The sequence below is a fragment of the Aplidium turbinatum genome, chromosome 8, assembly GCF_918807975.1.
Source record: "Aplidium turbinatum chromosome 8, kaAplTurb1.1, whole genome shotgun sequence".
Taxonomy (NCBI): Eukaryota; Metazoa; Chordata; class Ascidiacea; order Aplousobranchia; family Polyclinidae; genus Aplidium; species Aplidium turbinatum.
In genome coordinates this window covers 10,542,378-10,762,758 of record NC_137479.1, presented here as the reverse complement: position 1 = coordinate 10,762,758, position 220,381 = coordinate 10,542,378, and the positions used below count along the sequence as shown (strand labels likewise).

General features: G+C 37.9%; 7 protein-coding genes, 1 long non-coding RNA gene and 1 pseudogene across 9 annotated transcripts; 5 read left to right on the top strand and 4 right to left on the bottom strand.

Annotated features, from left to right (window-relative positions):
- The first annotated feature begins 8,764 nt into the window (after positions 1–8,764).
- On the top strand, positions 8,765–13,219 carry LOC145776047 (uncharacterized). Its single transcript, XM_082587454.1, has 2 exons — positions 8,765–12,230; positions 12,492–13,219. The coding sequence occupies exons 1-2, from the start codon at positions 8,765–8,767 to the stop codon at positions 13,217–13,219; spliced, it is 4,194 nt and encodes a 1,397-aa protein (XP_082443580.1).
- Positions 13,220–31,681: 18,462 nt separating this feature from the next.
- LOC145775361 (uncharacterized) lies at positions 31,682–33,041 on the top strand. The gene is made up of 3 exons (XR_014290149.1): positions 31,682–31,817; positions 32,351–32,460; positions 32,902–33,041. It is a non-coding gene; the product is annotated as an uncharacterized LOC145775361 (long non-coding RNA).
- Positions 33,042–36,222: 3,181 nt separating this feature from the next.
- Positions 36,223–76,703, top strand: LOC145775281 (uncharacterized). 2 transcript variants are annotated; one of them, XM_082586540.1, is made up of 22 exons: positions 36,223–36,733; positions 36,968–37,187; positions 51,941–52,061; positions 52,255–52,356; positions 52,660–52,795; positions 53,201–53,311; positions 53,564–53,661; positions 54,086–54,318; positions 54,573–54,692; positions 55,131–55,193; positions 55,581–55,700; positions 56,151–56,271; positions 56,615–56,844; positions 57,449–57,517; positions 57,637–57,704; positions 67,129–67,303; positions 71,767–71,887; positions 72,124–72,220; positions 72,447–72,516; positions 72,687–72,790; positions 73,196–73,297; positions 73,597–76,703. In XM_082586540.1, the coding sequence occupies exons 1-22, from the start codon at positions 36,244–36,246 to the stop codon at positions 74,202–74,204; spliced, it is 3,579 nt and encodes a 1,192-aa protein (XP_082442666.1). In that variant the 5' UTR covers positions 36,223–36,243; the 3' UTR covers positions 74,205–76,703. The 2 variants fall into 2 exon arrangements, with proteins under 2 accessions (XP_082442666.1, XP_082442665.1); XM_082586539.1 differs by lacking the exons at positions 67,129–67,303; positions 71,767–71,887; positions 72,124–72,220; ... (2 more) ...; positions 73,196–73,297; positions 73,597–76,703 and adding an exon at positions 60,275–64,148.
- A 1,497-nt stretch (positions 76,704–78,200) lies between these two features.
- Positions 78,201–85,748, bottom strand: LOC145775650 (basic phospholipase A2 3-like). The gene is made up of 4 exons (XM_082586977.1): positions 85,592–85,748; positions 83,084–83,220; positions 80,425–80,567; positions 78,201–79,946 (listed from the first exon to the last, which is right to left on the bottom strand). Exons 1-4 carry the CDS (start codon positions 85,712–85,714, stop codon positions 79,810–79,812), a joined length of 540 nt encoding a protein of 179 aa, XP_082443103.1. The 5' UTR covers positions 85,715–85,748; the 3' UTR covers positions 78,201–79,809.
- A 4,074-nt stretch (positions 85,749–89,822) lies between these two features.
- Positions 89,823–99,015, bottom strand: LOC145775120 (ras-related C3 botulinum toxin substrate 2-like). Its single transcript, XM_082586327.1, has 4 exons — positions 98,920–99,015; positions 95,961–96,151; positions 92,254–92,472; positions 89,823–91,291 (listed from the first exon to the last, which is right to left on the bottom strand). The coding sequence occupies exons 1-4, from the start codon at positions 98,923–98,925 to the stop codon at positions 91,120–91,122; spliced, it is 588 nt and encodes a 195-aa protein (XP_082442453.1). The 5' UTR covers positions 98,926–99,015; the 3' UTR covers positions 89,823–91,119.
- On the bottom strand, positions 93,120–93,612 carry LOC145775121 (zinc finger BED domain-containing protein 5-like; annotated as a pseudogene).
- Positions 99,016–109,322: 10,307 nt separating the features above from the next.
- Positions 109,323–123,162, top strand: LOC145775675 (uncharacterized). The gene is made up of 7 exons (XM_082587013.1): positions 109,323–109,385; positions 110,953–111,087; positions 115,683–115,793; positions 116,283–117,567; positions 119,450–119,552; positions 119,886–120,108; positions 121,117–123,162. The coding sequence occupies exons 4-7, from the start codon at positions 116,897–116,899 to the stop codon at positions 122,622–122,624; spliced, it is 2,505 nt and encodes an 834-aa protein (XP_082443139.1). The 5' UTR covers positions 109,323–109,385; positions 110,953–111,087; positions 115,683–115,793; positions 116,283–116,896; the 3' UTR covers positions 122,625–123,162.
- Positions 123,163–139,033: 15,871 nt separating this feature from the next.
- On the top strand, positions 139,034–212,528 carry LOC145776046 (dynein heavy chain domain-containing protein 1-like). Its single transcript, XM_082587453.1, has 98 exons — positions 139,034–139,143; positions 139,667–139,826; positions 139,970–140,128; positions 145,540–145,651; positions 147,598–147,724; positions 148,625–148,759; positions 149,196–149,369; positions 149,588–149,794; positions 150,195–150,401; positions 151,097–151,208; positions 151,643–151,827; positions 152,198–152,298; positions 153,579–153,690; positions 154,341–154,587; positions 155,150–155,216; positions 155,955–156,151; positions 156,699–156,905; positions 157,240–157,359; positions 157,702–157,874; positions 158,418–158,520; positions 158,870–159,022; positions 159,463–159,677; positions 160,342–160,453; positions 160,912–161,094; positions 161,651–161,795; positions 162,361–162,434; positions 163,137–163,289; positions 163,625–163,818; positions 164,644–164,781; positions 165,395–165,586; positions 166,256–166,419; positions 166,901–166,976; positions 167,253–167,405; positions 167,974–168,150; positions 168,868–169,089; positions 170,554–170,721; positions 171,037–171,223; positions 171,847–172,094; positions 172,555–172,639; positions 173,316–173,456; positions 173,801–174,063; positions 174,561–174,655; positions 175,141–175,288; positions 175,812–175,929; positions 176,482–176,566; positions 176,869–177,012; positions 177,607–177,763; positions 178,180–178,365; positions 178,716–178,923; positions 179,483–179,613; positions 180,048–180,272; positions 181,907–182,057; positions 182,294–182,441; positions 182,902–183,128; positions 183,455–183,634; positions 184,053–184,154; positions 184,621–184,734; positions 185,346–185,466; positions 185,776–185,937; positions 186,320–186,483; positions 186,699–186,806; positions 187,116–187,224; positions 187,853–188,062; positions 188,616–188,723; positions 189,202–189,383; positions 189,552–189,708; positions 189,945–190,200; positions 190,361–190,482; positions 191,060–191,278; positions 191,983–192,079; positions 192,720–192,838; positions 193,260–193,358; positions 193,934–194,048; positions 194,381–194,633; positions 195,038–195,222; positions 196,057–196,150; positions 196,283–196,455; positions 196,693–196,807; positions 197,063–197,254; positions 197,849–198,064; positions 198,233–198,476; positions 199,082–199,257; positions 199,908–200,087; positions 200,450–200,923; positions 201,373–201,504; positions 201,823–202,020; positions 202,246–202,425; positions 203,268–203,478; positions 203,889–204,083; positions 205,447–205,516; positions 205,781–206,605; positions 207,010–207,160; positions 208,115–208,324; positions 208,837–208,992; positions 209,325–209,549; positions 210,642–210,812; positions 211,315–211,502; positions 212,095–212,528. The coding sequence occupies exons 1-98, from the start codon at positions 139,046–139,048 to the stop codon at positions 212,279–212,281; spliced, it is 16,614 nt and encodes a 5,537-aa protein (XP_082443579.1). The 5' UTR covers positions 139,034–139,045; the 3' UTR covers positions 212,282–212,528.
- A 306-nt stretch (positions 212,529–212,834) lies between these two features.
- On the bottom strand, positions 212,835–219,307 carry LOC145776366 (putative mitochondrial import inner membrane translocase subunit Tim8 A-B). Its single transcript, XM_082587762.1, has 2 exons — positions 219,115–219,307; positions 212,835–213,231 (listed from the first exon to the last, which is right to left on the bottom strand). Exons 1-2 carry the CDS (start codon positions 219,211–219,213, stop codon positions 213,061–213,063), a joined length of 270 nt encoding a protein of 89 aa, XP_082443888.1. The 5' UTR covers positions 219,214–219,307; the 3' UTR covers positions 212,835–213,060.
- Positions 219,308–220,381: the final 1,074 nt, after the last annotated feature.

The window sequence follows — 220,381 nt, the reverse complement described above, 5'->3', positions numbered from 1 at the left end:
TTTTAAGTGACTGCAACAATGGTATAGCCCAGGGGTCGCAAAACAGTTTAAATTTACTATCAATGTAACTTGTATGACAAAAGTAAATACAATCATACACTCTTTGATGTGCTGAGTTTCGTACAATTTTGTACAAAAAAATTTATACTTTCGATTGTAGTCCTACAGTAGTCCCCGCTTATTAAGCCTACGGTTATAAAGTCTAAAAGACACCTTGAGCAAGGACATGAAAACTCTCTCAGCTTATCTCCAGAACTGCCGACTGAAACTCAGCGAAACCAAAACTGTGGCAGCAGCTTTCCACCGACGCAATCGGGAAGCTGATCGTGAGCTACATGTTCAAAACAATGGAAAACCTCTGTCCTTCTGCCCCGAACCAAAATATCTTGAGGTGATACTGGACAGATTGCTCACATACCACCACCATTTGGTGTCACTGCGCAAGAAACTGACATCCGGCGCTGCGCTACTCAAGCGCCTGGCAGGTTCCAGCTGGGGGCGAGGGCTGACACTTTCCGTATAGCAGCCTTAGCTCTTGTCTACTCTTCAGCAGAGCACTGTGAGTGTGCACCTGTTTGGTGCCGCACTGCCACAACATCGACACTGCCATTAAAAACAATACCCTGCGCACAGTGACCAGATGCCTGCGTCTCACACCATTGGACAATCTCCCCATTTTCGCTGGCATCCAACCTGCTGAGCTTCGTCGCGAAGAACCCACTCTGTCTCTCGGCCGACAGGCACTGGAGCCTAACATCTTCTCCACCACAAGATCTCTGCTCCCCCAAACGAGCACCCTTGTCGAATGAAATCAAGACACCCATTCGTGGCAGCCGCTCAACTACTGATCAACGAAGCTGATAAACAAGACATCTCTGCGGCACATGGGCAATAGGCAGACCATTAATGGGATTCTGAATGGAAGTCAAGTACTACCAGACTTCATTCGTTCATCGACGCCGACACATGCCCCATCGGCCTGACACTACAAAGACAGACATGGGTGCGCCTCAACCGTCTTCGTACCGGCGTCGGGCTTTTCCGCTCAACCATGCACCAATGGGGAATGGCCTATTCCTCCTCCTGTGAATGTGGTGCCGAGGAACAGACCGCAGACCACATCATCTATGACTGTACCATCTTCAAGCCACCTAACGGAGTGCAAGGTCTGCGCGTCATGGATGATGAAACCAAAGACTGGCTGCTCTCTAGTAGCCTTCCAGTGTAGTCTGGGAACATCGTGAATCTGGGGTGGTAAAAGGATGGACCCTCTGCCCCAAAGGCTCACACGACGAAGCCCACGGTTAATAGGTTCACCGGCGTAAGCCCAAATTGGTCCATTTCGGAATAACTGAAGGTATAGGAGTGGTAGAAAATTGTCCCTCGCTTAATAAGCCCGAAATCGTCCAGTCCCGATGTGGGCTTAGCCTAATAAGCGGGGACGACCGTATTGCAATTGATATTAAATTGCAAAATATTTTGCTCAAAATTATATGCTTCTGAAACGTTTGGGCCGCGAAGATTTCGAACGATTGTTTTTTGGGTCGCGCCAAAAAGTATTTGCGGACCCCAGGTATAGCCTATAACCAGAGATGGGCGTGATCTTGATCTTGAAGATCACTTTTTTTTGGTGATCTTGATCTAAGATCACTTTTTTTTTGTGTGATCTTGATCTTGAAGAACAATAAGATCAAGATCACTTTAAAATTGAAGTTTACTTGCTGGAAAGAGGCATTTTTTTAGAACTTGTACTGTATAATACAAAGTAATTAGTGGCAACTACTAACATTAAGCCACTGTTAATACGATATGTGTCCAACAAAAGACGATTTAAAGTCCATCTAATATGGTCAGTGTTGCCATTTCAAATAGAAAAAAGTTTTCTGTGTTGGTCATAATAAAGAAGTCAACTTCCGTGTAGCCTACTTTATGTTGACTTATAATAAAAATGATTTAACTTTGTTCACAATTTCCATGTGTGAATTTTAAAGAAATGTTTGCTTTCTTTGGCTCAATTTTAGATGTTTCAAAAGTCTAGAATGGCGGTGTTAAAAAATCTGGACTCTAGCCGACTTTGGTCATGTAAAGTGGTTTATTGCAGAAAATCAACCAGACCAAGACTTGTTTACAATGTTTAGGGTCTGAGTATGGAGCGGTTTGTCTGACCGAAAGCCTCTGAACTTTTTTGTATACAGACAACAGTATCGAGGTTGCCAGATGGGTCAATGGTGCAATAAACATTGACATAATACAGTGAAAGTTAAAACTACTTAGTAACACGAATAAAACTCCCACATGAACCAGACAAAAATTTGGTAAAAAATGATGCAGTTCAGAGTTTATTTTTATTTATTTATTATAAATAAAAAGCATAACACTAATTTGGCGACTTTTTCAGAACCGGTACTAGTGTGTGTAACCTCGGCCTTGGGTGTGACGTTGCGATTATACGCAAACTACGTCAACAATTGATAGGCCTAAATAGCAACAGTCACTAACTTATTACAATTCTTAGGCCAGCGATCGAGTAGTTAAATGTTAGCAATACCAACTATATACCTTTACCCAGGTTGCTTATAGTAATTATTTTATGCAACATCATTGATCAAAAACTTGATTTTTTTTTCAAGTACACAAAAAGTGATCTTGAAAATGATCTTGATCTTCAAGATCACGATCTTGATCTTCAAGATCACATAGTTTGGTGATCTTGATCTTCAAGATCACCTATTCTTGGTGATCTTGATCTTCAAGATCACCAATACTGGTGATCTTGCCCATCTCTGCCTATAACTAACTAATTGACAAAACTAAAAAAGTCACTTTAGATTTGTGGTGCAGCATAGCATTATTATTATTAAGTTAGTTTCCGCGTTGTTAGACTTCAGTTCTGGTGTTTTCTCTTCAATGTTCTAGTTTTGGGAATCCGTTATGCTTGCTGTGTTACACCTTCATTCCCATACCTGGATTTAGAATAAATGTAACATTGAAGACCATCGTGTCCTGATCACATCTCGCCACCATCGTGCGCAGAAATGTTGTCGTCCTAACGACGACTGTGCATAAGCGGACGTCTCATCATGCAGTAGGCTACGCCACGTCCGCTGCAAGTGCAAAAATGAGGACATTTATAAAAATATCTCAATCAAACAATAGTTTATTTGTCAGGAACAATAGGCTACATGTTCTAAATATGTAAGCTGTGTAGCCTATAGGCTACGTGTTATAAATGGCATGGAGTTTTTCACATTGTCTCTAGCTTTTGAGATGGTGATACATTTTTGACAAACGAAATTGTAGGCTATTGAAATTGCAAAGAAATTGTAGTTAGGCAATCATAGCCGTAAGAAAGTAAAACATTTTGTGGGGGCGAACAAAATTTTCCCAAATTTTGTTTTTGCGATTTCAAATATAAAATTTTCCAAAACTGTTGATGCTACATTTTACACTCAAAGAAAAATGTTAATATATTTCATACAAAATGCAGCATTATGAACGAATATAGGCTACAAAGTTAGTAAACTGATGGAATGTTAAAACTCATGGCATGGCTACCTAAAGATATGGCCTGATTTGTCACATTTTGCAGAAATTTCCAGATTTTGCCAACTTTGGGCGAATGTTTAAATGAATTTTTCTAAAAATTATATTTTTTCGGCTTATTTACTGTTTTCCCCAGACGACACAATAGGTTTTAACATCCTCAGAAGTTGAAAAACAAAGACAAATTGATTTCGAAGATTTTAATCAGACTGTTAATTTTTCAATAACAGTCTGATGATGCGTTTTTCAACTTACTTTTTCTGATTTGCTACTGCTTCCTCAAAGCAACGAAAAGCTTTTATATCATAAAGAGACAGCAAAAAGTAAAAACATCTCAGAAAATGTCAGTCAAACACTAGCAGTGGATGTACAGTAATCAAAATGTAACAAATCAGGCCGTATCTCCAGGTGGCCATGCTTATGGTAAAAATTGATTTGTCCCAATAAGGAGGTATTTTTGCACAAGTGATTTTCACAAAATAACAAGGATATTTAGAAAACAACTCATCAAATTACCAGTAGCCAACAGGTTTTTACTTTTACCCTTGAAGAAGTGCAGCCTACGATTTACATATTAGTGAATATCTATAATACGCTTACCTTTGTTCGCCAACTGTACTCATTTACTTTTTGCAGTTTTGGAATCGAAACTTATCCTTCTGCCCAGATTGCAATAGGCTACCACATGCAATAGTTTTCAAAATCGATAATAATACATTTTAGGCTACATTTATTGGAAAATATTGTATCTGCATCTCATAAATAATAACAACTATGTAAAGTTCCTAAACTGGTAAAATGTCGAAACATTATGGAAAGATTGACTTTCCAAAATAACTGGACACTTTTTCCCTATTTCGCGACTTTTGTTTCAACTGGCGACTTTCGCATCACTCTAGTCCAGAGGCGTGCAACATACGGCCCGCGGGCCAGAGCACGGCCCGCGGTACCCATTTACGTGGCCCGCACATTCTTCATCCAGTAGCCCATTATTTTTAAATAGTTTTCACTGTTAGATCGGAGGATGTTGTTATTTGTAACGTCATCATTGGCATTATTGATTTTTAGCATTATTACATCATTAGCATTATTGTTGCATCATTAGTAAGCGTTGTAGAAAACCGCCTTGTTCTTCTGGCAATAATTCAGTAACATAAATCTTACTTTATGGGTGCAGTGTGGTGAATATATTAATATTTATTCTACAAAAAGCTTAGCATAGTAAGAAAAAGAAGGTTGATTATGAAAGACGGAAGTTCAACAATGAGTGGTGTATAAATTACTTCGTTGTTCAACACAATCAAGATGTTGTTTGCCTGATTTATTTTGTCAAAACACTATAGCAGTAATGAAAGAGTACAATATCAAGCGACACTACTGTGCAAAACACTCTGCTAATTATTATAGCATGATAGCATTGCATTATGAGAGCAGTTCTTTTCAAAAATGAAGCTGTTCAAGACAAAATGCAAGAATCAGCTTACAGATGAGCACTTGTCAAGTCAACTTCAAGTTGCCACTTCCTCCGTCAAAGCTGACATTGGCAAGATCTCTGGACAGAGAAGATATCAGACATCTCATTAATCACTCACTCAATGTGTAACTTGATTGTGTGTACTTTTCCATTAAATAAATTTTTCATATAAATTCATGTGTTATTCGATAGACTGTCCCTCAGCATCATTATAATTGTACGTTGTGGCCCATTGCGATAAACAGTTGCACGCCCCTGCTCTAGTCACATGATCTGCTGCAGAACGAAAATTCTGAACCGCTGATTGCATTTTGCAGCGAGTGATTCTTTTGGTTTTACCAACTGTTACGTCCGGGTGCCGGCTATATAAAATAAGTTAACTAAATCTTTTTCACAAATAGTTTTTTCAATTTTATTGGGAATTTTTCCAATAGCCTACAAAAGATAGCATGGTACAAAAGGGTTAAGTCATTGGCTCTCAAACTGTGGCTCACTAGAGAATTATTTTTAATTCTCGGAGGAAAATGTTCTCTGGGAGAGAGTAGGCCTAGTTAAAAAAGCATCTACAGTCAGTCCATTCCAACAATTCATCTTACAATATTGTTGTCTGATTGCACGAAGACAGCTTAATTAGTATGAAAAAGCTAGAATCTTTCCGAAACATGCATTATCACAAGCCAATGGCTTTTTCCCAAAGCTTTTTCCCAACCCAAAAGCCCAAAATCATGTCAAGGCATTGTAGCCTATGAGGCTGACAGGCTACTAATCGAATTATCTGGCAAAGATGTCTAAAGGGGTTCCGCACCAGTGACGTAGTTGGAAAGAAAAATTTTGGGAGCAAAAACAACCGTTAAAAGAGAGAGAAATAACTTTATTTGTCAATTAGATGCTATAATAGTACGATAGACCTACAGAATAAGCTGACATAACAATAACACACAATTCATAAACACAGAGGAATGCATAGACTAAGTTAGCGTCGGCTCATAATTCAATCTGATTAGCTTGGTACTGCTATTTCATCATTCAATATGAATTACAAAGATATTAAAACGTTAAAACAATATTTAATGATATTAAAACATATTTTTGTGGGCACAAAATAATTTGGGCATGGCCATTGTCTCTCTAGAGCAGTGGTTCTCAAACTTTTTCAGCTTGCGGCACACTAGAAAAAATGTAAAACGCATTTGGCACACTTACAAAAGAAGAAAAGTTGCTAAAAAATTATTTTCACGTGTCAATGCGATGGATGTGCTTGTTTATACTAATATAAGCTTTGACTGAAACGAGGTTGCATTGTTGACAAACATATACCCGAATTTCATCGTCAATTTCAAGCAGTCTCTCTCGTTTACAGCTTTTAATTTCAGTCAAAACAGAAAAGCCATGTTCACATAGCCATGAAGATGCAAATGGCAATATAATTTTGATTGCTTTTGCACGGATCACGAAATAGAATTTGGAAGCAGACAGCCAAAACGCATCCAAGCTTTTTCGTGGAAACAGCGTTTAAAAAAATGGGTTGTTTCGTAAATCAATGAGCTGTTCTTCTTCTGCAGAAAGATTGCTTGATTCATTGCTTCCAAATGGTGGGAAGTTATGTTAGCAATAGCAATAGCTAATATAGCAGCCCAATAGTGACGTGGCAATTACCCTGCTGTATCGGCAATGCCATAATTGGTTTCATCGTCACATGTGCTTATTTATCATCTATTGAAGGAGTTAAAGCGCTTTTAAGTCGCATGCTTGTCTGAATGGCTTATTTTAAATATTCACATAGTTCTTTTCCAAAATTTCAAAAAGATTCGCGGCACACTTGAGAATCTGTGGCGGCACACTAGTGTGCCGCGGCACACAGTTTGAGAATCACTGCTCTAGAGTCTAGACTCTAGACCCTCGAGGCAACGTAGTTCTGAATATTTTATACCATCGGTAAGCTGTTTTAATAGCCGCTAGAAGGAGGTAGATAACCCTTTTTCTTGTGTGACCAACAAACATAGAAAAAAGAAAAATATAACATAGAAAAAAGATTATCTTCCTTGTCTTCCAATCCACATAATCCTGGGCGAAATGTTCACTTAATTTACTTTCTATCAGAAATGTTCCGAAAAAAATTCTCACAATATCACGCTCATGAGTCACATGACTGCAATCAGCTGATTTCGATGTTGGGTTCTGATTGGTTGATAAACCTCATCTGATGCAGCGACCTGCAGCCCACAAATAAGCTTACCAGTAGGTGGGATGAAAAGACACGCACAAATTAGCGCCATGTCGACTCCTCCCATGAGCATGCCGCTGTGTCTCAGGCAAGACACTAAATAGCACTTTAAAACGTGGATGCAACATCTAACTTCTTCGCTCTGTCGCCAAATTAAATGATAAATTTTCAACCATCGTACGATACGATGAAAAGCCTACAGAGATGAACTATCTCAAAAAACAGCATCCTTGCAAATAAAAGTATCCTTTCTCCTCGTTCCACTGTCACTAGACGTAAAAAAAACGTATAAGACAAATAAGGCTACGGCACTTTTAATAGTTTTTCTTTATTTTAAATCTTATGTAGCCTAACGTTGAGCCTTTTGTTCATGTTTTCTCCCAATATCTGCTTTTAACCAACAAAATGCCCTTTTCATATCGTGTCAAAGTTGCTAGACGTTGCAAAAGCAACTGTTTCTTTTTCGAAATCAACGAAAGATATTCCTACCTATGTTAGAAACGATTCCCCGCCCATTTAATATTATTGTTGTATCTCTGCTCCATTCTATTTTCATGCTTGAGTGACCCGGCCATGCATTAACAATTTTTGCTAGTTGATCTTTCTTTTTACGTTTTGGCATGGACTGGAGTGGTCATTGTTTTATAAATCTGGAGAACTGGAGATTTGAAGTGACTAGGGAATATGTAAGAATTCGGTAAGCAACTGTTTGTTTCGTTTTATTATTGTCGTTTTCAATACACCATTTCTTCTAATAAGTAAGGCCTGCACTTTATCCAGTCTAGGCAAAAAACGTTTTAGACATCATTTATAAAACATACCTTTGCTTGGTGCAAGGTTATGCCTGTCTAGTTAACTCTAGCTAGTTGTGTAATTTGTTTGTTATCCTAGGGTAGTCTTTTCAGGTCTGCCAAGGATTCATTTATGGTATGTGCCTTTGTCTAGCTCACTTTAGCTAGTTGTGTAATTTGTTTTGTTATCCTAGGGTAGTCTTTTCAGGTCTGCCAAGGATTAACTTTTTGGTTTGTGCCTTTGAGCCTGCCATGCTGTAAAGTTTCTTTGAACTTTGTAACTAGTTGTTTGTTATCCTAGGGTAGTCTTTTCAGGTCTGCCAAGGATTCATTTTTTGGTTTGTGCCTTTGAGCCTGCCATGCTGTAAAGTTTCTTTGAACTTTGTAACTAGTTGTTTGTTATCCTAGGGTAGTCTTTTCAGGTCTGCCAAGGATTCATTTTTTGGTTTGTGCCTTTGAGCCCGCCACGTTGTAAACTTGGTTTAAATTTTGTAAATAGATCTTCACTTTGGGCAGTCTTGTCAGGTCTGCCAAAGATTGAAGCTTCTAAGCCTGTACTCTGTCAGGCCATTGTTCTAGTCAGGTAGAACTGGTTACCGTTAAACCCTGTAATTTTAGTAGGTTGCTTACTGACATTCTCCGTAACATCGTGAAGGTCAATTGTCACCTCACCTAAGGTAAGTACCATACAGATTTTGTTTTTTGTAGCTTGTATATTGCTGTGTGTTAATTATGGCTCGTAAAAAGCCCAAGCAAACTCCAAGACGGAGTAAGCCAAATGGTTATGCTAGTGGCTCAACAGAGCAGCATGAGGCCGCCTCTAATATTAGTGGTCAACATGACAGTAGCGAAGAGCTGCCAGGTCTCGTTGTGTTAGAACAAGAGCTGGTTGAAATCGAGCTTGGCATAACTTCCATCGACATGGAGCTATGCTCAAGTGATGATTTCCTGAGTTCTTCTGAAGTTTTGGAGGTAAAGAAAAGATGCCTTGAACTTCAAAGGAAGCTCTCCCTTAAACGTTTAGATTTACTCAAATGCAAACCACAGCAATCAGGCTCAATAGAATCTAGGATGAACCGTATGGGGGAAAGCATTTATGGTTTGCTTGAAGCATGCTCTACCCTCATTCGAAGCTGTCGAGAGCAATCCAAGCGAGTGTCACATCAAACATCATCGGTAGTTATGGATGCAGGCAGTGACACAGGCAAAGCTGCTGAGTCTAGCAGTCACGTGACACCCCGTGAGAGTGGTGTAAAGATACCACCTGTAAAAGCAGAACAGGGTATCCTTCAGGGCAGCAGTAGTGCTAGTAATATTCTTAATCCTTGCGCATCTCCCTTTCGCACTGAAGCTAATAATAGTAGTGAATTTCCCATCGTCGTCCCTCAACCCCAGCTCAGTGCAGGGTTTCAAAATGTTCATGGTCCTCGGTTATCGCTTGAGAAGTTTGACGGCAATGTGTTAAAGTTCTTTAACTTTAAAAGGCGTTTTGAGCGATACATTGAGTCAAATTATCTAAGTTTTGAAGATCGCATCGCCTTTTTGGAGGACAATTGTGTAGGCCAGGCCTTGGAAGTAATATCTGGCCTGAGTTGCTTGCAAAATAGTGAAAGAGCATATGGAATGGCATGGGATAGATTGAGAAAAAGGTTTGGCAACCCTGGAAAACTCATGGCCAAAGTGAAGGAAGATTTGCTGCAAGGACCCCCTATTTCAGAGTGGGATGCGCCGGGCCTCACAAAGCTTTGCGACAAGATGTATAAGTGTGAAGTCAGTTTCGATGGCTGGGGTAAGTCCCATCTTTTAAACAGTGATGAGGTGCTTCAACGGCTGTTCCTGCGACTTCCTTATAAGTTAAAGGAGCAGTTTGTTAATGTTAATCACTTGGGATCGGACTGTGCCACGTTTGGCGATTTAAGAGTCTTGGTCGAGGATGCAGCCTCTCGAGCCGACAGCCAATATGGCCATCTTATGCAACCAGGCAAAGATGTTAAGAGAGCTCTACAACCAACGATGGCTCGATCTAATCCGCAAGGTGGCTACAAGCGTGCTTCGGTTTGCACAACCCAAGAGCAGATTTCCCAATCTGCTAACCATAAGCAAGAGTCCTGTTGTTTGTGTGCAGAGTCGCATGCCCTATGGAAGTGTGAGATGTTTAAACAAAAGCCTGTTGCAGAAAGAAGAACCCTGGTGCAAAAGCATAGACTGTGTTTTTGTTGCTTGAGAGCAGGCCACAGAGTGGTTGATTGCAGATTTAAGAAATCTTGTGCAACGTGTGGATCGAGGCATAATTCACTTCTGCATGTAAACCGTGTGGAAGAGGAAAGCCCCTCTGCTCTGAAGAAGGGCATCTCAGCAACAACGTCCGCAACTGTGCCAGCAACATCTGGGACAACAATTTTTAAGGTTTTGCCAGTTAAGGTATGGGCTGGGGACCCCTCCAACTATACCTATACTTATGCTTTTATCGATGAAGGTTCTAGCGTCAGTCTATGCTCCTCAAGCCTCGTATCTCGCTTAGGGGTTGCTGCGACAAAAAGCAATGTGGAGTTGCTGACCACCAATGCTGTCTCCTTTCATGACAAGAAAATTGATTTTTTGGCTGTGCAGGGAATGGAAGAGCAGGCTGTGTTTTCCGTTGCAGATGCTCTGGTGATGGACCAGATTGTGGATGTCAGCCACAGTATTCCCACCGAAGCACTTAGTAGTGCATATAGTCATTTGGAGGACTTAAAGTTCCCTGAACTAAAAGATAGGAAGGTTGAGTTGTTATTGGGTAGCGATCTTCACCAGGCTTATCTTTTGCAGGAAGTTCGTACTGGCGCACCAGGAGAACCATGTGGACTGCACACTCTTCTGGGTTGGACCATTTATGGGAAAGATGGCGGCGATAGGCAACTCAACTCACCAGTAATGGTAAACTTTCTTAGCGTAAAGGAGTCTTGCGATGGAATGTTAAATGTATTGTTGCATGATTTTAATGACATCGATGAGCCACAGGTACCCTGTCCTTCAATCGAGGATAAACGTGCGCTGCAGATCATGCAGGACACGGTGAAGAAGGTGGATGGACACTATTCTGTAGGGCTGTTGTGGAAGGATGAGGACCCAGACCTGTGCAATAATCGCTCTATGGCACTCAAGCGCTTAGAGGGAATGAAGCGCCGATTTATTACTGACCCGGTGTTATTCAATAAGTATCGTGATAAAATGCAGGAATATGTTAAATGTGGCTATGCTGTGCCACTTGAAACTGGTGTGGTAGACACACCAGGGAAGACGTGCTATGTGCCCCATCACTGCACGACCAATGCGGCCAAGTTTAGAGTCGTTTTCGACTGCAGCGCGAAGTTTAAAGGCGTGTCATTAAATGACAAGCTGCTTCATGGCCCAGATCTCACCAATAACCTTGTAGGAACATTGTTTCGCTTCAGGCAACATCCGATCGCTGTTGTGGGCGATATTAAGGCCATGTTTTCCCAAGTACGTGTAGACGAAGGAGACAGGGATGCCTTTCGATTCTTATGGTATCCGGACGATGATTTCAAGCGGGAACCTGTCGACTACCGTATGCAAACTCATGTGTTTGGAGCAAAGTCGTCGCCATGCTGTGCTGCCTTCGCGCTTCGGATGACTGCCAAAGACAATGAAACAGGTGCTGATCAAAACACTGTTAACACAGTTTTAAAAAATGTTTATGTTGACGATATTTGTCATTCATGTGAATCGCCGGATCAGGCCATCGAACTAATACAACAACTGCGTGAACTATTACAAAGTGGCGGCTTCCATTTAACTAAATTCTTGTCTAACAGTGCAGAGGTCTTGAGTTCTGTGTTGCAGGAAGACTTGGCGTCGAAGGTCGATTTGCCTCAGTGCCAGCTTCCAACGCAGAAAACCCTTGGTGTTGTGTGGAATGCTGCGAGCGATTGCATGGAGGTGAGGGTGAGTATCCAACAAAAGCCTAACACCCGGAGAGGCGTTCTCTCCATGATTTCGCAAACATACGACCCACTAGGTCTAATACAACCCTTCATTTTACCTGCTAGGCAACTCCTGCAGCAGGCATGTGACGCTCAACTTGATTGGGATGAACCCCTTAATGGCCTTGGGCCAGTAAACATTAATTGGGAAGCTTGGTTAAAGGCCCTTCCAGAGCTTGAATGTGTTTCCATCGCTAGAAGCCTGACTCTTTTTGGTAAATGTGCTATCCGCTTTGAATTGCATGGTTTTTGTGATGCCAGTACCAGTGGCTATGGGGTCGTGTTTTATGTTAAAGTGTTTTATGATGATTCTGTAGTAATTTGTAATTTTCTATTTGGCAAGTCTCGAGTGGCTCCATTAAAGCCTGTTAGCGTACCTCGCCTGGAGCTCACTGCTGCTGTGCTCGCTGCCAAAGTCTGCAATTTTATCCTGACGGAGTGTGATTTTAAATTCAATTGTGTTGTCTTATGGACAGACTCAACTGTTGTGCTGCGTTACATTAATAATACTTCGACTCGTTTCCACACCTTTGTGGCTAATAGGCTGAGCACTATTCACATGCTTACCAGTGTCAATCAATGGCATTATGTACCGACTACTTTAAACCCCGCTGACCTCGCGTCTCGGGGAGTTTGGCCTGATAAAGTTAATACCGCTAAGCTTTGGTTTAATGGTCCTAAGTTTTTGCATGATGTCACGAGCAATTGGCCAAACCAGCCCGACTTTGTTGGCGGAATTTCGTCAGACGACCCAGAGGTTAAAAACATTGAACGTTGCTCAGCTCAGCAACACACGATTACGGACTCAGACTCTCTATGTCGGTTGTTTACCCGCTACTCGCGTTTCCACGATCTGCAAAGAACGGTTGCATGGTTGCTTCGCTACAAATTGTACCTGAAAAGGAAATGCCGAGATGACTCCTTGACTGTTAAGACAGATTCGCTCAGTGTCGAGGAGATGGACGAAGCTGAACTTGCCATTGTCACAGCCGCCCAGCATCAAGCATACCCGACGGTGTTCGCAGTTCTCCATAACCACCCAGGATTTGACGCCCCGGTGGAACTCGTGTCCGACTTGCAGTTGAAGAAGCATGTGGCTTTGAAGGAGCTACAGTCCCTAAACCCCTATGTTGTTAACGGAACGTTACGAGTTGGCACGATTGCACAACTGACATTGCTCATGCTGCTTAGGTTTCATATTTGAATTGTATTGCGTGTTTGTGTTTATTTTACTATTATTATTCTTGTGCTCCTCACTACCGCAGCTAGCGCGGTGTCGTCGATGCATTTGCATCCAGCAGTTCTGCCATAACTGTGTTATTGACTCCCATCAATAGTGTTGTTTCTATTTGCATCCTGCAGTTATTTACACTGTAGCAGTCTAGCTCTGTTTTTGGTCTGACTATTTCACACACCTGTCTCACTACTAAAGCTTTTGCTATGTGCGATATTATTTTTTGTGTTTTGTCAATTCATTGCTTAACTATCACGACTCGACTTAACAGTCGCGTGTTTTTTCTGGTAGCCTACTTTTGCTCTGACGTTAATGTCACTTGCGCTGGTCATAGCATTGCGCAGTATTAGGTTGTATGTGTGCTTTTGTTTATGCCATATCCCCACTTCTGCCACTGGTACCATGTATGCTATCATTTGTTTTTCGTGTATCCGTTTATGCTGACTTCCAGTTGTCAGTAGACTTATGTTTTTGTGCTTAATTTTAGCAATCGCTAAGCATGTTGGTCAAAAGGGTTTTTTAACTCCTCTTGGGCGTGTCTTCGATGTCCTTCTGTAGGCTACTGTTATGCATGTTCTATTAAGTTTGTGTGTAATGCAAGCCAGCCTTTGTGTTGCAATTGTGATCCTTGCTAACCGCGAATATTTTTGATTCTGGTCGACATTTGCATAATTCATGTCAATTGTCGTTTATTTGGCCACCTTGTGGCAATTAGTTGGTTTGTATTTTGCTTCGTTGTAATCGTTTTACAGTGGTAAAACCCTCATTTGTTAAACTCTGGTTTTGGGGGTGGGTATGTTAGAAACGATTCCCCGCCCATTTAATATTATTGTTGTATCTCTGCTCCATTCTATTTTCATGCTTGAGTGACCCGGCCATGCATTAACAATTTTTGCTAGTTGATCTTTCTTTTTACGTTTTGGCATGGACTGGAGTGGTCATTGTTTTATAAATCTGGAGAACTGGAGATTTGAAGTGATTAGGGAATATGTAAGAATTCGGTAAGCAACTGTTTGTTTCGTTTTATTATTGTCGTTTTCAATACACCATTTCTTCTAATAAGTAAGGCCTGCACTTTATCCAGTCTAGGCAGAAAACGTTTTAGACAACCTATACTTTGCGATGTTTCGGTAAACATTTGGTAAACAACAGAATTGCATTTCCTACTTTGGTGAGTAGTGTTTGTCCTTAACTAGGGTAAGCTTCAACATATTACAATAGGGAATAGGCCGACAGCGTAACTACAGGTGGTAAATTTATTTGCTTTACGCTTCTCGATGATTGTTATAATAAACTGTTCACAGCATTAGTAGGCGCAATTGATGATTGTTTAAAGTGATAATGATGTTCTATTGTAGTCTGCAGCGACTGAATTCAACCAAGATCTTGAAATTATTAGCTGAACAGTAGCTACTTACAAAATCTCAGCACTGTATTGAAGGCATTAGCCGACATTACCACTAAACCTAAATTCAGTTTTGAATTGCTATATTATTCCAGTATCACTCCATCTATCACCCCATAGGTGGTTCGGATTGGTTTTAAATCTCTATTCTCAGACTGATAAAACCTTTTGATAGGTTATTTCTGGTAATTTTGCATACTTGTAGAGGCTTTTGAAGCAGGGGTTGTTGAAGTGTGTTGGCTTTTAGCTATTCCATCCATTACGTCTCAATATCCAACTGAAAACAATGCAAAAAAAACTGAGAAAGTTTTTTAAACAACTGTAGAAAAATATTGCAAGCTTTTTTGATCATCATTGTATTTTTGTGATTACTCGCCTATAGTATGTTGGTCAAAGGAAAAACATCAACGTAAATTTTGCTATTTGTGACGTCTTTTGTTACAGAAGACATCAAAACATTGATGAGCCATACATTAAATAAGCAACTGACAGACAACTTGTAGTTTCAAAGTAATTATTACGTGAATCAATCTCAATTTTCTGTTTGCAGTTTTAAATGAGGTTATGAACGATTGACTAAAACTGACTAAATATTGGGTTGATTCTGTTTTGTCTGTTTGGTTTCCCGTTCCTGCGTTCTCTCACCAAACGCTAAAAAATTCTTCTCACCAATAAATTGCCACAGTTCTTGTGCCAATTTACTTGAAAAAAAATACGTTTGACAATGAGCAACAGTTTTCCAATCACTCCATTGTTCATCGAAAAGATTCCTACGAAAGTAAAGGGTAAGTGGTTGGTTTACTGTATATTTGACATGACTGTGTAGTGGCGGAATCTAATATTGTAAATTAACAGAAGGTGTCTGGCCAACAACTTGTTAACTCCGACAATATTACCAATAGGGTTACACATTTTAAATGACACTGCTTGGTAAGCTAAAGTAGAAATGTTAATAAATGAGGGCTCAACCTTCGATGGGAGCACTTAAGTGGTGGAAGTTCACGACAGTTTTTCGTTTAAACACTTAATATGTTTCATTCGTCGTACCATAATGTATTAGATAATGGTGCACCACAAGGGGCTCATGTAGGGCTTTTGGAGTTACTTCTAATTACATTTTAGATTTTCCATATGTTTAGGCTACTTTTAGTCTGGGAGCCTACGACAGAAGATTTCACTCCATAAGGTACAAAAGGTTTGACCCCTTGAAGTTACTGGGGTCAACCATGTCACTCACAAAAAGTATGGAAGATTGACCGCACCGGGTGGATCTGGACCCTAGAGCTCCCTAAAAAGCCCAAAAAGGGGGTTAATTTCACCCCATAAGGTACATGGACCAAACTTGGTGAAAACGAAGTTCTATGTCAGGACATCACAAAAATATCAAATCTAACAATATTTTCGGGTGGAAAGGTGATGTAAGACCCCCCCAGGGGGTTAATTTCACCCCATAAGGTACATGAACCAAAGTTGGTCAAAACGAAGTCTTATGTCAGGACATCACAAAAATATCAAATCTAACAATATTTTCGGGTGGAAAGGTGATGTAAGATGCCTTCAAAGTGACTTCCCTTAATGTGACCCCCTCGGAAGGTTTATTTCACCCCATAAAGTACATGGACCAAAGTTGGTCAAAATGAAGTCTTATGTCAGGACATCACAAAAATATCAAATCTAACAATATTTTCGGGTGGAAAGGTGATGTAAGATGACTTCAAAGATGACTTCAAAAAGTCAGTGTCAGACGTGCGGATAACCACATTGCTTGGAGCTGGTACATCGCAGACAGCTTGCTTTATCTCTGTATATAACAGGAGAATTGTATGAATCTGAAGAATAAGATGAAGAAAGTGAAAGCGACAGCAGTGACAATGAAGAATAAAGAAACGACCGTTTACATTTACACAAACAATCTCTGTTTATGAATGAACAGTTACAATAACTGATTGGAGACATGAAGCAAATGGCATTAAACAAAAATTTACTACATTGGGTTTATTGGGTTATTTATTGTAGCAGCTGGAAAATGTTCATTACTGCCTGAATTAACGTTCCAAATGATTCATTTCGAAACGTTTTGATTTGGATAGTCAGTTGTTCGATTAAGTCCACATTTAGTGGTCGTATCAAGATCTTGGATCAGTTTTCTGGCTACTGTAGCCTATATGCTTCTTATGTACTTTCTGTTTTTGGTGTTACAAAGCCATGTATTGTCATGTCCTGTTGCCTTTTTTCGATTGACTGAATATGATTTATACAAAAAAAATTTGTAAAGTAGGCTATAGTTCCATTTCATGCATTATGGGACAGCTTGTGAATGTATTTCACCAAAACCTATATAAAAATATTTTTAAATTTAATCCATTCGTACTGTCCTGGCATAGCACTTCCGTTACACCAAGGTTGGTTCGAGAAAGGGATGAAGTAAATTAAACTATAGGCGGAGATTCACTTTTGGGTAGGTCTTTTATTACCTTTCCAACTGAGAGTATTGTTAGATTTGATATTTTGTGATGCCCTAGAAGACTTCGTTTTGACCACGTTTGGTCCATGTACTCTATGGTGAAATAAACCCTCTGGGGGTCACTTTGATGACATCTTACATCACCTTTCCACCCGAAAATATTGTTAGATTTGATATTTTTGTGATGTCCTGACATAAGACTTCGTTTTGACCAAGTTTGGTTCATGTACTTTATGGGGTGAAATACACCTTCCGAGGGGGTCACATTAAGGGAAGTCACTTTGAAGTCATCTTACACCACCTTTCCACCCGAAAATATTGTTAGATTTGATATTTTTGTGATGTCCTGACATAAGACTTCATTTTGACCAAGTTTGGTCCATGTACTTAATGGGGTGGAATAAACCTTCCGAGGGGGTCACATTAAAGGAAGTCACTTTGAATTCATCTTACATCACCTTTCCACTCGAAAATATTGTTAGATTTGATATTTTTGTGATGTCCTGACATAAGACTTCGTTTTGACCAACTTTGGTCCATGTACCTTATGGGGTGAAATTAACCCCCTGAGGGGTCACTTTGGGGGGGTCTTACATCACCTTTCCACCCGAAAATATTGTTAGATTTGATATTTTTGTGATGTCCTGACATAGAACTTCGTTTTCACCAAGTTTGGTCCATGTACCTTGTGGGGTGAAATTAACCCCCTTTTTGGGCTTTTTAGGGGGCTCTAGGGTCCAGATCCACCCGGTGCGGTCAATCTTCCATACTTTCTGTGAGTGACATGGTTGACCCCAGTAACTTCAAGGGGTCAAACCTTTTGTACCTTTATGGGTGAAATCTTCTGTCGTAGGCTCTCGGTCTATTTGGTGTTTCACAAAATCATACCCATAGTAAGGTGTTGCTCGGTCCTTAATTTATTACAGAAAAAACTCGGCCAGAACATAAATTTGATTGTAAACTCATCATTTGAAGGCGAAATGCAAATATTGTATTGAAAGTGTTTTTCACAAGTCACATGTAGCCTATTATTTTGGTTATTCTGTTGGGCCACCAATAGGACGTCTTATCTTTTGTTGCATCAAAAACAACCTGTTTGTATGCGTCGTTTAGCGTTTAAAAATTATAAACTTTGTTTCGTTGAGAGTTTTTGCGACACTGGCTTTTCAAAAATTTGTGTCAATACAGTAATGTCTTTCACTGTCTGCCCCATCCCCTTCCGCAATAAAGTAGATAAATGGCCTTATTTTAAAAATCAACTGGTAAATTGGTTTGCTATCTGTTCAACCGTGATCAAAGGATGCAATGATATCGTAAAAGCTTCCAGTTTCTCGCGCAATATTTGTTTTGACAGCAACGGTCAAACCCACAAACGTACAAATTATTGTGGACAGGCAGGTCTCATCAGGGATGACTGGTGATGAAATCAGAATGATGTCGCTAATGTTACTCACCTATGAAGTTCTTTTTATTGTGTTTCACTTTTTAATTATGACACAATGTTTATGCCTTTAAATAATGAGTTAAGTTATGGGTGGTTTATCAATTCCCACGCCTTTGTCGCAAGAACAAGTTGTGATGATGTCCTAATAATTGGTCGTTTCTCATCACTTATTTGACATTGAATCCGTTACATTTCCGTAAAACTGTTATGGTACTCGTAGTAACTAAACTGATTTTGAAACAAATATAAGCGTGCTCTGGAAATAGGCACTTGCTTCTTAGACAGAAAATAGCAATATGTAGACATGACGTGGGACTTGCAAAGTGTGTACAATTGATGCAGACACTAACCACCAGCTCTTGTTATTTAAATAACTTAGGAAAGCGTGAAGACTTTAAGCCTCTATATCGTAGGCTGCTGGGAAAAACTATTTTTGTATGAAACTAACGACAAAATGGAGTTGTTGTGCAATTATGCATGGCAACAGTTTAATGGATATTAAAAGCAAGACTTTTTAAATTCGTGTAAGTTGTCCTCTATCAAAATCTCTAAGCATAATATTTTTATGAGCTTTCGTTAGTTCAAATTTTCAAGTTTTTTTGAACATTATGTATCATATTTAAATTGAATTTTTTAGGTTCAAATATGATATTTTAAGTGCTATATATAAATAGGGCTACCATATGTCCTCTTTTAAGAGGATTTGTCCTCTTTTTTCAAGAAGAATGAATTGTCCTCCGAGGACACTAAAAAATGCTCAAATGTCCTCTTTTTTGACAATTTGGTTTTTCATGCTTATATTTTCAACGGGATTACATTGCTTGGTGACGTTTCAACGACGGCTTGTAGGCTTTTTTTTCTAAACATTTTGTACTACCAAAGTAGCCTAACATGCTGATTTATAAATTCTACAAGAAATTGGCGCATTTTATGGAACCGCTGTTGAACGTTCATTGCCTGGTTCACTGTAAGATATTTATTAAATGACATTTCAAAGGTCATGCTCACACTTTCACAAAGAATTATTCTTTTACCCACATACGTTTTATATTGATACCGTGCAACGCTGGTAGACGTAGCCTAACGTTGTTGATTACCAACTCAGTTTGGTTCTTGAACAAATCGAAAGTAATGTCTAAAAGTGCAATGTGTATAAAACCTAACCTACGGCAAAAGAAATCGTGGCATGGATAGGCCTACCTATACAGCTTTGCAAGGAAAGGAACAGCTTTTTAGTTCACGCCGTTTTTAGCATTTTAACGGTAATGTGCAGCCTACTGTTTTAGTCATATTTCTTGCAAATAATTTAACAATTTCGTTAAAAAAGTTAAGGCTTGACCTGGAGGTCGTGCCTGATTTGTCACATTTTGCAGATTTTTGCGATCATTGCTTTGAATGCTGTCTGACTGAAACTGTCTAAAAATTAGGTCTTTTTTAACTTTTTGCTGACTCTTAAAAATATAAAATCACTTGTTGTCTTAAGTTAAGGGAACACTAGAAATGAGAACAAATAATTTAAACGTTCAGTCAATCTGTTTTCTCGTTTTTTTTGATAACTTTTGCTGCGTAGGGCAATATTGTAATGAATGATCTAAAAACATGTAAAAGATTCTTTAAGCATAAAATTTACTTGCAGGCGAAACGTGTCCTCTTTTTAGGCGATAAAAATATGGTAGGCCTATAAATAAATAGCCTAACCAGCCTAGTTCAGACGCTGCAAAATAGGAGGTATGCACTATGCAGTATGCCTATTTGACCCTTATTTTTGTCAAACAAACGTCGTTCGTTAGCATAAATCACATTGCGATACTGGCGTGTGTTGACGGTGAAGCGTGGAAATCATCACCAATTGTCGGGTGATGTTGCAGGATATCTACATTTGGTCCAAAAAGTGAAGTGATAACAAACCATTTAATTATAATAAAAACTGACTAAGCTCCCATTTGTGCTAGCAATAAGTGGTCGGAGCCTATTTAGTTCGGAAATGTAGCCAGCCTACTGTAATTATCTAGCGATCATTCTTGCGGTTTGGTGTCAGTTGTGTTTCCTACTGCGGCTATTGTCACAGCCCAGCACTGCAGAAGGCTTCAGTATTGAAGTCATCAATATTGTTAAAAGATTGATCATGTGTTTCTTGACTGTGATAAATCAAATATGTGTCTTCTTCGTGTAAAAGCTATTGATTTAGTAATAGTCTATTCATAATTGAAATACGGAAATTACAACAAAGGAAGTCATGAAACTTGTCATTATTTTAGCCGCAGTTTTAATATCTTTAAAAATAAGTTGATGAAATCATTCGCTAAAAAACAGCTTTCGGTTTTAAAATACGTCGATCACTTCCTTTTTGTGGTGACGGATTTGATTTCTGTTAATTTACTTTATTGACATTAACTTTACGTTCCAAACCATTGCACTATGTTACATTTAATGTCTTCTAGCCATCCTCTTGGCTATATCTAATGATGTTGTTCTGAAATGAACTTATTCTATTTTGCACAGTTTAGAAAATGGTAGCCTATTGTGGATTTCTAGTGAAATAAAAAGCTCGGAAACGAAGTTGGCAGCGTTCTTCCATGAAACAACTTTGCAATTCTTTTTTTAATTTCATTTGACAACAGTGTGGAGCAAGTGATGGCTTTGTATCGAAGAGCCACTGTACATGCTTAACTCTGGTACGTAGCCACCGGGGCTTCCGGGAACAATCGTCTCCTTCTCCCAAAAATTGTATCTTGCCTTCTGAAAAAAAAAATGATTCCAATACTATTACAACGTTTTAATGACGTTGCATTACAGTAGGCTACATATTGAACGACATTTTACGAATGTTTGGCTGCATCCAGTAGCTATATTTTGAAACATAGTTTTATTCCAAATAATAAAATTTTGCCTTCCCAGCAGTTGCTTTTGACCTCCTGAAATTGTCTTTCTAGATACGTCACTGGCTCAACTTTCGAAAAGTAAACCTGTTGAAGATCCGGTATATTTTTATCGTTTCATCTGTCAGTATTACATAGGCTAATTTTCCGGTCAATAGGTATAACTTATTTTATTAGACCGACATGAGCTTAGAAGTTGCAGAATAATCGCAAGATCGCAGATAACTTTTAATTTCTAGATGAAACAACAATTGCAGCCAAAAGTTGAGGATTGGACTTGTTCCAAATCTCCCTACATTTTTCTTATACAAAACTCGTTCTCTGCTAAGCTAGAGTAACATTTATTCAGCGTCAAAACCAAACGTGAAGATTCCAATTTATTTTAATGCCTCTCGGAAAGTTTCACTTCGGCAGATAGATTTTGTATTCAAATATTTTTAATAATATGAAAATGAAAATAGTTTACTATTATCGTTTTGTATAAACTTTCCAGAGTACTTTTATTATGCTAGTTGATAATTTGTTGTCTTTGTCTACCCATTACCAATTATGGCCTATCAATATAAACATGAAATAAAATTAAAGGTGCACTGCAACGAAAATACATAGCTTTTGTATTTGTAGATCTTTCTGAAATAAAACGTTTTTCAACAATTTTTTTATTTTTTGTGTTACCATTAATTAAAAAACCTAAAAAAACCTTTTTTGAATTGAATGATTCTGATTGGTCAAAATTTTTGATGACGTCATTAGCTGGCAAAGCGGCATCCAATTCCAAGGTCTATTGTTTTGCGTACAAACACAAGGAACAAATCGCGTAGGCTACCGAAACAGCGAACAATTTTGTGCTAAGGGAGTTTTTACATCCTTAAAATGGTGGCTACTTGTATGGCTCCCGGTTGTACTAACCGGGAAATCGTCAAATCTTTCATCGTTTACCTCTGAATAATGACGACAAGCTGAAGAAATGGATCTCAGCAATGAAACTCAAAAACCCACCTGTGAACAAGCACTGCCGTGTGTGCAGCAATCATTTTCTGGCCAGCGATTATTAACGCGATCTACAGGCAGAGCTACAAGGCACCAAGTCCAAACACCTGCTTATCCCTGAAGTTGTTTCTTCTGTCTTTGATTTTTCAAGATATGTGAAAGCCACTGTCAATACAGTACCTCGATCGACCTAGGTACAGGTCTGTGAGTACGATCGGGCGTTTGGATCGAATAGCAAAGCGAGAAAACAACAAGACTTTGAAACAGGTCAGTAAGACAGTAAAACATTGGCAGGGTAGGCAAAGGCATATTAGGCAACTCTGAATACATAGGCTACTTTTAGTTGATATAAACCACTTGGTTCAAGCAAATTATTTTCCTGCATTTTTTTCAATGCAAATTTTCCATCCAACTGCTGTCTGAACTGGTGTTGTCAGAGCACGAATCAGAATGATGTTCTTTGCTGTCAAGTCGCCGTCTTTTTGGTTCAAAGAGAAATCCTTGTCTTGTTTCAGACATCTTGTTTATGCTCAATATGCAATGACCTATGCGACGTTTCTAAGGCAAATGCATGAAGCTGTTTACTTGGTTGCCAGCCGATGACGTCACAAGACACATAGCGCCATCAGGTGGCCGATTTTCATTTGGTTATATCTCCCAAACAAAAAGGCATATCAAAAAAATTTTTCAAAAAATATAATACTTAAACACTAAAGAATCACCAAAAAAATTTTAATTTTTCATTTCAGGTCCCCTTTAAAGGCTATGTCCTATTATATGGCCACCCATACCACCTACAAACTGCATGGGCTGTTGTGCTACTGCAGTACAAACTTACGTATATTTACGCTGCTGACTTTGACAACTACAAAAGAAATTGGCAAAATTTTTCTAGATTAGTTTTGAAATGACTTTAGCAATTTTTCAAACAGTCGCATTGACAATTTAATCTGCGATATCGCATCACATTTACTGGAAGAAGATTAGACGAGTAGCGCTGACAGGGAGGTCCAACGGGTACTTTTGAACCTGGGACCGGGATATTTCAGGAGCCCGGACGTTTCCAAGAGGCCCGGGAAATTGAAGAAGCCATCGGGTATTATTTAGATATAATGCATTTTTCTTATAAATTTATAGATTTAGGGCCCGAAGATCTCATTGGTACCAGGCCTAAATCATCCTCTCAACGGCCCTGCATGGCTTAGACTACATGGAACATTAAATTACGTCATTCGTGCACACCTTCATTCAGAGGCATTTCCCAATTTTGATTTCTGACAAAGTTCCTTTCAATGTTCTATCTTAATGCTTGCCAAAACTGTGTGTCTACGCACTTTAAAGATCACTTTCTTGTTTTATTTAAATAATTGATGAACGCTTTTGCTCAAAACACACTTCAACCACGCTGTGATTGATTTTTCCTAGTCTTGGTATTAGGATTTTAAATGTCATTTCTTTTCGTTTTTGCAGGGGCTAGTTCGATCATACGTCCTTTTTGGCATCTCAATCTCAAACTGCAAAACCATGAGCTCATCATTTAAGTATAAAAATGACTCCATGTAAATTATTTGTTTCAATCAGTCAGCGTAGGCTACAAATGCTTGGAAACGTTAGGTTATAGGCTATCAAGCCTCGTGACTGTCAAATCACACCAACGTTCCGCATTTACAAGCATTTGAGTTGTGGACTGGTTTAGGGTTTACATGTAAAGGTGCATCCAAAGGGTACCCGGTCATTTGGTCGACAGGACGTTTGGTCGACAGACATTTGGTCGACTGGACGTTTAGTCGACAGGACGTTAGGTCGACAGAACGATTCATTTTAGGGTTAGTTGACTAACCTTAACCCTAACCTAACCCTAACCCTAACCCTAAAATGAATCGTTCTGTCGACCTAACGTCCTGTCGACCAAATGTCTTGTCGACCAAACGTCCTGTCGACCAAACGACCGTACACCCACCCAAAGACTGTTCTACTGTCTTCTTAGCTTTTTGATGATATTGGTCTGTTTCAAGATTACGCACTCTGTGGCAGTAGCGTTGACAAGAGGATGTCCAGTGGGTAGGCTACTTTTGGACACGGGTCCGGCCAGAAATGAATTTAGGGACCAAAAATTTTCCAGGAAGGTTAAAAAGTCAATCAGTTTGCTGTAATGCATCTGCAACACGTTTACAACTCTTTGTATGCAACTCCTGGTTTTTAGGAGAACACTTCCTCTTTCTCGATGAGTTAAATGTCTGTTGTATTTCCAGACGTTTAATATAAAATAAGCAATAATAACAGTAGTAGTCAACCAAGTGAGAAAACAATTTACCTCTTGTTATTTACTAATAATAATAATAATAATGTTATGGTTTTATTTATTGTCGCTCCACAACAGCTAAGGTCTTTTAGCGACATGGCTCATTTTTAATTTATATCAGGTTTACGATGTTATCACATTATCACCCGACTCATTCTCACTGCGCTATGCAGGATAGAACACAATCGGTACCGTTTTTAAAGTCTGCGGTTTGACCCGACCTGGAATCGATCTAAGATCTACCAGCACCAGAGCCGAAGGCGAAACCACTCGGCCACTGAGCTGGTCTTGTTACTTACTGATTCAGTGTATAAAAGCAGCGCAATAGATAGTATGAAAGAAACGCAAAACAATCAACTAAGGAACGTGGTACAGATCGCTTAATTGATTACACACGTTGTGCGGTGGTAATCAATTCCAGCGTCTGTACCAGAAAACGCTGAATGTTATTATGTAGTGAGGCAGGTCACAAGTTACATAATATCAACGTAAAAATGACGACTATAACAATGTTACTGGCATTTCTTCTTTGGTAAGTTCAAAGAGATGTTTTGTTTTATTGGTGATTGTTTTTGAGACCGGAAATGTCATTGGTACCAGGCTAAATTTTCCTCGCAACAGCCCTGTTCTTTTGTCGGCAAAAACTTATGCAAGATTCTGTTTCGCACTCATAAGATGTGGTTCGTTGGCTATGGTTGCCCACAGTTGCCGTTTCACATCATAGTTACAACGCCTTCTTACGGGCACTACTAAGAATAGTGATTATAGACGATTTGCACGTTATTGCAAAGATATTGTTAAGGGAAGTAATCCAAATATGTTTACTGATACGCAGCCTATCGAGGCTTTTGCATTAAACGAGAATATCGCCCCAACTGCATTGCCAGCTTGAACTTAGATGCAATCTTTTCAAAAGTAATGTTCATCAACGCTTCGAGCAAAAATTTCATCTACCGTACCGCTTTACTGTATATCAAAAAGCATAGCAGAGTGTTGTAAAAAAATAGACCAATGCTCGAATAAATTTTTAAATCTAACAGAAAATTTTATGTGGTAAAGTTGCTAGATAAATTTAGTACAATTAAGAATTAAAAAAAAATATTAAACATCTAAAAAGACCTAGTAAAGACAGTTAAAATGTAATTTGTTGCTACACAATTGTCTTTTTATCCACATACTTATAGAAAATTAAGGTATGAAGAAATAATTGCAATACGTTTTTGTTTATTTTTAAAACATAAATTATACTTAAACCATTCAGTTATTTTTGTTTCAACCTAAAATTTCAACTTTTACAGTAGGAAGGTTTGAAGATTCAAGCAAAAAAATGCTTCCCAAATTGTTTGTAGCTTCAAACGATTTTTCAATGTTGAAAACGTTTCTTGTAAAGGTAAACGAGTGTTATTATTGGAACTATCTTCATGCATAACTTCAGAAATGCATTTTCTGAGGTTTTGATGTGAAAACAAGATAATGTGCACACAAGCTGTACATAATCATCGAAAGAAACCTCTTAAAGACCGCAAAAACCTATTACTCTATTGGCAAGTCGAAAAAAAGTAAAAGCGTTTTGAAGTTTCAGTTTGAAGTGCTTGAAAATTCTTAAAACAGCTTTTCTGAAAAATTTGGAATTGGGCTGTTTCAACTTATTGTTTGTGTTTGTAGTTGCATTGTCAGCTTTGTGGTTTACGGTTTACAAAATGACGAGGCGGTATGACGTACTGTTAGACTGAAGTCAGTATTTTTATTCATTACAAAGTCACAAGAATTTTTTTAAATACAAAATACATGCAAGAAAACTGTATTTACTACTGGTTGTTGTCAATACAACTATGTCTTTGGTCCAGTTGCAAATTGCAATCACCTGAAAACCAGGTTACCATAAAAACACTTTCATATTATGTTGAAGAATATTGTTTTGAATGGTGTTTTTTCTAGTCAAATTATCATTGACAACAATGCAAGCTTCAGATGTAATGCATAGGCTATTGTTTTCATGCGGCAAATTTCAAGCACGTAATGTTCTATCAGCTGTGACACTTAGTCGAAAAAAAATTTTGGCAAGCTAGTATCAAAGATCAATTCAAACACAAAACAACAAGCAAATATTGCCAATTTAGTTGATTCAAATCTGCTCTATTCCCGGCAAGATGCATCTTTTGCACATTTTAGTTTTATGCCCTTTTTTATTTTGAGCGGCTTTTAGGTCTATTTTTAACTTAGCGCTCGGTCGGTGAGAACACGTTTACTCTAAAAAAATACTTTACAACCAAAAGAAAATTTATAAAAAATCCTTAAAGCAAAGCTTTTTTAAGGAAGGTAATCTTTATGGGCTAAAGATTTTGTTTTTTTCTCTTAGTAGCGTCTCATATTCGACTGGCATACAACCACAACAGGCAAACACTTCGAAGATTGCAATTTAGCACGTTGATCCTTGCTTATTGTTTGATTTGGTCGTAACTACTTTACTACTCAATGAGCCCAATAACAACTTTAATCACTTCTGAAAAGTTAACAGTGCTTGCGTGATATTCTACGAAGAACTTGTTGTTTATCATGAGTTTACAATGGACTTTACAGCGGAGTGAAAATACCTTGTCCATTGTTCTTGTCAATAAAGTTTTAGCTTATGTGATGCGGCATTTTTCACACATTTTTGTTCTGTTACCTTTCTTCGTTTGGGAGTATTCTTATCTTCAAAGATCTTTCTTGGTTTTAATCATGTTATTCATATGACTCAATTTCATTTCTAAATTTACCATTTTTACAGCCATTTTTCAAAAGTGAAACATTCGCTCAATTAACTTGGATAACACAAATTCTTGCGAAACACTTCTACCACAGCCTCAAATAAAAATCTCAATTACATTTAGACACTTTTGCAATGCTTTTTTATGTTTCTTGGACGATGGCTACCTAGTAGCCTAAGCATTAAAACTTCGTATTTGGTTAAACATAATTGCAGTTAAGGATGGAGTTAAAACTGTTTGCTATATCAAATTCTCAGTTGAAAATTCGTGCTGTTTCAAAAGTTCAAATTGTTTACTGTCATCTGCAGCCTCATTACATGGAGCAGCTTTCCTCGTTGGTTTAATTTCCGAGATTCTTGAAGTGACGTAAGAGCAGTGTAAAGTCAATAATTGCACGAAAACATTGATTAGAATCAGTTTACTTAAATGTTTTTGTTTTAAACTGCGATTTTGTAGCCCTAGAAACTTTATTTACAAACAGACTGCAATGTCTGAAGCTGGAGGGGGAAATGTCCGAAGTTTTGCTAATAGCCTACTAAATTTTGCTTTGCTTAAAAAATAAATTAGTTTCAAGGCCTCATTCAAAAACAGGTAGCCTACATCATAAAACAAGGCGAAAAACATTTTAAACATGTTGACTAACGATCATTTAAGTAATCTTACTCCAGATGCCAGCAAATATTAACCCAAAATGCTATGTACAAGGGATATTTCGTGGTGTCATCTTGTAGGAAGCTACTGACCGATTCCACAAGTTAACTTGACCACAGCAGTCGACGTGTTTGAGATGATACTTTTAGAAACAAGAAAATTTTTGGTAAAAGTTCTCCATGACTTTTCAACATTTTTTTTTGGGGTTTGTGATGAAAATTAAGAAACTAATGAAATTAAATAACAACAAAAAAGTACTACCCAGCTTCTGTACAAACAAAAGCCCTCACTTTCACACCTGGCGTCGACCTTCGTCAAATATTGTGTGTGAATAACCTAGAAAACTAAATCAGGGGAAAACGTGGATTTAGTCGGTTTATACAACAGTTTAGTGAACATGCATTCCACAGACACTTTAAACTGGACAAAAAGTGTAAATGTTTTTCTGTCTCCAGCCCCCCCCCCCCCTCAGCAGACCCCGTCGCAGTTGGCTTTATGCTGAAACGTGAAATCTACAACATGTAGTAGCGATGCAAACTACTAAAAGCCTGAATCTTTAAGCAATGATTTTTTTCATAGCCTATTATTTCAAAAATTTGCTTGACAAAATCTTGAATATGTTAATAGTTATTGGAGAAACAAGGCCTTTTCAAATGTTCTTCGCAACGAAACAAGTGGTTCGTTCATCTTCAAACACAGTTTCTTCGTCTTAATTACTTTTCACTGCGCTTCGAACTAAATTTCTCAGTGAAAAATGTCAAGTATATCTCCTTCACTTTGAAATTCAAGCAATTTTGTTTCCGCCATGAGCACCACACGAAAGCACAACAAGCACAACAAACTTATAGATGCTTTTAGGCATCTATAAGGCTTTATGATTACAAGATTTTGTGCTTATTATTGCTTGTAGTTGCTTGAAAGAACCAATTCAGTTATTTTTTGGAACAAAACGAAATCTCGGCTTGATTTCCTTCGAATTGTGTTTCGCGACGAAGAATTTCATCTCATTTTGAACCACCCTTCGTAAAATAAAACAATTTTATAGTGTTCCGCTCAAAGACAATTCCTTCCGACGAACAACAGCATTATCATTTTTATAGCAATGTCGTGCTTCAACTATCCAGGCAGAATAGAAACGACTGTTGAGCTAATGTCAGACTGGTCGTGTCTTGTGCGTTGCACCAGGATAGTCACAAACAATATTAATGAGTAATTTGTCATTACTCCCACAACAGTGTGGTGCGTTCTTGTACCTTGGGACATTGAACACCGACCCATTACGTAATCATGTCACAAGCATGTCGTCATCACATCTGATGAGTAAACAGAGTTGATTTTCTCAATTGTTTGTTAAGAAATTTACTTGACAGCACAAGACTAAAAGTTTCTAAAACGGTTAAATTACGTTGTTGCTTTCTTGTTTTCATACGAAAAGCAGAACTCTTTGATTTGTGAGATGAATCACAATTTTAAATAATTAATTTTTGGAAGGTTTGCAAGGATTTGAGTACCAGAATCATATTTTTTACACAACTTCATTTTTATGCAATGTCAAAGTAACGTTAAAACTAGTAAGAATATGGAACAGGAAGGCAACACATGAAGTAAATGCCATATTATTAATTCGAGACAAATGACATCATGTCTACTATTGAACAGCAATCAACAATGGGCCAATAGTAGCCGTGTGCAGTGCGCACATCAATGAGGCAAGACTCATTATTATTTAGAACAGGTTTTGCCAAAACTTCTGAATCTCACAAGTAAATGACGAATTATTTAAACAGTTTTAATCTCAAAACTCAGTTTTTTAATAAAATGTTCTTACGTCAATAGGAACGTATCACTTTGATCAGCGTGCGGATCGAAAAGCATTGATCGCAGGTGGCTGAATCGATATCAACTGGTGTTTGAAAGCGACTTTGCGTCATATATCATCATAATACAAAGCGATTCTTCATGAAAAACAATTTTAAGCCATATTATTTCATAGCACTCCACTCAAAGAAACGTTGCATAGATCAAAATAGGTTATCTTTGCAATATCCTTTTGATTGTAGCAATAACGTCAATGCAAAAAGCTTTATCACTATTTTCCATTCATATGCAAGTTATATTCTATTGTTTACGGTTAACACACAGTTGGTAAAATATCACTAATTTATTAAATGTTGATAGAATATTGACATACATCGTTTTAACTATTGAAAATCTGTTACGAGCTACTGTATGTTTGCACATTTGACGCAAGCACGATAAGTTAAGCACTTCTACGGTAGAATATAAACCGCTCCTTGTACCGTTTGGTCGTTCTATGGGAGGTCACACTTTCAAATACTTTTAGACTACTCGATGTCAGTATCGATTTTTGTACTAGAACTCTTTTGAAAAATGAACCCTAGAAAAAGCAATATAGATAGCCATACAAAAACAATGGGCCTCCCTCTAGTAGGCTTCAAGTAGCTTACTTGCTTGCAACATTCATGAGAAAACTTCATCAGCGTTGTGTAGGTTTACATTGAACTTGGCATAGCAAGCAACAGATGAAGTTGGTTGGGTAAGAATTTAGTTGTGTTGTTCGTAGACCATACTGTAATTTTCTCTCTGACAACAATTCGATCAATAATGTTGCGTTTTTGTGGTGGCTGAGGCTCCAATGTAAAGAAACGTTCAATCGTCGAACTTTTTTAACTAAGAATGCCTCTGAAGTATCAAGTAAACGGCATTTTCTACGATACCTGCTTGAATATGCGTGATGACTCGAAGAGCTGTTTGAAGCTTTTTTTTTGTCGAAAGAAATCAATGTTTTACTCTGTTAAAGGAAGTTTGAAGAGAGGCGAAACGAAATAGCCTACTTTAGTAGCCTAATAATACAACTTTAACCTAAGCAAAATTTATGCCGAAATCTAAATCAAACATTTACGAAAATGCAAAATGAAGCAGGGTGTGTAAAAATTTTAAAAATAAACAAACGTAAAAGCGTATCTATCAGTACGGCACAGTTGGTCTATTTCTCTAAAAATTAATCCATGGTGAAATGTCATCCACAGTAGTCTAAACTTCAGGACGCTTTCTGCAATCTGAAATTGTGGTGCACTTCAATCTTGTTTGTTCGAAACAAAATCACACTTATTTTAAAACGCAATTTTTGATTGCGAAATAAAACCAAGACAAAAATCTAAGAACACGTCGAAACGAAATATCTCCGCTCAACGCTTTTAAACAACCCTTTTTGTTAAGTGTTTGTTCAAATCGTTGTATGCAGTGCATGGACGGACAACTCTAACAATTAATATAAAAAAAATGCAATTGTTTCTAAGTCATTTTTTTTTTCTAGAAAATTACATATCTCTAATCAGCTGGTTTTTAGTTTGAGTTTTTGAATTGGCTGGCCGAAACGTGAAACCCGCCAATTGCCTTTTTTGCTTGGCACCTTGAGTGAAAAAAAGAAAGATAAAAAAAGAAACAAAAAAATTGATCTCGAGATAGTGTTCGCTCGATCAATTTCCAAGCTGCTGAGTGGAGTCACAAACGTTGAAATGTTGGTGGGTATGTTTTGTACTAGCATATCCGAGTTAGGCTGCTTGATGAAGGCTATTCAGGAAAGAACATCAATAGAAGTGTTTCTTTAAGCAAACAAATGGTATGTTTCAATTACAAGCAAAGGTCAAGATGGAAATTAGGTTTGCTTCTTTAGATCTTGGTGATTTAATTGTATTGTAACCAATTTTGACGTTGACCTGAGTAGTGAGTAGGCCTATGCATGGCACAGTGTGCATATCTGTGAATCTAATGAGTATGTGCTAAAATTAGTTGAGCTATAAGCAGAACAAGCTGTAGGTTACAGAGAATAGATGTGAAGTTTATGTAAGGTACATGTGGTAAATGGATCTATTCCTTTAATCGTTTTAACAAAGTTACACTCAGGAAGTGGAACTTCCCAAATGTGAAAGTCTCAAAACAGAACCTTCAAAGCATAGTATCAGACTTGCTGTAGAAATTTAGGGGGAAACGGTCAATTGATTTCAAGTTTATTGATTGGTTGTACGAACAAATATATGTGATTTGTAATAGATTTGTTTTTGTTCGTGACGTTTCAATTGTTTGCAATTAACAACAGCAGAGTTGGCATTAAATGGAGTTTTAAGTACCGCAGTCATTTGATCTTGTTTTGTGTTGGCATTTACTGAGAGATTTAAATTAAACCCCATTGCAGGTGAAAATACCACGTTTCCGATTATTTTCTGCCAGTAAAACCCCCAGGCGAACTGTGCAATCTGATAAAAGTTGTCCGTCCTCCAACTTGGTGATCGAAAACTAAACGAGGTTGGTTGTGTACTCAAGCATCTTTTAAATTGGTTGTTGTTAAGAATTTGAGTTTTTGTATGCTCTGCAGTCTGCATTCAGTATAGTAAAATGATGTCATTCCTTAGAAATTCGATGTCAATCGGTCACTTTTTTAATCGGTTCTTTGTCAGAACAAAGAGATTTATTGAAAGGGAATTGTTTTTTAAATCTACTTTAAAAATTTCTGAATTGGAAAATCGATTTAGTCTGGAGAGTTAATCGCCCAGTTTATTGTTTTTCTCTGAGAGCTAATCTTTTTGTTGATAATCTTCTGAAGTCAATTTAGACCAGCCTAGCTTTGAAACAAACAGAGGATTCAGCTTCTGACAGTTTCTTAGAAGACTTGTGTCTTTTTCCAGTGTTGAGCATAAATTTTCGAACCTGTTTAATGACTTAATCTTATTTTTAATTCGTTGTTAGGTTATTCAGGTCGGTCTTACAAAAGACAAAGTTTCAGACCTGAACTACATTAACAAGTCTGGCTGGGCACGTCATAAGGTGAATCCTGTACCTCTTGGTGCTGCAGGCTGCAAGTATAATGCAATCTACCAATATTGATGTCAGTTGGGCAGGTGTTGAGTTTTTGTAGATAATTTCCGATTGGCTTGAATGCTGGAAGAATTGCTCAATTCAGAGAAGTGCTTGTTTTACATGTTGAATTGATGCACCTTAGAAAATTTGTATCATAAAAATTATGATATCAATGAAAACATTGACGTAAAACAATGCTGTCATGTTTGAGATCAGCTATCAAACCAATCCATTCGTTGACAATTGCTTGCCTCTTCCCGCCTTTTTCACGCGCACCTGCAATGCTTATGAATCGTGAATGAGTTTGCTTCGAGACTTGTGTTTTGTTTTGTACCTGAATGATCTTATTTGTTGAGCAATTACGTAATACTAAGTTGACGATCTGAAGTTTGTGGGTTACCAATAACGCAGATTGTTTCCTCCTCTATATTAGAACCGTGAGAATCGGACGTTTTTGCAAATGAAAATAGCGATTACGTAGGCTGCTTCGACGCATGTACGTCGTCCGGAAAAATACTATTGCCAAACGATTGTAGTTAGAACATTTTGACGTTTATTGCTGGAAATATTTGTCAAATACTTGTGTTTTAGCTCATGTGAAGTTGTAAGCTGTATATATTTGATTAATATATTATAAAATGTTATTATTTTACTGTATTTTTAAATTTCAAGTGGCATTTATGGCCTATTTTGCTTATAGAGAGAACTATGCACAATGCACATGGTCTTTCGGTTGTGGAAAATTGGTGATGCATGAGACAAAGAGAGTAGAATTGTTTCCCAGATTACTTTTAATTGTTACTGATTTGGTATTAGGCAAGGTTTTCTGTCTCAATTATAAATAAAAAATACACTTTGTTCAGTATATTTCCAGTAGTAGGATGTTTTGCAAAGCCTTTTGTATTATTTTACTTAATAACAAATCCAGCGCATATATTGCTTTAATTGAATGCGCTTTAAATTAGTTCTATTTCAGAGCCATTCTATTGCATGTAATCGCCTTATTTTTCGGATAATCTCTAATCGCTGTTCAACCGCAAATGGGCTGTGTTCTACAATAAATTGTTCATAATTAAACAGTCTTGAACGTTGTATCGATGCACCAGTGCAAGGGTTCTCAGGAGCGCAAGGCTTTTTCGGTGGGTGGCGAATATTTGAAGTGGTTAGACTTGTAAGTATGGTTAATGATATAAAAGCTTAATTATAGAGATCTGGTTGCGTTGTTTTTATGAAGAGTACCTTGTTCATATTCAATTTTACTTTTATGTTATGTTGCCGGAAACCAGATCTCGTATGTGTTGCGTGGTATCGGTCAACACTACCCAGTGCCCTCACCACACCTGTTGCTGCATTTCTGTTCGTTGATGTGCCGTTATAACCTAAATTGATTGGTTATATGATTCATCGCATCATATTGATGTAAAGCGATGTCATCTGGGTGTGGTGTGTTCAAACTGTGCAATGTGCATGTAGCATATGAATTTGTCTTCTGATGTAAAGTTCGTTTTTTTTTTTGGTTAGACATCTAAAGAAAGTTGACGTTTGACTGGTTGTGCCAGAGCTATTTTAGTGTGTAGTAGGCACTGACATCTTCTGGCACCTTGCTGTTCGGTCAAGTGCAGACACCTGACATAAAAACGTCATTCCAGCTTACAAATCAGGCCATTCAACGTCTGTAGGCGTTGAATCAATTTAAAAAAAAACTATTTTTGGTTGGCAGAGATTTGACAGCAGGTATGGACTGTGGTTGGTGTGCGAAAAAAATACATAACTTTTCGTATGTAGCACTTTATTCTGATGCCTTGCCCAAAACTTGTCCATAACCACCTTTTAACAGCTCTATTAGGCAAGTTGAAAGTTGGCTGAGCTGCTAGTCAGAACTTGACATGTTTTACGAAATTGTTTATATTTTGTGGATAATTTTTCGTTATATGAAGAAACTATTCTTGAAAAATCAAACAATTGAAGAACGTAGGTTAAACAGATTCTTTAGTGGTGATGATGTCATTCTTCGGAACGACTCTAGTCCCTTTGCTGTGTCATAGCAGTCTGAAATTATTTTGTAGGCGTATATGACATGATCACCGGTGTTTCTCCACACTTCGTCATTTTTTCATGGATCCTGTTTCATTCTTGCGAAAAATCTCATCTCCGGCACCGCAGCTGTACAATTTCAAGCTGACTTGATACCAATTACCAACGATGAAAATTGAAGTGACATATTGTAAGGTTCCATCCGGCGAGTAACATGGGCAGAAAATACCAGTTTTGCCAGTTGGGTTTCCAACTCAACGATTTCACAACTCTAATGGATTTGAAGAGTTGAAGTTATTGAACGTCTGGAATCCTTGTTGGGGGTGAGGTTAAACAACTGTCCAACGTGATTTGAGTTGACACTTGCCCAATCAAAGTCATCAGCTTCCGATATCCATTCTCCATAGCTATGTGCCAACAGTGGTAAAAATGGTAATGGTCTATTTAAAAGACGAACTATAAAACTATTTTCCTGGGAAACTTTTTCGTTTCTGCACGCTTCAAGGAAGCATAAAAGCACAGTCAGCTTCCGCATTCCAGTTCATTTCTTGCTGGTGAGGGCTTACAAAGTCAAGGCGCAGTAAGGACATGTTTACATGTAAATCTATTTGCTCTGCTTATGCGAACTGAAAGGGTGATTGAGTTTCAATAATGCCTTCACTTCTTTACTAACTAACTATTTTACTTCTTTACTAGAATGTTAAACCGACGTAAAGTTTTCAAATTTTTTTTCCCTCAAATGCAGGTAAGTCTAGCACTTGATCTCGCGTGCGACCAAACAATAAGCTTTGTCGTTGCAAAGGAAGTACAATAAGAGGGGTGCTTTTGAGATTAAACGATTGATTAAGATTTCAAGTTCTCAGCTTACAAGTGGATCTTTTATGGAAAAATTTGCTTCTCAAGGTCATTGCATCAAACGTGAAATTACTTTGGAGAAGCAGATTTGTAGCGGGATGTTTTAACTGCACTGAATTTGATACTGATTTGTAATACAACAGTGCTTCAGCAAGGGAGTCATTTTTGTGATTTTCTTCAACTGTAGGATGTGAAACCTAAAACACTGGTGTAAGTTTGATATCGTTTGCTTGCAGAACTCTAAGTTGTAATAACTGATTTGCTATTCTGACATACCAAGGTTTTGAAACGTCTGGATTTATAATTGAAGCAACGATACACAAGATATATAATACGGTCGCAATGCCGGCCAACGGTCGTAACAACGTTGTAGACTTTACAAGTGATGTTGCCGATTTGCGGCAATATCGCGGTGTCACTGTGCGTGTACCAGCGTTTTGCAAACGCTCATCAATTTCAACGCTTGCATCGAGATCAAAGAACCCTGGTCGTTGTGAGGATTGTATATTCAATCCGCAGCAGGATTATTCATCGAACACCTCAGTGCGGCTGGCAGCAGACCTCAACTCTGTAGTTTGTGATGACAAGCCACGCGGATACACCGAGTTATGTTATTTTAATTGCTGTCGTGTGGGATCAGCATTAAGCTGTTTGATCCGGCCAAGATTATCGTCACCTTCTACTCCATCAAAAGCATCATTTTCACCTTCGTCATTATCAAGACCGCGGACGCACCTTTCTACAATTGCCATCGTGTTATTGATTGTTTACTCCGTTTTGACGGCGGCCCACGGTTCTTCAATCACAAAAGCTCCCTTGACGAGAACCGATGGTAATAGTTACATCACGTTTTTCGATAAAATAAAATACTTTTATAGCGTTATCATTGATGGATTACAGCAATAATGTTTTCTCTACACAATGTTGAAAATATATGAGTTGTTTCTGAAGCATTAAGTCATTTCATCAAAGTGTACTTTTTTTATTCAAGTTACGAGCAGCTATGCTTTTGTACATATTAGATTAATCGTTCTGTGTTAGTTAGGCTATTTCTTTGCTTTTTCAGCAACTTCATCGAATGGATTTCGTAAATTTACCGGACTGGGGCCGAGGATGGTAGGAAAAAAAGCGTCGTACAACAAAGGACAGGCAGGTGCATCGCCCCGCTTCCGTCTCACTCCTTGGGAAAAGCGCACCTCGAAAAATTTTCAACTCGACTTTCAAACACTGAAAGTCATCAAACAATGGGGAAATCAAACCAAAGATGTTCTCCTGGTAGGAGGGAGGTAAGAAAATATTGCTGCTTTGCTTTTTAGAGTCTTGTTTTCTGAGATTACATCATCATCATCAGGTTCTTTCCTCTCGTCGAGGGTTGTGGAGGCAATGAAGCGCCAACTTTCCATGTTTTTAATTTTTTTAATTATATACAGTTTTGTAATCAATCTGAGATTTCACCCGCATAAAAAAATGTTAAAACTTACTACTGACGAGATCCGTAAACCTGAAACAGCTTTCTGCTGCCTTTTCACTTTACACAGTCGACTGACTGCCGGAGTGCCGGTATGCATAAAGTATCTAGTCTAGTTTGTTAAGCAGCTTTCTGGAATTTCTATGGTTAATAAAACGAACGAAATTGCATAAAACTTGATTTGTTCTATTTGGTCAACTCATATAAAGGCTATTGATTTTATTTGCTCTTGAAGCTCTAACGCAGTCAATATTGCTTGTATTATTTGGATTGAATGTTGTGCAAGTGAAGTGACGCCTATATTATGTTTGGTCAGCGTTGACCTTTGGGTTATGAAAGGACAGAAAGGTACGATGGTACTTTCAACTTCAGCTTGAACACTTAATCGAAACCGTTCCAAATCTTTGCTGTGCAATGTGCAAGCTCAACACAGCATTTATGTTCCGAACCCTTCCAACATATTCTGGGATTCTATTTAAATGAAAACCTTCTGACGATCCCAGTAAGATGAAAGAGCCTGTTAAAGTTTTTGGCGAATAGTAACTGCGTTTGTTGTATTCTGGGGTAGTGTAGTGATATGTGAGTTTCTCGTTATTTGTAGCGCAATCCGATATGCTGTAAAAATATGTTTTTGCCGTTATTTTTCAAAACTTTACTTTTGAAATTTACGACAATATTATTTGATAATTTCTGAATCAAGCAATTTACCGCTGATAATAGCATTGGTTAATTACAACGTGTTCTAACAGAGTGAGTGAGACGTTTTCTCACGGACTCAACCTCCTGTAACAGGAAAATCGCGCATGGTTCACAGACTTCTCTGGTTTGTGATGATTGAACGTCTGAAAGCGTACAGTCAGCGTTAAGTCGAGACATTTTTGTCAGCTTGGTCACCAAACTGAACAAAACCACAAGACAATATCTTTTATGAACCACACTCTTGCTGTCTGAACATTTGCTCATACAAAAGATTGCCAATACTACTTGCTTCCAAATGAGTCTTTTGCTTTATTCCCTTGGCAAACGATTTCTTTGTGGCATGTCTTGATTTCCTGGAGTGCATGTGAACGTTTCTAATTGCAGTGACATTTTCTTCACAGCCAGTGATGATTATCTTTGATCGATGAAGATAAAGCCTGGTCCGGCTTATGTCCGGTTGCGGCTCCCACGTCAACTTGGCCCAAATTAATCCTTTTTTACGTTTGTGTAAAATCTACCCACGTTGACTCAATAAAAAAGGAAGGACTACTTGGCAAGTAGGGGCAGCACCCATACGTCACACTGTTTTCTTGATAAAGAAAATATGGTCAAAGATTTTGTCATGCAGCTTGTCTTTGACTTCTGTGACATTAATCCACATAATGTCGCTACTGTACATCTTTGGAGTTTACGTCTGAATGTATCATTATGGATTAGAAATGTCGCTGTTTTCAGTTCAAACCTCGGATATGATAAGCTATTCTAACCACTGCGGTAGCATTATGCCCGGTGGTATGAATATATAACATCACATTATTCTTGAATTGTACGTTCAGTTCATCCGGTTTTGCCATTGACCGATTTACACGATGCAGTTGAGTGCCTCGCTTGGCTTAATATTTAAGCCCAACAACCGAACTTTATCAATAGCGAACCCATGCAGTCATTAGAATATAAAAGATTACGCAGTTTGAGACTTAACCAGAGTTTGTGGCGTGGCCCAATTTTTATTGTTTGTGTGCTTAACTGCTTAACTTTGTTTATTCACTCAAATCGTGGATAAAACATTAATGGCAATGACGTGTGAAGGACTTTGTGTCGTTCGTTGTGACGTGCGGATAGTACAATGTTTGATTGGATGTTGAACTGGCACTAAAGAGACTAATTGCTTGAACTAGTTTTTGACTGATGTTTTGAGTATGTCTATTAGTTTATGATCCAGCCACACAGATAAATTAAGATCTGATCTGATCAAAGATAAAAAGACCGCGTTTGCGCATTGGCGCCTTGGTTCCTTATTATTTCCTTCTGCCTACCTTAGCGTACTACCCCCTCTTGGGACCTATTTGGATTCCCTTATTTGGCCAAGTGTCAATGTAGGTTATGGCCAGTTGACACTAGTCGTTGCCTGTGGTTCTTAACTGAGCAGGAACACAGTGCCGTTTATTACAACGGTCTACTGGCGACAGTGTCATATTCCCACTGTAACATGCACACAGCACAGCTGCGTTATGATCCATCCAACAGTCACGAAAAGGACTTTAATTCGTTCTCTAGTTGATATGCAAATATCATGTGGCAGTCTCTGGTCGATTAGTTTCAGACGCACTGGGAAGCGCAGACGCAGTGCGTCTGGTTATTCTATCCAATTGTCTAATTTGAAAATCGTAAATAACTCCATAAGAATTTGCCCATTTTGTGTAAATTACGTTTTGTAAGCAACTCCTTTTTTAAAGTTATTTACTTCTAATGATGAATTAAAGCAACTTTTTTGGTTAATCGCTAGATATTTTTTAATTTTAATAATCTACTCTTTCCATACTGCGTTGTGCATCTAATCGTTGTTTAACAAAACTTGAACCTAATTTTTCTAATCGATGCAACTAGGCTAGAAAACATCGCACTACTGCAGTTGCATTTTAACTTGGACAGTAAAAACCACCCATGTTGTCAAAACGCCTAATTTCATGATTTGCTCGTAAAAATATAATACAGCTAGAGGTTTTGTTGGACGCTTTAGACTTGATAGTTTAAAAAAACAATTCAGTCAAAAACTGCATTTAGTTAATCAGCAGCAAACGTTTTACAACAGACATTTGGCCGGTTTATGGAAAGAGTCAGATGTCTTTTGTAATTAAATCTGTGTCCTGTTGAAAATTTAATTACTGGAAACAGACTGTGAAGTGAAGAAAAGTTTCGTGGGTAACGTCAGACCTCCTGACCTTTAGTTTATTTGTTTACTTTCCGGGCTATATTTTGATGATCAGATTGTCAAGCAGTGGCGTGAATTCCGTCAATGTGTTGGTAGCTTGTGACCTAGTTTTCAAACAATACGTTAAAGAATACCAAACCTTTTGGTAATGGCACTGTGCCAACTGGTAACAAAATCGGTCTTAAATTGGCAATGGGGCATGGGAAGCTGGTTGATTGACTGACCGACCGCCTTGAAAACCACGTTTTGACCCTTCTCTATTTGAAGGTCATGATCTGTGTCACGTACGTACTTAAAACTTAAAAGAAAGACATTTTTTCACTTTATCTATCGGAAGTTAGAATGAGTATACTGTTACTTCATAGGGTTGAGACCTGATGATTTGGTGCTGCACGACAAATTTCACACATTGAAATTTTACCGAGGTTTTGTTACGAACTGGTTTGCTTGCGGACAGTTCCAATGCAGAGGTTTCAACAAAAGTTCTTCCATCTTAATTGTGATGCCTGATCAACTTGTGTTTCTTTTATGCCACTCGCATGCACGCGCTTAACCTCACACTGACCGCAACTGACCTGCAAAGAGTAAGCCAGGATCAATATTTGGAGGGAGAGATGATCCCTCACAAGACTGAACTTTATTTAGCTGGTGAATTCAACGTTGATTTGACGTTGTAAGCTATTAAACGTGGGCAAAAATAAACTTATATCACTATAGTCAAAAGATATTTCAAGTGTTTTTGCACAGCATAGCCTGTCAATGACACTCATCATCGATCTATGCTATAGAAGCAGTTGAGGTCTGATGGGAAAGTGGATTATTATCCATGACGAACGGCGCTCTGAATCTCCGCTGGTGATTGTCACACAGCTTGCAATTCAACTCAAGTACTTTTTTCAAAGACAAAAGAGCACAACACTGGACTTGATTAACGTACTCTAAATTAGGTGCTACAAAAGCAACTCTAATTATCAGTATCTTCTGTGACAAAAAGAAACAACGATATTGTTTAATTGGTTGGGGGTGATAATCAGCTTTACGAGCATCAATGGTATGGAATTACCACGTTGGAACGGCAAAGGCACTAATTCATTTATTCAACAGTCCACAACGCCCTTGTGCGATGTGTCAGCAGTTTTCATTTGTGTTGATTTGACGTACATAGACGGTGTATTAACAACAAGTTCTTATTTTTAACATGTTGTTTTTGACCTAACATGCCAGTTGTACAGCTACACCGTTATGGTTAGCGAATCGCAACTGCTCGCTGTACTAGTGAGCGCTCAGCCTTGTGCTGATAGCCGGGAAGAACGCCTCTTTCTTCACAAAGAGAGTGTAATGTTGATTTTTTTTTATCTGAATGTTTACTTTGCGCTAGTGTGCAGTGTCTGTATGCTGTTTCTTACACTTTTGTCTCGAAGACTTTTCTTTCTGTACTGTACAGTGAGCTTTCATTTAATGTTGAATGCAGTTTGCTAAACTTGATACCTGCCAACTACAGTCATTTTGAGTTTTGCCACAAAGAGTTTTCCTTAATATCACACACACACGGGGATGACGAAAAACTATGATATGGCACATACCTCGCACATGTGCCGGGGGGCATGGCCATGTTGTAATAACATATCAGCGTTTTCCGACTTAGTCAAGTGTTTCCTAAATACAACGAACGACATCCGGCGTGTTATCCGTCCATAAATCTTGCGGTTTCATATTCTGCGATTCATGATCAACTATATTCGACGATTTCGTCTAAGCCGATGTCGATCAACGTCCAGCTTTTACCTGAAACTTTGTAACTTCTCGCTTCGTGTGAAGTCGAAATTGTTGCAGCTTTGTGAATAGCAGTTGTGAAACTTGACTGGAAAAGCTGTTACGTTGACACAAATGAAATGTTGAAACTGGAGCTGTTTCTAGAGAACCGCATTCTTTTTTGCGTTTGCCTTTGTCTAGGAAAAACGTGTGGGAGCCTATCAAGTTCTGTTTGGTCAATATGCCATACACGCTTCTGTTGTTGTTCAAGACAAAACGTAGTGAAAAATTGCCCTTTATGCAGCAAATTCGCTGGTATCACTTACTTTGGAAACTATTTGCAGAGGATGCAATCTCGTAGTTTGTCACCACTCGGCTTGTGGCGCGTTGTCTTTCGATGGGAATCTAATAGCAAGCTTTTTGCACAATCATTCAGAACTTGAAATTTGCAATCGAATTTGTTTTTCATGAATGGACGTTTTGTACTAAAATACGTCGAAAATTTGTTACTCTAAAATTATAATCCAGTTAAAAAGCAGTGTATTCTTGTGTATTTTCAGCAACGATGTCTATCTTTTCCTGTAAATTTGTGAAAGCGTCCACGAAACAGTTCTCTGATCCTGAAGCTTTGTGATAAAGCTGCAAACCATTGCAATTGTTCATATGATTCTAAATTTGAAAACACTTTGGCTGTAAAATCGGTTTATGATTGGATGAGAAATGGCTTCGGCCTTTAATGGTTTTTAGATTTGTGTCCACAAATTGTCATCTTTTGTTCCGTTTCATTTGCCGGTTAGCGACATGGCCGAAGTAGTGTTTGTGGCATTTACAGTGATGCAATACAACCTAGTGTTGTGTCAACATCAACGAGGTAACACTCTTTGATCTTTGTAAAAGTATTTTTCTTGCTAATATCAACTTGTTTTTTTGCCAAACATCTTTAATTGAATTGCCTCACCTTGTACGCTCCGGCAAATATATGTATATGTTTGTTTACACTAACCACACCGTAGCTCACTTCTCAAACGCTCATTATTTTGGTGTTTTTCTTGTTTGTTTTTGGACAGGAAGCCGGCTTGTGTTTTGGTTTGTCATTATTGGTAGTGCCTTTGTGAATTTGAAGTGTTCGTAACTTCACCAAAATGTGTGTTGGAATTTATCTACAATTTCATCATTTTTTTTGGATGCTGCAAATATTTTGTGCTTTATTGCCATCTTTGTTGTCTAGCCATAGGCATCAAAACTACCACCACTGTTACCCTCAAATTAGATTGGCGACTGTGATTCACGACGCATTTTGCACAAAGCTTTGAACTACAATGTATTATGCAGAACAGGATAATTTAATACAGAAGTTTTTTTAAGATGTTAACACGATTTCACATCCGTCGTGAGAAACTTTAAATTCTTTTCATGCAAATGTATCACTTTCTGTTCTACTAGCAGTATTTTTGTGCCGAATAATGAAACCATTGTTGCAAGCGTCGCTTTGTGGCTTTGTGTCTTGGCTGGTCACGCCGAACTGCAGTTATGCGATGGTTTAAAAATAGTCTAACCTGCTTTTTGAAACAAGCTATACGAGGTTTTAGCATGACATTTTTGTTTTGAGAGGCGAGTTTACTAAATGCATCGTTAGTTTTGATTAAATTTAAATGCTATAAAAGGCTGATGGGATGGTTCAAAGCAAAAAGGTTGTGACAAATTTTGAAGTTGTGTTTACTAGCTTAAGCATCATATCACTTAAACAATTAACTAGCTTAGTAACTTGAATAAAGAAGTTTTTATTGTTTTATCATTTCATTATTTCTTAATTGACTCTTCCAAATGTTTAAAAAGCTCACAACTTTGCTGTATTTTTACTGAAACATCTTTTCTGCTGCAGTGCGACGTTGAATCGACAAATAAATTGATTCGTGACTCATTCTTCGGTAATATTTGATTCTGGGTAGTCATTTTCAACGCAATTGGGAATTCATCAGAGGTTTACTTTTATTAAACCGATATTTTTCGCTGCCTTATCGCAACAGGTTTATCTAAAATTACACATTTCCGCAAACGTTCTCAGTAGCTCCCGCGATTAACAATGACCGCTATTGTGTGAAATTTGCCTTTTTCTTACATCACTTATCATTTTTCCTTCGAGTTTTGATTTGAGGTTTTGCTACGAAATCTTACCAAGTGGCTGTTGTGTATTCGCCTTCACCTGAAAAGTAGCGTGCTGGGAAGTGACATTTTCGTTTTACAATAAATATGTTATTTCAGCTAAGTTTTGATAGTAACAGGTGAACTGTATAGGATTTTAAAGTTCACACTCACAAATTTACGTAACACCTTCCTTGCGCTGAAACCTACCCAAGTCGACTTTAAGCTTGTGTGAAGTGCCTAGCAAGTGCCAAAAACTGGACTAGCCCTAAGTACGGTACTATACAAAATTGTGCAAAAACAATTCAATTGCAATGGAAGAAGATTTGAATGCTTGATTAACGTTTCTAAAGCATCATTATCGGGAAACTGCTTTACATGTTGCCATGTTTACATTTTGCAATCCCCTTTCTGACTTTGTATGATTATGTTGAAGCACAATGATGCATCATCGTTAGATTTGGAGGCTTCATTTTTTGTTTGAACTTTGTTAATCGCTTCTTGTGCGTTATTGAACTTACTTGAGCTGAAACAAAGGCTTCAAAGTGGTCAGCCAACCGTTCAAAATAAGCACTTGGCTTTCTCAGTGTTGGTTTACCTGGACCATCCCAGCCAATACCAACCTTTTGAACTTCCGTCAACGCTTGGACGAACTTAGAAGATCTTGAGCACTAATCTTTGTCATCTTTCATCGGAGGTCCTCTTCAAGAACCCTTTATACTTGCCCTTTAATTTTTTTTATAAGTTTTTATCGAAATGAAAAGATGTGGTGGGGTCTTATATTGAAGTACCACGACGATTGCTCATCTGGTATCTTCAAATTAATAATGTTTTTCGCTTTGATTTCTTCAACTGTCTTGAAGTTTGTAATGCAGCCAAGACTACTTCAATCTTGGTGTGGTTTTGGCTGGCGATGAATCAAAAAGTTAAAAGAAAACGGACATATCGTAAAATTCTGGGTCTGACTCGAGAGTTACGTGTAGAATTGGCATAAATCAACAGCATACCTGCTTATTTGGAGAATTGTAGAAAACCATCTGACTGTCCACGAACATTCCTGTCGGCATTTACCAAAATTATTAAAGGAAATTTTAAACATTTTTCTGCAAACACTGATCAACCACACGTTGATGTATGCTTTGGTGTTATTTCAACAAAGCAAGAACAGGTGCAACCTCGGAACAGTTGAAGTCGTTCTGGACCACTAGCTTCGAGGCAGCCGAACAAGGATTTAAGATTTGTTTCTCCGTGACTGTCTTTTTAAACTTTCGTAATAAATAACGAATATAAAAAAATAGAAACGATTGATGCCTCAGACAAATTGGTCTAAATTGAATCCCGCTTTGCAAAAGCGCGACCATTTATGTCTCATCAATCACATTTCTCTAACCTCGATTTGATACGCGCTTGTCTCTGACGATGCCTTGAAAATATCAATTCCACATCAGGAAAATGTAACTCAATTTCACAGTTGTGACAACGTAAAACAACCCCGAAATGGCTTGTAACGCAAGCTCTCACCCATCCAAAAAAGCAGTTCTTATTACATTGGTTCAATGTGTGAAGGCATTAAATCAATGTAAAAAAGGACTAATTTTCTGGTTGGGCGTACACATGCTTTGCAGCCCACGCTACAAAATGAATCGTTGCAATAAAATTTGTAGTCATTACGTAATGATTTCAGAGTGCTCGAACGTGGAATCCACCTACCTGTGTGGCATCGCTGCATGATTCACCGTGACCGTGAGATTAACCACGACGACTTTTCAGCCTTGTAACATGCACGCTGTTCAAGATTGAACCGGCATTTAATTTAAAAACATTGAAATTCTTTTAGTTTTAAAATTCTGCGCAATATTTTTTTTCGAATTTGAGTTTCAGTTTACATTAATTATATTACTGCAGCATGGTTCTTTGTAAGATGAGTTTAGCAGTATCGCTTCGAGATAATATAATGTGTTTTTTTACAATTTTTGATGATAATCATCAAATATTATTTTGCAGCACTTAATGTCACTCATTATACAATATAGTGTTAAAGAGTATTTCACCTGACTTTAAATTAATGATATGTGTATTTTGGACTTTTGATATTATTATGTAGTTCATGGCCTAATAAAAATTGCTAATAGGCCCAAAATTGGGCCACGGCCCACAGTTTACCGATCACTGCTGTACAATATAAGCACCAAGCTTTGACTTGTGCATTGTTGGCAAAACATCGTCAGCCGACCGACCCTGTTTGCTTGGTAAAGCGCTGAGGGCAACGCAAATCTGCGATGGATACAGCGCGCTGTAAAACACGCATCATTATTCTTCAGATTTAGATTGATGACGTGTGCTGACATTGCTGTAAACATTTTTGTTGTATTTTCGTCACTGGAAAAAAGCACAGATATAAAAATGAATGAAATTCTTGGCAAATATTTTGCACTTCCACCCAACCTCCTTTTCTTGCACTCCAAACTAATTTTCCTTTTCTCTTTTGTCGTCTTCCGCAATGCTGAATGCAAATCTAATCGCATTTACACCACTTAATCACTTTCCCATGGTTGTCAACTGCAGAAGCCATTTTGTCGCCACAACGTATTGGAACCGTTTTATTTATTTTTTCATTTTAATTAGCCCTTGCTGCGTGTTACAGTTCATCAAAAGCAGTCTGAATACTGAAAAGCTTGGGTGTTCATCAGAACAATTCTCGTTTCTAGCACTAGTTACAACGTTCATCTGCCGCCAGATGAACGTTGCAAGTTGCAACTAGTGCAAGAAACGAAAAACAGTCCGTTGTCGTTTCATATTCTCCGCAGTGGCTTCATTTCCAGCCCGAAAATTAGTTCTATTATACCTATATTCGATGAATGCATACGTTGAATCAATGTAAAAACAAACCGATCTGCCGACTGGGATTTACCGCGCCTTCTCAAGCCCATCCAATCATTCGCCGGTTGTGCTGATGAATGTACAAGTACAGTTGGTAGTTTGTTGATGCAAACCGCAATCAACCAATGACGTAATCACGCACAACCGGGTTAGATCAATGCCAAGCAGATTAAGCCAGCGAGTTTTTGGTTTGGCTGAGAGAAAAACTTGTGAGAACGCACGTACCACCACCTCTTGAAATGTTGTTGACACTTTGTATTTCATCACCACCAATTTCTTTTCAAACATTTTAACTTCTTTTCTAATTATTCTTGTTATTTCCAATTGAAGCGCTTTGTACAAAAAAATGACATGTCGAAAATGTTGTCAGTAACAAGACATTAAAATGCTATTAAAATGCAGTGTATTCTTTGGACTGCCCCAAAACTTATTGTATTATCATAGGTCACGTGATAGATTTATCACCTGATGGAAGTGCCAAAAAATTAGAAATGTGACATCTCAAATTTCGAAACCAGCAGCACATCGCCTTTTCGCGCCAAGAACTTCAATTAATTGCGTCTATTGTCGTACATCCTGTTGTTGTTTTCTTGTCCTTTGGGTTCACTTTTTTGTACGTACAAAATTGTCGTGCATATGGTTCGTCACAAGAAACCTGACGTGATGTCACAGCAAAATAAGAAAAATACTTGTGCATAGAAGATGACGTAATCACTTGGTGCTCGAATGCGCCTCGTACTTGAGTGGGATTGAAATGTTTAACAGCAAATGGAAGACGGGCACAAAAATAGCTTTCCTTTATACATATTTACGTAATTTTTAATGTTTCCATCAAAACATAGTCGGTATTAACAACAAAAATACACTCTGTGTGGTGGTTGCTGCGGCACAGGAAGAACTAATCCCGAGGTTCAAATTTGTACTGGCAGCCTCACCAAACATGTTAGCCAATTAAAGCTTTTCAATTTTGTGTTTATAACTAAATGACGTTGATTTGAAAAGAAAATTGAAAACATTGATGCCTACAACTTTAGTTATATCGTGTATTTACTCAGTTTGGTGTTAATGGCTGCTATGCCGGCTGTGGTGAACTGCATTGGTAGTTGCGTTTCGTTGCAGCTCAAAGCAACTTGGGTGTTTCGTGTGGTGCAACCAACGTCAAAGGGAGATTGAAATGTAGTTTCAACAAGTCTTTGTTTAACTTTGATGAATGCGTTTTGTTTACTGGGATTACATTTCAGCATTTACGGATAAGACAGCGGGTTGTTTCAATGGCATCTTTTATTCCCTTTTTCTCTTCTAAGCTTTAAATGTTTACAATCCAAATTACGCAATACTGGATAAAGAGTTTTTTTTCTTAAGTTAGAAATAACAAAAGCGTAAATTTTTGTGGATTTGATGCCTTGTAGTTTGCTTTATTCGCGAGTAGACTTGAAATGACTCACCGAATTTTGAAAACACTACTATTATTGTGTGCTTGAAAGTAAATTTGTTTTAAATTAAACAAGTAATCGAGTTTAGCGTGGGTTGGCCTGGGAAGGACTTGGATTAGTGGTAGATAGATATCTGGATGATGTAATGGGTTAAGGCAAGCCCTTTGGTCGAATTTACCTTTCGTCTTGAGTTGCTGAAGTGGTTTCTGAACAACGATTTTAACTGGTTTAAGTGGTATTTCCGCTTTGGACAATACGCTTCAAAGATCAACGAAAATTCTTGTCCTTCTACTTAGAAAGTGACCGCTCTTGGTGAAAATTAAATGACATATTGTTCAATTTTAATATTTTGATTCGACACGCAGATTTTTAAAACGATACTTTGTTCACTTTTCTCCTTCACGATTGTTCACGACTCCGCATAATTTCTCCCAACTTGGTGACGTCATGAATCAATACATTTTTTAACGAGTTTTATCGCAGTGAAAATGGAGGAATTCTCGTAAGGGCGTGTTCGATTTTTACGTTGGAAAGAAAACAGTGACTCTACACCAATGTATAAAGCCATTGCTATACAACTCTGTTTTCCATCAAAAACTTAAGATTAAGCATACAACTTGAAATTCTCAATAGGTTCTTCAAACCCCATTCATCTTCTAATTATAGACAGATAAGAAACTTGAAAACGCATGCCGATTGTTATATATTTAAAGTCTAACAAACGCATATTTACGTAAAAGGTGCCATGTCTACACCATCGTTGTAATAAAATAAATAAATGATATGTGCAATCACTGTGGGTGCTTGCCTGAACCATCATCATGGAATTGTTTATTTTCCTCTTGCTATTGATACATTGGGCTAAATTATTATTAGAACAAGAAGTAATCATTTCCCATACAACAAAATCGGTCATTTTTACGTTGATACAGACGTCTACAACGTCTACAAACGTTGAATCAATGTAACAATGACCGATTTTGCTATCTAGGAATTGTTCGGATAAGAGGAAAAGTTGATGGATTGTCTTCCTTCAAAAACTAAAATGAAAACTTTCAATCAAAAAATTGATATCATAGCCTAATAACAAATACTCCCAGGCTTTAAATGCAAAGCAACTTACTCTAAATAAGGTTTAGAGGTAGTTTAAGAATGAGTTTACATTCTTAATTTTTCTTTGTGCTTGGGGTTAAATGTTACTCCAGCAGTGACGAACGAAGGATTTGTACTGTAATTGGTTTTTGAATTTCCGACTAACCAAATAACCGAAGATTGGTGACGTGTCGTGTTGTGTGGTTGCAGTCAAGCTTTTGTTTGCATTTCTGACACCAATTTGGGCAAATTTACACCGAAAGGCACTTTGTTTATAGTTTACCACGTCACCCTTGGCTTTGTAGTAGTCAAGCGGGCAACAAGTATACAGCGTAGGCCAATGTTGATGAACTTGTACCTGGTTTACATCCATGAAACGTCCAATAGCGCATAATCATTGTAACGTTTATGAAAGTTATCTAAGACTGGCTTGTCTTGAGATTTTTACAGCAAATAAGCAGACATGTTTACAGTCAAACACGCCCTTAGTTGAAAAACAATGCCTATCGGACAATAGATCCATTGTGGTTTGCGTGAACAAAGAAGATCGACCTATAGTTAACTTCCACGTTTATATTGCCAGATGAAACTTTTCGGAACCAATTCCTTGATTACAGTTTTGTTTTACACAAGTTGTAATATGTTCGTTTGAAGCAGAAGTTTCATGGGTTATGCTGTCCAACCACAGACTATCTTATCAGTCTTGGACTAGATTTAGCGCATGCTTCCATAAATTATCCAATATGTTTCACAAAGCTTATTTATTTTAGGTTATTTGACGTTATGTTTACTTCCATTGAAATCGTCACGGGTTTCAGCGTTGATGGTTGGTTTTTTTGAAAAAGCTTTTCACCATTAAACGATCATAAAATCGTAATTTGCAACAATCTTCTTGACCACTTTAAATAAACGCAACATTAATTCATCTCATCATGGTCGTGGCAGAAAACTAAATGGCATTCCAGGCCACTATTCTGTCATTTATGCTGTTACTTTCATTAACCATGGGCCCAATCGGCGCATTGTGTCTGCTATCATTTGTCAGTGGAGCTTTTATGTTCAAAGTAGCGTTTAAGTTCTTGGTTCAAGACAGACCGGATGGCGGTAAAGCTGTTATCAATACGTCGTTTGTGCGACAACGTTCCTGTCTAGTTTTTACAGATGGCGAAGGAAGGCTGTGTTATTGTGTTTGATTGTGCTAATGATGATAACTACAGACCCCCGTATTACCATTGTTTGCTTATTACAAAAAAATTACTAAGCAACCATTTTCGACGTCAAAATAACATTGAGAGTGTTGCTTGAATTGAAAGAAAGAATTAGACAATATTGTCGTTCAGCGGAACACAAACACGCCACTATGCTATTGGATCTGGTTGAATTGTCCGACATTTTATCGTGCTGTTTGTTCAACATGATCCTGGTATTTATAATATACAATAACTACGCTCTAGACATCGGTATGCATATCGGCAGTGAACTGTTATTGTAACTCCAGGAGAATAAACCAGGAAATAGCTTGGAAACGAAAATACATTTTCTCTGCGTTTCATAGAACGTTTGAAATGTCAAAACGTTAAGAGTAGCAGCCAGCAGGAAACAATTTGATGAATTTAGAAACTTCTATGCTTGATGTTGGTATTTCTAATTCTAAATTGTAGTAAAAAAATGCATAAAACTTCTCAGTGCATATGGTTTGATTGTTTTTATTCTTTTCTTACTACATTAGCACTATAAATTCTTCTTCTCAGGGTTTGTTTGCCAAACGATATATTTTCTTAAACCGAAGTTATCCGTGCTAAGGTCATAAGGACAAGCGCAATCTTTTGTTGCTTCGATAAGCTTAGATTAAACTAAACATACGTTTTTATTTTTCTGTCCTTTAATCATTTGTTAAATTGTCGTTTAAAGCTTACTTGGTCTCTTCATCGGCCATGTTCATGGGCAATTTGTCTTGAATCTCGCCAGCGAGGCAACACATAGTGTCAAATGTCATTTGCTATTTTCAAAGGGTCTGATTCATGGCGTAATTTGCAAACAAACCCGGAGTTTGTCGACTGCAACCAGTCGTCGAGCAATTGTCCAAAAGATTTGTTTCGATATCTGACGATAATTCTACGTAGTTGACGTAAAAGTAAGAAAATTGCGAATTCCCACTGCTGCAAAAATAATTGCGGCGTTATAACCTATTCAACTGTAACAACGTCCTTTTCTCAAAAACAACTACAGCGCGCATGTGCGAATTGCAATGGCAGCTGCCCCGAACAACCTACCGATATATTGTACTTGCGCTTTCTAGTGACCTTAATGAATTCTCACATATAAAATTCACCACTCAACATTTTGTTATATTTTTTGCAGTGACTATGTCTACATGATCAATACAACTTTCACCAAAGGTCATATCAGATACGTGGAACGTATGAAATGGGCTTCCGGGATGGAATCAGCAACAGCATGCCTAGCAATGGGAAAACAGAAGGTAAGTTTCAGTGGAACACCGAATGCAATTTAATGACATCTAACCAGATTTTGGCGATCGCTATGATGCCAAGCCTTTATTAAAATTGTTCTTCTTGTAAATCTCGTCTTTTATGTAGTGGAGAAACTCCATTCACGCTGTATCGACACGGCATTCCTTTGGTTCCAAAACCAACTGAACATTATGTTTTTAGTACGAGTGCAACAACTTCATTCGCGTCATCGAACTAATGGAGGACAATCGATTGTACGTTTGCGGCACTAACTCTTACGCCCCCCGGTGTCGACATTACTCGGTGAGATAACGAACTTCAAACTGCAAAACTATTCTTTTCACTTGCATCAGCTTCAATGTCAACCAAATGGCAACAACATTTCTTCTCACATGACAATAGCGCTAAGTAAAGTTCCATCTAGTTGTGGCTCTGGACTATGTCAATATGTTTTGTCAGCGTGGATCAACTGGTCAGATGTAACCAAACGCAGTTTAAAATCTCATCAGAATATTTCTTGTTTACCGAGCGAACTGTCTTTGAAGCTACAACGACCTTGGCCAGTGAGCTAATATCATTTTATTTATTTTACGCTGTCTTTAATAGAGAGAGAATTTTTCCTCCACTGACCCAAGTGACTACAAATCCAACTCGCAATACGATGACGAGATGGTATGCAGCAGGCTGTGCGAAGCCCCGTACAACCCGACCACTTCAAGCGCTCATCTATACACGGAAACTTGTAAGTTGTGTTTTGGAGTCAGCAATTTGATAATTTTTCCGTGTCATTTAAAGATTTTTTTTATTCCATATTGAAATGATGATTAGGAAACCATTCTCTTTTATTGTTGCAACTTTTCGCGTTTAATTTTGGGTTTATTTTGTCTGCTAAATTAACTTTAACAAGTAACTGCTGCAGCCGACTTTAGTTGAATTTAAATCATCTGCCATCTCGCCGTGGGAGGGACCAACCGGAAGAAATCGTTTTTCGTCTCGTGTCAAGTTCAACATTTGCAACCTGGCACTAACTTCGTACCCAGCTTGCAAATCAGCTTTTTTCATTGATTCAACGTCTACAGACGTTAGACAATAACCTTCGATACTTGTGAAGTACACTGTTTGAAAGTAAAATTTGTTTTCATTGCAGCAAACGGTTTCCAGCTTTTTTCCGCCGCCATCTACGATTTCATGGGGAAGAAACCGGTGCTCATGAGGAGAAACAATCCTTATGTTTACAGTGTCGAGAACTGGTTCAATGGTATGCTTCGGTTGTTTTCTTTTTCGTTTTTGATGTCTTGATTCTTTGAAATAAAGTTTAGTTGATATTACACGTTGCGAGTATGCTTTTATAAAAATCTCAACTTTTCAAAATAAACTCTTCCGCTATTTTCTTAACCAAGTCAACTTGCGGTTGCTTTCATGTGGATTGTGTTATGTTAAGTTTTTGTTTGCATGGCTTGGCTCAATAGGTCATTGACAATACAACAACACCCTCTTGTTATCATTGCAGATCCCACCTTCATCAAAATGGTTGATTCCGACGATGGAAAAATTTATTTGTTTTTCCGCGAAACCTCCACCCCCATTGAGGCTGGCACTTCTCAACAAGTAAGAAAACATTCCCAAAACTTGTCCTTTTTACATAGTTTCTACGTCCAGGGACGTCGAAGTGATGTGGAAAGAGCAATTTTTGTTCAATCCAATCTATGCACTTTGTAATTAACTGGTGTTCACGTTTTTACAACCAGCAATTATGTCGCGTTTTCGATCACTCTTATCAGCAGTAGAATCCAATGTTAAACTGTTTTCATAAGTAATGCTAAGGTGTTTTGAACAACAAAAGCGTTGCTTTTTTGTCACATTATGCGATGTGTAAAATCTCGATCACTTCAAACAACGTAAAAAAGCAAACTTTGCAGTGCATGCATTGCATTAATTACTTTTAATTTACTTTTAATTAATTACTTAATTGCATTTCTGCCATTGTTTTTATCTACCTATGTGCGAAACTGAAACGTTTTCTTCTGTTCAGACCACATACGCCCGAGTAGCTCAGATATGCAAAGACGACCAAGGGGGCAAGACAGTGCTGAGACTCCACTGGACGACTTTCCTGAAAGCCCGACTGAAGTGTGCCCTCCCGGGCTCTGCGCGAGGACCCAGCTTCACCTTCGATAATCTCACTTCTGTTTCCGACGTGACCCGTGTTTCCGGGCCGGACGGCCGAGAAATCGACGTGATCTTTGCCACGTTCACCACCCCATGGTGAGTGTTCTCGCAAAAGAAGACGTCGTTTTAATGTCTAACTACGTTGTACATTTTATGCATGCCGGAAACCTGGCATCTTTGTTTTTATGGGCAACGCATGTTTGACCAATCACTCGCTGACGTCAGAACGCAACCAATAAAGTTCTGCGTCATGACAGCGTCGCCTTCATCAAAATCAACGTTTCATAGACGTTTGTAGAAATAGCTCGGTGACTGACGTAGCATTTTAATTCACTGACTTGCATCCTCAGGGATTGGAGCGACATGTCTATGTCAGCGGTATGTGTTTACTCCATGGAATCCATAAGGAACTTATTCGAGACTGGTTCGTTTCTTGGAAAGCAGGAACTTCGTTCCCAACTTGACGACACGTAAGTGAGAACTGACGGCGAAAAAACACGCAATCTGACATCTGTTTGTGTCACTCTTGTGTAGATTTACGTTAATCTTGCTAATCGCATTTCAGTCAGCAAATCAATTTTGCAGACGACGTTGAATCAGCGTAAAAAGGCTGATTTTGCTGACATTATGTTACACAAACTTGTCACGAGGTCGGTTTCACTTCTCATTCAACCTTCAACTTTTTGCTTTCACTTCCCTGCTCAAGACATTGGGTTCTTGCTTTTGTCAACGTTTCACAACATTGAAACGACGTTAAAATACCAACTTTGCTGACCACGTTTCTAGCTATCACGTTGAGAACAAACAACAAACTTTAACATCGTGTGTGAAACTATTGCTGACACTGTTCACCAGTGATAACTAAACATTGACACAGAGCCAACATTCAGTTGATGCTACTTTTGCAGGCCAACTTTACACAAAGCGGTACCGGTTTCTCCTCGCAGAGTCCCAGATCCTCGGCCTGGAAGGTACGTACAAGGACGTAGCTGTTGAACTGTTATCCTCAATTTGATTTGATTTATTGAATTGAAAGTGAGAGTATTGAATCTTCTACCTAATAAGTTTGCTTAGTGCTAACCGAAGACTCTTTTTAAGCACTACGTGTTTATATTGATTTGACCCCGACCATTCACTTTCTCGGCCACCTAAGGCATATTAGGCTTACTGGGTATTGCCAAAATGACGATTGTAATTATAGTTTTGCTATGAAATCAAAGACGCTTCACATGAAAACGAATAACCATCTTCGTGTGCTTTCAACGTTACTATAACGAATTGTTTTGTTAATATCAAAACATGGATCCCAAAATGTCTTCTGTGAAAAAGCATGTGTAAAAACGATGATGTATGTGCAGATGCTCCGGTCCAAGCTCCACAGCAAATGACAACACACTGTCTTTCGCCAAAGACCACTTCCTCATGCATGACCCGGTCATGCCTTTTGACGGACAGCCTGTCTACATTGGCGAGACCGGGTGAGTGAAAATGAATTTAAGGTTCAAACAAATATGTGCTGTGCCTGTCAATCTGGCGAAATATGGTGGTCAAGTGAGAATGACAGAGCTACGGTTTGGAAGTGTTGCAAATCGTGTAGGAATGTTCAGTTTTTTATTGAAATAACTAAGAAAACCTGATTGAAGCTTGAAATTCTAGAAGGGTTTCCTTACATTTTGCACAGTAATGACTACCGCATCTCGATATTTTTTGTTCAAACAGAACAAAAATGATTCACACCAATAAATCTGCTTGTTTTTTTTGCTTGCTACTGTGCATAGGTCACCTCCTAACTGTTTGAATTAGAACTTAACACATTGTTTCATAACGATTTTTAGCTTATGGTTCTACCGTATTTAGTTAAACCCTACTGCGTTTCTTAATGAAAAAATTTTACCTATTCCAACTTTTATTTGAAACTCCACTTCCAGCCTTCGTGCGACTCAACTAACTGTGGACAAAAACGCTGGAGATGGTTCAGTCCCATTGGTCTACGTTGGAACGGAGGATGGAAGAGTTCTTCGACTTCGTCCCAGACTGGAATTTGATTCGGTAAGTCGTTGTTCTATCTTCACCTGTTCTTTTCCATGCGATAACATTTTCTAACCCTGCTAGCAAAACTTCCCATTTCTTTACCAGCTTACGAACATCTAGCGACGATCTACAAAGGGAACTTTTGCGGGCTCTAGGAATGCATTTGCCAGCTTATCAACTGCCACTGTTAATATTTCAAGCTACTAATTTTGTTGTTTATGCCTGATTGCCTGGGCTTTATATCAGACTTTCCAGGCGATACTGCCAACTGTTAATAAAAAAAACATTTTTGTAATTACCTTTTTGAGTCGTTGAAAGCACCGTTTGGGTTGTACTTTATTTTGTGAAAATTGTTTTGCAGGGCCCTAAAGCTTTATTGCTTGAAGAGAAGCGAGTTGCTAAGGAGAAGAAGTGCGCTTCTGGTAGCATGCAATGCGGTGTCTTGGCTCTTCATGTTTCTCGACCTACAAGCAGCAATCAACCAGATTCATCCAGTTCAAACTTGATCTCACCGTCTTCCTTGTTCGTCGTCTTTACTGACAGACTCGTGCAACTTCCTCTTTCTGGTTGCGGGCAATACGTCAGCGATGCGTAAGTAGAAAGTGTTGTAACCTTGAGAGTTTACATAAATGTCAAAAAGTTGATATTTTTATACGAACTTCTTTTTTAACTTGTCGTTACTAGCGGCTACTCGTTTAGGGGCGATGCTTTACCATTATCTTTCAGGACGATGTTTTAGTTTGACATGTTCAAATCGGGGTAAACATGAATCAGAATACACGTTTCAATTTGATTTGGACTCTCAGACAATACAAATGTAGGTTTAAGTGCGCAAATGAAATAGCTATCGTCAAAGTAACCTTAACAGCCACTTTAAACTGTAATCAGATCTTTAGAAGCTTCTGGAAGGTTTTGGAAGCTTTTTCCGAATATTAGTTTAAAACAATTGAGCTGTTCGAACGAGGATTAAACCTTGTTGTGTATTTCCAGCAAATCCTGTGTCAGCATAATAACTCGCATCCTGAGTTGAAATAAACCAAAAAATGATACCGCAGATAAGCAAACATTCCAAGAACCATATAATTATTGTTTTTCTTGACTGCTTTTCCGGCAAAAATTTGATGTTTTTGTCATCTAATTTTACATTTGTTTTGATGAATGTCCGGCCACTTGAAATACACACTTAACTTTCCAGATGCTGTAATGTTGACCCGGACTGCGGATGGCTTGATGAGAAATGCGTTGCGCGGACTGCCCGAAATAGGTGGGTTTCCGATTTGTTAATTGCCACTGAATGTGGGCTATTTCCTGTGTAATTACTTGCTACGTCGAATAAATTACCATTTGTTTCTCCACTAAATCTTATCCATTGTTCTTTCACAGCCGACAACTTTCCGCGATTTCAAATATGGCGAAGATACCCACTAATTGCCAAGTTCCACTTGAATCTAGTAAGTCATATATAAAGATACAAGACTTGTGCATTTTTAACCAGGTGCTGCTCATGCTTTCAACTGAAGTGCTTTTCTATTCAATGCGTTTTCCTATGAGAAATCAATAGTGTCAAGTCTTGTCAACTCAAGTGCTGGGAAGTGGCGTTACATAGTATACCGCACCTACCAACGTTATATCGCTTTGGTTTAATTGTTCTCAAGTGATGCTGCATTAATTTCAAACCATTTTGGTATACCGCTTGAAGAAACATTTACTTAAACGTGCTGGAAATACAGACCAACTCAGGTCTATACTTTTCTTTTTGCATCGCAAACCCTTTTTTTGCTTTTGGGATTAAATTGCATGCATCATATTTCTATGCCCAGCATGTGGGGTTCATTTGTCGCTTAGCTTTACAAAATATCATGGACTACTTTGAGCAGAACAGGCAAAAATGAACCCCTCTGTGGGAAAGATGTCTTTGGGAAAAGTTTTCGTAGTGAAACCTTGTTGTTATTTTCATCACTGCGGCTGAATTTTAAAATGCATGATTGGTTACATTGCAATAGTGTTAGACGAACAGACGATCAGTTGATCAACAGCTTCATTGTTTTAATGTTGAATTAAAAAAAAAACAAATTGACGTAAAAGGTTGCTTCCATATTGCATGCTGCATGTTATGGTGGACCAGGCAGCAAAAGGCCTAGCAGTATCTTGAAGAAACAGCACTGTTGAAATATGCTTATTCATAGGAAAAGTTTTCTGATTGCACTTTTCAACGCTCTGCTGATTGTGTGGCAACAAAAAACGTCTCACGTGCTTATTTTATTTGCGCGTTTTGAGTCCTAAGTCAGTTCAACAATTTTTGTTGTCGTTTTTTTGTTCTGCTTCGGTTGGCGCTGCACTTGCTTTGTCAGAAGCATTGTTGAAGCCGCCCAACTGTATGTTGAATCAATGCGAAATTTTGAACTTACCAAGTACCAACTAGGTAATTGATTCGGCATCTTGTTGGATCACTGCTCGATTTGTGATACAGTTGCCGCATCGGCACGAGGTTCTTTCAAGCAGTTGCGATGTATTCATGGAATGGACAACTAAGATTGTCGTATCAAAGTGAAAGAGCTGATAATCGTACTTTAAAACTGATTTGTTTCAGTAAATGCCAACTTCATAACCGTTGGTGATAAATCAGCACATTGTTATCCCTGCATTATTTTTTGATTCTTTCCGATCCATGTTGCTGCAATGCCTGGCAAACAATCAGATCCTAAAGCAGAGTGTCTTTGTCCAGCGAACGCCGAGCGCTTAGATTGATTTTGACAGTTACTTGTCTCTTTTGAGCTATGCTAGTTGGGTCTTCACTGCCTGTTCTGCTTCAACCCGGTGCCGCCTTCTTATAAACAAAGCACCAGGTATGCACTAACAATCTTGCTAACTCAGTTCTAGGCTTACTGAAGCGGGAAAATGGGCAAACGTTGTTGGCACGGCGATGCATTGGATCAATCTTTCAATCACTTTTGAAGCAAAACACTTCTCAAAACATTAACACCTGACCATTTATTTTTTCACGATTTCGACAGAAACGTGAAATCTCCATAGCTTAGTATTGACCCATTTCCTGTTGGCACCGTTTTGCTCATTTTGGATCGTGATCTTGTCTGTTGCTGTAATTTTACACTGTAGAGAAGAGCTATGCCAAGCATGCAAAATCGCACTTTACTCAAACTGTGAGGCTTACAAAAAGCCGAATATGCAATCAGTGAAGTGAAAGAGGCAAATAGTGTCACGTATGAAATAGCACAGAGTTTGTTATTAGCTGTCTGTCAGATGTCTTATCGATGTTAGTTATAGACAGATAAAACCAATCAACCACACGGCATTTAACATAATACATATTAAAGTAAACATAAACTATAAACTTTAGTTTTTAGCTTATGTTGGTTGCTTGGTTTTATCTGTCTATGGTTGAAGAAAGTCACCTCTTTACCAAAATTGTATGTTAGTTATATTTAGCAAAACTATCTGTCACATCATACTCAAATTATTCCAATGAGATGCTTAATCGGTAGCGTTTTTATTTAATTCGTCAATGCATGCTGTTTATTTTCCATCTCTTCGACAAGCCGAATTTGTTACTTCTCGACAATTGACATGTTCGGCTTCTGGGTGAGGTGATGGCATCATCTTATTTTTGGTGAACAATTTTCTGATAGTTTCTAGCATGGCGTGAAAGAGAATTTTTCAGCGAGTACTCATGAAAGTGCAATCATACTATATGACTTAACAATAGATGCGAACACCAGAAAAAGAAACATCATCTTTGCAAGGCTAGAAAACTTCAACCAGGAAAGGCAAGAGAAAGTAACAGTGCAGAGAGAGTATGTATTTGCAGCAACAGGAGTTTATTTCAATTGCTGAAATTGCATGTTTGGTCTTAGCTAGACTTTCACCTTTGACAGCTTTTTCGTGCGGTTATTAATCCAAACTAATACTAAAAATCAACGTTGGCATTACAATTTTTATCTGTTTCTGCCATATTCACTTTTTTCAATTCATGAAAAGTTTAAGATTCATTTTTTCGTTTCAGAATCGTGCACTTTGGATGAAACGGATCCTTTAATGCAAGAGGCCTTGTGTGGCAACTACTGCGCACAATCTTCCACCCCAACGCGTGGTTGCGTTGCTAATCAGCGTCAAGGCCAGCACGGACAGATCGCTCTAGGACGATCAGCTGTACGAACATCAGACAAACAGATTAACGATCAGCCCGATCTCTTCACGTTATGTGCAAACAAAAATGCGAAAGCAAGACGGGGAACGGAGGAGTCTGAAATTACCGATCTTTTCACAGAACGCGTTCTGCCATTGGTGTCTGATGATTTCCGAGCAACATTGAAAACTCTTCAATCCGAACAGCGGCTGGCCCTCATGGAGCAGTTACAGGAAGCTTTAGCGACGACAACCAGGTTGGTCTTGCGAAATCACAAGAAAGAATATTGTCTACCGTCTCTTTCAGTCAATAGTTTGACTCACACTTATCCTATTTTGTTACGCGAGATTGAAGAATGGCACAGCATTGCCTTGAAGAAAATGACCCACGAAGGACTTCAACACGCTTGCTGGGAAGAACATAACCCCGAACCTTGCCCCACAAGGATCAGTTTTAGCACGTCTTTCCCTCCAACTTTATGGGAGCCCTTTACCAATCTAGTGCAAGAGTTTGGGGCCATTTGTGACCCTCTTCCATCATCCGCATCAACTGAGGCCTATTCAGTGGGCTGTGACTCAGTTCCAGGACTTCTTGCTTGTAATGAACGACAGCACTCGAACAATCCACTTTGCCAACCCAAACGATGCCGTTTCAACAAGTATGCCGTTGATGTCAAAGCTTTTTTTCGTCACGTCAACGACAGTCGTCGATTTCTGGCTACCGACAAGGGCTTGGAGCCGCTTTGGAAACCTGTGAACAAAACGTGGTCGGCCACTGAGTCTATCAAAGGTCATTTGGAACTTTTAGTGAACGATAACACTGAGAATCCGCAATATTTTGAAATGCAATATATTCCCGCTACCGAAAAAATCAAGGTTACATTCTTCTACGTTCCAGTAAGAGAATGTAGTTGGAATGACAGGTCCTGTGGTGGCATCACCCAAGAATGCAACCCTAGGTTAGAGAATGGCTTGAGAGGTTGGTTTCGGTCCATCATGACAGCAGTGAAACCCACCTCTAAGAGATGTCTCAAGCAAGTGAAAAAGTCAAAACCCAAAAACCGTGTTCCTCCAACTGATCGTCAGCAAAGCAGAAAACGTCGATCCTTGTCGAACATCGCAGACAACCAGATCCATCAGATCATTCCACCTCGCTGTCGCTTTGTGAGAAAGACTACAAGGCTTCCATCAGGATTATGGGATGACTTGGTTCGACGAGCTCAGAGTAGTGGAGGAATTTACTCAGACATCCACGAGCGCATTGAGTTCTTTTCCCGAGAAGACATCAAGGTCTTTTTCGACAATCACTGCTCGACCGAGCCAAGGGACGAGAAACTTGAAAACTTGGGTCGAACTTTTACCAAGAAGAGAAAAAGAATTCAAGTGGAAATAGTTGCTTCTCGAGAAATGCCATTCGTTATTGAAAAGCAATCATCCAACAAGGTGAAGCTCAAATACTTCACTCACATAGTCAAATAACTCTTCATTGTTGTGGTTGTTCCTCGTCAAAAATAAGACATCAATATAGCATTCACTGACTAAACATGGTTTTAACTGATGAAAACAAGAAGTTAATAAACTGAAATTACATATTGTACCAACGTCAATATTGTCATGTTTTATTTGCGCCGTTTTATATTATTTATTTTTTTGCTAAGTTCTGATCACTTAAACGGTGTTGATGATGATACGCTGTCTAATGTTATTTTTACGTTCTTTTCTTGTTTGTGCCACTGTGAATTTGTTCTGGTGCAGAATAATTAGACTTTGCATTGTTCTTTGGCGTAGTGTTATAACAAGTCCTGACTTTCCGGCAAAGACGACTTGTCGAGAGGTTTGATACACTTTTTTCAAGTAATCATGTATCTGTAAGAACCAGCATTCGCCAATAAACTTTCAAGCAATTAATTAATAGTTGACTGTGTGTGCCTATGTTAATGTACTTTGTTTCATGGGTTATCCAGCAAACAAATCAGTCGTTTTTAGCGTGTGCAGGCGTTAAATTAAAGAACTGATTTGCTGGCTCGGTAGATGTAATGATATAGAATTCAACCTTCCCTGGTGGCTGCAAAAATGTTACACAAAGCTGCAAGTTTCTGTTACAACTCACCATGTTCATTGTTCACTACTAAATACTTTAGTTGCCATCGAATTGTTTTACAAGCAATCAGTTTTCCAACACCATTTTCGTATTTCCAACTGCCTGACACAAAGTAGGAAACCTATCAGGTTGAAATTGTTATCAAACTTTGTTTCAGCGAAGTTTTTTTTCTACCTCATACTGTACAACCAAACATATTGCAGTAAAAGTTATAAGCATAGAAATAGCTTTTTTTATGAAGGAATGCGCTTGTATTTCCTAATGCATTAGAACATCCATTCAGCATCCATAACCTTCAATAAGTGTAAAGGGCTCAGTTTCAGCGTGACATTGCTTTTGTAGCACTTTTTTGTTGCAAAATTGCCGTTTGAAAATACCCGTTGATTGTCTTGTTTCGTCACAAAGCAGTGATCGCGTTTTTTGTACAAACTTTTGTGATGTGTCAAATTGTGATTTGTTGCAGTTTTGTTGATTCGACGAAACATTTACTGAAAAACTGACGTTTATTTGTAACCCAAGCAAGCTGGCTTGCCACAAGTTATTGTATATTCTTATTTTTTGTTTTGACATCGTTTATTCGTTTACTCTCTTCCATGTTACATGATGTTTACAAATAAAACTTTGCTCCCACTTTTCTTCCAACTTTGCAAAATGCCTCTTGGTCAATGGTCAGCAAAATACACTCGATATTCATAACATCTGCAGACGTTACTTCAAACTTGAAAGGTAATCTTGCTGCTAACCTCGCTGGTGAGAAGCTACCAGCTTTTTTGTATTTTTGCTTACATTTTAACTATGTTAACAAGCACAATTAAAAGTAAAGAAAAAAAAAAAAGAATGACAGGAACAGCTTCCAGAACATTCTATGTGGTTATTTTATTATGAATCACAAAGTTACGTCGATATTTCCCCAGACAACAAAATCCGTCTTTTATACATTGATTCAACGTCAGCAGACGAAACATTTATTACAGAGGTCGAACTAATGTAAAAATGACCGCTTTTGCTGTTTGGGTTCAGATCAAATAGACATCCTAGCAAGAAGTTATTTTTTACATTGATTGAACGTCTGAAGACGTGGCCGGATTCACCTCCAAGTGCCGCAATCGCCTTCACACCCTGCCTCCTCCACGTCGATCAGTCTAACGCGTCCTCTCTTTGTCAAGCCCACCTTTCTGCTTCCTCCTCAACATGCCTTTTCCACGCTTTCTTGGGTCTTCCTTATTTTCTACGACCTTCTACTCACAACTCCAGCGCTCTTATCTTCTTAAAGCATCATCTTCATCCCTTCTCAAAACATGCCTATACCACCTCACACCATTCTCAATATATTCAAATCAATGTAAAAAATGATAATTGGCTGGGATATTACCTTTTGATCTAACATATGTGATTGATGTCACTTTTTCTTCATTGTTTTTATTTTCATTGAATCGGTTTTTAGATTCAAAACTTTTATGTCCACTTGACATCTTGTCAAGCTGACATAAAATGTTTGACTTTTTCTGCTTGTAACAACTGTAGCATTACATTCATTTTGACTTTCGCTCATTTTCAAACTGTATTTTTTTTATCACGTATGAAATACTGTATTTCACGTCTTTCACAAGGTTTTTATCGATATTGTGCTCCCATAAAATGTAAATTTTCCAAAAACTTATCTTGTTTGTGACTCACCACTTAGTCCAGTGATTGAAAGTTTGCGTCGTCTGCCAGAAACTCAGCCAAGCGACAACTCAGCTAGTTCTTTGGCCAATTCGCTTCAGCGAGTCAAAGCTGATCTAATACTGCGATGTCTTACGTGACATAGCCTCAACAAACCTTGAACTCGGTCGTGAAAGAAAAACTAAGGAGATTTAGCTTCACATGTTGAATGTTTTTCCTGCCTGCTCGCCATCATGGTTGGGTTGTGAAACTCGTTGATCCCTTTTCGTTTGATGTAAAGATATGGAATGATCAAGGATATAAATTACTTAGAAAAAATGGATACTTCGACATATGAGATTTAAAGATACCGAAAAAACAGCTTGCAGATTTTTTGCTGATTGTACTAAGCTGACTTATTCCAAGATAGATCCCACTCGTGGTCATCAAAACTGTATAAAACGCTGAACGAAACGCTCCTTTCATTAGAAATAAGAGTTTGACACTGTTTTTCGCGACATTATGCGGAAAAAGTATAGATGTTAAATGTTTATGAGAAGCTTATGCGCAATTCTGTCGGATCGAGAGACCTGTTCTATGCAAAACGTTCTTCCGCATAGAAACTGCCTATTATCGAATCATTGTTGCAACTGTCACGTTACGTGCACATACCAAGTTCATCAGCCTCATTACACCATAATGAATAATACATTACTTAGGATCTTCTTGTGGTGAACTAAGATGTGATTTATCAACCTTGTCCTGCAGTGATAAAAAATGCAGTTTTTAACAGTAACTTTGCAAAATACTCATTTTAGCTGTTTTATTTTAGCCGCTTCTAGCCATTCGAATCAGTTAACAATTCCTCATATATCTCTGAGTAAGTTGTCATCAAATGTACTATCGTAAGTGATCTGCATGCAGCTAATGACGTTACAATATACTGTATGCAGCTTAAGCTGCTTACTGATTTCAGCTTTTGAAGCACCAAGAAAGACAAATTGTTTTTATTGGTTTACTGGCATTTTGACCATGATTCGGTCTTATTCTAACCAAGAAATTGTCTCTTTACTATGATTCAACGTCTACTAACGTTAAAACAACCAGAATCGAATATAGTTGAAATACTACATTATATAAAACGAATCGTTTGGAGTAGTGTAATTCGAACAGTTCAGTAATCAAACTGTAGACAAATCAGCTCATAAAAATTTCAGCAGGTTATAAGCAGAATATGCACCGCAAGTTCCCAAACAGCAATGTAATCGTTTTTTTTACATTGATTCAACGTCTACAAACGTTTTTTTTTACAATGTGTAGACCTTGAATCAAAAAGCGACTGATTTGCTGTCTGGGTTGTTAGCTTTCGGTGCAACTCCATTTGCACCTCGATTTTTTCATCTCTTCAGCTCCTGTTCGAAATCTCATACCAGTAGTTCGTTCCAGTTCTGTCAAATTTTCCGAACCCGTTGTACTACAAGCCGGTAAGGGTTGTGTGGGTTGGGGTGTGAGTACGCTGTTGGAGCTGCTTTTATTTTCTTGTAATAGACAAATAAATGCTAAACGATTTCTTCAGGTCGATTTTCGCGACTTTGCTTTGGATATAGGTAACTAATAGTTTGCAGCAATAATTTTTTTCCTATTCTTTTTTGTGTGTTGGTTTACTAATCACGCATTTGCAATCAGCAGCGGTTTGTTGGTCTTATCAAATCTTGTTTTCATCAAAACCCTATGGCAAGTTTGTAAATCTAATACGACCTCATCACGTCTGTTACTCCTCGTATTCTACCCACACACAACCAAGGAGCTTTCTTTTTGTCAAACCGTCCATGCTCAGAGCGCCGCAACAGAAACTTAAGTTAGCAATCAAGCTAATCTTATTAATAGTAAGAGACTAGGAGATCAGTGAGTTGGCCTACAAACGGGGTAATCAACTTCCTGTCGCCATTCCTACAACATCAGATATCATTGAACAAACTTTCTTCTCTCCACAGTTTGAAGTTGTAACACCACAACCGTGATATCATTGCTAACTTATGCCATTAATTAACTTTACCGCCATTTAATTGCTTGAACCTCAAATGTCTTTCGGTATGGATTGCAATGGGGTTGAGGAGTAGTGTGGAGTCCTGGAGGAAACATTGTGTGTTTCTCCGAGATGATGACCCCCCACACAGAAAAATCTGTCACTTTTACATTGATTTATTCTCTGCAGACGTTGAATCAATGTAAAAACGACTGATTTTGCTGTCTGGGAGTGTCCCTGTCACGAGTTGATACATATACGTATTCTTAAATAAAGCAGGTGAGCTCTCCAATGGTCAAAAGATTTTTTGTGTTTTGGACCTTGCAAACATGCGTAATCTGCTTAACTTTTGCATGTTGATTGAAGCCAGTAATTATTCTTTGTAATCGGGGCTCGTACTTGTGCATTTATGATATGTGTTGCTGTTGTGTTCTCATACGTTTGAATGTTAAACTAATTTGATTGGAATTTTATGTATTCTCTTAATTATCGAAACATCACTTCCATACTGAATCACAATGCCTAGCCGAGTGGCGAGAGCCCTGACACGACACTCGAAGGGGCGCCGGTTCGACACCGCTCAAAAGCATGCGGCTGTGTCTTTGGCTGGACACATTAAGACATGCCTGAAGATGGACACGGAGATTGGCTTCCCTGCCTTCCTATCTACTCAATCTAAATCTTCAACCACAGGGCGTAAGCCTTGAACCGATACACACACACATACACCGTACCCTTTCGTGCTTTCATTCGTATTGCCTAAGTTGACCATGTGATTGTTCATGAACCAATGATCTCTGGATTACTTTAACGTCTCTTAATGTTTAATTTAAATAATAAACATACGGAGGGGTGGACTTGCACCCCCATCCACCTTTGCCAAAGTCCACAAAGCGAGGCCACGGTTTCCATTATATAATAACAACATGGGTCACTTCACTTGAAACGTCAATTTTTGCAGGAAAAAATAATGTTGATGGCGATGATGATGATGATAATGTCAATGACCAACTTCAAACTGGAAGCCTGGACGGGTACTTGGTTGCTGCAGCAGTAGCGTTCCTGTTGGGAGCACTTTTTGTCGTCTGCGTTACCTATTGCTTCCATCGGTACAGGCGCAACCACGCCACACATAAGTGAGTAGTAGGGTGGTCCAAAAAAAACTTTTTTTGTAAATGTTAATGTCTCACCCTAAAATATTGTTACCATTGATGAGAAAATGATATATGTGAATTTTCATAAAGATTGGTTGATATTTAGGGGTTGCTACCGGGGTTCAAAGTTTTGTCGTTTGCCCCCATTTTAACGTTTCGAGAGGATATGATATGATACGGTACAGTAAAAAATACGGTACAGTGCCATTGTATATTGCAATAAAAATACAGTTTAATAATTACTCTATGGTCTGTTTATAAACTCATGTGTCTGTATTACGAATTATACTAACTGGTGTACATGTACGAAATGTGCGACTTTGTATAAGGTAAAGGTGAGTCCCATACTTGAATACAAGCATCGAGGGATGAGGTTCTCATTATACTAAGCCTTCGGCACTAACGAGAGTAGGGTGGCCAGTTCCTTTCTCTCGGCCGCCTTTACTTCAGCAACTACGCCCACCCAATATATTATACCCTGGGTAGAGGTGGGCGTGGGCGGTGTTTGTCAACAACCAGTATAAGCCGGGAGTCAAACCAGGATTGCATAATTGGAAAGCGAGCGCGTCACCGCTGCGACTTTGTATACTTGTGTTTAAAATTCAGAGACTAAATTGGACATTCATTAACAGCTTTAGAATACAACAAATAAACTACATACAGGAATTATTGCGCGAGGGTCTTTCTACTGCAGTCTGGATATCGCTGACGGTGATCGGCGACGACACGCAAAAGATACTGTTTTTGTTCTTCGTCACATGTGTGTAATGTGTTGTATTCCGTGATCAACGCCACTCCACGCTCGGCAATGTCCCAACCGGGGTGCCAATTGCAATGCTCAAGGGTGCCGCGAGATATTTTAACTTTAACCCGTTAAGTGTGGAATTTATTTATTTATTTTAACTCTAATCCACAATAAGCCTTTGTTTTCTCGCCCAGGAATAACAGCGTGAAAGAGATTTTGAATCGTTGCTGTTTTTTCCATAAAAACGTTTGAAACGCATCATTATTGCCAGGTTTCATGATTTTATTTTGCGTTTCACGGCGCACAAAGTCAAATTGCAGTGATGGATTATCGGATTGTGTGACCCAGCACGATTATAAAATTGCACGATTGTTTGCGAACCACTATAAAATAGAAACTTTTGCATGGGGGATACCATACCTGCGCATACAAACACGATAGCCTACATAGCTAATCGAGAAAAGGCTAAGTTATAATTGATTTATTCTTTATACCAGTGCTCCGCAACCTTTATTTACTCACGGCACACTTAAAAACTCTTTAAAATTTTGCGGCACAATTCGGCCGACACATTTTCAAAATGTAAAAAATAACTATCATCTTTTTAATGAGATATTTGCGCTTGTTTCTTGCTTTAATAAAGTTAACAATTTGGATACAGTCATTCATTGTTTCTGTCAGCTCCCTTGTAAAATGTTTGATCATCAAGGCTTCCCTGTGTAAGCAGCAATACATAAGTTGAATGGCTGGATTTTGACGTTTTACCCATGCAGCTAAACTTCTTCCTTCGCCCACCATTGCTGAAGCACCATCTGTGCAAACGTTGATGCAGTTATTCCAATGGATACCATGGGTTATGAAAAACTCGTTGGTCACTCTAAAAATTTCCTGGCCAGTCGTTCGTTCCTGGCTGGAAGTTCTTTGCAAAATAATTAGGCTACTCGTTTGTTATGGACTCGCCATTGACAAAACGTTGGCTACTACACTTAATAGCTGTGCTTTCAATATTACGAAATTTTTCATTAAACACTGCTAACTGACAATTCAAAATGACCTAGCCTGACTTCTAAAAACGCACTACCACGTTAACCAGCCTTTTTTAAAACTAGGGCAGCCTTCCCATTGCGAAAACTTCAATGTGAGGCAAAAAAATCATAAATGCACTGTGGGAAGTCTAGCTAGAGTTTGAGTTGTCTTGCAGTGGTAAAGCGAGAATTTTTAAAACACAAAACTCCTTTCTTTTCAAAAAGTATGTTCTGATGATAGTTATCCCGCGGCACACCGGTTGCGGAGCACTGCTTTATACTTATATGAATATATTTTGTGAATTGCTTTGCGATTACAATTGGGTCTCCAAATTAGTGGATTTTCCGTACAAACGAACATTAAAACTAAAAAAACGAGAACGACTGCTTATAGTCGAGGAAGAAATGTGGGTGGCTTTGTCGAATGTGCCTCGAGATATTAAGGGACTTGTGCAAGAAGTCAAGCCCAAATTTCACACTAAATTTTGAATAAATACATTTATTTATGCGCGCTATACTGTACAACTCATTCTGTGCTATTTCATACAGTTACTTGAAATACAGAAATCTCATAAAATTGACCCAGTTTTGCCAGGATGCCGCAAACTATTTATCTCTTCGATAGGGTGCCGCAAGGTCAAAAAGGTTGGGAACCACTGCTCTAAACCCTTGACAGCCTGTTTTAACCTAAAAGGAGGACTTTCTGATGATTACCCCTTTAGGGTGAAACAGGCTGTCAAGGGTTTAGACAGTGGTTCTCAACCTTTTCTGAGTCATGGCCCCCCAGACTGTGGCTCTAAAAGACCATGGCCCCCTTGAGCAAAATAAAAATGTATTTGTTTAAAGAACAATGAAACGAAATCAATAAAAACAGTTAACGAATGATTTAATGCTTTCTTTTTCGTAATAGACTACGCTAGTAAATCAAGCGTATCCTTAATTGTTACGTTACAATCACAAAAGATGATGCAACATGCAGTGAGATAGAACATATGATGAAAAAACATGCTTTTAGCTAGCTTTACGATACTAACACCTACATGAGTGTTTTTTGTGTCACAATTCTGTTATAATTCATCAATACATGTTATAATTTATTAATGAAGCTTTTTATCGTGGCTCCCCTGAGAACGCTCTGTGGTCCCCTTGGGGGGCCGAAGGCCACGGTTGAGAACCCCTGGTTTAGAGGGTAATAACTATGTATGTACTATGTATATTAGTTTACATCATGTACATTTGTACATGTAGTTTATTTACTGTCTTCTAAAGCTGTTATTGATTGTCAAATTTAGTCTCTGAACTTTAAACACAAGTATACAAAGTCGCACATTTTGTATATATATGTAGACCAGTTAGTATAATTCGTAATACAGACGTACATGAGTTTATAAACAGACTATATAGAGTAATTATTAAACTGTATTTTTCTTGCAATATGCCATGGCACTGTACCATATTTTTTACTGTACCGTATCATATCATATCTGTATCACATCCTCTTAAAACGTTAAAATGGGGGCAAACGACAAAACTTTGAACCCCGGTAGCAACCCTTAAATATCAACCAATCTTTATGAAAATTCACATATATCATTTTCTCATCAATGGTAACAATATTTTAGGGTGAGACATTAACATTTACAAAAAAAGTTTTTTTTGGACCACCCTAGTGAGTAGGTTACTGATTTACACCTTCAGATCTCCAGGGCGTATTTGATCACCGAACCAGACGGTGTGCTTGGTTGCAGTTGGTTTAAAACGCTGGTTAATTGTTTATAAAATATCTTAATCTATCGATAGCTAACGGAAATATTTCTCAAAAAAATGTGTCTTTTTTCATGCTTATTCATGTGTTATGCTTTTATTCATCCCACAAGGCGTTCATTGAGGAAGCTATTCCTTGTGTCATGGAAACACCCAATTTGTAAGAAGGATTAAATTCATGTCCACAATCGAGTTATCTTCGAATTTTTATCATTCCCACACACCACATGTCGTTGCACACTGCTTTTCCGATTAAACAATTACAACGTTATTTGAAAATCTAAAATTTCCTGAAATTAAAATTTTGTCTTAAATTATGTATGGTTTCTTTAAAACTTTATTTGTGCTAATTTTCCTAAAAAAAAAGAGAAATTTCTTAAAAGTGGGAGCTCGTAAACAAGATTTACAAATTCGCAACAAAATATTTGCGAACTTTAAAAACAAGTTAAAGAAAGGATTCAAATGTTATCAATCAACATTCCAAGAAGAATCTCAAACGAAAATTAACAAGGAACGAAAAGTGAAAGGCATAAATCACGGAAAATCAAATTCTTCACACACCGCTGCACAGTTTACAATCAGTGAAAACATGTTCGATTGCGACAGTGTTTCTCAAAGAGTGAGCCATCCGCTACCTGGGGGCCTAAGCACAATTTACATTAGCTCAAACACCTATGTGGTATTGCATTGATTCAACGTCTGCAGACGTTAAATTAATCTAAAAATGACTGATTTGCTGCCTGGGTATTTGCTAGTATTTGATGCTGCTGCCTTGCAGACAATCAGCGATAACTAATTGACTCGAGATCTGCTCACCAGCACTATCTATGCATAAGAAACCTGGTATGTTACCAACGCCTTCACGTTTTCAAATTGTCAAACTAATCCAAGTTGCAAATATTCCTCCGCAGCATAACAAAATCAACCTCAGGCCACTACAAGTCAACTGAACGCCTTGACGACTTTGAGAAAGGTTCAGAACCGACCAAATCGCCGACACCTTACTTTGTGATTGACAGGAGAAATGAGAATGTGAGTGTGTGGATGTGCTGTTTTATAGAAATTAGTTTTTATATGACGTCGTTTCAACGTTTTACAAGTTCATGTTGCAACAATGACTTTTCTAAACTGAGAATCATCTTTTTTTTTAAATCATGTTTGCCGACTCAGAAGCAGTTCAAAATGCTCTGAATGTAGTAAGTTTTCTGCTGAAACACGATCTCCCAATTGAATTTCATGGTAAAAAAACAATTTGTTGCATTTTTTAGGCGTCGCGTACGGAGCGCCCCACTAGTTTAGTTCATGGAATAACTGAAGAGAAACACTGCTCGGAATATACTCCACTTACTCCTTGCAGTATTGATGGTAAGTAGGGAGGAATCGAAGGGTTTTACTTCTGCTTTTTCAATCTCGGATCAGCTTATGTTCTCTCACATTTTAATCTCAAGCGAGTTTTGCAGCGTTTCTCCTTCAAGAGAGAGGAATTTAATTTGGATCGGGGGGAAATAAACCAACTTCTTGCGTTAAGGGGGGGAATTAACATTGAAGTTATATAGTTTTGACTAAAGTTTGTTACTTGTGTTTTCCTTAGATAAAGACTTCACTTTGAAAGATGAAAGTGTTCGTCCTGAAGTTGCTCATGCAGAAGACGGAGATGAAGGGTGAGACTGATGATTAGATGGGTTGGTTCAATCTTGCAAAACATAATATCAATTGCATCGAATCAACGTTACAGACATATTTTTGTAGAAAAGCTGTAACCATAAACACAGCCTCAAAAGTGTCCAATTCTAACGTTGTTTTTAACAAACATTTATGATTGCAATTGCAGAACTGTGGCTGTGGACAGCGAGGTGTCAGCTCCCTTGCTAGACCGATCGAAGGAGACGAACTTGATTGATGATATCAAGGCCGCTATATCTGCAGCTAACCTACGTAAGTTTATAAGTCATCTCATGGTTCCTGGTACTGCATGGATACCACTTTAAAGTGTTTTTGAGATTGTAAGGTTCCATATCCGGTGTTTGCGCAATAAAAAAAACTTTTCTGTTCCACCGACGCAGTGCACTTGGGTTTTGATGCCGGTTTTTGTTTTTCTATCATTGTGTTTTCCGTGTAAAAATGGAAAAAAATATTTGACACGGCGCTGAGTATAAAACACGCTTATGATTCGATGGGTTGAACGTTCACAGATGTCTATGGTCTTTGAGATTCACTTTTATATCATCATTGCAACTCAGACTACATTTAGCTGAACACTGTGAGCTAAGAAAATGATTGCTATGTGATTAAGCTTAGGTGGACTTAGATCTTTGAACTCACACTTGTCAATGCTTTTAGAGAAACAATCTATTTCCATTCCCTTTGCTGATGAGTCTGTTGAGCCGCCCACCGGCATACCTGAATTTGTTGGTCCGTCAAAAGTTGCACTTCAAAAACCAGGTAAATCTTAATAGAAGCAAATTGGCATCACAGTGACACTTTCTGTACTCAATGAGGTTAAGTTGTGAGTTGTTTTTTTTTTTAATAAAGTGTTACTTGATGAATAAGTAAGTTTAAATCTCTAACTTAGTTTTGCTTAGTTTGTGTTTTTACAATAACGACCGCACCAGTTTAATTTTTTTTTTTTTTACACGAATTGTTATTGTCATTTTAAGTGCACAGAAGCATGGTTTTTCTGTGACTATCAATTGACTTTTATGTAACTGTCACGTTTATGTTAAGTCTCTATTCATTTGCAGAAACAGAAGAACCCCCGAAGCTTCCTCCCAAGCAGTCCAGTCTGAAGATTAAAAACTTGCTTCCTCCTCTTTTTCTTTCTGAAAGTCCATCTATTTCTCGGAGCAGTGTCAATACAAATAACAACAATAGTCATAGAGGTCATCGATCTCCTCCTATCGTTGATCTCCCTCCTCCTCCACCACCAGTTCCGATTGAGGAAGAATTACCTGGAGAGAAGATCGTTGGGCCGTCTCTCCCAAAGTCTCCTCCTCCAAAAAAACCACCTCCTTCACGACCTAAACCGGGTTTGAAAAAACACGAAACGTTTTCTGCTCCTCACAATCAAAAAATAAAACCTCCCGTTCCTCCTAAATCCAATTCCGTAATGCGATCTTCTTCTATGAGGCTTCCTTCTCCTCCAATAATGGGAGATCTTTCTTCATCTAGGAGTGATGTGGTAGAATTTCCATCTCCTCGTAGCTCTGAAGATTCTGACTTTCACAGCCTAGGAAAGGGATCTTTGATTCGACGAGGGAGGACACCATCTTATAAACATAATTCCGTGGGTAGACCTAAATCTAAGGGGTTAGTTGCAGTTGCACCCCCAGTTGTTCCCCCATTGGAATAATGTGAATTGATGTCTCGAATTATGAAGAAATGAGGTAAAAGATGTTTATGGTTTTTCAGTAAAAATCAATGTCAGTATTTGTCAATAAACTTATAAAATTAACATTGCATTAAAGTTGTTTTACTGTTCATTGTTTTATTTATTATTGAACCCATCTGTCGGTGTCAAATCATTCAGTGAAATTTTGACTCTTTGATAAAAGCGTATCCGCAAGACACGAAAATGCGCATTACACTGAACGAAAAAGCTTTTACCTGCATTTTAGTTTTATTAGTTTCACTTATGAAAGGACTGTAGTAATAATTTCATTCTGTAGACTTGAGGTACTGCATCACATTCCCTTAGAAACTTCTAGTAAAGGTACTTCGTTGCAGTAGACTTTCTGGTACGGTAGTCGTTTTGTTTTATTTTCATGACGATAGTCGTTGTACTGTAGAGCAATTTGTCTTTGTATTTGAGAAACATCCTAACCTTTGCCTCAAAAACTTCTAATTGATTCACTATCAACTATACAAATTTTCAAGACAATAAAATGTTTTTAGAAAAAATTTCTGCGAATAGTTTCATGTCCCCTGCAAACAATTGTGTTTCTGATGTCGCCAATTACACCAATATCTTAATATTGATCCGTTGCATTATTTTATGTTGATATTGCATTTTTAATACGTTTTGTTAATTGTTAAATCATTGGTAGGCCTACTGTACAATGTAACTTGCATGTTTCTATGGCTTTTATTTTGTTTAAAATGTTTTCAGATTGTTTCAATTTATGTTTTCAATAGTAGAACGCGATGTCATAACGTTTTCTGCCAACACCACCTGATAGATGGCGTTGCGATGCTTAAGTTTTTCGTTTTTATAGCTGCAAAGGGCCAACTGTTTGGTCAACAGTGTCCCTTTTTTCTTTTTCTAAAGCAAGTGAACTGATTTGCTGGCGTCACATGCAGAAGGGGCTCATACAACAAAATCCGTCATTTTTACATTGATTCAACGTCTGCAGACGTTGAATCAAAGTAAAAATAACGGATTTTTCTGTCTGGGGGATGCACTATTAAAAGGCCTATTGTTACCCTTTGACTTGCAAACACACTTTTTCTAACATAGGCTACATTGTGCTTGTGATTTTGGCTTGTTTATGTCTCTACCGTTCGTGTAAATAATGTCACAGACCTAGTCAGCAAATCAGCTCCTAACCTTAATTAAATGTCTGTAGACGTTAGATTAGAGTAAAAAGTGGCTGATTTTCTGGCTAGAGGCGTTTATGCTGGAAGTGAGCAAGAAATGTACAAAAACTAAAAACGTAGCCTAATAGTTTGTTTTTTTCGAATACATCGTGAATTTCAGAAGCGTTTAAGCATTAGCTAACATTTTTAATAAGAAATTATTACCTAGCAGTTTGACCCAACTAACCAAAATGCTTGATTTTATGTAAACGTCACTAGTTTGCCAAACATGTTGCATTTCACATCACCATGCATTGTTGAGGGCCAGCTAACAAACCTGCCTACAATTTATTCTTGGCCAGTTACGTTGCATTTAAAGCTTCCAAAGTAGCATTTCATGTCATGCAATCTTTAATTCTTTATATCCCGGCAAACAATATCCGCAGACGTTCGTCTTTGTCGTATGAGCATCTGGAGTCGAGGGTCTATCTTTCTACCACCCCAGACTCACGATGTTCTCGGACTACACTGGAAGGCTACTAGATAGCAGCCAGTCTTTGGTTTCCTCATCCAAGACAGGCAGACCTTCCACTCCATTAGGCGGCTGAAGATGTTACAGTCGTTGATGATGTGGTCTACGGTCTGTTCCTCAGCATCACATTCACAAGAGGAGAAAGAGTCCATTCCCCATTGGTGCATGGTTGAGTGTAAAATCCCGACGCCTGTACGGAAACAATTAAGGCGCACCCACTCTTGTGTTGGTAGCGTCAAGCCGGTGTGAAGGGTGTCGGCATCGGGAATGAATGAGTGGAGTCTGGTTGTGCTTGACTTCCATTTATTGTCTGCCCAATTAGCCGCTGAGATGTCTTGTTCGTCAGCTTCCGTAGACGTTGACTCAATGTAAAAGTGACGAACTTCGTAGGCGGATATCATCGAATGCTCTCAAGCCGAATCGCCCGTGAAAATAATAATCATTGCCTGAGATGGGTATGCTTGTCATTGCTTGTGTCCCTTGAAACTTTATTATTTTATGCGCTGTTTTTTTTCATGTTCTTCATTCACTAATAAAAATACTGTTGCTTTGTGACAAACTCAAACTCACGGCATGTCTTCAAAGTTCGTCAGCCATCTGCAAGAAGCTGTTGTGAAAGAGAATGTTTTTTGGATCAAGTTTGCTTTCAACGCTGTTTAGGAAAGTTTTCTTTATGCAGCTGAGTATTTCGTTCAATTGAAGTTTTCGGATTGCCACAGCATGAATCAATGAGTGACAGGTCAAATCACTTGTTACGCATGACCACCATAGAATTATTGCTTTCGGAAATTTATCTCAAAATAAATGTCAAAAGTATATCTAGAATTAAAGGTGTTTTATGTTATTTCTTGAGTTGTTATTGCTTTGGAAGGAACAGTATGACTACTTTGCGCAATGGCATGCCTTCGTGCAGCAGTTGACTCTGGCGCACGGGGAGAGTAAGCCTTTACCTTCAGAACCATACTCTGTAAAAGTGTTTTATATCGTTGACAGTAAAATTGCCAAACAATAGCTTACAGTAAATACGCCCAGAGCTGACGTTAATCCGAAAATACAAAGGTGGTCCGCGTCGATATGTCAGATATGTCGAATTTTCCTGTCTCTAATTTTTTTTCATTTGAGAAATCCGAACGTAGGCCTAATCTTTTTGAAGATTATACAAAAATCCATTTGAAGAGAAATGAATTTTCTATGCATGAGCATGATTGACTTGCAGTTGAAGCAGCAGAGAAGTTTCCAATTTCTTACCCAAAAAGGGAAGTTGGCAGTTGTGTTGCATTAGAGCAGGGATTTGTAAATTCGTTTTAGTTGCAGGGCGAAATTGCAAAAATGTTTGGTTTTGTGACAACATTTCAAGAAATTACTGTAAGTATTTACTGTTTCATGCTGAATGAACAGGGGAAAGGAAGGGTAACCTAGTTTGATTGAGCTGACCTCCGTGGTCAGTGGCGGCTCGTGAGGTGTGGAAGTGGTGGTGCTGCGGACGGGCGCAGCCCGGCCGCGTCTTCGCCGAAGGCGAGTAAAACGGCGGGGGGTTTGGGGGGCCTCCCCCAGAAAAATTTGAAAAATGACACTTAATTTGGTGCATTCTGTGCGCATCTTCAGCTCTAAATTGTAATGAAAAGTTAAGATAAAACTTGTGCGGTTTGAACTTTTTCCTTTTGTTGGTTTCGTTGCTGTATTTTATTTACACTATATCGTTTCTTTTGTATTAAGACAAGGAAAAATAAATTGAATTGGTGTATTGGCTGCAGCCATTATTGTGACAGAAAGCGTTGCTAAACACTTTTGCAATGTATTGTTCTGCAAGTAAGTTAATATAGGTTAGGGAATCGCCAAACACAATTAATTAAACTAAATCGGTTCTAAAAAATAGTTAAAAAAGAACCAAATAACCAAACCCCAAATATGTAGACAAACACCTTTGAAAATGGGCAATTTTTTTGAATTTGGCGATAAAATCGCCAATATGGCAACCCTAGGCGCGCTGTTCAAGACAGCGCCAAAACGACAAACGTTAGCATTGCCAGACTGATAAACTACGTCATTGTCACGTGACTTCGACTTGGTTTGTTTGCTTTTATGACGCTTGCGCTTCGGTGCACGGAAAATCACAGCGCCTCACAGAGCGAAATCATAGCGGTCAAGCTTGAGTGGAAGTCATGTGACAACGAGGTAGTTTCCCTCTCTGAGAGAAACTTTTTTTCTTTCCCTCTCGCGTTTCCAGTCAACAAAGGAAAAGGTTGGAAAGGTCTGCAAACCTAAACAAATTTGATAAAAATAATGAAAAATCACGACGTGTTTTACGGGCAGAATGAGCCCAAAAATTGGTGGAGCTGCAGCGCCACAGCACCATTACACGAGCCACCACTGTCCGTGGTAAATCTTGCGCTTATAAACGACAATAAAATGTTCTTAGACTCAGCAATGGTGTAGTAGGGCTGTAACTGTGATTGGTAAAACTGCCAACAGGTCCCAGATTGATTTTTCCTGCTTAGATAATTATACAGTTGCTCCAGAACTTGTTACTTTGTTTAACATAATAACTTAGCCTATAAGCCTACGATAATTTCTTATTTGTTCCTTATACCAATCGTAAATCACGAAAAGGTCTCCAGAGGAAACGCCGGATTTCAGAAATAGTACTTACCGGTACCTACACGTCATATGGCACACTATTAATAAATTATATGCTTCGTGTAAAGTACACGTTCCTATAGAACTAAGGCTGCATCTCTGACATTATTCTTTTGTGCTTCAAACTGTTCTGAATGGTAGGCTAATTGTTCCAGGAAAGAGATCTCAGACAGTAAGACAAATACTTGAACTTTTAAAATTTATCATACGATTTGGGTACAGTACAGAGGTAACTTTTTTAAACATTAAACAGACATAACCCAGCAACAACACTGTTGCTGAGTTATGTCTGTTTATGATTTTAAAATTTAATTAAGGTAATTAAATTATTGATTTTTTTTTTGTAAATTTTTTTTATAGCATTTTTTTTGTAAGTTTGCATAAAAATTTATATACATAAAAGTGAATTCTGTTAACGGTAAATTTTCTAAACAGAGAAATATTTCGATCAATTTCGTGTCAAAGGTTTTGTATGTTATTATTCTGCCGACTGTGCGGTTAAATTTTATGAAATTATTAGGCTACTGTTCGTTACCAATAAAGATTTGATATCTCGTCATTAACTCAGTTGTAAATCATCTGGTCTAGGTACTAGCCTAACATTCTAAGCTAAATAATAAGGTTATTGCTCTAAGCCTAATAAGCACAACAATAACCAAATGAAAGTGCTAAAATCTTCTAAGAATAAAAACGTGCATGTATCGTTATTGGGTGGGAAGGCAGGCGGCATGGTTGTAACAAACAAAACAAGGCTTTACAAAACTTAAAAAGATATCCGACACATTGGCTAAAAGATTAAAGTATTCTATGCCATAGCTACCTCTAGTTAGGACCATTTGTAACATCTTGGAAAGTGTTGCTAACTGTTGTGGGCTATTGCTAACAGTCAGAATAATTTTTTTTCAAAAAGTAACCTTTTCTCACTTTTCACAGTTTTGTAATGCTGCAATGTTTTATGTAGGTTGGGGTGGCAGTGAAATATTGTGAACCTATTTATTAGATCATTTCAGGTACAGTAAAATTCAGTCTACCGCAGTCTGCAATGCATGTAAAACATTATGCCAGATCGTTAGGTAGGCTATTCATGCCAGATAGTTTATGAACATAAGACGTTGAAAGATGGTATTACAAACATAGAAAAGCTAATCGTTACGTAAATATCATGTGATAAAAAAACAAATAAGTGGTTGATGGTGAAAACTGTTGGACAAAATGAGCTGCATTTATCTGTGATTTTTATAGCATAGCCTACAAACAAGCTCAGTCTTTGAAATCAATCACGATTGCATTTGTCATCGATCACATCTCTGCTTGCATATTCACTTTTGTAATTGGATGCGTTCTTCAGACAACTGGCAAGCTTCCTGTCACAGTCGCATTTTCCAAAGCTTGCCTTGTCGTTCTCTCGATCTAATCAAATCCAAAAGTTCAACTTATTTTCTTTGATTTTATATAAAAGAATAAACAAGTAATTTAAACAAATATTGCTTCTGATTGAAATTATGATATTCTTCAATTATCCAGCTATCTCAGTATTTGTAAGTACGTTTATCGTGAAAAGTAATAGCTCAGTTGGCTAAATATTTTGCATATGTTGTAACTGCTGTATTTTTGTGCCATCTCCTAGATTCTACAAGATTAAAACCATGGAGGCCTAGGCCTATTTTTTTTTTTTTTTCTTTGTTGGCATGAAGAATTGTGTTTCTCAAATCGTAGAATTTTGATCTTTAGCAGAAATACCTTTGAACATACGTAGATTGATGTGTTAAAATCTCAATAATGGATCAAAAAAGTAACTTTTAAACAAATTCAAATTTCATAGATGTAAACTAAAAAGACATTTTAAGCCGAATTAAGGATATCCCTAATTCTAAGCTAATTCACCCACCACATCGAACATCATCTGGCAGGTCCGGGCTGGTTGTGTTGGTATAATAATGATACTCTAGGAATATGAAAGCCATGTTGGATTTGTCGGGGGCATGTTGTGCCCTCGTATCATCGTAGCATTTGTCATGGTTAAAGCAGCAACTGAAACGTAAACACAACTTCAATCGATAGACTGACCATCAACAACTTGAAAGATAATTACAAAGTACAGTGCAGAGAAAGCCTAAGCCATGAAAACTCCATTTGTGCTCTCTGAACATGTCGACATTTACAAGGTGGCCAAACCATGGCCAGAGTCATAACTATACTTTGATGCCCAGGCAGATGTGTGGGCTACACTACTGGTAATAGGATGCAATGATACATTTGTTTGGGTGGTTGATTGTTGTTTTAGCATGAAATACTACTTAACCCGATGTTATGACACTGCCCTACAGAAATTGACCTTGCTGATAGTAAAATCTTGTGTATTGCAAAATCATGCACTAGTGCGAGAGAGATTTATTCTCCTTTCAACAAAATCAGCAAATAGGCTACATAAATGAGGAAAAAACATCCAGGCAAGGAGGACCTACGAATCTTGCGGGTTTTCTGATCAAAGAACTTGTACACAAAAACACACAAGTTTTTAAATGTTAAACAAACAGTAAAAAAAATTGTAGGCTACAACAGATAGACACTACACTACAGCAACAAATACAAACAGTTAAATATGACGTTATTTAAACATGAAAATTAGTTTTATCCAGAATTTATCAGAATATTTTGTAAAGCTTTTTGAATAATTCAAATGATTTGTGTTATATTGAATATCCTGTTGCTATTTACTCCAAAGCTTAACTCCTCTGTGTGTTAGTTGATTGCTTGCTGCCGATTTGGTGACTTGAAGAAAAAATAAACCATTTTATTTACTTGCCGAGTGTCATGTGATTACAAGAGGTAAATTATTATTGAAGAGTTTATGCATAAATTTATCAATTTCGAGTTTGTACGTATATTTTTGTTGTAAAATATTTAAAGATTTATGCTAGGTTATTTACGTGACAAAACTTAAAGCTTCTTGTAATAGTTCGAATTATGTTATTGAGCCTGATATCTATTTTTTGAGGTGTGTTTTAGTGGCAGTTTCCTGAATAATGATGCCATATTGTACACGACTATAATTTATAGCCAGCTAGGCTATGCACAGAGTTTCTTTTGATACATAATTGCGTGAACGAACACAAACCCAGAGTATCGAGCCACCTGCAATGACAAATGACGTGTGCTTGCTGACCAAGTTAGTTTTTCATCGATACAATCATACAAACTCTCAGATTTTTGGCTATACTTTTGATCTTTCTATTTTGGTTTGGTGGATGTACAGACTAAAATCAAATCCTATGTACAGACTAAAATCAAATCCTATCGAGCGTCTGGGTACTTTATTGATTAAATAGGCTATATAAGATGTTTTTTTTGAGTAATTTAGCCAAAGTTTATTTCGTCTTAGCCAGGCATTAATTTTACCTAACTCAGAATTAGATTGTTTTTGCAACAAATTCAGGTATTCTTCGCGAAAAGCTAGATATGTGTCGTCAGTAAATAATTCAGCAGAAAATTTAGGTACTAAAGGAAGGTGGTTTATGTAGGCAAGATCAGAAAAAAAGAGGGCCTAGAGTGGACACCTGATAATGAACATTGAACACCACAAAGAACTTTTTTCAAACTTGAAGTTGAGTGATTTATTTCAGTACATTGGTGTCGATTTATTAGGTAACTTTGCACCAGCTGCAGAGCAGTGCCTCGAAAGCCGTAATAAAGTTGAAGTTTCCATATTAATATTTTGTGGTCAACAGAGTGAAACGCCTTTGGTAGGTATAAACACATACATAGCAAGTATAAAAATGTAGGTCTACGTTTTTTAGTAAATTATCATAAAACTTGTTTATAGATATGTAGTAGCCTAGCATTCTGTAGCAGTATGAACAATTACTCAGCACTATTGCATATTAGGTCCCATAATGTCATGACGTTTCTTTAAATATTTTGAATAAGCTACACTCAAAGACGACTTGGCAGTAGGCAATGTTGATTTGATCATTCTAGGCTTTGGTCTCATTATTTAAGATACTCGGATAGTATTTTTTATATGGCAGGACAAGAATGATACAAGCTGTTTGTTGATGATAAGATAGTTGGTCTATTTTAGCTTCACACTCGCAAGAAAGAGTCATGCAACTTTTCATAGGTGCACTGTTAGCAGAAAGGGCACGCCAGTCGCACAGAGAAGATTGAAAGGCATCCATGGCTGTCTTAGCAGAGATGTCGACAACGAGAGCACCGAAGTCAGGAATAAAAGAACATAACCTGGTTACGTTTAGTTATTAATCTTCTTAACGTGTTCCATTTATGTTCAACCTAATTAGCCGCAAAACTGCTGTCGCTAAGGCTTGGAATCTGGATCGAATCTAAATACCTGTATTCTACGGCATACAGAAGTCGTCAGAACCAATAATCTAAAGCCTAATTTAAAACTTGATGTAAGGCTATTTCTGAGCTGAAAATCTATTAACATGGCCCTGATTTATAAATTTACAAACTAAAGTTTATTTGGCATTTTTGCTTAAAATTAATATTGAAATACTCGAGATTGCAAGTTACTGTAATATTCTTACGTATCAGTTGGGTCTACTGGCTTTCCACCGCCTCCAAGTCCGCAAAAGCATCCATAGTGCAAATATTTATGCTGAATATCTTCTCTTGATTCCTTCGTATACAGTTGTATGAGTTCCCCGATCTGGCCGGTGTGTAACTGCGCAAGATGATAAGTAATAATTTATCGTGCTGTTATAGTCCACAATTACATAGAGATAGCTGTTGTCATTTGCAAATAAGACAAAATGCTCATATAGATGTAGACATCATTATGCCAATTGAGGGCTGGATAGTCACTCTAGATGAAATTTACTTCACACTTCAATTATTGGGGATCACTTATCCACTAGATCCTGCTCCGGAACTGCTCATACCTGAAAATTAGTAGCTTTAGTTACATCGAACATTGGAAGCTTACATATTTATCTCTTTTATAGATTTAGAACGTACAATGAAAAAAATCATGGAATGTAGTTAGAACATGCATTAAATTGTTAGGTAGCCTACTATTTTGATCCAGTCCTTACCAGAAATTGAAATAGGCATTTTCATCAGTCATGGATGCTTATAATTTTAAAAATCATATCACAAGGAAATAACAATAACATACGTCTACCGCATTCTTTGACAAGCCAGGACAATAGACTGATAAATTTAGCATAAAACAGACGAAATAATGAATCTGCCAGTAGTAGCTTACTGAGAAAAACAAAAAAGATAGATGGTAATTTGTATGAGCAAAGTTTTGTGCCACACTATTTGGCAAGTGGTGGAACCCAGATTGGAAAAGCTTTATCGAACACTGCGAGAATATAGCCTACTCAATTAGTGCATTATGCCTAACCGGACGGAGCTCAAAGGTGATGTGGCCAGCACTTTGTTTCTCAACTCTCACGAGCGTACCGTTCAATACACTAATTCCTGATAGCAGATTTTGAAATGAAAGAGACAACTTCCATTCATAATCAAATGAGCGTATCCAAACAGATCAATGTAGGCTCGGTTTTAAGGAAGCTATGGTTTTATTAATAGTCGCTGTCCATTGCTCATTTTTCATTTTATATCACGGTGTGCGATGTCATCACATTATTGCCCGACTTATCCTCACTGTGTTATGCAAGAAACAATACTGTACTATCGGAGCCCTTTTTTAGTCTTCAGTTTGACCCGACCTGGAATGGATCTCAGATCTACCAGCACCAGAGCCGGCCACTGCGCTGGCAGGCTCGGTTCTGAAGGTCACGAAACAAGTTAATGTGTGAGAAACAAAGTCTGTTTGAGTCTCACTAGTTGGTTACATTGATCAGTGCCAAGTTTTAAACTGATTATCCTGTTTCGGTCTCAAGCACCTTATAACGTTCGTTTTTTGTCGCTTCTTTCTTTTTGTAGACTTTTGCTATGCTTAGAATTTAGCCTCCTAGGCCTACTGTATTTTGTCGTGATGGTCAGAAATAGGCTAAAAATACTATGAACTGGACTGTCAGGGACTAGCAAAATTGCTGTATTTTGGACTGCTGCTTATTCAAAACATTTAAACATTTTCTAAAAAATCTTTAAATCCTTTAGGGCGTTATATAGTCTTGAGGAAAAAGAGCGGTTCATTGCCTCCAACATTTACCGAGTTGAAGATATCCCACACTGCATCAAACTATTCTAAATCCAGCTCGGGAAAACATTTCAGCTCAAGCTTGAAGTCTAAATAAAATACCGGCACCGCACTTTGTTCTAACATTTCAAGATTCGACTCCAACATCTCAGCTGTGGCTTTTACCTTTCGATTCAATTGGCGCATTTTTTAGAATTCAGAAGAATTACTTATGTGTAGAATTAAAAGGAATACTTAACGCATGCTTTTAAGTTATGCTTGTTGAAAGTTCACACGCATGGAACCAAACTATTGTTCCCATGTGAAAGACACGCCTTGTCACAAAAAGGTTATTGAAAACCATGAGACAATCAATAAGGAATGAAGGCTGTTTCCCCCTATACCAAGCCAGAATGCCTTTTGCTAATTGTCAATGATCGCTTCGCGGTCGCTCGCTTCCTGCTTTTTCAAGTAGAATGGCTTTAATTAGCCTAGTCTTCGCCGAAAACCTCATGCAGTTCTGACGCTTGTCTGATGAAGTTTATAAAAATGTAAACAAATTTATAATAATACAGCTTCGGTAGAGAGTTTGTCTTGTTGAACCACAGGCGTACGAAGCCGAGCAACGTTATCAAGTTTAACATATTAAAGATTATTATATTTACAAAAAACACAAAACTACGCAACAATTAAATATCGAACGTTGTCGAAAACGTTCGATATTTTAATTGTCGAAAACGTTCCATAATCGAAAACGTTCGATATTTAATTGTTGCGTAGTTTTGTGTTTTTTGTAAATATAATAATCTTTAATATGTTAAACTTGATAACGTTGCTCGGCTTCGTATGCCTGTGGTTCAAATTTATAATAGAAAGCAAATTAGGCTATTTAAAATAAACAGCAATTAATTTTTCTTGCTCAAGTCGGTACAAATTTTCTTACCGTTCCGGGGTGTTCTTTTTTGTTTGGAAGAGAATTTCCTTGTAGGATTTCCCGTGAAATACAGGGCTCACTTTCACCAATCAGCAAACTGGACAAGGCTGCTAAAAGTAGCAACCTTATCATGTTGTTGGTTTTTTTAACTTTTCTAACAGCCTACAGTACTACAATTCAAAAAGGTATTAGAAAGTCGGTACTTCTCAAAAATACTTTCTGAGCAATGTCAGATCACGAATATTAAAGTAAATGATTTCTAACTGTTTTGTATAACTTATCCAGTGTGGTTTGTTCCGTGCTTGTGGTGTAGAATGTCCGTTTGTGCAAGATTATTAAATTTGTTTTAATTATTAAATTAGTTTTAATACTAATCTAAAAAGACACCACTTCGGCTCAGAGCCTCTTTTAACAGATTTCCACTGGAGGGGCAATATTATCAGTGATGCTCGTAGCTGCGGAGGATTCGCCCCCCAGACCCCCCAACTCGTTGCTGACTTCTCTGATATATAATTGACATGGAAAAACGTGTTATTTTATTTTTTACAACTTTTTCTATAATAGCATCAACGTTCATTTGAAATCTGCGATAAGAATATTATTTATTACCCTTCAGTGGGGGGCAATTGCCCCCTACATTTTGCTTAAAAGAGGCCCTGCTTCGGCTGCATAGCCGAGTAGTGAGAGCCCTGGTTCGACGTTCGATAGGCGCCGGCTCGACACCGCTCAAAAGTATGAGTCTGTGTTTTTGGCAGAACACTTAAAGACATGCCGTCGATAGCGGAGTGGCGCCCCTTCGACTATAAACCTTGAATTATCACATGATTATGAGCAGTGCGCTGCTCTATAGAGAGGAATTCCTACGACTGTTCGTAGGGCTAAAGGTGACAAAGTTGCTGAAGTCTTGTAGGCTATCATTGGTTTCCTATGCCCACGCAATACACTGCATTAACGCCGTTCATGCACTCCACAGCTTTCTAACCCCTGTAATTCGTGTGTGATGTAGGGTACAATATAGCTAAAGAAATAAAACCAAATTTTTTAAAATATTAACAACCTAGCTTGACAAATAAAGTAAACAATATCACACCAAATCAGAAGAATCGGTTTATTTAAATACATTTAGCTTGACAAACTCCGTGATTTCAAGTTTTTCCCAAAAAAAGTACGATATGCTTTTCCGTAATTACAAAGGCCGTATTCGTTAATCAGGCTTACAGTTCTTTCCAGTTATCTCTGTGTTTAACTGTCCTCGAGCTTTTGACAAAAGGGGCAATTTTAAGGGTTTTTTTTTAAATTTTCTGGGAAAGGCCTCCCCAGGCTCCCTTTAGGCGCTCCACCTTCGGTAACTCGTTTAAGGGCTCACTCGCATGTGCAAAAATACTTCTTTGCCCTCCCCCCGACATTTTGTGCTGGCTACGCCCCTGACTGTTGATTGCCGTTGGAAATGAATATATAGAAATCAGCACGGAGCTCTATCGCTACAAACTGTTGCTCACCGTACTAATTAAACAACTGTTTATGTAAGTATTAATCCTTCAAGGTTTCACTATTTTCCCCATTCATTAACGTGCTGGTATATCGCTTGTCATAGCCTACCCAGTAGACTACACTACTTCCTTTTTATCTCAGACGAGTTACTGTAAATAGAAATCAATACAGCAATTCACGTAGAGACATAAGCCTAAATAAGTCGCTATGTCGTTTTTCGCCAGCAGCACACCAGCCCACCTAACCTGCTTTCTGTCATTGTGGTGCAGTTTGCAACCACCACTGTTCGTCATCACGTCTTTCATTACGATGATACCGGGTACGTAGGTTATTGCTGGAGATTTTCAGGATGTTAACATTGCGTCATCTTTGTTTTATAATTGTTTGTTCAATTGATGTTAGCAGTCTGTAAAAGCTACCTTGATATAATCAGTTTTTCCTTCTACCTAACTACATACGCTGTTGTGGCTTGCACTTAGTGGGAATTAGGGATAGCTCGTCGCCATTATGAACAATGTCTTGTTTTGTATCTCTTATCTGAAACAACCTGGTTACTTCAATACAGGACATTATAGCCTAGTACGCATCTGTTATTCTCAGATACATATTAAAGTATTATGCTGTAGGTGTTCACACAAGATATTGTACATAATACTTACGAGTCACCACTAGGTAAAAATAAAAATTTTAAACAATTGAACAATTTGACTTTGACTAAAACAAAAAATCATTAACGGTTTTAATTTTATTATAGTCAAAGTCCGAAACATAATAAACCCACGGGTGGTTTTATAACTTAATCAAAACAGTTGTAACTTATCCACAATGACTGATTCGCCTAAGTCTGCAGCATCACTACTTTTTCTAAAACATTGTAACAATCCTGTTCAATCATAATCTTACAAGAATTGAAAATAACTCTTTCACAAAGTCCTTTCCACTTCAGATGTCGCGCGGTAGCTTTAGTTGCTGTTCTTTGTGACGGAAAAGCTAATTTTGGCGAGGAACGGAACAGAAATGCCACAGGTTCCACTTCAATGGATTTCTAAAGGTTGGTCGAGCACAAAACAATAAAATAACCAAAGCGTGACATAAACCGTGTCGTTATTCGTAAAACCAATGTGTGGCTAACCGTGACAAAAGAACAATAAGCTTGTTAAACAAAGATAAAATAGTTGCCATATTGCACGAACATCATCTAATTTATAAAGATGGTACTGCTATTTTGCATTCATCAAATGCTGGCATTTGCACAACAGTCTAACTATAAAGTTTGAATACTGAAAAGTTTGGGTGTTCATCAGGACAATTATCGTTTCTAGCACTAGTTGCAACGTTCATCGGATGAAATTGAAAGTAAAATTAACAACAAACAAGATGATTTATTGCTTCACTGACGTTTCGTGCACCATGACAATGCGCATCCTCAGAGCGGATAACATACAAATAAAATTTCACCAGGTTATATGCGTGGAAAGTAACCGCTCACACATCATTGGCCAATTTTTAGAATATTGCGTGTTTTATTTTTTCTTGCCTTCAATCGCACTGCAGTATATAACCTGGTGAAATTTTTATTTGTATGTTATTCGCTCTGAGGATGCGCATTGTCATGGTGCGCGAAACGTCAGTGAAGCAATAAACCATCTTGTTTGTTGTTAATTTTACTTTCAATTTCATCAGATGAACGTTGCAACTAGTGCTAGAAACGAGTCTAACTAATATCAGAGAATTAAGAATCGATTTCGTTATAGCGATAGCATCTTCAGATATCACTTGTAGCCTCTACATGTAAAAAACAAATTTGAAAAATACCTAAAACGAATAAACAAAGCAAACTCCGATATTATCAACACGCATAAAAATTCTATTTTAAATAGGTGGTTACATAATATTAAAATTAAAATCAAAAGCTGCAAGCCTAAATCTTAAATTGGTGTTCTGCCACAATTTCTAACAATATACTGGTACAAAATTCAAGAAATACATGAACATATATCATCCATGAAGTAAATTACAACTGTTCAACCAGACGACTACAAAGAAAAACGCAATTTATTTTACAGTCTATTGCAATAAGTTTACATTGATACAACGTTTTAATTAATAAAGATATTGATCCAAACTTTAAATGGACAGCCGGCCAGGTCTGCCCATTAAACTCAGTGGTTGAGCGCACGACTTCGTACACGAAGAGCACTTGAGCAACGCATTTTAGAACTGCTATCCATTCAGCGGCGCCTAATGGATGGAATGATCGATTGTTAGCTCAGTGATTACGCGCCCGGCTCAAGATCACACGGCGTAAGTTCGACTCTCGAGGTGTGCGCTTGACCAACACATTTCAGGACTGCTCTCCATTCAGCGACACCTAGTGAATGGAATAATTTCCCGGCGACAAAACTTCAACAATCGGAAACTTCACTCTGCCAATCTCGGAAACCGGCACTGCGTCAAAAGCCTCTACAAGTATGCGAAACTGCCAGGAATAACCTATTAAGGCTTTGTCAGTCCGAGGATAAAGATTCAAGACCAAGCAAACCAAACAGTAGTTCAACAATCGGAACCAACCAATACAAACCGGTGATTGCTCTAGTGGCCATTGGACTATTGGTGGAAGGTACATATAATTTCCAAATTTTATTTCTGAAGTTAATGTAATAGTAAAATAATCGTTCATTTTGAAAAAAAATTGTGGAAATTTTTATTTTTAAATTCGAGTCCGAAGTATTGCAAGTTCGACTTCATGTTCGCAACTTTTATTCTTTATGAAAAAAACGTTTTTTAACAAAGTTTCTTTGTCATAACTTAAAAAGCCTAATCAAAGGGATTTTGATTCAAATGATTCTGATTGGTCAAAAAAATTTTATGACGTTATTGGCTGGAGATACAGGATCCAGGTGCAATGGTTTGCGTACAAACACACCAAACCAGTAGGGTAGGCTACGTAGGCTATATAACGAACAATTCTGTGCTTTGGAAGTTTTTACGCTGTTGAAATGATAGTTTCTTGTATGGCTCCAGGTTGTAGGCTGATAACCAGAGAATTGTCATAGGGGTATGCTTTAATCAAAAAATAAAGAGCCCAAAATGTAGATACTAAACTCCTGTTCAGCAAACGTTTCAAAAACTATAGGCTATTGTGTATTTACTATATTGCAACAATTTAATATAGCTCAATCAAACGCAAGGAAATGCAAAACTAACCCAATAAGTTAAAATAACTAAACAACTTAGATGACTTAAGTTACATACGAGCAATACTTAGATTGAGCAAGACTTTGGATGAACGGTTTTATAACGATGTCTACAAATTTCAGTAGCAAAACTTAATAGTCCACTGGTAATATAAATACTCCGAACCATCGAATGTTTAATCTGATGATAATGCATCTGGGAGATTACACCACGATAACAGAATCTCCTGCAGATGTACATATTACTGCAGTAATCTTTCTACAGTAGCCTACCTAGGAAATATTTCAATCGTAGGAAACAAAATGCAAACAGAAGTGTATTGCAAAAGAAGTAGGCCACAGTAAATAGAATTTGAACACGAGTTATTTAATTTCGTTTGAACAGAATTTTCTCCGGAAGTTTCAACTTAAATGTGTGATGGATATCTTGTAATACGGAGGCTAATACACTTGTGGCATAATATTTTCTTTACCAGAGACGTAGCCAGGGGGGAGGCTTGTAGGAATCCCCCCCTACAATTTTATCTTCTGTGCAGAAAAAGAAAAGAGTTTTTAATGCTATTACAACGTTTTGATGACATTTTATTGCACGTTAAATGACGTTTCATAAATGTTTGGCTGCATTCAGTAAGTATATTTTTAAACACATTCTATATTTCAAATATGTTGGCCCCCCAACAGTTGCATTTGTCAGCCTAAAATTTTCTTTCAAGGTACGCCACTGCTTCAAACAAACACACAGAAACTACAGTACAGTATGTTGTTTTTACATGGTTAACTACGTGAATGTGAAAGTTGTGACAAAATAATACGACAAATTCAAAAATATTTGTGTAAACAAACATGAGATTACAACAAATGACAAATTCCTTTTTTAGCAGGTCCTTTTGACTTCGCAGGTCCTACAACTGCTTTTATAGCTTCGTTGAATACATCTCGAAGACCATCTTGGGTTAATGCAGAGCATTCCAGGTGCTTTACTGCATGGATTTCCTTAGCTAACCTAGCTCCATCTTCCTTCCTGTATAACAAGTATATTGTATAGTATGTTGCTGTGTTGTATGCATGTTGTTACCAAACAAAAAAATATGCTTCATTATGCTGTGGCGTTATTGAACTTCATCCAATTAATGAACAGGTAGTCTGAATCCAACTGATATTAAACTCTGGCCCATTTTAATAGCGACAAACCTTTTAAAGTGATAGAAATTCGTCAATGCATACGGAATGCAGGTTCAGCCTAAGAAGAGTTTTTTGAGGGGTGTGAAACCTTCCAGAAAGTTCGAGTTTATAGTTTTCTACTATAGCATCATTGCAATGAAAAAAATTAAACTGCTGTAAATTGCTGCAAGACATCAGAACAACCTTCGACTCATCCAGAAAACAGAGACATAGATAGCAATGACTAAAGCTGTGAACTAACTGAAGTAGCTAGACTGCTTTGAAAGTCTATGATACCTCAAGATGCTGTGTTGTTTTTGGGGCAAAAAAAAAAGTTTAAACCATGTGTCAAATGCAACATTGCTTTGTAACTTTTTCTGACACTTTCAGTAGACATATGTGACATATAAAGCCATGTGAGTTACATATTCTATCAAAACAAATCTTCAGACAGAGCATAGGAAAAGATTTGTACCCACATCCCAAGGGTTAACGCTTCAGTGCTTTACAATTAAGTTGACTGGGTTTGCTTTTTACTCTTTCTTACCACGGACGCCGGGCAATCAAGGATACACTGCACTGATTTCAAGGCTATAGGTCTATGTACATAAACACTACATCAGTTATTGTACCGTAATTGTTTTTTCATTTTTTTTCTTTCAAAAATAAATTGATGGGGTCCTCCATTACTTCAAGGAAGAAAAGAAAGCTTGCCAGATAAAAAAGTTTGAAAACCATTGTTTTAAAAAATACATAGATTAGTTGTCGTATTTCAAAATAAAAACGTAACTTAAATATATTTAACAAAAAAAATTTACGCACGAAATTGGTTGTAAGTTTTTTTCTTCCAATTGCTCCACAATATGTGCATCGCTTCGAAGATCTAATTTCGTTCCAACTAGTACAATCGGCACAGTAGGACAATGATGTGTCAATTCTGGAATCCATCTTTGTTGTATGTTTTCGTAAGATGTAGGAGAAACTATAGAATAGCATAACACAAATACGTCTGTGCCTGGGTACGAAATAAGAGGTCGAAGTCTGAAAAATAAAATTGAATAGTCTCAAAACTGTAATTAAAAATCTTCGGAAATATAAATACAAACGACTTGTTTTAGCCTGATGCTGCGGGTTTTCTGTGGTGGTAATGGTAACGACATTCTGATTCTAACAGCACTAGTCATTGTAATTGACCAGGGAACTATGTTCCGAAAGCAAGTGACAAACCGCTACCACGACAGCAAACCCGCAACATCAGAATAAAACAAGTCGTTTGTATTTACATTTGTAAATTAAACAACGATCATGCTGTTAAAAGCAAAACTCAATATTTAAATAATTAAAATGTTTAGTATGAGCCTGTAAGCTTCCAGGATGCTATGAAAAAAGTATTTTAAACTTTAGAAAGTTATTTTTAATAAGTCGCAGTAGGACCTAGATCAGGGGTTCCCAACCTTTTTATGATCTCGTACCACTTAGCCACCATGGATTGTCAACACGTACCACTATTTTCAAAACAACTAATTTCATCCAATATTAAATTATTTGCAAGATGATGAATCTGGATGTAAAGTCAGCGAAAGTAGCAAAAGTAGCAACAAAACTTCACAGAGTCCATTACACCACACAGCACAGAACGCATCAGAATAACAAAGAAAAAGACACAACCAAACACAATACAACTAAATTTAATGAGATTTTTGTTTTTGTTTATCTTTCACCAGTTGATCGATGCGTGGCATAACTTTGCTAATAGCACATCGGAAGTCATGTCCAGGGGCACATATTCGGTTTCGATTTTTTGATTTGATGTTCATAAGAAAAGAAAATCCCTGCTCGCATTCCCAAGTAGAAGGAAAAATCAGTAGTTGTGGAACAGCGTGGGAAGCTAGCGTTGGGTATGAAGAAGCCATACTAAGCCAAAAGTTTATTGCAGAACATTCTTTGAGTTGTTTTTTTTGCTGTCTGATCCTCCAGCATGTCTATCAGTTCCTCTTGTTCCCCTGTACCGACAGGTAGGTCGGCTGGGTCCACTGAGAAAGGATCTGTGATGTATGGGCAGTTTGTAGTATCTGGAAAGTAATGCCGCAATTCAGCAGTTAGCAGCGAGAGGTGCTGGGTAATTTCTCTGGAAAATTCATCACTGATTTCCATTTCAAGGGCTGACAGAAATTTAAACATACCATAGCGCTTGTTTTCCACATTTTTTCTACATAATTCCAAATGACAGATTTAAATGATTGAAAGCTTCAAATATATCTGACAAATAAGCCAATCTTGCAATGAATTCCTCGTCCTCCAGATCGTTTTGAAATTCATGGTCTTTCTGTTGGAAAAATAAAAGTAATTCATTCCTCATTTCAAAAAGACGCTTAGTTGTATTTCCTCGAGAGAGCCAGCGCACTTCTGTGTGATAGAGGAAACAAGTGTGGTCTGAGCCAAGATCTTCACAAAGAACCTTAAACAATCGAGTATTTAAAGCTGATGTTTTAACAAAATTTACGATTTTGACTACCCTGTTCAAGCACATTAACAACTTTGCAGGAAGAACCTTTGTGCAAAGAGCAAACCTGTGAATGAAACAGTGAACTCTTATGACGCGAGGTGACACAGCTTTGACATGGGCTTGAAATCCAGACTTTCTACCGAGCATAGAGGGAGCCCCATCTGTCGTACATCCGACAAGATTTCCACAATCCAGTTTATTTTCCTTGAAAAAAATGATCCAAAGAGTTGAAAATATCTTTTCTTTTCTTTTTGATGATTTTAGTGGACACCTCATGATTCAACAATAATTCCGTTTTTACAGTATCGTTCTGTGTAAAGCGGACGTAGACAAGCAGTTGGCAGCAGTTTGTGACATCTGTGGATTCATCAAGTTGTAAGGCAAATCCAAACTTTGAATCTCTTACTCCTGCAATCACTTGGTCAGTGATATCAACTGACATTTCCTCGATGCGTCGTTTCACAGTATTGTTAGAAAGCAATACACTATCCAACTTTGCCACTGAATCTTCTCCAATCAAATTTCTGACTAATATCTTTGCTGCTGGCAAAACAAGTGACTCGGCAATGACATGAGCTTTTTTGTTTTGGGCCATCAGAACTTCAGAAGAGATACTTCATAGGATGCCTTCACAATTCCGGGATTATTTTGGTAAAACTGGCCTGTGTGATCCATGCGCTGTCGCTTCACGTTCTCCCCAAGTCGCTCAAAATACCTCTTATCTCGATTCATCTTATCTGCATGATTGGACTCAAGATGCCGCTTAAGCAAACCTGGTTTCAAAGCTGCATTTGAAAGGTTTTCATACAGATCACGCACTGAGGTAAGCTATCTCCACGATGTTGAATAGCAATGAAGCCATACTTAATATAATCTGCGGTTCTGCGCTATACTTTCGCTTCGACATTTTCAAATATTTAGGCAAAACTGTAATGCTGTTCAGGATTCAGCCACTACACGTCGGAAAACCAAGATCAGAATAAACGCAATTCTGCAATTGCACAGACCACATTGCACACGTAATAGTTTCGTCACAGACACCATTCACATTGCACCCATAATAGTTTCGTCACAGACACCGTTAAGTTCGCACAGCAGCATTGCATTGATAACAATGACAGCAGGGAGCAAGATCGACAACAGTAGCTTACTGAGTGCAGAGAATTCAGTACGGAAAGAAATAAAAGTGTTGTTCGCATATTTTAGAAACTCAAAATTAAATAATTGTTGCAATAAGCCTACTTTATTTGACAATACTACTACATATCACATGCAACGAAGAGCTGCTCGCGTACCACCTGAAAAGCTCCCGCGTACCACTAGTGGTACGCGTACCACCGGTTGGGAACCCCTGACCTAGATTGTAAGCTATCGTAAAACAGAGTCGTATTAGAATATATCAAGCGTTGGTTGAAAAGTAAACTAGCAGCAGCTTAATGCGTTAGTACGAAAACTAAAGCTGTCATTCTATCATGGTGTGGCGTGTTTTGACAAAATAATGTAATGCAAAAACACCCATGGCACGTGTACAGCGGTCAGCGGATGTAGCTCTTTCAATAGGAAATCTTACATGACTGTTTGCTTTTTGGGAAAAAATTACTACTTTGTAATAAATATAATATTAGTATTTTTACAGCTGTTTTTTTAATATTTGTGCAAAATATGTCAGTAAATCAATTAAATCGCTTTAAAAAAATAAATTGGAATTCATCCATCAATGAAATCATTTTTTAGACCAAAACAAGCTATATCCTAGCACGGCAGGCAGTACAATTGCCAACCACAGCTATATGCCGAATATGCTTGAAAATAAAGCTATGGTGATTTACTGTACAAGAAAACGTCGTAACCTGTATCATAGTTTAAAAGAATGATTAAAAAAAATGCGATCTAGGGACTATTGTAAAACGAATGTCCAAAAAAAAATCATCAAATATAATGATCTCAGTACCTACATGAAACTTCATTAAACTTTTGATTGCTTCGACTGTGTGTTTAACTTTAAAATAATGTGTTATTTTACCGATCATAGTCCTCTTGGCCTGCTGTATCAAACGGAAATAAGCCGATAGTCGAATCACCGTATGAAATGTGAGTCATTCGCACATCAAATACAGTTGGAGTGTATTCGTCGGGAAACGTATTTGTAAGGTAGGTGGTCAGCAAACAAGTCTTTCCCACTGCTCCATCCCCAACGACCACTAATTGGATTGTCTGAAATAAAATTGCAAATTTGTTTCTATCTTCAAGTATTGTCCGAAGGCGATTTGTAAAGTAATCCCGTAACCTACAACTACTAATGTTGGTCAGACCTTTCCACTTTTTGGTCACTCCCCCGATGCATAATTATAATCTAATGGTTGATTTATTGTTGTAAAAGAGCATACAGAAGAAAAGGTTCCAAAATTAAAGAAGTTTAGGCTACGCTGTACATTTCCAATCTATTCATATTTAGCTTGCTGTCCAAATTATTACCGTGTTTTATGCTTGCTACTTTATAGACAAAAGTACACAATTGTTAGTTTAGTTTTCTTCTACTCTGCTACCTGGTCGACAGGGACGACAAAACGATTTATAAAATAGTCCATCAGCATTTCCTCAAAGTAGTAAAGGGTAAAAAAATTGACCACTTAGGCTATTTGGAAAAAAATATAAGAAAAACAGCACTACATTGTAATCGTTTTCTGTTATTTTCAGCTTTGTAACAACAAGCATTTCACAAGCAGTCCCATAATCCCATTTTCAAAGCAGTAATTTTACTTTCACAGTAACAGTCCAAAACACAATTACTTTAGGCTAATTACAATTTTAACTGCAATACCAGTAATGCTACACAGTATTCCAAGTGGACGTTTAGATAAAACTGTAAATAGCAAGATCAACTGCTATTTGACGTCATACGTAGCCTGCAAGTATTGAATCAATGTAAATGTAATTTAACTAAGAAGAGGTTTCGTTTCCTTGTTAGTTTTGATACATAAAAATGCTGTTAGCATCGCATTAACGTTCAGAGGCAACCGTTTAATGTGAGGTGTCAAGGAAATGCCCACGCTTAACACTCTTTCTGATCACAAGGTTTATGACGCAATCACAGATATCTAAAGCAGTTAGATTTTGATGTGTAATACTTTCTTGAGATTTTAAATGAAGGCTTGCAAATTAAAAAGCGAATTTATAGGCCTATTCGTTTTCGCTATCTTGTGTTTGCTATAGCCTATACTAGGAACAGTGGCCAAACAGAACAAGATATTCTTCTAAAATGCCAAAATAACAAAAGCCTAATTGTAGCTTAATATCTAACTATCACCACAGAGCATTGTTATGCCCGAACAGAATATATTCTTTAAAAACCATCGAATTATGTCAATCTTTAGGTAAAACAAATCTTGTTGAATCTTCTTGAAAATATTTTTCAAAATTATTTTTATGTTCATTGATGATGCTGTAGTGTTATTTTAACAGTTGCCACCAGTAATTAATACAATATTCATGTTGCTAAGAAACAAAGATAGGTATGCCATCACAATGCTCATTTCGCATGAAAAGGCTCTGCAGTATTATATAGGCCAGGGCTTCCCAAACTTTTTTGCTCACGACCCCTTTCAATCTCCTAAAATTTTCCGTGACTCCTTTACGGTTAAAAGGATAAACAATGCGAAATATGCATTTGTGATAACTATTGAAAGGTTTACTTTAAACGAAGCCTACTACTTTTCTATTTGTAGCCTGCTGGAAACAAAACCAAAAAGTAAACATCTTTGTTCAGTGTGATGGGTGCGACTGCTCTCTGCCACAAAGCAGATCTAGCCGTCGCTCGATGTTTGTCAATAGGCGGTTTCAATGTTACTTACGCTGGAACGGTATTTTATCAACGTTGAAAACACTGACACACACATATACGTGGAGATTTACGGCAGGAGTGTGGTTACTGCTAAGCCATATAGCCTGATGGTGAATATTCCACTCTAACGTTCAGCTAAGCAAAAAAATAGGGACACTTTTATCCAGAAAATTCAAGCCACAACTTAGAGTCAAAAGATAGATCTGCAATTTTTCCTGAGATGAGAAAGAGAGGTGCTCGGTACTTTTTTTGCATTGCAAATGGATTTTGGATCCAATCTAAATTGGTATTGTCCAATTCTAGAAGAAACTACTTTTTAAACTCTTTCAACAGTCTTGATCACCAGAGGCTAAATAACGCTTTGTTCCACGCCATTGTTAGCCAAAAACTTTTCAGTAGGCCTCAATGAGAATATTTTACATGAATCATTTTCAATCTTTTGTTTCTAGATGTTTAATTTTTTGATGAACGCTCCAACTTTAGATTTCAATGTAAAAACATAGATATTTTCTCCTTGGAAGGACAAATTAAATTCGTAATTTAGCCTACCCTTTTTTCAAGCAAACCTGACAAATAGCATAATTTGAAAAGCCTTTTCAAAAACGTCTTTACAAAAACAGCGGACAAAGTTTAATTTTTTTTCCATTGGAAAAATTACGACTTAATTTTTTAACACTAATAACTTTTTAAAGCATTGGCTTTAATTTTGAAATCCACGTTTACAATGCAGCAAAGAAGGTTTTAAACTCCTATTCCATATCTCACTATATAAACTTACCAAATACGGGTAGCCTAGCGCCCCTAGCCTATTGAGTGCACAACTCTTAATAAAGTTAATAACCTTCATAACATCTTGCACATGTGTTAATATGCAGTTTTTTGTGTAAAATTTGTATACTTTCTGCGACCCCCGAAGTTCGTTACGTGATCCCTCAAGGGGTCGAAAACCCCCACTTTGGGAAGCCCTGATATAGACAAATCACTGGAGTAAAATATGTTTATAAAAACTATTCTGGGTTACAGAAATGTTATTTAACTCTGACAAAAGCAAGAGCAACATAGCTTATGCTTCCATGTTAGAATGCAAACAGGAACAAACAATTAGCTACATAAATTATAATTAGCCTATAATCTGTTTTACCTGCATGACAGATTGGCTATAATGAAATTTCGGTGCAACGCAAAAAATTTACAGCGGTCAAGCTTATATTCTTATTGCTGTTTAAGCAAAAATAATATCTTATACTGTATATATTCCAGAAATAAAATGCAAAAGTTGTAAATACAGTGCTCAATGCAGCAAGCTGAGCCAAAACATTTGCAGCAAAAATATTCCACTTGAATAAGTTTTGCGCCTGATGATTATTATTTTCTGTAACATGACATTTTAGATAGCTCCTAACTTGTAGGTTATCAGTTTTTGCTGTAATAATCTCTTATATGCAATTTAGGCATAAATATGCTATAAAAACAACTATAAACTCCTAAACGTTGAAGAAAATCTATCTCAAGCTGAACCACTTCATTTATTACCGGTAGCCTGCATGAAGCGGATATACAGTAGAATCAAATATCCTCACAGACCAACACTCGTTATAGGCCTGCCTATGGCGTTTATGCCAACACAAAAACGTAAATAAATAAAAACCACTGTTTTGTCAAATCTAAGCCGACTCTTGAACTGTTTTTAAGTAAAAGCTTTGCCTAATCAGTTGTGCGATTTTTGTCATTAAAGTTACTTTTTTTTAGTTGTACCAATTAACAAAAGAAATGTAGAACCAAAATTTCATGGTTGTGAGGTCAATATTTAAGAAGTTATTAAGTTACCAAAAGTCACTTTTTGTGTCTTTATGTTACTTTTCATTTATTAGGTCACTTTATTTTGTATACTTTTTTGCCTAATTCCTCTATTTATTTATCTTTCATTGCTACTGGAGAGATGAATTTACATTCTATGTAATGCTCAGACTTTTAATATATCTTCTGCCATGTTACGGATTTTAGGTTTGCACGAGCCCATGGTTGTTCGTATCGCGTGTATTCCTGAAAACTCGTAAAGTAATGTTTTCGATGAAGCAAAATCGTGTTGACTATATTTAGCCAATTGCTTTCCCTGCAACAACTAAAGTGTTTAATTGACAGAAACTTCCTGCCAGAGAGTGTAAAACATTACATATGTGTGATTTGAAAGTGTTGAATTGCTGCTATTTCTTTTGCTTTCATGTTTTCGTTGAATAAAGTTACTTTTTGGTTACTTTTTCACAAAATTAAAGTAACTTTTTTAAGCTTTTTAGGTTAGAGTTAGTATAGTCTTCGCTGCAGTTAGTTTTAACAAGCTTCTGAGCCGTCTCTCTCGCAACGCGAAAGTAAAAGCGGTTTTATAAGTTTTTTTACTACACTGCATTATTAGCTCAGCATAGCCTACGCATCGGCTATTCATGCTTTGCCCCCACAGCATGCTCTACTTCATAATCTGTGCTGACGTGCTCACCCGTCGCATAGAGAAAAACCATCTTATAAACGGTTTTCGCTTTTCCAAGCTGACAATCAAAATTCAGTAATATGCGGACGACACTACATTCATAACAAGAGACATACCATCTCTCAAAGAAATCAACAGAGAACTAGCCATCTACCAGACGATGTCTGGCCAGAAAGTGAACCAGGGAAAGACCCAGATGCTGGTGTTCAAACCTGATCTGGCCCAAAAAGCTCAGCAGCTCTTTCCTGAAGCTGCGATCTTGAACAACATCAAGATCCTGGGCATCTGGTTAGGAACAACCAAAACAGAACTTAACAAAATGAACTGGCAGATCGCCATCAAAAAAACACAGACGATCGCCGACATCCACAAACCAAGAAGACTCTCCCTTTATGGAAAGATCTCCATCATCAACACGCTCATGGTACCCGTTACTCTGCATCTGAGTAGAGCACTGATGCCAACGAAACAACACATCAAAGAACTCAAAAAAATCCTCTTCGGCTTCCTCTGGCATCCTTCGCCATTCTAACAACTCCAGAGAAGCAAAACACTTCCTCCTGTCAAAGATGGAGGCATCAACATGGTAGACATACAATCAAAATTTCCAAAAAGTCGCATCAACAGAATTCGGCACCTCTTCTCACTAGAAGACGCCACCGAAATCTGGCACGAATGGGCCATGTTTAATTTGAGTTACAAAATGAGGCACATCAATCCTCTTTTGTTCTCCAACAGCATTCCGCATGCTCCAAATCCAAACGAAATGTATACGGACATCTTCACGTCCTTTTGCAAACTCAAAGGCTTGAAACAAGATTGGGATAATACTTCCTATAAAAACATCTAGCTCAATCTGAAAACGCAAAATGAAAAGAAGATCAACAAGATTGACCAACACGGGAAAAAGATTCCTTGGAACGAAATTCTTCTAAGAAATAAAGAAATCAAATTCCTCCTTCCACCTTACCTATCCTCCACGTCCTTTCGGATCGCTCATGGAGGATACAAATGGAGAGAATTTAATAGATCAATACAATCCGATAGAATAACAAACTGCAAATTCTGCAGAAAACCTGAAGACAATGTGGCCCACGTCCTAACCAAATGCTCCTTTGCGCTAGGAATGTGGGAGCGCCTGAAACAACAATATTTTGACCTAACCAACGAAGACATGGAAATAACAAAGGACATGATCCTCTACAATCAATTCCCTGACGGACAAAAGAACAACACGATACTCTTAACCATGATAAATGTCGCCAAACACACCATCATCCAAAAGAAGATATCTCTGGATATAGGTGACACATACATACGGAACACAAAACGGTCCACCATACAAGCCCTGTGGGTGATCATGACAAAAACAAAAGACATAACACAAAAGCATAACATTCCTTTGTCATCTGACATTTCTACTCCTTCTAAAACTCCTCCTACGGTCAGAAGAAAGAAGAACCAGTCGAGATCCTCTCTTCAACCGCCCTCTCAGTCGTCCTCGGTGGTAGGGATGACTGATTGCAGCGGTGGATCTCACTAGCACAGTACGGTCGTAGATCATCTTTGAAGAAGCTTAGACAGCCAAGGGCGTAAAAACCCACCTTTAACCCGTCCCTCTCACTCATCTAAATTGGCCTGATGCCGGAAGAGTGATTGTAGCGGAAATCTTTAACCGTCCCTTTCCGTTGTCCTACTCGCCCTGGGATGACAGGATTGCAGCGGCCCATTCCAAGATGACTCTGGGGTCAGCGAAAGCTACCCTCCCTCTGGCTGCTCCTCTCTGGCATCTCCGCCCAATGAGATGTCAGACTGCAGTGGCCCGTTTACCACACGCAGGTACCCTTCTTCAAGCGGGCAACAAGAAGAAACACAACACAAACAAACTCAATTTCAATTAAAATCAACTCCTTGTCAAAACGCGCTAGTTCTCGAGCTTGACCCGCCATCTCTTAGACTGCTCTAAGATCAGCAAGAGGAAAGATGAGACAGGCAGATCAGCTTGAGGCAGCCAATAACCAAACATTTACATCCACAGATTACCATCTACCGCGATGGGTCCCTTCGGTCGTAGTGAATCCCTCGCCTCCCTGGTAGGTATCTTCCATGTAAGTATGGTGTGCCTGCTGAGTGTTTGGGTGTGTGGACGGCTCCCGGAGCGGACGCACTAATGATGAGACAGGAAACAAATCCATTTCATATTGAAAATTGTAAACCTGCAAGATGTAGTAGTATCCATCTTGAACTCTGAGCGTTGAGCGAAAGAAAAAAAAAATTCACGCTTTGTATGAATGCAACAACTGGCTGCGGTTGAACCTGTGAAAACTCAACATATCAAGTCGACATCATAGGCTACTTATAGAATCGACTTGAATTCAGCAAATTGCCTTTAATTTGTTTCTTTATTACATAATAAACTGCATGACTTTTACACTTTGCAAATCCATTTTTCATGTCAAACATAAGCTGTTGAACTCGCTACCATGTTGCGTCGAGACCAGAGGTATCTAAATTACGGCCAGCAAGCCATCTCTGCCACAATTATTTTTATGCTCCGTAGATAAAAATTCACATAAAAATGACTGGTGTAGCTCGATAGCAGAGGTGAGCATCTACTGCAGCCGCTACTCAAACAAAAGTGTAGCACCGCTACCAAAAAGTAGCGACGAAAACTAAAACGCTGTACGAACTAAATATGAGTCGGCCCCGAGTTAGAAGTAGGCCCCCAGTCGGACGTTTGGAAACCAGTAAATACAGCCTTGGGTGATTTAATTAGCTATTAATTATCGAGCTTCTGTAGTATTTTTTTTATGTTTTGAACAGTCAAATAACATTAGACTGACTAAAATGAGTGGGCCCGTAACAGCCGTGGGCCACTCCTTCCGGGGGGGGGTATGCAGGGTGTGGTTAACACGGCCCTGTATGTGCGTATTGTTCAACTTACCCAGAAAAAAAGTTTATGGGTAAGTTGAGCAATGACCTGGGGTAAGTTGAGCAACTCCATTAAGTTGAAGCATTACCCTGCCAGTTTTTTTTTTATATAATTGCGAGGCATTGCTCAAAACACTGCATTTTTTTTGTAGCAATAAAATTTTTCAATTTTTTGCAACCGAAAAAACGTTGCATTTTTCGACACAGGCTAAACAGAATAAGTTACATGTCATTGTAAAATGCGATTCTTACTGGACATAACAAATATATTGACCAAAGTAGCATTGTGGGTAATATATTCAGGATAAAGAAAAAAAATTCTGCAGACTAGTTTTTCCAAAATCAGAAGTTGCTTGTCTTACCTCATTGAACACTTTACTTCAGTCTCTTCTATAGACCTACACATCAGTATTTATTCTAAGAGCTGTTTTTGTTTAAGTAACTGATATAAACTTTATGCTCTGTTGCAGCATCAGTCGACAGAGTTTTATTGTTGATTTGTAGGCTGAATGTAGGGGAGAGCTTGTATGGTTGTAACAGTAGTATGGTTGTAACATTGTGATTTTCTCCCAACGCGGTGAACCTTTTCGTCACGTGATAACGCCATTAGGTATAGTCTGTGTCTGTACATGTGCATGCAGTTTGGTGAAGACCTTCGCTTCTGCAAGAAAGTTTTATCAACAAAAATCTGTTTTTCAGGTAAGAAACAAACTTTTTCAAATTTTGCTAGATTTTGTTTTGCTTCAGAAGTGTTTTGAATTTATGTTAAGTTCAAGCTGTTTAAGGTGTTGCTTGTAGTTTTAGCTATCGGTAGGTGTGTTTGTGGACTTCAAATTACAAGTCGTTTAGTAGCTAAGCTCGAGGAAACATGGCTGACACACTTGGGTATGGTTGTAACACGGTGTTACAACCATACCGCAAATATTTTTGAATTGTTTGTTACCATATAGCCTAAACATGAAAAATGCTCACCCTCATATAAGAACATCAATACTTGTATTTTGTTTTACATAGTATGCCACGATGGTCAAAAAGGAAAACTGAACGTGGAGTACCTCCTGATGTGCTAATAAAAGCTTAATTAACTTCATGTCAGCCAAACTAGTTTACATGCTTTGCAACACTGCTGCTTCGCCTTTAAAAATACCAATTCAAGTGTGACTAATGTTGTCAAATTCGTTCTTTTTCTTTGTGTTTGTTAGTATTTGGCTAGCTCAATAAAATTACTAACTGTATGTTTGTTTTGTACTTAAATTTTAACACATTCAGCATGCTGTTACAACCATACCGCCCATTTGTTACAGTCATACCCACTGTTGGGTAAGGTTGTAACAAATGGGTGCCTCTGATGTAGCACCTTCCCGTGGGTGACACATAGACGACATAGAGAAGACAAGGACTACATGTCGTATAGCGTAAGAAAATACGAATCAAGTGTCAAACTTTCAAAAGTCTGTAATAAAAATCCTTTGAGTTGTTCCATTTTTTGCAAAAAGTGTTACTACCATACCAGCTCTCCCCTACCCTTCTCTCAGAATGCGCAATTTTAAGGTTTTTTTTTAACTTTTTTGAAGGACCCCCATCTCCTAATGACCGAGCTTACTGACATGTGCAATAATTCTCACTCCGCCCCTTTGACATTTTGCGCTTGCTACGTCCACTAAATGGTTGGTTGGAATCTTTATCTTTGGAATGAGAAAGCCTCTAATAGGGTATTGCTGGAATTTTGCATAGGCTACTTGTAGAGGCTTTGAACCCAGGAATGTCTAAAGAAGAGGATACGAAGGCTCATAGCGATTGCCCAATTCTCACAACACTGAAAGGGCGGTTGTTGGTACCGTATTAATCATGCGCTTCTTTTTAAAATTGCAGAAAGTTTTGTAGTGCAGCTGATACAGTCAGCTACAGAAGACGGTTAGCAAATGTTATGCAGTGCATATTTAAAGAATAGCCTACTTGTTTAGAAAGACAGCTGAAAGGTTACCAGTAAGGTGTTTAGATTAACAAAACCATTGCAGTATGTTAGGTGTAAAGCAAGTATACGGGTAGTTGAATTAACAAGTAAATATGGGCATGCAGTCAGGGGCTCCGAGAGGGGGAGAAGGACATTTTCCTCCCTTAGCATAATATTATAAAGGAAAAATGAGTAGTTTTTCGTTTTGTCACTTTTGAGGGGGCTCCAGTTTTACTACTAAAATAAAAATTTACCAACTTAAAAATAAACAAATTTTTGAATGAAATGCGTGGTCACTGCCAGTGCACTGCTAAACACCTGTTAAATGTCACAATTGTTAGATGTTAAATGTCACGCAGCAATTAGATCTTGTTCAGAAAGTGCCGGGCCACCCTTCATATGCCTACTGCACACCAATAGACTTTAGCCAGATCGTAAACAGGGTGCATGATCACAGTGACGACTACGTGCAATGAATACACACCATGCATACATATGGCGATCCCAGTCAGTAGTGAATCGAATTCCAGGGAGACATTTTTTTTGGCAGCCTCCATCCTACAGACAACATCTGCACCACACTATAGCTAAAATATTTATCGCTTTCAAGTTGCCGTCCTTTTGGTTAAAACAAAATTTTTGTGTAGTTTTAGAAATCTTTAGAGATTTCAAGGTGAATTGCAGTGTCACTCTTTTGCCTTGATCTTCTGCTTACAAATACACAATGACGTATGCGACGTTTCAAGGTGAATGCGTGTAATTGCCAGGTGGGTTACAGGCAATGACGTCACAAAACACATAGCGCTATCCGGTGGCCGATATTCATTTCGTTATATCTGCCAAACAAAAAGATATACCAACAAATTCTTTCGAAAAAGACAACACTTTAACACTGAAAAATCAACAAAAAATTTAAATTTTTCACTTCTTGTCCCTTTCAAACTTGTAGTTGGAGTAGGCTAGTATTTTTGATTTCTAAAACCTAAAGGCAAGCTTCTGATTGTAAAATATGTCTTCAGGGAGATATAATTGGTCGTCACAATAGTTCATTAGACTTCAAACCCCTGCCACGTGAGCATAATGTCGGTCTATCCCCGAAATCCACTGATGGGACTCTATTTTTAGTGACATTTAAAATGAAGTTAGATAATACTGTATTTTTTTTCTGCTTCATATCGAAAAAAATCGGGTTGAGAAAGTGAACGTCACATTTTGTTTTTGTATTTTTTAAAAACTGCAAAAGGTAACTTATGATTTCAAAGTTTGATACAAATCTGAACCAGGCAGTTTGATACTTTGTCACATAATTTCACGTTTTGATATTTTACAATGCTTTTTAGCCTATAATTTGGATTTAGACTGGACTTAGATATGGATTTTATTGTAAATTCTCAAATCCGAACATCTCTGGGAGAAACCTCAAGATCAAGCAGCGCTGGTTTGGCTCATGGGGTGTGCGCTTGAGCAACGCATTTCAGGACTACTGTCGGCATCTAGCGGATAAAATAATTCACAGATAAGAACATTTCGAAAATTGAAAACTTCACTCTTCCAATCTCGGTACTACGTCAGTGCTTTAAAGCCTTTAGAAGTATGCGAAACTGACAGGACAACCTATCAGAGGCTTTCTCAGTATGAGGATAAAGATTCAAAACAACTTTACTGCTGTCCAACCTTGGCATCACCCTTGGTAAAAGTATAAATATTGTTCCAGTGATCAGTGGCCAAAACACATTTCAGTGTAAAGAAAGTTTTAACAGTTTTGTAAAGATCTACATTGTGAAGTAATAATTTTTTGCTGCATTCCTCTTTTGAATACACATAGCAGTAAATTGGAACACATTAAATTGCTACTTAATGAGTACTGACGTTTGGTAATTCGAATTTGAGCACGTTGTTAAAAATGATTGTTTGCACCCGTGGAACTACTCACTGCAATGACATGACGTCAAAGTTTAAATTACGTGACAAGAATCTCGTGCCACTTTCAGAGTGGGATTTCCGTGTGACGGGGAAAGCCATTCCCACAAAGCTAACAAAAAATAGAAAAAAAATCGGTCATCGTGCTGACAGTTTGAAAAAAAAAATGTTACGAATTTTCTATTTTCGAATCATATATTTCAAATAGTTAACCATTGGTTTGACTTTCGTTTTTGTTTTTCTACCCCTTGAGCTTTCTGTAGTGAAGCAGGAAGTCAATCGAAAGAAAGTGCACATCTCAGCTCTTTCCATGTAGCGTGAGTGTTACGTGACGTCGGAAACAACTTTTTATAAAACTATAGTAGGCTCATCAGTAAACAGATGATAACAACACTATTACAAACGAAGATGAGTCTCCAATGGTTTTTATAAACGGCAAGTATCCGATGGTTTGTTTATCGAAAGTCGGTTATTAAGCTGCAAACATTGGAAAGAATAGTTTGCCAGCAGATTGTGTCTATGGTCATAGTCTTGGCCTACAGTCAAAAATATTTTTAAAAAGTTTTTCATCAAAGTTTGTTGAAGAAAAATAAATAAAAAATAACTCAACAGCCGGTTTGCAATATCTTTAAATTTAATGAGTGAATGAACATCAAGAATTAAAAATAAATAACGTAAAAGTTTACAAAAAACGCAGATGGGCTTAAATGGGTTATTGAAGAACCTTTATGTTTTTAAATGAGACTTAGTCAGTGACGTAGCCAGATCCATTTTATAGGGGAGGCAGAGAAGGGACAAAGCTTTTTCCAGGAAGAGCAACTTTTTTCGTGACCTCATAAGTGAAGGCCATATAAATTGCTTTAAAATTGATGTTAGCGTTAAATTTTAATTGACGATAAAAGATTAACTTTCTGCCTTGGACTGGTCATTCGGATTGCATTTCCTGATTCTAATTCTGTTACAATTAAAGATAAAGCGACACAAATGAAAGTTTCTAGATAACACGATTAGGCCTACATAAAAAAGCTAACAGTGTCAGATGCGAAAACGACAGAGAAAAAGTTGCTGCTTTCAATAACAATCGTTAGAAAAATGATTGCAAGAAAGCCTTCAAACTTATATTGCTTCACTGCAAGTGCAATATGAACAAACTACGGTAGCCTACCATATAGAGGTTGCAAATAACATTTAGGTTAGTCTTGAGTTTTTGTGGTATTTTGGCAAACGAAAACAACCGGCACCCCTTACACCAAAACAATTCTCCTATTACTGTGGTTATTTGTAAATGTATCAACAAATTCGTTTTGATCAAGATTAGTTGACCTTTCCTTTTGGATATTAATGACACTGAGATCACTAAGCCAGCATTTTGTCTGTCATGGCATTATGTAAATAGGAAGACTCAGATTCAGTGCCGAAAAACAAAACTTTTTTGTGAAGAAGCACTTGTCACTGGGATTGTGACAGCTATTTTGCACAAACCGTAGAGTTCGTGAAAGGCTTCCTTTTAGCCTAAGGTTTAATTTTGCAGATTAAGACTGATTCAGCTGTATGTGAACCTTCTTTAGTCTTGCCTTCAATCAGTTTTTTCACTTTGTGGAGTTCATGCAAGAAATCATCAAAATTGTGAAACGCGTCTGCGATTGTTTTTACTGTAGCTGGATCAAAGAAAACGAATGTATTTAACTTCAGACAGCAAAATCCGTCATTTCTACATTGATTACAGGAACAGGAAAGTCCAAGTCATTCTCTAAGTCTATTTTCACTTTTATCGTTTTTTTGTATTGTTGGAATAGCTAATGTTTTTTTACTAACTTTTGTTTGTGAACAAGCTATATCAGACTAGCAGATGTCTTATAGAAGAAGTAAGCTTCTTTTCTCTAGTCTAGATAACGTTTTCGAAAATAAATCTATGGTAAAAGAAAAGAGTTTCAAATTAAACTAACGAATTTAATGTCAGGCTAGTAGGCTACTTACAATAGAAGTACCTTATATTCTTCAGTAAGTTAGTCTAGATAAATTTATTTTTTTATAAACCAATGTTACTATAAATGAAAAGAATTGTACATTTAAAGTAACCGCAGGTTAACTTGCATTTTCTATTCATGTTAGTCGTCGCTAATTTAGAAGTAACAAAACTGTCTATTTGACTTACGACGTTGTAACAAAATTTTACCTAGTTCACAGCACTGCATACTAATCACCACTTGTTTGTTTATGGCTGTTAGATCTGCATCAAAAGCTTATGTAACCTCAAAAATGGATTATCTTTCTCGAAAGGCACTCTTAGTGTGTATTTTTGTGACGTTCTCCACGCACAGTAAGTATTCTTACGTTTCTATGAAAACTAAAGCAAAAAGGTGATAAATCAGGCGTACGGTTTACAGTGCTCTACAGTCGGTGTGCTGCATCACAGTAATGTGCCCGAGATAATGATAAGTGTGACGAGTTCACGAGGGATAACTTATAATCCGAATACTTTTTTAAAAAAGAATTGCAATAGGATGACAGACTGGTCAAAGGTCTCTTCGACAAACTATCAGTCAGAAGCGATTGAATTCATTCATATTTTTTATTTATTTCTTAACATTATGGATAGCTGCGTGAAGTGCGTTGCTCAAGCACACACCACAAAATTTGGCTAGATCAAGCAAACGCGATGGTTCGTTTTTTCGTTTGAGCTGGCGATTGTTTACTCACAAAGCTGTCAGGAGTAGGGCAGACTTTTCGACAATGAATTTGAAACAACACGACTGGGTGCGAAATTCATTTGCGTCTAATGATGAAATGCCGAAGCAAGAGTTAAACTTGCTTTTTAGAAAAAATCTAAAATTTTTGTTTGGCCTGAGGCTGCTGTCTGTTGAGTTTCTGTCTGTCTTTTGAGTTGAGAAAAAAAAGAGCCACATTAACCCTATTCGGACTGACATGTGGACAGGTTCCGTCCATACCTAAAGCTTTCATCGATTACATATTATGTAAAAGCTCAAATTAACTGAAGTTTTATGACTTTTCCTAAAAATTATTCATCTTTGGTTTAGTAATAAAATGACATTTTTGTGTAGTATTGTTTTTTAGTTATCAGCAGTTTTTGACACCCTGCTCTCAAAATTGTCTTCAAACTAGTAAAAAATTAATCAGCGTGAAATTGAAGAGGGATTATTAACTCCACCGCTGGATTTTGCGTCAGCAATTGTTGGGAAAAAGTAGGTCATGTCAAGAAAGTATGACTGGACCGTGAGTGCCTTTAACAAAGAAGTTAGCGAGTTCAAGCAGATTATGGCGGAGATATCAAATTTCAAAAAAAATTGACTACTTTTAGTAAAAATACAATAGCAAAAAAACTGGTAGAGTATGTGTGTGAACTTAAAATTTTAACCAGTTTGTCAATAATTTTGCTTTAACTTCTGGAAAAAAGCAACCTCGTAACGTTTTTATATCAAAAGTTATTAGAAAATGAAAGTGTGAATGGAATAAGTCCACACGTCAGGCCATTAGCTGCCAAAAATAGCTTGGTCTGAATAGGGTTAAAGAACGACTCACTGATTTCAACACCATTTATCATAGCACATGACTAGGGAATTGTGTTTCGAAAGCTAGTACAATTCGCTACTACCACAGCGAACTCACAGCATCAGGCTAAAACAGGTCGTTTGTATATACATTGTGAAGTAAGCAACAATCATACTGCTAGAACTCAATCTATTGCATTTTTAAAAAGAAGTCCGCACAAAACTTTCGAAAGTAGTTTGAAAATTAGCATGTCAAATGCATAGCGATCGTTCTTATTCAAACAGCGTAAAATCTTAACAGTGTAAACTAAGTGCTTTTGCATTTGTTTGTATTTTGGGTGACATTTAAACCTTAAACTTGACTATAAACATGTGCAGATCCATCACAAGCAAAAACAAAGGGCTGCAGGCCTGAAGATGGACGTTTTCAATGCAAAGATGGTTTCCAGTGCATTGTTCGACAGTATGTATTGGACAGCGAAGCTGACTGCGATGATGGAAGTGACCAAATAGGTAAGAAAATTTTGTTTACAAGGAAGTTGTTGTCTAAACTCTAAACCAGTGCTCGTCAACCTTTTTATTTATTCGTTCTCCGTTCAAAACTGATGCTACCACTCCATGTATCCTTTTCAATGGAGATTGGAGCCATTTGAGTAATTTTTAACCACCTGTTTTCCACTTTGGCATTTATAGCTTCTCTTCTTCAAGAAGACTCATCCAATCGACATCGGATGATTTCAGTTATGCACCCAATGGTAGGCCTAGTCCAGTAGTCCATGCTTGTAAGCCTTGTCTCTGCACACTAGGGTGTGCCACTTTTTAACTTTTTTTTGATAACCAAGGTCTCAACCCATTTTGGGGTTCCTTTTAGGACCAAAAACTATCCCAAAAATTTTTTGGGAAAAATATTCGAATTTAGTGGTGCCACAGAGCACTTCGGGCAAATTCGGAGCAAATTTGGCCAAAATCGCTATATCTGACTGACCGGTGAGGATAGAGAGTTGATTTTAGGCTCTATTGAAAGGTAATCATCATGTTTCTATATGCTGTAACAGAACATTTTTCTCTAAAACAAACAGAAATTAAATTATTGTCAAAAAACTGATTTCGCTGTATTTTTGGGCATTTTTACTGTATTAGGCTACATAGTATTGCCTTACATTTTGTATAGGTTTTAGCAGATTTTTTTATTAGAAGTTTGGTGTTATACATTACATGTTAATAAGTGAGTTTATTCGTATCAATGTATAGTAATTTTGTTCTCTTCTCATGATCATAATATTGCCCTTGCTAAGCTAAGGCTTGTTAACGAATGGTACTATGCAAATAAAAAAAAAATGTGCATGCTTTTTTACTAATTAAAACAAAACAAGAAAGGATCATACAGCACAGACGATACAGAAATTTACAGCAGAGTCACGATATCTTAAATTACAGTCCAGGTGAAGTGGAAGCAAGATCAGCATTTAGCAAAGTTTCTTTCTTTAGGTTCGGAACCAATCTTCTTACTTCTGGGACTGTTTGAAAAAGTGCAGATTCCTGCGCCTTGTTCTGGGTTAATTTGTTATGATATTATGTCTTTGCTAATAAAATTGCCCTTTCTGCAGCGTAATTGACTACATGCATATGCTCAAGTGAATGTTTAGCAGCTATATCGGAATCAATTTTGCTCCATGTTCTAGCATGTTTTTCAATGAAAGCACAATCTAACTTGCTCCTGCGTGGAATGAGCCCAGAATCTGGTCCAAACAAGTTATTCATGTTGGTTGAGAATGTTATTTCTGCAGGTGTGACTAATTTTTCCAAGTTTTTCAACGATGATTCAGAAGCCGGTTCATATTTTAGCAATGCTTTAGGACATTTTTCCTTTTCTTGCACAGACGATAATGCAGAAAACAATACCAAAAATACAAATGGTTCACTAAGATACCACAGATGTCGCATAAGGCGGTTTATCATTGCTGCAATGAACTTTGAAAAAGATTCTGGAAGATCATTCTTTTTCCTAAGTTGAAGAAGAGTTTTAAGCAGATGGAGATCGTTATATGGAGCATCAAATGGAACAGGTGCTGTTATCCATGCAGGAACATAAAATAATATCAAAAACAAGGAAAGAGATCTATGTTCGTTTGCTTCTTCCTCGGTAATTATATTGAGTTGAACAAACTGAAGAGAATACTGAGCAAGCTTTAATTCACACAGTAATTTGGCCATCCACCGTGCATGGCTCACTGCACCAATGCTTTTGATCACAGGGGCTATCATGTCATGGAGATATGATGTATTCTCTTCAGTTTCATTGCCTTGTCATTGCACACCATGCAGACTTACATCCTTTTGATAAACGACTATGCAAGCCTTTCGGACTCATGCAGCTTTGTGCACCGTGCACGCTTGTTTAACAGCACTGGCCTAAACTCAATCTAAACGATGCAATGTGTAGGCTAATAACCTATTTGTGTAGGCTCTCAGCTGAAGATAACATGTCAGTTTGGTTTCTGACCTACAATATGCTCATTCACAAAACATTATCATTTTAATTGGTATCAGTAGATTGACAATGGTATCAATTTTCGTTTCGTATGTTTTATTTTAATCTTTATAACCCCGGTATCGGGCACGCGTGGCCGTGGGTTTAGTGATGGATTTAAGGCGTAAACAATTTTGTAACCTATGTGTTTTTAAAATTACGGTAACAAATTGATGCAATATTTTGAAATGAGCGCATTGCTTTAGTAACTTTGATATGGGGATCCAAGAATACTTTTGGACCTGGAGTCGGGATAACTTTAGGGCTCCAAAACTTGGGAACTTGAAAAAACACCATCTTTAGACAAAGTGCGTTTGATTTAGATCCATAGGCTATAATTTTCCGTAGACAACTTTAACTTTAAGAGAAGAACTATCAAAATAACATATTTCCTTGATGATTTTACTACTATTTTCCCTTCACGTTTTAATTCTTAAAGAAGTGGCTTGTTTTAGTGTGTCTGGTTTTAAAGAGAAAAATTGTTTGTGTTGCCATATAAAAGAGAAACAAAAGGCAAAAGGCCAACTGATCTAGCATTTAATTTTTTAGCGTTGCGCAATAAAACTACTATCTTGGTTTCAGTGGTGTACGCGGATAGGGGAGGGGGTGGCATTGGGCCATGGGTATACTGTAGTATTTGCTTAGTCTATATTTCAACATTAGTATTTGCTTTGACAGTGCTATCCAAAACATACTAAATGCCGTACTCTACTTCGTTAAATTACTGAAACTTTTTTTAAAACGGGGGCAAAGCTCAATGCCCCCATGCGCATGCCACTGCTTGTTTTCGATGTAGTCGATTAAGCGAGTTATATGTAGGTAATTTCAAAACAAGCTGAAACTTAAGTTTGACCGGAAAAGCTTTATCTTAGTTTCGTTTTTTAATCTAAGCTTTTTGGCTTCGTTATCAGCTCAAAATAAAAATGGCTCTAACACGACACAACTACAATACGAAATGTGAAACTTCAAAACACTTTTTCTCTCGGGCATGAATTAGTACAAAGCTGAAGCGCTTTTTGATAAGTGAGGAGCTTCAGCAAAATCAAAACATATTTCACTAGACATTAGAAACAATTAATCAGTTCAGTTCAGTTGTTTTTTTTATTTCTGACCATCATATCAAAACAATACACATCAACATAGCAAAGGTCAAGAAAAAGATAGAAGCGACAAAACGCGAACGTTAAAACGTGCTTGTGATCGAAGTAAGTTATTGACTAGTTATCGACTTGTCCCCATCTTCATGGTGGACACGTTCCGTTGGCTTTGCATTTCCTGGTTCAGCTGAGTTCAAACTGTGATGCAATAGTAGTTAGAAAACAAGTGTCGTAAGTTTATTAGATCAGAGCTTCCACTTCCTTGGCAACTGAAAAAGTAACATTTGCTTGCATGTTTTCGTAACTCACTGAAAGTGCATACTACGGTACTACCAGCCAGGGCTGTTGAGAGAAAATTTTGGGCCAGGTGCCAATGAGATCACTCAAATCAAGATACTTAGCCTACAAGAAGAGCATACTGTATCCAACAAATACGCTGAGGTTTCATCATGTTTCCGGCCCCTTGAAAAGGTTCCGGGTCCAAAAGTACCTCCTGGACCCCCCAGTCAACGCTACTGCTACCAACTTTGATACTACTCATTAGCTTTTTCTTAGATACGGTTAATAACGTCACAGACGGGCTATGACGATATTGTGAAGTCAATGTGCAGTTAACAAGAATCAAAAATTGTTTGCTTCTTTGTTTAGCTCCTGTCAAAATTTTTAAGTTTTATTATATTTGCTTGAGGTTTGTACAGTCGTCTTGCTTTGGGAGATACGACTCTACAAAAAAAAAAAACATTTAGCCTGCAACTCTGGAAAATGCATGGTACGGCAGCCAAAAAGATAAAATCAATGCTAGTGAAGTTACATTTACCAGACTCGAAGGTTTTTCATAAATGAAAATCGTGCAAAACATCATATTTGTAAGAAGCCCAAAAACGAAAGAACTAAATAGTAGAACGAAGAATCACAATATCACTCCCTGTCGGACGGAACTTTAAACAAAACCGAGTCTTACAATGTAGCCCCGCAGCAGGCTTATTAATAACCAGCTCAATCTTGACTTTTTTCATCTTATAAATCCGATAAGCTTTTATAAATCAGTTGAAATTTGTATCTACAAGAGTGTAACCACCAACGCTTGGGCAATCATTTAGCATCAAAAAGCCAATATTTATTTTTTAAACACTTACCTGGGCAAAAATACAAGCGAGCGATTCACGGAAAGTTTATAATGTAAATAAAAATGTTACGATAAAATATTCAGACTAACCAATGGAATAAACTTGCAAACTGAATATGGTATCAAGGACGGTTGAAGAGAAGACAAGGACGTAGACACGGGGGAGGGGGGCTTGAAGAAGCAATCGCCCTCAAAAATTGTGATGCCATACACAAGCAGATGGTATTGCAAAAAAAAAATGTTCTTTTAGTTTACAAACAAATTAAAACGGATGCAGCTATAATCAAACAAAACGGTTTAAAATGTTTATTGTTCTTTCCAGAAAAAGTTCAGCAACTATTTTTCTTGTTTTCAGGTCCATTAAATTGTACGGATGACGAAATAACAGGACGTTTCTTTGATCGCTGTGTCAAACGACTATACAGCGCTACGGAGTTCTCAATACACAACATATGTTCGGACAAGGGTAAATTTTACAAACATTTTAAAGCCATCATTTAACAATACGTATTCCAAGATAAAAAAAAAAATAAATAACGCATCAATAGCCTACATCCAATCCAGCAACTCAACGACATAATTTCTACTTATTGACAAAAACCTATATCACACTATCTCGAAGAAATATTCTAAAATTTTATAGGCTACTATGTTGAGGATTTAATATAGCGTATTCCAGGCTTTAACTCTTATATAAGCTATACGTAGATTCAGTTTTACCACACACACTATCAAGTTAAGTTGACATTATTTTAGATTATCATCGAAAAAAATCTCCCTAAGAACTTCGTAATATTTGCAACAACATCTAAAAATCAAACCTGTCTTGTTTCAAGCTCGTTTTATACTGCGACTATTTTTATATCTTGTTAGGTAAGTCAAAATACATGGCTTAGTAACCTAACCACTAAAGAAAAAAAAAACAATTACTGAAAACTTTACTCTTCATTTGCAGAGTTTGTCTGCAAGTCAACTAAACAGTGCATTGAAAGATGGCGAGTCCTTGATGGTCACGAAGACTGTTCTTTGCCAACGCCTGGTCTTTCTGACGAAGAAGCTCCCTTGCCCTTTTGTTATTCTGAAGAGTTTTCATGCAGTGGGAACAATAGTAACAATACCTTGCAATGCATACCTCGCGAATGGGTAGGAGATGGTGTGGTCGACTGCCAGGAGTCAGGTCTTGACGAGAAGGTGACTTTATCCGAATGTATCAACAACACAGAGTTTCGTTGTGGATCAGGACAATGCATTCCTTGATATCGTGTGAAGGATAGGTTTGAAGATTGTGCTGATGGGCTGGATGAGGTGACAACATTAGCTTGCTACGAAGAGTCTGAGCTCAGGTGTAATCAAACAGGAAGATGCATCCCACGATCATGGCATGGAAACAACATCATAAACTGTCCAGATGGAAGTGATGAAATTCCACTCCTTCTTGGAGAAGAATGCAAATCGGACGAAGTCCGGTGCAACAACAACAAACGGTGCATTCCAAAGACTTACTTGTGTGACGGAATCGATCAGTGCGGAGATTGTAGTGATGAAATTGAAAACTGCGACAATCCTAGAATGTTTCGTTGTCACAAGGACAATCAGAAATGTGTACATTGGGAACATTCTTGCGATGGCGTTATAGATTGTGACAATAACGAAGATGACATCACTTCAATAGCTGGGTTTAAATGCTACAAAAACTTGTTCGCATCAAATCAGCGACGCTACTGTGTTGTGCCGCAGTGGAGTTTGAATGACGACATACCGCTGTGTGATGATAAATCTGATGTTTGCTTCATCAATGGAAGTTTTGTATGCAGCCGTTGTTTAGACAATTCAATAATCGCGCCAAGCCAACTTTGTGATGGCATTTTTGACTGTCCCGATCTTTCAGATGAATGTCTTTGTGAAAATGTCATCAGCGGTGCTCAAAAAACAAATTTACTTTGTAACAACGTTTGTTACGATGACAATATGGTTGCTTGCGAAAAGTGTGAACTCGGAGAAGTCTATTGCCCAGATGAAAATCTTTGCATCAAAACCAAGCAAGTGTGTGATGGAACTTTCGATTGCTTTCAGTCTCGATTCGACGAAATGCTTTGTAGTAAAGTTTTTGAAGAACAATCAACGAATTTCAATAAATCCTTTCAATGCGATGAAGTACCAAGTTTTTTATTTGATTTGTTTGACTATTTCAATCTTCAAGACATGGCAACTCTTGTGAGAAATTCAAAAACAGCAACAAGGTATTTTTGTAGGCTACACCTAAAAAATTTGTCGACTACACCTATAGTATTTAACACTGTTTACTTTGATCAATAAATTGATCAAGTAGGCTTAATAAATCGTAACAAGTTAAAATCAATGTGTAAGGTGATAATCTGCTTTTGACGTTTCGTCAATCAGACACGACTGACTTCTTTAGGGGACTAGATTAAGTATTGATTTCCTGTCTAGCATGGCAAAATACAGGACCCTGTTGCTGTAGTGTAAACCAACTAAAAATGCAAACTGAAAGTTAACTTCCAAACAAAAATTATCGCTCGCAAATTTTGAAACTAGAAAAAAGAATTTAAATGTTACTTATCAATTAACAAGAAACTTAAATAACGGCAGAGCGGGAAGAAAGTGAACCCTAGGAGTCATGAAGAATCAAATTGTATACACAGCACTGCACAGTTTTCAATCAGCATGAAACCAATTGAAAGACATCAGACAAGCTTAAAATAGTTGTTTTTCTTTTTTTGTAAATACTAAGAAAAAAGATGCCATCATTACGGTTTATTGCATGGGGGTTTTGAATGATAAACCAACTTTCAGAAAAGAGTCGTTTTTGATAACCACTTTCAACTTTTAGAATTTTAGAATTGCTCCATGTTATTTTATTGTTATTTCATCTGAAGTTATCGCATGCATGCAGATTGCAGGGGGCTGATTTTACTTTGAACCATAAACAGATAAAACCAAGCAACCACACGGCATTTAACATAATATATTAAACTGAACATAAACTATAGACTGCGAACGTTTTCGGCCATACACACGTTAGCCCTTTTCAAGTAACGAAAAAACAACTGATTTTACATCTACATTGAAAAAAATAACTGATCTACACAATAAATTGTAAACGAAATGCATAAGAATGAAACGGCAAAGCAGAGGAGAAAGGCACATCACATGGCGGTTAATTCCGCGAGGCAAACACGCATCATATGATGCATAAGTTCAGCATAACACGCAATATATGATGCGTGTTTGCCTCGCGGAATTAACCGCCATGTGATGTGCCTTTCTCCTCTGCTTTGCCGTTTCATTCTTATGCATTTCGTTTACAATTTATTGTGTAGATCAGTTATTTATTTCAATGTAGATGTAAAAGCAGTTATTTTTTCGTTAGCCTACTTGAAAAGGGCTAACGTGTGCATGGCCGAAAACGTTCGTAATCTATAGTTTATGTTCAGTTTAATATATTATGTTAAATGCCGTGTGGTTGCTTGGTTGTATCTGTTTATGGTTGAAGAAAGGCACCTCTTTACCAAAATTGGATTTTTTTTGCCTTGATATTTGAAAGCTCTTTTGTGTTCATTAATGCGAGATTTAAGATCTTGTTTTGTATGGCCAACATAAATTTAATTGCAATCCCACAAGATACTTCGTACACCAAACCTGAAACTTCGCTTTGTTTCAAGGGATCTTTTAAAGACGGCAAAATTTTTCTTGTGGTCAAGAAAGTTTATTTCTAGTTTTATGGGTTTATGGTTTTATGGCTTTATGGTTTTTTCTAGTTTCAAAATTTGCGCGCGATAATTTTTGTTTGAAAGTCGACTTTAATTGTGCATGTTTAGTTGGTTTACAGCAACATGGTCCTGTGTTTTTGCCATGCTAGACACGTAGTCACTACCTGATCTAACCCCCTGAAGAAGTCAGTCGTGTAAGATTGACGAAACGTCGGAATAAAAGCAGATTGCCACTTTATACATCTTGTGATAGTTCAGCTTAGTTTGCACCAGAAGAATATATATCATGTTATTTAACGTATTGTACTATAAAGAAAACAGATAGCCTGTTTCTAGGTCGATTCTTTTGATTGTGCTTGCTTGTTTATCTTGCTGTGATGTTACTTTCCAGATGTGATGGTGTTGTGGAGTGCGTATACTTTGAAGACGAGTGCAGCGAGAAAGCAAACTGCAAAGAAAGGCCAAAAGTATGTGATGATATCCCTTTAGAAACGGTAAGCTAAGTTTTCACACGTTGTTACTAATGCTCAATTCATTTTGTAGAGACTTTAATGTAGCCGGCGGTGTCAAATCGTATTAAAAAATTTGGTTGCTTTTGAAAAGCCAGAGATTAAAAGTATGACTTTTATATTCAAGATGAAAAAGCAAAAACCAGGTCATTGCAGATTAATCCATTTATTCGGTTCATGTGGTAATGTTGAATTTTCAGGTAGCTGATGTTTTAAACCTAATTGTTTTGAGGTATATCCTGAATATATTCAATTACAATGATGTAATTTTTATCGATATTTGACTTCACCAAAAGAATGCAATATTATTCCTTCCAGACTGATATCAGTCCAGAGATGATTGGACCTTTCTGGGAGAAAATTTTCAAATTTTCTGATCAAGGAGTTTCATCCTTTGACTTTCGGAAATGTGAAAATCTTCTTGAATTTGTTGCTGGAAAATCTGTTTGCAATGGGATTCAGGAATGTGTCAGTGGATTTGACGAACGAGACTGTCCAGAAAGATTTAAGTGCGATGCCGGCACGGCTGTCGGTTTTGGATGTAAGTTATTTGATGAAAAATAATATTGAGGAATATCTGAATTTTTATCCAAAATTTTTGCATCTTTGTCTTAATTATTAAATATTTGATTTTTTGTCTCAAATGTCAAAATAATATTGGTTTGATGTGAAGCTAAAATTCTATTTTTTACTTTTACTTCAAGAAACTTTAAAAGTGGAATGAATTTTATTTAGCAATTTGTATACAGAATGTTTAAGGTGTATCTGACACATTAGAAACAAAGGAAGTTTTTTGTTGAGACTCCATCTCCATTAATGCAAATCGTTAACACTAGGGCGATTTTTTGTCACTAAAGTTACTTTTTTTTAGTTGTACCAATTAACAAAAAAATGTTGAACCAAAATTTCATGGTTGTGAGGTCAATAACTTATATAAGAAGTTACAAAGTTACCAAAAGTCACTTTTTGTGTTTTTAGGTTACTTTTCATTTGTTAGGTCGCTTTATTTTGCATACTTTTTTTTCTAATTCTCCAATTTATTTATCTTTCATTGCTACTGGAGAGATGAATTTACATTCTATGTAATGCCAAGACTTTTAATATATCTTCTACTATGGTACGAATTTTAGGTTTGCACGAGCCCATGGTTGTTCGTATCGCGTGTATTCCTGAAAACTTGTAAAGTAATTTTTTCAATGAAACAAATTGTGTTAACTATATTTAGCCACTTGTTTTCTCTGCAGCAGCTAAAGTGTTTGATTGACAGAAACTTTCTACCAAAGAATGTAAAACATCGCATATGTGTAATTTAAATGTGTAATTATGATTTCAGTACAAATCGAAATTAATTTAGATGCTTTTTTATGTTGTATTGCTGCCATTTCTTTCGCTTTCTTGTTTTCGTTGGATAAAGTTACTTTTTTGCAAAATTAAAGTTACTTTTTGGAGTTTTTTAGGTTACAAAAAATCACCCTTCTTATAATGCGAAAATATTTAGATGAATGCAATGATTTAAATCTCTTTTAAAATAAAGTTGTTTTTTGTTTAGTCAAGCCTCTTCCTGTTGTGAATATTCCACCTGAGAAAGTTTGCGATGGTTTTATGGACTGCGTTGGTGGCGAGGATGAAATTGGCTGTTCTGAGGCTACTCACTTCTATTGTGAAAATGGTGATACAAAATTTGTTTTGAAAAACAAAGTACTAGACGGAAGAGCTGACTGTGATGATGGTTCAGACGAATGTCCGGAATCTTATTGGAAAAACAGTGCCATATCTTCAAACAAATTCTTAATAGTGTCAACAGCTTTGGAATTTTTTCTTTGGATGATGGCAATTTTTGCTTTAGCTGGCAACGGCGCAGTAATTGTAACATCCGGGATGTTTTTAGCTTCTTCTTATCGTAAAGGACCGTCACAAAAACCACCTCCTTCCTTGATGGTTAATAAATTGCTGATTTTAAACCTCGCTGTGGCTGATTTTTTGATGGGAATTGCTTTGTTAATAATCATTGTCAAAACAAGGGAATACGCAGGAGATTACTGCGTGCAAGACAAAGCATGGAGAACAAGTTTAACTTGCAGTGGTGTAGGCGTGATCACTGTATTATCCAGCGAAGTTTCTGTGCTCACTTTGGTTTGCTTGACATCATATCGTTTGTATCTTATTCTTTTCCCATACAAAAGTCGAGATGTGAAAACGTATATTTTATGTGGTTGGATAATCTTGATGTGGCTTGTGTCTGTCATCTTAGCTAACATACCCCTTCTAAGGTCACTTTCTCTTTCAATGGTAAGAGGCATGTGGATCGAAAGCAACCGGTGGTTTTCCAGTGACGTTGTAGACTTCCAAATTTTGAAACAATTCACTCAACGTCTCAGCGCTGTAAGTGGTTTGCAAATACCAAACGAGGGTATCTTCGAGGATTGGTATTCTTTGGGAAACTATTTAAATTACGATCTCACCGGCCAAGCACCCAGAACACGAGGCTACTTTGGTTACTTTAGTGCAAGTGGTTTGTGCATTCCAAGATTTTATAAAACAAGCAGCGACAACTCAAGCCTGAATGTCTTATCACCTATAGTAATATTGTTTAATTTTGCTGCTTTGGTGTACATTGCTTTTGCTTACGTTGTGATTTACCGACGTACAATTTCACAACGTGCCGTAGTAGGCCACATATCTGACCAACAAAGAAAACAAGCCAGGAATCTTCAACGTAAAGTAACAATCTTGATTGCAACTGACATCTTTTGCTGGCTTCCAATTTGCATCATGACACTGATGAGTGTTGGAGGAATAGCGCTACCCGCAGAAGCCTACGCTGTGTCTGCAATCATCCTTTTGCCAATAAACAGCTCGATAAATCCATTGATCTACACTGATGCGTTATCAACGGTTTGGGGAAAAATTAAAACTGTTGGGTCGACTCTTACTGACCAACTGAGTCAATCAAACATAATGCACAGTTTTGAGAAAAGCACCCATTCTCAAACAGTATCCTCTGGACTTCCATCATCAATTACGGCACCTGAAAAAGTCAATCAAACTTCTATATAGCTGCATCAGGAAAAGGCTACAACGCATCAAGATTAAAACTGTCCAAAAAGTTGACTATACTAAAACATTTTGCAGTACCGGTAGCTTTAACATTGCTTCCAAAACTGCAAGCAATACCATTTCAAAAATAACACTGTTTTGTGATTGGACTTCCCTTTGTTTAATACTTGTAAAGCTTATTGTTATTGGCAAAATGTGATATATGTAACTGCAGAATGTAACTGCATTTGACAGTGTACATGTATGTATGTTAAGTGTTATTGAATATGATAAACTTTGCTCATTTCCGTGTTTGATAGTTTTCATTGACTAGGGAGGCAGCTTTAAGGTTTTGCTATCGTTTTGACTCTTGCACCAGAAAACGTCGCAAAGCAAACTTAAATATAATAATTTTAACATGAGGAAGCCCAAATACAATTCATGTTATGCTTGTGGCTGCATCTTTGTGCTTAAAAGCCTCGAGAGCTATTTATGGAAGGATATGCTGGCCTAATAAAATCTAAAATAAAACGGTATAGGCCTACTGTAAAATGGAACAATTTACTGACGTGTTCGTGGAAAGAGAATTTTGATACGCTTTTTACTTGGTGTTAATCCAGATCAGACTGACACTACTCTGAATCAATTTAGTGGCATCCCGTAATAAGAGAGTTTATCTGGATGATCTAAGTGATTTTCGAAGTTGCATTTTGATTCGTTAGGCCTATATTGGCCTAAGCCCTAATCAACGACTTCAAAATATCGTTTGCTGAAATAAATGGAAAACGTGAACCAACAGAACTTTCAACCCAATTCGGATATATTGGATCTTTTAAATTTCTAAAACTACCGGATCGGATACTTTAATTTTCCCAAACCATCGGATCAGGACATGATCGGATCTTGTACTTGTAGGATTAGGACCGGATCAAGATCTTGGAAAAGATGGATCCGAACATGTCTGATCTATATAAGCTATACAGGCCATGCCAACGTGCAGAGGTGGGCATTCGCTGCTTTAAAAGTAACGCGCTTTCCGCTACTGCTACTCCAAGTAAATTAGCGCGCGAAACCGCTACCAACAGGTACTTGTGTCTTAACTTAAACTGACACAGGAAGCACTTTGTGACGTCAAAATGACCTTGAAAACGAATAATATTTACGCTACCATTTCAACGTCCTTATAGAAAACACGTTTTAGATGGAATTTACCTGTATTGTTATAGCTCACGCATCTTTTAAAAACACGAGCATTTCAAAATGCGAGGTGGTGGATCCTGTCCGCTTTAGCTTCAGCATGTCTCTTCCAACGTAGAAAAATCTCTCCACCGTAGCACTGGAAGAAGTGTTGTATTTAATAAAGAGACGTTATAAATCGGCACCAGGAAAGCTCAAGGACTTGTTTCTGTCTGACAAAAAAACGATATATGATATTATCAGATATATCTTTGTCAGATATAGGCTACGCTTAAAAACAGCTGCAGAGCTATTTGGCGTTAGCCCTACTGTTGTTAAGTGGACAAACGGAGTTTTGCATCCCGGTTTGTCTAGGTATCCCTGTAGGCTACGCAGGATTGCAAGTCGATATTAAAAAAAAAAATACAAATCAAGTAGGCTATCTGATTTTATACTGCCTACCAGCGTTCCCTCTAAAAATTTAGCCAGGAGGACAATCACCTGGCTGGGTTCATTTCCCAATTCCTCCAAATTTGAGTTCTCTGCATGCAGTGCTGCAGTGGTTCTCCAGATATCACGGTTCAAAGTGAACCCTTTTACAAACACTATGTAAATGGCAACACTATTTAATGAATATTTAGTATTGAACAGTGTTGCTACAAAAATATTGTGGGTAAAAGAGTTCACTTTAGGATCAAAATATTACATTTACATCAAGACTTCAAGATCAAAATATCACTACACGATCAAAATATCCCACACGATATTCAATGCAGAGCAACAAGATTTGCAGTAAAAAAACAAACAATTCACATCCTAAACAAAAGAATGAAACAACCATTTTCAATCTTAGTGCCTTCTGCTCAATCATGCATAACTTCAAACTAAATGCTTATCTTTTCAACTCCGCTTGATCGGTATTGTTCAATTATCGTTTTTCTCGCATAAGCGTCAAAATATGCTATGATATCTTTGTCCGTCGTATGTTATTAAATAGAATTAAAGGCTTGAAAAAAGTCGCAAAACAACCGAATAAAGAATATCGATTCAGTAAAAAAAAAGTAAAGAAAAAACCATAAACGATATTGGTAGAAAAAAGAAATGACTTGGACATACTGTAATCGATATTGAATAAGTAGAGAATAGCGCTATCGAATAGCGATTTGGAACCGATACTTGCAACCCTTCCTTTACGGTATCATCGTTCTTCGCAGCAAACGTAGGCTATAATCAATAATCATGCTTTTTATCATCTACTTAGTTTGTGGCTTGGGCCTAACAAATCTGCTTCACGCCAACAAATCATCTTATGACTTCTGCTTGTGTCTGTTTTAATTGATCATTGGTTTGAATCTTTATTTTCGACTCTCTCATAGGGATGGTGTTCTACTGTCCTTACTCTCTCAATCTGAGAATGGAGGTTCAAACGAACAACGGTTTGTTTTCAGCGTCAGTGGCTAAATCTTTTTCTTTCACTGAAGTAGTGTCCCCGCCTTTGCACAATGCACACCTGTGCGTATGACTATGTATTTTGATTGATTGTTATGGAATGGTGGCTGAAAGAGTGATAGGCTAGACCAGATCACCATTTATGTTTTTTAGCTACTATCTTGATTGCGCCGTAATTTAACTTACAGTTTGGCTATCTATAGCCTACTGTAGCCTCAGACGCGTAGCAAACGCCCTCCGTATCCTTTGACCGGAGGCGACCTCGCAAGGAATGAGGGCCCCTAAGATGTTTGGGCGGTGCCGAAGGATCCTAACCGCTGTGTTGCCGCTGTGCGAAAATATTCATCAAATTAAAGAACTTTTCAAAGACCACCACCAACCAGCTAAAACAGAGGTGTGCAACATACGGCCCGCGGGCCAGAGCACGGCCCGCGGTACCCATTTACGTGGCCCGCACATTCTTCATCAAGTAGCCCATTATTTTTAAATACTTTTCACTGTTAGATCGTAGGATGTTGTTATTTGTTAACATATTTCCTCATTTCAAGCAAAACCACAACTCTTTCAATCTCAGTTGAGCAAAGCATCTCTGATTCACTTTCCTTGTCTGGAAAGTAGAAGCGTTCAAATTCAAGACTGTGAAAAATATGCTGGAATGGTTGAAAAGTTAACTTCGGCATTTGAAACTCGCTTTGAAGATTTTCGAAAACACAATACCGACTTTCAACTTTTCGCTTATCCATTTGACCTGGTTGTGGGAACTATTCTATCTAGCTTTCAATTAGAAATACTAGAATTGCAAGCTAACGTCGATCTCAAACGAGCCTACAATGAAAATGATTTGCTTACTTTTTACAGAAGCTACGTGTATGAAAATTACACAAATCTAGAAAATCACGCGAGAAAAATGATCTCTCTTTTCGGAAGCACATAGCCTACTGCTGCGAGCAGTTCTTTTCAAAAATGAAGCTGTTCAAGACAAAATGCAGGAATCAGCTTACAGATGAGCACTTGTCAAGTCAACTTCGAGTTGCCACTTCTTCCGTCAAAGCTGACATTGGCAACATCTCTGGACAGAGAAGATATCAGACATCTCATTAATCACTCACTCAATGTGTAACTTGATTGTGTGTACTTTTCCATTAAATAAATTGTTCATATAATTTCATGTGTTATTCGATAGACAAGCCCTCAGCATCATTATAATTGTACGTTGTGGCCCATTGCGATAAACAGTTGCACGCCCCTGAGCTAAAACAACCCAATTCTGCTGGTTGCGCTACAAAGCTCTTTCAATCGTGATCTGCATTCTACTCGCTGTGATAAGAGCTAAGAACAACACGGATCCGTTCGTCTGTATGCAATGATCGAAAGAAACACTCTTCTGAAAACGTCTATTTAAGAATTGTATTTCTGTAAAAAATAGCCTCAAGGCTGTCGAAGAATGGAGAGAACACCGTACCCACTAAAACTTGTCACTACAATACAAATTACTAAGATAAAGAAGGAAATTTCGTCTAGTTGGTATAAGCACAACCAAAACCGTTTTAATACGCGACCAACTTTTCAAGCAACAATTATTTTAAGTATGACGAGAATAGATTGCAATATTCCAAACGCACGTAGCCATCTTCTGTAACGTAATAATGATAAGCACTATGAAGCTATTCAAGCACCTGTTCAAATTGGCTTACACCATATCTCGTAATTCAAAATTTAACGATTATGTAATGTTTCACAGGTGTGACAAAGGTGGTGCAATGTTTGCTCGTTTCTTAGTAATATGTCATTACGTCAAACACCAAGATTCAGTAGACCTAAACGGTTTTATGTAACGTTTCATTTGTACAGATATAGTCTGTAACACCAGGGCTTCCCGATTCGTTTATCACCCCACACCCCATAGGATTGATGAAGCTAATCTCATACCCCCATTTTTGAAGTGGAGTGGTTCTGAAAAAAATCAAAATACGTACAAAAACAGTGCAGAAAAGCAGCTCACCGGCCTTTATATGGCTAACGAATAGAAAAAATAAGGGCAGCTTTCAACAACGCAATCACACAAAATGCAAAAGCGAATAAATAAAGAAATAACACAAACTGAGAACACAACGGCGTTAATCAAGATCTTTTACTTTTCTCCTGCCTCTTCTTTGCAATTATCTGTTCGAAACGTGGAACCTTGTGGGACAATGCAATGCGTAGATCATTTCGGTGCAAGCACCCCCCAATCGGGAAGCCCTGCTGTAGACCTATGTAGGGCGTAGGCTATTGGCTACACAGTGGTGGGCGCAACTAACGTAAAAGTTAATTTTCAACAAAGAAATCAGCGAATTTCCAATAAATTTACTTTCGCTAGCGAGTCCGCTAAAATTTCTAAATAAGAGCGAAAATGCTAATCCGCTAACTAATCAAAGCGTTAGCTTCGAAGCGATCGCTAATTAGAGGCTAGTAGAACTGTGCCCTTGATTGTGTACATTAGGGACAGTACATTACGGGACACGCAACTCCGTTGTTGCGCCAACACTAGAAGGGTCAATTGACAATTTGACATTTTTTGTACGCTTTGCTGCTGGCTTGTTTTAAACTAAAAACCTTTACATTACTTTAAAACCAACTTCACTCTTCCTATACAACCTATAAAAAGTACGTTATTTTGTAAATAAATAAAAATCGTAACCCTTCTAGTGTTGCGGATTAGCCAAAAGCGGATGTAGTTTCGCATCCCTATGATCTACAACCCTTAAGCCTACATCCAATATAAACACTGCGTGTTGTGTAAAATAAATACCGCGTTGCAGTATGTGCGTTGTAAGGGGCCCGGGCGTATGTTCGGAGAGGTCACATTCTTTGTTGCTACGGCTCTGTGTAGCCTACCCTACATACAATGCATTGTTTTAACAATTTCATTCTCTCTTCTTGTTTGTCGTATGACGCCATTGAAAAAAATAACTTGACTTAACTCAAAGAAGCTTTCTCAGTCCGAGGATAATGATTTCTCCAATCATATCTTAAGTTTTTCTCCCTTTTTTCAAGGAGCACAAATTTGGGCGCTTAATCAATTCAATTCAATTTATTTTTCTTTGTCGGAAAACAACAGCAATGATAAAGTTACCAATTACAGGAATAAAACCAACAAAAGGAAACGGCGGCAAAACCAAAGAAGTTTAAAACGTGCATGCGATGTAGGATAAATGTAAAGGATACGTCGATGAAAGTAAATTTAAGCACGGCCACCAAACCTAACAGTTTAAAATAGATGAATTAGTTGAAAGAATCAGTTGGCTCCACATACCCAAAGCAACTGGAGGTCTGACAGTTGATGAAGCCAAGCTGGGACGACTGAACCTTACAACCAATACAAAAAAAAATCAAAAAACACAAGCACTAAAAATAAACGTACGGTGAGCTTATTATACAAAAAAACTATGTAGGCCTACAGTGTGTGTTCGCAGCAACGACAGTGGTGACGTTTTAAAACAGCAATCGATAACTGATCGGTTCAGGAATATACACTAATTAGGCTATTATTTGAACATGAAATCATTGAAACATTGATCAATGAAAAATGTAGTGAAGAAGATATGAAAATGGTCTTGATGGCAAGCGGGTGACTTCGGTATCGGAGAGCATAGCCGTACGAGACCAAATCATTTTGGGGGGGCAGAACGTAAATTTGCCCAAATATGCACGCTTTTATAGAAATTGTCCAAATGTAATGCATGCAGTTCATGATAACAGTGAAAAACTAACATAACAAGATTACCAGTTAGCTAGAATTTCTTACCAAAGTACCGTAATCAAAATAGAAAAACTGAATTCATCTTTGAAGATACCTTGCTTGTGCATTGCTCGATGCTTCTGCACTTTGGCATGGTAGATTGGTAGGTAAGAGTAACAAATATTGTTTTACACACCACAAATAAAAAAACAACCCCACTTAAATATTGGATTAGTTGCAACTTCCTTGGATTGCAAAAGTAACAAACAGGTTTTGGACCAAATTAAACCGCACATATCCCTAGAAGCTAGAAATTATAATATTTTACCAGCTTGCATGCAGTGGCGTAGCCAGGAAAAAAATTTGGGGGGGGCCAAATATTTGATGTATCAAAGAGAACGATAAAGTATTTGATTAAAGACATCGCCACCTGATGTGCAGTGGCGCATCCTGGGGATTGAGCAATGGAAGCAATAAAACTGGTGGGGGATTAGAGCGTGCCGAAGGCACGCGTATTCTAGGGGGGTCCGGGGCATGCTACCCCGAAAATTTTTTGCAAAATTACACTAAAATAATGGATTATAGCGCTTTCTGGAAACACTTTTAGGGTAATATTTGTATGAAATTTATTAGCAGATAAACAGCTATTTACTTATTAAAGGTAGCTCTTGCACAGGAACGGGCAAAAATTGTGGCAAAAATTGAAGAACACCAAAAACTCAGCTACACAAAAACCAACAGAGTAAGCGATTCTGAAATTGCTTCCACAGATTAGTTAAAAGAAGCGTAAATCGCGTAAACTTTACGCGATTTACGATTTGCAAAATTTATTGGTGTCTTTCTGTGTGTCTAAAACAAGTCCTGGGGGGCATTAATAGCCAGATGTCTTGGAAAACGATATAAATTTTTACAAATTTTGTTATATTTTTAACAAAGGGCTCTACTTCGGAATCCAAACTTTGAAAGTTGAGGGGGGGCCAAGGCCCCTTTCGCCCCCGTGGCTACGCCTATGCTTGCATGGCAGGTTTTAAGTTTGGAAGGCTTTGAAATAAATGAATATATTATGATTGGTTTAAGATTATATATTTCAGTAGTAGCATTTTAAATGTTGGTGAAGTTAACATGACACAGTTGCATAAACAAACTAAATATTTTATTTTTATTTTAGGGCGCATCTGTATCATTTTAAGTTGGGTAGTTTTATAAAAGTAACCAAACAAAGCTAAGCAACACCACAACATTACATTTAACAGGTATAACATTTTTTTGTTAAATATTGTGGTGTTGCTTAGCTATGTCTGTTTATGGAAGAAAAAGTACTGTAACCTCTCCACCTGAATTGTTTTATGGAAGTATTCACCAGATTTATATACAGTCATATTTTCTAGTTGCCCAAATCAAGATGATGCATTTATGGATATTATGAACAAAATTAAACACTATGTAATTTTTGATGCCGAGGCAACTGCATCATGCCAATTTGGGAAGTTTTATATATAGAGTATGATCAGATAATTTCATATTTTGTGTTGCCCAAATCTAAACGACACAGTTATGTAAATGGGAAAAATTAATGAATTTGTTCATTTTGGGGAAACTGCCTCACGCTAATTTGGGCAGTTGTATAAACAGACTAATCAGTTTCATCGGATAATTTCATGTTTTCAGCTGCCCAAATCAACACGATGCATTTATAAAAATTATAAAAATTAGCTATATAGGCCTAGCAAATTTTGCATTTTGATTTGGGCAGTTTCACAAAAGTAATAGAGACATATTTTGGTGGCTGTCCGAATTGGCATGATGCAGTTGGTTAAATGCATTTCGTACTACAGTTTGATCACCATGCAATGCAATACATCAATACGGGTGTGCCAAATGAAAATTTTGCAGCACATTTCTTGTGCAAATAAGAGGCTGTACTTAGTTTGATAGGTAAAATATATTAATTTATAGTTTTTCTTAATTCATGCAATTTTGTAGCTTTTCATACAGCAATTTTTGCCCTAATAATTGCAGGATTTTGCCCGGATTCGCGACGTTTTGAAACAATAGGGGGGGAAGCTGCCCCTCCTGCCCCCCTGGCTCGTACGGCTATGTCGGAGAGGGATGGAGTTTCTTGGCGTTTTTCAAATGAATTTCCAACCAAACTGCTGGAGAGTGACGCAGCTTCATTTTGTAGTACCGTGCTTTTGACAAACAAATCTACACGACAATTAAAGTAACAGAGAGTCAAAAGGTTCTTTGAACAAGTACAATATACCTAGTTCGGCTAATTAAAGACGTATTGCGTTGGAAACATATTAGCATCTAATAGCAGCCCATTGAAATTGAAAATTTTAGGTGGTGGTGGCAGACGCACGACAGTGACTGCCGAAATAAGCTAAGCAGATACTTGGTGTCAAACAGTAGTACGGTACTTCAAAGATTACATATACAAAAGTTGACGTATGCTAATCAGCTTGAATTTCAGTTCGCAGATGGATTTTCAGTTTTTTGCAGAGTAATCAAAAGGTTTCGATTTCAATAATGTTTTTGGGGAGATCGTTCCAGAGTTTAACTCCACTGAATTGGATGGATTGTTGGGTTAACTTTTTGAAGCAATAGGGAAGAAAAAATCGATTGCTGTTTCTGGTTGATATGTGATGCAAGTTGCTGTTAAGTTGAAATAGTGAGTTAAAGCTTTTTGGCTGTTGATTATGTTTTAGTTTAAACATGAATTTACCAGTTTCGATAGTGTAAAACAGTGGTTCCCAACCTGGGGTTCGTGGACCCCTTGGGGGTCCGTGAGAAAGCATTTGGGGGTCCGTGATTACCTTGATAAATTATGGAAAAAAAACTTTGTTCTATATGCACGAATGGAGCACCAGCTATCAGGGGCGGCGCCAGCCAAAAATGAGTGGGGTGGACAAACATATTTCGAGGTAATATACTACCGTAAAGTATGGTCACTAAGATTACCGATTGCGATGTGACTCACTGCAGCTCGGTTGCGAAATTTATTGAAAAATAAACAAAGGAAATTTAAAGGAGGCAAAAACTGGTTTTCTATTGAGCGCACTCTAAATTATGAACAAAATAATAGAATGGAGCCAAACGCTCCCAAACATTTCCTTTGCGGTCCATCTAGGATTGCCGACTACGATCTTGATGTTAGCAAGCTTGTCGTTATTTTATGTCATGGAGCTGCTGCTGCAATGATAGGCGGCCTCATAAAAATTTATTGGGTGGCCCCTTAAACAGAATTTTTAAAAACCTGGCTGTTACCCAATATTACCCATAGCCATAGGTTAAGAATCCCTGCACTAAAGTTTTATTTTGCGCTCGCAGGTCAGTTTAAAAGCTTTCACCAATTTTTGAGGATCAGTGTTATCGGCAATGTCTCGCTCACTGCTTATCTGCAGCAGATGCTCAAGTCTTTGTGATGCCATGGCAGGTCGCAGATAATAGTTTATTGTCTTAACTTTGCTGTGGATACGTTCACAAGATGCCACAGTCATGGGCAAAGTAGCAACAGTAGCAATAATTTGAAACAAATCGCTGTAGCCTACAAATGATTTAAGATCGTTTTGTCCACACAAATTCAAAAGTGAAGGCGAACACAACCACGCGTTCTTGGTCAATCCACTTTGGTGCTTTTCAAATTCTAGTTTCCACTTGTGACAATTATAGCTGACCTCAAAAAAAGAAGATATTGCTGCCCAACCTGATTTTCATCGAAATTATAGAATTTGACTAAATATTCAACTTTAGGCAAATTTGATGGAGACATGTGCATGAAATAAAATGTAGCTGCATTTGACATTAATTCACATGCTTGATCCGAGTAACGCTTTTTAAGTTCATTTAGCATTCTGTCAAAGGATGGAGAAAAATCTCTTCTTAACTTTTCTGTAATGGAATCAGATTCACTCCAAAAAAGACTGTTGCAACCTATCAATATAATATCTTACCATCTCGGAAATGGCTTGGTGGGTAGCGGCATCGCTTAGCCGGCGTGGTGGTTTCACTTGTAATTTGATTTCTATCCGCAAACAGCGATGAGTTGAAAACCAATTTGTTTATATCTTCCTCTGAACGCAGTGAGTCAAATGCTCTTGTCAAGTCGTTGATAGCAACAACCCCAGTGGTGAGATCCATTTCTTCACTGTTTAAATAATCTGAAGCCTGTTTACTTAACGAAAAGCATTTATGAGGAATTAGACTAGCAATAAAAAATTCAGATTGCTTGATGCGGAACAACAAACCAGTAGCTACATCATTACCTTCGTTTGACATTTGTTGGAACATTGACAGCAGTGCTGGATAGAGGCTACATTAATAACCCCATCCAGATCATCTGAACGTGCAGACCATCTAGTAGCCTATCAGATAACGAGTGCAATGCAATTTTTCCAGACGTGATTCCCTCCTTTTTCAAATGCTCTTCATACAAAAAATGTCTCTTGGGAGAACAGTCCATCAAGTGGTAGATGTTACCAATTGTTTCAAAAATTGTTTTGACTGTCGCTACGTTTTCAACACTGCGCCCAAACACAAGATTTAATCGGTGTGCAAAGCAATGAAAATATACCGACAGTTCTTGGCACTCGCTGCAACTAGGTGTTGCTGTACACCTTCATCCTTTCCTGACATGTTGGTGGCCCCATCAAAACCTTTGCCTATTAGGTCTTATAAAGCTTATGTCTCAGCTGTGATAAAAGCCATCACCTCAAAATGGTAAAATTAGACTACAATCAATCAATAGCCTACAACAGAGCGATAACAATTGAAGATTCTTCATTTCTTCGTATGTCAATGCTGCAAAAGTAATTCATACGTAAGAAGTTGAAATTAACTTATGACGCAGTCACTAGGCCCCCCTAACCCACTGCATACACCCCCAAGTTTTCTCATCGGATCTCGACGAATTACAAAATTGACCCTAAATAGGAGTGGGGTGGACATGTCCACCCCAGTCCACCCCGTGGCGCCGCTACTGCCAGCTATGCTCGGGAACAAATCCGGATTTGCTGCTTTGGTAAAAAACGAAGCTACTCGCGTGGTTGTTACCCATTGCTTCTTGCACAGGTAGGCCTACGCCTTAGCAGCAAAAACTTTACCAGCAACTCTCAAAGAAATTCTAACAAATTGCGTGAAAAGTCGTTAATTTCATCAAAAGCAGAGCTGTAAACCACCGTGCTTTTAAAGCGCTCTGTCAAGAAGTAGGGTCAGATTACGAAGTACTTTTGTATCATTATATCACTAATCAATCAAACCAATCAATCAATCATTCTGAGGTAGGCCTACGTTGGTTATCTAAACTTCTAAAGGAGAAGTTTTAAAACGACTGCAGCAGCTAAAAAATAAGGTGACAACTCTTTTGAAAGTAAAAAGAAGTCTCCTCTCAAAATTGTTTGAGAGTAAAAGTTTTCTATACGGCATGGCCTACTTAGCCGATATTTTTGGTCATATTAACATTGTTAATCGTGGCATTCAAGGAGCAGGTGTGACAATAACAATAGATGCAGCTGAAAAGCTGAAAGCGTTTTTAGCCAAGTTGCCGGTTTGGAAACGCAGATTGGAAGCAGGTAATTACGCTAACTTTCCAATGTTAGAAGATCTTATCTTGATGGATGAAACTCAAAGAGAATGTCTCATACCCTGCAAGTCTCATATCAACGTTATTTTAATTTAGAACACCTGCCGACGAACGAAGTTGAAACATGGATTCGAAATCCTTTTCTTTTTGACTTGAACAACATTAGCGATGACGATTTCAGTAAAGATGACCCAATTGATTTGAGATCAAAAAAGTTATTACTTATTACGCATTGAATTTCATTCAAAAACTGTGGAAGAATTTTGTTGCTCACAACTGCAAAGGTACCCATTCTTGGCAAAGCAAGCGATTATTGTTTTGTTATCATTCATAACCACTTACCTTTGCGAGGCCTTGTGGATAAGAACTTCAGCTGCATGGAAACATGGACCCAAGAATGGAACGAGCTGCCACATATCCCTCCCCAGTTTTCAGTTATGCCAGCACTCTCCATCCCTCCTGGAGCAGACCTCTCAAGAAAGGCATGGGTCACATTGAACAGGATCAGATGTGACGTTGGCTGTACTGGAGCTAATTTGTTTAGGTGGGGGTTGCATAATTCGCCGATATGTGTCTGCGGAGCGGTAGAACAAACAATGCAACACATACTCCACGAATGTCCCATCTTACGACCCCCAAGTGGAATCACTGGTATTCGACAACTGGACCCAACTACCGTATCTTGGCTGCACGAGGAGGCATTGCCAATCTAAGCTACTGCAAGTCAAACGAGAGAAGAAGAACCTTTGCGAGGCAGGATTCTCAGCTCTTGTTACAATAAAAACTAAACATCGAAATCGCCTGGACCTTGAAGATGACATGCGTATTGCACTATCAAAAACTCAACCACAGTTCAGTCGTTTAGTTCAGGAAAGACAACATCAACCCTCTCATTAAATTCGCTACATTGAAAAAGTTTCAGCATGACACTTTGGGGTCACCTTAATATGCAAATCCTGCTGATATTTCTTGAACAATTCATTCATTTTCTTATTTAAGCAAATGTTTTAACCTGATATTTGCCGCAGGAGTCATAGCGGCAATGCAATATGACGCAGTAGGCCTACAGTAGTTGAGAAGCATAATTAAATCAATAGCACCGGTATGTTAATTGAGTTTCAGGCAAAATTTAGGTAGGGGAAGGTATGGACTGATGAGCCACTTTTTCACATTAAAAGCTATAGTTGGTTAACTAATCACTCTATGATGACGAAACTTCCACACAACATAGTGTGATCACTTCAGTATATTGTGTAAAAAATTCAACCACATATAATTATAGGATCAACAAAAATATTTGACGACATTGACGGTGATCAGAGTGGTTCAAGGGTGCAAACGCGTTTGGACCTTTGAACCACCGGGTATGGACCCTTGAACCACTCTGATAAGTGTGACCTTAAATATGTTTAGAGCAAACTTTTATGATATAATAAATACACTGTCAAATGCGTACACTGCTAACAGTTTGCAGAAATAGATTAAGCAATATTAAACTGCGAAAAGTCTGTTCAAAACTTTTTAATGTCAACTGTTTGTTTTGTCTTTCCTGCAAGTGGTGGGGGAAGGACAAAAACAATTGATAAGGCATCACCAACTTCGCTAGTCACTTTATAATACTTTACACTTCACTTACAATACATAATAATTTCTAAAATAAAAAATAAATGAAACATGTTTATTGTCCCTTAATTAGGCATTGTGCTAACCCATGAACTATGTGGTTCAAGGGACAACACTTTTGGTGGATCATCGGTCAGAACTGTTGGTGACAAAGTTCCATCTTGGCTTTACTTAATTAGAATGAAGTAAAGTCTAAATGAACTGTACTAAATCCTGCACTATATAGCCCATTACAATTTCTGAATTTTATATCACGATGCTAGCTGTATTTAACTTTCTGTAAAACTCTAAACGCTATTGAGAAATTTTACTAAAACACCTCAAAAGCACACCCCACCCTCTAACTTGCAAAATTTAAAAAGATTCTATCCAGAACTTTCCAAGAAATATTATTGAACTAAATGCAACTTATTTAGTTGATAAAAAATCTACTATAAGGTTTTATTCGAATTTGGAAGGGGGTGGTTCATGGGTCAGGTATGGTCATGGGTCCATACCTTCCCCTAGGGGTCCGCAGAATTAATAATTTGTCTAAAGGGGTCCGTGAAAACCAAAAGGTTGGGAACCACTGGTGTAAAACTTATCAATTGTGAAAAAACTGTCAACATTGTATTGTGGTTCATGCTTAGTGATCATTTTCATGAATTTGTAACAGATGTGGTTAAGCTAACATTCTGTATACATAGACAAAGCACTACTGTTGCTTCTCAAAAGGGTTTCTTTATTGATTACCCAGCATACAAGTCGATGTCATCAGATAGCCGAGCATAGACAAAGCACTACTGTTGCTTCTCAAAAGGTTTTCTTTATTGATTATAGATCTTTTATGCAAGAAAATATTCATACGCCGGAGTGCTGCCAGGCGCATGTCACGCCAAGTTGTGTCAATTTAAAAGGAACGAATATTGCCAAGCTAGATCTTTTATGCAAGAAAATATTCATACGCCGGAGTGCTGCCAGGCGCATTGGAAATGAATTAATAAAACTTGAAACAGTTGAATTATGCTAAACAGTAGAATTATGGAATTATGAAAACGTTGGACTGCCGAATATTGGCTAGTGACGAATATAAGACAGCAGTCGGTACAAATTTGTTGCAAATTTTTTGCAGTTTATTTACAATGGTAACATCACCATGCTTCCAAGCACTAATGCAATATCTTAGATTGCTTTTAATGAGTGAATGATAGAGAGAAATCTAGTTCGTGGAGTTTAAGTAAGGTTTAATCTTGCTGATTATTTCGAAATTTGTCGCACTTTTTGTAGCAAGTGAATCATATGAGATTTCCATGACAAATTTTCATTCAGTAAAACACCTAGAAAACTAACAGTGTTGAAGACGTTCAATGGGTTGATTATAAACACAAAACAGATAAAGTATGGGTGAAGTTTTGTTTTTGTTTTGTTTATCTTTATCCTGCATTGCGGGAAAGCGGACTTGAGCGCTATGCATCGGTGTACGCCTTCCGACGTACACCTGACCCACGCTGCAGCCGACGGCAATGTCTGTTTCCGGTTGTCTACTCTACTTATGACTTAAATTTGGTACTACCTATTACTCGAAATCGATCACTGGGTAGAGGCAATTATCGTAAAGTTTCTTGCCCAGAGAAACAACAGCAAGTGCGGGTGGCTGGAGTCGAACATGCAGGCTCTCGACTGCGAGCCCAACGCGCTAACCACTCGGCCACGGCTGTATTATTATTATTATTGCTAAATAAAATGTGCTTAGTTTTATTTACATTTAACGACAGCCTCTTTGCTGCTAGCCAGTTGGTTACCTTTAACATTTCCATATTGGCAAGTCTATAAAGCTCGCTAATATTGTTACCACATAAAAACAAATTGGAGTTATCAGCAAACATTACAGATTCAGAGTGTTGTAAGCTTTATATATATCGAAAACAGTAAAGGTTCTAGTATTAAACCCTGCGGGACTCCGATCAACTATGAGTTACGAGATCGACGAATAGTTAATTTTGGTGTGCTATATTGAGCTTCATCTTTTTGTTTTTGCATGGCAACAAAAGAAAAAATTAAAATCAAACGACAATGTATGAACTAAATTAAAAAATAAATGATGAAAATGCGTCACTGGTGTGAGAAATGTTTTCACTTGTTTTCACGGAGCCTTTTTACCTTTTTGAAAGTGAAATAAAATCACAATGGAACCGAGATTCGTTGTCAAGGCGTCAGTATGCCTCTTTGCTGTGCCGCTCTCTCGAAACTCTCTTGTGATGAACAGAAAAAAGTTTTCGAAACAAATGCCTCAGTGTGGCTTCATGAACATGTGTTGTTTGATGGTTTTTCATTGTGACTGTGTGTCAGGAAGACTGGAGTAGCGGACAGCAACTGCCTAATGTAGCGCATACTTGCACATGCATCTCTGTTCGTACAAATCCAGCTTTTGGGTAGGCCACATTGTACCATTATTTCAAAGAGGTCATTGCTATTACTTAGCCTACAATCTTGTTTTTTAAGTTCTAATGTTCTGCCTTTGCTCACTAGTAGCCTGCACTTTGCTTGCTTTCAGTTTCTTTTTAATAATCGTAAAATCCGTTTCCATGTGCGGAAATAACATATACGTATACTAATTACGGTATATAGGCTACACAACGGTATATGCAATATCAATATGAGAATATAAATGAAGGGACTCATGCATACAACAAACAGAAAACAGCAAAAAACTACGTACAACAGTTGTTTAATGAAACTAAATATAAAAGTGTAATTTTTAATTATCTGCAACAAACTCTTTTTGAATTTATAGATCAATGACTTGATACCGTATGACAAGAATCAACTTTTGTCTCTATTTTTTTGTTTATTATGCAATAACAATATGGATAAGAACAATGCAGTAACACCACAGTGACCACTCAATCAAATATGACATCATATCAAGATAATGTCAAATTTGTGCCTTCTTCGCCGAAACTTCCATCTATTTCATCCAGCAGCTTAAATGGAGGAAGCTCGTCTAAAAGGTATTGATTGTGAGACCATGTTTTTTGATAAGACATCAAGTGTCTTCACCATGTGTTTGACTTTCTACTTTAATCTGAAATTAAATTAACTACATCATGATCAACTACAAATTCAAAGCTGCCACTGAACAATGGACATTGCTGTGATGTCAGTTTTTATATTAACAACACTTTTCAAAATGGGAACTGTGTTCCGAAAGCTAGTGCAATTTGCTATTACAACAGCGAACTTGCAGCATCAGGCTGAAACAGGTCATTAATATCTACATTAGGAAGCAAGCAACAATCACGCTCCTAAAAGTGGAACTCAATCTATTGCATTTTTCAAAACTTTAAACATTGATTGTTCAATTTGTTTTTGTAACGTAGTCGGCATCTATTCCTCAAGCAATACAAATCAACCTAACACATTTTTAAAATTCAATAGGTTATTTTTTTAGACTTATACAACTTTAATCCAGAATTGAAATTATAAAACACTTTTACCATCAATTTATTTTTTATGATATATTGACATACACAGGAAGGATCAAAGCTTGTCTCAATGGATGGGCCCACTGAGGCGGAAAGTTGATTATGCAATAAATTACAGTGGCCAACCGCATGTAGAAGACATTGAAGAACTAACGAAAGAACTTGTTCGCTTAATTATCCCTATGCTTCAGCCTAATACAGACAAACAGGTAAGAAAGGTAAAGGTTGAAAGTTGCAACTAATTTACTCTTGATTTTGCAAACTAGAAAACGAACATAAGTGAAATGTGTGGAGTTAGTTCAGTTTATTTTATTCTGCTGGCGAATAAACAATCTTAGTTTTTGTTTTTTAGGCATGGCTTGATTTGATTGATGTTTTTATGCTCGTGCAACCATTCAGTTATTTCCTGAAGTCTCCTACCTTGCGGCACTACGTTGAACGTTTATGTGCTTGCTATGCTTCAAATACAGAGAAGTTATTTGATGTGCCTATTATGGATTGCATGGCTAATGTAAGAATTTTCTGTTTGCCTTTTATAATTTTATTTAATTTTTAACAGACATTTTTCTGATCAGTTTATTGGATAGAATAGTAAAACGTTTGGTAACAACTATATTTAGTTATGTTAAATAACGCTATGGATATAATATTCCTCCGGAATCAATTGTTATTCGTAACTGAATGTCATTAAAAAATTTTAACCTCATAGGTGTAGGCAGAACTGAGAACTGTACGGTATTGTGTTGCATGAGCTTCAATAGATAAAACGGAAATGTGAAGACTTTGTTTGTGTCTTTTAGCCTTACACCTATTAGACCGAGAGCCTACGACAGAAGATTTCACCCCATAAGGTACAAAAGGTTTGACCCCTTGAAGTTACTGGGGTCAACCATGTCACTCACAAAAAGTATGGAAGATTGACCGCGCCGGGTGGATCTGGTCCCTAGAGCCCCCTAAAAAGCCCAAAAAGGGGGTTAATTTCACCCCATAAGGTACATGGACCAAACTTGGTGAATACGAAGTTCTATGTCAGGACATCACAAAAATATCAAATCTAACAATATTTTTGAGTGGAAAGGTGATGTAAGACCCCCCCGAAAGTGACCCCCCGGGGGGTTAATTTCACCCCATAAGGTACATGGACCAAAGTTGGTCAAAACGAAGTCTTATGTCAGGACATCACAAAAATATCAAATCTAACAATATTTTCGGGTGGAAAGGTGATGTAAGATGCCTTCAAAGTGACTTCCCTTAATGTGACCCCCTCGGAAGGTTTATTTCACCCCATAAAGTACATAGACCAAACTTGGTCAAAATGAAGTCTTATGTCTGGACATCACAAAAATATCAAATCTAACAATATTTTCGGGTGGAAAGGTGATGTAAGATGACTTCAAAGTGACTTCCAATAATGTGACCCCCTCGGAAGGTTTATTTCACCCCATAAAGTACATGGACCAAACTTGGTCAAAACGAAGTCTTATGTCAGGACATCACAAAAATATCAAATCTAACAATAGTTTTGGAAGGAAAGATGATGTAAGACTCCCCCAAAGTGACCCCCCAGGGGGTTAATTGCACACCATAAGGTAGGCTACATGGACTAAAGTAGGTTAAATCGAAGTCTTATTTCAAGGCATAACAAAAATATCAAATCTAACAATATTTTTGGGTGGAAAGGTGATGTAAGATGTCATCAAAGTAACCCCCAGAGGGTTTATTTCATCATAGAGTACATGGACCAAACGTGGTCCAAACGAAGTCTTATAGGTCCTAGGACACCACAAAATATCAAATCTAACAATACTCTCAGTTGGGAAGATGATAAAAGACCTACCCAAAAGTGAATCTCCTCCTATAGTTTAATTTACTTCATTCCTTACTCGAACCAACCTTGGTGTAACGGAAGTGCTATGCCAGGACAGTACCAATGGATTAAATCGAAAAATATTTTTATATAGGTTTTGGTGAAATACATTCACAAGCTGTCCCATGATGCATGAAATGGAACTATAGCCTACTTTACAAAAAGTTTTTGTATAAATCATATTCAGTCAATCGAAAAAAGGCAACAGGACATAACAATACATGGCTTTGTAACACCAAAAACAGAAAGTACATAAGAAGCATATAGGCTACAGTCATGGGCGCCGATCGCTCTCTAAGATTGGTGGGGACATTTACTAGGAAAGAAAGGGCAGACGAGCGAAGCGAGCTGAAATATTGGGGTCTGTTCAACAAACAAACAAATAGGCCTACAGTAGATAGGCTACAAGTCTAATGCAATGTATTTTAATTGTCTGTGTCAGCATTGGACAGCAGAAGTCCAAACACTGCAACTCGGCAACGAGTCTCCGGCGAATTAAAAACGAAGTCCTTGGTTGATCCTTGGCTTGTAATGAAGGTTGATCAAATTCAAAACTTTATTGTGCACATAGCAGACCATTGCATGATTTGGCCGTTTCTGTGTCATGGTAGATCGTAACAAAGTTTTAATACGTCGCAAAGTTGAAAATGAGCGTTCAGCTGAACACGAGCGGGCTGGTGATATGAGCAAAAGTTCCACTTGCGGAAACATTTGCCGAACAGCGGATGGTATCTTCTTGAATATCATTCGAAAATCTTGTGCAAGGGACTCTGTGTCAAAGAACTGAAGATAATCGTCTACCAAATGTGATTGTAGCTTTCCACTAAAGAGTGATTCTTGTAGAATTTTGTAGTGCTCAAGATCGGTCGACTTGAAATAGTCAGTAAGATTTTGCTGCGAGCTGTCAATGACTGCAAAATACTCTGACCGATCGATCTTGAAGTTTAGGAGGTTAACCATGGCCATGTCCATACTGAAGACGATTTGGAACGTGACAAGTCTTTTAAAAATTGGGTAGGGTAAGAGTTTTTTCGATTGAAAAAAAGCTGCCTGCCAGCCTTCCAACTGCTGATTTTCCTATATACATTTTTTTGCCAAACCGGTAAAGACATTTCAGCAGCTCTTAACCTCAATGTAATAATAACTGAAAAAATAGCTTTTTTCTTATACAAAGGTAACACAAGCTACACTTACTGCACTACATGCTTGTACGACTCTTTCAAAGTAATTCTAAAACTCTGCACTGTGTGGTAACCAAATTAAATACAATTTGCGAGTTACACCAGGGTTTCTCTGCTTAATAAAACATTTCTACTACGGTTGGGGCTTCCTCGCATAAAACAAAAATGTTGTCCCCTCCTTTCAATATATTTTAAACGTTTGACTGGTAAAATTGTGACATTCGGGTAATATTTTCCCTTTTACGTTACAAAAATAATGTAAAAAGATGATGGGGACATGTAAAAAGATGGTGGGGACATGTCCCCACTGTCCTATAGGGATCGGCGCCGTGGCTACAGTAGCCAGAAAATTGATCCAAGATCTTGATACGACCACTAAATGTTGACTTAATAGAACAACTGACTATCCAAATAAGACGAAAAAAGTGAAAGCGACAGCAGTGACAATGAAGAATAAAGAAACGACCGTTTACATTTACACAAACAATCTCTGTTTATGAATGAACAGTTACAATAACTGATTAGAGACATGAAGCAAATGGCATTAAACAAAAATTTACTACATTGGGTTTATTGGGTTATTTATTGTAGCAGCTGGAAAATGTTCATTACTGCCGGAATTAACGTTCCAAATAATTCACTTCGAAACGTTTTGATTTGGATAGTCAGTTGTTCGATTAATTCAACATTTAGTGGTCGTATCAAGATCTTCGATCAATTTTCTGGCTACTGTAGCCTATATGCTTCTCATGTACTTTCTGTTTTTGGTGTTACAAAGCCATGTATTGTCATGTCCTGTTGCCTTTTTTCGATTGACTGAACATGATTTATACAAAAACTTTTTGTAAAGTAGGCTATAGTTCCATTTCATGCATCATGCGACAGCTTGTGAATGTATTTCACCAAAACCTAAATAAAAATATTTTTAGATTTAATCCATTGGTAGCCTACTGTCCTGGCATAGCACTTCCGTTACACCAAGGTTGGTTCAAGTAAGGGATGAAGTAAATTAAATTATAGGAGGAGATTCACTTTTGGGTAGGTCTTTTATCATCTTCCCAACTGAGAGTATTGTTAGATTTGATATTTTGTGGTGTCCTATAAGACTTCGTTTTGACCACGTTTGGTCCATGTACTCTATGGTGAAATAAACCCTCTTAGGGTTACTTTGATGACATCTTACATCACCTTTCCACCCGAAAATATTGTTAGATTTGATATTTTTGTTATGCCTTGAAATAAGACTTCGATTTAACCTACTTTAGTCCATGTAGCCTACCTTATGGGGTGCAATTAATCCCCTGGGGGGTCACTTTAGGGGAGTCTTACATCATCTTTCCTTCCAAAACTATTGTTAGATTTGATATTTTTGTGATGTCCTGACACAAGACTTCGTTTTGACCAAGTTTGGTCCATGTACCTTATGGGGTGAAATAAACGTTCCGAGGGGGTCACATTAAGGGAAGTCACTTTGAAGGCATCTTACATCACCTTTCCACCCGAAAATATTGTTAGATTTGATATTTTTGTGATGTCCTGACATAAGACTTCGTTTTGACCAACTTTGGTCCATGTACCTTATGGGGTGAAATTAACCCCCCGGGGGGTCACTTTCGGGGGGGTCTTACATCCCCTTTCCACTCGAAAATATTGTTAGATTTGATATTTTTGTGATGTCCTGACATAGAACTTCGTTTTCACCAAGTTTGGTCCATGTACCTTATGGGGTGAAATTAACCCCCTTTTTGGGCTTTTTAGGGGGCTCTAGGGACCAGATCCACCCGGCGCGGTCAATCTTCCATACTTTTTGTGAGTGACATAGTTGACCCCAGTAACTTCAAGGGGTCAAACCTTTTGTACCTTATGGGGTGAAATCTTCTGTCGTAGGCTCCCAGACTATATTGGGTGAAGACTTAGATTATGCAGACAAAGAGGCAAGGAAGCAAATTTTTGTCTCCACCTTCTGGCATGCCATAAAGTGTCTTGCTAAATACACAGCTACACTGAGCTACATGTTCTTTTGCGGTGTCGAACTGATGTCCTTTCGACCGCTGTTTCAGGGATCTAACCATCAAAAAATTCAAGCAACATAAATGTGAAGATGTACTCTGAGCACTGTTGCTCCATATTTTCTTCAGAAAAAAAGATGAATAAATTGAATAATAAATGATTAGTGATTATTATTAAATACATGATGTCCTGGGGGGGGGGGGGGGGGGTTGGAAAGCCTTATGTTGGGGGTCGTATGCAAAAAGTGCCTTTGACTAAATACAATTTGAAGATGTGAAGTTTTTTCTTTCCAAGAACTTGAACAAGACTTCAGTTCTGACTAGTGATAACACATACATATTGGTTCTGTCAGACGTCAGAGTATCCATTTAGCAATGAAGCCTTGTTGAACTTTTTGGTAAGATATTAATTCTGTTCTTAAACTGAGTTGAGTTAAAGTTAACAGCAGTTTTAAAATACTCTCCACACACCACTCTTAGCTTTTGATTTTGGGTGATTGGCTTTGACCTTCACTCTTCAGTAACAGTAACGAATTGTACTCACCAATATATATTTTTGTACATACTAAAGGACATTGCAAGTTCTGCTATGTCATAAAAGATTCCCAGGAAAGCTATTGTCCGCAAAAATATAAAGTGCATAAAATAGCTTGTAATATTTGGCTTCAAATATGATTGTAAAATGTGAAGATGTTAACTAGATGCTTTTCGAAGACCAAGATGTTTGAAAAATAATGTTTCCTAATGCATGTAATAAACTGGCCACTTACAATCATCTTATCGATGACTAGTTTACAACAGCCTTCTCTAGCGATGCTATGTCTTGCTGGTATGTACTTTGTCTTATTTTGTTTATTCATTCTAGACCTTTCCTGAGTATATACCAAAATTTCAAGTCCAGTATAGTGGAAAGGAAAGTTTGCAAATGACCTCCAAGATTTGCTTCCCCTGCAGACCAGTTGAACCACCAAAACCAGGTATGAAGTCACTTCTTTGTCAATTTTCTTTCTGTATGTTCTGACATCGCTTATGAAACAATGAAGAGAAGTTTTCACAACGTTTATCCATTTTTCCTTGTCTTGGTAGATGCCGTTTTTTCCTAGCGAGAAAATGTATTGCTGTTAAGAAGCTCATGAATAAAATTACAAGCCGTTTGTAGATACAAGATATTTCAACTTCTAGCTTTGTTTCAACTTTTCAGGCTTTCCAGTAGCTTTTTTAATATTTAATCAAAACATTGTATTGCAGTCACTATAGCCTACCATTTGCTCTGTTTTTAATGCGATTTTTTTTCTCTGGTGCTTTATCATAGTTAGCCTACTTGTATGTTATATCTAAGAGGCTGAAATTTGCATAGTTTTGTCATAAGTGAAAAACTAAAGATAGTCGAATGATGCTGCACATCTCTTGTACTTTAGAAATTTTGTTACACAAGAAAAACTATTTCATGAGTTCACATTGCATCGTTTCTATAATTTAATAGATTGCTTTTGTTTCGAAGTCTGCTCAAGACAGAATACTGCCATGCATATATAGAACATAGAATATACTTGTCTCAGCAGCATAGCCTTATGAACATAGTGGTGAAGTATGGCTATGACTCTGTTGTTGCTTGCGCTTAAGTTTACTGTATTTTTATTGGATTAACAGTTTTGTGTATGTTTGAAAACTCCATTGTTTTGAACTGTCTGATGGCACTGTGTGGCAAGCATAGTCTTATCGCCTTTTCAATTCCACAACTGCTTTTGTTTTTAAAGTAACATGATCCGGTGTGTTTTAACATGCCTTGTTTATGTCAAAGTTGTAAAAACAAACCGTTTGAATGACGTTGATGCGAAAATCAAAGATTGGACCGAACTTAGGTATAAAAGTGCACGTAGCAATTGTCTTTTCAGTGCTTATATGTTCCAATGTTAAAAGTGATGTAATATCCTTGACCCGAACCCGTACAAACGTTTTCTAAAATAGTTTCTATCACTTCTCCGTTGTTTTGAAACCTAGCGATATTGAGTCAATGTGTAAACAATTTATCCTTTCAAGGTTTTGCCACTTTTTCCCGTTCATTAACGTGCTGGTGGGTCCATATCGATTTTTGTAGTTAGTATCTTTTTCGTCCCGGACGCGTTAATGACGAAAAATAAAATGATTGATTGATTGAACTTACATTAGGCTGTGCTTCCACTTCCCTTGTAATGATAGGACAACTAGTCCCTGAACTAACCATTGCCATAATGAAGGCGTTATTTGACCTAGCTTGTGTTTGCGCATTGAAACTTTAAGGTAAAGCGTAACATGTGTAATTATGGCCCTTTAGACACAGTAGTCATCTTTCATAGCTGAGCACGCTGGAGCAAGGAAATAGACTCCATCACAATTATTTCCCTAAGTCACAGACTTTCATGTCAAAGTGTCGTTTTCACTTTTGGTTCGAGATCGATTACCAGAAGTACGGATGCATTCTGCTCAACCCGTTGAGGACTGAGGGAGGGAGTGAGGGTTGTCAATGCCAGGGTGTCCTCCAAAAGTGGGTATGCACATCACCGGCCAAACTTCTTTCGGCTTTTTTACCCATTTCTGTGGCCAAACCATTTTTTACTGCTTGGTACCAGAACAAGCTTGGAAGTAATGGGATTAAGAGGAGGGACCTAGAACACCATCTACGCAAATTGAACCTTAACTGTTTCAACCTTTCCTCTTACCCAGGAATGAAATTTCGATTTCTGGGCCACGCGGCAAGTATTAGTGAAAAATGGTGTCATATAATCACACAGGTGATAACGCAGACTGTATAAGCTGCTTAACAAAACTTACGCCTGATCTTACTGCTGTTTTTAACGCAGTTGTTGCGATTACATTATGCGAGTTTGACACATCGTTGCTTTACGTTAATAATAACTTAAGGTATGTTTTTCTGTATTGGCAGTTCCTAAAAAGCCAGATCTCACCTTTGCCCTACCAGACGGTCGCAATCCATATGATGCCGTTGTCAGAAGAGCTGATGATCCAGCCAAATATTTCCGACCCAAACGATTGACCATGAGTGTGATTGCGTAAGTAGCAATTCGTATATAGGCTACCAGACTCTTTTAGTTGAACCATCGGCATACGAAGAACCATTGAACTATATTTTATGTATATATAAGATAAAATTACTGTATTCCTAAGGAGGACATCGCGTGATGTGGAAAACTTTCGAACTTTGTTTCAATTTAGTTTTTGTTTTGTTTTCTGAAAATATTGTCATAAACTAAACTTAAATACGTTAAATCTGATTGTTACTTGGCTTCGTATGTCTATGGTTCAACAAGACAAACTCTTTACCAAAACTCTACCACTCTTTTAGTTGTTTTGATCACAAGTTTCTAACATAGGCTACTTTGCCGAAAAATGTTGACACTAGTTTGAAACGTTGAGTCACGTTGTTGTAATGTTGTCTGCACAAGTTTTGCTCCGAGGATACAATTTTAACGTTTTGTGCGCAGTGTTATAAAAGCTATAATTATTTTCAAAACTAAATATTTTGTTGTGTAAGAATGCGTAATGAATAAGTATCATTGTATAATTTTTAATCTTAGTAAACAGCTAAACAATATACGTGCTAATACCTTTTGAAGAAGCCGCCTACGGTAGCGAAAGCTTTATCAATAAATTTTACAAGTTAACAAGCTTGACTGATTTTGTTTACTTATGATGTTTAATCTTTCGGTTGCATCCTAAATAAAGGATTCTTGTGTAACTTTTCATCCTCAATAACATCGAGGAACCAGAACAGAGGTTGAGAGACATCAGTATTATTTTCTTACTTTCAATCTTTGGATTTTCGATGACATTGTAACACATAACGTCATAGATGACACAATGCTTGATTAATTTAATTTGTTTTAGTTTCTTTTTTTTATAGTTTCCCTTCTCTCATGGTCCTTGTCAAATTCATTAGATATTTTTTGCAGCGAGAGCATAGGAAATGTTGTGTCAGAAAAAGCCGCGTCAGAGTCCATACGTAAGCACGGTACAAGTGCGGTTGCCACGGCAACAAAGGTGGAATTTCCCGATATGTTCATCAACACATTAGATGAAGAAACAAGGTAAATGTTTTGATTGGTCAAAGTCAACTTTCACTTTCAACCTTATCAATCACTAGTGCTGGGCTGCTGGCCTGGTACCATCAATGAAAGGCTTTCCAGGGCAATCGTTTGAAAACTGTCTGCAAAGCAAAGCATCAAAATTCAGTTGTCCCCATTAAGGAGAGATAACCGATTTTTTTGCAGCGGCTGTCTTCTCTTCTATCGCATCTTCTTTATTCAGTCCGACCTTGTTTGCCTCAGTTTTACCTGTTACGTTTCCGTTTCCTCTTCCTATCCACCTTCAAAGTCAATGACTTTCGAAGAAAAATTCCTTTCTCTCTCTTTAGCACAGGACAGGTCCATACCATCTTACTTCATTTTTCCTTGCAAGTATTGTTCTAAAAATCATAGCTTTAGTCATTATTACCATGTGTGCCATCACAATTTTTACTTCCAGTTCAACTGGAGACTCGGAATTACCAGCGCAAGTCCAGCAAGGCATTGAGCCTTCTAAACCGGAGGAGTTCCATTCCATCACCGGCAAAGAAGCTATCGAGTTATTTCTGAAACACAAACATCTACATAAAGTCAAGTTTATTTATCTCAATGTCGTGGAGAACAGATATTTTCGGTATGTTATCGTAAACTGATACAAGAGCAAACTATTTAGCAAAACAATTCGTAAACTCACATCAGCAGCGTTTGCACTTAACATGTTGCCGAGTTTTCTTCTGACATTGTTTCAACATCTGGCGACGCTGAAACGATGCAAAGAGGCAGTTTTTGCTGACTGAGTGTATTCATCTCTTGTTCTTAGTGGAAATTGTTTTAGTTCCATCATCGTTTCAGACCATACGACTTGATTTCTGTGCCTCGTGATCAAGTCAACAAGGAGCATTACATATTCTCGTCGTTCGGAGTCTTGCACATCTACCCGGACGGTGACCAATCGGAGACTCTGACGTTGGCAGAATGGAACAAACACGCAGTTCTCTGGAATGCCATGACGAAGCTTCCCTTCTTTCGGGACTATCTGAAACGGAAGTTGTTTCGCAGGTCAGTGGGCGCGACGGTTGTTGTACACGCCCAGACTGCAAAGTTCGTCATTTTTACATTGACTTAACGTCTGCAGACGTTAGCCAAGCCTTTCCATTCCAAGGCTGCATTGTACAAATGACAAATTTTGCTGTCCGGGCCAGTCTTTGTTTAAAAAAAAAACGAAAAGTTTTACTTCAAATGTTTTTACTAAGTTATAAGTTTTACTTCAAATCACTTTAGAGTTTTATCTTTGACAAGGTTCGTGCCTTTTCATCACATTGGCCTGAAACTAAAATAATGCCATCTAATTATTTTAGGAATTGAATACAAACAGCTAGTGTGCATAACTGTATGATAGTATACTTACAGTGATGTAAGTCTATAAAACTCCAGAATATCTTTAAGCCGCTGTTTTCAGGTGGTCCGCCACAGTGAAATGGTTGAATTACGTCAAAATGCGTAGGCAGATAGACGCAAGCTTGTTGCATGCCGTGCCAGAGTTCGGTTCTGCGCTTTTGCATATCTTTCGCTTGATTCACGAGCTTTCCGAAATCCAGTTTCTACCTGGAAAACCTTCCGAAATGTATCAGTACACTGTGGTGGAATATGCGGGGGATGCACACAGGTAAGATATGAACATTCTTTATTGTGTGTTGTTTTCTCTTCTTTTATCGAATTAAACGTATGCAGGACGAATAGTATGTTAAAACAAAGACGTCTTGCTTTGTATTGATCGCTTTTAAAAGTATGTTACAGTTGTATTGCAACTTATAGATGTTGTAACTACAGATGTGTATATTTTCACCACTAAACAATTGCTGAAATATATCAACAAAGTTTTACCAGTTTTCCCTGTTCAATGGCCTAGGCTACCCGCAGGGCCGCATGTGTATTGTCCAGGCACAGATTTGCTCACTCAGTTGTCATTTGGGTGTGAAAGCTGAGGCGTAGGATGATCAAATAACAATGGCTCAAGTCCCAGCGTGTGAGGTTGAACAAGTGAACAACAGGTTTTTAGGAAAGCTTGCTGCCTTCATGCAGTGGCGCGTTATTAAAAAAGAGTAGTTTGCTGACAACGCTTCAACGAATAGTTGAAAATTCAAATGTTAGCCTTTGATTTCAACCCTTTGTCATTGAGTCAAGCCATTACAGATTTTTTATAAAAATACGCCACAGCCATTGTGAAGCGCTTTCAAAGTCAGAGGGTGAATCTTTCACTTTTAAATTACCCACTCACCTCAACAATCGGTTCTCAGCATTGTGCTCATAATGTTCAAGAAAAAACATCTTCATATACTAATTCAACTGATTTTTTTTTAGATTAAAATCTGAAGCTAACAGCGTGCTGGAACTCTTCTTCCACTATTCCAAGAAGGTTGTCGACGCCACGAGGAACGCTTGCTTCGATCAGCTGAAATATTTTGAAAGTCAGGTAATCTGCGTGGCATGCTGGTGCTGATTTTGGTTCAACACAATTACTGAACACAATTATTTGCTTCTGTGGCAGCTATCGACATGGGATTTCTAATTTCCGTGTGCTTACCCTGTATCATTAATGTAACGACTGTGAGTGTGAGGTCTCGTAATCGCCCAAACAGTACAATTTATCATTTTTACATTGATTCAACGTCTGGGTGATGTTGTCTGAACGGTGCCTTCAAATCAGTTCACTTATGATTGTTTTTTAAAAAGTTTTGGCCTACTTCATAGAGGCCTACTGTAGTTTTATTTTTCTAAATCCATTTTATTAGCATCATCGTGAAGCAGTACAACTTTGCTCAAACTTTGTGATCTTTGTAGCTTCTTTTATTTGTTTCACGATGAGCTCTTAATACATCTTTCATGTATCAAATCCCTTGTTTGCAGGCTAAACACTTGAAGCCGTTATTCTGCAAAGAATCCTTGTACTTGTCACGGCGCAAACGGGAGGCACGCGCCAGGAATCTTGAAAAAGCGAGAGAAATCACCCGCAAGTTAACTTCCTTCATAACTCTCATCGATCAAGCTATATCAGTGCATCTAGTTGCACTTGTCCGGATAGCTATCACCAGGTAGATATACCTTATCAGTGAAACTTTTACACTGTCAATTTACTGTAGTTTGTGATAACTTTCCAGCTTGTCTTAAAAATCACCCTTCAACAAAAAGAAATACTGAGTAATGTTATAGTTTATTTTTATAGCTTTGCTACAGCTATAGTTGGAGTCTTTTTAAACGTCAACTCATTTTCATTCTGTATCACAGTAGTCTATTTAATTATCCTAGACGAGAGGTTAAAAAATTGTCAAAAGAATGACTAATTTTTCCTAGTAGTTATCCTAGATATTCTAAAGATTAAAACTGGCTACTTTTGTTGGTTGGTCAGCCATCTTGTTTTGAATCGTCAGTCATGCGCTGACAAACATCAACACAACCTTCCAGGTTTGTCAACGTGGTACTGTGCGTAAGTGAACCTGAAGAAGACGAAGAGCAAGCAAAGACCCCGTCACTTGGTGACACGCAACCGATCTATCACACAAAAGGTAACTTTTCAGCTTTCAAAGTAACGTGTCTGCAGACGTTGAATTAATGTAAAAAGATTTGTTAGCTGGGCCCGTACTGCTGACAAGTTTAATGACTTTCTTTAAGCTGATGATATCTCTAATAAATACGTCACAATTAAATTGTTTCAAAATCCAAGTTTATCTTCATTTACTGCATCACTCATTTTGTTTGATTAGTTTAACTTTATGAGCTTGAACTGTTTTAGCATTTTAGGTTTACCACTCTTCTGAGAGTGTGCGTGTGCAGAACCCAAAGTGCAGACACTGAACTCGTTTCAGCAAACGTTTTGAAACCTTTTTATCTTGTTTTTATTCTCAGTGCTGAAATGCAACTTAAATCGACCAATGTCTCCACATAAGAAATTCAAAAGAGAAAAAAACAACACAGTGATCAACTGATCAATTTGAATTTCTGTGTATGACGTTGAGGGTTGAGTTAATCGAGAGTATTGATCACTGTGCTTGCACTTGTTTTTCTTCTTTTTAGTAAATTCAATCGAACCACTGTATTTTGTCCACCAGATGTAGATAAAATTATAATTTTTATTCTTGACAAGGACACTATGAGGTGTCGAAAATGTTCGATACAAAACTTATTTTGACTGTTTTTCTGTGACTGTTGAAAATAAAAGTTAAATTCAGCAGGTCATAGCCCTAAGAAGGTAGGCATTTCTCTCTATAGCAGCGTTCTGTTCAATGTGTTTATACATGAAAGAAATTAAGGCCTGTAGTCGAAGGGGCGCCACTTCACGATCGATGGCGTACCTTTAAATGTCACACAGCCACATGCTCTTGAGGGGTGTCGAACCGGCTCCCTTTTGAACGTCGAACCATGGCGCTCACCACTCGGTTATGCAGCCGACGAAAATAAACGTAAATATGTTGATCAGCTTTGTGTGCTTGTGATACTGATTCGTGCATTGTGGCTTAATGGCGTTCTCCACCAGATTTGGTCCATACAAAATTAAACTGTTATTGAAACATTAAAATACACAGTTCCATTCAACGATTACTGCATGAAATAAAAGATTTTTAACTATAGAAAACTGCATCGATCACTTAACTGTCAAGTGGCACTGATTCTGCTTTTATTTGATTCCTTCTCAACTATATTGCATTGAAACATCTCTCAGAAAATCAGTTCTTTTTATATTGAATCAACGTTTTCTGGACGGGACAGCTCAGTTCTGTCAGGCTAGTCAAACAACAAACCTCGATCAACCATTGAAAGTATCAACTTTTGCTTTGTTGCCTTCCAGAAGTAGAAGAAACAAGTGAATTTGTTGGGGATCCCACAAGACCGGTATTTTCCGGGAAGTTCCTGTTCAACCGACAAACTCACATGCTAGAGATGCAACCAACCGTGGCAAAGTATTGCAGATCTATTTATTGTTTAATTATTTCTGTTATTATTATTGCCTTACTTTTTTAAAGCTTGGAGGTAATAGTAAATTGTGAGAAAGAGAAATGATGGAAAAAATAACTTGTAAAAGTAAGACATTTCTGAAGTTAGGCAACAAACTGTTCAGTTAGCCAAAGTGACCTACTAGTTATTATCATCTCTTTTACTATTGTTTATACGTCAAATAATACTACTACTATTATTATTGTTTTAGTTTTAATTTTAATACTTAAGTTTTTGTCTTCTTCAAGTCATTAAAGTTCTGAGTCCGTGTCCTATGACAGAAAGGTTACATCTCCAACCAGTAATTCCTGTATCGCAACTAACAACGACGCAATTTAAACGTTATTTGTTACTTGAGCTGTATAGATTCACTTTACTTTGGTTTCGCACTGGACTATATTTGAAAGAAGTCTTCCAAGATCGGTTGTTAGTTGAATTGAATTCATAACATTTTTTTTAACTACTATCGATTTTAGTGATGAAGTTTGCTAAATTTAAACAAGTTGAATTTAAATTTAATTTTTCTGCCAATTATTTCAAATCATTGTCGTCAGTTTGATTTGACAAAGTAAGATTCGTTGTTTTTAAAGTAGAAAATTAAAAACCATTTTTGTAGATTTCGGGAAATTCTTTCCTCTTCATTTTCGAGTATCTTTGACTTGATGTGCGATCAAGCGTACTCCATGCACTCTTACACACCCAAGAAGAATCCTCAAGAGCGTCCTGGATCGGCTCCTCCATCAATTGGAGGATCAGTTGGATCGTCGAACAGTTCGGACAGCTACGAATACTCTTCGTTGTCCTCCTTTGAATCCAATCTCTCTCATGAAAGCGGAGAAAAAAAAGACAAACCTGAGGAAGAGGTGAAAACGGTTGAGATTAAAAAAAATTGATAAACTTGCAGCATAGTTTGCTTGTTTCAAACGGAATTGCAAAATCAAATTCCAAGTCGGAGAATGAAGTGTTCATATTTTTTTCTTCGCACTAGCAGAGGTAGCCGATTTTTTCCTTTCAGCGATTGTCTTCATCATTTTCTTCATCTCATTCTGATCATCGCATCTTTCACCTTCAGTCAATTTTTGCTGATTTCATGGCGGAGAAGTGAAGGTGTCTGACCAAGACTCTGAAGGAGACTCTAGTTCGGTTCCCAATACGACCACTCAATTATGTCTTGATTGTTTTAATTGTGTCCAAAAGCGTAAAGTTGATTCTTTACTCAGAAGTTGCAACCAAGGATCTACTTTTATTTCCTTACTTTGTAACAGGAATTTATTTATTATTACAAACTTTTAGTAAGATCTATCCATCTCTAAAATCTCTGAAACTGATAAGGCATGTGGAAGTTTCTTATGGTCTGAAGATATAAAATCGCAAACAATATTTCATCAAATAAGTAAGATATCACAATGATAATATTTTATTTAGAAACACGTTTCGTACTTTGAAAAAGCTACAAAGGAAGAGAGTTCTCCACGGGGTCCAAACATTGCTGGTGAGTCTTCATCATGCTTGGTTGAGAAACACTTATCCTTAGACTGAGAAAGAAAGCCATGTTTACAGCTTAATTAAGATTGGTAGGCTTTCATATTTGTGGTGGTCTTGAGCGGCTATTAAAGTCCGGCAACTTGAAGTTAACGGTGTGACGTTTTCTCTTGAAGTTGGAGTATCTGCAAACTATTCCTGTTACTAAGTGGAGCTGAGCGTTGAAGTGCGCCGCACAACTGCACGTGTCATGTATGCAGCCATTTTTACGTGATATTTAGATTTTTTGTTTACTGATTAATTTATCAGGACATATGTAATTAAGGAATGTTTCACTTTTCGTTTACGTTTTATGCTATTCGTAACGTAAGTGTGAATGAGCCTGGCCAGCTTTGTCGTGCCCAGGTCAGTTTCAGGTCTGGTTTGAGAGCACGTTAGGAAAGAATTCGGGCTCAGCCATGAATCCTGCAGATTTCTTTGATCTTTATATAAGCCAGCTTACTTTTGCAAGTTCTATTAGATGAAAAAAATGTAATTTTTGACCTTATTTTGAGATTTAATAAGTTACCAGTTTAGACCTAAGTATAGGACTGCGCAACAAACAAAACGACAACAGACAACGAAGCATTAGTTTGAATGCTTGCAAAATTATAAATTCAACGTTTGCAGACGTGAATGTAAAAAAGGGTGGATTTTAATAGCTAGGGAAAATGCTTTTCTAATCTGAACAAAGCTTTAAATTCCTTAGGGTTAACAAACCCTGACTTGGCAATACATCCCATGCCAAGCAGAGATGACAAGAGGAATGTGATTTCTCCCAACATGCTGCTGTCTACCGGGAAGAGGGAAGTCCTTGGTTTAGTCGTTGGAGGACAAAGGATCATGGCTCTTTATAACCCTTTGGATAAAACGAAGCTCAGAGAAAAACTGATGGAAGACCCTGAGGTGAACTCAATTCGATTTATTGTTTATTGACCTTTGGAAACATCCCAGACAGCAAAATTCGTCATTCTGCAGACGTTGAATCAATGTAAAAATGACGAGTTTTGCTGTCTGAGATCATTTAAGACTTTACTGTCAAGGCATATGCCCAAACTTTCTATCACCAGCAGCCTGCATTGATTGTTTCATTTGCAAGGTATTCTTTATCTGACGCTGTAAAGCTGTTTAGAAATAATCATGAAGACGCCCTGTTGTGATTACGTGTAAAAGTTCCATATATTGAAATATTATGCGCATGATTTTGATTGCTGAGATAAAATTATTTTCTAAAATTAAGTAGCCTGCACTTACATTTCGAGATGAAGCGATAGCTTTTTAACTTGTGTTTTCTAGCTCTGTTCCTACTGAATGCGATTAAATAAAAAGAATTCTAATATGAACAGCTCAGACAAAAAATCAACCGTTTATTACACTAATTCAACGTATGCAGACGTTGAATCAATGTAAAAAACGGTTGCTTTCCTGTCTGGGTAAACACCTTTTTCACCAGATCGCTGATGCTATAGCGAAGAAAGAAGCAATTGTGAACTCCGCTCTGCGTGAGGTTGAAGAGTTCTGTGCAGAGCAGAATTCTTGGCTCGCCGAAATAAGAGAGTTCACTGTGTCTTGGTCGGACAACGACATAGAGAAGTGGAAAGGCCAACCTGCCCGCGACATCGAAGACCAACTTAACAAGATCAAAGATTGGACATCGAAGGTTGGCGAGGCTGCAATATCTGAACTTAAACTTTTTATATGCATTGCTTTCATTACAATAAGTTTTTACGTTGTATTTTTTGTATTACCGTCGGTTGAAACTATACTGAATTTGTTTATTGAAATATTAAACATCTATTTTGACTGCTATCTTATGTAGATCAAGATTTAAGACGTGGCAAAGTATGTAGTGATGAAAGTGTTATACAGAAAAAAAACAGGAAAAAATACGGTAAAAAGATTGGAACCGGCTTAACTACAACATGTTTTGTATAAGAAATTCTTAGTATTTAACATATACGAGCAAGTACTTGAGTTGATTATTTACTTTCTAGGTGCAATTTATGGATCATCATTTGCTCGTGTCCAACAGGCTGTTGTACGTTGATTGCAGATACCCTGTGACCGTCCTAGTACCTGTTCTCAATCATATCTTCAAGAAGCTCATTAACATGGTATGTTTGTCTGTTACGTTACACGTAAAGGTTTTGTCTTATATCCATTGACTGAATCTTATGCCATGTGCCATGTAGCCCACGACGACAATATTCCTTGTTGTTAGTGTGACAAAGATTCGTTTCTCAACTATCGGCCTTTGGGGTTAATAAAAATTTCAGTGAACCGAGTTTCTGTTTTCATCTTGATTCAACGTCTGATGTGCAAATGGCGGACTAGTACAACTTTTTGTTCCATCGTACTGCAAATTTTATCACTGTGTTGTCTAAACGTTCCACAACATTTTTTGTGTGACTTCGTTAAAATCCCTATTTCGTGCATAAATGTTCGCTTTTCTTCAGTGTATATCGCATGCTAAACACATGTCCAACGAAATATCCGAGCAAGTGAAAGATGCTCTCAAGATATTGAAGAACAAGGACACGAGCATGAAGTCGTTTGCAGCTTACGCAAGCAAAGTCACCGAGTGCGTAAAGAGAAAGGAGGTTTTGACGAACACTGTGACGTACGCAAGGTGAGAGCGGCGCTGGTGTCTACAGACGTTCAATCACTGTAAAAAGGACTGATTTGTTCACTACCCAGACAGTAAAGTCTGCAGACGTTGCATCAATGTAAATATGACGGATTTTGCTGTTTCTGTCAGAGGATTTGTAAGATTTTCACAGTTTTGCATGTTTGGGTATTACATCGAAAAATGTCTTGTTTTTTTAGCTTAATTGCGTTTTGCATACGTTAAGTAATGCGTAATCAATGCAAAAATCAAGAATTTTTGCATCGTGTCACAGCATACTTATTACATCTTCATTGATGCTCCTCTGAGTTATTGACTTGTTTTCTTCTGCATTTCATGGAAGAGGCTGCAGCTTTCCATTCACATTTCAGTGCGTATCTGCAGTGTATGGCAGAATTGGCAGTGGTTGTTTTAGGAAGTAGAAACGTGCTTTAGCTGTATACAAAAAATAAAATAGATCACTCTTCGATTGTAGTTGTTATACGTTTGCGATATTGACTGAGATCTTCAACAAATGCAACCATATTCTTTACTGCCTCGTTGCAGAGCCTTATTTGAAGTGGTCAGAATGTCACACAGGCAACTCACTCAAGAAGAGGAAAAACTTGATCAGAAAGTTAAATCCAGTTGGGAAGCTTTCCTTTTCCAGGTAGGCGCATTTTTCTACATGACGTGTTGCGAAGATAAAAATAATTGAACCACAATACTGAACGTATAATGCAAACATTTTCCGCCGTAAGACGAAGAAGTGAATAGCCATATAACAACTTCAATGTGCACTATATGGTCTATTTTGAGATATTTCAAAGTCTGTTTTTTTTTACTGTTTAAACCACCGTTTTAAATACGACGACTAAACCTTATGTTTGAATCTCCACTGAACGTTTCAGCCATTTAAAGATCATTTGATAATTTAATTTTTAACTTAATTTCTATACAGTATACATACAGTATTATACATACTTTTCTTCGATCATAAATAACACGACAATCTGCAGTTGAAAGATGCCAACAGCTTTGTCAGCAACCAGCGACCAGTTATCAAGAAGCAGCTAGACGAGATGTTCAATATGCTGCGTGAGCAGGCTGAAGACATAGCAAGGTGTGCTTCCACCGGTCCAGTGTGCGACCCTTCCGCTGTTCCTTCCGAGGTGGGTCATAGTGATAGAAAGAAAAGTTTTAGTTTTTGCTGTATATCCAAAAACATGCAAATACGCTCCAGTTTTCTGATATAATGTATCTCTCTTTCTAGTCATCATCATAATCCATCGTCGGTTTGTTCCCCACTAGTGGGGGTGGCCGATACATTTAAATAATATTTTGGAGCATAGATTTTCCAGCCGGATGCCCTTCCTGACGCTAACCACAGTTATTGGCGGTGGGCCTAGCCTTTACTTAAAAAAAGTATTTCCTGCAAGGCAGCAGGATTTCTAACTTCTAAGATTTCTAACTTCTAAGTAGTATTATTATTATTGTCATTGCTGTTTGGTATTGTTGTTGTTACTATTATTAGTATTTTTATTTATAACTTTTATGATTTATCATCATTGTGATCATTATCATCATCACAATCATCTTTCTATCTATTCAGGTGGTCGACCTTCTCAAAGACTACATCACACAGTACCAAGAAATCCGCAACAAAATCAGCGAAGTCAACCACTTTCACGAGGCTATATGCAACGAGTCGTACCCCCTCGAGCAACTGAAGCAATTCAGTGAAGACATGAATCACAAGCTTAATCTTTGGCAACACGTCAACGTGTCCAGCTACATAATAAGTGACTGGAAGACGACAACTTTTAGGTATTTTTAGGGTATTATTTACGCTTTATAGGCGTAATTTTGTGTTAACCTTTAATTTAAAAGGAGAAGGGTTTTTTCAGTAATGTCATTAATGTGACAACTCATAATTGCAGAAAAGGGGTAAATGCACCAACAGTGAGTTTTTAAACGCCCGATTAAGCTAATCGTCTAATTAATTAATCGAAAATCAGTTTGGGCAAAGTTTTGATTAACGGATTACGGTTGGTGCATAAAGAAGTTAATCGTTTGCAAATTGAACTTCTTTTTCGGCAATAATTGATCAATGGTAGGCCTACATTGTTAATGATGCATCGTACACTCAGTGATTTTGATTGGCGGTTAAATTTCTTAACAATTTAAAGTGATTTGGAAAGTAGATGCTCTACCACGTAACCTACCAGCAGAAGGGTAATTTATAACCTCGTTTCTCAAGGCCTCCGCTTGAGAATCCAACTCCATTTTTAGTATAGAACCAGGTGTATAATAAAAAGTCCAACAATGCTTGCGAAAACTTCCCCTTTTTAAATTGCTTCGACGTAAAAACAGCAACTTTCGCAAGCTTGGTTGCCGTTGAGTTGTCAATGCTTTGATTTGAAGCCATCAAGACATAACTCCACTTCATCCATGCTGATTCCCATCCTGTTAATCATTGATGTCTTAACAGGAAGTTCAACGCTCAGCATGCCATGGGTCGCATCAACGAATGGAGGATGAAAGCTGCAAGCTTGGTTGATAAATTGCCGCCTGGTGATGCGGTACTACACCATTGGCAGGAGGTATATACGCGCTATGTACAAGCATCCCAGACAGTAAAATCTGTCGCTTTTACATTGATTCAACGTCTGCAGACGTTGAATCAATGTAAAAATGACGGATTTTGTTGTCTGGAGAACCAGCATATTATTGAAACTGTTCGGTTTATGCCATAAAACAATGTTGTTGTTTTTTCATTTGTAAGACCTTGGAGAACATGACTTAAATACCTCTAACATTAAGTTATACAGCATTTGTTTCTCGGCAGCCGATTTGTAGCAAGAATTGACAGCGACAGACACGTGTTTCGCCCATGAGGCTGGGCTCATCAGTATCGCACTGTATTCTGCCACAAATTTATTCGACCACCACCTTTCTTCACAATTATACAGCATTGTTGGACTTTTTATTAGCAACCTATTTTTGTAGTTGTTTAAAGCTATCACGTATCAATGCTACTACTTTTTAAATGTTTGCTTAGACTCTGGAGAGCTTGGCGAAGGAGCTTCCTCTGCTCTACAAACTGTCCAGGGACGCGATGAAACCACGCCATTGGAAGGCGGTTTTTGCAGGGATGGGGGAGACCTTTGAACCAGCATGGACTTTCACGATAGACGAATTGCTTTCATATCGTCCTTCGATGCATGCGCGTCTCATACACAGGGTTTGTAGTGAAATCTTCTGACAGCAAAATTAGTCATTTTTCACCATGATTTAACGTTAAAAACTTGTTGTGTTGAAAAACTGTCGAATAGACCTTTAAATTATTTTTTAACGCTGGGGTGTTTTTGTTAATTGTTTTGTTCCTTTAAATTTAAGTTCGATAAACGTAGCATTAAAGAAACAAAATTTGTATAAAAATGGGATACGAATTCATGGCTACTTTCTTGATTTACTTAAATTGTTGAACATAACATAAAATTGTCTACAACTTTAAATCTCACCAGATGTTTTTTCTGCGTCTTGTGTCTCGTTTTGCTCATGTTTGCAAAGAGTAATATTTTTTTCTTCCAGTTGACTAAAAATGTGATGATTTTTTTTGAAGCAAGCTCAAGAACGTGGCCTACGATGCGTTCTATAAAAAGTAAAATACCAGACTTAAAGTAACCCGTTTAAAGTAGCCTAATACTTAAATGTTCCATATTTAAACTTTGAAATTTCAATACATCTAACTGTTCGCTTTATTCAATTTATTGTAAATTATTCAACTTTCAATGCAGATCTATCAAGACGCTGCGTCGGAATATTCTCTTGAGAAGTTGCTCAGCTCCATCAAAAAACAATGGGAAGAGCGACACTTTCAACTGGCCAAGCACATCTATGTTGTTAAGCTCACTCAATCCGAAGACCCTGATCAAGTACAAGGTGTGTGAGTTTTCTCAATGTTTGATTATTGGCTTTGACATTGCGAACGGATAAGGCGCGTGGTTCACAAGCATATGACTCTAGTTCGAGTCCCGGTTAAGCTGACTGTTTATCTCTTACGATAAAGTTTTAGGCTGGCTTACTGGAAATAAAAAACAGACAAAACATCTTTGAGATGCAGCACCTCTGTCTGCGGGGTTTCAAAGAAGTGTTTTGAGAACTTGCGACCCTACTAGCAATATCGCTTTTAAGTCAGTGAAGTATTTTCATTCTTCGCATTCTCAGTGCTAAGTATGACCTTTCCATTTGAATGACTTTTGTTAGTGGAAAAGCTTTATTTTGTCATGTGGGATGCCAATATTTTCCAGACAACTAATTTAGAGGTACCCTTAGAGAGAGAATGGATTGAATCAGAACGTATAAGAACAACGAATGGTTGCTCTACGCAAGAACGGCTTTTTAAAATAAACCTCGTGATTATTATCACTTCAAAACAAATACAATGATCATAGACAAATATCCAAACAAGTAGGCTGTAGCGCTTTTTAAACACTTTGTCTTTCAGCATTGAAACACCCCAACCATGCGAAAACTCACGAAAAATCCAACCACCATGCTACTGGCAAGCCGAAGCAGATGGTGAGTAGGAAGCTGCTTTGTGGAGAAGTAGATCACGCTGTTTCATCACCGTCATCATCGTGTGCCGTCTCCGAGTCGTAGTTTGGCTGTCAATTGCTTCCACACGTCACGTTCTTCTGCTACTCTTTTTGCTTCTCCGATGCGTGACAAGTCAGCCTACTGTTTTGCATCATCTCTCCAAGTTCATTTCCTTCTTCCCTTGCACCTCTTTCCTTCCACCATACCTTCAATAACCAATTGGTGTAGCTGTCCTATCGCTGTTTCAGGCAGTAATATTGTGGTGTGATGACTGATGAGCTTCATACCTGTTGTGATGGCTACGCACATGAAGCCCAATGTTTTAAGCACCATAAACATATGACTGACTATCACCACAGGGTTGAACAATCTTTTAACTCAACAAGAAAGTCAAAAGACTTGTTAAATCACGTAGTGTAGCTTAGCTTCCTACGTTTGCGATCCAACAAAGTGCACGCTCTAACAAAGGTAGCTAGTGAGACTTTCTTATTGGGGCACTTGGAAACCTCGGTGTACCTGCTTATGTTGAATTGCCATAACATTGAAAGTGTGTTGTCAGGTTATTTTTCTATATTCTCAAAGTATTAATTCCTGGTTTTACTTAAAATTGCGTTTATTTTGGTATGTTATCTCGCCTGAATCTTTTCTCACGTCGTTCACTGATACGTGCGTTTATAACATTAGGAGAAAGACAGCGGGACTTACATTTTAGTCGGGGTCAATGATTTGCTCAAAGATCTCTCTGAAAGCCAAGTAACTCTCCAAGCCATGCTGCAGTCACGCCATGCCATTGAAGTGAAGCAAGATGCGGAGATATGGAGCGACACACTTAGACAAGTCAGTTTATGGTTTCTATGATTGAAACTGTTTTTTTTTTTCTTTACTTTTGCCTTCCTTAGTTTTTTTCAGCTTTCGTGTATGTTGCTTGTTGAAACTTTTGGAATCGCCATTACTCCAGTTAATTAATCATGCACGTTTTTCAAAGGCGGCAGACTACAGACGTATAAACTTTGCAATCAATAACTTATCAAGTCTAATTTTACATCAATTTTGATCAGTTTTCAAAACGCAGCAATAACATGACGAAAAACGTTTAAAACTGCGTCGTTGGCGCAAGGTCGTGCTTGCAATCAACGCAATTTATCCACAAATTTTGTTTTTGTGTGTCTCAGATCGGTGAGATCATACACTTGTGGGTGACGTGCCAAGACAAGTGGATGTACCTCAACAGGGTCTTCAACGGTGAGGCGAACTTAGCAAAGAGGTTCCCATCGCACGACGATCTATTTCTCGCGGTTGACCAAAAATACAAAGATTTCATTAATTCGATGTTGCTTGATGCCAAAGTTCTGTCAGTTCTTTCGAGGTATGTTGCTGCTGGGCTGAAATACTAATTTGAAAATCACACAAGTTACGAACGGTTTCTTTTAAACTTATTTGTCCGCCCCATTAGCTCAGTGGTTAGCACGCGCCAGGCTCCAGATCACGCTGCGCTGGTTCGACTCTCGGGGTGTGCGGCGTGCGCTTGAGCAACGCATTTCGGGACTGCTTTCCATTCAGCGGTACCTAGTGAATGGAATAATTCTCCGGCAACAACAATCGGAAACTTCACTCTGTCAATCTCGGTTACCGCTCCTGCGTCAAAAGCCTCTACAAGAATGCGAAGCTACCAGGAATAACCTATCAAGGCTTAGTCAGTCTGAGGATAAAGATTCAAAAACCAAACCAACCAAACCATGTGTCAGTCTGTGTGTACAGTTGATAACCACCTGTTGGTAAAGATTCCTGCTGAATAACTATTTTGGCGTAAAATTTATTATCAGTAAATCGTCCCGTTCTTCTTTAAAAGTTTCATTTTCATGCATCTTACTCAAAGTTTCATTGTTAATGATGTTTAAGATTGTTGTCTAACGTTGGTGTTAATTTTGTCTGCCACAAAACGCAATGTTAGAAAAAGCGTTACCTAACCGCAAACACGTTTGTTTTTTTCTTTTCCACTGATAATGTACAAGCATTTTTCCATCACTGATTGTTTTAGTTGTTTTAAGTTCAACACCTTGATTCGTGGATCAATGATGGAATGTGTCTTTTAGTTCGTCCCAGCTAGTAAATCCTTTCATTTACATTGGATCACAGTCTAAAAAAGACAAATTTTGCGAGTTGAGATTTTATCTTCTTGCTCCATCTTCAGGCGTCATGGTCAGCGGGGTTGGAGGGACCTGCAAGGAGACATTCTTCGCAAACATTTGGTTTCTTGCATCAAGTCGGAAGATGAAATCTTAGACGAAATATCTTCTCTTCTCGGTGACTTCCGATCTCAGTTTCCAAGGTGAGTCTTGATAGGTTAGTCTTTGACGCTGCAAGATATTTGCTTCATTCCGAACGTCTTGCATTCACGTTTTGTCGTATCCAGGCTTGATGTCCGGCCGGTAGTTGTAGATTTAGATTACGTGAACGAAAGGGTAAGGAAGCCAACTTTTGTGTCCACCCTTTAAGCTAATCTTTAAGTGTCCTGTAAAAGAAATACAGCCGCATGCTCTTTACTGGTTGTTGAACCGGTGCCCTTTTGAGCGTCGTACCAGGGCTCTCACCACTCGGTCATGTGGGCGACGATTACTAGTTTTGCTGGCAGTACCAAGTTACGCTTTTAGTAGCTTTTTTACTGAGAAATGAGTTGCTTTGTGTTGTCACAATGTTTAAATGCACTGAATTTGATCGACGCAGCCACTAAATTTATGAATTTTTGATGCAGATAAGATTTTAATACGATTCAGTTGATCTAATTTCCATTCCTACAAAGTAACTATAAAGTTGAAGTTTAGAAGTATTTCATAATCTGTGTGCCGCTGTGTGTTGCATATCCGTTTTTAGCATCACATTTTATTTCATTGAGAAGTCGTAAATGTACGTTAAAAATGTAATTTTTAGCTTTTTTTTTTCAGGTTGTACTTTCTCTGTGACGACGACTGTGTCCGGTTACTGGGTATTTCAAGACAACCCAAGGGTCTTGTACCTTACGTGAAGAAATGCTTCAAAGGCGCCTCTTCCTTGCTTTTCTCTCTTCCTCAAATTCTCTCCACAGGAGTCAACAAACACTCCAACACCTCATTGGACTTGGAACTGCACTCTCATAAGTGAGGGTTTGAATTTGACTTCCGTTGGCTTATGTTTTAGCACCGCCAAAAATGCAGCTCCAGTGAAGTATATTTCACATAAACTGTTGAACAGCGGTCTAGTTTTGTTCTACGCCTGCTGACTTGATAGCAATGAAACCTGATGCTGATAGAGTGTGGTAGTCAAGCCTGAGCGTCTGTAAAGTTTAAGTACTGTAAAACTAAAAGACGGTTAACATTCCCCTGCTCTTTATTTTTGTTTGAGCGGTATGGCTAGATTAGTTTGAAGGAAAATTTGAGAAATAGAATTTGAATGGTAGCTATCTGACTTTGCTAACTTGTCGAACCTTTGATAACCCATTTCTGCTAATGTCATGTTGTTTTGTTTGTCATTTTTGCTGATGTCGTACTTTCTAAATGAATAGACGACTACCACAGCATGCGCTAACGTGCACCTTCCCGTCAAACCTACTGAACATCACCAAAGTTTGCGGGCTATTTTTCATTCCCGGCTGTTGCAGTCTTGTCCTTTGCTGTGTGAGTTGGTGAAACGGGTCCTGGCTTCTGGTTCCTCAAACCAAAGTAGAAAAACTAAAACGAGACCATACGTCTTTCTGAAGACCGTGATACCAACTCTTGTGATTTCATCGAATTGTATTGTGTTTTGTTAACAACATTTAAAAACTTCAGGCTTCAAGCTACTTGTCTCTTGGGTGAAAACCAAGAGCATCTTCGAATAGAACCCCTCTCCGCTCATAGTGACGCAAACACTTGGCTTGCGAGCTTGGAGCGGAGGATCAAGGATTCACTGGTTGAGGAGCTGAAAGAGTCTGTGGAATGTCGACTGAAGGATAGTAAGTTAAGTTTGGGTTGCAATAACTTATCCAAAAATCCTCCTTCATTTTTGACACAAAGTCTGCAGAGGTCGAACCAAATTAAAATTTAATTTTTGGACCGACATGAATTTTTAAGTAAAGTTAATAGTTTCTTATTTGGCTTCCTTCTTTACTCTTTCGGGTGTTGTCGTGGTGCTTGTGTTTAAGCAACCGTCGATACATGTTTTGAACTTATAAGGTTTAAAACGGCTGCAGATTTTCAAGTTGCACTGTCTTCATGTTTCATAGATTTTGTGCTTACTCATTTATTTTTCATTAAGCAAAAGGTGGCACAAAGGAATAATGTTCGGATGATGTTTTGTTTACATGTGGCTGAACCTGTGAGTCTATCGTTTTTCCTAAAGCTCACTTTTCAGAGCCGTAGATAGAAACATTTTCATTTGCCATAACTCACCAGCTTTTGTATGAGTTTGACCGACAATTTTATTTTTCCACGCAGAGTCTCTGAGGTTGATGGAAGCGGCCCAAGAGGTGTACGATGCAGAAGCCTTCGTCACACCATCACACGACTTCAGGTAAGTCAGTTGCGTTGCGTGTGATAAACGTTTATGTGTGTAAGAAAGCAATTCGATGGGTTACGTCAGAGTTGTAGGTCGTGTCGGTTTAATTGTTTGAGTTTGACATTGATCAAGTTATGTAAAAATGAGCGATCTATCTGGCAGTCAGCACAAGGCTACGAGTAACCTACTCTTATAGAACAGCAATTGCAATTGCGATTCGCTAACTATCGGTGTATCCTCCACGCTAGCGATTAAGACTATACAACATATTAAGTGTTTTACGTTTTGCAGCCACTGGATTTTAAGGTTCACCAGCCAGACCGTTCTCCTAACCGACGCCATATTGTGGTACCGTGATGTCGAAACTTGCCTCAAACGAGGAAAGAGGAAAGGAGAACTGGAAGACATCAAGAAGTCAACCATTTATCAGTTCAAACAACTTGTGTTAGTCGATTTTTTTTTACTAATTTTAAGCTCATGATTTAAATTTTTTTTATGTCGGCTGTATAACCGAGTGGCGAGAGCCCTGACCACGGCACTCGAAATGGCGCTGGTTTGACACCGCTCAAGAGCATGTGGCTGTGTTTCTGGCAGGACAGTTAAAGGCCTGCATAAAGTTGGACACAGAGATTGGCTTCCCTGTCTTTCGTCCACGTCATTTACAACTTCAACTACTCGACATAGAAATTGAATAATCGATACAATCGGAAAACTTCACTCTGCCAATCTCGGTAACTAGCCCTGCGTCAAGACAAGAGCCTCTAAAAGTATGCGAAACAACCAGGAATAACCTATCAAGGCTTTGTCAGTCCGAGGATAAAGATTCAAAACCAAACCAACCAATACGACAAAAAAATCAATCTTTTTATTAAAAGCTGTTTTTAAACAAACTTATCACATAATTCGAACATTTGGAGGTGTTTATCTCAAAGTATTCGGGCATGGTTCAATTTATTCAACGTCATACTCCTTCAACTCAGCTGTGACGTGTGCACTTTTGATTTACTTTCAGTCAAGCCCTGCAAGACAACACGGCGCTTGCTCACAAGTCACCTCTCCGGTTACGTTTCCAATCCATCTTGTCTGCTCTCATCACACAGACGGCTTACCACCGGGAAATCCTTCGCGCTTTTGAAAGCGATCCGTTGGCAGATTCAGAGAACAGCTTCAAATGGCAACGACTGATCAAGTATGTTGAAGAATAATCCACAACCAGCTAACTTGGTGGTTCTTATCCTTTAAAAGCCTCCCTAAGCCCTACCATACTACTCAAATTTTGGTTGAACTCCAATGTGTTGCAGAACTATAAAAGCAAAGTTGCAACATTGAAGCAAAAATAGAAACAAATTGTACCAACATTCGAAAAATCAATCAACTAAAGAAAAAAAAATCTACCTAGTGATTGTTCATTGCGCTTCATAGAAGTGAAATGATTTTATAAAATGCATGATACGATTCTAAGAAAAAGAATTTAAAACTCTAGCTCAACACGTACGTTTGAATAATTACAAAATGATACTGTAATTTGCTGGACTTATAGAAACAATATAAAGAGAGTTGATTATCACTTTTAACAGTCAACTTGTGCTGATTGTAAAAAGCAGTGGTAACTATATTAAAGCGTATTTGATAAACGGTATACCAGTATTATCATTCGTATATCACTTTCATAAAACCTGAGTATTGACAGAACGTGTAGCTTCTAGCATACCTGGATACTGCTAAACGTCTCTTATTTCTATGCAGTGTAGAATGTCTTCAAGTGGAGTGCTTTGTTGTAGGAAAGGCACTCAAACAAAGGGGAATTGACATCCTGTCCTTAGTAATGTCACTTAGTATATGACGGCTGTATAACCGACAGTAGTATTACACAGACTACCTTTCGTTAATGAGAATATTTTTTCAGACATAAAATCGCTCTGGTTGACTACACGGCTGCAGGCATGCATAATGATCGTGTGGTGGAGGAAGGGCCAAACAAGATCCTTTCTAAAGCTGCTTCTGTTGGCCATTGCTATGTTGAACAGTTGGAATACAGAGAAGAGTACGGGTATGAGTACAGAGGAGACTTCGGAAAAGGGTTTTCTGGTGTCTGTGTTGGGACAGTGTATACTCCGATGTCTGAGAAGTAAGAACTTGCTTTGAACGAGTTGCACCATGTAGATTTTCAAGAAGTGACAAAGTTATGAAGAGATTTAGTTTTTTTACATATAAGAATGGTTTAAACCAGAGGTGTGCAACATACGGCCCGCGGGCCAGAGAACGGCCCGCGGTACCCATTTACGTGGCCCGCACATTCTTCATCAAGTAGCCCATTATTTTTAAATGCTTTTCACTGTTAGATCGAAAGATGTTGTTATTTGTAACATCATCATTAGCGTTATTGACTTTTAGCATTATTACATCATTAGCATTATTGTTGCGTCATTAGTAAGCGTTGTAGAAAACCGCCTTGTTCTTCTGGCAATGATTCAGCCAGGGAACGTTCAAATATTACGTAACGCCTTCGAGGGGGAGGGGGGGTTTATGCAAAGCGTTACGTTAGCGTCACATCGGGGGGGAGGGGGTTCAAGCAAAACGTTACGTAACGCTTTCGAGTACGGAATGGTAGTTTTTTGTGCTGAATTCGTAGTGAAAAAGCGTTACATGGGGGAGGGGGGATTGAAAAAATCGTTACGTTGGCGTTACATGGGGGAGGGGGGGTCAAAAATTCGGAAAAAAAGCGTTACGTAATATTTGAACGTTCCCTAACATAAATCTTACTTTATGGGTGCAGTGTGGTGAATATATTAATATTTATTCTACAAAAAGCTTAGCATAGTAAAAATGTCTACAAGTAAGAAAAGGAAGGTTGATTATGAAAGGCGGAAGTTCAACAATGAGTGGTGAATAAATTACTTCGTTGTTCAACACAATCAAGGTGTTGTTTGCCTGATTTGTCAATACACTATAGCAGTAATGAAAGAGCACAATATCAAGCGACACTACTGTGCAAAACACTCTGCTAATTATTATAGCATGATAGCATTGCATTATGAGAGCAGTTCTTTTCAAAAATGAAGCTGTTCAAGACAAAATGCAGGAATCAGCTTACAGATGAGCACTTGTCAAGTCAACTTCGAGTTGCCACTTCCTCCGTCAAAGCTGACATTGGCAAGATCTCTGGACAGAGAAGATATCAGACATCTCATTAATCACTCACTCAATGTGTAACGATTGTGTGTACGTTTCCATTAAATAAATTTTTCATATAAATTCATGTGTTATTCGATAAACTGGCCCTCAGCTTCATTATAATTGTACGTTGTGGCCCATTGAGATAAACAGTTGCACGCCCCTGGTTTAAACAATAAATACCATCAACACTACAAAAAGTGCTCAAAGCCAAATAAAAAAAGCCAAACTGTGCAAATCATATCAAATATAGTTACTAGTCACCTAAAAACCTTTACGGTCTGTTTCACCCTGATTGGGATGAGAAGGTACTTTTTTAAATAAAAATTGTCTATATTAACTTGAACTTTATTTTGCTTTTTCATGCAATGGTACCTGGTTATAGGAACACTATCGTTTTTAACTGTCTTTGTTTCAGATGCATGTTGGACTTGTGGCTGACTGTGAGGATGGGGCAGTGTGCTGGGTTGTTTGGATCAACTGGGGTCGGGAAGTCATCGATTCTTGCACAACTCGCTCAAGTTTTCGGTCGTCAATTCATCAACTTGAACTGTTCCGAGCAAATGACGATTAAGATTCTAAAACGGTATGCGGAAATTTGGAAAGAAATCAGATCGTCCTTTTATTTTATTTTGAAATACGTAAAAAATTCTCTTTTTTTTTGCTGAATTAATGCGAAGGTTTAAAGTAGTGTATGTGAACATAGAAATGTATCATTCCAGTGGTGTAACGAAATTATTCTAACTTTATGAGAAATTCAGTTTACTGATGAAACGTTCTAAACAAAACTGGATATCGCTGTCAACGAGTCCTGCTAGCCACTGACTAACCTGTGTTTACCTTAGGAACAACCTACATATTTGCGCGGGCTCCGGCTCACAAGTTGCCATTCTACTTGCAGTTGCTTGTGCGGGATGGTCGAATCGGGAGCGTGGCTTTGTTTTGACCACGCCCACCGCCTGACAGAGCAGACCCTGACAATGCTCTCCCAGCACGTCAAACACATCCAGCAGATGTACTCCGTCATCAAGCAGGCAACCAACACACAGTACACGATTCGTGGCAACGATGAATGCAATAAGTTGAAGGTTCACATTAAACTTCAACAATTATTTTTAACAAAGCTAAATGGTAAATTTGTACCGAAGAGTCAAACTTTGTCTGACTAAAGAAGCGTTGAAAGAAACGTACATTATATCACTTCCATATATTGTGATAGTGTAGGCTATGCTCTATATTTGACTATTAGGCTGTACGTATGCCTGTATATTGCTACCAAAGTAGGCTGCAAAGGTCATCTCTTGCTGATATTTAACATTTTAGCTTGCTGTAGTTTTAGGCATATTTGGGTTTTGAAGAAGATTTATGTATGAGGTTATGTTAGGCTATCACGTTTTACCTTTTTAAGATTTTTGAAAACTGTAACAAAATATTACTGAAAACGGGATTCCATGCGCATTGCAGGACATGTACTGCTGTGTGTCAAAACTTGTGAGAAAAAAGTGCTCGTAGCAATACGAGAGACGTTTTTTTTACAAATGTTGTAATCTCGCCTGGCTGCAAGAAGTAAGTTGTAAAAATATAGTGAGTCCTACGGTCTTTCATTGAATTGCGATTGATTGACTTAAAATCCCAACTGAGCTTTCAACTGGAATAGCGAGGTGTTGTTTCTATCAGACACCTTGTAAAAGATTACCCTTATTATTTCCAGAGAAGCCATTCTATCAATTCCCTCCACGAGACACTCATTGACGGAACAGCAACCGCGTGGCAACCTCAAATATCAAAAGCTTACATCCAATCACTCGAAGAAACCCACTTTGAAGACTACGACGCCAGGGCCTACTACAAGCACGGCCTGATGCCTGACAGACCTGTCGGAAGCATCGTGTTTTCCAATCGCTTGCTTCGGTGCCAGCGTGGATTTGCCGCTTTTATGACGTTCAATACGACGAACGGGTAAGCGTTTCGTTTTTGTAAGACTGATTAGGTTTACTGGCGATGAAAATATTTGACTGTTTTGTTTTCCTCCATGTAGAAAAGTTGGTCCCTTCTTACGTTGATTTAACGTCTATAGCTGAGTCATGACCCTTCTCTTTGTGACAACTGCTCATCTGGTGTAAAACGTCCAACCTTCCATTTTATAAAGATATGCATTTACAATGACGTTTATCACATAACATTGCTGCATACTCTTCATGCGCATTGAAGTAGTGCGCATCACGCATCAGCGAAGCGTTCCAAGTTTCATTTTTCTATTGAATGTGTTTTCACACCATCACATGATCGCTATAAAATATTTGTAGAACATTTTTAAAAGTTACTACAGCACTATAATATCCATACCTCAGGTAAACTTTCGTATTAATAAAACGACATATTATATTTGCTTCAGAGGTTGTCTTTATTTTTATTGCAGTGCGTACCCGTCTGTACCAGATTGTCTGAGACTTTGTTATCGTCCCACTTGTCTTGTGAAGCAGGATGTCAACAAACTACTGGAGGTATTGGCCGAATACACGCGGTGTTTAGATATAGTTAAATCGGTAGTAGTCTTAACAGATGATAATCAACAACGCTACGCCTCTTGTGGCTTAGATTTTTAATGCCTAATACCATCAGCAATTTTTAATACCATCAGCACTCTTGATAACGCACCATGGCCGATCTTCATAGCAACTGTCCATACAAATCGTAAATATATCAGCTAAAGTTATGTGGGCTAAAAAAGCTATAGCCTAAAAATATACAGTATGTTATTTATTTTTATTTTTTTTGTTTGTAACATTTTCTTTTTTTTATTTTCCCTTATATCTTAAATTTTTCTGAAGGTGTTGCGACCGTGCCAAATTTCTTTCAACTCAATAACTTACTTCGGTCACAAGCACGTTTTAACGTTCTCGTTTTGTCGCTTCTACCTTTGCTATGTTGACGTGTATTGTTTTTGATATGATGGTCAGAAATAAAACCAACTGATGAAATCTTGAAACTTAAATATGAATTTTTTTTAAAGTTTTCAAAACTCTTCAATCAACGGTCGAAAAACTGTGTGAAAGAATGTAACTCTCTGCTCACTCAGCAGCTGTGAAGCATTTTTGTGTCTTCTCTTATTAAAACAGCCCTCGTCTAATCCACATAAAATAATCACACAAACTGATCGAAATTGTCAATCCCACTCAGGTGTGGTTGCAAGCTGCTGGCTTCAATGACTCAGCAAATTTGTCGGCTAAGCTGACTGTCATGTACGAGGCGGTCAATTCCCAGAGTGACCACATTTGCGTGGAAGGTCAACAAAGTGGCCTGCGGACGTCATATACAAAGGTCAGTTGAATGTACAACTATCTTGAATATGGAAGAATTATATAGACTTAAATCGGCCTGTAACCTGTAAATATAACTTTTAAATTCCAAAAAAAATAACTTTGTCAGTAAACGTTTAATTAAAAGTTTAGTTTTTAATTTACCAATGATCCAAAAAGATACCTAGTGGGATAAAAAATGGAAAAATCCTATTTTTTGATAAGAATGATATGTACCGACGCAGCCACTGCCACAACTGTGTGGCATGAGCTCTACAATATACTTAAATTTTTCAATGTAATGTGCCACTTTCTGGTTTTTGATATTTTTTAAACCTGTAATAATTCGGGTGTCTTGTGTTTTAGCTTGCCTGTGTACATCTCACAACTTTAAAATCCATCATCTCAATTGCATCTGTCAACGTATGTAAACTCCGAGCCCAGCAAAGGAGCCGCTCAGCATCTGTGTCCGAGATCAATGTCCCTGGAGGAACGATAACTGCATCAGTGTCATCCATGTCCAGTTCCTCCCGAGCAAGCAAAAGATCTGAAGTAGCTATGGCCAACCACAACGAGGAGGTGGCGATTGTGGATGCGATCCTCAACATCCTTCCTCTCAAACTTCCCAGGTGGGTTAGGTATCCTCCTGAAGATGATATTTTCGATGTTATTGTAATGTTTAAAAACATTAACTTCAGACAATTGGTCCGGTTTTGCATTACGTTTAAAAATAGTTTCAGCATGTTGGTTTGAAGCAAACATTCAAGTGCTGAAAATAGAAGCATTTTGTATTGTGGTTATTCTACTATCTACTTTCTCCGCCGAAAGGGAATCACTAAGCATTCAGTATAGTTTAAACCTCGGTTGATATGATCTCGTGTAGAATCGACTAAGTCTAGAGCATTTTAGTCTTTACTCAACTGCGATTGATAGCTGAATAAATGGACCATACTTACACCATTTGTGCAACGCGAGGTAGTTTTACGTTATGTTAAAAGTATCAGACTGATGAAAGTATCAGATGAAAATGTAGTGAAACTTCTCAATAATTGAGAATAGTAAAAAACGATCTTTGAAATTTTAAATAAGTTTTCTTTTTTAAAACTCTTCCATGTTCACATTTCAGCTCTCACTCTGTGTCGGCACTGAAGGAAAATTTGCGGAATTTGTTCCCACTCACCGCTCGACCTCTCACCTCGGGCAAAGACGGCAAACTAGCAAGTGAGTATGCTTGGAGTATTCTATAGGCTATTATCTGTGGAATATTAATTTTCCCATTGCAATATGTAATTGCTTGGTTAAAATAAACATCCCAACGTATTCAAAGACAAATAAAAACATCCAATGAAAAAGCACAACCGGTGCAGACTATGTTGTCGTGGCGGATTTCGTATTAAAAACTTGTCATGCCAACTCTTTAGTTTAAAGTTTGACGTTAAGAGCAATTTTCTAGCTGAAAATTGTAAACGTATCTTTATACGTGTTAGCATCAAATTGCTTCTTGTGCATGTTGTCAGTTGTGCCTTCTTTTACAATTGCCAAGACAGGTTACATCTCCAAAAGTGTTCTTGGAAGCTGCGATTTGTGATGGCCAAAGTTAACCCAATTGATATGTAAAATTTGTCTCCAACTAGTTCATTTTCTATGGTTTAAAGACCTCCATCGTTTTTTTTTTTAATGTTACTCAATTTCCTTTTTTGTTTCAGTTGCTGTTCAGAACCAAATGCTGACTGACGGACTCCAGATCTCTGACGAGTGGGTCAACAAAGTTTGTCAGCTTTATTCGATGCTCAAGCTGAATCAAAACATTGTCATAGCTGGCCAGGCTGGCTCGGGAAAAACCACGTTGTACAGGTAGGTTCAGTATTTCGTTGATTGAAGCCTTTTTTATCACATATATAAAGCATATACGACTGTATAATGACATCATATGTTACTACCTGAGTAAGACGCGGGCTTATAATCAACCGGCCCTGGTTCGACACCGGACAAAACTTACAGCAGCGGAAAGGCACTGAACAGATTAGTTTTTTAGTGCTGTACTGACTTTACTGATCACAATTATTGATTGTTGGACTCTTTGCTAGTTTTTGCGTTTTTTCATTTCTTTATCAAAACTTTCCACTTTAATTAAAAACTCCTCAAGGTGAAACAAACTCTAACGGGGAAGTTTTTCTACAGCAGGAAAGACAGAAAGCAGTCACTTTATTTTTATGAATGACCTTCTTATCACTGCAACAACTCTATATTGTCTCATTTCTATAGCTTGTAATGCATGGCCATGTGCATTTAGTTTGCTCTACAAATTATATTGTTCAACGCTACCATTTTCATTTAATCAACGTTGGTACATCAATTTGTTTTGGCCAATCTTTAGATTGCTTTCGAAGGCCTTGAACACATTGAGCAACGAGACAACGATTAGCCAGATAATTCTTAACGATTATGGTCAAGATGAATTAACAACAAGTTACAATTTGCCCTCCGCTCAAGAGGTGATGTATTTTTGAGATAAAAATTAGCATTTTTAATTAGTTTGTTATCGCATTAGAGTAGGGGTGGACTTAAATTTTATTTTTATTTGAGTCCCCAGTGACATTGTACCATAATCTATGAATAACTCTCAAAAACAAGTTCACTACCTTTTTGTAAATAGTACTTTCAAGACAAGCCCAAAAAATGGCCAGTAAAGCAAAATAAAAACGCAAGTGACGATCAAAAGGAGTAAAATTTAACAGGCAAACCTCCTATCTGGCAACTCTGCTTAACATGGGTACACAAGATTTCTCCCTATTTTTACTTTTCATTTCGATAGAGGTTTTTGCAATATAACCTCTCAAAATATGTTTTAACGTGTATATATGGCATCATAGCATACCACTAGGCAGAAAGGTACCTATTTTGAAGAAATGTTTGAGATCTCTCTTAATAGGAGCATAATTATTTTATTTTGCAATGATGGAATTTTTGCACTTTCATGTTGGAGTTAAATGGAAAATAAATGCCAACACGATGTTTTTATTGCAAAATTTTCAACTTTTTTCCAGACACAAGAAGCAAGTGGTCTTCCGAAAGGCGATGCCAATTCCTCTACTGCAAATGGTTCAATGTCTGATGTTTTTGTTAACACTGGTATGATACTTACAACTTTGCTTAATTAAGCTGTATGGACAATGTATCTGTCTACAAAATTTACTACAAATAATGTTGGTTTTAACTTAACTTCTGTAAGTTTTTTGGTTTTTTTTTAACGTCTGTAGAAGTTGAATCAATGTACAAAACGACTGATTTGCTGTTTGGGACGATGTTCTTTTAATTTTTTATGTCAAAAATAACTTTTAAAAAAAAAATTGTCAATTATTGTTTGTAATTTTTATTAATGTTTTGTTTTTCCCCATAAAAAAAAACACTATTATGTTTTTTTTTCTTTGCAGCTGCTTCTGAAGCTAGCGGCTATGGGAAACCTATCCAAGAAGACGTCTACACTAGAATTGACGTCACAGTGTTATACCCAAATGCTTATGGTCTCTCCCATTTGTTTGGTTATTATGAGGCCAAGGATAGAATTTGGAAGCAAGGTTTAGACAAAATTATTAAGATATTTATGATAAATGTGGTGACTGTTGTTTAGCTAGCAAATATCATGAGAAGTTTACTTTTTTGCTTATTGTTGTACTGTTTCTTTTGCGAAATCCTGAACATTTTTGCTGCCGCTTTAATTCGTTCCAAAACAACGTTTTTATCACTGAAGACACACTTTTTATGTGAAACTTTAGAGTTTAATAGGTCATTTTTATTGAAAGAGTTGCTCACGATTCATTCAGGTAATGGCTTTTAGGTAATGGCTTTTAGGTAATGGCAGCCGTGTCTTAAGCTTTTAAAGTGTTTTCATTACTATTGTAACATGATATATAAGTTAATAGACGCATTTTTGAAAATTAAAGATTAATTATAAAGTTGCCCTCTGGGTTACAAGTTGTACTGGGTTGCATTTTGTACGTGCTGCATTCTTTCTTTTTTTGCTCTTTTTACTTTAACGTAGCATTTTAGTAACGTGCCAATACCCATGTAGTCTACTGTACGTACATGATGCCGAACTGACTTGGTCACACAACAGAACATGGCTTCATTTTGTGCAATTGTTTGGTCCTGATGCTCATGATGCAACTCAGGAATATTGGTAAAGCTCCTCCAGGAATCCACCACGGTTCATAAGTCGGACTCAAAAGATGACATAACTCCTTCCAACTCTGCTGAAGTTCTGGCGACACCTGCTGGGAGAAAAAGCACCGCTGCTGCTGCTTCTGCAATGCTTAAAAAAATGCCAAGGTCATAAAACTGTTATTTGTATTTTTTGTGTTAATTTTTCAGTGTTTGCCTATATATTGCTTGAAATAGTAGTTTAAGGTTAAAAAGTAAAGTAGTTAATATACAGGGTGGGCCAAAAGTAGGCTTACAGTTATTAAAGTTTTTTTGTATGCTGTAAATTGACCTGCGTTACACTTCATAAGATTAAACAATTTCTGTGTAAGATATAACGAGCATTCTTGAAATTTAAAAGTACCCAAAATGAAAAAATGAAAACAATAAATTTACTTCTAGACCCAAACCCAACTTTTTATAACTGTAAGCCTACTTTTGGCCCACCCTGTATATAATTATATATTAATACAATTACAGTTAGAAAAAATAGTTGTGTTTTACTATGATTTTAAAAAAATACTAAAAATTAAGCCATTGTTTAGCCTCCGGAAGTGGCTGATCCTTGATGGGGAAATTTTGCCCACGTGGGTCGACAACATCAGTTGTCTGCTGGACGGACACAAAAGAGCATCCATGAGCAACATGGAAGAGCTCCATCTTCCTGAATGCACAAACATCATCTTTGAAGCAGCGGACTTTTCTTCCGCATCACCCGCAGTTGCCACTCGGTGGGTTTTTTGGGTGGAGCGATTGTGGTTTATATCTGAGATCTTAGTAGTTTCGTTTCATTGTCAAAAATAAAAAGTTACCAAAGTTATGAAATCAATTAAAAATGTGTAAACGCAACATTTTGTATGCGCCATCGAAACAACGTAAAAAAAAGAATGCCACAATGTATTGTACAAATTAGTAGCTTTTTGCGTGGGTGAACGTATTTTATGAGGTTAACATCTGTAACATATGTACAAAGAACATACCCGGTGTTACTGTGTTTGAGTGGAGAATCACATCCTAAGACTCTTTCCCAAAGTTATTTGAAGTGACTGTGAGATTCAACTTCATTGTTTCATGGTTACAGTTGCGGCATTGTCCACTGCAAGATGACGGACAGTTGGTTGAGCATTGCGCAATCTTGGTTTGACACCGCGTACAGCCAGTACGCCATTAACCAACACTGTATCTCCGTATGGCAAGAAGTGACTAAAACTCTTGTTCCCAAAGCAATTCAATTTTTAGGAGAGCGTAAGAGATCTGTGTTAACGGCTGGAATTAGTTCTCTTTCCCAGGTAAAGTGGATTGTATGATGTAAAATTTAGTTTTTTCGTAGTGATTTTACTTCATTATTGCTTAAAATTATTTTGTTATTTATAATTTTTATTTATTTAGAAATATTTATTTGTGTAAATGCCAGCATTGGATGAATGCAAAATAGCAGTACCACTTTTGTAATTGGATTCTATTACGAAACCTTGTTGAGGCAAGAGCGACTAGCACTGGCTGGCCTGGTATGATTTGCCGTTTTCGAATTTTTCATACCGAATCTTCCCATTCATAGGTTTCTACTGAATAAAGAGTCGCCTGTATATGTCCCCTATTAGCTGCATATGCGAAGAGTTGCCGCAGCATTTTTTGACCTTACAATTATTGTCTCAAATTAGTTGCGTACTCGTTAATCGATGACGATATCATCACCCAGTCAGTAAAAGCCGTCATTTTTACATTGATTGTAAAAATGACGGATTTTGTTGTCTGGGCACAGGAGCATGATTACAATTTTGTGTTATTGCTGCCATTCTTTCATAAGATGATTTATTACCAACTTATAATGATTTATGCGTTACCCAGGAAAAAGCCACAATTTGCAGCGGGGTTCACGAAATGACATCTTTCCTATCGATTCTGCAATCCTGCATGAGCACACATAAACTATTGAGAACTTCACTTCTTCTGAAACTGCAAGATACCATGGATAAACGGTAAGCCCTACAGCAGAGACGACCAAAACGGCGATACAGCACAAGACATTATTTTAACTTAAGTTTTAAGAATTATCATTTATGTCACAATCTTCAACCGAAATGCCACGATAGAACTTGTGAAAACATTCCGAAATAAACTTTTATTTCGCTGGTTGGGAAACAAACTTAAACATCTTGTTTATTATTTCAATAATTTCACTTTCAGTTTTAAATTAAGTCATATTTTTATATCAAATGAGATGTTATAGAACAGACTTCCAAAATGAAACCGAAATTTACCAACTAATGTATTTAAACTATTGTGCTACCGTTTCTTAAGCTTGAAAAGTACCAAGCATATATTGAAATATTAGAACGCCGCCTGGAAAATGCTTACCAAACAATAGCCTGACATTTAGGGTTGTTTTGTAATTATTTTTATCTTCTGTTAGGTCAGCCACCCACTCGCGAAAAGGCTCTAGCGTTTTGGAAGAAACACAATCAAGTGCAACACGTGGCAGCGCACGTTCCCGGATGGAAGATGTTCCAGAATCGCACTTTCAGAAAGCTTTGAACTTGTTCGGATTCGCCTTTGTCTGGGCGTTCGGTGGCAGCCTCACAGCTGATGAGATGCCAGCTTTTGACAGATTTGTGAGAAAGGCATTTAAAAGTGTTACGTAAGTTCTGCTGACACACATAGGCCTACAACTGAATGTTTTTGCCCAGTAGCCTAGTGTTGAGCTGCGATTCAAAACTCTTGCTGTTCGAATCCCTGACTCATTTAACAATGTTACAGGACCTAGATTTGTCCATCAGCGTGTAACTTCATCTTCTCTGTCTTTCTCGGCAGCCGATTGTAGCAAGAATTGACAGCGATAAACACCTTGTGTCACCCATGAGGCTGGGCTCGTCAGTATCGCACCACTACTTTATGTCACAAGCAGTGGCGTGCCGTGACTACTTTGGTTTAGTGTTTACTTTTTCAGCGAGATTCAAACACATAGGCTACATTTACTTTGCATTAGTTTCCACATACCAAGTCCACGGTAAAACCCACCTGATTAGAAGGCCTAGTTTTATCCGGTTTAAGTCTGAAACCAAGATTCATATGCCCAATTTTCGATGTCATTTGGCAACACTGACATCGCAAGCACTTGGGTGAGCTACTTGTTAAACAACTGTTTCGTCACCGACCATTTATTTGTCCGTAATAGCTGGCAAAACAACTGGGCGAGATTTCAAAATTCAAGATGGCATAGGCGCCAAAAGGTCTGAAAAGCTTTAAATTTTACAACACACAAAAGAAATTCAAACAGTGACAAGTTTCCCGGACTTTTTACCTTGAGAGTCTCCCATTCTAAAGCTTAGTTGTGATGTCATAAAAGACTCAGCAAAGTATAAATAACAGAAAACCTGCTCAGTGTTACCATACGAAATACGGATTCAGAAAAAAAAGTAAATAAAAATAGAAATATTATAAAATACCGACATACTACTTCTGTTCAGATAAACTATGATCAATCAATTCCAGTTTCAATTTTCAACGGTTTGCAAAAGTTACCAGGGAAATGAATTGTTGGCGATTTAAATGCAATTATTATTTCATTAAAAAGGTCGCCAGAGAGAGAGAGAAACGTTTTATTTCATCTGTTGCGAGAATAGTATATGGTACAATTATAAACAATGCGAATAAAATAGCACTATAACAATCTAGATTCCACAACACACAGGAAGCAGTGAAATACTATATTAATATTAGTCATCGAGTCAGCTGCTTCCCGTGTTTTTAATGTGACAAATGTCGAGCATCGGTATTACGTTGATACAAGATAGGCTGATGTTCAGTAATAATGATAACAAAAAGTTGTAAACTGCTGCGATGGTTAAGTTCAAAATGCAAGATCTTCCGTTGCAGAGTGATTATTATTTATAAAGCGTAATGCATCGCACTAAATTGATGAAAAGAGGGTAATTGTACAGTTTTCGTCACACAAGTTTGGCTTCGTTAGTATATATCTGTACCAAATGTACATGTATGATACAGCACATGTAGGCTATTTAATAATCCCTAGTGGTGTGGCGAAAGCTGTGGAATAAACATGTTTCCAACAACTTATTGTGACACTTTCTGCTTGTTTTCTTTATTGGTATCGCACTACGCATCCTGTTGGTTCATTGGTGAATCCAAGGGAAGATTTTTGAATCAAAAGTCTAGTGACGAAGTTTTATTTCGAGATAATTGCTTAAAAACACAATTGAAAAAAAGTGTTTCCTCAGCGTGAACATAACCGTTTTGTGACCTTTTTTTCAGTGACGGAGCTATCCACTTCCCCCCGTATGAGACAGTGTACGATTATTACGTCGATGACGACACCGGGAGGTTCACCTTGTGGGAAGATAAGATTGACCTTCGACCCCGCGGCCCCGTACAAGAAACCATCACATATTCGCCTGTTCATCAGGTAGGGGATATCGCTTGTGCAGACAACAATATCTAAGGAATTATAAAAATAAAGATATCAGTCGACCATGGCGCGAATCTGCGGCATTGTATACAGCTGTTTCAACCCAGTGGGGCTCACCAATACTCCGCTAATTTTGAAAACAATGGTGATAACGTTTTAAATATTTGCGTTCAGACGTCTTGCTTCCTTTCTTTGTTTTATTAACATTTCAATTTGTGTTTTTACATGAACAGTTTGAGCGATACGCTTATCTCTCTCAATGCCTTCTCGCGTCAAAGATGTCTGTGCTTCTTGTTGGCGAGATGGGCTGCGGCAAGACCAGCCTTGTTAAAAACATGCTGCAAACTGAGATGGACATCACTAAAATCTCCATATCTCCAGGTATTCTAAACATCATTGGTTCCTGTGTATTTTGTTTGAAAACGTTATTGTTAATGGACGTTATGTCATTGTCAGGTATTACAACAGAAGCACTATGTTTGGTGTTTGAGGTATCTTAATTCTTTGGCGTGAAGTCGATCAGTTTGTATCTTGATTCGGATCAAACGTTTTGTTGATTTCAAAGCGATTTTGGGACGTAAAATGCGAAATCGATTCAAAGAACTTTTATTTGGAAAATATTAAACCAACAGTCACCTCCAAAACTTCGTACCTCCTACTTACCAAACCACATGTAGCTGCAAGAATAGAGTAATGATAGTTTGAAGTCATCTTCATCATTCAAATCCAATTTTGTCCCCTCTGGTGAAGGTGGCCGATGTTTTCCTTGCAACGATTGTCTCCAACTCTCCACGTATGTCTGAAATCTAATGTAAATATAATGTAATTCATGTTCGTCCAGGTCTTGCTGCTTCGCATTTCCAGCGTTTGGTGGAATCTAAAGCCTCCCCTACTCTCAAGCAGCATAACCTAGGCTTGATGGCGCATCCCAGCGCTATAATTGCTTCACGGTCCATAGAACCACACCAGGCCTTGTTTTTCCTCGACGATTTATCTTGTGCCGGTGAAGGACATCCCTCCACTCCGCAGAACGCTGGAACACAGCCGATATTGGAGTTGCTACGACAAGTGAGATGTTTTGGCAAACTTTTAGTTCTTTCTTTGGTGTTTGGATTATGATGCGTTTATCGTTATTCGTTTTTTGAGCATCTTTTTATGATGTAACAAATTATACTTGATGACACTGAGAAATTAAACATATTTTTTTTTACTCACGTACGCCCAACGAATTAACTTCATAGCGGTAGATTTTTTTTTAATGTGACTAATAGACTTTAAAAGGAAGCCATGTTTATTGTCCGCTACGCCATCTTGGTTTTGATGAGACCCATTTTCTCAGTAATGCAGAACAACATGTGACAACGACACAGTCACAGCTTACATTTTCCTTTCAGATCATCGGCATCAATGGAATATACGAGCAAGATCGTCTCCTGTTCAAGTCCCTTGAGAGTGAACTGGCATTCGTGGCGACCAGTGCCCTACCCAGCCAGTGTGGTGCAGGTCTGGGCAGTGTCCACCATCCCATCCCTCCGAGACTAGCGCGACACTTCACTGTGCTCAACTTTTTGAAGGTGATTATGGTCGGATATGGTGCTGATTTTTCATTGACAACAGTTGTAGCTAACACGATTGAGTGTAAACAATTGTATTGATACAAAAGTAAATGAGTAAAGTTGGTCGTGCAACTTTATTGAAGTGTTTTCTGTTTGATGCCTCCCCATAAACGTCCTTGAACTGTTTTTGTGAATACCAGTTTTAAGATCGTTTCCCAGATAGCAAATCAACCATTTTTTACATTGGTTTAACGTCAGCAGACGTTGAATCAATGTAAAAAAAAAAACGGTTGGTTTGCTGTCTGGGTCTGCACAAGCACTTGGTCTTGCACAACTTTGTTCTTTTTCTTATATTTTTGGAATTAAGAGAAAAATAAACTTTCAAAAAAGTTCAGTTTACCTCTATTGCTAAATCAACGAATTTTTTGTCGGGTAGCCCACCCGTGAATCCATACTGAGCATGTACCACCACTCAGTGCAGTCTTGGCTTGAAGAATTCCCTGCCTACTCGCTTACCCGCCACTACGACCTGTCGCAGGTAATTTCAAAATTATGTTCTTTGAATTTTTTAAGCAACAATAATTGTTCAAGCTAACAGTCATTGCATTGATTGTAAAAAAAAAACAATCAATCGTACGGTAAAAGGTCAATGTAATAATAACCAACTTTACAATCAAGAATATCTTTACTTATCTCTATCACTTTTACAACGTGTAAAGGATATCTTGCTCTTACTCTGAGACACATAGGGTAAAATAACAAAAGAATCAAGATTAGAAATTATTGCAATACCTAAAATTTTACTTCAGGATTTTTGTACAGACACATTTTTCTCAATGGAAACGTCTTTGGTAGTTTAAGCTACAAATCTAGTGAAGACACTTTCCATTCATTCTGCAGTCACCTATTTACTGTAGTCCACATCAATAATTGCATGAGCTTAAGCATTAACAACATTTACATTTGCAACGGTGTGGCTTGATTCCTTTTGTTCTGTATTTCAGGCCATCATTGCTGGAGCTTATGACTTGTACACCGCTGTGTGCTTTCAACTGAAACCGTCACCAAGGCAACCGCATTACGTCTTCTCTTTGCATGACATCAACAAGATTATGCAAGTGAGTTGGTAACTTACACACCGATTTTAAACGTAACTGAATGTGGTCTATTATTCAATCAAGAAAAAGAAGCCCATACTTTAGGATGAAATCATCAGCAGCGGTTTTTGACTGATTCGCCAGAACTACAGCATAGCTAATTAGTTCTAGATACTTGTATTCATGTGAATGTTATGAATAGACAATCTACAAAAATATAACTTCATTTATCCGCGTATGTATGACGCGGTTGTTCACACTGACACATGAAGTTTTAAAGTTGTCCTTAAAGTGTGCGTATAAAAATACGATTCCTAGACAGCAAAATCCGCCATTTTTACATTGATTCAACGTCTGCAAATATTAAATCAATTAAAAATGACGGATTTTGCTGTCTGGGTTGTGATTTAGTAAAACTTCACTGGAATCAGTTATTTTGTTGGTAACGCTTTGTTGATTGTTGTTGAGGTCGTTTCATATTGATAATAATGATCATTCTCGTAGTGATAATGATATACCTCGGTGGAAATAATTCTCATTCAAACGTTACTTGGCAATCATAAAACTTAAAAAATGCCTTGAGATTCTTAGATCTTGAACAAAACCAGCAACATCAATATGTCCATCTTCAGGGCTTGTTTTTGCTGAAACCACGCTCTCGGGGTCGTCCCATCCCGCTCCGGCATCGTGGAGGAGGGACTGAAAGGATGAAGAAGCCCAAAGGAGGAAGGCACAAGAACAATAAAGATACCAGTAAGTTGATTTAAAGATGAAGTTTTTGTAATGGTTAGTTCAAAATCTAACATCAAAAAATGTAATTTGCATGAGAACATTGTATCTTAGTCACAACACTGTGTTAACGTCTCACAAATAGAGCATGTGCATTTAGCGTTGGGGTAAGCAGAAACAATACATTACTTGATTTATTAACTTAGTATGTTTTTACGATGATGATAGCAATAAAGTGAAATAAGGTTTTGCAAAACCTTTTCTTCCTTAGTTGCTCTACAAGTATATTGATAACCCCACAACTAACCAATATTATCACTACAAAAACCGCAGATGAAGCGGCTGGAGGCGAAGTTCTTCCTCTGATGCGTACAGTTGCGAGACTTTGGCTCCACGAATGCTGTCGGGTATTCCAGGATAAGCTTGTGGATGATTCTGACAGAAGTTGGCTCTGCCGATCTCTTCATGACATTTTGAAGAAGCAGTTCTGTACAGGTAGCCATTGAACCAATCATATCCTTGTTTATTTAAACCTGAATATTAACTGGTTTTATCTAGTCAGCTGCTTCAAATAGCTTAAAGGCGCTTATACGAAGATAGAGAAAACTTGTCGCATTTGCTAGACCAATCACGAACAGCTACGAGTGTAATTTTTGTATAGCTTTGTTATGAAAATCGCTTAAAGTGAACGATGAAACGATTTGATTTGTTATAAATTAACGAAAACAGGCACCCAAGAAATGTGTCTGGAAGTGTTTAAATCACAAGTTTGTTTGAATTGAAAGCGTAGCTAACTGGTGTATCATGTACTTGTCGTGCTTTTGTTGAAAAAATGAACAGGAGTGGCATTTTGAAGTGTCTCTGACTTTCTTCTCAGGCAAAGACCACCAAACCGATTCTCCTGATAGCGAGAAGGTGAGGATCATCAAGACACCCATTCCTTCAGGAGGAGCTACACCTCCCAACTTTTCTTCCTCTTCAAACACAGAGACGACGGAATCTTTGAACATGACGCAAGATAGCGAATCGTCATTTAACATCGTGAGTAATAACCACAAAAGGTTTTTTGCAAATTTTATATTCAACCTTTGTATTTGGCTGCTTTGTCTGGTCTGTTTTTATTTTCTACCAATTTATAAATAATAAACCCTTGTTGATGTCATGCAACCCACTATGGTTCTCAACCGACTTAGACACGTATGGAATAAAGAAGTGTTTATTTCTGCGTGCATTGTTGAACGCTGTTTTGTCTATAGGCGAACGAATCTGAAGTAGATGCCAGCACTACACAAGGCACTGAGTACATGAGCGGTATTGCCACCGACAGTGAAGATGACTTTGTCTTAGACGACACCAGTGAGAAGGTAAGTGGTCACTTTCAGTGATTCAAATTTTTGTATAAACAATTTTTATAAATTTATAAAAAAAATCAGGTTATGTTTTTGCAATTATCCTTTTTTATCAGTTGAAGGTTATTTGAGTTAGCATCTATGCGTATTTTAGGCACATTTCACTTGCTTTGTAACATTTGCAAGCAAAGCCCTTATCAGCTTTCTTTCAAATTACCTGCAGATTCATACAGAAAACTTTTTTGCACATATTTTGTTGTTGTCTGTTTGCCTTAGTTTTCATTCCTTGCTCTGTTGACGTAGCATTTTCATTTATTAATGTAGAAAGTTGGTAGAGAATCATCTTCCAAGCTATCTGGTTTGACTTCATTGGAAACCGCTTCATCACAAAAGTCCAGATTGTCTGCAAGTGGCACTTCCAGTCTTGGCAAAGGTAAAGAATATGCCAGGAAAAAGTTTTTTGTAGCAAGAAACGTAATTTCTTTCAACATTTTCTTTCGTACTAAAGCAGTAAAGCTCTCCACAAGTTACTGCGTTCAAAACGTTTCATTGTGGTTAAACATCATATTATTGTTGTCATATGTATGACGTCATTATGTATTTTGTCATACGTCATAATGAAACGTCATATTTATGAAGACCAGATTGCATGCTTCAACATCATATGAGCTGTCTATCAAATATATAATTTTAGTTTCAGCATGCCCAGTCGCTTTGTCTACAGGCTACTATTCATAGCTTAGTAAATTTAGATTGTGCCGTTTTACATGCAATCATTTGTCTTTCTAATCTACCTCGCATCGTTATACAAGCAATCTGATAAGGCTACTTTGTGTAGTAGCGGTGTGTGTATTGTGTATTTCGATATGCGTGTATGTATGTATGACATGTTAAGAAACATGAAAGTGAAAAAGGTAACTGAACTTTGTTAACTCTAAAGCCCAGGTTTTAACTATTGACCTGTATTGCACATCACATATTATGAGACAACAATTAATCGTTGATCTTTTCTTTTTACGTTGCTAAAGCAATAAAAATATTGTATTATTATTTCTCTCCAGTGGAGTTTGTTGATGGAGTATCACCCTCCTCGGCAAAGGATTCGACGGATTTGGACGAATTTATAAGCGAAACAACAACACCGATCCGTGGAGCTGCCGGAGATGGAGAAGACACGACAACGGAAGATGACTGGAGAGGGAGCACTGCTCTCACTGGAGAAGACGACACTCGCTCTGCAATGACTGGATACACTACTGAAGCGGAATCAGGTGCTCTTTGAACTATTCTGAACAATCTAATAAAGCAAAACAATGACATTTTGACACTGTTTAATTTTGGGATCCCTGATAAACACCGTATATTTAACTGGTAAATTACTGGGTTGTGTACAATGCCAATATATGAGCTCCTTTTCTCACCAAGGTAAAGTTTTTATGGCACAATACACAGAATATATAAATCTAACTAATGAATATCATTAAGATTACAAAATATACGCACCGTTAATGTACTGCAAATGTAGTTCAGACAATAATAAAAAAAACCTAACTGCAAATAAGTTAAAAATAGTCTATGAAAGGATCTTCACTATACGTCCACTCTAGAAAGCCTAATGGTTGATAAAACATGGCAGTACCAAGGAGAAACTGAGCTAGTCTACGTATATGACTTTTTTAAAGATACTCGCAAGAATTTGAAATATCACATTTTGAGAGCTTTGATCAGTTTAATTTATTGCCCAGCACAGCAATGCAGCGAGCCCGAGAGACCAGTGTAGGGATTTTCTTACTTTCTATTGACTGAAGTCGCTCTACTTTGCAGTGTTTGAAACTGAATCGACCAATGAAACCACAGAAACTGAGTCAACGACGACTGCTTCAAGCAAACCCAAATCGGAGAAAATTGACACTCCTGCTGTAGAGTTTAAAGGTGATCTAATGTGTGCTTGCTTGTGTTTATGCATTAACACTGTTATTTTACAACTATGACTTTTTGGTTTTCTGTGTGTGCTGTGACATTCCTCAGCAATCGGTACTCATTTCATTTATTCACAACTATTAGTTTGTTGTACGCGAAAACTAATCTAAACCAATTTTCTCACTTTTATTTTTTATTGTATCAAGAAAATTAGTAAATGAAAATCCTCTGGCCTTACTGCTTTTCGGTCTTAATTCTGTTAAGCTTATATCAGTTTTTAAAAAACTTTTTCTCTTTTTTTTCGGAAAAAATTTGCTAAGAAAATCTTTATGAGAAACCTATTTTTTTATATTTGTATTCATCTGCTTTCGGCTGGACTGGAAACATCTCCTGATGCGAAATCGATTTGTAGCTAAATGTGATTCAACTAACTCGAGTGAATATAAAACGATTTCTATCCTTGGGGAGCAACAATGGTATTACTTTGCAGAGGAGCAAGCCATTTATCCTTCCAGCGGAAAAGTAGACAAAAAAATTAAGAAGGGAAGACCAGGTCGCGCTACGAAGCCCGCTAGACCTGGGGGCGCAAAACTGGGAGTGACTTTTGTGCCTGGTTTGATAGATGGAGAGGAACCCAACGAGCTAACGGGACCTCTTTTGCCATACGATCAAGTAATGTCCAATTTCCCGAAACGTTTGCTTAAGAGTTTGTTTTCAACATTCTGTCATTTTAACGTAAATATATGCTGAAGTAACAGCTACTTTTAACCTAGATCATTTTCACTCAAGTCAAGTTTTATCACAAGTTGTCAACTTTTGAGTATTTTTTGTTTGTTTCAGGTGCTTGGCCATAACGAAGAAGTATCTTCAATATTATTCAGTCAGAGCATTATATCCCACGCTGTCGGCCACACAAAGTCTCACGGAACGTACACTGAAAGCACACTGGCTCAACTTACTAAAGCGCTGAAGATCTGCTTGGACCATTACAATGAAAGTAAGAATTTTAATATTGAGAGTTTTTTATTGACAAACTTGCCGTAAAATTTCTGTTTGACGTAAAATGTTGTTGTTTTGTAGTAAAAACTTTACTTCGTCTGTCGTCTCTACAGATTAAATGCATATTGATTGCCGTAAAACATTGATCGTTTTGGCTCATTTGAGTATCATTCTTGACTTTTTTCGATCAATCAAAAATCAGTCTGCTAAATTTGGATTGTAACTTTAACCCAGGTCAGTCTTCAGAGTTCGAACACTTGGATTTGGTCTTCTTTGAAAAGGCTGTACAGCATGCTGCACGTCTGTCTCGGATTTTGTTCATGCAGAACGGAGGTGGTCATGCTCTGCTGCTTTCGTCATCGCCTTTCATCGGACGTCATTCTATCGTCAAACTCATTGCTTTCCTCAACAAAGCAAAGACTTACTGCGTATCGGACAAGGACATTCAAAACCTCTCTAAAAAAACGACGCCTAAAGAGCACCTCAGAAAGTGAGCAGAGTTTTTTCTACTTCATTTTTTAAATGTCAGTTTGGTTTGTTCGGCGCATGAGAGACAAAAATCCTTCATCTGTGAAACGGTTGATCAAGTTTTTACTCGAGATTTTTCCTTGATTTCTTTCATTCACTAAGCTGTTGCGATTAAATCTCAGGATTATAAAGGAAGCCAGCATGGAGGCCGGCCTCAAGGAACTTAAAGTCATCCTGATCCTGGAGGAATCCACCAGCAACAATGCTGCTTGCCTGGATGACATTTGCGCTCTTGTGCGGCATGGTATGCTATATTGGTTGGGAAAATATTTCTAATAACTTTGATGTTTGTGTGTACATATGTTTGCTTTTTAGAAGGCCAATGCTCTAAATATATGTGAACCTAAAGGGGTAAGTTCTTATTGCTCATGAGGCCGCAATTCAGACAAAATCTCCCAACCGCTGCAACAAGTGTACTGGCTCAGTGCCGGGTTCTATGAGATCCTCATGTCCTGTAGGTCGTATGTAATGAAATTGTTAAGGTCTAAGGTAAAATGTTGAAAAGAATTTTTATTGAAAAAAAAAATACTAACAACCAATAACTGAAGATGGTTGTGTGATGGTTCTTCAAAAGATTGTAACATTACTTTTATTTTTCCTACACCTGTGGACTACTTTATCTGTAAATTAGTTTTTGTAGCATGTTCTTGAGAACCAACGTTAGCCTTGAATCGAATTTATTCACATTTCATTAAAACTTAATCATCGTATCATGTATTTCTAACGTTAAAACTGATAATTTTTTTTAATTTTTATAGCGGGTTTGCGTATCTGACCAGAGGAGATCTTTTTATTGATTGGTAACAATATCTTGGTTTTAGGTCAATGTCCGGCGTTGTACACGTACAAAGAGCTTGCAAATATCGCCGCATCGCTTCAGTCAAACCTTTCAGCCGTCCCTTCGAATCCATCCGAAGGCAGCATGATGGTATCCAAGATGACATCGCAGGAAAGATTAGACTTGAACATCAATCAGTTTTTTTCTCGCGTATTGGCAAATCTGCATGTCATTGTGCTGGCGTCATATCCTTGCTTGGATAGTAAGTTTCCAACTTGTTGTTTGAAGTATTTTTGTAGCGTTCAAGCTAACGCTAATTAAAAATTTAGCTTAGACCAAGTGTAGGGAGTCATCTTCGTGTTCACCTTTCAGGAATGAAAAGATATCACATAGTGGTAATGATGTAACGAAGAAAGAATAAGCTTGTTTTAGTTGTGGACGAATATTCCAGTAGTGAAACACTGGAATATTGTTAAGAGCACCACTATTCCTAAATTACATCAAATGGCCTATAGTTTATTTTCATGATGTGCATTAAGGTACACGATTGTTATACAAGGCTTTAAAATGATTAGGAACTCTTGGTTAATCTATGTGGAAAGGGTTGGGTTGAAACCGTAGCTTTCAAATAAAAGAAGCTTGCTCGTGGTTTCCTAAACGTTTCGAGAACTAAACTGGTTTGATCTTTAGTTTTGAAAAATGAGTTTAATTGAATTTCAGCTCTGACGATGAAACCAGTTTAGTTATCGAGACGGCGACGCATTGATGAAGCCTTGAGTTTGTTCTTGCATTTAGAATTTTGTTGCTTTTATTAAGATTTAAACAAGTACTGAACTATTTCGCATCGATTGTCGCGTAAATCCTGGAATCTTTGTCAAACTAAATACAAATGTGGGCCCACAGTTCTCGAAGTTTTCTTACAATTTCTCCACTATGTAATCATCATTTTGCTTTTGTTTCTTTCAGACCCGCATGACTTAATATCTCCTATAGGAAAAAAATTCAAAAACACCCATTTCCATGACAACGAAAAGCTCAAGTCTTTCCACCAGTTCCTCAGAAGGTATGCGGAAGAGTAATCCGTGTGTTTTTTGTTATAGTATAAATAGATCTTTGCATAAACATAAAATCTTTTTTCCTTAGTCGTTTGTATAACATTGTTTTCATTTTGTCACCTGTGTTACACAGTTCTTTCAAGAGTTGTACAGTTTTTTTGTTTGGTACGGTGGGATGGCGCAGCGGATGAGACGCTCACTTTTCAATCATACGATCCTGCTTCCATTCCCAACTTAAACTGGTTCTTAAAAACCATTGCTAGCATCTACCCAGGCTGTAACAAATCGGGAGGGCGTATTTGCTGAAGGAAAGGTCGTTGAGAGAAAGAAACTGGCCACCCTACTCTCGTTAATGCCAAAGGCCTTGTGAGAACTTTATCTTCCCACCCCCAAAGCTTGGAATCAACCATAGAATTACCTTTATATTTTGTTTCGTACACCCTGCACTTATTCATGACGTATCAGCCAGTTCAGTGAAAGAATCTTGATATGAAAGTCAATGATAAAAAATTCTGCTGTTGATTTCTTATAAATCGTGCTTACTTTTTAAAGAGGCGTCGCCTTAACATTTTGGTTTTAAATTCTTGCATGCTTCTGTGCGATGCGTCTTTACACGTTCGTTTGATACTTTGTTCGCTTTCTCACTAGGTCTCCAGATTTGCTGACAAGGTTTTCCTGCGTTGACTTGTACCAAAACTGGGAGCATCACGCTTGGCAAATGGTGACAAAGCATTACTTGAAGGAAGCCACTCACTCTCATCATGACGGTATGTTTTTGACGTCACGTACATTATGAACAATAAACGCATTTGTGTACGTTAATTACTCAATGGATTTTTTCTCATGTCTATAAACAACGAAATAACAAAGTCATCTGTCGAAAGTTTAATTCCTGCCGAGTGTGTTTGAGTATGGTACGTCACGCCATGACGTCTCTCCATTGAGAAGAGCCTAGTAGACGGACATCAGAAACTAGCGAACTTATTTTAACAACAAGCGGAAGTGAAGTTCTCAACTCAGCTGCTGAGTGAGCTTTCAGCCTTGCTTTGAGCCTACAAAACTGCTGACGCAAAGCTTTAAGACACTCCTGTTTGTTTAAAAATAAAAACTTTTTATTCAGATCGATCTGTTAAGATTTTTAAACAAACTTTTAATAACTTTTAACCAATTTTCAAACAAACTTTCTAGACTTGCCTTGGACAGAAGAATCTCCTCCATCCGAGCAACTGAACCGCGTCGCTCACTTCATGGCTTACATACACCAGGATGCCGTGGCCAGGTTAAAGGGTGAGTCAGGCTTGTGGGACCATGTTGCATCGATGCAACAGCGAACTGTGTTGCATGTCAGCATGGAAATAAAAAGTAGAACAATAGGCAACCAAACACACAAGGTTGTCACTGGCGATGTCTGACTACGGTGTTCTGCTACCATGCTGATTGTGCCATAGTGTAACCTGGTGTAAACAATGTATTTTTTTGAAAGTTTTATTCACTCTCTTGGTTTGTTAATGGCGCTATTGAAGCAAGTAAATTGATTTGTCACTTATGCAAACGTTTGTACACGCCAGTGGAGTCTTTCTGCAGGTTCCGACCTTTTGTGTGTTAGATCTTGACTTGGTTTATGGTGGTGATCAGCTTTCAGAAAAGAATATTTACAGTATAATCAGTATTTTGTCCTTTCTCGATAGGGTTGGTCATGGAATACTAGAGACCTACTCCATAAAGCACACTTGGCCCATAACTGAAGACTGACTTTGCTCCGAAAAGACAACTTATTTGGCCCCAAAGAACGTGAAATTTGGCACCCTGCATAGGGCAGCCAACATACACAAACGTTGTGACGTTGTTCATCTTCATTTCAGCTTCGAGAAAGCATGGAGCAACTATTCTCAGCACATTGGCTTTGCGACAGATGGTTCAACTCTTCGTTGGCATAGCAGTGCAAATCAAAGCGAAGGAAGCTAAAGTCGTTGATGGGTACGTTTGTTAGAACATATGTGATCATTCAGTCAATTTGGTTCCTGATGAACATGTTCGTTTTAATGCACTTTTTAATCAGCATTTTTCTTTAATGTTTTTGTTACTTAACTTATGTTGAGTCGAAAGAGATTTCCCGAAAACTATTACAACGAATTGCGTTTGCAACGGATTGCTTAACCTAATTGTTTGCAAAGCAAACAATTCAGTTAAAAATTTGAATGAACCTTCATCTGGAGTTAGGAGTCTACCTGCTGGAGCAAGTGTAGCCTGTTAAGTAACATAACATCAAGCCACCTTTTCAGTCAGTGATCTTGAGTTTGTTTTCACAGGCTTCGTAAAGCTTTGTTCAAAGTCTTTGAAGGAGAAGACACATTGGACCAATATGAAACGGAAAGAGAACAACTCGCTCCCAAACTGGAAATTGCAAAAGAGTCGGAGAAATCTTGGAAGAAACACGTTGAAGATGAACGAGCGGAGTACGCAGAAGCAAGAGAACGGTGTGGAATTGAGGAGGAGCTCATTATTCTCCTGGAGGCAGAACTAGATGGTTTGAAGAAAGAGACAAAGCAATCATTCGACATGGTAATAAAGTAAAGGTTTAACTTTATCAGTAGACTCAAATGAAGCTGGATATAAGTTTACCGACTTTGATTCAGTTTTTCGTTAAATTCAATGCAACTCATATTTAATTTACCGGCCGCTTTGGAATATTGAAGCAGTCTATAAACCGTTTGATGGAGACACGATGCTGGTACCTTTTGCAAGTAGAACTATCTCAAGTCTGGTAGACCACCATTTAAAAATTTGTTGAACAATTGAAAACACTTTTTTTTTTCTTGTTTGCAAGGTACCATGAGGCATAATAATTTTTAGTTTTACATTCAGCAAACGTATCAGCATTGATGACTGTGATCCTTATACTTTGAAGGTGTAGGATGCATTGCAGTGTTGCGATTTCTTAACTTCATCTAACCTAAATTTTCCAGGTTAACCCGATGTATGGAGCCGCTTTGAAAGCAGCGGAGGCTCTATCACAAAGCTGTCTTGACGAGGTCAAAAGATACAAGTTCCCTCCAAAAAGTGCCGTGACTGTAGTCACGTGTCTCTGTTACATTTTTAATGTTTCACCAGCTAACTGGGAGAATGGAAAGGCATTGATCAGTCAAGAGAAGTGAGTATGGAGCTTAAGAGAAAATACATCTTCTCATGCAAGTACAATTTGGCTTTTTTGCATCGTTTTAACGGCGCCACGCGTTGCAATAATGTAAACAAGACAGCTTTTGCCACCTGGATGGTCATTTTCTGCAAGAAGACCAATTACAAAATTGCCGGTTTCGTGTAAGAAATGAATCGCAACACCTTTAGTTTCAGTACTGCTGTTGTTGATGACTACACAACTGGGGTTTTTACCAGGGATGTTAAGTCGGCGTCATAGAGTCGTAGTTGGAAGGATTTTGGCCTGTCCGTAGTCGGGGTCGTTAAAAATTGCCGATACAAACTACAGCTTGATACAAAACCATAAACGATAAAATGTGTTTGCAATCTTTTTTAAAATGTTTTTTCTTGTTCTCTGTATTGAGCTCTACAATTTTACCAGAAAAGAAAAGTGTTTATTCTTGTTAGTTTTTATGAAAGTCGCCGTTTCAATTTCGTTTACAACTTAAAGTAAAGTTGTTTTTTTTTTTACCGAAACAGTACAAAAATTTAAAAAAATCTGGCAACCCTCCAAAGTCTGGCAGCACTGAAGTCGGAGTCGACCAGTTATAAACCGAAGAGTCGGAGTCGTACCTTTTTTGCTCGACTCTACGGCCCTGTTTTTTTCGTAGAAGTAACATCATTTGGTGTCAGACCGGTGTATGTTGGTTGCTATCGTCCACCGCAAGATTTCACGCATTTTTTTTCGGTTTGATTTGTCTTGTTAAATTATCTTAAAACTTTTAAATTTTGCTTGCTCTCATATGATTGTTTCTTCACACTCAAACTGTGTTACATTTTTACTTTGCAGTTTTTACATGGAATTGGAATATTATGACAAAGATCATATTCCCGAGGATGTCTATCGCACCATTAAAAAATACGTTTCCTCTCCCCAATTCAAGGTGCGTCGTCTGATGTTTCAAATTTTCCAAGGCGTTTCTAGTTTTTTAGGCTTAGAGCGTTCACTTTGACAGTTATTTTTCAAAGGTGGACGTCGAATTACGATCACAAAATGCTTCAAATATGTTTTTCAGGTGACCTATGTGCAACGCGGAAGCATAGCCGCCTCCAAACTTTGTGCCTGGATCCACGCCATTTACCATTACGGGAAAACTAAAAGGCGATTGCAGCCACTGATAGACCAGCAAAAGGAGACAGAAGCGAGGCTCTACGATGCCGAAAGAACTCTTGGCGAAAAGAGGGTCAGGTAAAAGTTTGCCAAGTATCCTACAGTGCGTTTTCTTTTCAAATGCAGTTCCTTGGAGTAACCGGAGAATTTTTCAGAGCTAAATTATTGTGATGTGCATTTTTGCAACGTCACTGTTCTTCTGCAAACTGTTTGATATTCATCCGCTTTGTCATTGTAGTAAAAGGAATCTTTCATGTTACTAGTATATCACAGATAGTTTTTGTAGATTTAGAGTTGATGTTTTAAAAATGGTAGGTGCAACAAGATTAAAGATGAACTCGATTCAAAGATTCAAGAGCACAAGAACGCGAGTCAGTCTGTGAAACAATATGAGAAGAACATAAAGACACTGGACGCCAACATCCACAAGGTATATAAGTCTAAAGGTTGCTAAATAAAGTTAAAATTCTGTGTTTTTACAGACAATTTTTAGCGAGTTTAAAACTTGTGAGGAAATATCAGTAATATCACATTTTGTGAAGTTATGATATTTTGAAGTCTCTTTTAAAACTTCAACTTCAGCATAACCGATTTAGCACAATATTGCATTAAGTCTACTTCTGGGGCCATTGTTTTGATGTAAAAATAGCGCAATTTGTTCATGGATATTTACGAACTCTCCCAGGCGAAGTTTCTCATTGAAAACATGAAAGATTACATCGGAAAGTGGCGGGAGGAGAAGCAAGATGCCACAAGGAGACTTGATGCAGCTGTGGGAGACGCGGTGGTTACTGCTGCTTGTGTGGTCTACTATGGTCCTCTGATCGTCGAACAAAGAACTTTGGCACTCAGGACGTGGATCAAAGCGGCCACTAACGTATGACCATGTTGTAATTACATATGCAAGTTTACTTTTTAAGTGTTTTTAAATTAATTGGAAATTAAAGAGTTGATTTGTGGTACAGGACTTTAATATTACGAGAAGGTTTTTTATTCAAAAAAGATTCTGACTGCAAGCTTTAGAAGAGAGTCATACGCAAAGAAGTGCAGCTTCGAGCTATGAAAATCGCATATAATAATTGGAAATTGAAAATGAATAAATTACTGCCTTGAAACGCCTTACTTCCATAACATGTCAAACACATCATTGAGATATATTCTTGTTTATGTGCGACATTACTTACCTTAATCGCATTCTTAGTATTTTATTCTTTACATCTCTTGTATTCCAGAAAGTTGTAAGATTTTCAGCAATACTTTAAACTTACTTTCTGTAATGTAGTAAATTAATACTTTATGAGTGGGTTACCGTATAAGTTACCAAATCTTGTGTAAACTGGTTTAGTTTGGTTTAATCGTTACGACAGTATTTTAGTATTTATCTTTGCAAAAATGACATTTCAAAGCTACCACTTCTCACTGATCACGTAATTACGACCTAACATCGTGGAGATTGATTTGGTTTCTATAGGGTTGGGTCGATGAAGCATCGCAAGTTTTCGATCCTGCCAAACCAAAATGTCTGAATTCAAGAAGATCTGGTATCATGAGCCCGAAATCCCTGGTTCAATCAGAAATCGACTCTGTTTGGAAACAGATTCATGCAACTACTCCACTGACCGGCTCTTCTCTGTCTTCCTCAATTACTGATAACCAGAGCAAGGATGTCCAGAAATGTTTCTTACAGGCAAGTGATTAGCTTACTTCACTATGGATAATGCTGTGTTTGTGTTGTTTTTCGACATTTTTGTGCTTTTTTATTTTTTTTGGTGTTGTGAAAGAATGAATTGGTGAATGTTAATCTTTGATGACTTCACCATTGTTGCATCATTGCTACATCTTTCTTCACACACAGGTTCGAGAAGATTTGAATCTGGTTGACATCCTCTCATCTCCTGATGAGTTGAGATCCTGGCATAAAAACCATCTTCCGAGGAACGATGAGGCTCGTTTTAATGCTCTCAGGATCCACGCAATGGCATTGTACCAAAATACCGCTTCTTGCTTTATATTTGACCCAGACAACGAAGCCGAAATGTGGATAACAGCTATCTTTACTAAACTGAGAGAAGACTTGGCAAAGCAGCACGCGCATATCGGTTAGTTTTAAACAGTGGTCGAACCACTCAGCATGCGACAACTCAGCAAGTGCTTCAAATTAGCAATTACATTTCACCTACTGCCAAGTCAGCAAGTGAGATTTACGTGCTCACGTCGGACTTGCTTGGTTATTGCTTGTCAAACTGAATTTGCTGACTTGTGACATTCCAAGTTTCGGTTTGCTCAGTTGTTGCTTACTCAATTTATTTACCAACTTCAGCCACTTGCAGAAATATTGCTAGCCCAGTTGTCAGTTGCTCAGTTATCGCTTGCTCATTTCACAACTGCTGACTTGTAGAAGAATGTTTTTTAGGGATGATAGTTTGTCAAATTGTTTGGGATTATTTTGGAATTTGTTGTCAAAATTTTGAATTCAAAACTCGTTTAAATTTGAAATGTTCTTTTGTCACGCGACATTAGTTTCTAGTTTTTATTGATTTTCGTAAAAAACTTACTGCAGTTTTATCACCTTTTGATAAATTACGTCACTTCAACATAGGAAACCATGTGATGGATGTTTTTGGTTTTAAATCTCCTTCACAAACACCAGAATTTCATCTATACTTTCATTTTAAGCATTCTTTAATCACTTCCTCCTGTGTAGGTGCATCTTCAATGACTATCGTGGATTCGAAGGAAGACACAAACTCTTCATCCAAAGACAGCATAGAGCAGCTTGAGATCCTCGATGAAGACGGAGATTTTTCTGTCTCCGGTTTCTCCACTGTTGAATCGTCCACATCTCAATTCAACAAGCGAGAGAGCTTAGAGGAGACAGAGGTAACCATATACTCCGGCAAACAACTTGGACAATATTGAGTCTGCAACACATTTGTATGCAATAACCTTAAAACCATGTTTTTTTATCATAAAGTATTTCGGAAAGTACAGTACTACAGTAGTTTGAAGCATAAGCAAACGAAGTCAAGCCACACCACGGCATATATCGCGATACAAAAAAGCAAACGTTTTCCCCTAAAAACGTCTCGCCCTTGTCAATCGTCTAAAAACTTATTTACTTTTTACTGAAATAAGAAGTGTAAGTTAGCTTTTCAGATGCTTGCTGGCAAAGGCTAGATGTATAGACGAAAACACTCTTGAATTTTGTTTTTGTGGCATTATTAAATACCCATGTTGTTACTTGCTAATAATTCAACAAAGATTTGAATACCGTTCTGGCCACATCAAACAAATTTTAAAGTATGCGGAATTCAAATATTTCTAAGTCTAGCATAAGAGTTTTGCATATCTCTTGAAGTTGCCAAACCAATTCATTGTCTTCTCACACGCTCGAAAATCTCTGCTATCAAACGCAATCTCTGTCAGACTGGTTCATTGTTATGTTGTGGCTTCTCACTGTTTTCGTTTTTGTGAAGAATCATTTAGCTTGTGGTGTATTAACTCCAAACTATGATGATCCAAACTTCCAGGTTGTCATATCTGTGACTTCCACCACCTTTGAAACGTCCGAGAAGATTGTGAAGAAGTCCGAAGATAATGAGGAATCAAACTCACAAGTCCGGTTTACTGACTCAGGTAGAGAAATTGAAAGTGATTTGTGTCTCAATGACCAAGTGCGGAAGGAACTTCAAATGGAGGAAGGTGCCAAAGTAAGGACCACATACTCACATTTCAAAAAATACGTGCACTTTGTTGATTTTGTAGAGTTTGGACAGTCAATTTCTTGCGTGTTTTTTTAAAAGTAAATTGGTTTTCAAATGATATGATAGAATTTTGATCTGTAACAATAGTTTGATTTTTGGTTTGTCTTTTGAACACACTTCACTTAATAAATCATCAAAAAAAGTCGTTGATGATTCATTTGTTTCAATATGAAGTTGTTAATAATCGCAAAATTGTGACAATAAAATTGTAAATGAATTACTATATCATAGAGTTCATTGAAAGAACATGTAAATGATAGCAGGTGGAGATAAAATTGTTTTTACCTGAGATGTGATTTTTGTTTCAGCCGGTCCAAGAGAAAACCTTTTGTCCTTTTCCACTCAACAAGTTGTGGATTTGTGGCGCAAACGACCCTTCACTCCCTGGGATTCTAAACAGTGCGGTGACTCATGGGGCTTTCTTGTTGGTCACCCATGTTGAGCAGGCATCACCTCAGATCATGGATGTTTTTGGAAACCTTGATTTTCATCCGTCTTTAAAACCCCCGAACCGCCGCCATCCGTTTTTCCGCCTTTTTCTATCGACCAGTATGTCGCTCCGATGGGAATTTCAAAAGGAAAAGGGGAAATTTCGAATCCCACTTGCGAAATTTTCTGTCACAAACATGGCGCTAACTGAAGAAGGAATCTTGGAGAAGCTGGAATACATTGTGTTGGCGCAGGAGCGATCGGAGTTTGAAGCTCAAAGAAGACTGATGGAAGCTGACATCTTCCACTTGGAAGAGCACATGGACCGTCTTCATGAACAGCTTTTAGTCAATGTATGCATTTTGTTTGTTTTTTAAATCGTGGCAGTAGATGAATTCCCACATAAACAAAGCCTTTTGATCAGACACAACACTAACAATAAGTATATTTTTTATGATTGTTAATTATTGTAGTTTTAAGCGCCTAGTTTTATGGTTTAAGTAAGTAGTTTATAGTCTTGTCCTTGGAAGTTTTTATGAAACCTAAGATATAACCATTGCCATCAACAAGGCTGCTCAGTGCTCATTCTACGATTCTTGCAATAATTTTGCCATCCACTATTGTTCTGCTGGTGAAGACCTGTTCGACTTCGCTCATTCATACATTAGACAGCGTTGAGTACAAGTACAGTAGCTGTCGAAACCATTGACTGATAAAAACAAATGAAAATTTATTGGTCGCACCCTAAACCTCTCCAAGCTTATCTCATTATCATCTGCTTGTGCAATCTTCTTCTATCCAGGTAACAGAAATTGGAGATCAGGTTTTGGAAAACATGACGTTGCTTCCAGAACTTGAAGATTGCAAGCGAGATGCCAGTACGACCGATAAGAGCTTAAAAGAAACTAAAGCTATGGAGCGAAATCTTGTGAAGGTACATGATCTTGCAGGGTTCTCTGAACCCACTGCGTTTCGGTCAATTTCTTCAAATTGTTGAGCAGACACTTTTTGATATTTTTAACCTTAATCATAATACTTCGGTATTTTTTGTAACGGCAGTACACAAACTCCTGAAAGGTTATTTAATATTATGTACATTCTAAATTTTCCAAACGTACATTCTCAATGCGTTAACGTCAAAATTATGATTATGTTCGAATTAATTTCCTGTTTTGTCATTGTTTGAACTAAGGCATCAACTGAGCATTCTTGTTTTGTTTCAATACTAAGTTTCCTTTGCAATTCAATTTAGAAAAAGTCCGACCTCGCACAAGTAGCCCAGCACGGCCTGATGTTGTATCAAGCCATAGACTGGACCACCCCGCTTGATGCCGTCATGTATCACATGACCGCGTCACAGTTCGTTGAACTCTTCAGAAAGTGCATAACCTCGCGGAAGAGAAGCAAAGGTGGAGCGTCTGCAATGGGAAGCGGAAGTTCTCTGGTTAAGGTAAGACAAGAAAGGCTATAATTTTATTCACCGATTTTGTGCAAAACTCAATGGTCTTCCTCAGAATGCTGAGTATTCAGCGGTAGAAAGTTACTCGACTAGATTGCCTTCTGGCCTTGCCTACGTTCTAAGGCTATCAAGCGGTCATTAAAAACACTTTTTTTAAAAACGTTTGCAATCACTTTTTGAAAATAAAATTTGGTTGCGAAAACGTGTTTCTTTTAGACTCGAGTGGTGGAGCTGACTCAAACATTGACCGACGTGGTGTTGAAGTACGTCGGTCAGACTCACTTCCAATCTGACGTCACCGTCTTCACAACCTTCGTTTCGTTGAACTTGCTGGTTCTCAATGGAAAGCTGAGCAAGGCTGCAATGGAAGAGTTCCTAGAGACGAAACATGTTGTTGTGAGTATTGAAGTCTGGTAGCCTACTGTAGTGGATTCTGTCGTGGAATGTTGAAGTGACAAAAGTGCTGGCACAGCAGTTTCGCTGCAGCCCGGTGCGTATTTCAGTACGGGGATATTTTATGTTTGCATAGGGGGTATCGTTAAAGTTGGAATCTAGCTTGATTGTGTAACTATCGGGTGGTGGTAAAACGATTTATTACAATGAAGTTCTGTTTAAACTTGAGACAGAGTATTTAAAAGAACCATGTTATAATAATGGTAGGTTACATTAAAATCAGTGCTTATTTTCAATTAAAGTCTCGTGGGCTACGCCCTTGTTTCTCTGCTGAAATATCGTAACTTGTGTAGTTTACTTGTTCGTATGATTCGATGTCCAACAAACATTGGTATGTCTACTAAACCTTTGATCACTAGCATTAGTGGCATGACGAATAGTGCCATCACACACCATATTACGGGGTGTTCGGTATGCGCCTCTTGCATATACAATTTATACATATCTATCGTTGGCTGCATAATGCATAGCTGAGTGATGAGTACTCTGGTACGATGCTCAAAAAGGTACCGGTTTGACACCGCCTATGAGCAATTGAGCATGCGGCTGCGTCTTCGGCAGGACGCTTAAAGGCATGCCTGAAGGTGGACACGAAGATTGGCTTCCTTGCCTTCCCGTCTACTTAATCTAAATCTTCAACCACCGGGTGAAAGCCTGGATACGATAATATTCTTTTTTTTCTAAAAATAAAAAACCAGTCAGAATTGAACCGGCGCCGTATTGTTCAACATTCATACTCGGTCCCACTAAACCACACTGTTTGATATTGGGTTAAAATTCTGCAGACTGACGTCATCACCGAGGAGCAAGCCGCTCTTGCCCAACCGAACTGGTTAAGCCCCACCTTGTGGCAGGACATTTTGTCGTTGGAGCAACGGCACCCCGCCACGTTTAGTGGTCTTGCCCATTCTATGTCAACCAAACCAAAACGATGGAAAGAATACTTCAACTCCCCACCTATGCTACTTACCAAAGTGCCAAGTGGAAAACTATACGGTCTGCGAGCTAATGCGATCAGCAGCTTTTTAATGTTTTATATACTTTGTTGAGTTTTTAAAAAAATGACGATTAGGTTCAATTTTACGTCATTTTAATGCTACTATATGTTGCCAAGGCTAGAATCTAAATATTATTTCGTGTAAATTGAGTGCTGGTTAAAATCGGTACCTTTTCAAAGAAAATACAAAAACACTGATGATGCAGTACTGTATATTATATAAAATCAGTTAAATTTTTTCATTAAAAATTTATAGTATTCAGTTTTAATTAACAATGCTATTAGCCTACTCAATAAAAGCAGATTTCCGTTTAGTCTATTTTAAGTGCAAAACTTCACCTTGAACCACAATTACTGCAACAGTTATTGATTTGTCTTTTTGCGATCTTCATTACTGCTCACAAACTAGGTCTGACAATCGGGGAAAAGGCTTACCTGTGGAAGATGCTGAGACCGGACAAGCTCAGTCAGATATCAACTGACTTGAACTCTTGCGTCATCGGTGGCATCACGTCGAACACCTACATCTTTGACTTGGAGATGACCGTCGCTGAACTCGATCATCAACGCCCTTGCGTCATGGTACTTCCCCCGCAACCCGAAGGTTTGTGGACTTTGTAGAAAGTTGGTTATTATTACGTTTATTTTACGTGGTTGCTTTGTGGTTTTATATGCGTAATTTACAGTATATCTATTGTCTATAGATGTTTTCTTCTGAATGTATGTTGTTACTTTCGGTTGTGCAGAAACGATAAAACGCGAACTTTATAATGCGCTTGTGACCGAAACGGGATAAATCAGTTTAAAATTTCTCACAGCAGCTCATCTACAACAGGTAATCCTACAACTTCTGGCAGGAACACCACTTTCTTTTATCAGCTTTTACCTTCATTTAACATTCGAACTACTTCGCTTCACAACTTCTAAACCTTCTTAATATTCATGTTCTTATTGTATGATTGTTCTTCTTCTCTCGTGTTGTCGCTATATGTCAGGGCATCCGTTGGTTAGCCACTGCCTGGTGTCGTCATCGATGGAAATTAGGCCTTCCATACCATGGGGTGGTCTGTATAGCCGGCAATCCTTGATAATGTGGGCTGCCGTCTGCATTTCGCCACACTCACAAGCAGCACTCTCTGCCAAGCCCCAGCGCAACATGTCTGCACCATAGCGTCCAACACCAGTGAGCAAACGGTTACGCCTTGATGAGGCAAGTCTAGAGAGGCCATGTCCCAGCTGGTTTTCGGACGGGGATCTGAATACTTGGCGAAGTGGGGACGTGCTGCTTGACCATTGTTCACACCACGCCGCGTGGCACCACTGTTTGTTAGGGCTTCCACCAGAGGCTGCCAGAAGGTCTTGTGCAGCGCGTACAAATGGCTTTCTTGATTTTAGCCGCTGCTTTGGTGGATATCTCAGCGTGGTTGTGTGTAGCGGATGGCCAGGGTTTAGGGCTTTACGGCTCAGGGAAAGAACAGCACGTTGGCGCCGTAGTGCAGCTGGCTCAATGCTTGCAAGGACAGGTAAACAGTCAGTTGGAGTTGGGCGGAGGCAACCTGTGACAGTTCGCAGGCAGTTGTTGATTGGTACATCGACAAGGTCAGTATGGGCACTTCTGCACCAAGTAGCAGCACAGTATTCAGCAGGGGCGTAGACTAAGGCTAAACCACTTGTTCTCAGCACTGAGGGGCTAGCACCCCACCTTGTACCAGCTAGCACCCCACCTTGTATGATTGTTGATCACATTCGTTAGCTATCTTTACCATTCCAGGTTTCGTTCTGATTCACAAATTCATTGCCACATAGAATACGACCACACTTGCAATTTCATTAATTCAGCTCATCAATTTCAACTGTTTGTAAATGTAACCAAAACAAAAAAGTGCTGTTGCTTAAACAAGAGGTGCGTCATCCCTTCGGTGCTCAAACCAACACTAAGGACTAGCAATCTGTTTTGTATTTTTCAGACTCTTGCTTCATTCTGTCCCATCACATTGGGATTATAGCCAAGTCAATGGGATCCCATTTGGTTGAAAAGTAAGTATCCCAGCAATGTTGTATGTCCAATTGTCCATCACATCGCCTATGGTTTGCGTCGCCTTGTGTAAATGTTCACGTGAAAGCAAAGCAGACATGCTTTTATGAAAATTGGAAAATAGCGCATGACTGTGATGGTAGTTCATGTATATTAATTTGCAAAAAAAGAATGTTGTTATCTTTACCCGGAATCAAACCCGTTATCTAGTTTTAATACACAGTTAGTTTTACACCACTCTTGTTTTATCGCAATTTGCTGTTTAGGTCGGCATTGTATGAAGGGAAGCTCTCGGATGTCCTGGAGGAGTGCATGGTCAATGGAAGATGGCTCCTCATTGATGATTGTCACCTGAAGAAGCGTTGGCCACCTAGATTTGTTCAACTTCTCACTTCTGTTATCTCAAAATGCGACAATCCCGAAAATGAAGAGGAAGTTACTCTTGCATCTATCCACACAAACGCCCACTTGGAAACTGCAGAGTCTGATACATCTTCTCGTGGAACAAGCCTTGTCAAAATGGAGTCATCTATTCCTCCCACATCCAACATTCTTGGTTGCGCGAGTGAAGAAACTCATCCGGTCCCCCGTGTTGTTGATTGCCATCCCGATTTCCGTTTGTGGATGATCACCAAAAAGGATAACAGCGAGGCTGCGCTGCCTACAATTGTATTGCAACACGCCCAATTCATAGCATTGGAAATTCCTTATTCTCATAAAGATTTAGTTAAGAAAACCCATTATACTCTCACGCAAGCTGTACGCAATGTGACTCCAACACCCATCTTCTTTCCCAAGCATATGGGTCCGGGATACTTGGATCGCATCCCAATCCCGTACAACATCAAGGCTCCCATTAAAAGAAAAACTAATCTCTCTTTTCCTCAGCGACAGCAGATTCTTGAGTTGTCGTTGTTGTATTCGATTTTGTTGGAACGATCGACCTTTGGAAGATCTTCGTTTGCGGCACCGACTGTGTGGACGGACGGCGAGTTAATGGACGCTCTCCGATCTATCGTGATCAGTGCAAATCCCAAAATGGCGAAAGAGCTTTGCTACAATATTGTGACGCGACACTTGGGAGAACCGATGTAAGATTTTTTGTGAAATCTTTCGTTTTACTGCTACTATTTTTTTTCGTAGCCTGTACCTTATATTGTACAAAATTTATACTTTCTTTGATAAGCCACACACCTGGACCGTTTACGCTAATCACTGAGGTAGGTTTTATAATTATGAGCAGACACGACCTTTTGCTTACTTTAGTCCGCTTTTTACACCTGTCTTCATTGGTAGTTTGGTAAGTGTTAAAAAATGGGAGGCACATTGCAAACGATTTCTGAATGGTTGATTGAAAAGATTTGCATTTTTACTATGCATAATTATATTGTTGCGTTGAATACCCTTTTTCCTGACAACAAACATGGCCTTTAAACCTTACAATCAAAAACACGAACCACTGTGACGTCATTTCAACAGCAACATCTTCTTCCAGGGATGTAAGCATCGTGAGAGAGTTGTACAAACAGTGCTTTGCCCCATTGCAACCAGGACAGGAGAACTCAAAGAACATGTATGCTCATCTTTTAAACTTGCTCAAGGCAGGTGAAACCACCATCGACCACATTTTCAACCGGCTCATACAGGTAATTGGACGACAAGGGAAGATATCTTTTATAAATGTCAGAGGCTTTTTGGTATTTTGATTTGATCTATTTTGCAGAAAAAGTTGGAAAGGATGACGTGCACAGTATTAAATTACTCAGACAGCAAAATCCGTCATTTTTACATTGCAAAAGTTGAATGCAAACGTTGACTGCAGACGTTGAATCAACGCAAAAATGGCAGATTTTGCTGTCTGATTAGCCATGTTTAAGACAACCTTTGTTTAAGTTTGCCTTTTTCGGACGGATTTATAATTATAAAATTGAAGCAAGGTGTTTTCATTAAACCTCTTGTAATTTTATTGATTTCTTGGCTAAGCCATTCGATCATAGAAGCCGCGGTCTATTAATATAAAAAGACCTTGTATAATGTTGTTCACAGATGACCAAAGCTACTTGCTTCGTTGTTCACAGGCCTAAGCTAAAATAGGCTACCTGTTTTAATTTATTGTCAGTAACAATGTTTTTTTTTATGATGTTACTTGACAGTTTTTTTCTAATTAATTTTTATCCCAGGCACTGAAAAATCTATCTTTATATTTTCGAAGACCGAATTAAAATAAATTACCAAATATAACCTCACTGGCAAAGTTTATTGTTTTTATATTGGTTCAATATGTGCAAATTGAATGTATAAAGGGCAGATTTTGCCTGCTTGGAACGAGGTAGTCTTCTTGACCTGGCTGATTTTTACTTCATCTCAAATAGTCAAGACAGCAAAACATAACAAAAACGTAAAAAAACGTTTTCGAATATTAATTGATGTTGTCATTTTGTTAGTACGTTACAAGATCCAAAAATTCTAAAAAAGAAAATAAACACTAAACAGCGTAGGCTATAGCAAACATTCAATAATAATTTTTTTTCAGAAACTTGATAAGGATGGCCTAATTTGCCAATATTATAGGCCTACTATTTATGTCTTACTTTTTCCAGGAGCCAGATTTGGGAAAACTTGGTCTTGAACCGTATGCCGACCAGCATTCCATTGCAGCTGCAGGAAAGCGCTTAACTGACGTCTTAACAACCGCTAGTCAATACAAGGCTATTCAACGCGGCGTATTTTCAAGCTTAGGCAACAATATGCTTGTCGCTTCCGCTCAGGAACTTAACATACAGCGATGTTTGGAGAACCTTCACATTCAAGTGAGTTGTTGTTACTCTGTAAGGGGTTGGATGGCTGTGGATTCGGATTTCTCGTTGTCGATACATCTTAATTGTTTATAGGTGGTGTGACATGCGTGTGGACATGCGCACAAATCGCAATGACAAGTTTATCGCATTTTACGGCTAAATCTAGACTAGAACAATCTTTGTCGCAGTCTTGCAACATTTTTAACGTGTTTTAGAACAGTTGCAAAAAATATTTGAACTTTAAATGCCGTAAACAAAAAGTGACGTCCATACAATACAAGGCAATTTTTTGTGAAAAGTAATTTCTAGGTTTTAGGATATAATGTTGCATCCTGAAAATCAGGGCTAATATTGGATTTTAAAAAGAATGCCGATTAACCCCATCTCCCCTAATTAAACCGGTAAAAACGTTAAAGGGATCTAATGCTATCAAAAGTAAGACTGCAATAATCTGTTGTGCATTAAATAGATCTACGGTACATCATTAGTATGTTTTAAATTATATCACCTCTTGTTGGTTTCAGTTGAACAAAACTGACAGATTGAAGCTGAACTATGGAATTCTATCAGTCGTGATGTTGGACTTTTACGCGGCCGAAGTAGAGCGAATGAACACTATCATCAACATGCTTCAATCTGATGTCGAGTTATGTCTCTCTGCTATCATGAACAGGGCGGAAGTAAGCTACGTTGAATGTATAAATCGTAGTCTAGCCTATTTCTTTTCTCTACACTGTGCAGAAAAAGCGAAGTTTAGTCTTATAGCAGTTGGGAAGTTCTTAACTTTATTAATGATGGTAAAAAAGCTTAAAATGAAGCTGTGTGATAGCTTAAGCTGGCTTAGCTTACTTGAAAGCACGATAAGCTTAAAGCAAAACAATATAAATGCAGATAAACATTACGAATGTATCTTACAAATAAAACCGTCCAGTTGTTATACTCAGTTAGCAAATAACACACATTCCAATAGGTTGAGTTTCGACTTTTTAGTGTTTTTTTTCAAACTCTATAGATGACGAACGAAATCGAAGCTCTCCTTCAATGCTTTGTCTTGGACCGTTTCTCCGATCAATGGCTAAACTGCCACGGGGACTTGTTTCGCTTTCACAACTCCCAGCCACTCTCTGACTTCGTTGAGAAACTGAGCACCCGAGTGGCGTTGTTGACCAAGTACATGGACGTCGCCGTGGGGGCGGAATCGCCAAGAGTCAGCAACATAGAAAGAGTTGAAACTCGGGTGAGAAAAATTCAGAAAGTTTCAACAAGTCAGATAAATTTTGACTCTGGGCTAGATTAACTTCCCAGACAGCAAATGAGTCGTTGTTTACTTTGTTTTGACATAGGTTGCAGCCTAATGCAACAGTGACAACCCAGCCAGCACATTAGTCCTTTTTATGTTGATTCAACTCTCTCTCTCCCTCCATTTTGCTTAAAAAAAGCCTGGTCTTTATCCCGAAACATCATGCTCGGCCAGTTGTCTGCAGCGACACCTCCACTTCTCTCTGTCGTTTGCGTCTGCAATTTTGAAATTTCTTTTTGTCAGGCCATCCTTCACAGTGTCTTTCCATGTTTTCTTTGGTCTTTCTTTTCTCATTTTTCCCGTCACCACCTCATTCCAAACTTGCTTTGTCAAGTTGTTCTCATCCATTTGTTCAATATTTCCAAACCATCTCAGACCATGGCCACGCAAATAGCCTACTCTTCAACATCCTCAACATCAGTTCACTATTCCAAGACACCATATCTAATTTCGTCAAAAATTGTCTCGCCACGCATCATACGAACCATCCTCATTTCTGTCGTTTGCATTCCCCTAATGTCTATTCTCTTTATCCCCCAGCATTTCTATACCTAACAAGCTACATTCCTTTGTGTTACTTTTACCCTTGTGCCACAAGGCTTGTGGTGTGGTATAAGCACACCTTTTTTCCAGCTTGTTAGTATTTTCTCCCCATTCATCATGTCATTTCCGATCTTCGCTAAGATATGCCCAATATTACACACCACTTGGCCCAGCTGATTTGCCTGTTTTTATTCTGGACATAGCTCTCTCTACATCTTCTTGTATAATCATTTTTTACCAACTTCATCGTTTTTTATTTGTTCAGACTATGAATCAATGCAACAAAGGACTGATTTGTTGGCTAGGTAGTTTAGCCTATTAGGCTACGCTATGCCGAGTTCCGCATATAATGATCCTAAACTTCTATTTTCTCCCGAAATATTTTGAATTATTTTTAGGCTCGCGCCAACTGGTATTTGCGAATCCCTGCTGTAGATTTAGAGAAATGTTGTTTAAAGATCAAGCTAATTTTAAATGTTGCTGCAGGAAAGCTTTGCTTTGAGAGATTCCATTGGCTTCAACACATCGGCAACTCAAACTATCTTTGCTTACAATTTGGCCGCTTTTACCCGGCCAGACGTGTTCCTGCGTTCGGCCTTGTTCTCCGTAGCTCGAGCGAAGCATCAGGATGCACACAAATATTTTTATGAGAAAAAGGTTTGAATATTTGATACGCTACTTCACTTACACACAGGCTTATCCTAATTAAAAATTTGGGATGATTGTTGAGTCAACAACGGACCGGTGCTTTTTGTTTGATTTTGCCTTCCTATCTGATCCACATTAAGGCATGTTGCCTATAATATAAAGTAGGTTATATGCTCTAACACCCCACATACATGTTCAGAACACACTAACAAGGCCCTCTTGCTTCTTTGAGAGGTGCCCTAATTGATTGCGCTACGTTTTTTAGGCCTGCTTTTACTGTAGTGCCCCCGTTTGCTCTCATCCTCGCCTCAGTGCCCAAACCTGAGCTTAACCAATCCCCTGCTGCAGATCTATGATACTACGGAGTAATGCGCGCCTTTGTGCCCGAATGGCCGTATAGCCTTTACCTGCGTCTCATACCACAGAACAATCTTCCTAGTATTAGGCTACCGGCATTCAGCTCAGAGCTTCAGTCAATGTTTCAACACTCTGTGACTTATTGTATTTTCAGTTTGTGTCAGATTTCCAAGCTTTTCATCCTTCACATCCCAAAGAACTTTTTGAAACTATCTACATTGAAGGTCTTTATTCACATAAAGCGTTGTATGACAAAAAAGCGGAGCTGCTGCACCAAGTCATCGAATCCAATCCACAGCCCATGCCTTTGCTACGACTCACCGCAGTCAAACTGCGAGGAATGTACGTGTGATAGCCGCCATCCGTTTGAAAGTTTCAATAATTGTAGGCCTACTGATTAAGTAATGACATTTTATATCGTGTTTTAACATGTCTTTAGGCTACATCTCGGTTGACGTTACCGGTAGTCTTAAAGTAATACAGCTTACTGAGCGCTTTAAATATTCCAAAAAGCTGAATAGTAGCTTTACAGGTGTAAAACTCCAGAAAGATTTTAATGACGAGTTTCATGGTTAGCGCGTTGGGCTCGCAGTCGAGAGCCTGCATGTTCGACTCCAGCCACTCGCACTTGCTGTTGTTTCTCTGCACAAGAAACTTTACGATAATTGCCTCTACCCAGTGATCGATTCCGAGTAATGGGTAGTACCAAATTTAAGTCATGAGTAGAGTACACAACCGGAAACAGACATTGCCGTCGGCTGCAGCGTGGGTCAGGTGTACGTCGGAAGGCGTACATCGATGCGTAGCGCTCAAGTCCGCTTTCCCGCAATGCAGGATAAAGATAACAAAAAGCTGCACTTGTTTTACGGTCTTCGTTTCTAAGTCAAAGCTTTAGTTTCTCGACAACTGACTAGATATCCTACCTTTTTTACAGACCATCTGCAAAAACTGAAAAGACATCGAAAATTTATGATTGCCCGGTGTGGGTGAACGCGCAGTGCCACCCACCAATGTGCAGTAAAGAAGACGTGTTGTTGCATGTGCCAATCACCACTGAAACACCAAACGTCGAGTGGCTCACGAAAGGCGTGTCTATTACCTGCGTGCTCAGCGACAATTGAAGACGGTTTACGTGTTAGAGTGTAAAAGTTATTCGTATTAGTGTTAAACCTGAAGCCTTTTGTGTTGTTTTATTGCAATGTATTTTTATCGATTCAAAAGAAAAATGCTTATCTTTTTTTCTTCTTAGTTTATTAAATACAATGTAGGCCTATAGTTTCAGTTTCTTTCTAATAAACACTGTGTTGTTAGTGTGCCAACCTACCTAATACTGTGCCTGTGTAAGCGTAAATAAAATGCTTGGCCTGACATGTATTGTTTAGCGGTGTAGAAATTTAGGTTGTATTCAATTCAAAAAGAACAATTTCATAGACTTTAAACGGGTAGTAAAGGGTTACTTCAAAGTTTAAATATCGAAAACAAAGGCAGGCTTAAAAGTAGCTAGTAGCTAGTAGCAATTGCGTGCAGCTTGCGCCTTGTGTTGTTCAAATGGTCTTCAAAGTAAATCACAAGTCTACCAAGTAACTTAAATTGTTTTGTAAGTAAGTTTTATGTTGCAATTGATCTAAACTTGTCTACCTTTTCTGATATTCTTGCAGGAACAGCCACAGTAAGTTGCATATACTCAAAGTTTAAACAGCAAAACATGAAAAACTAGAAACGAAGGGAAAAATGAAATGGTAATTTTCGATTGAACAAAAATGAAATTATCCTAAATTTATCATAATTCAATAAAATACAGATGTTATTAATCCTAACACAAGGCAACACTCATAGGTGGCCCTCCATCTATCCAGGTTAAACTGGCTGAATCCGCTGCGGTGTTCATCGAAAAATCCAGTCACTTCCTTGCCGTTGACATTCTCTGACGAATGAATTGGTCAACGTCCAGATACCGCTCCGCACAATTCGCCAAACAAGTTTCTTGCCGCCCAAGACTATTTCCAACTTTATCGACACATTTGTCCCAACAAACGACCGAGAGTTTGTTGACGATCGTTTTGAGTTGCATCTGCAAAAATTAAGAGTACAAATACCATTTAGAACATTACAATCCAGTTTTAGCTTGTTTTTGAGGGGACATTTGGCTAGAAACAAAAAACAGCAAGGTTTCTGGCCTCTTCTCTTTAAAACAACGATGAAAAAGTGCATATACTGTATTACCTCTAGTCTAAATTCAAGAGTTTCGAAGGATATCAGTTCCACACACTGCTTGGAAGCGCATTTTTTAACTAACTTGATGCGAATTTTTGATTTGGGCACAGCCCAATTTTTTCGGAATGGCCCGTTTCGGTGAGTCCGATCCCTTAACGGGGGATTTTTTCAATTTTTTTTTAAATTATCGGGTACCGTAGCCTAATTATCATTGCCGTTTTAGGGTTCGGGGTTAGGATTAGAGGTTAGGAACTCACCGAATAGTAGCAGACCCCAATTTTTTATGTCTTTTGAAATTAGCAATAAAGTTAAGTTTTTTTTAATTTGCTGAAATTTGATAATTTCTCTGAGTAACTTTTTCGTTCGTCAAAAGGAGATGTGACAACGATTACAGAACGAACTTGCACGTGGAGATGTGAGTCGTTTGTTTGCGTTCGTTTTTGTATACATTTAAATGTTTTTTTAAACGATAAAGAAATCGATAAGTTGCCAAAAAAACTTCGTTACTAAACTCTTAAAAATACTCTTTTTTTGACTTCACCAATGATTCAAAAGGATGCGTGATAAAATCATAAAAAAGTATAAAGTACCAAACAAAACTGAGCAAATTTAAGCTTATTAAATTTAAATAACTTGAATTTTCCAATTTAGTATGGTTAGGGATGGGAAATTCAGAATAATTCACTATTCCAGAATTATTCCGGAATACTAAATCGAATCCAGAATCCTATTAACTTCCAGGCTCCAGCAATGCAAAAAGAAAAAAATTTCATGCAATGTTTATTTGCAATTTTAGACACAAAAGCAACACAATCAAAGTAAATGTTTGTTGCAGTGCAACACATTAAGACAATCTAAATGACCAATGCTGCCACAGCAAATTCGGAAAAAGCACAAGATTTTAGAAAAAAAACACAAGATTCGGATACAAAATCACAAGATTGCAAAATTGAACCTTTGCGACTCATTTTGTGCCAATTTGAAGAATAACACGACTCTGAAATCAACAGTTTAGAGAAGATACATGCTTACTAATCACTGTTCTCTTTTGATTCGTGGTCTTTAATTTAATATCACAAATCTCACAAAAAAACTAACATATCGATCAGTTTTGTCTTCTTATATCGAACTTTTAAAATCAGGATCATTCAACCATTGACAATAAAAGGCTGTTTATACCACTTTTTCGTTTTGGGATTTGGTGAATGATTGTCATTATTTGATGCTTATGTACTCTTTTCGCTGCTCTTGTTATCTGGTATCGAACAACACAACCTCTGAGTCTGATGACGAGCACATACCGTACTTTCTTCAGATCAAGTTTTTCGCTAATCTTGTCATGCTTGATAACTCAATGAGTAAGATTGGTCAATATGCCTAAGTACGGTACCAGAAACTTAGTTACCAAAACCTTTTAGTGCCAGTCCTTAAAGGGGTATTAAAGGAAAAACCTGACTTGGCGATTTTCCACGTTCTTTGTGTTTAACATGCTACCATAAAACGATTTTCAATAAAATTTTGCCCCATTGCGGTCTGACCACCATTGTGCGCGTGCTTTTGTCAGAGCTTTCAAAACGAGATTGGCCTGAGCAACGAAGCGTGCGACTGTAAAGAACGTCATAAAGTCTACGTCATAAAGTCTAGCAATCAACCGATCACGCAATAATTGTTACTGCGGGCGATTTGACTGTAGGCTATGTATGTATTTACATCAAAACAGCACATTTTAACATCAAAACAGCAGACAGTTTGCTCAAAACATCAGATTGGTAACGTGGTTTTTGTTATTGCTGGACTTTATGACGTATTCTTGAGCTGTGTTTGCACGTTTTGGTCATTTTGAAAAAAATGAAAATAAATAAAACACTGGACTTTGGGCCTTGCCAGCGCCATTGAAAACAAATTTTTTTGGGTAATTGTTTTTGAAATGTATTCTTGAATGTTCAGTTTACTCATTTTAATGCTTAATTCCGGTTTGAAATTTTCCTTTAGTATGCCTTTAATTCTCTTCCAAACTCAAACCATGGTAGCAACGATTAATTTGACTTTGATCAAAAAAACAAAAGATGTAGCCGAAAATCGATCGGAAAGCACAAGATCAAATGTAAAAACACAAGATCTCGTGCTAAAACACAAGCCGTGGCACCACTGTAAATGACTGCTAGTCAAACGAGAGCAGTGTTGCCAGATGCTGGAAGCTGCTTGGCACCAAAAAGTAACTAAAATTTCACCAGATATTTAAAATACCCTAAATAAAGCAATTTTGCCTAAAATACAAATAGTTTTTAAGACATATATAAGACACTGCCATAACGCATACACAAACCTCATGCAAAGTGTTTCCATATGAGCAGGGATTATTTGCTAAAAAGTTTAAAAAAATTGAAAAAACTTTCTTGAAAAAAATTGAGCGGGGAAAATTTCATCAGATTTCACCACAAAGTTATCTGGTTCCAAGGTCAAAAAACTTGACACCAAAGACCTCTAAATTTCACCAGAATTTTTACTTTGGTATTCTATTTCCCCATCTGGCAACGCTGAACGGGAGCGCAGCTTTGCTGCTGTAAAGCCCGCACTGGAAAAGCATCGCTCGGAAGATGCTGATGTGGCAGGTATGCGGAGATATTTCAGAGCCAACTCCTTTAGCAGGGACATCTGCTCAATGTTGTTACGCCACCAGTCAAACTATCGCGGAGTCGCATACGCACGTCGCACGTGGATTGAAAAACAGCATTGCACGATTGTGCACGTGTGCAAAGCGTGAAGAAAATTGCGCGCTTAGTTTCTTTGATTGCTCATGCGAGACGTAGGGATGCATGCGCCGTGCACAGAGGTGGGCACCCGCTACTTTTAAAGTAGCGCGCTACCCGCTACCGCTACTTGGGCCAAAGTAGCGCGCGCTACCGCTACCCGCTACCAATTTACAAAAGTAGCGCACTACCCGCTACCGCCACTCGGGCCAAAGTAGCGCGCGCTACCGCTACTTCTTCCACTACTTTTGTCTAAAATGACTCTAGGAAACACTCAAGTCCCTTGTGACGCAAAAATGACCTTGAAAACGAATGTTATCATTCGTTTACACTGTCATTTTAACGTCGTTATAGAAAACACATTCTAAGGGAAATTTATTGTTACGCAACTTTCAAAAACACGATCATTTCAAAATGAGAGTCACTAAGTCCTGCCCGCTTTTGCTTAAGCACATCTTTTCCAACAGAGAAAAGTCTCTCCACCGCAGCACTGGAAGGAATGGGGGTGTTGTATTTAATGAACAGATGTTTTAACTCGGTATTCGAAAAGCTCAAGGACTTGCTCTTGTCCGATTGTTGCTTCCTTCTGCACCGACGTTTCACGGGATGGCACAAACACTCCAAAAAATACATCCTCGGAGTCATGACTGGTGTTGGTGTCACTCTTATCGGTATCAACCTGGCTTGATGTCTCCGCAACAGTCGAATTACATCTGCCTTGACTTTTTCTCGCAGTGCGTCAGCATCATCCGTGGAAACGTAGTGCAGAAATTGTAGCCACGACGTCTTGAAAGAGGGATGAAGACATGATGCCATAACGCATTTCATGTTGTTGAAGCACTGGTTGAATCGTTTCTTCACCCCTTCAAGGACTTTCACTTTCAACTCCTCACAGGTCACAAGATCACTGATCTCGGTCAACTTCTTCCCGCAAATTGTGATGGTTGGAAGCAAGACTCCGTAATATGCCTTGCACTTGCCCTGGAGAATGTCTAAAGCCTGGCAGATAGGCTTCATCACACGGAGATATTCACCGAAGAAGTTGACGTCAGCTAGAAAAGGCCGAAACTTTGCATCCAAGCCGATTATATAGCTGCTTGACCACGCCAGTATTGCAAAAAAAACAAGCATTTTTTTCAATTTAAATTAAAGTAGCGGATAGCGGAAGTGCGACTGAAAAAAAGTAGCGCCTCTCCCGCTACTTTGGAATAAAAATAGCGCCGCTACTCCAACTAAAAAGTAGCGCCGCTACCGCTACTTTTACCAAAAAAGTAGCGCCGCTACAAAAGTAGCGCGCTACTGCCCACCTCTGGCCGTGCACACACAACGCATGCAAAATGTTTTTGAAAGTGGGGATGGTGTCAGTGCAAAGAAAAAAGTGAGCAAACCACACTTTTTTTCAGTTCACTGTCTCAAGCTGACAGCTTGCACAAGACTTATGCATATCTTTAAAACCAAATCCTATTACCCGGTTTTATTGCCATTTTGGATTCGGATAGTTTAGGATCCGAATCCTTCTGGATTCGGTATTCTGAATTGCCCATCCCTAAGTATGGTACCGTCTACTTTTTTTTTATAGATAAGTTAATGTGTATCAGTGGACTAAACTGCAGATTCACCAATTAGACTAAGAACACCAAAATACTCATCATAATGGGCTCTGAAAAAAATATAAACAAACTAATAAAAGAAATTAAGACAAGCAACAAATGGGGTTGACTGTTAACATGGTCAGTTGTTCATCACTTGGAACCGAAAAACGTTCATCCTCAACATTGGTAGCATTTGAAGTTGGGTGGTTCATTGGTACAGTAGTACTTGCTGAGCATGCGACCACACTTCTGACTTACATAACAGACAAAACGGCATTAAACCAATATATATATATATAATAAGTTATTCAGCAACTATAATTAAACACTTTCTTTTGCAGTTCTTTGTTATGATAAATGACAACAGAACAATGTATGAAACGATTGGAAATAATATGAAAAACGAAAAAACAAATATATACTACTTCAAAAAACAACAATCAAAAAAAACGTTTTTAACCATCCCTACTTGCACTTGATCTTTGTTTTGACGCACTACATTTTTGCTGTTACCAAGTAAATTTGGTGGCTGTTAAAATTAACAGTAATTGTTTGAAAAAATAATTTCATCAATGCAGGCTATAATTTGTGAGTTTTAGCATGGTAATTTGTTTTGTTTTATTGCTGCCTCCTTCCTACATTTATTATGCATGCGTGACTTGACGTTTTGCAAAAAGATATAGATTTCACGTATACAGCACACTTAAGCATATATTGTGGTCAATCGTAATACCTGACTGAATATGTGCATATAGCCTCAGAGGCAATATTAACAATATATGCTAAATATATAATTATACATAGCCTCTGTCTTGTTTCAAATTGACATACAACTTTTAGTCTGGCAACATCACATTTTTAAACTTTTTCAGATGTCGACTTCGAAGTAAAACAACAATGGTGGTTGTGATTGATATTGTGTATATGACTATATGGCATACGCAGTCACGCATGCTCAATGAGAGTGGCATGGATATATACGGATGCAACCTACTTCGCCCCTGAACACTTCGTCCCCTAAAAAGATTGAGAGAAAAAATAGAACAAAGCCGAAGACGCTGATCGGAGTTTCAGCAAACACTTTAAAATTTTCCCCTTAACTTAATGCACTTGATATATACAACTGTTTTGTTATGAAACGTCAATATGTAGTATACAAGTCCCCCCCTGGTAACTCATGACAAAGAGGAATTGACCAAAACATGTGGACTGAAGTGTGCGAACAGTAAAGCAAAGGTAAAGTAGTTTCACCCTATATGTTTGGTCGAGTCCTGTCTTTGTCATGAGTTACCGGTACCAAGGGGGGGGGGAGGGTACTTGTGTACCAGCTCCCATAAAACTTTAAAAGGCCACACCACAAACAATAAGCATCAGCTTTGAATATGATTTTGAAATTACCTGTGCTTCCATTTTTTTCTGTTCTTCGGCAAGCATTCTTGCTAACTGCGGATTCTCTTTTAATTGTTTAGCCACTTCTTCAAAAACTCCACTATCCATGATTAGAGCTCAGAAAAGAACTAGGCCTACAGATACAAATTCAATATAGGCTATTTAGCCAATTTAACTTTAAGTAAATTCAATATTTGCCTTACTTGCTAGACAGATGGGAAAAACATGAGATTAATAAGCTGTATTTGGTGCTTGAAAATCAACATTAACAAATTTTTTCTTGTAACTGAAGAGTCTCAGGTTTCAACTTCCATCCTATCTAACGTTTACAGAAGTTTGAGAAAATGTAACGCAAACGATGAGTTTGAGGTATATTTCACATTTTGACTTTAACAAGAAATGTGAAACATGTTTCCAAAATTAAATTACTAATTGCAAAAAATAATTGAGCGCGAAGTAAGAAAAGGACTAAGTAAGCTACAATATTAGTGTATTTTTCTTTGTGGGAATGCAAGTGAAGGGAAATTGAGAATAATTTAAAAACAAATGAAAATAATGATAAGGTTTTTAAGACATAAACTGTAGGAAAACAAGGTACTTTACGCAATAATTTAAGCACTGTACGTATCAGTTTTATTCAAAATTGAAATTAAATTCTTTTCAATTTGCTAAAGAAACATTTACTTGTTCACAAAAAAAGTCTCCTTAGCTTATAAAAGCAGTTGTTACTTATTTTTCTGTTACTGTTAGGTTTGGGACCGTGCTTAATTTACTTTCATCTACGTAACCTTTAAATCTGCATCGCATGTACGTTTTAAACTTCTGTGGTTTTTCCACCTTTTCCTTTTGTTGTTTTTTTTCGCGTAATTTCGTTCACTATTTATAACTTTGTTATTGCTGTTGTTTTCCGACAAAAAAAATAAATTGAAATGAATTGAATTTTGATAATTTTTGCTATTGTTTGTTTACAAGGTGGTGTAGCGGACGTCGAGTATTCCAAAGCAACCGCTCATATTGTAGCGATCCATTATTTCAACATATAAGTTTTTCCTGCCTTTTACTAAAGTTTCTGTAATTTTCCATGCAACTGCTCCCGAAGTAAATAAGAAAAAGGGAACACAAAATAAAATGGTTTGTTCGTCCTTTGGCGAGAGCTCATATCAAACCAGCTCTATGAAATCGGACTAGCTCACACGAAACCAGCTTACATCAAACCAGCCCAGTTAGACCAGTTCAGCTCTCAGAAAACATTAAATTGATTGTTTAGTTAAAAATG

Coding starts and splice junctions, on each gene's coding strand:
- LOC145776047 (XM_082587454.1), top strand. CDS start 8,765: ATGGCTCGTAAAAAGCCCAAGCAAACTCCAAGACGGAGTAAGCCAAAT. Junction 12,231..12,491: donor TAGAAGCCTGACTCTTTTTG/GTAAATGTGCTA, acceptor TCTTATGGACAG/ACTCAACTGTTGTGCTGCGT.
- LOC145775281 (XM_082586539.1), top strand. CDS start 36,244: ATGCCGGCCAACGGTCGTAACAACGTTGTAGACTTTACAAGTGATGTT. Junction 52,062..52,254: donor TAGCAATGGGAAAACAGAAG/GTAAGTTTCAGT, acceptor TTATGTTTTTAG/TACGAGTGCAACAACTTCAT. Junction 52,357..52,659: donor CCCGGTGTCGACATTACTCG/GTGAGATAACGA, acceptor TGTCTTTAATAG/AGAGAGAATTTTTCCTCCAC.
- LOC145775650 (XM_082586977.1), bottom strand. CDS start 85,714: ATGATAAGGTTGCTACTTTTAGCAGCCTTGTCCAGTTTGCTGATTGGT. Junction 80,568..83,083: donor CCAGTAGACCCAACTGATAC/GTAAGAATATTA, acceptor TTTACGTTTCAG/TTGCTGCTTTAACCATGACA. Junction 79,947..80,424: donor GCCAGATGATGTTCGATGTG/GTGGGTGAATTA, acceptor GGATTTGATTAG/ATCGAGAGAACGACAAGGCA.
- LOC145775120 (XM_082586327.1), bottom strand. Junction 92,473..95,960: donor GGCCAAGAGGACTATGATCG/GTAAAATAACAC, acceptor TTTATTTTTCAG/ACTTCGACCTCTTATTTCGT. Junction 91,292..92,253: donor AAAAACTTACAACCAATTTC/GTGCGTAAATTT, acceptor CTTGTTATACAG/GAAGGAAGATGGAGCTAGGT.
- LOC145775675 (XM_082587013.1), top strand. CDS start 116,897: ATGTTTCGTTGTCACAAGGACAATCAGAAATGTGTACATTGGGAACAT. Junction 119,553..119,885: donor ATGATATCCCTTTAGAAACG/GTAAGCTAAGTT, acceptor TATTCCTTCCAG/ACTGATATCAGTCCAGAGAT. Junction 120,109..121,116: donor CACGGCTGTCGGTTTTGGAT/GTAAGTTATTTG, acceptor TTTTTTGTTTAG/TCAAGCCTCTTCCTGTTGTG.
- LOC145776046 (XM_082587453.1), top strand. CDS start 139,046: ATGACATCATATCAAGATAATGTCAAATTTGTGCCTTCTTCGCCGAAA. Junction 166,977..167,252: donor ACACCATCACACGACTTCAG/GTAAGTCAGTTG, acceptor TACGTTTTGCAG/CCACTGGATTTTAAGGTTCA. Junction 189,709..189,944: donor CTTGGACCATTACAATGAAA/GTAAGAATTTTA, acceptor ACTTTAACCCAG/GTCAGTCTTCAGAGTTCGAA.
- LOC145776366 (XM_082587762.1), bottom strand. CDS start 219,213: ATGGATAGTGGAGTTTTTGAAGAAGTGGCTAAACAATTAAAAGAGAAT. Junction 213,232..219,114: donor AGAAAAAAATGGAAGCACAG/GTAATTTCAAAA, acceptor TAATTTTTGCAG/ATGCAACTCAAAACGATCGT.